Below are 288,358 nucleotides of genomic sequence, written 5' to 3' on the forward strand. Positions count from 1 at the left end.
AAGCTAACTACTTGATGAGTGGGTTATAATGTAGTAGTCTCAAAATAAGAATCGAATGCCTTTTGACACTATACTGCTGTCCAGCGCTACTGCAATACTACGAAGGATACTGAATAAATTATTCCTGGGATGTAGCGAAGTACGAAGCATACATGATTCAATGCGGACGTGTTTCGGGGGTGTACAGGGTGTGAAATTTAGTACACTTCTGCCATTAGCATTAACTCTAACTCTGTTGGGCATCGAGTCTTAAAAAGCTTCGATCAGCGACACGGGCAATTCATTCCATACTACTTACTCTACGGCACAGGGCTGGAAGTGGTGCCATTCTAGTACCCCAGCAAACTATCAGCACATACACTGTGATCAAAAGTATCCGGACACGTCCCAAAAACATACGCTTTTCATATTAGGTCTATTGGGCTGCCCCCTACTGCCAGGTATTCCATATAAGTGACCTCATTAGTCATTAAACATCGTGACAGAGCAGAATGAGGCGCTCCACGGAACTCACGGACTTCGAACATTGTCAGGCGATTGGGTGTCACTTCTCTCATAAGTCTGTACCCGAGATTTCCACCCCCTAAATATCCCTAGGTCCACTATTTCCGATGTGATAGTGGAGTGGAAACATGAAGGGAGACGTACAGCACAAAAACGTACCGACCGACCTCGTATGTTGACTGAAACAGACCGCCGACAGTTGAAAAGGGTCGTAATGCGTAATAGGCAGACCCCTGGCAAGACCATCACACAGGAATTTCAAACTGCATCAGGATCCACTGCAAGTACTATGACAGTTAAGCAGGAGGTGAGAACACTTGTATTTCATGGCCGAGCGGCTGCTCATAAACCACACATCACGCCGATAAATGCCAAACGACGCCTCACATGGTGTAAGGAGCGTAAACATTGGACTATTGAACAATGGAAAAACGTTGTGTGGAGTGAAGAATCGTGGTACACAATGTTGCTATACGATAGCACGGTGTAGGTATGGCGAATGCCCAGTGAACGTCATGTGAAAGCGTGTGTAATGCCAACAGCAAAATTCGGAGGCGGTGGTGTTATGGAGTGGTCGTGTTTTTGTTGTTTTCCCTGGCACTATCAGAGAACAGGCCAACATTGATGTTTTAAGCACATTCTTGCTTCCCACTGTTGAAGAGCAATTCGGGGATGGCGATTGCATCTTTCAACATGATCGAGCACCTATTCATAATTCACGGCCGGTGGCGGAGTGGCTGCACGACAATAACATCTCTTTAATGGACTGACCTGCACACAGTCCTGGGCTATAGAACATCTTTGGGATGTTTTGGAACGCCGACTTCGTGCCAGGCTTCACCGACCGACATCGATAAATCACCTCAGCGCAGCAATCCGTGAAAAATGGGCTGCCATTCCCCAAGAAACCTTCCAGCACCTGATTGAGCGTATGCCTAAGAGAGTGGAAGTTGTCATCAAGGCTAAGTGTGGGCCAACACTGTACTGAATTCCAGTATTTCCGATGGAGGGCGCCACGGACTTGTAAATCATGTGTCCGGATACTTTTGATCACATAGTGTAATGTCAGTGTTTGAGGTATAACAGAACTTGCTGGCCAAAGGTAACGATCGAACCCTCCTGTCTACAGCAAGGATGTCAAACCCACGGTCAGTGGGCCGCACCCGACAAGAAAGCAAGTGTCAGCGCAGCTCAAATGTTAGCATCTATTACACGATCGCTAAAAAGAAAAGTTTATGAGAAACTGAATTTTCTTTCATTGGTCCATGACGTTCTGAACGTTGTCTCCGATGCTTTGACAGTCCTCGCGTACACTGGCATTGATATTTGTGGAGTAATGCTTTCATCAATCCCCTAAAGTCTTCCTGACGATGGAGAGTAACTAACATCAAAATGATCCTTCTTCAAACGAGAAAATCATTTTCTTGCCGTGCTCTATTCTATGGCATTATCCCACCCAGTGCGAAAATGTTTCTGCCTGTCTCCCCCTGATGTTACCCGTCTACTGAATTCAAACAGAGGAATATGTGGGAAATGTTCCGATTCCTCCACTTGGCACTCAATTTTCTAGCGTCTACAGCTGCCACTAACTATCTCCAAATGAGAAGATGGCAACTTGTAAACTCAAACAGCAACAGTGAGCCACAAATAAAAAACTACAATCTATAAGTAATCCCATAACGAGAGGAATACCAAAGAAAAGAAAAACTTTTGAACTAATCTAATGTACAAGGAGATGTCGTTTAAAGTTGTTACCAAAAATGTCAAAAAGTACTATTCCGATGTACTTCACACTTTTACATGATACTCTCATGAACATTTAGACGTAAGTAGGCTAATATATATATATATATATATATATAAAGAGAAACTTCGTTACCGAAAGTCACGAAAAGTTCTGACATAACTTCTAAAAACATGCTGTCACAAGCCAGGAGGTAATCCAATTTTTATTTATATTCTTTTGCGTTACCGTAGGGATTTCCACTGCCCTAGTTATTAAGCCACAGCGTTATTCAGGTGTTTTCTGGGAAAATGTAAGGTCAATGGCCGTGTTTTAGTGGGGGCAAACACTAATTGGCTGCTGGCCGAACAATTCATACTCAGGCACAAAGACGTAGAAGAAACGCCGGACTTGATGAGGTCATTAGACTGTGAATGTGAGTTGCCTCATGCAGGTCATTAACGATTCTGATCCCGCTCCACCGTAGAGAAGCCGTTTGTTATTCTGTTACGAAGCAGAAACGCCAGACAGGTCAATCACACAGGTGTTACACAGTTGAAAGGGATGCTACGGAAGAAATGTACCTACTATACGTCTAAGGCACGTTTAATTACCTAGGAGAACTTGAAGCACTTTCTTACTCATTGCGGCAGATGATGTAATTGCAAAGTGGTACAGAAATGTACAAAATAAGATGAAATGAATATGCCTTATACTGCAACACGCAAGTTGGGTGAGGGTGGAGAAAAAAAACTGTTAGGTTATAGGAGAAAAATCAGAACGAAAGGAAGAGAAGGTGTTAAGAAAGGAGAGATCGTAAGACAACAAAACAATTATAACGGAAAATTACTGAAAGGAGTGTGGAGAATTGAACCTAATGAGATGAGTGATGAAATAGGAGGTGAGAGGACAGTGTAAAAACAAACTGCTTACGTGTCCGTGTGCTGAAAGGTACAAATGTGACTACGAAATAGCTCTAATAATGTTGGGTGTTTTCCTTTGTTTTCCTTGGTTCTATTAATCATAACTGCACATACTGGGCAACCACTGTCTACCTCTACCATTCCTCAGATTAGTTAAACCCGAAAAAATGAAGAATGCATACGATTTCTCATGACAGAATTGTATTGTTTTAGAAGCAAGGCGATAAGAAATAATAGGAGTATTGACTACATTGACTACATTGTAAGTTAAATACACGTAGAAATGTTTAAGCTGTTAGGAACCATGACAGGTATTACACGAGGTACAGGGCCATTCCCATTACTGTTCGAATCGTTTATGAGCAAAGCAATCAAGAAACTGAAAAAATAAGTCGATCGATATATAGGAAGTTGTCTCCAAACCAATAGTAACTTTGAGTTTTTTAGCTTCTACAGATGACACTGCAGCGTCCCCAGCAACGATTAAGAAGTAATCTTAAGCACACGGAAGCTTAATGTACCACAACCAAGCCCGCCAGGTTGGCCGCGAGGTCTAATGCACGCCTTTCCGGACGGGAAGGAACGCCTGGTCCCCGGCGCGAATCCGCCCGACGGATTAGTGTCGAGATCCGGTGAGCCGGCCAGCCTGTGGACCGTTTTTAAGGCGGTTTTCCATCTACCTCGGCGAATGCCTGTTGGTTCCCCTTATTCCGGCTCAGTTACACTGTGTCGGTGGTTGCTGTGCAAACACCATTTCCACGTACGCGTACATGACAATTACTCTAACACACAAACGTTTGGGATTACACTTGTCTGGTATGAGACGTTCCCAGGGGGAGTGTCCACTGGGGACCGAACTGCACAATAACTTTGGTTTCGGTGTGGGGCGGCGGTGGGGTGGGCGGACTGCTGTGGCCTGTTGTGGGGTTGTCAACCAATGAGGGCTATGGCGAGACGAAGCCTGTCTGTCGTTTCTAGGTCCCCGGTTTAATACATATAAACATACATACAATTACAGGAAATAACTGGTCAGTTCCAAAGTGCTAGCAGCAGTCCAGCTAGCATCTACATCTACATCTACATCCATACTCCGCAAGCCACCTGACGGTGTGTGGCGGAGGGTACCTTGAGTACCTCTATCGGTTCTCCCTTGTATTCCAGTCTCGTATTGTTCGTGGAAAGAAGGATTGTCGGTATGCCTCTGTGTGGGCTCTAATCTCTCTGATTTTATCCTCATGGCCTCTTCGCGGGATATACATAGGAGGGAGCAATATACTGCTTCACTCCTCGGTGAAGGTATGTTCTCGAAACTTCAACAAAAGCCCGTACCGAGCTACTGAGTTTCTCTCCTGCAGAGTCTTCCACTGAAGTTTATTATCATCTCCGTAACGCTTTCGCGATTACTAAATGATCCTGTAACGAAGCGCGCTGCTCTCCGTTGGATCTGGTACGGATCACACACGGCTGAGCAGTATTCAAGCAGTGTGCGAACAAGCGTACTGTTACCTACTTCCTTTGTTTTCGGATTGCATTTCTTTGGGATTCTTCCAATGAATCTCAGTCTGGCATCTGCTTTGCCGACGACCAAGTTTATATGATCATCGCATTTTAAATCACTCCTAATGCGTGCTCCCAGATAATTTATGGAATTAACTGCTTCCAGTTGCTGAACTGCTATATTGTGGGTAAATGATATGGGACCTCTCTTTCTATGTATTCGCAGCACATTACACTTGTCTACATTGAGATTCAATTGCCATTCCCTGCACCATGCGTCAATTCGCTGCAGATCCTCCTGCATTTCAGTACAATTTTCCACTGTTACAACCTCTCGATATACCATAGCATCATCCGCAAAAAGCCTCAGTGAATTTCCGATGTCATCCACAAGGTCATTTATGTATATTGTGAATAGCAACGGTCCTACGACACTCCCCTGCGACACACCTGAAATCACTCTTACTACGGAAGACTTCTCTCCATTAATGACATGCTGCGTTCTGTTACCTAGGAACTCTTTAATCCAATCACACAATTGGTCTGATAGTCCATATGCTCTTACTTTGTTCATTAAACGACTGTGGGGAACTGTATCCAACGCCTTGCGGAAGTCAAGAAACGCGGCTCTGCACAAAGAGTTAAAAAGAATGAGGTACGCATGCGAGCAACTCCTCGTGAGATGTACATTTTTGCAGGCAACTCTAAGCGACGCTAGATGCTGTGTAAGTAACGATCTCTCTGGACAGTCTATTATGGGAAAAACATTGATTTTGAGCAATAAATAAAGCTACACCATTAAACAAGTCAATGGGAAAGTGTGTATCTGTTATCATGTGTAGTTCCAATAGTCAAGTGTGGAACAGGTGGTGTCGCGGTATGCGGGTGGCCCCGTTACTGTGGTTAAGGAAACGCTAAATGTCGAAGTATACAAACAAATTTTACAGCGGTGTGTAGTGGAACGGTAGAGGGACAGACCAGAGGCGATGATTGTATGGAGCCCGTCATAAAGCAGCTTTTGTGAGGCAATTATTTTGGTGCAATGGACTGCCCTACCCTGAGTCCCGACATGAACCGAATGGAATACCTTTGGGTCGAGTTAAAATGTTGTTTCCGCTCCAGACCCCAGTATCCAACATCGCTATCTTCCCTGGTTTCGGTTCTTGAGGAAGAGAGGGCTCCTGTTCCTTCGCAGACTTTCAAACACCTCAGTTATTCTGTTCCCAGCACAGTTCAAGCCATCTTTAAGGCGAAAGGTGGACACCCCGCGTATTAATGTCCACTATCAAGTGTCAGAAGGTCTTTGAATGTACACTCCTGGAAATGGAAAAAAGAACACATTGACACCGGTGTGTCAGACCCACCATACTTGCTCCGGACACTGCGAGAGGGCTGTACAAGCAATGATCACACGCACGGCACAGCGGACACACCAGGAACCGCGGTGTTGGCCGTCGAATGGCGCTAGCTGCGCAGCATTTGTGCACCGCCGCCGTCAGTGTCAGCCAGTTTGCCGTGGCATACGGAGCTCCATCGCAGTCTTCAACACTGGTAGCATGCCGCGACAGCGTGGACGTGAACCGTATGTGCAGTTGACGGACTTTGAGCGAGGGCGTATAGTGGGCATGCGGGAGGCCGGGTGGACGAACCGCCGAATTGCTCAACACGTGGGGCGTGAGGTCTCCACAGTACATCGATGTTGTCGCCAGTGGTCGGCGGAAGGTGCACGTGCCCGTCGGCCTGGGACCGGACCGCAGCGACACACGGATGCACGCCAAGACCGTAGGATCCTACGCAGTGCCGTAGGGGACCGCACCGCCACTTCCCAGCAAATTAGGGACACTGTTGCTCCTGGGGTATCGGCGAGGACCATTCGGAACCGTCTCCATGAAGCTGGGCTACGGTCCTGCACACCGTTAGGCCGTCTTCCGCCTCCAGTGGTGTCGCGACAGGCGTGAATGGAGGGACGAATGGAGACGTTTCGTCTTCAGCGATGAGAGTCGCTTCTGCCTTGGTGCCAATGATGGTCGTATGCGTGTTTGGCGCCGTGCAGGTGAGCGCCACAATCAGGACTGCATACGACCGAGGCACACAGGGCCAACACCCGGCATGATGGTGTGGGGAGCGATCTCCTACACTGGCCGTACACCACTGGTGATCGTAGAGGGGACACTGAATAGTGCACGGTACATCCAAACCGTCATCGAACCCATCGTTCTACCATTCCTAGACCGGCAAGGGAACTTGCTGTTCCAACAGGACAATGCACGTCCGCATGTATCCCGTGCCACCCAACGTGCTCTAGAAGGTGTAAGTCAACTACCCTGGCCAGCAAGATCTCCGGATCTGTCCCCCATTGAGCATGTTTGGGACTGGATGAAGCGTCGTCTCACGCGGTCTGCACGTCCAGCACGAACGCTGGTCCAACTGAGGCGCCAGGTGGAAATGGCATGGCAAGCCGTTCCACAGGACTACATCCAGCATCTCTACGATCGTCTCCATGGGAGAATAGCAGCCTGCATTGCTGCGAAAGGTGGATATACACTGTACTAGTGCCGACATTGTGCATGCTCTGTTGCCTGTGTCTATGTGCCTGTGGTTCTGTCAGTGTGATCATGTGATGTATCTGACCCCAGGAATGTGTCAATAATGTTTCCCCTTCCTGGGACAATGAATTCACGGTGTTCTTATTTCAATTTCCAGGTTTTCACCCTGACCCTAGTAGAAGGCTGGTGGTTCTTACTCCAACAGCATTTCTTTCCAGATCGTAACTATTGCGTTTAGAATTAGTTGCGTCTTTTGACGTTTCGCATGTAACATCAATGGCGAGCCAGCTTTTCCTACCACGCCACCATCAGTTCAGTTGGTAAAGCGCCCTGTTGTCACACCGTGGATAAATGGTACTAGGTGGAGTCGCGCTTTAGAGGCCCCTACGTTCATCAGCTCTCGTTGTAAATTGATATTTTCAGGCGCTGAAGTGTTCTACAGTCGTCAGGTATTGTGAACGAGTGTTTCGTATTGGTATTGCATTAATATTAAGAATGCACCACATCTGAACAAGAGATTCACAATAAAAGTGGTCGTCCAAGACCCCGTTCACTGACTGTGAAGATGATGTTTTGCTGAAAAATATTCGTCCAAACTCGACAATAGTGATGGACAGTGCGCTATACCACTCGTCTGTGCGACTGTGAAGGATAAAGGCCCAACAATGCAGCGGATGAAAGCAGCTATTTCTTTTTGGGTACAAAGCAATGTTCGATTCAAATGGTTCAAATGGCTCTGAGCACTATGGGACTTTACTTCTGAGGTCACCTGTACCCTAGACAGAGAACTACTTGCACCTAACTCACCTAAGGACATTACACACATCCATGCCCGAGGCAGGATTCGAACCTCCGGCTGTAGCGGTCGCGCGGTTCCAGACTGTAGCGCCTAGAACCGCATGTCCACTGACGCCGGCAATGTTCGATTGGATAATGTTGAACCTAGTTTGTGTAAGGCGAAGTTAATGGAACTTTTAGTACTGTCTAAACCAAGAACTCCATACTATCAGGTCGACGAACTGGCTAACGGTTAAGGAATATATGGGCCTAGGTGAAAAGTGATGTTGCAAAAACAGTCGTTGAGGTTGAAATATTGACAAAAGAAATCATTGCTAATGTTACATCACAGTACCAGTCTCAAGTTGTCAGCCATACCAATAACGTAGTTGAGGTCTTATGGATTCATGAAGGACTGTGTCGAATTTTGAGTAAAAGCTTACTTCTCTTGTCGCTGTGTTAACATGTGCTTCTTTGCTTAGATACAACAGAATTTACACGTATACAGATACACATCTCATTAATATTCTAACGCATCTGAAATGGTGGCAGAATCGAAAAATAGCATATTATTAATCTAGCCCATTCTCGGTACAAAAATAAATGCGCCAATTCTTCAGTTATATTGTTGTAAAACCCACAGAAATTCTCCTTTCATATGTAATGTATGGTCCTTAAAAACCACATTATTTCTTTTTCTTTTTAATCTGGAGTTTTTTTAATATCGCGGTACACATGGAGGCTTCGAATATTAATAATAAAGAAAATAACTCTCCTCTTTAGTGGCTATCATTTGCAAATCTTGTTTGATATCTCAGATCGTTTATGATATACGAGAGATTTATGAATATTTCATTATGACTTTTTCACTGGCGTGTGCGTTAATGACGGAGACCTTTACATAAGTTCCATATTTTCCTTAGAGGTTGAAAGAATAATTCAATATAGAATAATATTTTGACTCTGCAACGGAGTGTGCGCTGACATGAAACTTCTTGGCAGATTAAAACTGTGTGCCGAACCGAGACTTGAACTCGGGACCTTTGCCTTTCGCGGGCAGTTGCTCTACCAACCTTTTTTTGTTGTTTTTTTTTAACGAGGGCCGAAATGTAGTAAAAAAAGTATAGCTGGACGTGAACAGGCGACTATAAGTTTAGAATGCTAGAATGCACGACGATTACCACTTTTTTTTTTAGCTGTAGTTTGAAGCTCAGACTGAGACTTCAACGCTAGTCATTTTTTTATTTTATTTATTTATTTATTTATTTCTTCAATGTCAGACTTACAACCTGTACTGACACACATTTTGTTGTACTACTGCATAAATGGTGTCTACAATGTCCAAATGTTGACAAATAGTGGATAATTAGAAAATTAACTAACTAAGGAAATGAATAAAACTGAAAATGTCCAAATGAAACATATGAAGACATCGCCGATAGTACAAATACAAAAGAAACATGCTCCTGTAGCAATGAAATGAAATTCGTGTCGGGGGCGACATCTGCTCACGACCCGACGTTCGATAGAGTAAGAGAGCCATCTATCGACTCGTTCTCCAGACGTTGGTGTAAGACTGGGTCGTCTTCTCGAAATTAACTAAGGGCCCGTAAGTGTGATCGATGTATATCTCGGCTTCTTCGTCTATCTCATCTCTCACTCGTTGCACCCCATCTGGCCGGCGGGTCGGTAAATGTAAGTCGCAAGTAATTAGCGAAGTCTTGCCTATTTTTCTTATGCTGTTGCAGCTTCGTGTGTCCATCCAGGAGAAAATGCCAAAAATTCATTTTGTCCTTTTCCGATTTGTTATAGACGTAACTCACAACCATTCCCCGTACCCATGTCACTGCATTGGTTCTTTTGACCGGAAAATAAGATTCTTGGTGGACAAAAAGTGTGTCTGATGAAATTGTGTGAGGGGCGGAGTGTAACAGGAACGCCAATATCTGTCGTTCCAAGTCCCACTCCCAAGCCGTCCCACTACATGCTAAATGATGTTCATCAGTGTCCACTGTTGCGCAACCTATACATAGTGGAGTGTCTGCCAAATAAATCGCGTGCCGCCGTTGATCCGTTGCGAACTTCCTATTTACCACCACATACCATGTTGAGCGTACCGACTTTAGGAAGTAAACGTCCCGTAAAACGCGCCATATCTGTCGCCAGTTCTTGTCTTCAACTGAGCTACCCAAGCACAACTCACGCCCCGTCCGCACAGCTTTACTTCTGTCAGTACTTCGTCTCCTACATTCAAAACTTTACAGAAGCTCTCCTGCGAAACTTGCAGAACTAGCTTTCCTGAAAGAAAGGATATTGCGGAGACATGGTTTAGCCACAGCCTAGGGGATGTTTCCAGAATGTGATTTTCACTCTGCAGCGGAGTGTGCGCTGATATGAAACTTCCTGGCTGATTAAAACTGTGTGCCGGACCGAGACTCGCATTTCGCGGGCAAGTGCTCTACCAACTGAGCTACCCAAGCACGACTCACGCCCCGTCCTCACAGCTTTACTTCTGCCAGTACCTCGTTTCCTACCTTACAAACTTTACAGAAGCCCTCCTACGAATCCTGCAGAACTAGCACTCTTGAAAGAAAGGATATTGCGGGGACATGGCTTAGCCACAGCCTGGGGGACGTTTCCAGAATGTAATTTTCACTCTGCAGCGGAGTGTGCGCTGAAACTTTGGTAGCTCAGTTGGTACAACACTTGCCCGCAAAAGGCAAAGGTCCCGAGTTCGAATCTCGGTCCGGCACACAGTTTTAATCTGCCAAGAAGTTTAATAATTCAATATGTTATCTAAATATCAAATGCTGCATCATAAGACCTAACACACACCAAACACAAATTCATAGCGACCGCTGTTTTCCACTGCAAACTTAAAGAATTTCTCGCAGTAGTTTAGCTAATACCGAAATATGACAATAACTATGACCTTTAACGAAATAATAGGTAATTCGTCATGAAGCTGACGAATAAAGCTATAAGATGTGCGAGACTCGGAGTTTATTACGGTGTAGTTTCTTTAAAATCGTTCGAGAAAGACTGCACATCGACCAGCTTGCGCGCCTGTAGGTTACGCGCCGCGCTGGTCTGGCGTAGATCGACGCCAGCACACGTTAGCAACTACTCTTCCCTCCTCTCTCTCCGTACTGAACTATCAAAAGTCGCAACTAATTTTAAACGTACTATAGTGTGTGACATACTTGACGGAAATCGCTGCAGGGTTTAGATGAGCTTTTTACACATGTCTTTGGCCGCTTACGCGTGTGTCGAAAATGTTTCACACATGTTTAATAAATTTCATACGTATTTGTACACATAATCACCTCTATCTCTAGCGAATTGCATCCTGCCCTTTCATTTACACATAGCTCAGTGCTTATGACATCATATCTTCTGAGCTATGTGTTATACAAAGATATAATTTTGGTGTCCATCCAGTTGTACATCTGTCTCCTGCCCGCGAAGTCTCTTGTGAATAGTTAGTAGTAAAGAAGTAATTCATTAAAAGTCGTGCGTGATGCGGTATATTATCATGCATATCTCCTGAGCTGTGTATAGTACAGTTGTATAATTTTGCTGGTACATTCAGAGGTATTTGTGGTACCTGTGCAGAAGTGTCGCGAATGAAGTTAATAGTAAAGAAGTAATAAATTTGTACTTCGTGCTGCGTGAGGCAGTTTTATTGGAAACGAAAATCATTTTTAAGGATGTCGGCGACAAAACGTTTCGCAAGGATTAGAATTATGTGTAAAGTTTGTTGGGAATCACTAAGTGCTCTCATTTCAAATACTGGATGAATATGAAACTTCCTGGAAGATTAAAACTGTGTGCCCGACCGAGACTCGAGCTCGGGACCTTTGCCTTTCGCGGGCAAGCGCTCTACCATCTGAGCTACCGAAGCACGACTCACGCCCGGTACTCACAGCTTTACTTCTGCCAGTACCGCGTCTCCTACCTTCCAAACTTTACAGAAGCTCTCCTGCGAACCTTGCAGAACTAGCACTCCTGAAAGAAAGGATATTGCGGAGACATGGCTTAGCCACAGCCTGGGGGATGTTTCCAGAATGAGATTTTCACTCTGCAGCGGAGTGTGCGCTGATATGAAACTTCCTGGCAGATTAAATCTGTGTTCCCGACCAAGACTCGAACTCGGGACCTTTGCCTTTCGCGGGCAAGCGCTCTACCATCTGAGCTACCGAAGCACGACTCACGCCCGGTACTCACAGCTTTACTTCTGCCAGTACCGCGTCTCCTACCTTCCAAACTTTACAGAAGCTCTCCTGCGAACCTTGCAGAACTAGCACTCCTGAAAGAAAGGATATTGCGGAGACATGGCTTAGCCACAGCCTGGGGGATGTTTCCAGAATGAGATTTTCACTCTGCAGCGGAGTGTGCGCTGATATGAAACTTCCTGGCTGATGAAAACTGTGTGCCCGACCGAGACTCGAACTCGGGACCTTTGCCTTTCGCAGGCAAGCGCTCTACCATCTGAGCTACCGAAGCACGACTCACGCCCGGTACTCACAGCTTTACTTCTGCCAGTACCGCGTCTCCTACCTTCCAAACTTTACAGATGAATAAATTATGGGTATTGGCGCGTCATTAACTACACTGCTTCTTCACCTCCGCCGCCACCACCTCGACCACCACTACCCCTTTAATAGGTAGGTGTTTATTACCCCGGCGGCGATTCTTTCCAGACACTAAGTGATATGTTTATCAAGTTCGGATGAAATCGGTCCAGTGGTCTAGGAAAATATACATACAAATCGATTTGTGTAACATGTATGGATTTCACAGTATCTTATCTGAGTATTGTATATAAGTCGCATGGTGTTATTTTACTAAACTTTCACCAAGACTGTGTTACTAGCGGTATGCTTCAGCTATTGGACTAAAACTGTTGTGGACTACGAAGCGTTTCAGTTAGCTCACACAAAGCTACTGTTACGGGCTGTACCTTCACCAGTCCAAATCAGATACACATGTTAAGCTATTTGTAATATTAAACCAAAAATTTCAGTAAGGGAGTAAATTTCCTCAGTAACTGATTCCTTAGAAAACTAAATCAAGGAATTAATTTCCCATTACAGTAATGATTTTGCTCTTTAACATTGTGGGGGTAACATTGAGAGTACAAGGGTAACTCCAGTGTTCAAAATAGAAAAGGGAGCAGACAGGTGGAAAAAGTGCGATGACGGATTCCATGAGGGGACGTCTTGTCTTGCTCTTTACTGTGGAACACTATCTAACAAAAATTATTTCCCCTTCACGCTAAAAATACGAAAATAATTTGGATGAATCTGAATACAGCAGTATCTACAGATACCACGAAAAATGTTGAGAAGCTAAAATTTAATCTTCCACCTTAAGTGTTTATTGAATAGTACTGTCAGAATAAAGATTTATTCAAACTGACGATAAACTTTTTATGTAATTCAATCCTCATCTAACATTGCGCAAGAGAATAATTTGCTGCCATTTCACTTAACTTAAGTAAACTTAAGTAAAAAGTTAAAACAATCTTCGGCGGCACTAAAAGCATGGGCGGCAACACTGAGGGTACAATGGGAACTACAGTGTTCAAAACAGAAAAGGGAGTAGGCTGGCGGAGAAAGTGCTGTGACGGTCTCATTAGGGGAGGTCTTGACTGATGACATGACGGAATAGGAAACTGGAGTCGGTATGGAAGACATAGCGTATCAAGTATTTCTGGAAGAACTGAGATTAAGTGAGGTAGAAGGGATAAATAACATTCCATCTGAATTTCTAAAATTGGGAGAAACGGTAACCTAATGGCAATTCAAATTGGTGCGTCGAATCTATGAGACAGGCGACGCACCATCAAAATTCCGGAAGAATACCATCCACACAATTCCAAAGACAGCAAGGAAAGATAATTGCGAAAACTATCGCACAATCAGCTTAACAGGTGATGCCACCTAAGTTTTAACAAGAGTAATTACAGAAAAAACGGAAAAAAAGCGGATATGTGAGACGACAATCAATTTGAAAAGGTAAAGGTACGAGAGAGTGAGATCTTAGGTTTCCCATGATGATGGAAGCAAGGCGAAGAAAAATCAAGACACGTTCTCGTTTGTCGACCTAGCAGAGGCGTTCGACATTGTAGAATGGTGTTCGAAATTCCGAGATAAATAGGAGGAAGATACGGGGAAAGACTACTCTTATACAGTATGTACAAGAACAAAATTTTCGAAGACTAACGACGAAGTGCCCAGATGCAAAACGATTTAAGCCACGGACGCTGCCCTCCCCCCCCCCCCCCCCCCTACTGATCAGTCTATATGAATGACGGAAATACAAGAATGTTTGGGAAGTGGGATTAAAATTCAGTGTGATAGGATTCCATGACGACACTACTAATCTCATTGCAAGTGAACAAGAATTACAGAATCTGTTGAAGGGAATGAACAGTCTAATGAGCAGTGAATGTGGGTTGAGAGTAAACGGGAAACTGGCAAAAGTAATGAAATGTAGCAGAGATGGCATAAGCGAGAAACTTGACATCAACATTGGAGATTACGAAGTAAACGAATTTAAGGAATTCTTCCACCGTGGAAGCAAAATAACCGATTGCAGACGAAGGAAGGAGGGAATAAGAGGCAGGCTAGTACTGGCGAAAGGCCCAGTGTTGGGGAAGAGATGTCTACTGGACACAAATATAGGCTTTACATATAGAAAGAAATTTATGTGACTGTACGTTTGGAGCACAGCACTGTATGTTGGGAAACCCGGAACAGAAGAGAATCGAAGCATCTAGACTCTGGTACTACAGACCAATGTTGAAAGTTAGGTGCACTGATAAGGCAAAGAAAGAAGAAATTTTCCGCAGAATCGGCGAAGAAAGGAATGTACTGCAAGAGGAAGCGACAGGATAATGGGATACGCATTATGACGTGGAGTAACCTCCATGGTACTAGAGCGAACTGTAGAGGGCAGAAACTGTAGAGGAAGACAGATATTGGAATACATCCAGCAAATAGAGGACGTAGGGTGCAAATGTTAGTATGAAATGGAAATGTTGGCACTGGAGAGGAACTGGTGAGCCGCATTAAACCAACCAGCAAACTGACCACTACAAAAATTTGTAAGAAAATATGAATTTTTCAATATATCAGATGTGGAAGTATGAAACCGAAATTTTCCTATAGACGGTGGTAGCCGTCATAGTAGGGTCTGTGAGACCAAAACCTCTGTATAGTGACAGTACTACCAACTGCCGGCCGCGGTGGTCTAGCGGTTCTAGGCGCTCAGTCCGGAACCGCGCGACTGCTACGGTCGCAGGTTCGAATCCTGCCTCGGGCATGGATGTGTGTGATGTCCTTAGGTTAGTTAATTTTAAGTAGTTCTAAGTTTTAGGGGACTGATGACCACAGCTGTTAAGTCCCATAGTGCTCAGAGCCATTTGAACCATTTTTGAACCAACTAGCCAGTGACTGCCATTTTGGGCCCACTGCGCAGCTGGAGATACATGTATCACCAGTGGCGTAGTGGGCCCAAAATGGCGGCCATTGACACGTCGGCTGTACTTTCCCTTTACTGAACCTTACGTGAGACCGCGTCTGCAGCGCCATCTGCTTCCTGTAATGGCTGACGACGAAAGTGAACACACAGTAACCGAAGCTCCATTCAGTGGTATCTGATTCAAACCTGTAAACACGTCGAGTTTTGTGCCTACAAACTACGATTTGCGGACGCAGTTGGTTTTCTGTTATCATTTGAAGGAAACTGCTGCAGAATCGCATCGAATGCATGTCCAAGCTTTCGGTGATCATGCTGTCGGGAAAACACAGTGTTTAGAGTGGTTCAGAAAATTCAAAAGTGGTGATTCTGACGTGAGAAACGATGAGCGCAGGAAATCACAGAAAAAGGTAGAGGACAACGAATTGCAGGCCTCATTGGATGAAGATGATACTCAAACTCGACAAGAACAATTGAATGTGATGCAGAAACGTGTTTGTCTGCTATTGAAAGCTATGGGGAATGTTCTGGCGTAACCACAAGCGACGGAATGAAGATGAAGAACGCAAGAGACGACCCAATGGTGCGCTGATTACGTCCGCAGCACGACAGCAGCGCGCTCTAGCCCAGTATTCGCACAGTAGTAGGAGAGAACTACGATAGCATTGACGTGTGAGCCAGACCAGTTGCTTGCATCGAACTTTTATACAGCAAAAGACTTTTATTGTTAGAATGTCGCCCCTCGCTTGCGGCACCATTGTGAATTTAAAGTTAAGTATTATTTGCCTTCTTTATTGTAATAAAAACTATTAATGTGATTTTGCTTGAATTGTTGTATAGCATTCCGAGAACGCAGCATCCTTTAGGCACCCAATACGGGACGAGTGGGCAGGAACGCACAGGAAAGGTGCAGAAAGTGGGACTGCAAGCAAATCGAGAGACCACTTGTGATATGCTGCTCGCCAGATACAGAAGAGAGTCGTTTATCCATCGAATAGTGAGAGGTGACGAAAATGGATATATTTTGAGAATCCTAAACGTCATAAATCATGGGTGAATCCAGACATACCGTCGATATTCACTACAAGACAAAATCGTTTTGGAAAGAAGACAATGCACTCTTCAAATGGTTCAGATGGCTCTAAGCACATATGGGACTTACGATCTGAGGTCATCTGTCACCTAGACTGAGAACTACTTACACCTAACTAACCTAAGGACATCAGAAACATCCATGCCCGAGGCAGGATTCGAACCTGCGACTGTAGCAGCAGCGCGGTTCCGGACTGAAGCGCGTAGAACAGCTCTGCCACAGCGGCCAGCAATGGTATTCAGAAGTGAGTGCCTTTCCTAACCGCTCATCACCTGCAGCACCTTTCCTGGTTTATCCGTTCGAACCTGGACAACTGGAAATCCTGGCCAGACGAGTCCCAGTTTCACTTGCTAAGAGCTTATGGTAGGGTTGGAGTGTGACGTAATCACCACGAAGCAATGGACCCGAGTTATCCACAAGGCACCATGCAAGCTGGTTATGCCTTCGTAATGCTTTGGGCTGTTCTTTGGTTTTGAACACTAGTGCTACTGACAACATGACTCGTGCATATGATGTTATTCGTATATATTTGACGATGCTGGTGCCGATTCTGTATTTGACATTGGACGATGCCACTATTGTTGCAGTACATCAGGACTTTGTTTTTATAAAACAGATCTGATGATGTTCATTATAGACTGAAACGGGTATTCTGTTAACAAAAAGTTTGTGACCATAGACGTAAATTAAAGGAAACTTATTTCGAACATGTGTTTGTTCCATAAGACAGCACTGTCTGCAGTGGAAGTGATAACAAAAAATTTTCTTCCAATTACAGCCATGGATGCCATAGCAGAGGATAAGGTCACTAAAGGCATCAGTGGAAACAAAATAAAATGGAGTAATAGCAGGTGGATCTGAATCAGAAAAGAAAATCCTCCAGAAACGCAGTTCAATTATTTCCTAAACCGTGATCTTGAGTCTGTAGGAACGGATTTTAGGAGGCCCCCATCCGTTCCTCTTTTGCAGTCCTTGCATCAAGATGAGTTTGAAACAGAATCTGAGAAATGCAAAACTCTTCAGGAGATGAAGAACTGCATCCCTCCATTTTATCAGAAGCACTATAACAACATATCCCATTCCAGGGAGCAGTTATCATGAGTATAGTAACAAAGAGTGGAGAAAGGAGAGGGTGTGGTCAAAGAAGGGGACGAGAAAGACTGGAAGATGCACAACACGTTGGTACAGAATCACGAGTGCTGCCCAACAAGGTCATTCTCCAAGAGATACCACAGGAGGCAATGATTATGATTCCATGCACACTGAGTGCGAGGAAATTATAGAAATGGACTGCGATTAACCTCTCTTATACACTCCTGGAAATGGAAAAAAGAACACATTGACACCGGTGTGTCAGACCCACCATACTTGCTCCGGACACTGCGAGAGGGCTGTACAAGCAATGATCACACGCACGGCACAGCGGACACACCAGGAACCGCGGTGTTGGCCGTCGAATGGCGCTAGCTGCGCAGCATTTGTGCACCGCCGCCGTCAGTGTCAGCCAGTTTGCCGTGGCATACGGAGCTCCATCGCAGTCTTTAACACTGGTAGCATGCCGCGACAGCGTGGACGTGAACCGTATGTGCAGTTGACGGACTTTGAGCGAGGGCGTATAGTGGGCATGCGGGAGGCCGGGTGGACGTACCGCCGAATTGCTCAACACGTGGGGCGTGAGGTCTCCACAGTACATCGATGTTGTCGCCAGTGGTCGGCGGAAGGTGCACGTGCCCGTCGACCTGGGACCGGACCGCAGCGACGCACGGATCCTACGCAGTGCCGTAGGGGACCGCACCGCCACTTCCCAGCAAATTAGGGACACTGTTGCTCCTGGGGTATCGGCGAGGACCATTCGCAACCGTCTCCATGAAGCTGGGCTACGGTCCCGCACACCGTTCGGCCGTCTTCCGCTCACGCCCCAACATCGTGCAGCCCGCCTCCAGTGGTGTCGCGACAGGCGTGAATGGAGGGACGAATGGAGACGTGTCGTCTTCAGCGATGAGATTCGCTTCTGCCTTGGTGCCAATGGTGGTCGTATGCGTGTTTGGCGCCGTGCAGGTGAGCGCCACAATCAGGACTGCATACGACCGAGGCACACAGGGCCAACACCCGGCATCATGGTGTGGGGAGCGATCTCCTACACTGGCCGTACACCACTGGTGATCGTCGAGGGGACACTGAATAGTGCACGGTACATCCAAACCGTCATCGAACCCATCGTTCTACCATTCCTAGACCGGCAAGGGAACTTGTGTTCCAACAGGACAATGCACGTCCGCATGTATCCCGTGCCACCCAACGTGCTCTAGAAGGTGTAAGTCAACTACCCTGGCCAGCAAGATCTCCGGATCTGTCCCCCATTGAGCATGTTTGGGACTGGATGAAGCGTCGTCTCACGCGGTCTGCACGTCCAGCACGAACGCTGGTCCAACTGAGGCGCCAGGTGGAAATGGCATGGCAAGCCGTTCCACAGGACTACATCCAGCATCTCTACGATCGTCTCCATGGGAGAATAGCAGCCTGCATTGCTGCGAAAGGTGGATATACACTGTACTAGTGCCGACATTGTGCATGCTCTGTTGCCTGTGTCTATGTGCCTGTGGTTCTGTCAGTGTGATCATGTGATGTATCTGACCCCAGGAATGTGTCAATAAAGTTTCCCCTTCCTGGGTCATTGAATTCACGGTGTTCTTATTTCAATTTCCAGGAGTGTATGTTGAAACCACATCAAAAAAATTTCGTTTAGGTAATTTAATTTTAAATGTTACTTACCTATTGCTTTTCAGCGTGATGTAACGAGTAATTCAAAATGAAAGAACAGATTTCAGCTATTTATTGCAGACAAACCGTAAGAGGTAGAAACACACTGCGGATGAAGGAACAAAAAATGGTTCAAATGGCTCTGAGGACTATGGGACTTAACATCTGAGGTCATCAGTCCCCTAGAACTTAGAACTACTTAAACCTAACAAATCTAAGGACATCACACACATCCATGCCCGAGGCAGGATTCGAACCTGCGACCGTAGCGGTCGTCGAGCGGTTCCAGACTGAAGCGCCTAGAACCGCTCAGCCACCAGCGGCCGGCGATGGAGGAACGTTCAAAATTTTTGACACAGCTGCGCTGTTGTATTAGTGTAGCAAGATGACGACTACGCCACGAGAGAAATTATTTTGTGTGATGCAACTGGCTCGAAATCATTCCATCACTGAAGTGCAACGTGAATTTGACCTTTGAATCTGCACAAGCAGATTTATGACTGGCATACAAAATTCTTGCAAGCTGGTTACATACGGAAAGGAGAGATCACTGGGCGGCCACTCAGGTCTGATGAAAATGTCGAGCGCATCCGAGATGCGTTCACGTGGAGCCCTCCAAAGTCCACAAAACTAGCAGGCCAGGAACAGCAGCATCGCCGACACGACGGTGCGGTACAAGTCAGTATTAATGCGGCAGTTACGTCCAGTGGCCATAAAAGAAGTTAGAATTTTGCAACACAGTTTTCAATGATATGGCAGAGGGCACTTTTTTCGAACGACGCATCTTTTCGGATGAATCGATGTTCCATCTATCGGATAAAGTAAGCCCCATAACGAAAGAATTTAAGAATTTGAGGGTTACCAAAGCTTGGCGTCGTCGTTGAACGTGAAAGAGACTCACCGAAATTGTATCCGATTTGCGGCGGTCCTGTTCACAAAGTTTACGAAACGCCTTTTTTTTTTCAGAGGAAAATATGACAAATTGCTGCGAAACTGATGTTTCCTCAGCATCACGAAAATTCCAATGATTTCATCTTTATGCACGATGACACGACACCCCCCCCCCTCCCATGCTCGCACCCTCTCCCCCCACCTCCACCCTCACTTTCACCTTGAGGTCCGCTGTTGCCGTAACAAGACCATCCCACAACGTTGAACAACATGGACAACAAGATCTTGTTCGTGGCTCCTGGCCTTCCACATCACAAGACCACAAACCTCGAGATTTCTTTTACTTTTCTAATTTTTTATTTTTTATGTTTATTTTTATTGATTTATTTATTTTTTTGAATGTACATAAAAGACAGACTGTGTGTACCACCTATGGCAGTTGCTCTTCAAAAGTTGAGAAATGGAACTGTTAAACCTGTCGAGTCAATTAATACGGACCTGTTGATTAGTTTCTGGAATGAAATTGACTACTACGAGGGCAGTTCAATAAGTAATGCAACACATTTTTTTTCTGAAACAGGGGTTGTTTTATTCAGCATTGAAATACACCAGGTTATTCCCCAATCTTTTAGCTACACAACACTATTTTTTAACGTAATCTCCATTCAATGCTACGGCCTTACGCCATCTTGAAATGAGGGCCTGTATGCCTGCACGGTACCATTCCACTGGTCGATGTCGGAGCCAACGTCGTACTGCATCAATAACTTCTTCATCATCCGCGTAGTGCCTCCCACGGATTGCGTCCTTCATTGGGCCAAACATATGGAAATCCGACGGTGCGAGATCGGGGCTGTAGGGTGCATGACGAAGAACAATCCACTGAAGTTTTGTGAGCTCCTCTCGGGTGCGAAGACTTGTGTGGGGTCTTGCGTTGTCATGAAGAAGGACAAGTTCGTTCAGATTTTTGTGCCTACGAACACGCTGAAGTCGTTTCTTCAATTTCTGAAGAGTAGCACAATACACTTCAGAGTTGATCGTTTGACCATGGGGAAGGACATCGAACAGAATAACCCCTTCAGCGTCCCAGAAGACTGTTTCCATGACTTTACCCGCTGAAGGTATGGCTTTAAACTTTTTCTTGGTAGGGGAGTGGGTGTGGCGCCACTCCATTGATTGCCGTTTTGTTTCAGGTTCGAAGTGATGAACCCATGTTTCATCGCCTGCAACAATCTTTGACAACAAATTGTCACCCTCAGCCACATGACGAGCAAGCAATTCCGCACAGATGATTCTCCTTTGCTCTTTATGGTGTTCTGTTAGACAACGAGGGACCCAGCGGGAACAAACCTTTGAATATCCCAACTGGTGAACAATTGTGACAGCACTACCAACAGAGATGTCAAGTTGAGCGCTGAGTTGTTTGATGGTGATCCGTCGATCATCTCGAACGAGTGTGTTCGCACGCTCCGCCATTGCAGGAGTCACAGCTGTGCACGGCCGGCCCGCACGCGGGAGATCGGACAGTCTTGCTCGACCTTGCGGCGATGATGACACACGCTTTGCCCAACGACTCCCAGTGCTTTTGTCCACTGCCAGATCACTGTAGACATTCTGCAAGGCCTATGAATATCTGAGATGCCCTGGTTTTCCGCCAAAAGAAACTCAATCACTGCCCGTTGTTTGCAACGCACATCCGTTACAGACGCCATTTTAACAGCTCCGTACAGCGCTGCCACCTGTCGGAAGTCAATGAAACTATACGAGACGAAGTGGGAATGTTTGAAAATATTCCACAAGAAATTTCCGGTTTTTTCAACCAAAATTGGCCGAGAAAAAAAATGTGTTGCATTACTTATTGAAATGCCCTCGTATTTGAATGCTTCTCTAGCAACACATTGTGTTCGTGTTAAATGTACGGCACAGCGTTTGTGCGAACATAAAACTGTGAACATCCCTCTATCCAGTGACATGTGCAATGTTTTTCTTTCATGGTTTGTTTATAATAAGCAATTGAAATCTATTCTATCTCTTTTAGTTTCACCACGTATTAATTACTCACATATACACGTTTTATAATGAGCGTGTATTTTACTATGTATACAGGGTGTTCATAAATGAATATCGGGGTTTTAACGATTTATAATATTTATTATATTAAACTTACAGATACAAATGATATGTTAAATGAAAGAGCAACTCAAACAGTTTTACCAAGAACCTTATAAATGTTCAATGTGAGCACTATTTGTCACACGGCACACATCAAGTCTATAGCCGAGTTCTTCCCAAACGTTGATAAGTGTGTCTTGAGTGATTGTATCAACAGCTGCTTCAATCCGGTTTCTTAATTCAGGGAGGTCTGCTGGTAGCGGAGGCACGTACACACGATCCTTGATGAAGCCCCAAAGGAAAAAATCGCATGGCGTTAGGTCGGGTGAACGTGGAGGCCATGCAAAGCAAGCCCTGTCATTGGCCCCTTGCGGCCTATCCAGCGCTTGGCGACAGTGAAGTTCAACCAATCGTGCGCTTCGCTATTCCAGTGAGATGGCGCAATCTTGCTTGAAAATGAAGTTATCTGGCTTATCTTCTTCCAACTGAGCGAAGAGCCATGTCTCTAGTGTATCAAGGTAAGAAATGCCAGTTACAGTAGGTTCACCAAAAAAGAGAGGCCCATATTCCGCCGGGATACGGCGCAAAAAACATTCACTTTAGGGGAAACTCCTTGCATTTCTACTACCTCTTGAGGATTTTCTGAGCCGCAGATGTGCACATTGTGAGTGTTAATATGTCCACTAAGGTCGATTCATCACTGAAAACAACATCATCCGGAAAATCTTCATCGTCATGAAACAACATTTCTTTTGCGAAGTTGGCATGTAATCCATGGTCTGCCGGCTTTGGAGCCTGTAATAACTGTACGCGGTAAGCATATACTTGCATGCATTTTCTTAAAACTTTACAGTACACACGGGAACTTGTAATTCACGACTAGCCTTCCGGACTGACTTGCTTGGGCTACGAGTGAACGACTCTCTCTCTCGCTCGAAAGTCTCTTCATAACTCTTGGTCGTCCTGTGCTCCTACCTTTAGCAAGGCAGCCGGTATCTTCAAACTAATGATACCATCTACAAATGTTATTATCACATCGCGGATTACAACCGAACTTCAGCGTGAACACACGTTGCACAGTAACTACAGATTCGGTCTTTGAAAACTGCAAAACACAAAACGCTTTCTGTTCACTGGCCGCTATCTTCGCAACTACCGCTGTCTAGCGGATTGCGGTGGAAACATTGCGCGCTGCACATGCACACTGGTGCCAAACACAACCGTTTGAGTTGCTCTTTCATTTTACATATCATTTATAACTGTAAGTTTAATGTAATAAACATTGTTGTTGTTGTTGTGGTCTTCAGGCCTGAGACTGGTTTGATGCAGCTCTCCATGCTACTCTATCCTGTGCAAGCATCTTAATCTCCCATTACCTACTGCAGCCTACATCCTTCTGAATCTAATTAGTGTATTCATCTATTGGTCTCCCTCGACGGTTTTTACGCTCCACACTGCCCTCCAATACTAAATTGGTGATCCCTTGATGACACAGAACATGTCCTACCAACCGATCCCTTCTTCTGGTCAAGTTGTGCCACAAACTCCTCTTCACCCCAATTCTATTCAATACCTCCTCATTAGTTATGTGGTCTACCCATATAATCTTCAGCATTATTCTGTAGCACCACATTTCGACAGCTTCTATTCTCTTCTTGTCTAAACTATTTATCGTCCATGTTTCACTTCCATACATGGCTAAAATCCATACAAATACTTTCAGAAGCGACTTCCTGACACTTAAATCTATACTCGATGATAACGAATTTCTCTTTTTCTGAAACGCTTTCCTTGCCATTGCCAGCCTACATTTTATATCCTTTCTACTTCGACCATCTTCAGTTGTTTTGCTCCTCAAATAGCAAAACTCCGTTACTACTCTAAGTGTCTCATTTCGTAATTTAATTCCCTCACCATCACCCGACTTAATTCGACTACGTTCCATTATCCTTGTTTTGCTTTTGTTGATGTTCATCTTACACCCTCCTTTCAAGACATTGTCCGTTCAACTGCCCTTCCATGTCCTTTGCTGTCTCAGACAGAATTACAATGTCATCGGCGAACCTCAAAGTTTTATTTCTTCGCCGTGGATTTTAATACCTAATCCGAACTTTTCTTTTGTTTCCTTTACTGCTTGCTCAATATACAGATTGAATAACATCGGGGAGAGGCTACAGCCCTTTCTCACTCCCTTCCCAATTACTGCTTCCCTTTCATGTTCCTCGACTCTTATAACTGCTATCTGATTTCTGTACAAATTGTAAATAGCCTTTCGCTCCCTGTATTTTCCCCCTGCCACCTTCATAATTTGAAAGAAAGTATTCCAGTCAACATTGTCAAAATCTTTCTTTAAGTCTACAAGTGCTAGAAATGTAGGTTTGCCTTTCCTTAATCTTTCTTCTAAGATAAGTCGCAGAGTCAGTATTGTCTCACGTGTACCAACATTTCTACGGAATCCAAACTGATCTTCCCCGAGGTTGGCTTCTACCAATTTTCCATTCGTCTGTAAAGAATTCGCGTTATGATTTCCGTAATATTGTCCTCAAGAACATCGCCCCTGTATAGACCCTCTATATACTGCTTCCACCTTTCTGCTTTCCTTTCTTTGCTTAGAACTGGCTTACCATCTGAGCGCTTGATATTTATGCAAGTGGTTCTCTTTTCTCCAAAGGTCCCTTTAATTTTCCTGTAGGCTGTATCTATCTTACCCGCCGTGAGATAAGCCTCTACATCCTTACATTTGTCCTCTAGCCATTCCTGCTTAGCCATTTAGCACTTCCTGTCGATCTCATTTTTGAGACGTTTGTACTCCTTTTTGCCTGCTTCACTTACTGCATTTTTCTATTTTCTCCTTTCATCAATTAAATTCAGTATCTCTTCTGTTACCCAAGGATTTCTACTATCCCTCGTCTTTTTACGTACTTGATCCTCTGCTGCCACACCGAGCGAGGTGGCGCAGTGGTTAGCACACAGGACTCGCATTCGGGAGGACGACGGTTCAATCCCGTCTCCAGCCATCCTGATTTAGGTTTTCCGTGATTTCCCTAAATCGTTTCAGGCAAATGCCGGGATGGTTCCTTTGAAAGGGCACGGCTGATTTCCTTCCCAATCCTTCCCTAACACGAGCTTGCGCTCCGTGTCTAATGACCTCGTTGTCGACGGGACTAACCACCACCACCACCTCTGCTGCCTTCACTATTTCATTCCTCAAAGCAACCCATTCTTCTTCTACTATATTTCTTTCCCCCATTCCTGTCAATTGTTCCCTTATGCTCTCCCTGAAACTCTGTACAACCTCTGGTTCTTTCAGTTTATCGAGGTCCCATCTCCTTAAATTCCCACCTTTTTGCAGTTTCTTCAGTTTTAATCTACAGTTCTTAAGCAATAGATTGTGGTCAGAGTCCACATCTGCCTCTGGAAATGTCTTACAATTTAAAAACTGGTTCCTAAATCTCTTTCTTACCATTACATACTCTATCTGAAACCTTCTAGTATCTCCAGGGTTCTTCCATGTATACAATCTTCTTTCATGATTCTTGAACCAAGTGTTAGTTATGATTAAGTTTTGCTCTGTGCAAAATTCTGCCAGGCGGCTTCCTCTTGCATTTCTTAGCCTCAATCCGTATTCACCAACTACGTTTACTTCTCTTCCTTTTCCTACTGTCGAATTCCAGTCACCCATGACTATTAAATTTTCGTCTTCCTTCACTACCTGAATAATTTCTTTTATGTCATCATACATTTCATCAATTTCTTCATCATCTGCAGAGCTAGTTGGCATATAAACTTGTACTACTGTATTAGGTGTGGGCTTCGTGTCTATCTTGGGCACAATAATGCGTTCACTATGCTGTTTGTAGTAGCTTACCCGCACTCCTATTTTTTTATTCATTATTAAACCTACTCCTGCAATACCCCTATTTGATTTTGTGTTTTTAACCCTGTATTCACGTGACCAAATGTCTTGTGCTTCCCGCCACCGAACTTCACTAATTCCCACTATATCTAACTTTAACCTATCCATTTCCCTTTTTAAATTTTCAAACCTACCTGCCCTATTAAGGTATCTGACATTCCACGCTCCGATCCGTAGAACGCCAGTTTTCGCTCTCCTGATAATGACGTCCTCTTGAGTAGTCCCCACCTGGAGATCCGAATGGGGGACTATTTTACCTCCGGATTATTTTACCGAAGAGGACGACATCATCATTTAATCACACAGTAAAGCTGCATGCCCTCAGGAAAAATTACGGCTGTAGTTTCCCCTTGCTTTCAGCCGTTCGCAGTACCAGCACAGCAAGGCCGTTTTGGTTAGTGTTACAAGGCCAGGTCAGTCAATCATCCAGACTGTTGCCCCTGTAACTACTGAAAAGGTTGCTGCCCCTCTTCAGGAACCACACGTTTGTCTGGCCTCTCAACAGATACCCATCCGTTGTTGTTGCACCTACGGTACGGCCATCTGTATCGCTGAGGCACGCATGCCTACCCACCAACGGCAAGGCCCATGGTTCATGGGGGGGGGGGGGGGGGAGGAATATATATTATAAAGCGTTAAAACTCCGATATTCATTTATAAACACGCTGTACAGTGTGCGTCGTACCAAAAAATCTTCAACATACAGCACAGTAAATAAAATGTTTTTTCATTTGGACCTGTTTCATTCTAAAATGTTTTAAGGGGCAAGAACTACAAGTATTTTTAGTATACTGTAAAAAATAATGCAGAAGCACTACAACACTACTATCTCTGGCGATGCCTACAACTATACACAAAGTGATTGTTAGGTAAAAATATTTGATGCTTCTGTAGTAAATCTCATAATTTATCAACTGACCCTTAACTTTGGCCGTAATTTGCTCAGTATGCTTCAGCAAGCACTTGTACCCCTTGGAGTCTAATGGTGTCATACTGAATTCGTAGTTTGTATCAGTTGCAACATCAACTTGTTCCACAAGTATCTACGTTTCAAAAAAGTGGGCTCTCGCTGGGTATCCATAACTGTCCTCGTGTCACGGTCTGTATAATATAAACAGCGGAGCACCGTTACAGTCGCTAGCGGGCCTTGAGACTCTACCGTGCAGCAGACGCCTTTTACGACGGAGTTTAGCTTGAGTAACTGCTAATAGGAGCGACGCGGTACTGAGATCACCGGGTACAAAGAAGGAGGTCACTGCGGATAAAGGAAAATATATTCCACGTCTGCGACTGTTTCTCTCTTACTTTTCTGCTCCGGTGACACTTTTGGTACGTGCAAGGCTTTAGGTACCAGGGCACAGCACTCTCAGTATTGCAACGGCTTTTGCGCCGCCTTTTGTGTATGTGACAGTATGTTCTTGCTCTTTTCTCCGTCATTGGACTATCAGTCGTGGACTGTATGTAACCGAGGGTAGGGAGAGCGTTTTTTAAGTGGGTACTGAGGAGTGGTGGGGCTCGTGAGAACGGAAGAGGGAAAGGACGGTGACGATGTAATTCTGAAAGAGTGATGCCGGAGAGTAAATAAGAAGCAGGGATTTTCTTAGACAAATTTCTTAAATCAATTAGTTAATTAATTAAAATATAATAAAACATTTATCAATGTCCGGGTTTAACCAGCTTTCTGTATCTAGTATAACGTGAGCTTCATTCCTTTGCAAATCATTCGACATTTAATCACTAGGAATTTAATACTCTCGCTGAGAATTGGGTATTTCTTTGGATTTAACACGTACACTTTCGGGTCTCTTGCATGTATCATTATCTGGACTGGACGGACAATTGCACAGTCTAAAAAAAAAAAGAAAAAAGCTTTGTTTGCACACCACACACAGTCAGCTACCTGGGTAGTTCTGTCTGTTGTGTTGCGTACACCTGACCCAATTAGGATGAACTAACAACGCTCAACCCACTTGCGTAAGCCCGGGAAGTAGCACCGTAACTTGTCACAGAACTCTCGAAGTCTCTGGTTCAATCCTTGCACTAGGAACCAGGACGCCACAATCAGTTCTTGGGACAACACTGAAAATTATGATCTTCAGTCAACCTCCACGGGCAAGGACGATCTTCTCAACTTTCCCTATCAGCAACTGGGATAATCCAAGTACTACCTCGGAGCCCGGACTTCAGATGTCGTTTGTTCCATCGTATGCCACAACTTGTAGCTAATTTCGCTCTGTTCCCTCAATGGCTGCCACAATGCGCGACTAGTCTCTCCCACAAGTTCAATGAGACCGTCAGGTACTTACACCAACAGCAAATTGTGGTATCACCGCTAGACACCACACTTGCTAGGTGGTAGCCTTTTAATCGGCCGCGGTCCGTTAGTATACGTCGGACCCGCGTGTCGCCACTATCAGTGATTGCAGACCGAGCGCCGCCACACGGCAGCTCTAGAGAGACTTCCTAGCACTCGCCCCAGTTGTACAACCGACTTTGCTAGCGATGGCTCACTGACAAAATACGCTCTCATTTGCCGAGACGATAGTTTAGCATAGCCTTCAGCTACGTCATTTGCTGCGACCTATCAGTTACTATTGATATTGATTCATGTACCGTCAAGACCGACGTTCTTCATTAACGGATTAAAGTTAAGTATTCCACCAGCTACGTCCGTTTTTCTAAATTCTAATTTCCTTGTCCTGTTCCAGACCTCACGCCAGCCTGCGTGAGCTAAAACGCGTGCCTTTCGGCCTCCTCTAGGTAACACGGTGTTGGCTCTCCTGCCAACGAAAACACAAATAATGTTCGTCCCCATCTCTTTGTGCCATTTCCTTACCGTAGTTCGCCGTGTGTTTGAACAGCACACGATTAATGGATCTTAACCTGCAGTGAGTGGTATGTGCAAATTCTGCCAGGCATACCTCTTTCATTCCTTTCCCCCAACCCATATTTTCCTACTAACGAATTCCAGTCTCCAATCACCACTAAACCTTCGTTTTCCTTAACTATCGCAATGCCGCCGGCCTTGCCACAGTGGTGACATGGTTCCCGTAAAATTACCCGCTCGTCCTAGCCAGTAATTGGATGGCTGACCGTCTGAATCTGCCAAGCGCTATTCGCAAGCAGAATGTACTCAGCCCTTGGGGGGCCAATTGAGGAGCTACTTGACTGAGAAGTAGAACTCCGATCACGAAAACTGATACCATCCAGCACAACGGTGTGCTGACCACATGCCCCTTCATGGACTCATCCAGTGGCGCCTATCGTTGGACCTTTCGAGACCTGTTCGGACGAAATTTAATTTAGTTTATCTTAAGTATTTTTTTTATCTAGTCATATATTTCTTCAATCTCTTCGTCATCTATGGAGCTACCAGTAGTCGGCCTATAAACTTACTCTACAGTGGGGGATGTGGGCTTCATGTCTGAATTGGCTACGATAGTGCGTTCACTCTGCTCTTCATAGTAGCTTACTCACATTCCTATTTTCTTATTCATTATTGAACCTACTCTTTCGTTAACCCTGTTTGACTTTATATTTATAACCCCATATTCTCCTCACCGCCAACGGCCTTGCCACAGTGGTAACACCGGTTCCCGTCATATCACTGAAGTTAAGTACCGTCGGGCTAGGCTAGCACTTGGATGGGTGACCATCCGGTCTGCCGAGCGTCGTTGGCAGGCGGGGTGCACTCAGAACTTGTAAGGCAAACTGAGGAGCTACTTGATTGAGAATTAGCGGCTCTGGACTCGAAAACTGACATACGGCGGGGAGAGCGGTGTGCTGACCACATGCCCCTCCATATCCGCATCCAGTGACGCGTGTGGGCTGAGGATCACACGGCGCCAGTCGGTACCTTTGGGACTTCATGGTCTGTGCGGGAGGAGTTTAGTTTTAATTTTATTCCCCCGACCAGAAGCCCTGCTCCTGCTGCTGCCGAACTTCATTAATCCCCACTATATCAAACTTTATCTTATCCATTCCCCTTTTATAACGCTCTGACCTACCTGCCCGAAAGAGGTACCCAATATTCCTCACTCCGATCCGTAGAACGCCAGTTTTGTTTCTCCTGATGACGACATATTCCTGAGTCGTCCCCACGAGGAGATCCATATCGGATCTATTTTACCTCTGGAATATTTCACTCAAGAGGATGCCATCGTCTTTAACCGAACAGTAGAGCTGCATGCCCTAGGGAAAAAATACGGACATAGTTTCTCATTGCTTTCAACGGCTCGCAGTACCAGCACAGCAAGGCCGCTTTGGTTGAATCTATAAAGCGAGATCAGTCAGTCATTCAGAGAGTTGTGCCTGCAACTGCTGAAGAGGTTGCTGATCCTCTTCAGGAACCACACGTTTGTCTGACCTCTCAACAGATACCCCTCTAATTTCGTTGTAGGAAGGAAAGGTTCATGGTTCGCGGCTTTAGAGGGATAAAATAGTGAAGGCAGCAGGAAATCAAATAGATAAAAACACTAGGTCCAGTAGAAAGCCTTGGATAACGCAGCAGGTATTGAATTTAATCGATGAAAGGAGAAAATATAAAAATGGGTTACATGAAACAGGCAAAAGGGCACAACGTCTAAAAAATGAGATTGACAGGAAACTGCAAAATAGCTAAGCAAGAACAACTAGATGTTTAATATTAGGATTTAGCATATATCACTAGGAGAAGGGTAGATATCATACAAAAATCTAAAGAGGCTTTTTCAAGAAAACGGAAACAGCTGTATGAATATTAAAACTCAGATGGAATCCATTCCTTAACAATGAAGGGAAAGCTGAAAGGCGGAAGGAGTATATAGAGCTATACAAGGGATATGTACTTGAACGCAATAATACAGAAATGGAAGAGGTGGTAGACGAAAATGAGGTGGGGGATATGATACTGGGAGAAGAAGACCAAAGTCGAAACAAGTTTCTGGAAGTAGACGATATTTCTACAGAACTACTGGCATCCTTCGGAGAGTTATCCATGAGAAAACTCTTCCACCTGGTGTACAAGATGTATGAGATAGGCGAAATACCTTCAGGTTTCAGGAAGAAGATAATATTTCCAATTCCAAAGAAAACAGGCGTTCACAGGTGTGAATATTACCGAGCTATCAGTTTAATAAGTCACGGCTACGAAGCACCAACAGGAATTCTTCATAGATGACTGTAAAAATGGTAGGTGTCGACATCGTGGAAGATTAGTCTGGATTCCGAAGAAATGTAGGAACATGTGAGGCAATTTTGATCCTACGGTATCTCTTACAAGATATGCCGAGGAAAGGCATAACTACCTTATGTAGCATTTGTAGACTTAGAGAAAGCTTTTGATAATGCTGACTAGAATACTCTCTTCAAAATTATGAAGCGAGTAGGACTAAAATATGGGGACAGAAAGGCCGTTTCCAACTTGTACAGAAAGCAGATGGCAGTTATAAGAGTCGCTGGGCGTGGAAGGGAAACAGTGGTTGAGATAGGAGTGGGACCAGGTTGTAGCCTATCCCAGGTGTTGGTCAATCTCTGCATTGAGTAAACAGTAAAGGAAACGAATGAAAAATTTGGAGTAGGATTTAAAGAAAGGAAGGAAGATTGGGTTTAACGTCCTGTCGAAATCGAAGTCATTAGAGACAGGGCACATGCCCGGATTGTGTCAAGTGCCCTTTGAAAGAAACCATCCCGGCATTTGCTTGGAGCGAAATCACAGTACACCTAAATCTGGATGGTCGGACGTCGGTTTGAGCCATTGTCCTCCCTAGTGCGAGTCCAGTGTGCTAACCACTGCTCCACCTAGTACGGTGAGTAGGAATTGAAGTCCAGAGATAAGATGCAAAGAATTGCTTTGAGGTTGCCAATGACATAGTAATTCTGTCACAGGCAGCGAAGAATAGTTGAATGCAATGGACATTGTCTCGAAAGGAACATATAAGATGAATATGACCAAAAACAAAACAAAAGAATGTAGTTGAATTTAATCAGTTGTTGTTGAGACTAGGATACGAGAGACTTATTGTGTCAGACGAGTTTTTCTCTTTGCGCAGCAGATTAACTGATGCTGGTTAAAGCAGAGAAGATGTAAAATGTAGACTGGCAGTGGGAAGAAAAGTGTTTCTGAAGAAAAGAAATTTTGGTAATGACGACTAGATATGTATGTGTTAGGAAGGCTATTCTGAAGTATTTGTCTGGAGTGTAGCCGTGAAGCGGAGTGTAACAATGACAATAAACAGTTTAGACAAGAAGAAAATAAAAACTCTTGTAGTGTGGTGCTATAGAAGAATACTAAACATTAGAGGGGTAGATCGCATAACTAATGAGGGAGTACTAAGTAGAATTTGGAGAAAAAAAAATTGTGACACAACCTGACTAGAAGAAGAGATCGGTTGATGGATAACATTCTGAGATATCAAGAAACCACCAGATCAGTGTTGGAGGAAAGTGTCAGAGGCAAAAATCGCAGAGAGGGACGAAGAGATGTATATGCTAAGCAGATTCAGAATGGAGTAGGTTGCAGTAGTTATTCGCAAATGAGGAGATTTGCACAGGACAGAATAGCATGGAGAGCTGCATCAAAGTAGGATTCGAATTAAAGACCGTAACAACAACTACAGCATTAGCAACAACACTTAAAAAGCTGTACATATAAAAAATGTGATTGAAATTGCTACAGATATGCTTGAGATAAGCTTCTATGACATTCGTTTTACGCTCTCACCGCTGTAGAAGAAAGTAGCTCTTATCCCCACAGTGTACCAAGTTCGGTTGGAACCCATCCCGATGTTTTAGGAAGAAGTGTGGAATGACGTACATGCAACAAATTTTATAAATATACAGAAGACTGAATTAGTCCAACAAACTGACGGCCTCAAAAGAATGACATGTGTAGAACGCGCAGTACAACCACCCGTTCAAAATGGTTCAAATGGCTCTGAGCACTATGGGACGTAACATCTGAAGTCATCAGTCCTCTAGAACTCAGAACTACTTAAACCTAACTAACCTAAGGACATCAGACACATCCATGCCCGAGGCAGAATTCGAACCTGCGACCGTAGCGGTCAGATTAAAGCGACTAGAACCGCTCGGCCACAACGGCCCACACAAACATCCATCATGATGACGATGGAAAGAACACATTTACGAAGATATATCGCCGTTAATTCAATAATTGCAGCTCACACACTTTTATATTTTGAAACTAATTCGAAACCAGAGAAAAATTTTAATACCGCATGATGTTTCCATTACAAACATTTACACGTCTTGATATATGCCGCAACGTAGAAATTTCGTGTGTTTTCTGAGCAACAGAGAATTTGTTTACTGTTGCGAATATATTTCTGTAAATAATATTTGTTTTAATTGCAGCAAAGCACTGGCGGTCCTTGTGTAACTTATTCCAAATAAATATTTTCGTAACTGTTCAAGTAATAGCGCGTATATGTGACTGCTGGAACGCTTGCCTCAAGGCCTAAGGTGAAAACGAGCTAGCTTTTGGGTGTAATGCAGTAGGACGAGTCGATTTTACCTTTTAGCCTGAATAAAATCAAACGCTTCACTCTGAGATATGATTTCTTCGCAACCATCAATTTGGCGCTTCAAGTTTTTTTAACTCAGCAAATAATCACCAAAGGTAAGGAATGCAATTTGTTGTGCGTTAATTTTCGATTGTAGTTGGTTGGTAACAGACAGATTGGAGACGAGCCGGTATTCTATATCTTTGCTGCCGTAAAAAAATAAATTAGTATACCATTTTAGAGGTTTCCAATTGACTCAAGCTTTATTGTTGCAAAAAATGGTTCAAATGGCTCTGAGCACTATGGGACTTTACATCTATGGTCATCAGTCCCCTAAAACTTAGAACTACATAAAACCTAACTAACCTAAGGACAGCACACAACACCTAGCCATTTATTGTTGCACATTGCATAAGGAGTACATGAAGTGAGTACACCATTGGCCATTAAAATTGCTATACCAAGAAGAAATGCAGATTATAAACGGATAGTCATTGGACAAATATATTATACTAGAACAGACATGTGATTACATTTTCACGCAATTTGGGTGCATAGATCCCGAGAAATCAGTGCCCAGAACAAGAACCTCTGGCCGTAATAGCGGCCTCGATGCGCCTCAGCATTGAGTCAAACAGAGCTTGGATGGCGTGTACAGTTACAGCTGCCCATGCAGCTTCAACACGATACCACAATTCATCAAGAGTAGTGACTGGCGTATTGTGACGAGCCAGTTGCTCAGCCACCATTGACCAGACGTTTTCAATTGGTGAGAGTTCTGGAGAATGTGCTGGCCAGGGCAGCAGTCGAACGTTTTCTGTATCCAGAAAGGCCCGTACAGGACCTGCAACATGCGGTCGTTCATTATGTAGGGTTTCGCAGGGATCGAATGAAGGGTAGAGCCACGGGTCGTAACACATCTGAAATGTAACGTCCACTGTTCAAAGTGCCGTCAATGCGAATAAGAGGTGACCGAGACGTGTAACCAATGGCACCTCATACCATCACGCCGGGTGATGCGCCAGTATGGCGATGACGAATACACGCTTCCAATGTGCGTTCACCGCGATGTCGCCAAACACGGATGCGACCATCATGATACTGTAAACAGAAGCTGGATTCACCCGAAAAAATGACGTTTTGCCATTCGTGCACCCAGTTTCGTCGTTGAGTACACCATCGCCGGCGCTCCTGTCCGTGATGCAGCGTCAAGGGTAACCGCAGCCACGATCTCCGAGTTGATAGTCCATGCTGCAGCAAACGTCGTCGAACTGTTCGTGCAGATGGTTGTTGTCTTGCAAACGTCCCCATCTATCGACTCAAGGATCGAAACGTGGCTGCACGATCCGTTACAGCCATGCGGATAAGATGCCTGTCATCTCGACTGCTAGTGATACGTGGCCGTTGGGATCCAGCACGGCGTTGCTATTACCGTCCTGAACCCAGCGATTGCATATTCTGCTAACAGTCCTTGGATCTCGACCAACGCGAGCATCAATGTCGCGATGCGATAGACCGCAATCGCGATAGGCTACAATCCGACCTTTATCAAATTCGAAACGTGATGGTACGCATTTCTCGTCCTTACACGAGGCATCACAACAACCTTTCACCAGGCAACGCCGGTGAACTGCTGTTTGTGTATGAGAAATCGGTTGAAAACTTTCCTCACGTCAGCATGTTGTAGGTGTCGCCACCGGCACCAACCTTGTGTGAATGCCCTGAAGAGCTAATCATTTGCATATCACAGCATTTTCTTCCTGTCGGTTAAATTTCGCGTCTGTAGCACGTCATCATAGTGGTGTAGCAATTTTAATGGCGAGAAGAGTACATTTACAGATAGATAGCACGAGAGGTTCTGAGGTACTAGGTCTCGACATTTGCTGAAATATATTAACACATGGTTTAGTCTTCACGGAGGCAGTTCGGGCGGTGACTCTGGCATCAGTTTGATTACACAGACGGAAAATACTGTTCTGGGATGCATTATGCATGCCTGCTCGACCTGTTCACGTAATTCTGTAAGAGTTACTGGTTGACGAGTGACATGAGCCACTTCTCGTCCCATCATATGCCACACGTGCTCGATGGGAGAGAAGTCGAAAGATAGTGCTGGAGAGGGAAGTTGCTGCACGTCTTCCAGGGCACGTTGAGATTCAGGGACAATGTGTGGACGAGCTTTATGCTGTTAAAAGAACAAATCACCTTTCTCTCGCAAGTTAGATAAAAGAACGGGTCTAACAACATTCATCACCTGCCCAGCGCATGATAGCGTCTTCTCCAGAACTCAAAGGTGATCGGGAGTTGTTGTAGCTTATCGCGCCCCAGACAATACGGCCTGGGACAGGGTCATGGATAACTGCACTCCACAAGAGAGTGCTCAGGAGGTCTACTTTGAGCGTTGGACTACGAGCGTCACTCCAAGAGAAATACACGCTATTTTTGTGAAAATTTTCATTCTGCATGTGTAAATGTCTTACAGTGTGTAGATACATCCTTCCCGCTTGTTTTCAAACTTAGTTCAACCTGTTCCCGTGAGTGGCGCCGTCACAGCATCTCTTCAAGATGGCTGCTGCACTTGACGTTCGTCAGAAGCAACGTGCTGCCATAGAATTCCCGTGCTGTGAAAACGAGACAGTGGGAAACATCCACGAGAGGTTGAAAAAGGTGTATGGAGATGCTGCTGTCGATCGCAGTACAGTTAGTCGGTGGGCAAGCAGGTTACGTGATGAAAGCGGGCGCCGCAATATTCAGGATTGTCCTCGCAGCGGCAGGCCTCGTACTGCACACACTCCAGACAATGTGCAGAGAGTTAACGAATTGGTGACTGCTGACAGACGCATCACAGTGAACGAATAGTCACGCTACGTTGGAATAGGGGAAGGAAGTGTTTGCAGAATACTGAAAGTGTTGGCCTTAAAGAAGGTTTGTGCCAGGTGGGTTCCCAAGATGTTGACACTGGCTCACAAAGAAACAAGAAAAACGGTATGCAGCGAACCACCCGCCTTACAGTCCTGACCTGGCTCCATGTGACTATCGTCTCTTTGAGAAACTGAGAGACTCTCTTCGTGGAACAAGGTTTGAAGATGATGACTCCCTTGTGCACGCTGCCAAACAGTGGCTCCAACAGGTTGTGTCCAGAATTTTACCGTGCGGGTATACAGGCGCTGGTTGCAAGATGGCGCAAGGCTGTTGAGAGGGATATAAATTATGTGGAGAAATAAAATATTGTTCCTGAAGGATGGATCTACACACACTAAAACTTTCAAACATGTAGAAAGAAAGATGCATTTTTAAAATATAGTGTGCATTTCTTTTGAATTGACTCTCATACATCCACATCTACATACATACTCCGCAATCCATCATACGGTGCGTGGTGGAGGGTACCTCGTACCACAACTAGCATCTTCTCTCCCTGTGCCACTCCCAAACAGAACGAGGGGAGAATGACTGCCTATATGCCTCTGTACGAGCCCTAATCTCTCTTATCTTTGTGGTCTTTCCGCGAAATGTAGGTTGGCAGCAGTAAAATTGTACTGCAGTAATCCTCATATGCTGATTCTCTAAATTTCCTCAGTAGCGATTCACGAAAAGAACGCCCCCTTTGCTCTAAAGACTCCCACCCGAGTTCCTGAAGCATTTCCGTAACACTCGCGTGATGATCAAACGTACCAGTAACAAATCTAGCAGCCCACCTCTGATTTGCTTCTATGTCCTCCATCAATCCGACCTGATAGGGATCGCAAACGCTCGAGCAGTACTCAAGTCCGGAAGTCAAGGAATATGGCATCCGTCTGATACCCTTCATCCACGGTTCGCAAGATATGATATGAAAAAAGGGCGAGTTGCGTTTCGCAGAAGCGATGCTTTCCAAAGCTGTGCTGATGCATGGACAGCAACTTCTCTGTCTCAAGGAAATTCATTATATTCGAAACGGGAATATGTTCGAGAATCCTGCAACAAACCGATGTTAAGGATATTGGTCTGTAATTTAGAGGATCCGTCCTTCAACCCTTCTTATATACAGGCGACACCTGCGCTTTTTTCCAGTCGCTTTTTTCCACTCACTCTCGTGCAGGTAGAACCTGTTCCGGTCGCTGTGGCCCGCCTCGCCATTCCAAGTCATCCTCTGATGGTACCAGTCGCGCAGTGCACATCGATGCTGAGACATGAGAGGTAGATGGACTAGAGGCTTGCGTGTCCGTAGTCCCAGTGCTAATAACCGGTTCCCAACAGTTCGTGTTGACACGTCTGGGCACACAAGCCCTCTTAATTATCAGTGCTTTGGTAGTTGTACAATCTGCCACTGATGCCCTTTTACCATACGTCAATCCTGGCGGGTGTCCCCGCTCCATCGACGTCCAAAGCCTCATCTACCGGTGTGAGAATATTCACGTGATCACTGACACGGACATCGTTGCACAAAGGACGCAGCACATCCTACTTGTGTGGAAATTATCTGAATGGAACGAACCGCCACTCGGAAGGCCACAATCTGACTCCTTTCAAACTGTCTCAATTGGCTGTAGGAAACAGAAGTGCAGCCCATAGCCTGGTTGCCTGATCGTTTCACACGTCTGGGCTGCACTGAGCTTTCTGGCTGCCACTATTCCCTATTAAAGGGGTAGGCACAGATGACAGTTCTGCAGCTAAGCCACTGCTCTACCTGTTGGCGGATGCAATTAAGACAATTATCAGTGCATCTGCTATCCCCCAGATAGCATACTCCATCACCAGACGAGAAGCTACGAAGTTTTCCAAGTGTACTATTTTTTTTCCCCCGCAGTGTATATAAATACTGCGCAAACTACATTATGGTGTGTGGCGAAGGCTGTGTCTCTTTCCCCGTTGGATCCAAGAATGTTACAATGGAAGAAAGTCTGTCGACGACCCTCTAAGTTAGCTCTAATTCAGCTGCGTTTCTTATCGCGGTAATTTGACATACGTAAAAGAGCCGACCACCGTGACAAAGGGTGGCTCCATTGGGAACATTTGGAAGTCAGTTTCCAATGCCAGCGTCTGTCTTGATTCGAACGCATACCTGACGATATTCTTAGTCAGAAAAGAGGGTGGGGGGGGGGGGGTGTGGAACAATTCAAACTTCACTTCTTAAGCACTACGTCTGCAAGAAACCTTTGATTGCAGTTTTGCACCGTTCATTATTTGGATCACCTTCGACAGATGTGGAGCGTATTACACACACATCTAAAAAACGTTTGCATCACCCAGGTTCCCAGAACTCCTGAAGACAGACGTTGACTGTGGATATTGTATCACAGACACAGTCACTTTGACTGTTGAGAGATGTCACTAAACCCGCCCAAAGATGTAAACAACCATGCATGAGCAGCGCCTATTACAAGCAGAGGGTCCGACAGCCGATGATTCCCAGTCATGCCACCAGGAAGGAAGGACGCGGCTCGTGTTGTCTGTAATTCAACCAAGCCTAGACGGTCAATACCGCGGTTCGATCGCGTCCGCATTGCTGCTTTGTGCCAGGAAGGGCTCTCAACAAGGGAAGTGTCCAGGCGTCTCGTAGTGAACCAAAGCGATCAACATGGAGGAGATACAGACAGACAGGATCTACCGATGACATGCCTCTCTCAGGGCGCCCAGGGGCTATTACTGCAGTGGATGACCGCTACCTACGGATTACGGCTCGGAGGAACCCTGACAGCAACGCCCCCATGTTGAATAATGCTTTTCGTGTAGCCACAGAACGTCGTGTTACAACTCAAACTGTGCGCAATAGGCTGCGTGATGCGCAACTTCGCTCCCGACGTCCATGGTGAGACCCATCTTTGCAACCACGACACCATGCAGCGCGGTTCAGACGGGCCCAACAACATGCCGAATAGACCGCTCAGCATTGGTAGCACGCTGTCTTCACCGATGACTGTCGCATACGCCTTCAACCAGACAATCGTCGGAGACGTGTTTGGAGGCAACCCAGTCAGGCTGAACGCCGTAGACACACTGTCCAGCGAGTGCAGCAAGGTGGATCTTCCCTGCCGATTTGGGGTGGTATTAAGTGGGGCAGACGTACGCCTCTGGTGGTCACTGAAGGCGCCGTAACGGCTGTGCGATAGGTGAATGGCATCCTCCGACTGATTGTGCAACCATATCGGCCGCATATTGGCATTCGTCTTCATGGGCGACTATTCCCGCTCCCACGGTGCACATCTTGTGAATGACTTCCTACAGGATAACGACATCGCTCGACTAGAGGGCCAGCATGTTCTGCAGACATGAACCCTATCGAACATGCCTCGGATTGAAAAGGACTGATTATGAACAACGTGACACAACAACCTCTCTGAAGGATCTACGCCGAATCACCTTTGAGGAGTGGGACAATCTGGACAAACAATAGATTGATGAACTTGCGGATAGTATGCCACGACGAATACAGGCATGTATCAAAGTAAGAGGACGTGTTAACTGAGTATCAGAGGCAACGGTGTGTACAGCAATCTGGACCACCACCTTTGAAGGTCTCGCTGTATTACGGTCCAAAACTGCAATCAAAGGTTTCTTGCAGACGTAGTGCTTAAGAAGTGAAGTTTGAATTGTTCCACCCCCCCCCCCCCCCCACCCTCTTTTCTGACTAAGAATATCGTCAGGTATGCGTACAACATGCAATGTGTGGTTTTCATGAGCAATAAAATGGGAGGAAATGATGTCTATGTTGATCCCTATTCCAATTTTATGTAGAGGTTCTGGAACTCTCGGAACCGAAGTGATGTAAAACTTTTTTTGATATGTATTGAACCCTGAAAGTGGAAGAATACGAACACATTTTACAGAATACTGTATTGCGTAGGGAAGGGGAACAACGCGGAGACGATAATTGACTGAAAAAATGAAATGAAGTGATCGTATTGCATTGCTGGCCGGGAGACCACTATCCGGGTAAGTTTGGCTACCGAGTGCAAGTCTTATTTCAGTCGACGCCACATTGGGCGACCGGTGTGCCGCAAGTGAGGATGAAATGATGATGAGGACAACATAACACCCGCTCCATGAGCGGAGAAAATAGGCAACTCGGCCGGGAATCGAACCCGGGCCCGCTTGAATGGGAGGCGAGCACGTTACCACCCAGCTAAGCAGGTGGACAATGGTTGATTGTATCAGCGTGACGGTGCACCCAACTGTAAAGCAGCATTTGTGAGTCAACGTTTTGTGGACAACAACATTCCTGAAATGTGGATCCCTACCCAGCGTCCCGACCGGAATCGGATGGAACCCACTAGGTCTAAATGATGGAACTATTCTCACCACCATAGACTGTCATTTTTATTACTTTAACGCTCTATGTACTGAGCCAGTACGGATCGCTATTTAATTTTTTTGTTTTTTGAAACCACCTGCCTTCTCAGTACTCGCTGCAATGTCAATATCGAGATTATATTTGAGTCTCTGGTAGCTGCATACGAAGTGCGACAATGAGACAGATTTTTTTTGCAAGATGTGGCAACCCTGCAGGATTGCATAGGCAAAATGTCTTTGACCATGCCCTATAAGCTGTTTCTAGTCCAAGCGACACATCAATGCAACTGCTAAGTCGCGAGTTGTGCTGTAATAAGTTAACACGTGTTTGTGTCTCTCGCCACGGAAATGGAACAGCATAATATTTCGCAACGGTATACCATTTCCTTTAGCGTTAAATTGGGTGAAAACGCAACGACAACTTACGGTAAGCTTCAGAAGGCTTTTGGAGAGGAGGTTATGTCAAGAGCTCACCTTTTTCGTTGGCATAAATTGTTTAGTGAAGGCAGAATGAATGTTGAAGATGAAGACCGCAGTGGACGACCATCAACCTCACGGACGGATGTCAACTTGGCCAGGGTGCGTGAACTCGGACGATCTGATCGAAGATTATCCGTGAAAATGATTGCAGAAGAACTGAACATCAATCGACAAACGGTTCGTCTAATAACTGAAGATCTTGATATGAGCAAGATTTGTGAATAAATGGTCCCCAAAAATCTGACACCACGACAGGGAGAAACACGGAAAAATGTGGCAGCTGATCTGTTAGAGCAAACGGAAATCAATCCAGAATTGAAGTTAAAATCTTCTGTGTTATTAGGCCGCGTCATGTTTCTTCGAAAATGTTCGACGTTTCGACCCCTCTGCTGGGATCATCCTCAGGATATTTTGGTGTCCACTACTGCTAGAACACTGACACTAGTAGACACAAAATATACTGAGGATGAACATTTTAGAAGAAATAACCCAAAAGATTTTAACTTCTGTGACAACGGTCACGAAAGCCTGCAGACTTACACAATCCAGGATTGTTGAGCCGTGTTATCACTGGTGATGAAACTTGGTTTTTTCAGTACGATCTAGAGACAAAACGCCAAATTTTGCAATGGTGCTCAAAGGGATCACCCAGACCAAAAAAAACTCGCATGTTAAAGTCAATAGTGAAATTCACGCTTATGTGCTTCTTTGATTCCAAGGGAATTGTTCATAAAGAGTGGGTGCCTCCTGGAACAAACAGTTAACCAGTACATCAACAAAGAAATTTTACAAAGTCTTCGTAAAAGAGTTCTTCATGTCCGTGCCGACATTGCTGATAATTGGATTCTGCATCACGATAATGCCCCATCCCATACTGCTCTGTCAGTACTGCAATTTTGAACCTCAAAACAAATGTCAGTACTACCAGAGCCACCTTATTCACCAGATATCGCTCCGTGCGACTTTTTTCTAATTCCAAAAGTCAAATCAGCGGTCAAGGGGGGGGGGGGGGGGGAAGGGGGACAGAAGCAGGGGTCGGTTGGGGACGGAACGCCGTGTGCCGGTGTTGTCCCGATGGTGATTCAAGGGCTGAAAAGTGATTTATTGGTAGCGCCCTTGGATACCGACGAAGAATTACGCCAATTTTGGTGTATGAGATGAACATTAGAGTTCTAAAAAGGTGCACGTTTGTGGTTGGTGTATCAGATTTGTGAGTGGTGCAAGCTTTGCTTCGGTACTGCAGTCTCCAGTTAGAGCGCTGCTTGGTAGGAGAGCACTGATATCGGCTCTGTCATCTATTTAGCTGCTTTAAGGTAACTGTTTTGGATCGAAGGTGGATCCAATTGAAGGACTGAATCATTAGTTTTCTTATTAGGAAACCTAAGTCGACCCTCAGTGTGTTAAACTCTGTTATCTACAGTTATAAAGAGTAATTGACACTCTGGTAGTGTCCACGAGTGAACTTTGGAGGTTCAAATGGCTCTGAGCACTATGGTACTTAAGGACTGAGGTCATAAGTCCCCTAGAACTTAGAACTACTTAAACGTAAGTAACCTAAGGACGTCATACACATCCATGCCCGAGGCAGGATTCCAACCTGTGACCGTAGCGGTCGCGCGGTTCCAGACTGAAGCGCCTAGAACCGCTCGGCCACTCCGACCGGCAACTTTGGAGGTACTGTTAAGTGGTTGTGGTAAGGGAAAAATTGATTGTGGCTCTTTTCAGTCGGACGCTTATGAATCGTGTTAATTGCAGTTCACTTACTATGGTATTTTACGGTTCTACTTTTCGTGGCGAAATCGCCGATAGTATTTTCATAATTTATCTTGGGACGTCATTCTGTAGTTTGGTGTGGCCCTCGCAAGAGTTTAAAGCCCAAATACTTTCTTACTGCCTTGTTGAGGTTGCATTGCAACACTTATTAATTTGTCTCTTGTCTACCCCACCGTACTGGTTTGGTGCGGTGCGGTATAGTCGAAGTGTTAAGTAGTACCGCATCTACTCCCTCGCCCGTTTTAAGATGTACCATCCGCATCCACATCGACTTATGATCCCAGAATGCAATTTGTTTAAGTTGGTTGCGCCCTGTTAACGTTTTGTACATTGTAGAAAAGTTTTCCGGTGCCGCATGTGATCCTGAAGGAGAGCACGGTGCACAAAAGCGCATGACCACGACGAAATCAAAAGATGTGTAGTGTATACTTTTTTAACGGATGTAACCACTGAGTTTAGGAGTTGATTTGTGTTTTTGGATTTTGAAAGGGAAAGTTTTACATACCTAGTTAATTATATCATTTGTCATAATTTGTTGGCTGTAGTATGCATCACATGTAAGGGTGTTTATGGTCTAATGTTTTTAAAAGGAAGGAAAATATTTTGTGCTACGGTACGCATCGTAGAGGCTACGGGGTTTCAGTGTACGTTGACACTAATCAGATTTTATTGCATTTAAAGTTTAATTAAAAATTTTGTGATCAATAGTTTATTCCATTTAGACATCACGGGTGATATCTAGGAAAATTTTGGTATTTTCCATGACGCGTTAGAGTCTTTTATTTAACCTTGCATTATGCAATTTGTAATTTTTCCTTTGCATAAAAAAAGTTAAAGCGTTGAAAATTGATTCTGTGAGCTATACTTTTATCTGTCAAAGTAATACTTCAGGAACTTTCATTAACAAATATATTGAGAATCTTGTAGTTCATGATAACGAATGTTCACTTACTATTTTAAAATGAAGTTAATAAAGTAAAATTTTAAAAATAAAAATAAAAAAGGGCTTTTATCAGAGAAACGGTGCCTGCCCTTATCCCCCACCACTCACAATATCCACGTATTCAAAGCATTGGCCTTCGGGCGCTGTTTCTCCGGTATCTATCCCAGCTAACGCCTGCGGGGCATGTTAAGTAAGTAAATTACATACTGGCGTTTGAACATTAGGCAGTTTTCAGATGTATTGTACTGATGATGAGTGTGCCAAATGTAAAAGTTTGTTTTATGTTGTCAAAGGACAGGTAAGTTCACACACACACAGACACACACACACACACGCGCTCGCGTCTGTCGTATGATATAGATATAGCACTGCACATACCCATCAGCTTACAAGCACAGTTCCCACAATACGTAACGCAACCAAGAACCTTTTATTGTATTATATGTTAACCGGGGACCTAGAAACGACGGAGAGGCTCCGTCCCCGCCGCAGCCGCAGTGGTCCACAACCCCACGACGACTATCGCAGTCCACTCCTCCGCCGCCTCACACCGAACCCAGGGTTATTGTGCGGTTCGGCCCCCGTTGGACCCCCCCAGGGAATGTCTCACACCAGACGAGTGTAACCGCTATGTTTGCGTGGTAGAGTAATGGTGGTGTACGCGTACGTGGAGAACTTGTTTGCGCAACAATCGCCGACATAGTGTAACTGAGGCGGAATAAGGGGAACCAGCCCGCATTCGCCGAGGCAGATGGAAAACCGCCTAAAAACCATCCACAGACTGGCCGGCTCACCGGAGCTCGACACAAGTGAATTCGTGCCGGGGACCAGGCGCTCCTTCCCGCCCAGAAAGCCGTGCGTTAGACCGTTCGGCCAACCGGGCGGGCACGCATTAAATGGTAATTTCATTTAGACGTTACATGAATAAACTATTGGAACACATTTGGGATGAGTGGGAATGTCCACTTCGCACCAGACCTTTTCCCGTTTTCGTTTCTTGAGGAACATTGGGCTACCATTCCTCCACAGACAGTCAGGCACCTTACTGGAAGTGTCCCCAGCAGGTTTCACTCCATCATAAAAGCGAAATACCCTACATCAATGGCAAGTGATACCTGTGCAGGTATTTTTGCTTAGATAGCGTATACGCGGGAACAAACCTAATTTTCTCGTTCGGCCAACCAGATTCAGATTTTCCGTGGTTTTCCTAACGTGGGTAAGACGAATGCCGGGATGATTCCTTTTAAACAGCACGGCCGATTTCTTCTCCCATCTTTGCCCTTTCTGAGCTTGTGCTCTATCGCCAATGAACTCGTGGTCGACAAGACGACGAGCTGCATAGATCGTAGTGATAAAATTCTGAAAGGTTGAAACGTAGAAACTCCGTTAATACCAGCCCTGGAATATCTAGCGAGACAGCGATCGTTGTAGGTGGTCGTATCTTGTCCTGGTTCTCGCAGGAGTCGACTGTAGCGCAATATTAACCAGTTCTTTCCGTCGAGCGAGCTCGTGACGGGAGAAATTACTCATTCAGCACGTCAAGGCGCAGTGCGTCAGACGGTGTGTGAGTGCTAATTGGTCACGTGACGTTCGTGTGGCACGCTTCGCCTGTTCAGAACGGATCGTGGTAGGAACGGCGCAACACCACGCCTGGGGAGTTACGTGACCGCACTACGGAAACGAGTTCTTCCAGCTTATCAGGGTAGGCATTGCCCATGCACAATCAACTAGGTAACACCCTCCTCTACTGCGTTCTAAGGGCAGAACTGAGGTCCTATTTCGCCAATGTTAATCGACGTAAACGCTTTAACAGATACTGTGAGCAAAACTGTAATCTTATGTTCTGACGACGTTCTTGTGTGGACGTTCTTTTTTGGTCATCAGTCTACTGACTGGTTTGATGCGGCCCGCCACGAATTCCTTTCCTGTGCTAACCTCTTCATCTCAGAGGAGCACTTGCAACCCACGTCCTCAATTATTTGCTTGACGTATTCCAATCTTTGTCTTCCTCTACAGTTTTTGCCCTCTACAGCTCCCTCTAGTACCATGGAAGTCATTCCCTCATGTCTTAGCAGATGTCCTATCATACTGTTCCTTCTCCTTACCAGTGTTTCCCACATATTCCTTTCCTCTCCGATTCTGCGTAGAACCTCCTCATTCCTTACCTTATCAGTCCACATAATTTTCAACATTCGTCTATAGCACTACATCTCAAATGCTTCGATTCTCTTCTGTTCCGGTTTTCCCACAGTCCATGTTTCACTACCATACAATGCTGTACTCCAGACGTACCTCCTCAGAAATTTCTTCCTCAAATTAAGGCCGGTATTTGATATTAGTAGACTTCTCTTGGCCAGAAATGCCTTTTTTGCCATAGCGAGTCTGCTTTTGATGTCCTCCTCGATCCGTCCGTCATTGGTTATTTTACTACCTAGGAAGCAGAATTCCTTAACTTCATTGACTTCGTGACCATCAATCCTGATGTTAAGTTTCTCGCTGTTCTCATTTCTACTACTCCTCATTACCTTCGTCTTTCTCAGATTTACTCTCAAACCATACCGTCTACTCATTAGACTGTTCATTCCGTTCAGCAGATCATTTAATTCTTCTTTACTTTCACTGAGGATAGCAATGTCATCAGCGAATCGTATCATTGATATCCTTTCACATTGTATTTTAATTCCACTCCTGAACCTTTCTTGTATTTCCATCATTGCTTCCTCGATGTACAGATTGAAGAGTAGGGGCGAAAGGCTACAGCCTTGTCTTACGCCCTTCTTAATACGAGCACTTCGTCCTTGATCGTCCACTCTTATTATTCCCTCTTGGTTGTTGTACATAATGTATATGACCCGTCTCTCCCTATAGCTTACCCCTACTTTTTTCAGAATCTCGAACAGCTTGCACCATTTAATATTGTCGAACGCTTTTCCCAGGTCGACAAATCCTATAAAAGTGTCTTGATTTTTCTTTAGCCTTGCTTCCATTATAAGCTGTAACGTCAGAACTGCCTCTCTCGTCCCTTTACTTTTCCTAAAGCCAAACTGATCGTCACCCAGTGCATTCTCAGTTTTCTATTCCATTCTTCTGTATATTATTCTTGTAAGCAGCTTCGATGCATGAGCTGTTAAGCTGATTGTGCGATAATTCTTGCACTTGTCAGCTCTTGCCGTCTTCGGAATTGTGTGGATGATGCTTTTCCGAAAGTCAGATGGTATGTCGCCAGACTCATATATTCTACACACCAACGTGAATAGTCGTTTTGTTGCCACTTCCCCCAATTATTTTAGAAATTCTGATGGAATCCTATCTATCCCTTCTGCCTTATTTGGCCGTAAGTCCTCCAAAGCTCTTTTAAATTCCGATTCTAATACTGGATCCCCTATCTCTCCTAAATCGACTCCTGTTTCTTCTTCTATCACATCAGACAAATCTTCACCCTCATAGAGGCTTTCAATGTATTCTTTCCACCTATCTGCTCTCTCCTCTGCATTTAACAGTGGAATTCCCGTTGCACTCTTAATGTTACCACCGTTGCTTTTAATGTCTCCAAAGGTTGTTTTGACTTTCCTGTATGCTGAGTCTGTCCTTCCCACAATCATATCTTTTTCGATGTCTTCACATTTTTCCTGCAGCCATTTCGCCTTAGCTTCCCTGCACTTCCTATTTATTTCATTCCTCAGCGACTTGTATTTCTGTATTCCTGATTTTCCCGGAACATGTTTGTACTTCCTCCTTTCATCAATCAACTGAAGTATTTCTTCTGTTACCCATGGTTTCTTCGCAGCTACCTTCTTTGTACCTATGTTTTCCTTCCCAACTTCTGTGATGGCCCTTTTTAGAGATGTCCATTCCTTTTCAACTGTACTGCGTACTGCGCTGTTCCTTATTGCTGTATCTATAGCGTTAGAGAACTTCAAACGTATCTCGTCATTCCTTAGTACTTCTGTATCACACTTCTTTGCGTATTGATACTTCCTGACTATTGTCTTGAACTTCAGCCTACTCTTCATCACTACTATATTGTGATCTGTGTCTATATCTGCTCCTGGGTACGCCTTACAATCCAGTATCTGATTTCGGAATCTGTCTGACCATGATGTAATCTAATTGAAATCTTCCCGTATCTCCCGGCCTTTTCCAAATATACCTCCTCCTCTTGTCATTCTAGAACAGGGTATTCGCTATTACTAGCTGAAACTTGTTACAGAACTCAATTAGTCGTTCTCCTCTTTCATTCCTTGTCCCAGGGCCATATTCTCCTGTAACCTTTTCATCTACTCCTTCCCCTACAACTGTATTCCAGTCGCCCATGACTGTGGACGTAGGTATCATAATTGGACGATCCTAAGGAATTTGCAGCCAGACTCGGAAAAAATTTCCGCCTGGATTTATGATCGGCAACTCTCTTAACATGTGGATAAATGTGAGATAATACCTACATCAAGGAGAAAGAAACGTAGAATACGTGCTGACAACATTAGTGGTAAACATCTTAAGTAAGTCACGTCTTATAAGTTGTACCTCTTCCATGTTTAAAAATATTGAACATAAATTGGAGCAAACTGAAATCTGTTCTTTATAACTCGTTCATCTGTGTTGTAATCCTGATCAATGTCAGTGGTGTTGTTATGGAAACACTGTCTCATAAATGAATCGCCATAACTGAAACTGTCTATTTCATAGTTTGCTTAACTCTGCCAAGCTAGAGAGACAACAAAAACTCTAGGCTAAATAAGCTTAGGCGTGACGTCGAAGTTCGCGGCTTGCAATTTCAACACACAAAGTTAACAAAATGAAAATGCCACATACAATTACTAGCTGAATTTTGAAAGTATAAATCAACAAAAACTTTTTATAAAAATGCGCTGCGAATTTACGTACGCAATCCGACAAAAAAATTCCAGACACAGGGTAATGCAGACGCAAATATAACACTGCATTATAAAATAAAACTGTCTGCATAAGAAACGAAATTTCAACTGAGCTTTGCTTAAGCTCATCTGATACTGAATTTTGAAAAACGATGCTTACCTCTGTACGATCTTATTATGTTCTGACTGTACCATAGCTGGAAATAACAAATTTTTATTGCGAACATAAAACATGCAGCGCAGCAACAAACAAGCAAAATAGGAAAACAGAAACCTTGAACAGTGTAATGTAAGGACGTGCAACTATTCTAAACAGATTACACTTTAATCACTGTGTTCCAAAATGCGCAATGTGGCGACAAAAATTATCAAAAAACATTAAATTCTTTCGTAGGGTGACAGTGATGCATTTTGAACTTGGAAAATAATTAAATGGGAAAAAACGTATAAAAACTGTGTTTTCATAAACTGAAATTCATTGCCTAGTTATTACAATAACCTTCACAAAATGTGTCTTTTATAATAAATTTTACCCTACGAAGATTAATTACTGCAAACAGTAAAGAAGTGGTAACATCTTTAACCTCTGAGTGGAAGCCATGTGAACCTATAACTCTACTTACTCTCGTCCGGACAGTGAACTAACACAATCTAATACAGAAGAAAATTCACTAAAACGTTCCGTTTTTCAAGCACATCAATTAAGCGCAAGCAAGCAGTGCAGCAATAACTTTACCTCAAAATCTGAACTTGTCCAGTTGGTCCTTACCAAATCATATACGAAATTTCATCATTCTCTGTGTCTTTACCTCTGTGCTCTGCAAACTGCTTCAGTAGCACAGCCAGCACCTGCTTCTCTCACTAACTTCACTTACAATTCTTAGTGCAACGACAGCACTACAGACAACTCAAAGATCACATTGGTTGTACGAAGAAATAATGAGGCGCACATATCGACTAGCTAACACCGCTGTTTGAAAAATATCCAGCATATACGTGTGAAATATGGCGCACTGAATGGAAATGGAACTTACATCGCTTTTTAATTGAATCATCTGTGAGTTAGTGATGAAACAATTTAAATTAACTAAATAATCAGAGATTTTTTGTTTGTTTCAAAAATTTTATCATGGTTGCTGTACGATATAGGTTTCTGGTTATAGTCCCATTTTCAAGTACATCACAGATTTCAAATATGATAAAGCAATATACACTTGATGATAAGGCAAAGATAAACACTTCAACATCTTACTATATCGATTCTTGGCTTAAAGTAAAATTTACTTCAGGGATAATTTTTTGATAAATTACATACGGAATTACCCAATTCAGCATTACACAAACAGGACTAAAAATACCTGGGAGTAAGGCTATGCGCCGGCAGCTGTGGTCGAGTGGTTCTAGGCGCTTCAGTTTGGAACAGCGCGACCGCTATGGTCGCAGGTTCGAATCCTGCATCGGGCGTGGATGTTTGTGATGTCCTTAGGTTAGTTAGGTTTAAGTAGTTCGAAGTCTAGGGGACTGATTACCTCATAATTTAAGTCCCATAGTGGTTAAAGCCATTTGAACAATTTTTTGAACCAGTAAAGTTATGCTTCAGACTAGAACTTCTTATCTATTCATGGATTGAAGCCCAAAGTTTTGCTTCTGTCAAGTAGTTGTGATACCATCTAAAAGAGGTTAATAAATGAATTGGGTTTGCTCATTTAGTAATAGGTGTGGGGATATAGACCTGTTCTTTAATTCTTAGAATTTTTAACTGACTGGTCTTTTCCCCCTTTTTACCTTTGTCTGCTCTGTATTTGTGGTTTTCGTTACGCCAAAGTTCCGTAAAGTTTGAATCAGGCTTCTTCATTCTCGAGCTTCTATGTCTTTAATCCTGGTGCAGATTAACCTCCCAGTTTGTCCAGTGTAGCAAGAGTAACATTCACAGCATATGATCTTATAAACCCCACTTTTTGTGATGGCTGGCTGTTTGTGATTTGCATTGAACAAGCAATTATCTCTTGTCTGTGGGACATAGAAAACACAGAGGAACCTTTTGCGTACCAATTGTTACTTATTCTGTTAGATGTTTTCCCTGTACAAGGTAAATTTCTTTATCGGTTTGTCTGTGTTGTTCATTGGGGAACAGTAGGGACCTCGTTGTTCTTAATCTTAGAATTTTGTCAAGGACGTTGGAGTCAAATTCAGTGTTTGTGGCTATTGTTTTTCTTTTTTTTTTTGTATTAAGTTCCCGGTCAAAGTATTTTTGGGACATGGGGATAGAGAGAAGATGGGGGATCATCTGATGGAATGCTGCATGTTTGTAGGTTGTGGAATGTTGGGAGGAAGCCGGGATGAAGGTGTCAGTGAAGGAGGTTTTTCAATAAATTTTAAATTTATGGTTTTGTCTTTTATCTCTAAGTTAATGTCCAGGAAATTTATGCTGGGTCACCATGTTGACCTCTATGTCAGTGGTTCATATTTTTCACCAATTTGTGCAGTTATGAATTAGAATCTTTCAACACACAAAGAATATCAACAACGTTTCTGTACCAATACACAGCAACATCTTTGTAATCAGTAATGTTCTCGAAAATGGGCTTATAACCGGACACCTAGGCTGTGCAGTAACCATAATAAAATTTGTGAAACAAGGCAGAAACAATGTTTGTTTAGTTAATTACATATTGAACAGCAAAAATATGGTTCTAAAAATTTACTAAGTATATAGCAGTAATGACCTCTCACAGTTTATGAATAATGAAAGATGGCTGTATATGTAGAAGAGACCTGGACACACAGAAAAGTTTGTGCTCTTTATGTTTTCATTGAAAGACAGAGCTTTGTAAGCCAGATTTTAAAATATAACACATTTAGAAGGAGCAGATGTGGACATTGATCATAATTTCTTGGTTACACACTGCAGACTGCAGTTAGGAAGTGAAGGAGAGACGTCATGGATAGAGAGAAGGATCTAGATGTTACTGAATGTTTCAGAGGAAGCATTAGGGCAACATTTGACGAAAACGGGGTAAATGAGTATAACAGAAGAGAAATAGGCAGATTTGAGAGATGAAATTGCGAAGGAAGCTGAATATCAAACCGGCGGAAAGACGAAGTTTGGCATAAATCTTCGGAAACTCGGGACATATCACACTTACCTGACGAGAGCTGGAAACACACTCTAAGGAGCAAAAAAGAACGACGCACCACGAAAGAACTATCCAAACTGGATGGAAATCGTAGATGTAATGTACATGTACAGGCAAACAAATGGCTGCAGTTTTAGGAAATTGGAAAATTTATTCAAGAGAAAGAGCTTCACAAATTGAGCAAGTCAATAACGCGCTGGTCCACATCTGGCCTTCACCCACACAGTTTTCGACTTGCTACTGATTGACACTGCTCCTCAAGAATTCTGTGCCGAATTCTGTCCAGTTGTCACGCTGGATCTCCATACGAGCTGGTGAAGGGCCCTGCCCGTAATACTGTAAACGTTCTCACCAGCAGAGAGATCCGTCAAGCTTGATGGCAAAGGATGTGCTGTAAACATGCCGTAGACCACAAACAAACTGCTTCTGCTACGAAGAAAGCGGCAGCCCAGACCATCACTCCTGGTCATCAGGCTTTATAGCCGACGACAGTCAGGTTGGCATCCCACTGCTATCTGGGACGTCTCCAGAGACGTCCTCGGCTTCGAATCTAGATTGACTGGGGTAGCTCTCCAGTGATGAGCCCCACTTCGAACTGAGTCCCGATGATCAGCGAAGACGTGTCTCTAGACGTCCCAGTGAGTGTGGCATACGAACCTGAATGCTACCAGTCATGCTAGACGTCCCAGTGAGTGTGGCATACGAACCTGAATGCTACCAGTCATCCAGTCTGACAGCCAAGAGTGGTGATCTGGGTTGGCATTTGTTTGTGGAGATGGACACCTATGGTGCCCTTCAAGGCAAGCCATCGTAGCCTTACGTTTCAGCAAGATAAGCTCAACTCCACTTGTCCACGAAGATCATCGGATCACTCCCAATTAAGAACGTTTGGAGTATTTTTGGGCAGGGCTCTTCAACCAGACTGGGATTTTGCGGATCTAATGCCCCATTTAGACAGAATTTGGTGCGATATCCCTAGGAACACATCCAACAACTGTGTCAATCAGTGATGATGATGATGATGATGATGAGGTCCCATACTCCGAGTAGCCTATGGGACGATACAGGAGACCCGCACCGCTGTACTAGGCAAGGTCCTAGTGGAGTTGGTTTCCCATTTACTTCCTCCGACCGTAATGGGGATGAATGATGATAATGAAGACAGCACAACAACACCCAGTCATCTTGAGGCAGGAAGAATCCCTGACCCCGCCGGGAATCGAACCCGGGACCTCATGCGCGGGACGCGAGAACTCTACCGCAAGACCACGAGCTGCGGACTGCCAATCAGTAACAAGCCGAAAACTGTTTGCATAATGGCCAGACGTGGACTTTCTCAGTTTGTGGAGTGCTTTCACCTGAATAAACGATCCAATTTTATGAAATTGTATATTTATATACATCTACCAATATCCGTCCCATTTGCATAAAACCTTCGTGGTACGTCGTTTTTCTTCTTAGAATGTATACAAATGTAGTAACTGTACACAAACATAAAAAAAAGCTTGATATAAATTTCCAAATACCTAAGAAGTATTTGCTAGAGAATAAAAATGGTTCAAATGGTTCTGATCACTATGGGACTTAACATCTGAGGGCATCAGTCCCCGAGAAGTTAGAACTACTTAAACCTAACTAACCTAAGGACATCACACACATCCATGCCCGAGGCAGGATTCGAACCTGCGACCGTAGCGGTCGCGCGGTTCCAGACTGAAGCGCCTAGAACCGCTAGAGAATAAATGCTTTTGGTTGAACATAACTAGGGAATAAATTGATGCAGCCTGGAAGACAAAGATACCTGTAGAGAAAAGAGAAGAAGCTCTATAAATATCAAGAGCTCAGATGGCATGCCGGTACTAAGCAAAGAAGGGACAACTCAAAAGTGAAAAGAATATGCAGCAAGATTATCTAAGGGAAATGAACTCCAAGACAGTGTTATAGAAAGGGAAGAGGATGTAAATTATGTTGAGATGGCAGAGACAATATTGGGACAAAAATTTGGTACATCATTGAAAGTCCCCAGAGTAGACGACATTCCATCAGAATTAAGGGGATCGATGAGAGAGACGAAACTATCGCATCTGGTGTGCAAAGATGTATGGGACAGTCAAATAACCCTCTGACTTTAAGTATGTAGTAATTCCAGTTTCAATGAGGACAGAAGCTAGAAGATGTGAATCTTAGCGAATCGTCAATTATTACCATGGCTCCATACAACTGAAAAATGTGTGTGTTAAATCCTAATGGAGCAAAGTGTTGAGGTCAGCAGTCCCTAGACTTACACACTTACTTAACTTACTTAAACTATCTTAAACTAACTTATGCAAACAACAACACACACACCCATGCCCTATGGAGGACTCGAACCTCCGGCGGGAGGGGCCGCGCAGTCCGTAACATGGCGCGTCAAAGCACGCGGCCACGTCCAGCGGTGCATACAACTGAAACGAATTGTCTACAGTAGAATGGAAAACCCGATACAGGCCAACTTTCAGGGAAGATCAGTTTGGGTTCCAAAGAAATGTACTAACACGCGAGACCACAGTTACTCTGCGACTTATCTTAGAAGTTAGGTTAAAGGAAGTCAAAGCTGCGTTTCGAATATTTTCAGAGTCAGTGGAAGCCTTTGATTGCGTTGCCACTCTTCGAAATTTTGAGAGTAGCAGCGATAAAATTTTGGGAACCACAGGTTATTTAAAACTGGCACAGAATCCAGACTGCAGTTGCGGGAATCGAAGGACGTGGCACGGTAGCAGTGGCTGAGCAGGGAGTGAGACAGGGTTGTAGCCAATCCCAAGCGATACTCGTTCTGCACACTGACCAATCAGTAAAGGAAGCCAACGACAAATTTGTAAAGGAAATTACAGTTCATGGGGAGGAAATAAAAACTTTGGGTTTTGACGATAACGTAATTCTGACACAGAATGCGAAGGGCTTACTGTTGAACGCAATTAAGTTTCTTGAAAAAAGATTGTAGAGGAAGAAGAGCAAAATATGGCTAATGAAAGAAAATCGAGTTTAATCAAGCGGTGCCTAGAGAATTGGGTTAGGAAATGTGGGTTTTGCTATTTAGGCAGCAGAATGACTGACAATGGCCGAAGCAGAGATAAAATGATTCCAATACACACACAAGAATTTCTTAAAAGAGTGTTTTATGTCTGAGATAATTTTGAGTATAGACTCGTACGGAAGTCGAACGTAAGCGATAAGCAAATCAGATAAGAAGCTTTTGAAATGTGGTTTTTACAGAAAAATGCGGAAGATAATATGGGTAGATTAATCCAGACTAAATGAGGTAATCAATTGATACGACGAATCCTGAGAAATCAATCAAAAATAGTCAAATACGTAATGGATGGAAAATTGTAGCTTGAACAGTAGCTCGAATACAATAAACAGGGACATACGGCTGGAGGTTGCAGCAGCTATTGAGACCAAAAGGCTTGCACAAGTACTTCAGAATGAAATCTTACTACAAACCAGTCTTCGGACTGGAGGTCACACCTACGAGAACTAGGAAGAGACACAAAATTAGATCATGAGGAATCAGCGTTATAAAACGCGAATGGAGTACCTATTGTTGTTGGAAGTGTTCTGGGAATATGCAGTTCATGTCTAAGGGAAATCACACAGAAAACGACAATGTGACAAATTTCAAAGGGTTGTTCCGGCGTTCCTGTCAAGTATATCACGAACGACGTGCTCTTACAAACTACCGTCCAATCATTTGCGGGTATTTAGTGCCAAGTAAGTAGACGTCTGGCACCACATGCTTTTGGAAACCTATTCTATCTATCGCTTGAGCAGTGTCGCGCAGTTACGCAGAGTCAGGCATCGTTAATCGGATTTGGCATGTTAATGTTTAAGGGGTGGCCGGATGTCCTTCCTGCCACCACCCCATACCCTCCCCCCCCCCCCCCCCCAGGACGGAATTAGTGTACAACTGTCTGCGTCGAGTGCAATCCATTGAATAGTGCGAAAGTGTTCAGATGTCTGCGAGCCGTGTAACATGGGGACCAGCCCGGTATTCCCCTATCGGAATGTGGAAAACCGCCTAAAAACCACATCCAGGCTGGCCGACACATCGGCCTTCGTCGTTATTACGCCTGGCGGATTCGATTCGAGGCCGGCGCGCATACCCAACTCCAGGAAGCAGCGCGTTAGCGCTCTCGGCTACCCTAGCAGGTCATGCTTCTGGAAACCTATCAACGACTAGAATCTACGCCAAGTAAAACCACTGCTATGCTGTGTTTGAAAAGTGGGCCAGCATGCTATTAAACGGGTGGTCATAATGTTTTGGCTCATCGGAGTACAGATGGCGGTAGAAACGCGTACGCAAGGTGTAAATGAGCAGTGCGTTGTACTCAGATGATTCATGTGAAAATGTTTCCGCCGTGATTAGTGGCGCACGACGAGAATTAACAGGCTTTGAACGCGGAATAGTACCTGGACCTAGACATATGGGCCATCCCATTTCGGAAATCGTTGGGAAATTCCGAAATCCGAAATCAACAGTATGTGCCGAGAACGCTAAACTTCATGCATTACCTCTCACCATGGACAACCTACGTGGCAGACGGCCTTTATTTGACGGCCGAGAGCAGCAACGTTTGCGTAGAGCTCTCAGTCTTAAAATTCAACCAATACTGCGTGAAATAACAGCAAAAACCAATGTGGGACGTACGACGAACGTGTCCGTTAAGACAGCGTGGCGAAATTTGATGACGTTAATGGGCTGTGGGAGCGGACGCCCGAAACGAGTGATTTCGCTGACGTCACGACATTGCGCCTGACGCCACACTACTGGAGAACTGTGGCCTGGTCACATGAGTCCCTGTTTTAGTTGTTAAGAGCTGACGGTAGGGTTCGAGTGTGCCACAGACCCAATGAATCCATGTACCCAAGTTGTCAACAAGACAGTACGGAAGCTGGTGGTGGCTCCACAATGGTGTGGGCTGTGTTTACGTGGAATGGAAAGGGTCCAATTGAACCGATCATTGACTGTACATGGTTATATTCAGCTACTGGGAGACTAGCAGACTAGAAGTCCATGGACTTGATGTTCCCAAACAACGATGGAATTTTTATAGATGACAATGCGCTATGGCCAATTGTTAGCGCTTGGTTTGAAGAACCTTCTCGACAGCTCGAGAGAATGGTTTGGCCACGCACATCTCCCGACATGAACCCATCGAACAGTTATGGGACATAATCGAGATGGCACTTCGTGCAAAAAATTCTGCACCGGCAACTCTTTCGCAATTATGACCGGCTACAGAGGAAGCATAATTTCTGCAGGGGAGTTCCTACGATTTGTTGAGTCGAGTTGCTGCACTCCGCCGAGCAAAACGAGGTCCGACAGGAGGTTAGAACTATCCCATGACTTTTGACACCTCACTATGAGTCATCTTATTTAATAATAAGATGAAACTGAATCTCTTGCACTGTGGTCTATCATTTTAATCACATTATTACATTTAGTAGCTCATCTCAAGTGACAACTGGTGTGATTTTGTCGTCAAAATTAGTGGTTTGATTAGGACCCTTTCAGTAATTATTGCACCCACTTAAGATAATTATAACTTACATACGAGTGTCACTCCAAAAGAAATGCACACTATTTTTGTAAAAATACAATTTTCATTCTGCACGTGTGAAAGTTTTACAGTGTGTAGATACATCCTTCCCGCTTGTTTTCAAACTTAGTTCAACCTGTTCCCGTGAGTGGCGCCGTCACAGCATGTCTTCAAGATGGCTGCTACACTTGACGTTCGTCAGAAGCAAAGTGCTGTCACAGAATTCCAGTGCTGTGAGAATGAAACAGTGGGAAACATCCACAAGAGGTTGAAAAAGGTGTATGGACATGCTGTTGTCGATAGTAGTACAGTTAGTCAGTGGGCAAGCAGGTTATGTGATGAAAGCGGACACAGCAAAATTGAGGATTGTCCTCGCAGCGGCAGGCCTCGTACTGCCCTCACTCCAGACAATGTGCAGAGAGTTAACGAATTCGTGGCTGCTGATAGACGCATCACAGTGGACGAATTGTCACGCTAAGTTGGGATAGGGGAAGGAGGTGTTTGCAGAATACTGAAAGTGTTGGCGTTAAAAAAGGTTTGTGCCAGGTGGGTTCCCAGGATGTTGACAGTGGCTCACAAAGAAACAAGAAAAACGATATGCAGCGAACTTTTGGAACAGTACGAGAATGGTGAAGATGAATTTCTTGGAAGAATTGTGACAGGTGGTGAAACATGGCTCCATCATTTTTTACCAAAGACGAAGAGGCAATCAATGGAGTGGCATCATGTAAATTCACCCAAGGAAAAAAAATTCAAAACCTTCTGCTGGAAATGTTATGGCTACGGTGTTTTTCGATGCCGAAGGACTCTTGCTTGTGGACATCATGCCAAGTCAAACCACCATAAATTCTGATGCATATGTGACGACACTGAGGAAACGTCAAGTTCGACTGAGTCGTGTTCGACCACATAGGCAAAAGCACGATGTTTTGCTGTTGCACTGCAATGCACGGCCACATGTCAGTCAAAAAACCTTGGAAGCGATCACTAAACTCGGATGGACAACACTGAAACACCCACCTTACAGTCCTGATCTAGCTCCTCTGAGTATCACCTCTTTTGGAAACTGAAAGGCTCTCTTCATGGAACAAGGTTTGAAGATGATGACTCCCTTGTGCACGCTGCCGAACAGTGGCTCCGACAGGTTGGTCCACAATTTTTTCGTGCGGGTAAACAGGCGCTGGTTCCAAGATGACGTAAGGCAGTTGGGATGGAAATTATGTGGAGATATGAAAATATTGTTCCTAAAGGATGTATCTACACACTGCAAAACTTTCAAACATGTAGAATAAAAGATGGATTTAAAAAAAAAATAGTGTGCATTTCTTTCGGAGTGACCCTCGTACCTTACACAAAACCTGCTTCTTCTGTATTGAGGAAGCCTGATTTGCTAGAGCGAATAGAAATTGTTTCACACGCAGCTTTGAATGGCACGGCCATTCTGTTTTGTTTAACCAAGCCTGTTAATTCAAATGAAAATACTTCGTTTTCAGTTTACTAATTTACAAAAAAAAATGTTCAAATGTGTGTGAAACCTTATGGGACAAACTGGTTCAGTGCCTTGGGCTAGCGCCCTGAACTGCTAAGGTCATCAGTCCCTAAGCTTACACACTACTTAACGTAAATTATCCTAAGGTCAAACACACACACCCATGCCTGAGGGAGTACTCGAACCTCCGCCGGGACCAACTAATTTACCGGTAGAAAGGAACGTGTTTTGTCTTAAGGCACCTGTAATGAGCGATTTCAATATAGTCTTCTCTCACACAGATGAAAGAAGCATTTTATGTGATCCGAAACCACGATTCATTGATGAGTCGGTCCGACTTTGGGCATCATTTAGTCAGAAACAATTAACGTATTTTTTCTTTCACATTGCATACAACGGGTGTTACGCTACACAACACAGTCACCTCTGAATTTCGTAGTCGATAATTTCTACAGGAGGCTTGTTAAGTTCAACAACATAGCGTAAGACCTCACATTGCCTGTGCTGTCTACAGACAGGCTGTTAAAAGGTTGTTCCGACTAGGATGTTCTCCAGATTTCTTACTCTTCCTGGAGTCGTAATTTTAATGCCCAGCAGTGTATGTTACTCCAAATGGCATTGTGGAAGAATAACAGGTAATAGGTTACAGTAGTTGCGCTCCTCGTCAAGGTGAACCATAAATATTCGCAGCTAGAGATAATCGTAAGACTAACCTATCGAGCACATTTTCTGACTAAAAGAAACTTAAATCATTTTATTCAAACTTGCAAAGCATAAACCACAGAGCCCTTGCCTCAGTCGTAAAACAGATTGTGACTAATACAAAATCCAAAGCAGAATTGATGGGAGACTTTCACAACCTTTCAGGCTCCCTGCATTATCATCCAAAAGCATGATTGAGAAAGTAATAAGAAAATCTATCAAAACTAGGCATATTCGTTATCATGGAGCTGCCGCGATCGTTACTTATAAAAACAGTGTACAAATTCAGTCTCCAGTTTACATTTCTTTATTTCAGTATAACCGGTTTTGGGCCAGCTGCCCGTCTTCAAACCATTAGTTACAGTTAAAGAGTAGCCTGTCGAATATGGAATTGAAAGTTGACGGCAGTGAAATAAAGACAGGCGATCTGGAGATCGGGAGACTGAATGTGGACACTTTATTAATAGGAGTGTGACACAAGTAAAGGCATATCCTTAAAGTCAACAGTAGAGTCAAATTAGCCAGAGCCTCAGGGAAAGTACAACTGGTCTTGGCTTGTGACATCACAACAGTCCAGAAACAGGTTGAAACCTTAAAATTCCGGATAAGTAAGGTTGTAGATTTTCATGGTAAGAAAAAAAAATAAAACAAACAGGAAGACTGACATACTGCTTGTAATAAACGTGCACCAAATGACATCAAAACAAACTATGATATAATAAGGCCACTCCACGAAATTAAATAATTCGATGAAATAATTCAAGAAATTGCAACTGGAAAGAAAACTAATGAAAGTGATAAGTTGATAAAAAGAAATGAAAATATTTCATCGTCCCCAGAATGCTTACTGCAAGAATTGCATCATCAGTCACACTAAACTCTAATTTTTAAATAGCAATCAGATATCGAAAATAGTGAAAAAATAGAACATAAAATAATTCAAAATATATCTTACAATCTGAAACTGCAATCAGTGCAAGTTAAAAATCAGTTGGGAGATCAAACAGAAGAACAGGCCTTCTGCGTAGTACTAGAAAACGCAGCTTATAATTTTACAGTCTCACCAAGCAAACAAAACCATATTTGCTTACTCAGCGAGGAAGAGAAAAAATTAATAGTAAGACGAACCGGAGAAGAAAACCGGAGCAATATGGTCTGAAACAAGGAAACAAATTCATAGCATGAGAACAAACGAAATATGGATAGAGAGCAAGGCCAAACAACTGTTTCTGAGTATTTTTTTTGAGGTCTAAGTGGACTCATTCTCATTGCAAAAGATCACTATTACGATAGTCCACAGTACTTCTGCAACCCACCCCCACCCCTCCATTTGGTGATCAATCTCAATTGCTTCCCCCAGTGACACCTTCGTCATCTGAATTGTTCTTTTTCTTTTTTTTTTTAAACAACTTGTCATGTTTCATGAAATGCTTATGGAGGAGAGTTCTCCAACCAGAACGGAATCGTATGACATTTTGCAACAGCTCAACATTATAACTACTCCAAATACTTTACAAGCCTGGAACTAAATATGTTATGTGCCGTCATTCTTAATTTCAACGTGACATCCACTGCAGTTCATTTTACGAGTGCGGAACGTTTGAGAGTTTCACGAGTCCAACGGGAAAAAAAGCTGTCTTGCGCCGTAATTGGGACGGAGGGAAACCCGATCGCAGAATTACGCCTGCAATCAGTGGGCTTGAGTCGTCAACCTTTGAGAACAAACTGGTTCAGTGCCTTGGGCTAGCGCCCTGAACGAATTGCAAACGCATTGCAAAAAGCTAGTGCGCCTACGCAGTTTGTCAGAAGGTGCGTTGCCAATACTTCAGCGAATGATAAATTTTCTGTTATTACTTTTGCAGTCACTTTTTGTGATCTGGAGCAGTTCTAATGAACAACGACCAAATTTTGTTGACTATTGTACTTCCGGGTGCCAAACCGCGTTTGAATTCCTGTTTCCGCTCAATATGTCTAAGACCGACAGAATCGTCATCTTCAGTTGCTTACTCGACGCCTGGTCTCTTAATCACACTGTGCACTATTCATTGGGCTCGTGCTACTATTTATATCTGATTTCCGACGCGCACTAAGCCCATTCATGTCCTTGTTTTTGAGAGATCGCAGTAGAAGAAACATGTCGGACAATCTACCAAACAGGAAGAGAGGTTTCAGTCCAAACAAGGCTTGGAGACTAGTACATAATCCATGAAAATCTCGTTGTCCGTCACATCCACCGGGGCAGGATAATGCTGAGAGAATGTTTTCTTCAAGGAATATCGACTTTTCTTAGCGAGCACGGACAGTAAGAAAAGCTCCATCATCCAGAAGTTGACTACCGAATAACGTCATATGTTTCTACGGCCGGTTGTAGTGTTTACGATGTGTCATGACAAACACTGCTGGTTTCTGCCGAGCGACGCCAGGCAAATAGCAATAAGTGTTAAAATTTTCTATTACTGATTTTGTTTGAATTGATGTACTAAAAAGGTTTGTTTTGTGTCTGTTTCATGATCCACTAACGAGTTCGGCAAGGTGTTCCAGCATTTTTTGAAGACGCGCCAGCGGATGTACCGAGTGGTTTTGGAGTCCAATCGACGGCCAGCACGCGGCAAACGACCTGGAAGAAACTCTCGAGACTTAATTTAATTATTACAAATGAATTAATTAATTGTGCTCACTTTTTCATTTGAGCTATTCCACGTAATAAGTGCTCAGAAGATAAATTGAGATACTCATGTTGTGAGGATTACTTAATACGTCAGTCTTTCATTTTGAGGTTTCCGAGTTGAAGGAAGATTAGTCAAACAACTCAGAGTGGACGTTCTTATAGCTCAGAACAGGTAACTGAAAGCTTAAACTGAAGTTCAAATGACAGTATATGTTCTTACGCATTTTACAGGCTCGAAAATGTAGTTATATCTCTGGCAACCAATAATGCGAAGATTTAGGCTGACTACTTTGCATTCTCAGTAATCAATGCATACGAAACTCTAAGGAAGCTTTCCGAACCGTTAATGATCGTCTAACACGCCTCATAGTGAAGATAGTACAATAGAAGTAAATGAACTATTTTACGATGGTTGTGAAGTCAGTGTATGTGTGTTACGCGGAGTGAGCTGTGTAGAATTATTAATGACACTTAGGCTCTGTTGAAGAACTTATACGATGTAATTGTGTTTTTCTTAAATTAGTGGTTTCTTGCAAGCCAATTCCAGTTGATAACGGCGCGATAATTTCTCAAGCGTTATATCGATTATCAGTCAGCGTGTTATCTGCAACTGCGATTTATAGCTGACGTTAATAATTACTTCTATATATATTCTAATAACGAAGTGCACTAAATGGTATCGACGTGAGCTGTGCATTTCAAACATGGATGTATCGAGTTTTCGTTTGTTCCACAATATCGCGAACTTTTCCCTCGAGCATAATTCTTTGGAAAAGATATGCTTTACTAGAAAAGTATCTATATAGAAGAAGATTTGACTTACACGAATATTTTTTGCGGTTTCCTCTGTGTCATTGTTATACTATGATTTCACCAGTGGCGTGATGAGACTCACTGACAACAGAAAATATACGAGAAATAAAAGTTCTTAGTATATGATAAATTCGTCGCAGGCAGCCTGTAGCTGATGCCAGTTGGGGAGGAACGATGCACAATGCTAATTTGAATAAAAAGATTTTTCAGTCTTCTTCTGAGTGGTTTGAAGCGGCCAGCCACGAATTTCTCTCCTGTGCCAACCTCTTCATCTCTGAGTAGCACTTGCATATTACGTCCTCAAATATTTGCTGAATTTATTCTAATCTCTATCTTCCTCTACCGTTTTCGCCTTCTACAGCTCTCTGATGTCTTAACAGATGTCATATCATCCTGTCCCATCTCCTTGTTAGTGTTTTCCACATATTTATTTCCTCTCCCATTTGGCGCAGAGCTCCCTCATTCCTTACCTTATCAGTCCATCAAATTTTCAACATTCTTCTGTAGCACCACATCTCAAGTGCTTCGATTCTCTTCTGTTCCGGTTATCCCACAGTCCATGTTTCACTACCATACGATATTGTGCTCCATGTGTACTTTCCCATTATTTTCTTCCTCAAATAAAGGCCTACGTTTGATACTAGTAGACTTCTCCTGTCTAGGAATGACCTTTTTGCCAGTGCTATTCTCCTTTTGATGTCCACCTTGCCCCGTCAGTCACTGGTTATTTTACTGCCTAGGTAGTAGAATTTCTTAACTTTATCTACTTCGTAACCATCAATCCTGATGGTAGGTTTCTCGCTGTTCTCATTTCTGCAACTTCTCATTACTTTCATCATTCTTCAATTTTTTTTCTTAATCCGTATTCTGTACTCATTAGATTGTTCATTCCATTCAGCAGATCATCTAATTCTTCTTCACTTTTACTCAGGATAGCAATGTTATCAGCGAATCGTATCAATGATATCCTTTCATGTTGACTTTTAATTCCACTACTGAATCTTTCTTTCACTTTCGTCATTACTTCTTCGATGTACAGACTGAATAGTAGGCGCGAAAGACTACATCCCTGTCATGCACCCTTTTTAATCCGAGTACTTCTTTCTTGGTCGTCCACTCCTGTTATTCCCTCTTGGCTGTTGTACATATTCTATATGACCCGTCTCTCCCTATATCTTACTCCTCTTTCTCTCAAGTTTTAGAACATCTTGCAAAATTTTACACCGTCGAACGCGTTTAAAAGGTCGACAAATCCTATGAATGTTTCTTGATTTTTCCTTAGTCTCTCTTCCATTATTAATCGTGACGATAGAATTGCCTCTGTTGTGTCTTTACCCTTCCTAATGCCCAAATCATCGTCATCCAACACATCCTCAAATTTCTTTTCCATTCTTTGTATACCATCCGTGTAAGCATTTTGGATACATGAGCTGTTAAGTTGATTGTGCGATAATTCTCGGACTTGTCCGCTCTTGCCGTTTTCGGAATTGTGTGGATGATATTTTTCAGAAAGAGGTAGGATGTCGCCAGTCTCATTCATTCTACACATGAAGTTGAATAGTCGTCTTGTTGCCACTTCCACCAATGATTTTAGAAATTTTAATGAAATGTTATGTATCTCTTCTGCCTTATTTGATCGTAACTCCTCCAAAGCTCTTTTAAATTCATCAGCGAATCGTCTCAATGATATCCTTCCATGTTGAATTTTAATTCCACTACTGAATCTTTCTTTTATTTCGATCATTGCTTCCTCGATGTACCGACTGAACAGTAGGGGAGAAAGGCTACATAGTTTCTTACACCCTTTATGACACGAGCATTTCGTTCTTGGTCGTCCACTCTTATTATTCCCTCATGGTTCTTGTACGTATTATATTTGGCCAGTCTCTGCCTATAGCGTACCCCCACTTTTTTCAGCATTCCGAACATCTTGCATTATTTCATATTGTCGAACCCTTTTCCCAGGTCGACAGATCCTATGAACGTGTCTTGATTTTCCTTTAGTTTTGTTCCATTATTAACAGAAACGTGATAATTGCGTCTCTCGTGCCTTCACTTTTCCTAAAGCCAAACTGACGTCATCTCGCACATCCTCGATTTTCTTTTCCATTCTTCTGTGTATTATTCTTCTAACAACTGGGATTCATGAGCTGTTAAACTGAGTGTGCGATGATTCTCGCACATGTCACCTCTTCCCGTCTTCGGAATTGCGTGGATGATGCTTTGCCGAAAGTCAGATGGTATATCGCCAGATTCATACATTATACACACCAACGTGAATAGTCGTTTCGTTGCCACTTACCCCAATGATTTTAAAACTCTGATGACATGTTATCTATCCCTTATGCCTTATTTGATCTTAAGTCCTCCAAAGCTCTTTTAAATTCTGATTCTAATACTGCATCACCTATCCGTTCTGAATCGACTCCTGTTTCTTCTTCTACCACATCAGACAAATCTTCCCACTCATACAGGCTTTCAATATATTGTTTCCGCCTATCTGCTCTCGTTAACAGTGGAATTCCCGTTGCACTTTTAATGTTACCATCCCTCCTCTTAATTTCACCGAAGGTTGTTTTGACTTTATGCTGAGTCAGTCCTTATGATAATAATTTATTTTTCGATTTCCTCACATTTTTCATGCAGCCATTTCGTCTTAGCTTCTCTGCACTTCCTATTAATTTCATTCCTCAGCGACTTGTATTTCAGTGTTCCTGAATTTCCCTGAACATTCTTGTACTTCCTTGTTTCATAGAACAACTGAAGTATTTGTTCAGTACTCAAGGTTTCTTCGCATTTACCTTCTTTGTACCTACGTTTTTCTTTGCAATTTCTGTGATTGCCTTATTTAGAGATGTCCATTCCTTTTCAACTGTACTGTCTATTGAGCTATTCTTTATTGCTGTATTTATACCGTTAAATAATTTCAAGCATATCTTGTAATCCCACTTCTTTGTGTATTGTTGATTCCTCCCGAATAATACCTTAAACTTCAGTCTACTCTTCATCATTGCTACATTGTGGTCTGAGTCTATATCAGCTCCTTGGTACGCCTTACAATCCAGTATCTGATTTCGAAATCTCTGTCTGACCATGATGTAATCTAACTGAAATCTTCCCGTATCACCAGGCCTATCAAGTATACCTACTCCTCTTGTGATTCTTGAACAGATTATTCGATATTACGAGCTGAAATTTATTATAGAACTCAATTAGTCTTTCTCCTCTCTCACCCCTTGTCCTAGAACCTTTTCTTCTACTCCTTCCACTACAACTGTACTCCAGTCCCCTATGACTATTAGCTTTTCATCTCCCTTTACATACTGTGTTACCCTTCCAGTATCCTGATATGCTCTCTGTCTCTTCATCTTCATCTTGAGATCGCTTCGTGTATCCCTGAAGTATCGACGTCGGTGTTGGTTTACTGCCGATTCTGATCAGAATAACCCCATTACTGAACTGTTCACAGAAACACATTTCCCTTTTATACGATTTTCTGCTGCAGTTGCTATTAGTCTACACTCATCTGACCATAAATCCTTGTCTTTTCTCCATTTCACTTCACTAACCTCTACTATATCTAGATTGAACCTCTGCATTTCCCTTTTCAGAGTTTGTAGCTTCCCTACCACGTTGAAACTTCTGACGTTCCAAGCTTCGAGTCGTAGAACGTTATCCTTTCGCGGGTTATTCTATCTTTTTCTAATAATGAGCTTCCCTGTGGCACAGTGGAATATACCCCCTACCACACGCTTCACAGTGTTCGTTGACCATAGAAGTAAATGCGACCAAAACACATGCATTGAGGTTAATTAGGCAAAGATTACTCGAAAAGAAATCTAAAATGATATAACTAAATCCAACGACACTATAATGATACAATGAATTAATCGATAGCAAGTAGTGAAGACAGATGAAGACTACGATAGCAAAAATCATATACGCTGGGAAACATTATATCCCAAGAACCGAACCTTGGCTCTTCGAGTTGTTTGAGGGCTATTATTTCCCATGAGTGGAACCGTTTTTCATTTCGAAAAGTCACACCATCTGCTGCCCCCATACGCGCCCTCTTTACGAAACACCGCAGATGCCCACACCGCCCGAGTCGCGTGATGAACGCGCAGCGGTCGGACTAGCGGCTTCGCAGCCAGTTCCCTCCCCTGGATCCGGCCACCTGTTGAGGGCCATATCTCACTCCAGCCGCCAGCTGGACGCCGGCAAGCGCTCGGCCCACCTGCCCCTGTCTGCGAGAACCAACCGCGCCGTCACCTCGAGACTTGCCGCCCTTGGCATTTGTCTCCAGAGCTTCGGCACCGCCTGCGACCGCTGCTAGTGGTGGTTCCCACACGTCTCGGGCCAGAGATGGACGCCGCCACTGCTTAAGAGCGGTCACTTTCATGTGGCACTTCAACGAGTGCTGGCTGGAGATGTCGCCGTCCTTCAACTCGATGATCAACAAATTACTGCAGTTTTCTTTTATTTAAGTCATCAACCTTCCAGCTCGTTTAGCAATTAACTGCCGCGGTATTCGCAGTAAACTCCCAGAGCTAACGTCTCCCCTACAGAGTTGTTCCTTCCAAACCGTAATAGGAACGGAGAGATTGTTGAAAGCCAGAGAGTGGGAACATTTTCCATATGGAACTTATGCCGGAAAGGCAGGTTGGACCCTTCAGGATGAGGAGTACCCATCGCAACAACTGAAAGCATTGAGTCCAAAATTAATCCAATTGCCACCTAATACGGGCACGAGCAAAATGATCAATCGACTTCGATTACTTATCAGGTACTTCTGCGGACGAAAACATTGAGGTAGGAATTAAAGTCGAGGAAGAAGAAATAAAATCTATAAGGTTTGCTGATGGCTATGCAACTCTATCACAGACAATAAAGAACTTGGAAGAAGAGTTGAATGGAACGGGCTTGAAAGGAGGATGTGAGAGGAACATCATCAAAACCAAACCAAGGATAATGGAATGTAGACGAATTAAAGCAGGTGATACTGAGATTAGGAAACGATACACTTAATGTAATAGGTGAGTTTTGCTGTTTGAGCAGCAAACTATCTGATGTTGGCAAAAGTAAAGAGGGCATAAAATTTAGAATGACACTGGCAAGAAAAGGGTTTCAGAAGAAGAGATATTTCTTAACTTCGAATATAGGTGCAAGTATTAGGAAGACTTTTCTGAAGTATTTGTATGGAGTGTAGTCATATATGGAAGTGAAACATGGATGATAAACAGGTTAGACAAGAAGAGAATAGAAGCTCTTAAAGTGTGGCGTTACAGAAGAATGCTGAAGATTAGATTGGTAGATTACATAACTAATAAAGAGGTACTGAGTAGATTTGGGTAGAAAAGAAATTTGTGCCACAACCTGACTAGAAGAAGGGATCGGTTGATAGGACACATTCTGAGACATCGAGGTATCACCAAATTGGTTCAAATGGCTCTGAGCACTATGGGACTTAACTTCTAAGGTCATCAGTCCCCTAGAACTTAGAACTACTTAAACCTAACTAACCTAAGGACATCACACACATCCATGCCCGAGGCAGGATTCGAACCTGCGACCGTAGCGGCTGCGCGGTTCCAGACTGTAGCGCCTTTAACCGCTTGGCCAACCAAATTGGTACTGGAGGGAAATATGAGGGGTAAAAATCGTAAACGGAGACTAAGAGATGAATACAGAAGGCAGATTCAGAGGTATATAAGTTACAGTAGTTATTAGGAGATGAAGAGGCTTCCACACGGTAGAGTAGCATGAAGAACTGCGTCAAACCAGTCTATGGGCTTTAAGACCACAACCGCTGTGACCATCAGATTCACACATACCGGCTGTAGAGTATTAAGATAGCCTAAACTCGATGTTAGGAAAAAAGACAGAGATGTATATGATGACTTCAGCACCCGCGGTATCGACTGTCAAAAAGTTTCACATACGTTATCGACAAGTAAAATAAACAGTCTCACACAGCGATACTGAAAAATCTATGGAAGAAAGATAGTGAAGTCTTCTCAATATTCGGAGAACCAGTATTTGAGGACTGTGTGGCAATTATGCTTCTATCATCGTATATCTCATATAGTGATAATGACAATAACAGAGGCTGCTACGCATGCAGAGGAGTAAAGTTATTTATTCTTCTGTTGCTGAATGCTCAGATGAAATAGAAAAGAAATTCGATAATAATGTTACTCCCCAGAACGGTATTCTGGGCACATGTGTAAACTGATACTAAAATATAGACTTTCACGGCCGGATATATCATGTCCATTATAATTATCCGGTCTGTTATGCCGTGGTCGGTTGACGAATTCTGTGTCGCTTCCCAACGATTCGTCTCCGACTGCGGGAGACATCTTCAAGGGGGTCCGTAGCTCAATGGAAGGTCCAACACACCCACTGGCTCGCTACTGACTGCCGCTAAATTCCGTGTCCGGGCGCTCCCACACCGCGGCGTCACGTCACGTGTTTTGAAAACGTCAGTACAATTGGCCGCTGTCCGTCGCCGTCGATCGCCGTTGCCATCACCCAGTAGTGGGCGGGTGGTACACATCTTCTTTAACACCGGCATCCATATGCCGTTTAATTTCACACCCTCCTCCTTACGGTTGAAATTATTAGGGTGTTTAGCGATTTCGATTGCCTCCCTGTAGAGCCTTTCGTAATATCCGCTTGTGGCCGCTAGTACTTGCGTCTCCTCGAAACGAATATTGTGGTTACCTGGCTGGAAAGCATGCTCCGCAACAGCTGATCGTTCCGTTTCTCCTCTTCTGCAATTTCCCTTATGTTCTTCCAAACGTTTAGAAACAGTTCTTTTAGTGGTACCCACATAAACATCACCACAGCTGCATGGGATCCTGTACACTCCAGCTTTTTCCAGTGGTTTGCGAGCGTCCTTGGCAGGCTTAAGGTATTTCTGTATCTTCCTGGTGGGCTTGTAAATTACGGTAATACTCCGCTTCGTCAAGATCCTCCCTTTCCGTTACATTTTTAACAAACGGCAGGAAAACCTTAGATTTTGCAGTAGCCTGTACGTCAGTATGATTTCTGCGTGGGTGTCTCAACGCACGTTTTATTTTGGCGGACGAATATCCGTTCTTCATTGTGGAGATGTTCCATCTCAGCGTCGAGCAACTCAGGTTCACAAATATTTCTAGCTCTGTCCGCTAACGTCTTGAAGCAGGAATTCGCAGTGTGGGTTCTGTAACAGCTGAAGAAATCCGTATAGAAACAGTAAGAATATTAGCCAATGCAAAACGGCCGAAAAGTAATATAACTGTGGGTGAGAGAAGAGCTTTAAAACTCCTGAATGACGACGATAGTATTTTGGTTCTCCCAGCTGACAAAGGAAGCGCAACGGTGGTTATGGATGTGGCCGACTATCGGAGTAAAATTACTGATCTGCTGGATCCGCAAGCATATAGGAAGCTGAATAAGGACCCCACTAACAGCGTTCTCAGAACTGTGTCGCGGTTAATAAAAAAGTCCTCCATTGAAGAGAGTGTACAGAAAGGTCTCTGCAATTCGGTTGCGCTACCACCGAGGCTTTATGGATTGCCCAAAATTCATAAAGAAAATGTGCCGTTAAGACCGATACTAAGTGCCATTGGTTCGCCCACCTACTCGTTAGCCAAGTTTTTGACTACGCTGCTAAAACCACATGTGGGCCGTTCGGACTCATATATAAAGAATTCGACACATTTCATCAGCAGATTGAATGGCATAGTGGTCCAGCCGGAGGACATATTGGTCAGCTCGATGTGGTATCGCTGTTTAACATGGTTCCACTTAATGATGTATTGGAACAGCTGGATCGAATTTTTCCTGCCGATATTTCAGAACTGTTTAAGTGTTGTTTGACGACCACATACTTCAAGTGGAATGAACAGTTTTATGAGCAAACGGATGGCGTGGCTATGGGAAGCCCCCTAAGTCCCGTAATTGCAAACTTCTTTATGGAGAAATTCGAAGAACAGGCCTTAGGTACTGCCAGCAAAAAACCAAATGTATGGTTCCGATACGTGGCTGACACGTTTGTGCTGTGGAGACATGGTAGAGAGTAACTAAGCCGGTTCCACGACCATCTGAACAGTATAAACTCGAGAATTCAGTTTACAATAGAGGAGGAGGCAGACGGCAAGTTACATTTCCTCGATGTGCTTGTTTTTAGAAACGAAAATGGTAGTTTCGGCCACTCAGTATACCGAAACCCACGCACACGGACCGTTATTTGCACCGGGATTCGAACCACCACCCACAACAGAAGCGGGGTGTTATCAAGACGTTAGCGGACAGAGCTAGAAATATTTGTGAACCTGAGTTGTTCGACGCTGAGATGGAACATCTCCACAATGCACTAATGAAGAACGGATATTCGTCCGCCGAAATAAAACGTGCGTTGAGGCACCCACGCAGAACTCATACTGACGTACAGGCTACTGCAAAATCTAAGGTTTTCCTGCCGTTTGTTAAAAATGTAACGGAAAGAATAGGGAGGATCTTGACGAAGCGGAATATTACCGTAATTTACAAGCCCACCAGGAAGATACAGGAATACCTTAAGCCTGCCGAGGACGCTCGCGAACCACTGGAAAAAGCTGGAGTGTATAGGATCCCATGCAGCTGTGGTGATGTTTATGTGGGTACCACTAAAAGAACTGTTTCTAAACGTTTGGAAGGGCACAAGGGAAATTGTAGAAGAGGAGAAACGGAACGATCACCTGTTGCGGAGCATGCTTTCCAGCCAGGGAACCACAATATTCGTTTCGAGGAGACGCGAGTACTAGCGGCCACAAGCGGATATTACGAAAGGCTCTACAGGGAGGCAATCGAAATCGCTAAACACCCTAATAATTTCAACCGTAAGGAGGAGGGTGTGAAATTAAACGGTATATGGATGCCGGTGTTAAAGAAGATGTGTACCACCCGCCCACTACTGGGTGATGGCAACGGCGATCGACGGCGACGGACAGTGGCCAATTGTACTGACGTTTTCAAAACACGTGACGTCACGCCGCGGTGTGGGAGCGCGCGGACACGGAATTTAGCGGCAGTCAGTAGCGAGCCAGTGGGTGTGTTGGACCTTCCATTGAGCTGCGGACCCCCTTGAAGATGTCTCCCGCAGTCGGAGACGAGATGTTGGGAATCTACACAGAATTCGTCAACCGACCACGGCGTAACAGCCCGGATAATTATAATGGACACATGTGTAAACTTTCAGTTTCCCAAGCCGGTGTCAGAGCAAGAGCAGAAGAGAAACTAGTGCAAAATATCTAGATTGGAATATCAACTTGGAAGGATAATCGATATTGTATGCAGCATGAGTGCATCACCAAGCTGACAGCCACGTACCACCTGAGCTGGAGAACCAAGACATCGATGCTGTAAAATGACCTCATGGATTAGGGAGCGTAATGTCACCACGCACAGTGAAGCAAGAACATTTAAGTCACACACAAGAACGGGTTTCAGCACGTAGATGCCACAGAATTAACTGTATCGAGCTGCGCGGAGTGGCAACGCGGTTTGAGCCACCATGCCACAGACTGCGCGTACCCTCCCGCCGTAGGTTCAAGTCCTCCCTTGGGCATGGGTGTGTGTGTTGTTCTTACCATAAGTTAGTTCAAGTTAGTTAAAGTAGTGTGTAAGTCTATTTACCGATGACCTCAGCAGTTTGGTCCCTTAAGAATTCCCACACATTTCAACACTTGAACTGCATCGAAAGTCTGAATAGTGGAAGTCTGACACCATGAAGGGCTACAGAGTGCAGACATGAGAAGAATACTAGGGCACATTCATTCTTGCCATGATATAATGTCATCAATGCTGAGTGATCAGTACAAATACCCTGACTTCTGCAACTTAGATCTTAGGTTACAAAGAGCTGTTACCGATCTGGGACCTGTCACATTATGTCCATGACCTGCCTAGATGATCATCATCTGTGATGCAGCGTTCAACTCAGCCACGACTTATCTGCCTCGCTTCTGCCTTCATTATGAAGAAAGTTGAGAGTCTCCTACCACCTGACGAGCTGCCAAATTATCACCAACTCGAAGGTCCCCTGATCTGCATCTGTGAATGAACACGGGTGTCATTAGTCATTCTCCCACTGAGGAGCCATGATATAATACTTCATTACTACAGCCACCTCTTGCAGAACAGTCTGCTGTCTTTCCAGGGCGCAGTCTACATCCTGAGAATCTGCTGGCTGCCAGAGGCAGCACAGGAAACACTGACCAAACTGCAACGTGCTGACTACAATGTAGAGGTGTGTCGAGCAGATGCCTCTCTCCCCATAGTAGCTGAGAATGTGAGATGTGCTGGTGTCAGTGCATACCAGCATGGCTATTGTGCTTCTGCTCGTCCACCTAATGGGTGCCATGAAGGAAAGCAACTGTATACACATGACAGCCATGGGAAAGTGACATGCACACATACAGATGGCAGTAGTATCAGATACACAAGATATTAAAGAGCAGTGCAATGGTGATTCATGTGGAAAGGCTTCCAACATATGGACACACTGTGGGTATTAACATACCTTGAATGCACAATGGTATACACATGAAAGTCATGCGATAATGACATGCAAATATACAGATGGCGGAAGTATCACATACGCAAGATATTAAAGAGCAGTGCAATGGTGATTCATGTGGAAAGGCTCCCAACATATGGCCACACTGTGGGTATTAACATACCTTGAATGCACAATGGTATACACATGAAAGTCATGGGATAATGACATGCACATATACAGATGGCGGAAGTATCACATACGCAAGATATTAAAGAGCAGTGCAATGGTGATTCATGTGGAAAGGCTCCCAACATATGGCCACACTGTGGGTATTAACATACCTTGAATGCACAATGGTATACACATGAAAGTCATGGGATAATGACATGCACATATACAGATGGCGGAAGTATCACATACGCAAGATATTAAAGAGCAGTGCAATGGTGATTCGTGTTGAAAGGCTCCCAACATATGGACAAACTGTGGGTATTAACATACCTTGAATGCACAATGGTATACACATGAAAGTCATGGGATAATGACATGCACATATACAGATGGTGGAAGTGTCACATACACAAGATATTAAAGAGCAGTGCAATGGTGATTCATGTGGAAAGGCTCCCAACATATGGCCACACTGTGGGTATTAACATACCTTGAATGCACAATGGTATACACATGAAAGTCATGGGATAATGACATGCACATATACAGATGGCAGTAGTATCACATACGCAAGATATTAAAGAGCAGTGCAATGGTGATTCATGTGGAAAGGCTCCCAACATATGGCCACACTGTGGGTATTAACATACCTTGAATGCACAATGGTATACACATGAAAGTCATGGGATAATGACATGCACATATACAGATGGCGGAAGTATCACATACGCAAGATATTAAAGAGCAGTGCAATGGTGATTCATGTGGAAAGGCTCCCAACATATGGCCACACTGTGGGTATTAACATACCTTGAATGCACAATGGTATACACATGAAAGTCATGGGATAATGACATGCACATATACAGATGGCAGTAGTATCACATACGCAAGATATTAAAGAGCAGTGCAATGGTGATTCATGTGGAAAGGCTCCCAACATATGGCCACACTGTGGGTATTAACATACCTTGAATGCACAATGGTATACACATGAAAGTCATGGGATAATGACATGCACATATACAGATGGCGGAAGTATCACATACGCAAGATATTAAAGAGCAGTGCAATGGTGATTCATGTGGAAAGGCTCCCAACATATGGCCACACTGTGGGTATTAACATACCTTGAATGCACAATGGTATACACATGAAAGTCATGGGATAATGACATGCACATATACAGATGGCAGTAGTAACACATAGACAAGATATTAAAGAGCAGTGCAATGGTGATTCATGTGGAAAGGCTTCCAACATATGGACACACTGTGGGTATTAACATACCTTGAATGCAGAATGGTATACACATGAAAGTCATGGGATAATGACATGCACATATACAGATGGCGGAAGTATCACATACGCAAGATATTAAAGAGCAGTGCAATGGTGATTCATGTGGAAAGGCTCCCAACATATGGCCACACTGTGGGTATTAACATACCTTGAATGCAGAATGGTATACACATGAAAGTCATGGGATAATGACATGCACATATACAGATGGCGGAAGTATCACATACGCAAGATATTAAAGAGCAGTGCAATGGTGATTCATGTGGAAAGGCTCCCAACATATGGCCACACTGTGGGTATTAACATACCTTGAATGCACAATGGTATACGCATGAAAGTCATGGGACAATGACATGCACATATACAGATGGCGGAAGTATCACATATGCAAGATATTAAAGAGCAGTGCAATGGTGATTCATGTGGAAAGGCTCCCAACATATGGCCACACTGTGGGTATTAACATACCATGAATGCACAATGGTATACACATGAAAGTCATGGGATAATGACATGCACATATACAGATGGCGGAAGTATCACATACGCAAGTTATTAAAGAGCAGTGCAATGGTGATTCGTGTTGAAAGGCTCCCAACATATGGACACACTGTGGGTATTAACATACCTTGAATGCACAATGGTATACACATGAAAGTCATGGGATAATGACATGCACATATACAGATGGCGGAAGTATCACATACACAAGATATTAAAGAGCAGTGCAATGGTGATTCATGTGGAAAGGCTCCCAACATATGGCCACACTGTGGGTATTAACATACCTTGAATGCACAATAGTATACACATGAAAGTCATGGGATAATGACATGCACATATACAGATGGTAGTAGTATCACATACGCAAGATATTAAAGAGCAGTGCAATGGTGATTCATGTGGAAAGGCTCCCAACATATGGCCACACTGTGGGTATTAACATACCTTGAATGCACAATGGTATACACATGAAAGTCATGGGATAATGATATGCACATATACAGATGGCGGAAGTATCACATACACAAGATATTAAAGAGCAGTGTAATGGTGATTCATGTGGAAAGGCTCCCAACATATGGCCACACTGTGGGTATCAACATACCTTGAATGCACAATGGTATACACATGAAAGTCATGGGATAATGACATGCACATATACAGATGGCAGTAGTATCACATACGCAAGATATTAAAGAGCAGTGCAATGGTGATTCATGTGGAAAGGCTCCCAACATATGGCCACACTGTGGGTATTAACATACCTTGAATGCACAATGGTATACACATGAAAGTCATGAGATAATGACATGCACATATACAGATGGCGGAAGTATCACATACACAAGATATTAAAGAGCAGTGCAATGGTGATTCATGTGGAAAGGCTCCCAACATATGGCCACACTGTGTGTATTAACATACCTTGAATGCACAATGGTATACACATGAAAGTCATGGGATAATGACATGCACATATACAGATGGCAGTAGTATCACATACGCAAGATATTAAAGAGCAGTGCAATGGTGATTCATGTGGAAAGGCTCCCAACATATGGCCACACTGTGGGTATTAACATACCTTGAATGCACAATGGTATACACATGAAAGTCATGGGATAATGACATGCACATATACAGATGGCAGTAGTATCACATACGCAAGATATTAAAGAGCAGTGCAATGGTGATTCATGTGGAAAGGCTCCCAACATATGGCCACACTGTGGGTATTAACATACATTGAATGCACAATGGTATACACATGAAAGTCATGGGATAATGACATGCACATATACAGATGGCGGAAGTATCACATACACAAGATATTAAAGAGCAGTGCAATGGTGATTCATGTGGAAAGGCTCCCAACATATGGCCACACTGTGGGTATTAACATACCTTGAATGCACAATGGTATACACATGAAAGTCATGGGATAATGACATGCACATATACAGATGGCAGTAGTATCACATACGCAAGATATTAAAGAGCAGTGCAATGGTGATTCATGTGGAAAGGCTCCCAACATATGGCCACACTGTGGGTATTAACGTACCTTGAATGCACAATGGTATACACATGAAAGTCATGGGATAATGACATGCACATATACAGATGGCGGAAGTATCACATACACAAGATATTAAAGAGCAGTGCAATGGTGATTCATGTGGAAAGGCTCCCAACATATGGCCACACTGTGGGTATAAACATAGCTTGAATGCACAATGGTATACACATGAAAGTCATGGGATAATGACATGCACATATACTGATGGCAGTAGTATCACATACGCAAGATATTAAAGAGCAGTGCAATGGTGATTCATGTGGAAAGGCTCCCAACATATGGCCACACTGTGGGTATTAACATAGCTTGAATGCAGAATGGTATACACATGAAAGTCATGGGATAATGACATGCACATATACGGATGGCAGTAGTATCACATACACAAGATATTAAAGAGCAGTGCAATGGTGATTCATGTGGAAAGGCTCCCAACATATGGCCACACTGTGGGCATTAACATACCTTGAATGCACAATGGTATACACATGAAAGTCATGGGATAATGACATGCACATATACAGACGGCAGTAGTACCACATACACAAGATATTAAAGAGCAGTGCAATGGTGATTCATGTGGAAAGGCTCCCAACATGTGGCCACACTGTGGGTATTAACATACCTTGAATGCTCAATGGTATACACATGAAAGTCATGGGATAATGACATGCACATATACAGATGGCGGAAGTATCACATACACAAGATATTAAAGAGCAGTGCAATGGTGATTCATGTGGAAAGGCTCCCAACATATGGCCACACTGTGGGTATTAACATACTTTGAATGCACAATGGTATACACATGAAAGTCATGGGATAATGACATGCACATATTCAGATGGCAGTAGTATCACATACGCAATATATTAAAGAGCAGTGCAATGGTGATTCATGTGGAAAGGCTCCCTACATATGGCCACACTGTGGGTATTAACATACCTTGAATGCACAATGGTATACACATGAAAGTCATGCGATAATAACATGCACATATACAGATGGCGGAAGTATCACATACACAAGATATTAAAGAGCAGTGCAATGGTGATTCATGTGGAAAGGCTCCCAACATATGGCCACACTGTGGGTATTAACATACCTTGAATGCACAATGGTATACACATGAAAGTCATGGGATAATGACATGCACATATACAGATGGCGGAAGTATCACATACACAAGATATTAAAGAGCAGTGCAATGGTGATTCATGTGGAAAGGCTCCCAACATATGGCCACACTGTTGGTATAAACATACCTTGAATGCACAATGGTATACACATGAAAGTCATGGGATAATGACATGCACAAATACTGATGGCAGTAGTATCACATACGCAAGATATTAAAGAGCAGTGCAATGGTGATTCATGTGGAAAGGCTCCCAACATATGGCCACACTGTGGGTATTAACATACCTTGAATGCACAACGGTATACACATTTAAGTCATGGGATAATGACATGCACATATACAGATGGCGGAAGTATCACATACACAAGATATTAAAGAGCAGTGCAATGGTGATTCATGTGGAAAGGCTCAAAACATATGGCCACACTGTGGGTATTAACATACCTTGAATGCACAATGGTATACACATGAAAGTCATGGGATAATGACATGCACATATACAGATGGCGGAAGTACCACATACGCAAGATATTAAAGAGCAGTGCAATGGTGATTCGTGTGGAAAGGCTCCCAACATATGGCCACACTGTGGGTATTAACATACCTTGAATGCACAATGGTATACACATGAAAGTCATGGGATAATGACATGCACATATACAGATGGCGGAAGTATCACATACACAAGATAATAAAGAGCAGTGCAATGGTGATTCATGTGGAAAGGCTCCCAACATATGGCCACACTGTGGGTATTAACATACCTTGAATGCACAATGGTATACACATGAAAGTCATGGGATAATGACATGCACATATACAGATGGCAGTAGTATCACATACGCAAGATATTAAAGAGCAGTGCAATTGTGATTCATGTGGAAAGGCTCCCAACATATGGCCACACTGTGGGTATTAACATACCTTGAATGCACAATGGTATACACATGAAAGTCATGGGATAATGACATGCACATATACTGATGGCGGAAGTATCACATACGCAAGATATTAAAGAGCAGTGCAATGGTGATTCTTGTGGAAAGGCTCCCAACATATGGCCGCACTGTGGGTATTAACATACCTTGAATGCACAATGGTATACACATGAAAGTCATCGGATAATGACATGCACATATACAGATGGCGGAAGTATCACATACGCAAGATATTAAAGAGCAGTGCAATGGTGATTCATGTGGAAAGGCTCCCAACATATGGCCACACTGTGGGTATTAACATACCTTGAATGCACAGTGGTATACACATGAAAGTCATGCGATAATGACATGCACATATACAGATGGCGGAAGTATCACATACACAAGATATTAAAGAGCAGTGCAATGGTGATTCATGTGGAAAGGCTCCCAACATATGGCCACACTGTGGGTATTAACATATCTTGAATGCACAATGGTATACACATGAAAGTCATGGGATAATGACATGCACATATACAGAAGGCAGTAGTATCACATACGCAAGATATTAAAGAGCAGTGCAATGGTGATTCATGTGGAAAGGCTCCCAACATATGGCCACAATGTGGGTATTAACATACCTTGAATGCACAATGGTATACACATGAAAGTCATGGGATAATGACATGCACATATACAGATGGCGGAAGTATCACATACACAAGATATTAAAGAGCAGTGCAATGGTGATTCATGTGGAAAGGCTCCCAACATATGGCCACACTGTGGATATTAACATACCTTGAATGCACAATGGTATACACATGAAAGTCATGGGATAATGACATGCACATATACAGATGGCGGAAGTATCACATACGCAAGATATTAAAGAGCAGTGCAATGGTGATTCATGTGGAAAGGCTCCCAACATATGGCCACACTGTGGGTATTAACGTACCTTGAATGCACAATGGTATACACATGAAAGTCATGAGATAATGACATGCAGATATACAGATGGCGGAAGTATCACATACACAAGATATTAAAGAGCAGTACAATGGTGATTCATGTGGAAAGGCTCCCAACATATGGCCACACTGTGGGTATAAACATACCTTGAATGCACAATGGTATACACATGAAAGTCATGGGATAATGACATGCACATATACAGACGGCAGTAGTACCACATACACAAGATATTAAAGAGCAGCACAATGGTGATTCATGTGGAAAGGCTCCCAACATGTGGCCACACTGTGGGTATTAACATACCTTGAATGCACAATGGTATACACATGAAAGTCATGGGATAATGACATGCACATATACAGATTGCGGAAGTATCACATACACAAGATATTAAAGAGCAGTGCAATGGTGATTCATGTGGAAAGGCTCCCAACATATGGCCACACTGTGGGTATTAACATACCTTGAATGCACAATGGTATACACATGAAAGTCATGGGATAATGACATGCACATATACAGATGGCAGTAGTATCACATACGCAAGATATTAAAGAGCAGTGCAATGGTGATTCATGTGGAAAGGCTCCCAACATATGGCTACACTGTGGGTATTAACATACCTTGAATGCACAATGGTATACACATGAAAGTCATGCGATAATGACATGCACATATACAGATGGCGGAAGTATCACATACACATGATATTAAAGAGCAGTGCAATGGTGATTCATGTGGAAAGGCTCCCAACATATGGCCACACTGTGGGTATTAACATACCTTGAATGCACAATGGTATACACATGAAAGTCATGGGATAATGACATGCACATATACAGATGGCGGAAGTATCACATACACAAGATATTAAAGAGCAGTGCAATGGTGATTCATGTGGAAAGGCTCCCAACATATGGCCACACTGTGCGTATTAACATACCTTGAATGCACAATGGTATACACATGAAAGTCATGGGATAATGACATGCACAAATACAGATGGCAGTAGTATCACATACGCAAGATATTAAAGAGCAGTGCAATGGTGATTCATGTGGAAAGGCTCCCAACATATGGCCACACTGTGGGTATTAACATACCTTGAATGCACAATGGTATACACATGAAAGTCATGGGATAATGACATGCACATATACAGATGGCGGAAGTATCACATACACAAGATATTAAAGAGCAGTGCAATGGTGATTCATGTGGAAAGGCTCCCAACATATGGCCACACTGTGGGTATTAACATACCTTGAATGCACAATGGTATACACATGAAAGTCATGGGATAATGACATGCACATATACAGATGGCGGAAGTATCACATACGCAAGATATTAAAGAGCAGTGCAATGGTGATTCGTGTGGAAAGGCTCCCAGAGCAGTGCAATGGTGATTCGTGTGGAAAGGCTCCCAACATATGGCCACACTGTGGGTATTAACCTACCTTGAATGCACAATGGTATACACATGAAAGTCATGGGATAATGACATGCACATATACAGATGGCAGTAGTATCACATACGCAAGATATTAAAGAGCAGTGCAATGGTGATTTGTGTTGAAAGGCTCCCAACAAATGGACACACTGTGGGTATTAACATACCTTGAATGCACAATGGTATACACATGAAAGTCATGGGATAATGACATGCACATATACAGATGGCAGTAGTATCACATACGCAAGATATTAAAGAGCAGTGCAATGGTGATTTGTGTTGAAAGGCTCCCAACATATGGCCTCACTGTGGGTATTAACATACCTTGAATGCACAATGGTATACACATGAAAGTCATGGGATAATGACATGCACATATACAGATGGCGGAAGTATCACATACGCAAGATATTAAAGAGCAGTGCAATGGTGATTCGTGTTGAAAGGCTCCCAACATATGGCCACACTGTGGGTATTAACATACCTTGAATGCACAATGGTATACACATGAAAGTCAGGGGATAATGACATGCACATATACAGATGGCAGTAGCATCACATACGCAAGATATTAAAGAGCAGTGCAATTGTGATTCATGTGGAAAGGCTCCCAACATATGGCCACACTGTGGGTATTAACATACCTTGAATGCACAATGGTATACACATGAAATTCATGGGATAATGACATGCACATATACAGATGGCAGTAGTATCACATACGCAAGATATTAAAGAGCAGTGCAATGGTGATTCGTGTTGAAAGGCTCCCAACATATGGCCACACTGTGGGTATTAACATACCTTGAATGCACCATGGTATACACATGAAAGTCATGGGATAATGACATGCACATATACAGATGGCAGAAGTATCACATACGCAAGATATTAAAGAGCAGTGCAATGGTGATTCGTGTTGAAAGGCTCCCAACATATGGCCACACTGTGGGTATTAACATACGTTGAATGCACAATGGTATACACATGAAAGTCATGGGATAATGACATGCACATATACAGATGGCAGTAGTATCATATACGCAAGATATTAAAGAGCAGTGCAATGGTGATTCGTGTTGAAAGGCTCCCAACATATGGCCACACTGTGGGTATTAACATACCTTGAATGCACAATGGTATACACATGAAAGTCATGGGATAATGATATGCACATATACAGATGGCAGAAGTATCACATACGCAAGATATTAAAGAGCAGTGCAATGGTGATTCGTGTTGAAAGGCTCCCAACATATGGCCACACTGTGGGTATTAACATACCTTGAATGCACAATGGTATACACATGAAAGTCATGGGATAATGACATGCACATATACAGATGGCGGAAGTATCACATACGCAAGATATTAAAGAGCAGTGCAATGGTGATTCGTGTTGAAAGGCTCCCAACATATGGCCACACTGTGGGTGTTAACATACCTTGAATGCACAATGGTATACACATGAAAGTCATGGGATAATGACATGCACATATACAGATGGCGGAAGTATCACATACACAAGATATTGAAGAGCAGTGCAATGGTGATTCGTGTTGAAAGGCTCCCAACATATGGCCACACTGTGGGTATTAACATACCTTGAATGCACAATGGTATACACATGAAAGTCATGGGATAATGACATGCACATATACAGATGGCGGAAGTATCACATACGCAAGATATTAAAGAGCAGTGCAATGGTGATTCGTGTTGAAAGGCTCCCAACATATGGCCACACTGTGGGTATTAACATACCTTGAATGCACAATGGTATACACATGAAAGTCATGGGATAATGACATGCACATATACAGATGACGGAAGTATCACATGCGCAAGATATTAAAGAGCAGTGCAATGGTGATTCATGTGGAAAGGCTCCCAACATATGGCCACACTGTGGGTATTAACATACGTTGAATGCACAATGGTATACACATGAAAGTCATGGGATAATGACATGCACATATACAGATGGCGGAAGTATCACATACGCAAAATATTAAAGAGCAGTGCAATGGTGATTCGTGTTGAAAGGCTCCCAACATATGGCCACACTGTGGGTATTAACATACCTTGAATGCACAATGGTATACACATGAAAGTCATGGGATAATGACATGCACATATACAGATGGCGGAAGTATCACATACGCAAGATATTAAAGAGCAGTGCATTGGTGATTCGTGTTGAAAGGCTCCCAACATATGGCCACACTGTGGGTATTAACATACCTTGAATGCACAATGGTATACACATGAAAGTCATGGGATAATGACATGGACATATACAGATGGCGGAAGTATCACATACACAAGATATTAAAGAGCAGTGCAATGGTGATTCATGTGGAAAGGCTCCCAACATATGGCCACACTGTGGGTATTAACATACCTTGAATGCACAATGGTATACACATGAAAGTCATGGGATAATGACATGCACATATACAGATGGCGGAAGTATCACATACGCAAGATATTAATGAGCAATGCAATGGTGATTCGTGTTGAAAGGCTCCCAACATATGGCCACACTGTGGGTATTAACATACCTTGAATGCACAATGGTATACACATGAAAGTCATGGGATAATGACATGCACATATACGGATGACTGAAGTATCACATACGCAAGATATTAAAGAGCAGTGCAATGGTGATTCGTGTTGAAAGGCTCCCAACATATGGCCACACTGTGGGTATTAACATACCTTGAATGCACAATGGTATACACATGAAAGTCATGGGATAATGATATGTACATATACAGATGGCGGAAGTATCACATACGCAAGATATTAAAGAGCAGTGCAATGGTGATTCGTGTTGAAAGGCTCCCAACATATGGCCACACTGTGGGTATTAACATACCTTGAATGCACAATGGTATACACATGAAAGTCATGGTATAATGACATGCACATATACAGATGGCGGAAGTATCACATACGCAAGATATTAAAGAGCAGTGCAATGGTGATTCGTGTTGAAAGGCTCCCAACATATGGCCACACTGTGGGTATTAACATACCTTGAATGCACAATGGTATACACATGAAAGTCATGGGATAATGACATGCACATATACAGATGGCTGTAGTATCACATACGCAAGATATTTAAGAGCAGTGCAATGGTGATTCGTGTTGAAAGGCTCCCAACATATGGCCACACTGTGGGTATTAACATACCTTGAATGCACAATGGTATACACATGAAAGTCATGGGATAATGACATGCACATATACAGATGGCGGAAGTATCACATACACAAGATATTAAAGAGCAGTGCAATGGTGATTCATGTGGAAAGGCTCCCAACATATGGCCACACTGTGGGTATTAACATACCTTGAATGCACAATGGTATACACATGAAAGTCAGGGGATAATGACATGCACATATACAGATGGCAGTAGTATCACATACGCAAGATATTAAAGAGCAGTGCAATTGTGATTCATGTGGAAAGGCTCCCAACATATGGCCACACTGTGGGTATTAACATACCTTGAATGCACAATGGTATACACATGAAATTCATGGGATAATGACATGCACATATACAGATGGCAGTAGTATCACATACGCAAGATATTAAAGAGCAGTGCAATGGTGATTCGTGTTGAAAGGCTCCCAACATATGGCCACACTGTGGGTATTAACATACCTTGAATGCACCATGGTATACACATGAAAGTCATGGGATAATGACATGCACATATACAGATGGCAGAAGTATCACATACGCAAGATATTAAAGAGCAGTGCAATGGTGATTCGTGTTGAAAGGCTCCCAACATATGGCCACACTGTGGGTATTAACATACGTTGAATGCACAATGGTATACACATGAAAGTCATGGGATAATGACATGCACATATACAGATGGCAGTAGTATCATATACGCAAGATATTAAGGAGCAGTGCAATGGTGATTCGTGTTGAAAGGCTCCCAACATATGGCCACACTGTGGGTATTAACATACCTTGAATGCACAATGGTATACACATGAAAGTCATGGGATAATGATATGCACATATACAGATGGCAGAAGTATCACATACGCAAGATATTAAAGAGCAGTGCAATGGTGATTCGTGTTGAAAGGCTCCCAACATATGGCCACACTGTGGGTATTAACATACCTTGAATGCACAATGGTATACACATGAAAGTCATGGGATAATGACATGCACATATACAGATGGCAGTAGTATCACATACGCAAGATATTAAAGAGCAGTGCAATGGTGATTCGTGTTGAAAGGCTCCCAACATATGGCCACACTGTGGGTGTTAACATACCTTGAATGCACAATGGTATACACATGAAAGTCATGGGATAATGACATGCACATATACAGATGGCGGAAGTATCACATACGCAAGATATTGAAGAGCAGTGCAATGGTGATTCGTGTTGAAAGGCTCCCAACATATGGCCACACTGTGGGTATTAACATACCTTGAATGCACAATGGTATACACATGAAAGTCATGGGATAATGACATGCACATATACAGATGGCGGAAGTATCACATACGCAAGATATTAAAGAGCAGTGCAATGGTGATTCGTGTTGAAAGGCTCCCAACATATGGCCACACTGTGGGTATTAATATACCTTGAATGCACAATGGTATACACATGAAAGTCATGGGATAATGACATGCACATATACAGATGACGGAAGTATCACATACGCAAGATATTAAAGAGCAGTGCAATGGTGATTCATGTGGAAAGGCTCCCAACATATGGCCACACTGTGGGTATTAACATACATTGAATGCACAATGGTATACACATGAAAGTCATGGGATAATGACATGCACATATACAGATGGCGGAAGTATCACATACGCAAAATATTAAAGAGCAGTGCAATGGTGATTCGTGTTGAAAGGCTCCCAACATATGGCCACACTGTGGGTATTAACATACCTTGAATGCACAATGGTATACACATGAAAGTCATGGGATAATGACATGCACATATACAGATGACGGAAGTATCACATACGCAAGATATTAAAGAGCAGTGCATTGGTGATTCGTGTTGAAAGGCTCCCAACATATGGCCACACTGTGGGTATTAACATACCTTGAATGCACAATGGTATACACATGAAAGTCATGGGATAATGACATGGACATATACAGATGGCGGAAGTATCACATACACAAGATATTAAAGAGCAGTGCAATGGTGATTCATGTGGAAAGGCTCCCAACATATGGCCACACTGTGGGTATTAACATACCTTGAATGCACAATGGTATACACATGAAAGTCATGGGATAATGACATGCACATATACAGATGGCGGAAGTATCACATACGCAAGATATTAATGAGCAATGCAATGGTGATTCGTGTTGAAAGGCTCCCAACATATGGCCACACTGTGGGTATTAACATACCTTGAATGCACAATGGTATACACATGAAAGTCATGGGATAATGACATGCACATATACGGATGACTGAAGTATCACATACGCAAGATATTAAAGAGCAGTGCAATGGTGATTCGTGTTGAAAGGCTCCCAACATATGGCCACACTGTGGGTATTAACATACCTTGAATGCAAAATGGTATACACATGAAAGTCATGGGATAATGATATGTACATATACAGATGGCGGAAGTATCACATACGCAAGATATTAAAGAGCAGTGCAATGGTGATTCGTGTTGAAAGGCTCCCAACATATGGCCACACTGTGGGTATTAACATACCTTGAATGCACAATGGTATACACATGAAAGTCATGGTATAATGACATGCACATATACAGATGGCGGAAGTATCACATACGCAAGATATTAAAGAGCAGTGCAATGGTGATTCGTGTTGAAAGGCTCCCAACATATGGCCACACTGTGGGTATTAACATACCTTGAATGCACAATGGTATACACATGAAAGTCATGGGATAATGACATGCACATATACAGATGGCTGTAGTATCACATACGCAAGATATTTAAGAGCAGTGCAATGGTGATTCGTGTTGAAAGGCTCCCAACATATGGCCACACTGTGGGTATTAACATACCTTGAATGCACAATGGTATACACATGAAAGTCATGGGATAATGACATGCACATATACAGATGGCGGAAGTATCACATACACAAGATATTAAAGAGCAGTGCAATGGTGATTCATGTGGAAAGGCTCCCAACATATGGCCACACTGTGGGTATTAACATACCTTGAATGCACAGTGGTATACACATGAAAGTCATGGGATAATGACATGCACATATACAGATGGCGGAAGTATCACATACGCAAGATATTAGAGAGCAGTGCAATGGTGATTCGTGTTGAAAGGCTCCCAACATATGGCCACACTGTGGGTATTAACATACCTTGAATGCACAATGGTATACACATGAAAGTCATGGGATAATGACATGCACATATACAGATGGCAGTAGTATCACATACGCAAGATATTAAAGAGCAGTGCAATGGTGATTCGTGTTGAAAGGCTCCCAACATTCGGCCACACTGTGGGTATTAACATACCTTGAATGCACAATGGTATACACATGAAAGTCATGGGATAATGACATGCACATATACAGATGGCGGAAGTATCACATACGCAAGATATTAAAGAACAGTGCAATGGTGATTCATGTGGAAAAGCTCCCAACATATGGCCACACTGTGGGTATTAACATACCTTGAATGCACAATGGTATACACATGAAAGTCATGGGATAATGACATGCACATATACAGATGGCGGAAGTATCACATATGCAAGATATTAAAGAGCAGTGCAATGGTGATTCGTGTTGAAAGGCTCCCAACATATGGCCACACTGTGGGTATTAACATACCTTGAATGCACAATGGTATACACATGAAAGTCATGGGATAATGACATGCACATATACAGATGGCGGAAGTATCACATACGCAAGATATTAAAGAGCAGTGCAATGGTGATTCATGTTGAAAGGCTCCCAACATATGGACACACTGTGGGTATAAACATAGCTTGGATGCACAATGGTATACACATGAAAGTCATGGGATAATGACATGCACATATGCAGATGGCAGTAGTATCACATACGCAAAATATTAAAGAGCAGTGCAATGGTGATTCGTGTTGAAAGGCTCCCAACATATGGCCACACTGTGGGTATTAACATACCTTGAATGCACAATGGTATACATATGAAAGTCATGGGATAATGACATGCACATATACAGATGGTGGAAATATCACATACGAAAGATATTAAAGAGCAGTGCAATGGTGATTCGTGTTGAAAGGCTCCCAACATATGGACACACTGTGGGTATTAACATACCTTGAATGCACAATGGTATACACATGAAAGTCATGGGATAATGACATGCACATATACAGATGGCAGTAGTATCACATACGCAAGATATTAAAGAGCAGTGCAATGGTGATTCGTGTTGAAAGGCTCCCAACATATGGCCACACTGTGGGTATTAACATACCTTGAATGCACAATGGTATACACATGAAAGTCATGGGAAAATGACATGCACATATACAGATGGCGGAAGTATCACATACACAAGATATTAAAGAGCAGTGTAATGGTGATTCGTGTTGAAAGGCTCCCAACATATGGCCACACTGTGGGTATTAACATACCTTGAATGCACAATGGTATACACATGAAAGTCATGGGATAATGACATGCACATATACAGATGGCGGAAGTATCACATACGCAAGATATTAAAGAGCAGTGCAATGGTGATTCGTGTTGAAAAGCACCCAACATATGGACACACTGTGGGTATTAACATACCTTGAATGCACAATGGTATACACATGAAAGTCATGGGATAATGACATGCACATATACAGGTGGCGGAAGTATCACATACGCAAGATATTAAAGAGCAGTGCAATGGTGATTCATGTGGAAAGGCTCCCAACATATGGCCACACTGTGGGTATTAACATACCTTGAATGCACAATGGTATACAAATGAAAGTAATGGGATAATGACATGCACATATACAGATGGCGGAAGTATAACATACGCAAGATATTAAAGAGCAGTGCAATGGTGATTCGTGTTGAAAGGCTCCCAACATATGGTCACACTGTGGGTATTAACATACCTTGAATGCACAATGGTATACACATGAAAGTCATGGGATAATGACATGCACATATACAGATGGCGGAAGTATCACATACGCAAAATATTAAAGAGCAGTGCAATGGTCATTCGTGTTGAAAGGCTCCCAACATATGGACACACTGTGGGTATAAACATAGCTTGAATGCACAATGGTATACACATGAAAGTCATGGGATAATGACATGCACATATACAGATGGCAGTAGTATCACATACGCAAGATATTAAAGAGCAGTGCAATGGTGATTCGTGTTGAAAGGCTCCCAACATATGGCCACACTGTGGGTATTAACATACCTTGAATGCACAATGGTATAAACATGAAAGTCATGGGATAATGACATGCACATATACAGATGGCGGAAGTATCACATACGCAAGATATTAAAGAGCAGTGAATGGTGATTCGTGTTGAAAGGCTCTTAACATATGGTCACACTGTGGGTATAAACATAGCTTGAATGCACAATGGTATACACATGAAAGTCATGGGATAATGACATGCACATATACAGATGGCGGAAGTATCACATACGCAAGATATTAAAGAGCAGTGCAATGGTGATTCATGTGGAAAGGCTCCCAACATATGGCCACACTGTGGGTATTAACATACCTTGAATGCACAATGGTATACACATGAAAGTCATGGGATAATGACATGCACATATACAGATGGCAGTAGCATCACATACGCAAGATATTAAAGAGCAGTGCAATGATGATTCATGTTGAAAGGCTCCCAACATATGGCCACACTGTGGGTATTAACATACCTTGAATGCACAATGGTATACACATGAAAGTCATGGGATAATGACATGCACATATACAGATGGCAGAAGTATCACATACGCAAGATATTAAAGAGCAGTGCAATTGTGATTCATGTGGAAAGGCTCCCAACATATGGCCACACTGTGGGTATTAACATACCTTGAATGCACAATGGTATACACATGAAAGTCATGGGATAATGACATGCACATATACAGATGGCGGAAGTATCACATACGCAAGATATTAAAGAGCAGTGCAATGGTGATTCGTGTTGAAAGGCTCCCAACATATGGCCACACTGTGGGTATTAACATACCTTGAATGCACAATGGTATACACATGAAAGTCATGGGATAATGACATGCACATATACAGATGGCGGAAGTATCACATACGCAAGATATTAAAGAGCAGTGCAATGGTGATTCGTGTTGAAAGGCTCCCAACATATGGCCACACTGTGGGTATTAACATACCTTGAATGCACAATGGTATACACATGAAAGTCATGGGATAATGACATGCACATATACAGATGGCGGAAGTATCACATACGCAAGATATTAAAGAGCAGTGCAATGGTGATTCATGTGGAAAGGCTCCCAACATATGGCCACACTGTGGGTATTAACATACCTTGAATGCACAATGGTATACACATGAAAGTCATGGGATAATGACATGCACATATACAGATGGCTGAAGTATCACATACGCAAGATATTAAAGAGCAGTGCAATGGTGATTCGTGTTGAAAGGCTCCCAACATATGGCCACACTGTGGGTATTAACATACCTTGAATGCACAATGATATACACATGAAAGTCATGGTATAATGACATGCACATATACAGATGGCGGAAGTATCACATACGCAAGATATTAAAGAGCAGTGCAATGGTGATTCGTGTTGAAAGGCTCCCAACATATGGCCACACTGTGGGTATTAACATACCTTGAATGCACAATGGTATACACATGAAAGTCATGGGATAATGACATGCACATATACAGATGGATGTAGTATCACATACGCAAGATATTAAAGAGCAGTGCAATGGTGATTCGTGTTGAAAGGCTCCCAACATATGGCCACACTGTGGGTATTAACATACCTTGAATGCACAATGGTATACACATGAAAGTCATGGGATAATGACATGCACATATACAGATGGCGGAAGTATCACATACACAAGATATTAAAGAGCAGTGCAATGGTGATTCATGTGGAAAGGCTCCCAACATATGGCCACACTGTGGGTATTAACATACCTTGAATGCACAATGGTATACACATGAAAGTCATGGGATAATGACATGCACATATACAGATGGCGGAAGTATCACATACGCAAGATATTAGAGAGCAGTGCAATGGTGATTCGTGTTGAAAGGCTCCCAACATATGGCCACACTGTGGGTATTAACATACCTTGAATGCACAATGGTATACACATGAAAGTCATGGGATAATGACATGCACATATACAGATGGCAGTAGTATCACATACGCAAGATATTAAAGAGCAGTGCAATGGTGATTCGTGTTGAAAGGCTCCCAACATTCGGCCACACTGTGGGTATTAACATACCTTGAATGCACAATGGTATACACATGAGAGTCATGGGATAATGACATGCACATATACAGATGGCGGAAGTATCACATACGCAAAATATTAAAGAGCAGTGCAATGGTCATTCGTGTTGAAAGGCTCCCAACATATGGACACACTGTGGGTATAAACATAGCTTGAATGCACAATGGTATACACATGAAAGTCATGGGATAATGACATGCACATATACAGATGGCGGAAGTATCACATACGCAAGATATTAAAGAGCAGTGAATGGTGATTCGTGTTGAAAGGCTCCCAACATATGGCCACACTGTGGGTATTAACATACCTTGAATGCACAATGGTATACACATGAAAGTCATGGGATAATGACATGCACATATACAGATGGCAGAAGTATCACATACGCAAGATATTAAAGAGCAGTGCAATGGTGATTCATGTGGAAAGGCTCCCAACATATGGCCACACTGTGGGTATTAACATACCTTGAATGCAAAATGGTATACACATGAAAGTCATGGGATAATGACATGCACATATACAGATGGCGGAAGTATCACATATGCAAGATATTAAAGAGCAGTGCAATGGTGATTCGTGTTGAAAGGCTCCCAACATATGGCCACACTGTGGGTATTAACATACCTTGAATGCACAATGGTATACACATGAAAGTCATGGGATAATGACATGCACATATACAGATGGCGGAAGTATCACATACGCAAGATATTAAAGAGCAGTGCAATGGTGATTCGTGTTGAAAGGCTCCCAACATATGGCCACACTGTGGGTATTAACATACCTTGAATGCACAATGGTATACACATGAAAGTCATGGGATAATGACATGCACATATACAGATGGCGGAAGTATCACATACGCAAGATATTAAAGAGCAGTGCAATGGTGATTCATGTGGAAAGGCTCCCAACATATGGCCACACTGTGGGTATTAACATACCTTGAATGCACAATGGTATACACATGAAAGTCATGGGATAATGACATGCACATATACAGATGGCTGAAGTATCACATACGCAAGATATTAAAGAGCAGTGCAATGGTGATTCGTGTTGAAAGGCTCCCAACATATGGCCACACTGTGGGTATTAACATACCTTGAATGCACAATGGTATACACATGAAAGTCATGGTATAATGACATGCACATATACAGATGGCGGAAGTATCACATACGCAAGATATTAAAGAGCAGTGCAATGGTGATTCGTGTTGAAAGGCTCCCAACATATGGCCACACTGTGGGTATTAACATACCTTGAATGCACAATGGTATACACATGAAAGTCATGGGATAATGACATGCACATATACAGATGGCTGTAGTATCACATACGCAAGATATTTAAGAGCAGTGCAATGGTGATTCGTGTTGAAAGGCTCCCAACATATGGCCACACTGTGGGTATTAACATACCTTGAATGCACAATGGTATACACATGAAAGTCATGGGATAATGACATGCACATATACAGATGGCGGAAGTATCACATACACAAGATATTAAAGAGCAGTGCAATGGTGATTCATGTGGAAAGGCTCCCAACATATGGCCACACTGTGGGTATTAACATACCTTGAATGCACAATGGTATACACATGAAAGTCATGGGATAATGACATGCACATATACAGATGGCGGAAGTATCACATACGCAAGATATTAGAGAGCAGTGCAATGGTGATTCGTGTTGAAAGGCTCCCAACATATGGCCACACTGTGGGTATTAACATACCTTGAATGCACAATGGTATACACATGAAAGTCATGGGATAATGACATGCACATATACAGATGGCAGTAGTATCACATACGCAAGATATTAAAGAGCAGTGCAATGGTGATTCGTGTTGAAAGGCTCCCAACATTCGGCCACACTGTGGGTATTAACATACCTTGAATGCACAATGGTATACACATGAAAGTCATGGGATAATGACATGCACATATACAGATGGCAGAAGTATCACTTACGCAAGATATTAAAGAACAGTGCAATGGTGATTCATGTGGAAAAGCTCCCAACATATGGCCACACTGTGGGTATTAACATACCTTGAATGCACAATGGTATACACATGAAAGTCATGGGATAATGACATGCACATATACAGATGGTGGAAGTATCACAACCGCAAGATATTAAAGAGCAGTGCAATGGTGATTCGTGTTGAAAGGCTCCCAACATATGGCCACACTGTGGGTATTAACATACCTTGAATGCACAATGGTATACACATGAAAGTCATGGGATAATGACATGCACGTATACAGATGGCGGAAGTATCACATACGCAAGATATTAAAGAGCAGTGCAATGGTGATTCATGTTGAAAGGCTCCCAACATATGGACACACTGTGGGTATAAACATAGCTTGAATGCAGAATGGTATACACATGAAAGTCATGGGATAATGACATGCACATATGCAGATGGCAGTAGTATCACATACGCAAAATATTAAAGAGCAGTGCAATGGTGATTCGTGTTGAAAGGCTCCCAACATATGGCCACACTGTGGGTATTAACATACCTTGAATGCACAATGGTATACACATGAAAGTCATGGGATAATGACATGCACATATACAGATGGCGGAAGTATCACATACACAAGATATTAAAGAGCAGTGTAATGGTGATTCGTGTTGAAAGGCTCCCAACATATGGCCACACTGTGGGTATTAACATACCTTGAATGCACAATGGTATACACATGAAAGTCATGGGATAATGACATGCACATATACAGATGGCGGAAGTATCACATACGCAAGATATTAAAGAGCAGTGCAATGGTGATTCGTGTTGAAAAGCTCCCAACATATGGACACACTGTGGGTATTAACATACCTTGAACGCACAATGGTATACACATGAAAGTCATGGGATAATGACATGCACATATACAGGTGGCGGAAGTATCACATACGCAAGATATTAAAGAGCAGTGCAATGGTGATTCATGTGGAAAGGCTCCCAACATATGGCCACACTGTGGGTATTAACTTACCTTGAATGCACAATGGTATACAAATGAAAGTCATGGGATAATGACATGCACATATACAGATGGCGGAAGTATAACATACGCAAGATATTAAAGAGCAGTGCAATGGTGATTCGTGTTGAAAGGCTCCCAACATATGGCCACACTGTGGGTATTAACATACCTTGAATGCACAATGGTATACACATGAAAGTCATGGGATAATGACATGCACATATACAGATGGCGGAAGTATCACATACGCAAAATATTAAAGAGCAGTGCAATGGTGATTCGTGTTGAAAGGCTCCCAACATATGGACACACTGTGGGTATAAACATAGCTTGAATGCACAATGGTATACACATGAAAGTCATGGGATAATGACATGCACATATACAGATGGCAGTAGTATCACATACGCAAGATATTAAAGGGCAGTGTAATGGTGATTCGTGTTGAAAGGCTCCCAACATATGGCCACACTGTGGGTATTAACATACCTTGAATGCACAATGGTATACACATGAAAGTCATGGGATAATGACATGCACATATACAGATGGCGGAAGTATCACATACGCAAGATATTAAAGAGCAGTGCAATGGTGATTCGTGTTGAAAGGCTCCCAACATATGGCCACACTGTGGGTATTAACATACCTTGAATGCACAATGGTATACACATGAAAGTCATGGGATAATGACATGCACATATACAGATGGCGGAAGTATCACATACGCAAGATATTAAAGAGCAGTGCAATGGTGATTCATGTGGAAATTCTCCCAACATATGGCCACACTGTGGGTATTAACATACCTTGAATGCACAATGGTATACACATGAAAGTCCTGGGATAATGACATGCACATATACAGATGGCTGAAGTATCACATACGCAAGATATTAAAGAGCAGTGCAATGGTGATTCGTGTTGAAAGGCTCCCAACATATGGCCACACTGTGGGTATTAACATATCTTGAATGCACAATGGTATACACATGAAAGTCATGGGATAATGACATGCACATATACAGATGGCGGAAGTATCACATACGCAAGATATTAAAGAGCAGTGCAATGGTGATTCATGTGGAAAAGCTCCCAACATATGGCCACACTGTGGGTATTAACATACCTTGAATGCACAATGGTATACACATGAAAGTCATGGGATAATGACATGCACATATACAGATGGCGGAAGTATCACATACGTAAGATATTAAAGAGCAGTGCAATGGTGATTCATGTGGAAAGGCTCCCAACATATGGCCACACTGTGGGTATTAACATACCTTGAATGCACAATGGTATACACATGAAAGTCATGGGATAATGACATGCACATATACAGATGGCGGAAGTATCACATACGCAAGATATTAAAGAGCAGTGCAATGGTGATTCATGTGGAAAGGCTCCCAACATATGGCCACACTGTGGGTATTAACATACCTTGAATGCACAATGGTATACACATGAAAGTCATGGGATAATGACATGCACATATACAGATAGCGGAAGTATCACATACGCAAGATATTAGTGCAATGGTGATTCGTGTTGAAAGGCTCCCAACATATGGACACACTGTGGGTATAAACATAACTTGAATGCAGAATGGTATACACATGAAAGTCATGGGATAATGACATGCACATATACAGATGGCAGTAGTATCACATACGCAAGATATTAAAGAGCAGTGCAATGGTGATTCGTGTTGAAAGGCTCCCAACATATGGCCACACTGTGGGTATTAACATACCTTGAATGCACAATGGTATACACATGAAAGTCATGGGATAATGACATGCACATATACAGATGGCGGAAGTATCACATACGCAAGATATTAAAGAGCAGTGAATGGTGATTCGTGTTGAAAGGCTCCCAACATATGGACACACTGTGGGTATAAACATAGCTTGAATGCACAATGGTATACACATGAAAGTCATGGGATAATGACATGCACATATGCAGATGGCGGAAGTACCACATACGCAAGATATTAAAGAGCAGTGCAATGGTGATTCATGTGGAAAGGCTCCCAACATATGGCCACACTGTGGGTATTAACATACCTTGAATGCACAATGGTATACACATGAAAGTCACGGGACAATGACATGCACATATACAGATGGCGGAAGTATCACATACGCAAGATATTAAAGAGCAGTGCAATGGTGATTCGTGTTGAAAGGCTCCCAACATATGGCCACACTGTGGGTATTAACATACCTTGAATGCACAATGGTATACACATGAAAGTCATGGGATAATGACATGCAAATATACAGATGGCGGAAGTATCACATACGCAAGATATTAAAGAGCAGTGCAATGGTGATTCATGTTGAAAGGCTCCCAACATATGGGCACACTGTGGGTATAAACATAGCTTGAATGCAGAATGGTATACACATGAAAGTCATGGGATAATGACATGCACATATACAGATGGCAGTAGTATCACATACGCAAGATATTAAAGAGCAGTGCAATGGTGATTCGTGTTGAAAGGCTCCCAACATATGGATACCACTGTGGGTATTAACATACCTTGAATGCACAATGGTATACACATGAAAGTCATGGGATAATGACATGCACATATACAGATGGCGGAAGTATCACATACGCAAGATATTAAAGAGCAGTGCAATGGTGATTCGTGTTGAAAGGCTCCCAACATATGGACACACTGTGGGTATAAACATACCTAGAATGCACAATGGTATACACATGAAAGTTATGGGATAATAACATGCACATATACAGATGGCAGTAGTATCACATACGCAAGATATTAAAGAGCAGTGCAATGGTGATTCGTGTTGAAAGGCTCCCAACATATGGCCACACTGTGGGTATTAACATACCTTGAATGCACAATGGTATACACATGAAAGTCATGGGATAATGACATGCACATATACAGATGGCGGAAGTATCACATACACAAGATATTAAAGGGCAGTGCAATGGTGATTCAAGTGGAAAGGCTCCCAACATATGGCCACACTGTGGGTATTAACATACCTTGAATGCACAATGGTATACACATGAAAGTCATGGGATAATGACATGCACATATACAGATGGCGGAAGTATCACATACGCAAGATATTAAAGAGCAGTGCAATGGTGATTCGTGTTGAAAGGCTCCCAACATATGGCCACACTGTGGGTATTAACATACCTTGAATGCACAATGGTATACACATGAAAGTCATGGGATAATGACATGCACATATACAGATGGCGGAAGTATTACATACGCAAGATATTAAAGAGCAGTGCAATGGTGATTCATGTGGAAAGGCTCCCAACATATGGCCACACTGTGAGTATTAACATACCTTGAATGCACAATGGTATACACATGAAAGTCATGGGATAACGACATGCACATATACAGATGGCGGAAGTATCACATACGCAAGATATTAAAGAGCAGTGCAATGGTGATACGTGTTGAAAGGCTCCCAACATATGGCCACACTGTGGGTATTAACATACCTTGAATGCACAATGGTATACACATGAAAGTCATGGGATAATGACATGCACATATACAGATGGCGGAAGTATCACATACGCAAGATATTAAAGAGCAGTGCAATGGTGATTCGTGTTAAAAGGCTCCCAACATATGGCCACACTGTGGGTATAAACATACCTTGAATGCACAATGGTATACACATGAAAGTCAAGGATAATGACATGCACATATACAGATGGCGGAAGTATCACATACACAAGATATTAAAGAGCAGTGCAATGGTGATTCATGTGGAAAGGCTCCCAACATATGGCCACACTGTGGGTATTAACATACCTTGAATGCACAATGGTATACAAATGAAAGTCATGGGATAATGACCTGCACATATACAGATGGCGGAAGTATCACATACGCAAGATATTAAAGAGCAGTGCAATGGTGATTCGTGTTGAAAGGCTCCCAACATATGGCCACACTGTGGGTATTAACATACCTTGAATGCACAATGGTATACACATGAAAGTCATGGGATAATGACATGCACATATACAGATGGCAGTAGTATCACATACGCAAGATATTAAAGAACAGTGCAATGGTGATTCGTGTTGAAAGGCTCCCAACATATGGCCACACTGTGGGTATTAACATACCTTGAATGCACAATGGTATACACATGAAAGTCATGGGATAATGACATGCACATATACAGATGGCGGAAGTATCACATACACAAGATATTAAAGAGCAGTGCAATGGTGATTCATGTGGAAAGGCTCCCAACATATGGCCACACTGTGGGTATTAACATACCTTGAATGCACAATGGTATACACATGAAAGTCATGGGATAATGACATGCACATATACAGATGGCGGAAGTATCACATACGCAAGATATTAAAGAGCAGTGCAATGGTGATTCGTGTTGAAAAGCTCCCAACATATGGCCACACTGTGGGTATTAACATAGCTTGAATGCACAATGGTATACACATGAAAGTCATGGGATAATGACATGCACATATACAGATGGCGGAAGTATCACATACGCAAGATATTAAAGAGCAGTGCAATGGTGATTCATGTGGAAAGGCTCCCAACATATGGCCACACTGTGGGTATTAACATACCTTGAATGCACAATGGTGTACACATGAAAGTCATGGGATAATGACATGCACATATACAGATGGCGGAAGTATCACATACGCAAGATATTAAAGAGCAGTGCAATGGTGATTCGTGTTGAAAGGCTCCCAACATATGGCCACACTGTGGGTATTAACATACCTTGAATGCACAATGGTATACACATGAAAGTCATGGGATAATGACAGGCACATATACAGATGGCAGTAGTATCACATACGCAAGATATTAAAGAGCAGTGCAATGGTGATTCGTGTTGAAAGGCTCCCAACATTCGGCCACACTGTGGGTAATAACATACCTTGAATGCACAATGGTATACACATGAAAGTCATGGGATAATGACATGCACATATACAGATGGCGGAAGTATCACATACGCAAGATATTAAAGAGCAGTGCAATGGTGATTCATGTGGAAAGGCTCCCAACATATGGCCACACTGTGGGTATTAACATACCTTGAATGCACAATGGTATACACATGAAAGTCATGGGATAATGACATGCACATATACAGATGGCAGTAGTATCACATACGCAAGATATTAAAGAGCAGTGCAATGGTGATTCATGTTGAAAGGCTCCCAACATATGGCCACACTGTGGGTATTAACATACCTTGAATGCACAATGGTATACACATGAAAGTCATGGGATAATGACATGCACATATACAGATGGCGGAAGTATCACATACGCAAGATATTAAAGAGCATTGCAATGGTGATTCATGTGGAAAGGCTCCCAACATATGGCCACACTTTGGGTATTAACATACCTTGAATGCACAATGGTATACACATGAAAGTTATGGGATAATGACATGCACATAAACAGATGGCGGAAGTATCACATACGCAAGATATTAAAGAGCAGTGCAATGATGATTCTTGTTGAAAGGCTCCCAACATATGGACACACTGTGGATATAAACATACCTTGAATGCAGAATGGTATACACATGAAAGTCATGGGTTAATGACATGCATATATACAGATGGCAGTAGTATCACATACGCAAGATATTAAAGAGCAGTGAAATGGTGATTCATGTTGAAAGGCTCCCAACATATGGCCACACTGTGGGTATTAACATACCTTGAATGCACAATGGTATACACATGAAAGTCATGGGATAATGACATGCACATATACAGATGGCGGAAGTATCACATACGCAAGATATTAAAGAGCAGTGCAATGGTGATTCGTGTTGAAAGGCTCCCAACATATGGACACACTGTGGGTATAAACATACCTTGAATGCAGAATGGTATACACATGAAAGTCATGGGATAATGACATGCACATATACAGATGGCAGTAGTATCACATACGCAAGATATTAAAGAGCAGTGCAATGGTGATTCGTGTTGAAAGGCTCCCAACATATGGCCACACTGTGGGTATTAACATACCTTGAATGCACAATGGTATACACATGAAAGTCATGGGATAATGACATGCACATATACAGATGGCGGAAGTATCACATACCCAAGATATTAAAGAGCAGTGCAATGGTGATTCATGTGGAAAGGCTCCCAACATATGGCCACACTGTGGGTATTAACATACCTTGAATGCACAATGGTATACACATGAAAGTCATGGGATAATGACATGCACATATACAGATGGCGGAAGTATCACATACGCAAGATATTAAAGAGCAGTGCAATGGTGATTCATGTGGAAAGGCTCCCAACATATGGCCACACTGTGGGTATTAACATACCTTGAATGCACAATGGTATACACATGAAAGTCATGCGATAATGACATGCACATATACAGATGGCGGAAGTATCACATACGCAAGATATTAAAGAGCAGTGCAATGGTGATTCGTGTTGAAAGGCTCCCAACATATGGCCACACTGTGGGTATTAACATACCTTGAATGCACAATGGTATACACATGAAAGTCATGGGATAATGACATGCTCATATACAGATGGCGGAAGTATCACATACGCAAGATATTAAAGAGCAGTGCAATGGTGATTCATGTGGAAAGGCTCCCAACATATGGCCACACTGTGGGTATTAACATACCTTGAATGCACAATGGTATACACATGAAAGTCATCGGATAATGACATGCACATATACAGATGGCGGAAGTATCACATACGCAAGATATTAAAGAGCAGTGCAATGGTGATTCGTGTTGAAAGGTTCCCAACATATGGACACACTGTGGGTATAAACATACCTTGAATGCAGAATGGTATACACATGAAAGTCATGGGTTAATGACATGCATATATACAGATGGCAGTAGTATCACATACGCAAGATATTAAAGAGCAGTGAAATGGTGATTCATGTTGAAAGGCTCCCAACATGATTATGGCCACACTGTGAGTATTAACGTTACTTGAATGCAGAATGGTAGTTGGACTTAGACACATGAGACATTCTATTTTGGAAGTTAGGGAATACCATGTGCCAAGAATACCGAACTTGGCTGGGGCCGCTGGCGGTCTGCACGCGCGGCTGGAGTTCGTCGCCCGCTGATCTTGGACTTGAGTCCTCACTTAACCTACTATCGAGCCTGAACTGTTTGGATTTCTTCGTTTGATACTGGTTCCCGCGAGCAACGACGTGTGTGTATTCAAGTCAGCTAAGATTACAGCCATGTTCCTGTGGAGTTTAATTAATTCCTTGTTATTGAAGTTGACCAGCGGTATCTTCTGCCTTGTGGCCGTGGATGTTCCGGTTACCTGCCCTGCCAGTGTATTTTCGTCGTCGTGTTGTTGCTGTCCAGCGCAGCGTGTAATTCGCCAGCTGAGGTATTTTTGGTCGTTGTGGGCGCCAATATTCTGTGTGTCGTTGTATTGAAATCTTGCTGTCGTTTTGCTGGTTGCGTGGAGCGGAACTGATCTTGTTGATTGGTCGGTCGGCTGTCTGTCGGTTGGGTTGCCCTCAGATTAAGAAGTCGTTGGACAGGCTGCCTGTCTCATCTAAACGGGCGTTAGTGTTACAATCCCTGGCCGACCCTTGGAAACTTCTGAGTGCCGTTCCTTGTATGTTACAATTTCCTTTGTGTTTTAGTTATTTGTTGATATGTGGCCTTCAGCCGAGTGTTAATGTCTGTTAAATTAATGTTCTTGTCTTGCCCTTTAGGCTTGAGATTGTTATCTTTGTGGGGGCCTCCAGCCGAATTTTATATGAAATGTTTTAAAATACTGCCTTCTCCCTTTTAAAATTGAAACTTTTCTTTCTATGGCTTAAGCTGTTAAATTATTTGCTTATGTACGGCCTTCAGTCGAGTTTTAATACCTCTTACATTAATGTTCTAATCTTCCATTAAGGCATAAGACTGCTATGCTTTTGTCTGAGTCCTTCAGCCAAATTTTCCATGAAATGTTTTAAGATAGGGCCTTCTGCCTTTGATTGAAACTCTTCCTATTGCTTAATATGCGGCCTCCATCCATTAAATTTAAATTGCTAAGGCATTTAGCCTGTTTAGATTGAAGATTTAGAAAATATTCTTGGGTGAAACCTCCAGAAGAACATTGTATTTCAATTTCTTGCTTAGACCTTGTGTCTTGGATTTTGAGTGTGGCCTTCAGCTGATCTAAAGTTAATCAAAGGAGGTCGATTGGAGTTTTGAATGTATTGCATCCTTGTTGTAATATTGTATGTTGATGAATAAAGTTTGTATGTTGAGTGCAACTGAGGGAAACTTTTTTTTTCCTCTTTCCACAACCTAATCAGCTCTGTCCTGCTAGCCCAGGTATTTCACTAACAGACAAGCAACGCTGCGTGAAACAATCGCAGAAATCAATGTGGACAATACGAAAAACGTGTGTGTTAAGAAAGTGCACCGAAATTTTGTGTTAATGGGCTGTGGAAGCAGACTCCAAACGCGAGTGCCTTTGCTAACAGCACAACAGTGCCGCAGGGCCTCTGCTGGACTCGTGACCATAGCGTTTGGAAGCTAGACGACTGTAAATCCGGTTCCTGGTGAGACAAGTTCCGGTTAGAGTTGGTAAGAGCTGTTGGTAGTGTTCGATTTTGGCTCAGACCTCACGGATATAGACCCAGGTTATGAACAAGGCACTCAACAAGCTGGTGATGACTCCATAATGGTGTAGGCTGTATGTAGTGGAGTGGACTGGGTACTTGGTTATTTTCAGTTACTTGGAGAACATTTGCAGCCGTTCATGGACTACATGTTCCCAAACAATGATGGAATTTTTATTCATGACAGTGCGCCATCACAAGGGACCGCAGTTGTTCGAGATTTGTTTCAAGAACATTCTGGACAGTTTGAGTGAATGATTTGTTCACCGAGATCGCCCGACATGAAACCCATTGAAGATATAAGCAAGAGGTCAGTTCTTGCACAAAATCCTGCACTGACAACACTTTCTTCATTGTGGATGGTACAGAGGCAGCATGGTTCAGTACGCGTGCAGGAGACTTCCAACGACTTGATGAGTCCATGCCAGGTCGGGTTGCTGCACGACACCGAGCGAAAGTAGGTCCGACACAGTGTTAGGAAGTATTCCATATCTTTTGTAACCTCAGTGTGAGTGTGTATGTTCTGAAAACAATGTCTTATTAGTGCCTCACCAGCGCACTCCATTACACGCCATCCTGGCAACACAAAGTCCACAACTGACTATAATATTGGTTCATAGTATATTATCCGTCGTAAAGTGGCTTGCAGTGCGGTTGTTACTGCTCTCTTTTATCACATATTCTCTCTTCATTGATAATTCCATTACATACACGTTCATAATTTTGCACGAGAGCGACAAGTTTTCCATCGACTATTGTTTTATGCCTGCACCATTCGTAAATGCTGACATTGCAGCTTAGTACTGTGATAAGTCTCAATACTTAAAGCCCGACCAAATAAACCTCGCAAAACCCAACGGTACCGACCGATCGCCCTCTCATCCTCAGCCGATAGGTGTCACTGAACTTGGATATGGAGTCTCTCTGTAACCTGACTGTTTTTTCGCCAGACCAGGAACTCGCCGGCAACCAAAGGCAAAGACTACCAGTTCCGTCCAAAGAACTTTAATTAAAGGTGTTGGACGATCTGGTACTCTTGCGGGTTTCTTTCTACACTACGGGCCATTAAAATTACTACACCAAGAAGAAATGCAGATGATAAACTGGTATTCATTGCACAAATATATTATACTAGAACTGACATGTGATTACATTTTCACGCAATTTGGGTGCTTAGATCCTGAGAAATCAGTACCCCGAACAACCTCCTCTGGCCTTGATACGCCTGGGCATTGAGTGAAACAGAGCTTGGATGGTGTGTACAGGTACAGCTGCCCATGCAGCTTCAACACGATACCACAGTTCATCAAGAGTAGTGACTGGCGTATTGTGACGGGCCAGTTGCTCGGCCACCAATGACCAGACGTTTTCAGTTGGTGAGAGATCTGGGGAATGTCCTGGCCTGGGCAGCAGTCGAACACATTCTGTATCCAGAAAGGCTCCTACAGGACCTGCAACATGCGGTCGTGCATTATCTTCCTGAAATGTAGGGTTTCGCAGGGATCGAATGAAGGGTAGAGCCACGGGTCATAACACATCTGCAATGTAACGTCCACTGTTGAAAGTGCCGCCAATACGAACAAGAGGTGACTGAGACGTGTAACCAATGGCACCCCATACCATCACGCCAGTATGGCGATTACGAATATACGCTTCCAATGTGCGTTCACCACGATGTCGCCAAACACGGATGCGACCATCATGATGCTCTAAACAGAACCTGGATTCATCCGAAAAAATGAAGTTTTGCCATTCGTGCACCCAGGTTCGTCGTCGAGCACCCCATCGCAGGCGCTCCTGTATGTGATGCAGCATCTAGGGTAACCGCAGCCATGGTCTCCGAGCCGGTAGTCCACGCTGCTGCACACGTCGTCGAACTGTTCGTGCAGACGGTTGTTGTCTTGCAATCGTCCCCGTCTGTTGACTCAGGGATCGAGACGTGGCTGCACGATCCGTTACAGCCGTGCGGATAAGATGCCTGTCATCTCGACTGCCAGTGATACGTGGCCGTTGGGATCCAGCACGCCGTTCCGTATTATCCTCCTGAACCCACCTTCTGCTAACAGTCATAGTATCTCGACCAACACGAGCAGCAAGGTCGCGATACGATAAACCGCAATCGCGATAGGCTACAATCCGACGTTTATCAAAGTCGGAAACGTGATGGTACGCATGTCTCCTCCTTACACGAGGCATCACAACAACGTTTCACCAGGCAATGCCGGTCAACTGCTGTTTGTGCATGAGAAATCGGTTGGAAACTTTCCTCATGTCAGCACGTTGTAGGTGTCGCCACCGGCGCCAACCTTGTGTGAATGCTCTGAAAAACTAATCATTTGCATATCATAGCATCTTCTTCCTGGCGGTTAAATTTCGCGTCTGTAGACGTCATCTTAGTGTAGCAATTTTAATGGCCAGTAGTGTATTTTGAACCAATATATCGCAGTGCCCGGGTTTTTATGCTGTATTCTGCACATGTCCTTCATAGATGCATGCCACGACAAAGCCGCCACAGTAATCAGAAGTACATCCCTGTGCGGATATCACAGCAATTGTGCGAGTACCACATGTGGACACACGATAACATATGCAGGTTTAGTTGAGTACCGGAGGCGTGCTAGTATCGCCGAGGCGTTAAGGTGACCTCTCGTGTAAAGCGGGAAATCCAGCACGGATTTCATGGTCACTAATACATTGGGCATATGACGCCTGATCCTGCTGGAAATCGCAATACGTTTCTTGTATTTCATACAGCTGTCGATCGCAGCATGTGTAGATCTGAAGAACGTTGCAGAGCACATCGTAAAATCGCAGATAATGCAATATGATTAACAAGAGAAGTGAGCAGAAAACAATAAAAAGAGCAATTGGAAGCTTGCCGCCACTTGGGCACGCCTTCTTTCACCCCTTGTTATTATATAGTTCCTGATATCTCAGCTAAAAACTGAGCCAATAGAACCAGTAATTGCAGATATGACAGGGAATGACAGATTTTGTTGGCTGCTAGTTAAAAAGGACCATCACACAAGTTGGCAAGGAAAACATAGGTACAAAGAAGGTAAATGCGAAGAAACAATGGGCAACAGAAGAAATACTTCAATTGATTGATAAAAGGAGGAAGTACAAGAATGTTCGGGGAAACTCAGGAATACAGTAACACTAGTCAACGAGGAATGAAATGAATAGAAAGTGCAGGGAAGTTAAGACGAAATGGCTGCAGGAAAAAATGTGAAGATATGGATAAATAAATGACTGTCGGAAAAGTCAGATTAAGCATACAGCAAAGTCAAAACAACCTTCAGTGGCATTAAAAGCAAGGGTGATAACATTAACAGTGCAACGGGGATTCCACTGTTAAATGCAGAGGAGAGAGCGGATAGGTGGAAAGAATACACTGAAAGCCTCTATGAGTGGCAAGATTTGTCTGTTGTGATAGAAGAAGAAACAGTAGTCGATTTAGAAGGGATAGGCGATGCGGTATTAGAATCAAAATTTAAAAGAGCTTTGGAGGACTTACGATCAAATAACGCAGAAGGGATAGATAACATTCCACCAGAATTTCTAAAATCGTTGATGGAAGTGGCAACAAAACTACTATTCATGTTGGTGTGTAGAATGCATGACTCTGGCGACATATCATCATCTTACTTTCGGAAGAGCATCATCCGCACACTTCCGAACATGGCAAGAGCTGACAAGTCCGAGAATTATCGCATAATCAGCTTAACAGCTCATTCATCCAAGTTGCTGACAAGAATAATACACTGAAGAATGGGGAAGGAAATTGTGGATGCGCTAGATGACGATCAGTGAGAGGAAAGGAATATGTGGAAAACATTGATAAGGAGAAGGGACAGGATGATAGGACCTCTGATACGACATGAGGGAATGGTTTGCATGATACTAGAGGGAGCTGTAGAGCGCAATAAGTGTAGAGGAAGACAGAGATTGGAATACATCCCGCAAATAATTGAGGATGTAGGTTTCACGTGCTACTCTTAGATGAAAAGGTTAGCACAGAAGAGGAATTCGTGGCGGACCGCATCAAACCAGTCAAAAGACTGATGGCCAAAATTTTAAAAAGCAGCAATAGTTGTGGCACTAGATTTTTCGGTGTCAGTGAGGAGGCAGGAAGACCTGGCCAGAGCGGGAGAAGCAAAAGATACAGCCATAAGCCGTTCCAGGAAATCATCTGGTTTCTAGATAAGCGTGACCACTTTGCTTGTGAGCACAGGTATGGGCACCAAGCCATAAAGTCTGCCCAAGAGGACGGCCCAGTCTTTAACAGCCCAACAGCCAGCAGCCTGCATTCCAGAGGCTATTGTGCGGCTCGGGTGTACGGCCAACAGAGCTTTATGATTCGTTCTAGGAAGGTGGTCATTGTCCGCTGCAAGTGTGGAATGAGCATAAAAAATTCTGAGATGTGTTTGCGGACAGTTTAGCAGGCAAGGGCATACATTTTGTCGGCAAACTTTCTCATTGGAGGAGTAACTCAATGTCGTGTGTAGGTGAAGTTCTGGCGCGGTCTTTTCAGCATGGCATTGGCACAATTTGAGAGGACACCTTGGCCATTAGAGAGGACAATTTTTGGCGAGTCAACGAGGATTTGGTGTCGACGAGAGGCGAGAGGTGAGATTTTCAAAACATTCGGTGGATGTCCACCATAGAGGACAGCCTGGACACTTTTGGCAGAGGTACGTTGTACCCTTGGCAAACTGGCAGGGAGCCGCCACAGAGGACAGTCTTACCTTTTTCAGTGCGTCAGCCGAGATTCTCTGCAGATGTCTGGGTGAGGATGCGCCAACGGCGACATATGACCACTCTGCACATCACCCGTTGGCTAGTTCAGTGGTGAGCATATCGGCAGCCCTGGCCTATTAACAGTTCATGTCTGAGGACTTGGTCTTCACTGCAGTGAGTCCATCTGACCTGCAGCCCTGTATTACAAGCAGCCTATGTCGTACTGATGTTCAGGTAGCGGTACACAATCTCGGTCAGTACCTCACACACACTCAGAGAGCGATGTTGAGGGAGGCATCGTTTTAGATTGACACCCTTCCGTTTTAATAGCTTTACCAGTCATCAACATCGTATTCGGTTACGCTTGTGGACGGGACCGTAATCAGTTACTATAGGCTGTCTTTTACAGTTACACACAATTTATTTTAAACCAGTAATTCCAGACTCAACAGTAAATAAATATACCACACGTTATTAATGAAGCAATAAACAACTGAGTAAATAATAGTGTTTTCAGTGAGTTACAAATTAGCAAATCACCATTATATACACATACAGCAGTTAATGTTTTAAAAGCAAGCCACTGTGATATGGGCAGAAGGCCTTACACGCCAGGAATGGCAATAATTTTTTATTTTATTATTTTTTTTATTTTTTTTTTGGTCATCAGTCTACTGACTGGTTTGACGCGGGCCGCCACGAATTCCTTTCCTGTGCTAACCTCTTTATCTCAGAGGAGCACTTGCAACCTACGTCCTCAATTATTTGCTTGACGTATTCCAATCTCTGTCTTCCTCTACAGATTTTGCCCTCTACAGCTCCCTCTAGTACCATGGAAGTCATTCCCTCATGTCTTAGCAGATGTCCTATCATACTGTCCCTTCTCCTTATCAGTGTTTTCCACATATTCCTTTCCTCTCCGATTCTGCGTAGAACCTCCTCATTCCTTACCTTATCAGTCCACCTAATTTTCAACATTCGTCTATAGCACTGCATCTCAAATGCTTCGATTCTCTTCTGTTCCGGTTTTCCCACAGTCCATGTTTCACTACCATACAATGCTGTACTCCAGACGTACATCCTCAGAAATTTCTTCCTCAAATTAAGGCCGGTATTTGATATTAGTAGACTTCTCTTGGCCAGAAATGCCTTTTTTGCCATAGCGAGTCTGCTTTTGATGTCCTCCTCGCTCCGTCCGTCATTTGTTATTTTACTGCCTAGGTAGCAGAATTCCTTAACTTCATTGACTTCGTGACCATCAATCCTGATGTTAAGTTTCTCGCTGTTCTCATTTCTACTACTTCTCATTACCTTCGTCTTTCTCCGATTTACTCTCAAACCATACTGTGTACTCATTAGACTGTTCATTCCGTTCAGCAGATCATTTAATTCTTCTTCACTTTCACTCAGGATAGCAATGTCATCAGCGAATCGTATCATCGATATCCTTTCACCTTGTATTTTAATTCCACTCCTGAACCTTTCTTTTATTTCCATCATTGCTTCCTCGATGTACAGATTGAAGAGTAGGGGCGAAAGGCTACAGCCTTATCTTACACCCTTCTTAATACGAGCACTTCGTTCTTGATCGTCCACTCTTATTATTCCCTCTTGGTTGTTGTACATATTGTATATGACCCGTCTCTCCCTATAGCTTACCCCTACTTTTTTCAGAATCTCGAACAGCTTGCACCATTTTATATTGTCGAACGCTTTTTCCAGGTCGACAAATCCTATGAAAGTGTCTTGATTTTTCTTTAGCCTTGCTTCCATTATAAGCTGTAACGTCAGAATTGCCTCTCTCGTCCCTTTACTTTTCCTAAAGCCAAACTGATCGTCACCCAGTGCATTCTCAGTTTTCTTTTCCATTCTTCTGTATATTATTCTTGTAACCAGCTTCGATGCATGAGCTGTTAAGCTGATTGTGCGATAATTCTCGCACTTGTCAGCTCTTGCCGTCTTCGGAATTGTGTGGATGATGCTTTTCCGAAAGTCAGATGGTATATCGCCAGACTGATATATTCTACACACCAACGTGAATAGTCACTTTGTTGCCACTTCCCCCAATGATTTTAGAAATTCTGATGGAATGTTATCCATCCCTTCTGCCTTATATGACCGCAAGTCCTCCAAAGCTCTTTTAAATTCCGATTCTAATACTGGATCCCCTATCTCTTCTAAATCGACTCATGTTTCTTCTTCTGTCACATCAGACAAATCTTCACCCTCATAGAGGCTTTCAATGTATTCTTTCCACCTATCTCCTCTCTCCTCTGCATTTAACAGTGGAATTCCCATTGCACTCTTAATGTTACCACCGTTGCTTTTAATGTCACCAAAGGTTGTTTTGACTTTCCTGTATGCTGAGTCTGTCCTTCCGACAATCATATCTTTTTCGATGTCTTCACATTTTTCCTGCAGCCATTTCGTCTTAGCTTCCCTGCACTTCCTATTTATTTCATTCCTCAGCGACGTGTATTTCTGTATTCCTGATTTTCACGGAACATGTTTGTACTTCCTCCTTTCATCAATCAACTGAAGTATTTCTTCTGTTACCCATGGTTTCTTCGCAGCTACCTTCTTTGTACCTATGTTTTCCTTCCCAACTTCTGTGATGGCCCTTTTTAGAGATGTCCATTCCTCTTCAACCGTACTGCCTACTGCGCTATTCCTTATTGCTGTATCTATAGCGTTAGAGAACTTCAAACGTATCTTGTCATTCCTTAGTATTTCCGTATCCCACTTCTTTGCGTATTGATTCTTCCTGACTAATGTCTTGAACTTCAGCCTACTCTTCATCACTACTATATTGTGATCTGAGTCTATATCTGCTCCTGGGTACGCCTTACAATCCAGTATCTGATTTCGGATCTCTGTCTGACCATGATATAATCTAATTGAAATCTTCCCGTATCTCCCGGCCTTCTCCAAGTATACCTCCTCCTCTTGTGATTCTTGAACAGGGTATTCGCTATTACTAGTTGAAACTTGTTACAGAACTCAATTAGTCTTTCTCCTCTCTCATTCCTGGTCCCAAGCCCATATTCTCCAGTAACCTTTTCTTCTTCTCCTTCCCCTACAACTGCATTCCAGTCGCCCATGACTATTAGATTTTCGTCCCCCTTTACATACTGCATTACCCTTTCAGTATCCTCATACACTTTCCCTATCTCTTCATCTTCAGCTTGCGACGTCGGCGTGTATACCTGAACTATCGTTGTCGGTGTTCGTCTGTTGTCGATTCTGATTAGAACAACCCGGTCAGTGAACTGTTCACAGTAACACACCCTCTGCCCTACCTTCCTATTCATAACGAATCCTATACCTGTTATTCCATTTTCTGCTGCTGTTGATATTACCCGATACTCATCTGACCAGAAATCCTTGTCTTCCTTCCACTTCACTTCACTGACCCCTACTATATCTAGATTGAGCCTTTGCATTTCCCTTTTCAGATTTTCTAGTTTCCCTACCAAGTTCAAGCTCCTGACATTCCACGCCCCGACTCGTAGAACGATATCCTTTCGTAGATTATTCAATCTTTTTCTCAATTAAGAATTGCTTAAGAATTCACTGCAATTTACAACTTACAGGTATTGAAATTTTAAAGGTAAGTCGCCACAAACACAACAGAAGGTATCAGACGCCAGGAATGGCAGTAAATAAGATTTTAAAGCTCACTGCTAGAATACAAAAGCCAAATTAGAATCTTAAGGCAGATGACCACAATCACGGCTGGAGACCTTACACGCTAGGAACAGCAATAATATAAAAAAATATAGAAACCTGTTGTAAAACAGCAAATGCAGTTGCAAAAGTTTAATTAGAAAACAAGCAACTGTTCACCAAACGGGTGAAATAATGTGATGGTAAACTTTGTAACACAACCCTTAACATCCGCAGGACGCTACACTGCTAGATTTATTCCAGAAGGCGACCGGAACTGTTAACTAAAAGTATATAACCTTTATTGTAATGAATAATACAATAACAAAATACAAGTACCAGTACAAACGTTCCTTAAAGGGTACTAAGGCAGATTTTACACGTAGAAGGCGTGGTCTGAACGAACGTTACACTCAACTACTGGACATCAGACCTCCTTTTAGAACGCACATGTCTTACAAGAACCAAGGGGCCACAGACGGTGCACCAGAAATCGACCTCTGAGAAGGTCCGGCAACAAACACTTTCGCGAGTGATGAGGTAGGCAGCCAAGAGTTGCACTCACTTCACAAGATGCTAACTCAGACTAGTGGCAGTCAACGAATGACTAATGATAATCTCGCTGAAGCTACCTGCCGTCCAATAAGCCAAATGGAGTGATGGAACAATACTCCAAATCCGGAACCGGCAGTCTGCAATACATCCCCAGAATATTGGGTTTAGAGCGCCCAGAACGAGAAAGGAATCACTACCATCAGACTATAAGAATCACCAACCGACCTACAATCAAGAAAGCTGTCAAAATTACACTCCTTACCGGACAGCAGCAGCAAGGGAAGGAAATGTACACTGTCATTACATACACTTACCCCCAGGGCAGGTAACTGGGGTGTTAGCGGCCACCAGGGAAGAAAAATTACCGCTGGTTGAACTTAACAAATTGTAACAAGTTGAACTCAGTAAATAGTAATAAGAAGTCGAGGAAAGCTAATCAGATCCGCCTTCCCCAAGCCCTCCACTCGCTGCTCTTCGCCTCAGCGACACTACGAGCAGCAACACGAACCAAGGTCACTGGAGAAAAGCGGGATATCACAATGGTGGAGGTTTCTCTACTTGGATTCAAATGCACTCACCTCAAAGCTTGCTGGATCCGGTTTACGAAGAGGTCGTGCACCCTCGTGACCACAGCCCTTCCATCCGGCAGTCCATGCGCACTGCCAGCGGTCCCGATGTGTTCTTGCACTGTGCGGACCTCGCTCCTCCTGAGTTCCCAACCCAACTTGCCCACTCACACGACCTGGAGAAACAACGACGTTGCCCCAAAGATAAGGCAACAGTTACTACATCTACATCTACATCTACATGATTACTCCGCAATTCACATTTAACTGCTTGGCAAAAGGTTCATCGAATCACAATCATGCTACCTCCCCACCATTCCACTCCCGAACAGCACTCGGGAAAAACGAACACCTAAACCTTTCTGTTCGAGCTCTGATTTCTCTTATTTTATTTTGATGATCATTACTACCTATGTAGTTTGGGCTCAACAAAATATTTTTGCATTCGGAAGAGAAAGTTGGTGACTGAAATTTCGTAAATAGATCTCGCCGCGACGAAAAACGTCTTTGCTTTTAATGACTTCCATCCCAACTCGCGTATCATATCTGCCACACTCTCTCCCCTATTACGTGATAATACAAAACGAGCTGCCCTTTTCTGCACCCTTCCGATGTCTTCCGTCAATCCCAGCTGGTAAGGATCCCACACCGCGCAGCGATATTGTAACAGAGGACGAACGAGTGTAGTGTAAGCTGTCTCTTTAGTGGACTTGTTGCATCTTCTAAGTGTCCTGCCAATGAAACGCAACCTTTGGCTCGCCTTCCCCACAATATTATCTATGTGGTCTTTCCAACTGAAGTTGTCCGTAATTTTAACACCCAGCTACTTAGTTGACAGCCTTGAGAATTGTGCTATTTATCGAGTAATCGAATTCCAACGGATTTATTTTGGAACTCATGTAGGTCACTTCACACTTTTTGTTATTTAGCGCCAACTGCCACCTGCCACACCATACAGCAATCTTTTCTAAATCGCTTTTCAACTCATACTGGTACCCGTGGTCTAGGGATAGCGTCCTTGATTCATAATCAAAACGTCTTCGGTCTCGGGTTCGATCCCCGCCACTGCGTAAATTATGATAAATAATCAGGATTGGCGGCCGAAGACTTCCGGCATAAGAAGTCAGCCTCATTCTGCCAACGGCCTTGTCAAAGAGGGCGGAGGAGCGGATAGAGGTTCAGGGCACTCTCTTGTCCTAGGGGTGGGAAATTGCCCCTAGAGACGGAAGAATCAGCAATGATCAACGACATGAGGATGCAGAAGGCAATAGAAACCACTGCATTAAAGACACGTAACGTGTATCCACAGGACACATGGCCTGTATTTGAAGTAGTGTCATGATGATCTCTCCATTGGCAAAAGATTCCGGAATAGTCCCCCATTCGGATTTCCGGGACGGGACTGCCAAGGGGTAGGTTACCATGAGAAAAAGATTGAATAATCAACGAAAGGATAACGTTCTACGAGTCGGGGCGTGGAATGTCAGAAGCTTGAACTTGGTAGGGAAACTAGAAAATCTGAAAAGGGAAATGCAAATGCTCAATCTAGATATAGTAGGGGTCAGTGAAGTGAAGTGGAAGGAAGACAAGGATTTCTGGTCAGATGAGTATCGGGTAATATCAACAGCAGCAGAAAATGGTATAACAGGTATAGGATTCGTTATGAATAGGAAGGTAGGGCAGAGGGTGTGTTACTGTGAACAGTTCACTGACCGGGTTGTTCTAATCAGAATCGACAGCAGACCAACGCCGACAACGATAGTTCAGGTATACACGCCGACGTCGCAAGCTGAAGATGAACAGATAGAGAAAGTGTATGAGGATATTGAAAGGGAAATGCAGTATGTAAAGGGGGACGAAAATCTAACAGTCATGGGCGACTGGAATGCAGTTGTAGGAGAAGGAGTAGAAGAAAAGGTTACAGGAGAATATGGGCTTGGGACAAGGAATGAAAGAGGAGAAAGACTAATTAAGTTCTGTAACAAGTTTCAGCTAGTAATAACGAATACCCTGTTCAAGAATCACAAGAGGAGGAGGTATACTTGGAAAAGGCCGGGAGATACGGGAAGATTTCAATTATATTACATCATGGTCAGACAGAGATTCCGAAATCAAATACTGGATTGTAAGGCGTACCCAGGAGCAGATACAGACTCAGATCACAATATAGTAGTGATGAAGAGTAGGCTGAAGTTCAAGACATTAGTCAGGAAGAATCAATACGCAAAGAAGTGGGATACGGAAATACTAAGGAATGACAAGATACGTTTGAAGTTCTCTAACGCTATAGATACAGCAATAAGGAATAGCGCAGTAGGCAGTACGGTTGAAGAGGAATGGACATCTCTAAAAAGGGCCATCACAGAAGTTGGGAAGGAAAACATAGGTACAAAGAAGGTAGCAGCGAAAAAACCATGTGTAACAGAAGAAATACTTCAGTTCATTGATGAAAGGAGGAAGTACAAACATGTTCCGGGAAAATCAGGAATAATACAAGTCGCTGAGGAATGAAATAAATAGGAAGTGTACGGAAGCTAAGACGAAATGGCTGCAGGAAAAATGTGAAGACATCGAAAAAGATATGACTGTCGGAAGAACAGACTCAGCATACAGGAAAGTCAAAATAACCTTTGGTGACATTAAAAGCAACGGTGGTAACATTAAGAGTACAACGGGAATTCCACTGTTAAATGCAGAGGAGAGAGCAGATAGGTGGAAAGTATACATTGAAAGCCTCTATGAGGGTGAAGATTTGTCTGAAGTGATAGAAGAAGAAAGAGGAGTCGATTTAGAAGAGATAGGGGATCCAGTATTAGAATCGGAATTTAAAGGAGCTTTGGAGAACTTACGGTGAAATAAGGCAGAAGGGATAGATAACATTCCATCAGAATTTCTAAAACCATTGGGGGAAGTGCCAACAAAACGACTATTCACGTTGGTGTGTAGAATATATCAGTCTGGCGATATACCATCTGACTTTCGGAAAAGCATCATCCACACAATTCCGAAGACAGCAAGAGCTGACAAGTGCGAGAATTATGGCACAATCAGCTTAACAGTTGCTTACAAGAATAATATACAGAAGAATGGAAAAGAAAATTGAAAATGCGCTAGGTGACGATCAGTTTGGCTTTAGGAAAAGTAAAGGGACGAGAGAGGCAATTCTGACGTTACGGCTAATAATGGAAGCAAGGCTAAAGAAAAATCAAGACACTTTCATAGGATTTGTCGACCTGGAAAAAGCGTTCGACAATATAAAATGGTGCAAGCTGTTCGAGATTCTGAAAAAAGTAGGGGTAAGCTATAGGGAGAGACGGGTCATATACAATATGTACAACAACCAAGAGGGAATAATAAGAGTGGACGATCAAGAACGAAGTGCTCGTATTAAGAAGGGTGTAAGATAAGGCTGTAGCCTTTCGCCCCTACTCTTCAATCTGTACATCGAGGAAGCAATGATGGAAATAAAAGAAAGGTTCAGGAGTGGAATTAAAATACAAGGTGAAAGGATATCAATGATACTATTCGCTGATGACATTGCTATCCTGAGTGAAAGTAAAGAAGAATTAAATGATCTGCTGAACGGAATGAACAGTCTAGTGAGTACACAGTATGGTTTGAGAGTAAATCGGAGAAAGTCGAAGGTAACGAGAAGTAGTAGAAATGAGAACAGCGAGAAACTTAACATCAGTATTGATGGTCACGAAGTCAATGAAGTTAAGGAATTCTGCTACCTGTTGTTGTTGTGGTCTAAGGTCCTGAGACTGGTTTAACGCAGCTCTCCATGCTACTCTATCCTGTGCAAGTTTCTTCATCTCCCAGTACCTACTGCAACCTACATCCTTCTGAATCTGCTTAGTGTATTCATCTCTTGGTCTCCCCCTACGATTTTTACCCTCCACGCTGCCCTCCAATACTAAATTGGTGATCCCTTGATGCCTCAGAACATGTCCTACCAACCGATCCCTTCTTCTGGTCAAATTGTGCCACAAACTTCTCTTCTCCCCAATCTTATTTTATACTTCCTCATTAGTTATGTGATCTACCCATCTAATCTTCAGCATTCTTCTGTAGCACCACATTTCGAAAGCTTCTACTCTCTTCTTGTCCAAACTATTTACCGTCCATGTTTCACTTCCATACATGGCTACACTCCATACAAATACTTTCAGAAACGACTTCCTGACACTTAAATCAATACTGGATGTTAACAAATTTCTCTTCTTCAGAAACGCTTTCCTTGCCATTGCCAGTCTACATTTTATATCCTCTCTACTTCGACCATCATCAGTTATTTTGATCCCCAAATAGCAAAACTCCTTTACTACTTTAAGTGTCTCATTTCCTAATCTAATACCCTCAACATCACCCGACTTAATTCGACTACATTCCATTATCCTCCTTTTGCTTTTGTTGATGTTCATCTTATATCCTCCCTTCAGGACGCCATCCATTCCGTTCAACTGCTCTTCCATGTCCTTTGCTGTCTCTGACAGAATTACAATGTCATCGGCAAACCTCAAAGTTTTTATTTCTTCTCCATGGATTTTAATACCTACTCCAAATTTTTCTTTTATTTCCTTTACTGCTTGCTCAATATACAGATTGAATAACATCGGGGAGAGGCTACAACCCTGTCTCACTGCCTTCCCAACCACTTCTTCCCTTTCATGTCCCTCGACTCTTATAACTGCCATCTGGTTTCTGTACAAATTGTAAATAGCCTTTCGCTCCCTGTATTTTACCCCTGCCACCTTTAGAATTTGAAAGAGAGTATTCCAGTCAACATTGTCAAAAGCTTTCTCTAAGTCTACAAATGCTAGAAACGTAGGTTTGCCTTTCCTTAACCTTTCTTCTAAGATAAGTCGTAAGGTCAATATTGCCTCACGTGTTCCAGTATTTCTACGGAATCCAAACTGATCTTCCCCGAGGTCGGCTCCTACTAGTTTTTCCATTCGTCTGTAAAGAATTCGTGTTAGTATTTTGCAGCTGTGGCTTATTAAACTAATTGTTCGGTAATTTTCACATCTGTCAACACCTGCTTTCTTTGGGATTGGAATTATTATATTCTTCTTGAAGTCTGAGGGTATTTCGCCTGTTTCATACATCTTGCTCACCAGATCGTAGAGTTTTTTCAGGACTTGCTCTCCCAAGGCCGTCATTAGTTCCAATGGAATGTTGTCTACTCCGGGGGCCTTGTTTCGACTCAGGTCTTTCAGTGCTCTGTCAAACTCTTCACGCAGTATCGTATCTCCCATTTCATCTTCATCTACATCCTCTTCCATTTCCATAATATTGTCCTCAAGTACATCGCCCTTGTATAGACCCTCTATATACTCCTTCCACCTTTCTGCTTTCCCTTCTTTGCTTAGAACTGGGTTTGCATCTGAGCTCTTGATGTTCATACAAGTGGTTCTCTTTTCTCCAAAGGTCTCTTCAATTTTTCTGTAGGCAGTATCTATCTTATCCCTAGTGAGATAAGCCTCTATATCCTTACATTTGTCCTCTAACCATCCCCGCTTAGCCATTTTGTACTTCCTGTTGATCTCATTTTTGAGACGTTTGTATTCCTTTTTGCCTGCTTCATTTACTGCATTTTTATATTTTCTCCTTTCATCAATTAAATTCAATATTTCTTCTGTTAACCAAGGATTTCTACTAGCCCTCGTGTTTTTACCTACTTGATCCTCTGCTGCCTTCACTACTTCATCCCTCAAAGCTACCCATTCTTCTTCTACTGTATTTCTTTCCCCCATTCCTGTCAATTGTTCCCTTATGCTCTCCCTGAAACTCTGTACAACCTCTGGTTCTTTCAGTTTATCCAGGTCCCATCTCCTTAAATTCCCACCTTTTTGTAGTTTCTTCAGTTTTAATCTACAGGTCATAACCAATAGATTGTGGTCAGAGTCCACATCTGCTACTGGAAATGTCTTACAATTTAAAACCTGGTTCCTAAATCTCTGTCTTACCATTATATAATCTATCTGATAACTTTTAGTATCTCCAGGGTTCTTCCATGTATACAACCTTCTATCATGATTCTTAACCTAGTGTTAGCTATGATTAAGTTGTGCTCTGTGCAAAATTCTACCAGGCGGCTTCCTCTTTCATTTCTTAGCCCCAATCCATATTCACCTACTACGTTTCCTTCTCTCCCTTTTCCTACATTCGAATTCCAGTCACCCATGACTATTAAATTTTCGTCTCCCTTCACTATCTGAATAATTTCTTTTATTTCATCATACATTTCTTCAAATTCTTCGTTATCTGCAGAGCTAGTTGGCATATAAACTTGTACTACTGTAGTAGGTGTGAGCTTCGTATCTATCTTGGCCACAATAATGCGTTCACTATGCTGTTTGTAGTAACTTACCCGCATTCCTATTTTCCTATTCATTATTAAACCTACTCCTGCATTACCCCTATTTGACTTTGTGTTTATAACCCTGTAGTCACCTGACCAGAAGTCTTGTTCCTCCTGCCACCGAACTTCACTAATTCCCACTATATCTAACTTTAACCTATTAATTTCCCTTTTTAAATTTTCTAACCTACCTGCCCGATTAAGGGATCTGACATTCCACGCTCCGATCCGTAGAACGCCAGTTTTCTTTCTCCTGATAACGACATCCTCTTGAGTAGTCCCCGCCCGGAGGTCCCAATGGGGGACTATTTTTGTGGTGTCTCCGCCAGACACCACATTTGCTAGGTGGTAGCCTTTAAATCGGCCGCGGTCCATTAGTATACGCCGGACCCGCGTGTCGCTACTGTCAGTGATTGCAGACCGAGCGCCACCACGCGGCAGGTCTAGAGAGACTTACTAGCACTCGCCCCAGTTGTACAGCCGACTTTGCTAGCGATGCTACACTGACAAGTACGCTCTCATTTGCCGAGACGATAGTTAGCATAGCCTTCAGCTACGTCATTTGCTACAACCTAGCAAGGCGCCATTACCAGTGTATATTGATATGGAGATTATATCTGTACAAGAGCGATGTACACCGATTATGGATTAAAGTTAAGTATTACAAGACCTACGTTCTTTTCTTTATAGGATAATTACTTTACCTTGTTCCAGACCTCACGCCAATCTACGTGAGCTTAAAAGCGTGCATTTCGGCCTCCTCTAGCAACACGGTGTTGGCTCTTCTGCCAACACTTCAATTTTACCTCCGGAATATTTTACCCAAGAGGGCGCCAAAATCAATTAATCATACAGTAAAGCTGCATGCCCTCGGGAAAAATTACGGCCGTAGTTTCCCCTTGCTTTCAGCCGTTCGCAGTACCAGCACAGCAAGGCCGTTTTGGGTAGTGTTACAAGGCCAGATCTGTCAATCATCCAGACTGTGGCCCCCGCAACTACTGAAAAGGCTGCTGCCCCTCTTCAGGAACCACACGTTTATCTGGCCTCTCAACAGATACCCCTCCGTTGTGGTTGTACCTACGGTACGGCTATCTGTATCGCTGAGGCACGCAAGCCTCCCCACCAACGTCAAGGTCCATGGTTCATGGTGGGGGGGGGGGGGTCTCTGCTACCTAGGTAGTAAAATAACCAATGACGGACGGAGCAAGGAGGACATCAAAAGCAGACTCGCTATGGCAAAAAAGGCATTACCTGGCCCAGAGAAGTCTACTAATATCAAATACCGGCCTTAATTTGAGGAAGAAATTTCTGAGGATGTACGTCTGGAGTACAGCATTGTATGGTAGTGAAACATGGACTGTGGGATAACCGTAACAGAAGAGAATCGAAGCATTTGAGATGTGGTGCTATAGACGAATGTTGACAATTACGTGGACTGATAAGGTAAGGAGTGAGGAGGTTCTACGTAGAATCGGAAAGGAATATGTGGAAAACACTGATAAGGAGAAGGGACAGGATGATAGGACATCTGCTACGACATGAGGGAAGGACTTCCATGGTACTAGAGGGAGCTGTAGAGGGCAAAAACTGTAGAGGAAGACAGAGATTGGAATACGTCAAGCAAATAATTGAGGACGTCGTAGGTTCCAAGTGCTACTCTGAAATGACGAGGTTAGCACAGGAAAGGAATTCGTGGCGGGACCGCATCAAACCAGTCAGTAGACGACAAAAAAAAAAAAAAAAAAAAAAAAAAAAAAAACTGGTCTTCGGATAACCTTACTAGACGGTAAATTACAGCATCATTTGCGTACAACCTAAGAGAACTGCTCATATTATCACCCAGGTCATTTATATAGATCAGGAACAGCAGAGGTCCCAGGACACTTCCCTGTGGAACACCTGATATCACTTCGGTTTTACTCGATGATTTGCCTTCTATTACTACGAACTGCGACCTTCCTGACGGGAAATCACGAATTCAGTCGCACAACTGAGACGATACCCCATAGGCCCGCAGCTTGATTAGAAGTCGCCTGTGGGGAACGGTGTCAAAAGCTTTCCGGAAATCTAGAAATACGGAATTAACTTGAGATCCCCTGTCGATAGCGGCCATTACTTCGTGCGAGTAAAGAGCCAGCTGCGTTGCACAAGAACGATGTTTTCTGAACCATGCTGATTGCGTATCAGTAGATCGTTCCCTTCGAGGTGATTCATAATGTTTGAATATAGTATATGCTCCAAAACACTACCGCAAACTGATGTCAATGACATAGGTCTGTAGATCGATGGATTACTCCTACTACCCTTCTTAAACACTGGTGCGACCAGAGCAATTTTCCAATCTGCAGGTACAGATTTATCGGTGAGCGAGCGGTTGTATATGATTGCTAAGTAGGGAGCTATTGTATCAGCGTAATCTGAAAGGAACCTAATCGGTATACAACCTGGACCTGAAGACTTGCCCATATCAAGCGATTTGAGTTGCTTCGCAACCCCTAAGGTATCTACTTCTAAGAACCTCTGCTAGCAGCTGTCCGTGTTTCAAATTCTGGAATATTCCATTCGTCTTCCCTGGTGAAGGAATATCGGAAAACTGCGTTCAATAACTAGCCGCACAGTCGTCTATAACAGTACCATCGGCACTGCGCAGCGAAGGTATTGACTGCGTCTTGCCGCTTCTGTACTTTACGACCAGAATTTCTTCGGATTTTCTTCCAAATTTCGAGACAATTTTCGTTGTGGAACCTATTAAAGGCATCTCTTATTGAAGTACGTGCCAAATTTCACGCGTCTGTAAATTTTAGCCAATCTTCGGGATTTCGCGTTCTTCTGAACTTCGCATGCTTTTTCCGTTGCCTCTACAACAGCTTTCGGACCTGTTTTGTGTACCATGGGGGATCAGTTCCATCTCTTACCAATTTATGAGGTATGAATCTCTCAACTGCTGTTGCTACTATATCTTTGAATTTGAGCCACATCTCGTCTACATTTGCATAGTCAGTTCGGAAGGAATGGAGATTGTCTCTTAGGAAGGCTTCTAGTGACACTTTTCTTTTGCGTTTGTTTCTGGTGGATTTGGAAGAAACGGTATTGAGCCTAGTTACAACGACCTTGTGATCACTAATCCCTGTATCAGTCACGATGCTCTCTATTAGCTCTGGATTGTTTGTGGCTAAGAGGTCAAGTGTGTTTTCGCAACCATTTACAATTCGCGTGGGTTCGTGGACTAACTGCTCGAAATAATTTTCGGAGAAAGCATTTAGGACAATCTAGGAAGATGTTTTCTGCCTACCACCGGTTTTGAACAAGTATTTTTGCCAACATATCGAGGGAAGGTTGAAGTCCCCACCAACTATAACCGTATGAGTGGGGTATTTATTTGTTACGAGACTCAAATTTTCGCTGAACTGTTCAGCAACTATATCATCGGAATCTGGGGGTCGCTAGAAGGAGCCAATTATTAACTTAGTTCGGCTGTTAAGTATAACCTCCACCCATACCAATTCGCACGGAGTATCTACTTCGACTTCACTACAAGATACACCGCTACTGACAGACACAAACACTCCACCACCAATTCTGCCTAATCTATCTTTCCTGAACACCGTCTGAGACTTCGTAAAAATTTCTGCAGAACTTATTTCAGGCTTTAGCCAGCTTTCTATACCTATAACGATTTCAGCTTCTGTGCTTTCTATTAGCGCTTGAAGCTCAGGGACTTTCCCAGCACAACTACAACAATTTACAACTACAATTCCGACTGTTCCTTGATCCAAGCACATCCTTTATTTGCCATGCACCCTTTAGATTGCAGCCCACCCCGTACTTTCCCGAGGCCTTCTAACCTAAAAAACCGCCCAGTCCACTCCACACCGCCTCAGCTACCCGTGTAGCCGCCAGCTGAGTGTAGTGAACTCCTGACCCATTCAGCGGATCCCGAAACCCCACCACCCTATGGCGCAAGTCAAGGAATCTGAAGCCAACACGATCGCAAAACCGTCTGAGCCTCTGATTCAGACCCTCCACCCGGCTCTGCACCAAAGGTCCGCAGTCGGTTCTGTCAACGATGCTGCAGATGGTGAGCTCTGCCTTCATCTCGTAAGCAAGACCGGCAGCCTTCACCAAATCAGATAGCCGCTGGAATCCAGAGAGAATTTCCTCAGATCCAAAGCGACACACGTCATTAGTGCCGACATGTGCCACCACCTGCAGCTGGCTGCACCCTGTGCTCTTCATGGCATCTGGAAGGACCCCTTCCACATCAGGAATGACACCACACGGAGTGCACACTGGATTTCTTCCCCTCCTTAGCCGCCATATCCCTAAGGGGCCCCATTACGTGACTAATATTGGAGCTCCCAATTACCAATAAGCCCACCCTCTGTGATTGCCCTGACCTTGAAGGCTGAGAATCATCCTCTGAAAGAGGGCAGGCAGCTGCATCTGGCTCAGCCAGAGACAGTACCTGAAACCTGTTTGTCAGACGCACCGGCGAGGCTTTCTGATCAGCCTCTGGGGACGTCTTTCGCTGCATGCCACGCCTTGGAACGACCTCCCAATCAACCACAGGCGAGGGCTCAGCCCCACTGCGGGTAGCAACCGGGGCAACCACAGCGGCAGCCCGATCTGGGGACAGACGGGACGAGGTTGTCATCCCCGTGATACCCAATTCCGGCTCCCCACAGAGGTGCCCATTGGCAACAGCCTCAAGCAGCGCGACTGAAGTCAGTGCCGCCTGCAGCTGTGAGCGAAGGGATGCCAACTCAGCCCTCATCCGAACACAGCAATCACAGTCCCTGTCCATTGTAATCGATGTTGAACAACAGTTACTGAAACACGAGTCTGTGTGTAGATAACGCAAGGGAAACACGCTAAGAATGTATGAACTAACCTGTACAAATGCTTACGACTGCACTACAATCTGCGTGAATTTACGATTACAGTAACTAAAACTCGAAATTACACCTGCTATACGAAACTCACACGCAATTTAAGTAAGAATCTACGAAGTAAACACAGAAAAGAAGCTATATACGTATCTTTCTGCACTGTCGATGTGCACTAACTGGGAGCTCAGGCCACACTATATATCGATGACCGTCGCTGCTGCCACTAGCGGACAGGCAACGCTTGCGAAACCGAGTGGTGCCAGTCAACACGAGAAGAGGACAAACAACAGCAACCATGGCAAATAAACGATACTGTCTGGCCTCCAACAGAGGGAGGAAACCTACAAACAGCACCAACGCGAGCCGCAGCACGGCTCAACCATCTGTCACTGTGTATTTTGTTTCGTTCTTGTTTTTTGTGATTTGATCAGTGTCTTAGTTCTAAGAATGCACATGTTCGATTTGTAATAAACTAAATCTGAAAAGAACACTATTTTATTTCAAAACGCTATTCATCCTGACCGAATGAACTATAAATTTTTTTTTGTGAGGTGAGGGTACGTAATAAGGGTAGCAAACCTTACACAGTCACTGGAGGTACAGACTCTCGATAGCAATTACTGTACTCACCGTCAGTAATCGACTATTTGATCGAGGGAAATGAGCATAAAAAATTCTAAAATATATTGGGGACACTTTCAAAGATAACTGGTCACGTAAAATAACGAAAGTTCAATCATTAAATATCCATTATGTGATGACCATCTCTACCACTTAACATTTCCGCCCGTGTGAACCTCAAGGAGGCAAAGGGAAGAAGTGAAATGCCTTGCCAGTATAAGAGCCACAGGCGAGTGATTAATAATCTCTGTCGGAACACTGGGAACCTTTCACCGGAACGCGTCGCTGGAAGGAGCCTCGCTTGGCTTAGCAATGTTCCACGGAGTTATTTGCGTAACAGAGAAAGAGAAAGAGAGAGAGAGGGAGGTAGAGAGAGAGAGAGAGAGAGAGAGAGAGAGAGAGAGAGAGAGATGGGGCGTGGTCTAGATCGCACCCTGTCGATACAGCGTCGTCAGACGAATTGCCGAGAATTACTGGAGCGAGAGACGGTTGCAATTTTTTTTGGTTCAGTCTCGCTCTGCATCCGCAAAAATCGCTGGTGCGGCACACCAGAACCGCCGAAGCGAGGGCTCGCCGATCCTGCATGTTGCCCGTTCTGCCAGGCGTTCAGTGACGTCCTACCGTCATTAAGGTCACTTAGGGAACGGGGACAGTAGCCTGAGAAGTAGTGCTGCGACGATTACCACATACAAAATGGGAGTTAGGCGATAATGTTAGCGACGAATTTGCGAGATGGACTACACTCAATAAAATAGCTTCGAAAAAGCAACAGGTAACTTTTCTCTCACGAAATTTCCAAATAAAATCGTAAAAACTAATTTTTTGTCAAGTTATGCATTGCCATAGGATTTGTCGACGGTTAAAAATGGTGCTAGATATTTAATATTTTTACAAAAATAGATGTAATCAAGATATATGGTTCCAGACACCTTCTCAAGTCTCGTATGTCTGTGATGTATACAGGGTGGTCTATTGATCGTGACCGAGCCAAATATCTCACGAAATAAGCGTCAAACACAAAAACCACAACGAACGAAACTTCTCTGGCTTGAAGGGTGAAACCAGATGGCGCTGTGGTTGGCCCGCTGGATGGCGTTGCCGTAGGTCAAACTGATATCAACTGCGTTTTTTTTAAATACGAACCCCCATTTTTTATTACATGCTAGTGTAGCACGTAAAGAAATATGAATGTTTTAGTTGGACCACTTTTCGCTTTGTGATAGATGGCGCTGTAATAGTGGCTCACAATTTTAGACGAACAGTTGGTAACAGGTGGGTTTTTAAATTAAAACACAGAACGTAGGTACGTTTCCACATTTTATTTCGGTTGTTCCAATGTGATTCATGTACCTTTGTGAACTTATCATTTCTAAGAACGCATGCTGTTACAGCGTGATTACCTGTAAATACCACATTAATGCAATAAATGCTCAAAATGATGTCCGTCAACATAAATGCATTCGGCTTTACATGTAACGACATTCCACTCAACAACGACTAGTTTTCCTTCCGTAATGTTCGCACATACATTGACAATGCGCTGACGCATGTTGTCAGGCGTTGTCGGTGGATTACGACAGCAAATATCCTTCAACTTTCCCCCAGAGAGAAATCCGGGGACGTCAGATCCGGTGAACGTGCGGGCCATGGTATGGTGCTTCGACGACCAATCCACCTGTGATGAAATATGCTATTCAATACCGCTTCAACCGTACGCGAGCTATGTGCCAGACATCCATCATGTTGGAAGTACATCGCCATTCTGTCATGCAGTGAAACATCTTGTAGTAACATCGGTAGATACTACGTTGGAAATCGGCGTAAATTGCACCATTTAGATTGCCATCGATAAAATGGGAGCCAGTTATCCTTCCTTCCATAATGTCGCACCATACATTAACCCGCCAAGGTCGCTGATGTTCCACTTTTCGCAGCCATCGTGGATTTGCCGTTGCCCAATAGTGCATATTATTCCGGTTTACGTTCCCCCTGTTCGTGAATGACGCTTCGTCGCTAAATAGAACGCAAAAAATCTGTCATCGTCCCGTAATTTTTCTTATGCCCAGTGGCAGAACTGTACACGAGGTTCAAAGTCGTCACCATGCAATTCCTGGCGCATATAAATATGGTACGGGTGCAATCGATGTTGATGTAGCATTCTCAACACCGACGTTATTGAAATTCCCGATTCCCGCGCAGTTTGTCTGCAGATTAGCCGCGACAGCAGCTAAAACACCTACTTGGGCAGTATCATTTGTTACAGGTCGTGGTTGACGTTTCACATGTGTCTGAATACTTCCTGTTTCCTTAAATAACGTATCTGTCCTGCGAGCGGTCCGGACACTTGGATGATGTCGTTCAGGATACCGAGCAGCATACATAGCACACGCCCGTTGGGGATTTTGATCACAATAGCCATACATCAACACGATATCGACCTTTTCCGCAATTGATAAATGGTCCATTTTAACACGGGTAATGTATCACGAAGCAAATACCGTCCGCACTGGCGGAATGTTACGTGATACCACGTATTTACACGTTTGTGACTATTACAGCGCCATCTATAACAAAGCGAGAAAAGTGGTCCAACTAAAACATTCATATTTCTTTACGTACTACACGGATATGTAATTAAAAATGGAGGTTCCTATTTTGAAAAACGCAGTTGTTATCTGTTTGACCTATGGCTGCGCCATCTAGCGGCTCAACCATAGCGCCATCTGGTTTCCCCCTTCAAGCTAGACGAGTTTCGTTCTTTGTAGTTTTTTCGTTTGATACTTATTTCGTGAGATATTTGGCCCGGTCACTATCAATGGACCACCCTGTATATGCAGAGTGAAGTGACGAATGAAAATTTGTACCAAGAATGGCAGATGCGCTACCCACAACATCTCCCTCGCACAATGGATTTGGACAACTGCACTGACTATCCAATCATGCCTCCCTCCTCAATTCAAATTCCCATTCACGTCTCAGCCCACTTTATATTCCTTCTAAACACGAACAACATTCCAGACGTTCGCTAACTGTTCTGGAATAGCACCACATTATTGAACGAAACAGGGGATCCGGCCTGAGGAATGGGCTATATTCTCAAATGAAAGTGTATCGTTCCAAAGATCTTTTCAGGGGTGAAATAGCTCTGATGTATATGTGCAGACAGAAGTGACGAATGAAAATCTTTGGCAATGCCAAGATTAGAACCTGGGTCACCTGTAATCCGGGATTTGGTACAGATTTTCGTTCTTCGCTTCTGTCTGCATACACACATTAGTAGATGTTAAAACAAATTTCGGGCTACCAACTGTTCGTCGTTTAGTTCCCGATATATCGAGTGCGCACCTGTCAGCCATCTTCAGGCGATCTATCGAAGACTCCGCCCTACAAAGTGCAATGCGAGTATTTCGAGCATGCGTCCGATTTCAAACTGACAGACGGACCACACTTCCGGGAGGCAGTGCCCTCGCTGGTGGAACCGCGAAACTCCGGTATCCTCTGTTACCGATCGTCGCGGCCGTTGGTGCGCTCTGTCCCCATCGATCGGAACAAATCGTGGAGACGATGGAGTTTCACGCACTGTCCAACTGCTAACCATTATCAGGGTTGATCAGATTTTCCGCCAGGTGTATTTCCACGAATAATTAAACAGTGGAGTCCGAAAAAAAGGTAGCTGCGGTCAGAATCATCTTTCTATGGTACTCCATTGAATGTCCAGTGGAAATGCAGTGTTCTGGAACAGCGGACTTTTTTGGTTGCAAAAGGCGAGTGCGACGTTCATGTTCAATGCAGCGATCTTTCACAGTGCGTGTGGTCTGTCCTATGTAAGCCATAAGACACTGACATGGTGCTTTGTAAATTTCTGCCTTCCACAGTATCAAGTCGTCCTTCACCGATCCAAAAAGGCCTACAATCTTAGATGGTGGAAGAAAAATCACTTTCACCTGTAATCTGTAGAGGATTTTTGTTAACTTAAACGAAATGTTGCTCACAAAAGGAACAAAACCTGAAGACTTTGCCTTTGTATTCTCTTCGTTATCCACTTCCTGATTCTTCACTTTAACGTACAGTGCCCTGTTAATCTGCTGGATGAAATTTCCATTTTTTTCTAAACTCTGTCCTTAAGTGGGCGAGCTCTTTAGGCAAACTATCTAGATCTGAGACAGTGTGAACTTCGTGTACGAGTATTTTAAGCGTGCTCATAGTTTGCGATAGGTGATGACAACTTGACACTTTCAAATAAAAACTGAAATACGTCAATAGAAAATCAACTGGCCACGAAAAATATTTATAAGCTAAGAAATGTGTAAATAAAAATTATAGTGTGTAAGAAAAATGTTAAGAAAAATATTTTGTAAAATTTATTTAAGTTCTTTGCATATCGATGGTGACAATGAAGTATCCGCACTAAGCTCTTTGTTGGCGGCAGAGCCCGCGCATTGATTCACAGGGATTGCGGCGAGAAGTGCGCAGCATTGTCGAGAGAACACTGTTGAGTCAAGCTATCTGCAGAGAAGTTGTGTGTGGAGACAGGGAGGTGTGCCTGTTAGCCACCAGCTACATATTACTTGAAGAATACTATAATTATATAATGGGTAATTATTTATGAATTATTAAAAATTGACATCATGAAGAAATCAAAGGTATTTGAGCGCTAACTGCATATTGTAAGTTCGTTGTTACATTTTTTATCTGTTTTATGTAAACGATCCCCAAACTAAAGTTTTATAAACTGAATGAATATAATGAGTGAAAAATTTATATTCAATCATGGTCAGAATAGATAAGTTTATCTCAGTCAATATCGTATTATTTTTCATCGAACCCAGTAACCACAAGATTTAACTTTTGTTGAGTTTTCTCAATTTTTTATTTAATAATGACATTGAATTTTGCACCAGTAACTTCAGTCAGGAAAGCAAATGAATAGCCGCGCGGGATTAGACTCATTTTTTGGATGCTGTAATTCATGACTGCAATTATCTGTCACCTTATTTATGTCATTTCATTGTAGCCATTTTTGTTACTGTTTCTAGTGAAAAAAAAAGCGGTCTAAGGTGCTACAGTCATAGACTGTGCGGCTGGTCCCGGCGGAGGTTCGAGTCCTCCCCAGTGCATGGGTGTGTGTGTTTGTCCTTAAGATAATTTAGGTTAAGTAGCGTGTAAGCTTAGGGGCTAATGACCTTAGCAGTTAAGTCCCATAAGATTTCATACACATTTGAACATTTTCATACATTTTCGCAAATGAATAATAAGTACTGTTTTAGCTCACATATTTGCAAATGCCAACCCAAATAATTATCAACAACAGATCAGAGTGAGTATATTCAGACATGCAGTCAGATGACGCTATCCAGAGGCGACCCAGTAAAGTAAAAGGTAACGAAAATATATATGTTTGTTTTCAGGTTCACTGCACAGACAACCAGTAGTAAGGGCCACGGCGTAAGCTTATGTGTTCACGTCGAAATAATCCCCTTTTGTTTAGTCACATTAATACTGCTACCAATAAAGGCACGGGGCGTACTACATTGTGTACGCTAAAGACTATCATATCAGACACGTTATCAAAAGCAAGTCCAGACAGAAAATCTGCAAGGCAGCAAAAGTTCAATTCTATTTCTTTTTTTCATTAGAGGGAAAATAAGTTAAATTTTTTTATTCTAGACGGGAAGGTTATCGTCCAAACGCATTAAATTCAATCATTATTTCTTTAATTTTATTCGACGGAAAGGTTTCAAAATCAGTGGGGTTACGCCCCGGGGAGCAATCATTCATTCGTCTGACCAAAACATCCAAGAAAGGCAGACAACCATATTCCTTTATCTCCATGGTGAACAGAATGTTGCTACGAATGGAGCTAAGGTGGGGAAAAAACTCCATCAATTTATCTTCGCCATCAGGCCACGCTATGAAAGTATCGTCCACATACCCCCAAAATGCTATTGCTTTCGGGACGGCTGATTCAAGCCCTGTGTCCTCGAAATCCTCCATCCTCCCAGGTTAGCCACCAAGGGAGACAGAGGGCTGTCCCTGACGACGCCGTCGGTCTGTTCAGAATGTCATTGGTTGAACATAAATTAGGGTGAGGACAAAGCATGCAAAACAAAGCAGTGATGCCCACCTGAAACTTTTTGCCAATTTCTGCTAAGGAATCTGCAACAGGGTCTTTTGTAAAAAACTGATACCGCATCAAAGCTAACCAAACAGTCAGAAATGCTTAGAAGCAGAGCCCCCAGTATATTAATTAAGCTAGCTGAGTTACGGATACGAGTTCGCATTTTTTTTTTTTATGGCTACGAATCCCCACCAGTAGGAGTAGTAGAAGAGAGCACATTTTAGAAAATATGCTCACTTCTTGAGGAGATCGTTCTGAAATACCTTCCAGTCCTTATTTTATTTTTCAAGGAGGAACAGCTAGGTCAAGACTGCCTCTCAGTTACACTACTGGCCATTAAAATTGCTACACCACGAAGATGACGTGCTACAGACGCGAAATTTAACAGACAGGAAGAAGATGCTGTGGTAAGCAAATGATTACCTTTTCAGAGCAATCACACAAGGCTGGCGCCGGTGGCGACACCTACAACGTGCTGACATGAGGAAAGTTTCCAACCGATTTCTCATACAGAAACAGCAGTTGATCGGCGTTGCCTGGTGAAACATTGTTGTGATGCCTCGTATAAGGAGGAGAAATGCGTACCATCACGTTTACGACGTTCATAAAGTTTCATTGTAACCTATCGCGAGTGCGGTTTATCGTATTGCGACATTGCTGCTCGCGTTGCTCAAGATTCAATGACTTTTAGCAGAATATGGAATCGGTGGGATCAGGAGGGTACTACGGAACGCCGTGCTGGATCCCAACGCCCTCGTATAACTAGCAGTCGAGATGACAGGCATCTTATCAGCATGGCTGTAACGGATTGTGCAGCCACGTCTCGATCCCTGAATCAACAGATGGGGGCGTTTTCAAGACAACAACCATCTGCATGAACAGTTCGACGACGTTTGCAGCAGTGTGGACTATCAGCTGTGAGACCATGGCTGCGGTTACCCTTGACGCTGTATCACAGACAGGAGCGCCTGCGATGGTGAACTCAACGACGAACCTGGGTACACGAATAGCAAAACGTCATTTTTTCGCATGAATCCAGGTTCTGTTTAGAGTATCATTATGGTCAAATCCATGCTTGGCGACATCGCGGTGAACGCACATTGGAAGTGTGTATTCGTCATCGCCATACTGGCGTATCACCCGGCGTGATGGTATGGGGTGACATTGGTTACACGTCTCGGTCACCTCTTTGCCGCATTGACGGCACTTTGAACAGTGGACGTTCATTTCAGATGTGTTACGACCCGTGGCTCTACCCTTCATTCGATCCCTGTAAAACCGTACATTTGAGCAGGACATTGCACGAGCGCATATTGCAGGTCCTGTACGGGCCTTTCTCGGTACAGAAAATGTTCGATTGCTGCCCTGGCCAGTACGTTCTCCAGATATCTCACAAATTGAAATCGTCTGGTCAATGGTGGCCGAGCAACTGGCTCGTCACAATACGCCAGTCTCTACTCTTGATGAACTGTGGTATCGTGTTGAAGCTGCATGGGCAGCTGTACCTGTACACGCCTTCCAAGCTCTGTTTTACTCAATGCCCAGGCGTAATAAGGACGTTCTTACGGCCAGAGGTGGTTGTTCTGAGTACTGATTCCTCAGCATCTATGCACCCAAATTGCGTGAAAATGTAATCACATGTCAGTTCTAGTATAATATATTTGTCCAATGAATACCCTTTTATCATCTGCATTCGTTCTTGGTGTAGCATTTGTAATTGCCAGTAGTGTAGATCAACAGGCTCATTCACTCCTAGCGAGCACCTGTCGCTTAGTCCCGAACAACACTCACATTTGGGACCCGACAATACCTCTGTCATATAGAACTGAATGCGTAGTGAGAAAGCCCTCATGAGTTTTCCTTTTGCACAGACAGACGATAGACTACTTTTATGGTACCATTTTGCAACAAACTAAACTACTGCTGGGATATCATTTGGCACCAAATGGGCTGCCGCTCATATGAAATCAGGTAACAGATGACTGGCTTGTGTACTACATTCGTGTTCATGTGTAGACAATCAGCGACGAATTACGCGCGCCCTGGCGCTATACTCGTTACTATGAGCAACTCAGTAAAAACTGAACAAGAAAACGACAGAAAAAGAGTGCAGGCATATTTAGGCAAGGCTGTGCAAAGGTTCTTATCCCTCTTGAATGCCGATCGGCACCGAATCCGCAGCCACACCAAGGAACCGGAACAGAATGACAGTTAAGAAAAGCCAACGTGTTTAGTGATTGTTCATGCTGAAGTACTTTTCGTGCAACAGTCGGCAATGTTAAATCCGCAGTTCAGTGGAATAACATACAATGATTGTCTAAAATTCGAGGCAATTATATGAAGAATAAAAGACTGTACCCAAATTCCAGAGGGAAAAATGCCCTCCCCTGGCACCCCTTCTGGATGCGAATGTCCGTGCCTCGATTGAAATACGAGGGTGAGTCAAATGAAAACCATAAATTTGTAATAACAAATCGAAATTTCGCGCCGTTATCCTGTAAGTTGGTAAGCGTGCTACAAACAGCGTGCAGAATGTTCTGTAGGTGGCAGCATAGTGCAGATGCACACATACCGTCGCAGTATCAGTATAAGGATGGCCGCCCCACTTGCGACTTGCACCAGGAAAGAACAGAGTTCGGTTATCCCGTTTTTACTTAGTGAAGGTGTGAAACCTATTGAAATTCATCGACGAATAAAGGTTCAGTACGGTGATACATGTTTGTCACAGCAGCAATTCTACGAATGGAGTAGGAAGTTCGCAAATGGTGTGACTTCGATGGCAGGTGCTCCTCGTCCAGGTCAGGCACAACGAGTTGTGACTCCGCAGAACATTGCAGCAGTTGAAGCCATAGTGAAGGAAAACCGCCGAGTTACACTGAATGACACTGCAGCATGTTTACAGATTAGTCATGGGTCAGCACACCACATTGTGCACGATGTGCTCCAGTTTCACAGTGTCTGCAAGATGGGTGCCACAGTAGCTGACTCCTGAAGTGAGAGAATGACGTGTTGATGCTTGTAAAGAAATTCTTCGGCGCTTTGACCGAGAAGGTGATGGCTTTCTTGGAAGAGTCGTTACTGGGGACGAAACCTGGGTTCACTTACACCAACCGGAAACGAAGAGAGCGAGCAAGGAATGGCGCCATTCCCCATCACCAAAACCAAAGAAGTTTCGAACAGAACCATCAGCAGGGAAGCATATGCTGACTCTCTTTTGGGACGAAAAAGGCGTCATTTTGGAGCATTACATGCCTAGAGGGACCACTGTCACCAGTGCATCGTACACAGACCTCCTAAAAAATCATCTGCGACCTGCAATCAAATCAAAGCGACGTGGATTGCTGTCAGCAGGTGTCCTTTTGCAACATGACAATGCAAGGCCCCACACTGCCCGTACAACAGTTGCAACAATCACAGACCTGCATTTTGAGTGTATTCCTCATCCACCATACTCACCAGACCTTGCCCCAAGTGATTTCCATATGTTTGGACCACTCAAAGACGCAATGGGAGGAAAAAAGTTCCGTTCTGATGAAGAGGTACGCCACGCGGTGCACGAGTGCTTACGCGGATTACCAAAAGATTTTTTTTCTAAAGTAATTTATGCATTTTGTAAGGGCTGGAGGACTTGCATTGAGCGTGGGGGAGATTATGTTGAAAAGTGATACAGCTTTTTACCACTTCTGCAAAATAAATAATATTTAAAAATATATTTAAGGTTTTCTTTTGACTCACCCTTGTACCTCAGTTGCTTTCAAGAGCATTTCCTAAGAAAAGTAACAGAATTAATTAGGGTAGCACGATTATTTCATTGAAGCTTTCCCCTGCATAACGTACTATGTCATTGAAAATGAGACGGTAGTTTGATAAGAGTGGTAAGTTTCCAGGAAAGACTGGAACACCGAAGCGTCTACATGGTTGGTAAGCTTGATTATTTCAACCATCCTCCATTTCCATAGTGTACAGAGTACAAATCCTTGTTGAGAGCTGACTCAAATGTATGTTAACTGCGATTTAAAATGGAGAAAGTCGAGACTCGTGCTGTTAGTTAACATTTGAAGAGTTGCAGTGCCACAAAAATCAAAACAGAACTTAATGACGTTCACGCAGACACTGTACCATCACTTAAATGGTTCAAATGGCTCTGAGCACTATAGGACTTAACTGCTGTGGTCATCAGACCCCTAGAACTTAGAACTAATTAAACCTAACTAACCTAAGGACACCACACACATCCATGGCCGAGGCAGGATTCGAACCTGTGACCGTAGCGGTCGCGCGTTTCCACACTGTAACGCCTAGAACCGCTCGGCCAGCAGCATCACTTAAGACCATTCTCTTTTGGATTAATAAATTTAAAAGTGGTCACGCAACCCCCGAAGACGAAGCGTGATCCTGCCATCCAAGTAAGCTCACCATAAAGGAAAAGCCACGATATGGTAATCTAAGGCCGCCGAATAAAAGTTAGTGAGATTGCTCAGACTATAAGCATCAGCTGAGCGAGTGCGTAATACAATTAGCTATGAAGAAACTGTGTGAGAGGTGGGTGCCGCGATTACTCAGTCGAGCTAAAGTACATCCGGCACAATATTTCATCACAATGTCTGGTGATGTTTATCCGCAGTTCGCAACACTTTTTCCCCGATTTGTGGCTGTTGATGAAATCTGGACCCATCATTACCCACCAGAGTGAAAACGGCAGGCAAAACAGTGAACAAAATCTAGTCAAAGTGAACCTAAGATGTCAAAACCATTTGGTCAACTTGTAAGGCGATGCTAACAGTTTTTTCTGGAGTTCTCAAACGATATTTCTCATAGATTTGCCGATGAAATTGTAATTCTGTCAGAGACATCAAAGGATCTGGTAGAGCAGTTGCACGGAATGGACAGTGTCTTGAAAGAACGATATAAGATGAACATCGAGAAAAGCAAAACGAGGATAATGGAATGTAGTCGAATTAAATCAGGTGATGCTGCGGGAATTAGATTAGGAAATGAGACGCTTAAAGTAGTAAATGGGTTTTGCTATTTGGAGAGCAATATAACTGATGATGGTCGAAATAGAAAGGATATAAAATGTAGACTGGCAATGGCAAGGAAAGCGTTTCTGAAGAAGAGAAATTTGTTAACATCGAATATAGATTTAAGTCTCAGGAAGTCGTTTCTGAAAGTATTTGCATGAAGTGTAGCCCTGTATGGAACGGAAACGTGGACGATGAATAGTTTGGAAAAGAAGAGAACAGAAGCTTTCGAAATGTGGTGCTACAGGTGAATGCTGAAGAGTAGATAGGTAGATCAGATAACTAAAGAGGAGATATTGAACAGAATTGGAGAGAAGAGAAATTTGTAGCACAACTTGACTAGAAGAAGCGTTCGGTTGGTAGGGCATGTTCTGAGGTATCATGGGATCACCAATTTCGTAATGGAGGGCAGCGCGGAGAGTAAAAATCGTAGAGGCATACCAAGAGATGAATACGCTAAACAGATTCAGAAGGATGTAAGTTTCAGTAGGTACTGGGAGATGAAGTAGTTGCACAGGATAGAGTAGCAGGGAGAGCTGCATCAAACCAGTCTCTGGACTGAAGACCACAACAAACAAACAAGATTACTTGGAAGAAAGCCGAACCATAGCTGGACCCTATTATGCTTCATTGTTGCTGTTCAATCAGTATTGCTCGCACATCAGCGTTAACAACGGCTGAAATGCGCGAATTGGGCTTTCAACTGGTTGCTCATCCACCCTATTCCCCAGACTTAGCCCCAAATGAAATCTTCCTAAGTTGAAAATTTGGTTTGTTGGGAAAATTTTAAGGAAATGGGGAAGTGATAGTTGCAGCCAACGACTATTTTACACAGTTCGATGGAATGAAAAACCTGGAGGATCGCTTTCCGAAGTGTATATATCTCAACTAAGACTTTGTAAGTAAGGTGAGCCGTTTACGAACCTTTTTTTTAGCGTGTATTATCAAAGAATCCCAGATTTGACTCTGACTTGTAACATATTTCAGTAAAGTTAGGGACATCTCTAAAAGAGAACCTTTAAGAAAACCTTGAACAACATGAAGTAAGCTGATAAAATAACTGCAGGTAAAAAGAACGATATGGAAGCGGTCGGGTAATTTCAGTCAATTTCATATAGCTGCCGAAAAAGTAAGTTCTGTTCCATCAGAACCCATTTCCTTTACGTAACATTTTTATTAAATAACAATTTAGGTTATTATTTTAAAAAAGTCGTGTACATCTGAAATAGCTGTAATGAAATGCAGGTCGAGAGTTTGCAGTCGACCTTACACTGTCCAACAACGCTGACAGTTCAATAACATTATATCAAAACAGAATTTCATGCATCAAAGAATGGCTAATTTGGTAATTCAAGGTACCGTGAGAGCTAAACTTTGTAGGCAGACAACCACGGCTTGAGTACATCAAGAAATAAGATGGGGATGTGGGTCGCAGTAGTTCTGTAGAAACGAAGGGCCTTGCACAAGACAAACTTGCGTGGAACGCTGAATTAAACCAGTTTGAGTCAGAACAGTGCAACAATATGAACCGCAAGGTGTGTCAGTGGACTCGCTTACTGGGGCAGGGCCCCAGGCAACGGCAGGTGCTACAGAACACTCCCCCTCTGCACTGAGTTGCTACCCATTACTTGCCTACGCTAAGACATTTATGGATCGCAACAGGGCTAAGAGATTTGTAAACCCCAACGGCGCACTCCGGGTGACTTAAGGTGCAAGAGTGGAAAAATAGTAGTCGGCTAGACTAGAGTTTATTGCACATCTTTTTTTTTCAGTCATCATCCTACTTGTTTGATGCGGTCCGCCACGAATTCCTCATCATTACATAAATTGTAATTAGAAACTACAAGGAGGGATGAATAAGTAAAGCAGCAAATTATTTTTCCTGAAAGCATGTAGGTTTTATTTTGGATTTCAGTACACCGCATATCAACGCTTGTGGCGAAGACCAGATATACGCTGAGTTATTAAAGAATGGAGGCTCACAACTGGACTTAGAAATACAGGCGTTAATAGAAACAATTTGGAAGACAGAAAAGATTCCTCCATATTGGAAAACAGCAATTCTGTGCATCATATTTAAAAAGAATGATCCACTTGTTTGTGATAAATACAGAGGAATTGCCTTACTGGATGTCACCTACAAAATCTTATCGAACTGCCTCTTAAACAGGCTGATTCCAATAACAGAAGAACTGATTTGGGACTACCAGTGCGGTTTCCGCAGAAACAGATCCACATTAGTTCACTTACTCACCTTACGACAAGTAATTGAGAAGGCGTGGGAATTCAGTGTAGATGTCCACATACTATTCGTAAATTTTAAAAAGGCCTTTGATAGCATACACCGACCGACACTCCTAAATATAATGAAGCAATTTAAAGTATCGAAATTAATGAGAATAGTTAAAATGTGTATAGAAGAAACTTTACGTTGCATTAAGACACCAGTAAGAGAAACTGAAGATTTTAAGGTGTACACTGGACTGAGACAAGGGGATGCCATTTCACGTATTTTATTTAACCTTGTCCTAGAGAAGATCGATAGAGAATTTTCTAAAACCAGTCCAAAAGGGATACAGCTACAGAATGTGAAATGGCTCTGAGCACTATGGGACTTAACATCTATGGTCATCAGTCCCCTAGAACTTAGAACTACTTAAACCTAATTAACCTAAGGACATCACACAACACCCAGTCATCACGAGGCACAGAATGTGAACATTACAACACTTGCCACTGCAGACGATGTAGCACTAATAAGTAGTTTCAAAACAGAATTAATGACAATGATACAAAATTAGTAAAAATTTCTGAGAAAACAGGATTACATGTTAATGAAGGAAAGACAGAATACATGCCCATATGGCCGGCCGGAGTGGCCGAGCGGTTAAAGGCGCTAGAGTCTGGAACCGCACGACCGCTACGGTCGCAGGTTCGAATCCTGCCTCGGGCATGGATGTGTGTGATGTCCTTAGGTTAGTTAGGTTTAAGTAGTTCTAAGTTCTAGGGGACTTATGACCACAGCAGTTGAGTCCCATAGTGCTCACAGCCATTTGAACCATTTTTTGAACCTGCCCATATGTAAGAAAACCAGAACAGATGCACTTTTGACTGTAGAGGGATTCAATTTCAAAACTGTTGACCACTTCAGGTACCTAGGAAGTCTTTTTAGTAATAACAACAGAACAAATATAGAAATAGATGTCCGTTTAGCAACAGGAAACGAGACACTTTTCAGTCTCATCAAAATTCTAAGAAAAAGATCACTTGGCAGTAAGTTCAAAATCCGCTTATATTAATCGACCATTATACCTGAGACGTTATGTGGATGTGAAACATTAATATTTAGAAAGGAAGATGAAGAAAAACTGTTAATATTCGAAAGAAAAGTACTAAGGAAAATTTTTGGATCTGTATACGACGAAAATAGCATGTAATGGAGAATAAGAAGAAACGAAGAATTAAGAGAGCTGTACAAACACCGTAACATCGTCGAAGTGCTCAAGAGGAGAAGGGTGAATTGGGCAGGCCATATAGCAAGAATGACAGAGAATAGACTACCTCAAATGGCATTCAGCAGAACAATAGATGGAACGAGGAGAAGGGGAAGACCCAGAACCAGATGGCGGGATAACATTAGGGAGGACACAACTAGGATGAACAGCAACAGCAACTAGACAAACAGCGCATTGGACAGGCAGAAGTGGAAGAGGCTCATAGAGCAGGGGTATCGTCGATAAGGCCCTTGCCAAATGTAAAGTAAAAATGTAAAGTAAGTACCCCAAATTCTCCGTTCTTTTTGCTACAGAAACCTACCTTTCAACATAATCTCCATTCAGTGCAACGGCCTTACGCCACCTTGCCAGGACAGCCTGCATGGCCACATGGTAACGCTATTGGTCGATGTCCAAGTCAGCGTCTGGCTTCATCAACAACCTCACCAAGATCCACGCACTGTTTCCCGCGGAGTGCCTCCACCATTAGGCCTAACAGAAGGAAGGCGCGATATGCGGGCACCAGGGTGCATGAGGAAGAACAGCTCAGTGAAGTTTGGTGAGCTCCTCAAGTGCGCAAACTTGTGTGAGACCTTGCTTTGTCACGAAGAAGTAGACGTTCGTTTGCATTTTTGTGGCGGCGAACACGCTGAAGTACTTTCTTCAATTTCCTGAGAGTAGCAGTGTTGACCGTTGCACTATGAGGGAGGAAATCAAACATAATAATCCGTTCAGAGAGGCAGGAGACCATCACCATTACTTTACCAGTTAATGGCGCGGCTTCGAACTTTTTCTTCAGAGTAAAAGTGGTGTGGTGCCACTCCATGGACTGCCATTTTGTTTCCGGTTCTAAATGATGAACCCATATTTCATCAACTATGACGAAGTTTAACAAAAAGTGTCACGATCAGTCGCTTAACGCGCGTGCGATTCCCCACAGATGGCTTTCGTTTCTCTTTAAGGTCGTCTGTTAGGTGGCGAGGAATTCAACTGGCGCACACAGTTGAGTACCCTAACTGGTGGACAAGTATGTCAGCACTACCAACAGAGACGTCCAACTATGCAATCAGGTATGTGATTGCGATCCATCGAGCACCTCGAATGACAGTGTCTGCATGATCCAACATTGCAGGAGTGAAACCTGTCTGCGGCCGTCCGGTACGCGGCAGATCAGACAATTATCCGCAAACATTGTTGCGATGATGACAACAGACGTGTCGCCCAATGAGTCACCGTGCTTTTGTTCCCCGCTAGGTGTGCGTAGTCATTCTGCATGTACCTATGAATATCTGCGATGCTCTGGTTGGATCGCATCTTCATTAAAGACGTCACTTTGAAGGCTATGTGTAGAACTACTACCAATCTGAACGTGTGAAACTATAGTGGCTGAAGCAGAACTAATTCACTATGTCTCACAACCGAAATTGGCCGATATAAAAATTGATGCATTACTTATTGAACGGTTCTCTAACTTTATCCACAGCTCAGCGGTTAGAGACTCTGACCACCGTGTGGAGGACCAAGGTCCTATCCAAGTTAACCCTAAAAAATTTCGCAGAGAGAGCATACGGTCGTAAGGAAACACAGTGATCGCTTCGTGTTTTTTTTTATGAATTAATAGACCAAAATACTGTGCTCAAGTGCTTCATAGCCTGTTGTGCGTCTTTGAAATGCAATACAGTTGCTATTATGAGTGACACGGATTCGAAAAGTCTTTGATAGGTTTCCAGTGGTTTGTAGCCCCAGGTATCTAGATATTACGCTCCCAACACCGTCCCAGATGCGGGGCATCGGCTTCAAATAAGGCGAATTTGTTAGATGTTACATCAACGTGAGTTAACTGTTGTGTCCCTCAAACCACTCTAGCACAATTCTGGTATCGTGAAACAGAGAGTTATCCTGTTGGAAGATGCTACCGCCGTCGGGGAAGATGTAATGTTGTAATGTTTGCAGGGATACAGGAGGATCACCATAACGTACACATAAACAACAGCTGCCATGGTACCTTCGACTATTACCACAGAATCCATGGACGCCTAAGTGAATGTCCCCCACAACTCGTAAATGTCCCCACCAACATGCGTTCGGATACAACATTGATTTGAAGTAACGAGAAAGATCATTCATACGAGCGACACGTTTCCTTTGAACTACCGTAAAATCTCGATGATCGCGCACATACTGCAATCGCAGTTGACGATCTTGTTCTGTCAATACGGTAACACGTATGCGTAACTTGGTACGGAACCCCATGTTCAACTATGTCACCCCAACAGGGGGCAGCAAAACACAACACACCTCCACCAGCATTATAATCTATCGTCAGAACTGGCACACACCGCCCCCTATCCTGGTTTAAAGAGTGGGCAGTCCTCCAATCTGAAAGTCTTGTGTTGAGGCGTGTACGGCCAACACCTTGCGTTTTGTTCATGGATCTGTCGTCCTTCTATCACGTTCTATACAAGCTCGCGACAGTAGATAACATTCGCCCTTTGTCAAAGTTGCTGATGTCAGCGGATTTCCCTATTTGTGATCACTGTCGTCGCTACAATGATTCCCCGTTCGTCTCTGCTCCTTTTACACATACTTTCCCTAAAACATCAAGTGCCCGTTGATCCATGCCGGCTCGGATAGATCGCTCGATTGCGATAGTCTGGCAGAATCTTTGACTGTTCGTCATGCCACGCGTTGTGACCCAAATAGGTAGGTAATTGAAGACTTCGCGAAGGTACAAAGTGCATGTCAGGGAGCGAGGACGGTCTACCGCCGCTTAGTTCTGACATATTAAACTCTGTCTCGGCGGATGGGGACTTGACCTGTACGAGGACGGTGATTTTGCTAATTGTGGGGCGACGATACGCTCTGGATAATTACCTGAGCCGAACTTGTGGAGACCATGTGAGCCCCTTCGCTACTGATTCATCAAATATTTTGGGATGCTTGTCCATGTAAACTGTGTGCTTGACACATTAACGTCGTGGTACTCCAACCAGTTTCCCCTTAACCATATTTCTGAGTTTGTTGTCTTTCGGGGTTCATTGCAAAAGAAGTTAAGCTTATTTCAATGGTGAAGCCTTCTTTAATAAGAGTTGCCCCATTCATTGCAATTATTATTGGCAAATATTTGGAAAAAAAATTTGGGTAATAGAACTTGTTGTTCTCTGATATTTTGGACAAATATTTGTAAAGCAATTTTGGGAATTGAAATTATGTCTCATCTGTTCTTTGATATAGTGAAGTTTATTTTAATAAGATCTGCCCTTTCCATTGCACTTATAGCGGAGAACTAATTGTAAAACAGTTTTGGGGACTGAAATTTTGTTTTGTCTGCTATTTAAAAACGGTGAAGTTTATTTTAATAAGAGCTGCACTTTTCACTGCAATTTTAGGGCAAGCATTTTGAAAGCTGTTTGGACATGAAAGGTTGTCTGTTCTGCTAGTAAAAATAGCGAAGTCTATTTTAATGAGAGTTTGTCTTTTCAGTGTAGTTATTATTGGCAATCATTTGGTAAAGTAATTTTGGATATCGAAGCCTTGTTGCTTCGCCCATTAATGTAGTTCTGGTGTTACCCAGTTGTTAAATACTGTATAGGCCATTGTAATTCTGAATGGCATTTTCTGATAGTTTGCTTATAACCCTATGTAGTCATTGGGCAGACGTTTTACCAATTTATGTTGGGGTTGGAAACTGTTATGTATCCGAATGTACCCTTCCTTTATAGTAAAAACAGTGCATTGTTATTACTTTTTAAGATTAGAATTCAGTCTACTGTACTTGACCTTGTAAGGTACCTGTCCATCAAGCAATACAGCAATGGGTGGCGAGGCTGCTCCATCCATTCTGTCCACTAGATTATCAGCACCTGTTGTCGTGTTTGAACTGTACTCTAAACTTACGTCAGCAATGAGCTGCACACATTTGTTGTTATTTACTACTAGTTTGTGGTGAATTTTAATGCCACTGTTTAAATTTTATATCCAAATTCAATTCAAAAAATTTTGAAGTCTGTAAAAAAAAAAGGAATTTTCTGTCACTGGTAAAGTTTTATTACTAAAAGGTCAGGTTTTGTTTATTTGAGAAATTATTTTCTTAAGTGCTTTGTAAAAAGGAACAAAAGAAATTGTGTTATTGTTCTACTGAATAAAATACGATTGGTTCTGTCAACTGTGAATGCTGTTCCTTGTTGTCTGGTCCAGACCTACCAACCACCAACGTATTAGCCTGGTTAAAAGGTGTGCAAGACAATCACACTTGTAATGCCACCAACCAGCATTCAGTCTCATGGTGGGCAGTGGTCATAATGTTTTGGCTCTTTGGTGTCCTTCAGCCTGACGTGCCACAAGTGCTGTGAACACCTTTTTTTATTTATTACTACCTTTTTTTCCACTTGGCATTGCCCCTGTATGCGTTTGACACATACATTGAACACACCTCATCCTCATCCTCTCTGTAAGCACCTCTTCCTCTCTCTGTCTGTCCACCTCATCCTCCCAGCTCCGCCCCTCTCAGTTCAAAATGTTAAAATCTGTGTGAAATCTTATGGGACTTAACTGCTATCGTCATCAGTCCCTAAGCTTACACACAACCTAAATTATCCTAAGGACAAACACACACACCCATGCCCGAGGGAGGACTCGAACCTCCACCGGGACCAGCCGCACAGTCCATGAATGCAGTGCCTTAAACTGCGCGGCTAATCCCGCGCGGCGATAATGGCTTTGAGCACCGTGGGACTTAACATCTGAGGTCATCAATTCCCTAAAACTTAGAACTACTTAAACGTAACTAAGCTAAGGACACCACACACATCCATGCCCGAGGCAGGATTCGAACCTGCAGCTGCTGTGGTCGCTCGGTTCCAGACAAGCACCTAGAACCGCTTGCCACACCGGCCTGCCCCCTATCAGTACCTTCATCTGGCACGTCAATACCGTTCCCACTCAACATGCTTGTCATGTAGGCGAGCCTACATATCAGGGGCTGTAAACAATTTATTGCCACTTTCTCTGCCTGTATCGGACCTAGATCGTTATAAACCCCACTGTGCAATTTATATGCTGTATCTGTGCCAAATTTGGCTTATACCAATCTAGTGGTTTTGGAGCAGATCTCAGAAATACACTCACACATACACCCTTCGTCATATACATATTAAAAAAATCAGTCATCATTGGATGAAGTGTTCAAAAAGAAAGGGGAATGTTGGTGCGGAAATGTTATCTGTCAAATCAAATTAACTTTTGTGTGCAGCTAAGCACATCATACAGTAACTCCTCAACTGAACATGAGTGAAGGAGCGCGGATTTTAAGAATATGTGGCCTCTGACTGGTGGAACTTAATATTACATTTGGGGATAATGTTATACCTTGGAATACTTTTCTGTTTCCGTCTGTTGTTCATTACATTTAGTTATTCCATTACTAAATGAAGGCATTCACTCTTTCTTTGCTGTTTCGTGATGAATCTAGGAACAAATATTCTATTGAAGTTTAAAGGATGAGCAGTCGAAAAAATCTTGTCAATAATGCATTTGCCAGTCTGTCTATTACAATATTTACTACACACCACCAGTCAGTGACAACTACGAGGGTAATCCCAAAAGTAAGGTCTCCAATTTTTATAAGTAAATAGACCTGTTTATGTCTACAATGGTTTATATCAGTTTACAGCTTGAACATTTAGCTATTTTTCGACATAGTCACCATTTCTGACGATGCATTTTTGTAGATGGTCTGGCATTTTTTGTACGCCCATGACATACCAGCTCGCCGCCATGCTGTTCAGAAAGTTATGAACCGCTCCTTTCACCTCGTCGTCGGAGCTCTATCTCAGGTGTAAAGTGGTATACCCAGGTTTCGTCACCCGTGACACTTGTGTCCAAAAAGTTGTGCTGTTTGGCTCCAAGGCGGTGAAGAAATGCGCTGGAAGCATCAACTCGTTGCCGCATGTGGTCCTCAGTCAGCATGCGTGGCACCCATCTTGTGCACACCTTCCCGTAGTTCAATGTTTCCTTTAAAATTCAGTGAGCGGTGCTTCGGGAAACCTCAGGAACCAACGTGTAGTGATCATCCAGGGTGATTTCCAGAATGAATTTTTCACTCTGCAGCGGAGTGTGCGTTGGGCAGATTAAAACTGTGTCCTGAGTTCGAGTCTGGGTCCGGCACATAGTTTTAATCTGAAGGGAAGTTTCATCATCTACAGTGCTCCGCCGACCTTCACGCATGCTTTGCTCAACCTTCGACACTGTCTCCTCAGAAATTGACGGTCTCCCGCTCCTTTGCTCTTCGTGAATTTCGGTCCGACCAGCTGCAGACTCTCTACACCTCTTACAAACATTTTTGACATCCATACACGACTCACCATACACTTCCGTCAATTGGCGATGGATTTCAATCGGCGCAGTGCCCTTTGAGTTCAAAAACCGAATAACTGAGCACAATTAGCACTTGGCGGTAACATCCAACGGGAGCTCCATTCTCAACGGCTGCCAAGCCAAGACTGAGCGCCTCAGCACGGCGTGCGCATGTTTACACTCAGCGCGTGAAGCACTCTTCATAACAGTGTGACCAACTGCCAGACAAAAAGAGTTCTGTACTTAAAAAAAGTAGGAGACCTTACCTTTGGAATTCCCCTCGTAATTATCGTAAAATAGTTACGAGTTAAATATTTTTGGAAACAAAAGCTATTGGGAATTAAGACAAATTTTAATTTTCGAGAAAAGTGACACTGATAAGAAATTAAGGAAATTCATTCATTTGCAAACATCACATGTCACATGGTGACACATCTTCTTGCATTTCGACGCGCGGAGTTGCCGCGTGATTTAAGGCGCCATGTCGCGGTTTGCGCGACCGCTTCAGCCGGAGGTTCGAGTCCTCCCTCGGGCATGGATGTGTATTGTTCTTAGCATAAGTTAGTTTAAATTAGGTTACGTAGTGTGTAAGCCAAGGAACCGATGACCTCAGCAATTCGGTCCCTTAGGAATTAACACACATTTGAACATTTCTTGCTTTTCAAGGTGGAAGTACGGCCTACCCCTATACACATTACATATCAGGTTTTAAAAATGTGTAGAATTTCACCTTCCCCAAAACCTGCACCTGAAATATTAAGAGTATCTTTTAAATAGCCTTAAAGTGTTATACACCAGTTGAACTCGTAGTACTCAAAATATTTGCAAATGCTGTTCAAAAAACAACCTCATGTCTCCAACAACAAATAAAAATACAAGAAGCTGGTTGTGGCGGCGTTCAGTGAGTACTACTAAAATGATTCTGAAATTGGTGACTAGAATTAGACATCACCTGGGAAGCATCGTGTATTCACAGGTACACCGTATTTTAGGTAATTACAAAAATTTATTTAATTATAAAAATTTTGGTAACTGTAAAGTAGTCAATATATCACTAACAATATTCACAATGTAAAATTGAGTATGGGGGATGGTCTTGTAGTGAAAACTAGTCTAAAAATTATGTAATTGCTGGTGTAGATAAACGAGACGTAGAATGGAGCAGGGTAGTTGAAGTCAACGTACAGACGTGATTTCGGATTTGCAAACTGGTACCTGTCAGTCGCAGGTGCACACAATTCTGTCAGAGACAGCTGTTGTATGAAGCTACTATTAGACGAGTGTGAAGCAGCAGAAATAGTGATGGCTCGATCTCCACATCACCCAGTATTAGGGCCTATTCCCTGTCACTTCTGTTGAATTTTCCGTATTGTCCTGTTGGTCGCCTGGAAAAGCCGAGACAGCACCTCACACCAGGAATGAGGTCTTGCGTCCATAAAATGGAAAGAGCTTAGAATTATCTACCACATATCCTGGGCACACAATTTTTCAGTATTAAACTATGACAGTTTGTAGTAGAAAGATTGTTGTCTATTATAAAATTGCGTCAAATAATGTAATTTTATCCCATTCCTCCAACTGTATTATCTAATTAATCCTTGATCTGTTAGTATGAATTATTTAAGAAGTGTGCTCTACCTGACTGTCTCAATGTTTAGATTTCAGCTGACTCTTTAATCTCGTTAGGCACCTTATTGTACACCTCAACTCAATAGTGAAAAATTCTGCTGATAGTCTGACTCTTGTTCTATCACCACGGATGCTGCTGTTTGTGAGTTTTATGCACTGATCTTCATCTTGATGTGCATAACTGATTGGTAAATGTACTCACATGTTGCAGTCAGAAAACCTCAGCGGTTTAAACAGATCTTTACAGCCCACTGCTGAGCTGAAAACCCCATCTACTCTATCAGAGTGCAGGTCGAGGACCTGTGTACCTTCATTACATGCAAAAAACAATATTCAAAATGATTCCATTTATTAATCAGAGTACAAGTCGTTGCCGTGTCTTCTGTGACAGCTGGAGGATACATATCCGGAGAGGAATCTGCTGAATCCAGCAGCGAACTCGAGGCTCGGAGCTGAGGTCGATGACACCCTGACATGGCAGTTTGCTGGCTGCTGGCAAAGTAGTCACGCACAGCTGCTAGCTCTGCTTGGAGATGGCAGTGACCGCGACGTGTGGTTAATTCACACACAATACTCCATCCCTACCAGATTACTGTTGTTCCATCGCGTGGACCACGAAGTCGGATGCCGTGATGTCATGATATAAGCTGAACTGTCCCGCCAGTAACTTAGACCATCAGATTCGTACGAATCTGGAGTTTTAGTGCAGTTTCTGCCCTGGACTGGAGCATTGTTGGTAGACTCATGGACTACCCATCAGTGGTGACTGCTGTTCTGGCTTCAGTACTGAATGCTGTACATCATTATCCCTGGCTATGGATAGTCATCTCCTCGTAAGGCAGCAAGTGTAAGACCTACATTAGAGCAGTCTCACACACCAGAACCAGAGATCGGGTCAAAATGCCCGTGTGCTGTAGGTTAGTGTGGGCGAAGTACTCATGTTTTCGAGCAGAGGCTCCACTCCACAACACCATTCGTACTGACCGAATCACTTCAGGTCTTCTCGAATCATCAGCGGTCTTCAGTTCCGCTACATTTCAAAATGGTTCAAATGGTTCTGAGCACTGTGCGACTTAACTTCTGAGGTCATCAGTCGCCTAGAACTTAGAACTAATTAAACCTAACTAACCTAAGGACATCACACACACCCATGCCCGAAGCAGGATTCGAACCTGCGACCGTAGCGGTCGCTCGGCTCCAGACTGTAGCGCCCAGAACCGCACGGCCACTCCGGCCGGCTCCGCTACATTTGCTTAACGAATTTGTTTCACTGTCTTTACTGTTCAGTAAAACCTCTGCTAGGCGATGTTGCGTGCTACCTAGTGTCTATTTTAACTTACAAGAGTAATGAAGGCAGTTCGGTATGCACTCTACTGACGATTTTCTGTTGGGCTCCCTCGTAGTCTCGCTCAAGAGTGTCGAGATGGCAGTCTTCCTGACCGTTGAAATGTTTACACTTTCTGGCTAGCAGCTATTGTTGCTTCCGCATATTGAGTAACGCTGGTTGTTGGAGCTTAGAAAATATCGCTCTCGCGTTTCCTTTCTTATTTGTCGCGTAACAGTAGGTAACTATAAGGAAATGTCCGTTACACAATGATGACAGGGGTCATGTTGCTGTCATACTTGATTTTTCTTCCGTCAGAGTTCCTAATAAAGCCGGACAGTTAATTTTTATTAAGTAAAACACTATTGTGATTTTGTTGAACAAGATACAGAATTAGACAGTTTAAAAGGTACAAGACATTTGACTCTTTCATGAAAATAGGTCTACGTCAGAGGGAAAAAGACAGGCGATGTTCCATCTGTAGTGCTACATCATCCGTCCAAAACGTTTCGAGACTAGATTAGTAGTTGAATGCAACGGAGGAAATGTTCATACAACAATATGAAACTAAAAGAAAACTCCATCTTTCGAATAGTCTTCAGCTCACACGTCACATAATCTTGAATGTCGTTTATGTCGCCTAAGCGTAGATTCTTCATGTGAATTTCCGCACTTTGCCATTTTCTAATAGATCTGTATAGATAATGTCAAGTCTCCTCATCCATTACGATTTTTTACAGAAATATTTGTATTTTGTGCTTCAATCAAGTCGCGGCAGGCGTTCCACAAGTCATTCTTTCGAGAGGCAAGGTGTGCGGAACAAACTTCTCCTTCTTTTCTCTTCCGGTATTACGCAAAAATTCCTGTTGTGGCACTAGTTTTTTCGGGGTCTTCCTCTAGCTTTTCTATATCGGTACTTTTAATTTCTAGCGTTTAAGGGGGATCTCTCACTGCCGTTTCTTTCACGGTGTTCGTTTCATATCCTTCTATACTCCAGAATTTCATCTTTTAGACTAAAATTTTTAGTCCTACTGTAATATCTTGATTCCTTGGTGTGTCTTCTACTGTGCAACCATTTATCGGTTTGATAATCACCCGTGTCTCGCTTCCATAGTTTCGTAGAATTTGAATATCTTCCCTAGTTTTCTTTTTAAGGTTTCTTTTAGCTTAATTCATGTATCATTGCTGTAGCGAGATGTCACCTGAGATTATTGGTAAGTCAAATGGTTTACTTGTTGTAAAATCTCCTGATGTGTCACTGTTTCGGCTCTAATGTGTTCTTTCCCCATGATGGCCATGGTTTTAGTTTCTTCTGTTCAGATCTTCATGTCAGATTTCGTACTTATTTGTTTAGTGAGTGAATGCCTTTCCGGAAGTTCTCTTTTTGATCTGCTAGTATCACTGCATCGTCAGCGTGGATATCGTCGGCATGGAGTTAGTTATTTTAAAGGGTTCTCCTATTTATGGGTATAAATTCTGAAATTCTGTTTTTCACATAGGCATTATACCATGTACGTAAATGTTGATCAACTATGAAGTGATACAGCAGCTTTCCTACACTCCTTTGTTATTTGGTATCTCATTAGCCATTATCCCATTGAGATCTAGAGTAATAGCCATGTTCTGATGAAAACATCTTATCACAGTTATTATATGTTTTGTGCATCAACGATTAGCTGATATCTTCCAAAGTTTCTGCCTACTGACATTTTCAAAGGCAATGTGCGTTTCTTTATTACATTCTCTGTATTTTTGTATTATCTGCTGTAAAATAAAAACTGAAAGAATCGTGGAGCGTCCTTTAGTAATACCTGTATATTTCCCATGCCGTACTACTTGCGTTACAATGCTCTAAGTCTTGCATTTAAAATCTGAACACACGTGTTGTACACTGAGTCCAGTAAACTTGTTCCTCTTGCAGAGGACTCCAATGTTGACTCAACGACATCGGCAATTACAGGGGCTGTGAGTAGTGTGTCTTCGAGTTCGGGACGTAGATCAGTAGGAACGTGCTCCCTGGTCGGATCAGTCACGTTTATTCTTACAATAGGTCGATGGTCGCGTCCAGGTACGCTAACATCCATGCGAAAGACCTGCTCTGTAGCGTGAATTCGTGCTGGTGGGTGCCGTATCATGCAGTGGGAAGTTTTCCTTAGTGCTTCCATGGATCCTGTGATAGTCATCACAGGCACCATGACTGTTGTGGACTTTCCGAATATTATTGCAGATCACCTGCATCCCTCCATGTTTGATGTCTTCTCCGACGGCTACGGCATCTTCCATTGGTATAACTGTCCATGTGACAAGGCCACCACAGTGCTCTTGTTCTATGAGGAACGTGACATTGAACTCATGTTGATGCCTTGGCCACTAAATTCAAGTGCTATTAACTGGATGAAACACAACTACAACTCTATCTCACGTCAGCAAGGTATGTTATTTACAGAACGGCTCAGCCATGTCCATGTACCAGCCACGTTTGAGAGCTTCCAGCACCTCTTCTACGTATATATCTGGACATATAGGTTAATCTGCATGAGGTTTATACACAAGGGTGAGAGATTTTGTTACCTTATTGAACTATCCTCTTGAATCCTGTACGATTTTGACATTCATAAACCCCGATCTCCAATCCACACAGATACTGAGCGAGCCATCATACGGTGCATGGCGGAGGGTACCTTCTACCACTGCCCTTTCCTGCTCCACCCACAAATGCAGCCAGGGTAAAACAGTGCTCTATATGCCTTCGCATGGGCCCCATATAACTAAACGAAATCCGTAGTGAGACACTGTGGGTTAAGTAATACCAACTTTTTCCGTGAACCACAAAACTGTTTTACGTATAAATAATATCTAGAGATATCAAAAATCTCAATGAAGTACAAAACGTTTCTCAAATCTGAATACTTTTAAATGCTTTCAAAATGCATTTTCATAAACTGAGTTACGAAGGTTATTTTGTGTTATTCATAACAAGTCCACTCCAAACCCAAGTTTGAGAAACCTCGGCTTGTGGGATTTCTTTGAAATTACAAAACGAAAAATCTCCATGTCGCATGTAGAAATAATATCAGACTACTTTAACGTAGTAGAGATGCAGATCTCGTTTTGAAGATAAAATTTACTCACTGATTGTCTGTGAAACCAATAAAAAGTTTCCCGTCGGAAGATCCAATTAGTACTATGTTGAAGGCTGCTATTACTGATTACCTGAAAATGAAACATGACTCAGGATCTCTGAATACTGCACATAGCTCTCAGTAATACATTGCTTTGAAATTATATTTTCAACTTGAATAAACTTGTACCGATCAGTAACGAACCAAGACTAGCAACGTCAACAGGAATCGCAAGAGCAATGAATGATTTTACAGTGTTTGTTATGACATATTATGCATCATGTTCCTGATTAATTTAGATTTCTTTGTTATCTCAGGCAGTTTGCCTCTTTGTTAATTATAATTTCTTGTTCATAAGAAAGGAGATATGAATAAAAATAGAAGAAACTTAAACCTAGAAAGACGCCACACCTGATTTCTCTTGTCATGGTGGTCCTTACAGGAAACGTACTTTGGCAGCAGTACAATCCTTCTGCAGTCAGCCACAAATACCGATTCCTAAGGTTTCTCAAAACTTCGTCTTCCCAACAGGAATTCCCAACTGAGTTCACAGAGCATTCACATATTGCGTGTTGCTCAAACCTGCCCCTGAATTGCTTCGATGTCTCCCTCTAATCCAATTGGTGGGGATCCAAAACCCTCGAGTATGGGTCACACAAGTGTTCTATACGCGGTGTAGAGGACCTACTGTTTCTTAAATTCTCCTTATAAACCGAAGTCGGTCTTTCGCCTTCACTACAACGAGTCTTACATGCTCGTTTATGTCGCTTGGTTGCTTTACACCTAAATAAATGACCGTGTCCAACAGCACACCACCAATATTCTGATGCAATATTACACGACTGTTCTCTATTAATGTTAACTAGGTGCCATTCTATCCGAAAGGTCCTGTAGCCTGCTATAGCCATTCAACGAGGACACTTTCCCAGACACTACAGCGTCATGTGAAAACAGTCGCAGACTGGTGCTCGCTCAATCCAAGATATTCTCTTTACACGAGAACCAGACCGGTCCCATCACACTTTCCTGGGACACTCCCGTCGATACCTTCGTCTCTTATCAATACTCATCGACGAGGAAAGCGCACTATGTTCTATTATCTGAAAGGTCCTCGAGCCACGGGTATATGTGAGAATCCGTTCCTTTACTTACAGTCTGCAGTGTGACACTGTCTCAATTACTTTCCTCTGGTGAGCTGAGGAGGTAGCAGAGAAAAAAGAAGTGTCAGTGGTACTCTCTTAATTGACGCCGCAGCGCGCAACGGTACAGGGCAGTGAGCGATCGCCTGTAGAGGCTGCCCTTGCGAGAGCGGCCCACTTGTGGTGACGTAACGGCGGCTGGTGGCGTTGGACCGGTTCTGCGAGTGACGCCCACAGGGGCAGCCAACCAGCAGCGCAATGGTCGCTGCCAGAAAGAGGTCTGAACCACACACGGCGGGCACACCTAGTCCCGTAACGGACGAAACAGCAAGGGCTGATCGCGCTAGCGCAGTGTTTGCCGTTCGGGAAGCGGATTCTATATAAATCCTAGCTATCCAATATTAACATTCCCTGTCATTTTCCTAACCCCCTAACACTGGTATTGGTTAATTCTCTTGAAAAAAAAAAAACTACAATCACATTCCTATCTAATACTTTTCCAATCCAATCTTTGTTAGCCCACTTGGGCAGCCGCGCGATGTTGCCGCGTAGTCTCAGACGCCTTGCCTTGGTTCGCTCGTCTCTCCCACGTCGGAGGTTCGAGTCCTCCTTCTGGCATGGGTGTGTGTGTTGTCCTTATCGTAGGTTAGTTTATTTATTTATTTACACATTTTACGCTCACATTGTAGCGCTTTATTCAATCCATATACATTTAAGTCTTAATACCAGTTGTAGATTTGGCTTTCCTCTTCTGCTACCAAAACTTCTTCATCCTTTCCATCCTGGCTGCTCCTTCTTCGTCAGTTATTGTGTATTTTTTGCGTGTAAATGTCTTTAGTTTAGCCGGCCGGTGTGGCCGTGCGGTTCTAGGCGCTTCAGTCTGGAACCACGTGACCGCTACGGTCGCAGGTTCGAATCCTGCCTAGGGCATGGATGTGTGTGATGTTCTTAGGTTAGTTAGGTTTAAGTAGTTCTAAGTTCTAGGGAACTGATGACCGCAGATGTTAACTCCCATAGTGCTCAGAGCCATTTTTTTTTTTTTTAGTCTTTAGTTTAAATCTGGCATCACTGTCTTTCAGGATCTTCTTCTCTCCTCTGCCTTCAATTTGTTCCATTGTCAAGCCTAACTCGACTTAATCATCTTGAAGTTCCTCGAACGTTGATCTCGGTATTACTTTTCCAAAAGTAGGTGAACAGTTGTTTCAGAAGTATAGTTTCTGGTAGTCTGGAAATGTGGCAGAAAAAAGCAACCCTCTTTTTCCGTATTGTGTCAATTATTGATTAAGTGTCTTGATATACAACTTCTTCAGGTAATAGTCCCCACAGTCCCTCTACTTGCCATTTTTTCTTTATAATTGTTCTAAGGATTCTTCTACTTGCCTTCTGTAGTTTGTCTGTGGCTGATTTGGTGTTAATCTTGAACAGTGTTATACCAGCTTAGGTTGCTTCAGTTTAATAGCAGAGTGGTAGTGTCTGGGTTTTGCATTTATCGAGAGACATTTCTTCTTATATGTTGGCCAGGTGATGCGTTGTGCTTGTTTCTGTTTAGTTATTTTGCTTTCTACTGACATGTTCTCGTTTGAATTCCAGCTTATAACCTCCCCATGATATTTGAAATTATTTACAATTTTAATTTGTTTGTCATCATTCAGTGTAATGGCTGGTGTTTCAACCTCGGAGGATGGCATCATTTCCGTCTTTTGAAAAGAGATCCGTAGTCCGACTTTTGCTGCTGTCTTTTCGAGTCCTTCAATTTGGTGTTTAGCCTCTTCCACGCTATTTGTGAGCAGTGCTAGATGTTCAGCACCGGCCAGTAAATTGAGTTTGATATTTCTGCCAATCTTGATGTTTGGTTGGCATTTCTTATTCCACTCTCGCATGACTTTCTCCAGAGCACGGTTAAATACTGTAGTAGTGGTGAGAGACCGTCTCCCTGTGGAAGTCCTGTCCGGATTTCAAATGATTCAGATAGTTCCCCTCTGAATTTAACTTTTGATTTAGTATTCTTTAGGGTGAGTCCAATAAGATTAAAGAGTTTCAGGTGCAATCCAAATTCCGCGAGGATTTTAAGTAATGACTCACGATGGATACTGCCATACGCTTTGGCTCTGAGCACTATGGGACTGAACATCTGAGGTCATCTGTCCCCTAGAACTTAGAACTACTTAAACCTAACTAACCTATGGACATCACACACATCCATGTCCGATGCGGGATTCGAACCGACGACCGCAGCGGTCGAGCGGCTCCAGACTGAAGCACCTAGAACCGCGCGGCTACACCGGCCGGCTGTCATATACTCTCTTGAAGTCATTAAATGTGGTGACAATCTTCTTGTTTCTCACTCTTTGGTGTTTCATGATCCACTTACGGCTGATAATTTGATCTGGACAACTTCTTCCAGGACGAAATCCTCCTGGATATTCTCCAAGTTCTTGGCCGAGTTGTTGCTGAATTCCTGTAAAGATAATTCTAGACAGGATCTTATATGTGACATCAAGCAGTGAAATCCTCCGATAGTTGTTGGGATCCGATATATCACCCTTCTTGTGCATTGGGGGGATTATAGCTGTATTCCACTCTTCTGTCATTTTTTCAGAATTTCAGATGTCTACCACGTGCTTACGAAGGTTCTGAAGTGTTTATTTTCGTTCTTCAAAGGTCTGCGACCAGTTGATTCTGCCTTGCTATTTTGTAGTTCTTGAGCCACTTACTTGCTTTGAACAATTCACTGAGATCTGGTGGTGTAATCTTCTCTGAATGTGTTTGGTTGTTCGATGTGGTTCGAAATCTAGGTATTCTTTTGGTTCCTCGGCATTTAGTAATTCTTTGAAGTGGTCAGCTAGAATGTTGGCATTGTCTTGATTATTGCGCGTTAGTAGATTAGTTTATGTTAGATTAAGTAGCGTGTCAGACTAGGGACTGATGACCTCAGCAGTTTGGGTCAATAGGAACTTACCACCATCACCACCACCACCACAGCCTCACTTGGGTAACTGAGACACTAGCCCTCTCTGAATATCTTCACACTTACGGACAGTCCGCAGCTCGTGGTCGTGCGGTAGCGTTCTCGCTTCCCACGCCCGGGTTCCCGGGTTCGATTCCCGGCGGGGTCAGGGATTTTCTCTGCCTCGTGATGACTGGCTGTTGTGTGATGTCCTTAGGTTAGGTTTAACTAGTTCTAAGTTCTAGGGGTCTGATGACCATAGATGTTAAGTCCTCTAGTGCTCAGAGCCATTTGAACCACTTACGGACATGTAGGTTATTTTCGTGCAGCAGTGCGACAGAACTGAAAAGAAAAAAAGAAAAGGGTCTCGTCCGTCACCCACCTTGGTGGTACCAAAATGACAAGTTCATAATCCACAAAAGGCAGTTTTACCTTACACAACCAAGCATTATCAAGAACTGCACACCAGCGCAAATTCCCCTGCGATATGCATTCTGCCATAGCTTGTTCGAACACCTGAACATATTCGGAATAAAGCCGACACTTTCTCAACATTTAGACCTAGAACAACGAAAGCACGTCTGACAACAGACTCCATCCAATAAGGCGACAGGAGCAGGTGTAACTACCACGAGGTTTTATTACAGGCCTTGGCTCTTACTTGGCCCACATCTCCCACAGATCTTTAACGAGGTTCTAGATGCTACTTCTATAACAGAGACTCCTACTGAACGGATCACACTTCATTTAATCAAGAAAACCAAACCGAGAGTGTTACAGCAGTGTCACCCATCACGAGCCGTAACGCTGGGTTCAGGCTGTACAACCGGGGGTTGGACCCACGATTGCTGACAGTCACTCCCCTAAAACTCGTTGAGTGTCATACTAATGTGGTGCTGGAGCGATCCATGGGAGAGGTTCTTGCACCATCCAGGGACGTTGCATCACAAAATATGCGAACATTTCGTTGCTCTTGACACCTTCACACTTAAAAAACGCAGACAACAATGGGATGCGTCTTGCACATAAGAATTAGTCTTACAATTCCCTCCTAACCTACCACAGAGGTCTGAGACAGGGCTGCCCGATATCATCGACATGTGCGTTCGCCACTTTTATTTTTCTTTTTCTTCTTGGAGGGTGGGGGTAATCAGTCTTCTGGCTAGTTTGTTGCAGCCCACCACAGTTTCCCTGTGCTTCAGTCTGGAACTGCGCGACCGCTACGGTCGCAGTTCCGAATCCTGCCTCGGGAATGGATGTGTGTGATGTCCTTAGGTTAGTTAGGTTTAAGTAGTTCTAGGGGACTGATGACCTCAAACGTTAAGTCCCATAGTGCTCAGAGCCATTTTTTCCCTGCGCCTGCCTCTTAGTATCAATTATTTGCTTATGTGTTCCAACTACGTCCAACCGCACAGTTTTTACTCTCTACAGCTCCCTCTAGTACCGCAGAAATTATTCCCTGATGTCTTAACACATGTCCTGTCCTCCTAATCCTCCTTAATTTCACTTCTCTCCATATATTCCCCTCTTCACCGATTTTGCGGAGACTCTTCATTCTTTATCACTCCACCTAATTTTCAACATGCTTCTGTAGCACCAAATCTGAAAATCTTCGATTCTCTTCTGTTCCGGTTTTCCCATAGTCCACGCTCCACTACCGTACAGTGCTGTGCTCCAAGAGTACATTCTCAGAAATTTCTCCCTCAAATTAAGGCCTATAGTTGATTACAAAAGAGGTCTCTTTTCCGGCTATGCCTTCTTTGCCTGCTCTAGTCTGCTTTCTCTGTGGTGTTTCGTTTGATCCATCGTAGCAAAATTCCTCAACTTCGCCTATTTCGTGATAGCCAAACTCGAAGTAAAGTTTTCGTTATTCTTATTTCTTCTACATCTCATTTCCTCTGTCTCTTTTTTTTCATTTACTTCCAATCCATACCATGTACTCATTAGACTCCTCATTCCACTCAACAGATCCTGTAATTCTTTACCACATTCATTGAGGATAGCAATGTTATCAGCGAATCTTATCTTTGCCATCCTTCCACCTTGCATTTTTATCCCACTTTTCAACCTTTTTCTTCATTTGTCTCCGCATTGAAGAGCAGAAGCTGAGGACTGCATCTCTGTCGTACACCCTTTATAATCAGCACTTCATGGTCTTGCAGTCATTTGTTGTTGTTGTGGTTTTCAGTCCAAAGACTGGTTTTATTCCACTCTACCCTGCGCAATCCTCTTCATTTCCGAATAAATGCTAAAATCTACACCATTCTGAATATGCTTACTGCATTCATCTCTTGCTCTCTCTTTAAGGTTTTTACTTTCCACACCTCCCTCCAACACTAAGTTGGCGATCCCTTGATGTCGTACAATGTGTCTTGTCAACAGATCCCTTCTTCCACTCAGGTTGCCCCAACTCCATTCAGTTCCTCCTAATTAGTTACGTGATTTACCCATCTAATCTTCGAAATTCTTTTATTCTCTTCTAGTGTAAACTGGTCATCGTCCGTGTTTCACTTCCACACATGGCTCCACCTCATAAAAATACTTTCCGAGAAGACTTCCTAACACTTTCATCTATATTCGATATTAACAAACTTCTCTTCCTCAGAAACGCTTTCCTTGCCATTGCCAGTCTACATTTTATGTCCTCTCTAATTCGGCCATCATCTTCTAAAATATAGAAACTCATCTACTACTTTACGTGCCTCGTTTCCTAATCTAATTCCCCCAGCCTCACCTGATTTAATTAGACTACATGCCATTATTCTAGTTTTGCTTTTCTTGATGTTCCTCTTATATCCAACTTTCAAGACACTGTCCATTCCGTTCAACTATTCTTTGAAGTCCTTTGCTGTATCTGACAGAATCACAATGTCATTGGCAAACCTCAAAGTATTTATTTCTTCTCCCAGCACTTTAATTTCTGCCCCAACATTTTTTTTTATTTGTTTACTGTGCGCTCAATGTATAGATTGAATAACAACCACTGCTTTCATGCTCCTCGACTCTTATAACTGACGTGTACTACTACGTCTACGTCATTACTCTGCTATTCACAATAAAGTGCCTGGCAAAGGGTTCAATGAACCACTTTCAAGCTGTCTCTCTACTGTTTAGCTCTCGAACGGCGTGTGGGAAAAACGAGCACTAAAATGTTTATGTGCGAGCCCTGATTTCTCTTATTTTATCGTGATGATCATTTCACCTTATATAGGTGGGTGCCAACAGAATGTTTTCGTAGGTGGAGGAAAAAATTGGTGAATGAAATTTCATGAGAAGATCCCGTTGCAACGAAAAAACGCCTTTGTTTTAATGACTGCCACGCCAATACTCGCATCATGTCTGTGGCACTACCTTCCCTATTTCGCGATAATACAAACCGAGCTGTTCTTCTTTGAACTTTTCCGATGTAATCAGTCAGTCCCACCTGACGCGGATCCCACATAATACAGCAATACTCTAGAATAGGGTGGACAAGCGTGGTGTAAGCAGTCTCTTTATTAGACATGCTGTACCTTGTAAGCGTTCTGGTGCCGAATCTCAGTCTTTGGTTTGCTCTACGCACAACATTATCTATCTGCAAGAGCGATCTGACCCGTTTTATTTACTATGGGGGATGAGTACCATCACTTATTAATTTATGTGGTGTATATCTCTCAATTGCCATCGATACTACCTGTTTGAAATCATTTCACATCTTTTTTACTCTTCCATGAGGAGATCGGAAGGAGTGGAGTTTCTTAAAAAGGCGTTAACAGCATTCGTATGAGCTTTTTAAAATAAATGTAGTTTGCGTTTGTTTTTGATGGTTGTGGGTGTTATGATATTCAGTCTAGTAGCAACTCTCTTGTGGCTGCTGATCCCTGTATTCGTCACTTTTCTTACTATTTGTCCAGGATTATTTGTTGCTAAGAGGTCAAGTATGCTTTCCATACCATTTACGATTGCAGTGTGCTCATGAACTAATCGTTAAAAATCATTTTCTGAGAAAGCATTCAGTACAATTTCGGATGACTTTTATGCCTGCCGCCAGCTTCAACCGTATAATTTTTCCAGCATGTCGGGGGTACAATTTGATATGAGACTCAAGTTTTCTTTGAAATGTTCAGCAACTGTATCTTCTGAGTCGGGGGGTCGGTAAAACGATCCAATTAACAGTTTAGTCCGAATGTCAAGTATAACCCCTATGCATACTACACTCCTGTAGCTATTTGAGCTTCAGTGCTTTCTATTAGGACTTGGAGCTCTGGTTCTTTCCCAACACAGCTACGACAATTTGCAACTACAATAACGATTGTTACTACAACTGCCTTACTGTTTTTTACCTGCCACATTTTATACGGACGCCCTTTCTGTGGTTTCCAGAGACCCTCTAACAAAAAAAAGCGCCCAATCCCATCCACACAGTCCCCGCTACCCGTGTAGCCGCTTCCTGTGTATAGTGGACTCCTGATCTGATAAGCGGGACGTGGGAACCCACCAGCTGATGGCGCAAGTCAAGGAATCTGCAACCTACACGGTCAAAGAACCTATGATTCAGGCCCTCCACTCGGCTCTGCACCAGTGGACCACAGTCGATTCTATCGACGATGCTGCAGATGGTGTGCTCCGCCTTAATTTCGCAAGCAAGACTGACAGTCTTTACGATTTCCGCAAGCCGCCTGAAACCAAAGAGAATCTCCTCCGATCCAAATCGACACACGTCATTGGTACTGATATGAGCCATCACCTGCAGTTGGCCATACACTGGCGTCTGGAAGCACCCTTTCCAGTTCCGGAATGACTTCTCCCGGTGTGCATACCGAGTGCACACTAACTTCCTTCCCCCACTTTGGCAGCCGTGTTCCTAAGGGCCCCATTACGCGCCTAACGTTGGGGGTCCCAATTACCAGCAAACCGTTGCTACCTTCAGAATTTCAAACAGAGTATTGCGGTCAACATTCTCAATAGCTTTCTCTAAGACTACACATGTTATGAACGTAGTTTTGTCTTTATTTAAACTTTCTTCAAAATACATCGTAGTGTCAGTACCGCCTCGCGTTTTCCCACATTTCTCAAGCATCAAAACTGATCTTCCACGTACAATCATGACTTAGTAAATTGATGATACGGTAATATTCACACCTGTCAGCACGAACTTCCGTTGGAGCTGGAAGGATTATAGCCGGCCCCTGTGGCCGTGCGGTTCTGGGAGCTTCAGTCTGGAACCGCGTGACCGCTACGGTCGCAGGTTCGAATCCTGCCTCGGGCATGGATGTGTGTGATGTCCTTAGGTTAGTTAGGTTTAAGTAGTTCTAAGTTCTAGGGGACTGATGACCACAGATGTTAAGTCCCATAGTGCTCAAAGCCATTTGAACCATTTTTGAAGGATTATATTCTTCTTGAAGTCTGAAGTTATTTCGCCTGTCTCAAACCTTATGGATTCCTAATGTTTCTGATAAATATTATGTATCATCCGCCTCTCCATACAGCTTACCCTCATTTTTCTCAGAATTTCGAACATATTGCACCAATCCGAATTTTGGAACGATATTTCTCGGTAGACGAATGCTGTGAGCGTAACTTGATTTTTCTTGAGCCTTGCTTCCGTTATCTCGCGCTAGGTTATAATTTCTTCTGTGGTGCCTTTATCTATCCTAAATATAAAGTGATAGCCGTGTAGCTGATCTGCAATTTCCATTTCCATTTTTCTGTATATTACTCCTATCATCAGTTTCGTTGTATCAGATGTCAGGCAGGTTTTACAGTAGTCCCCGAATGTATCTGTCTTTGCTATCTTCGGAACTGTAGAAATGAAATTTGTCCGAAAGTCTCATAGATGGCTATCATTCCCTCCATTGATTTTAGAAATTACAATGCTGTGTTATCTATACCTTCCAGTTTATTTGAGGGCAAGTATTCCAGACCTCTTTTCATTTCTAATCCTGGGTCCCTTATGCCTTTATTATCGAATTCAGTTCCTTCTTCTATTAAGTCATCAGACAATTTCTCTCCGCATTTCACCACCCTTTCCGTAGAGTCATACGTACCCTTCCACCTATCCTCTCTTTCCTCTGTGTTTGACAGTGGAATTCCCATTGCTGTCTTAATGTTATCTCTCTTCTTTTAATTTGACCGAAGGTTGATTTTACTTGTCTATATGGTGTGTCAGTCTACGCGATGATTATTTATTTTCGGTTTTCTTCACATTTTGCCAGCAACCATTTCATCTTAGCTGTCCTGAACCTCCCATTTATTTCATTCTTTAATAATTTACATTGCTGTTATTCTTGGCTTTTCCTGAACGTTTACATCTTGGAACCGCGCGACCGCCACAGTCGCAGGTTCGAATCCTGCCTCGGGCTTCGATGTGTACGATGTCCTTAGGTTAGTTAGGTTTAAGTAGTTCTATGTTCTAGGGGACTGATGACCTCAGAAGTTAAGTCCCATTGTGCTCAGAGCCATTTTTGAACCTGAACGTATTTGTACTTCCTCCCTTCGTCAATCAGCTGTAGCATTTCTTCTGGTACTAGAGATGTTTTCGTAGATGCCTTCCTTCGACGAAGCCTGACTGTACAAAACCCTTGTTTGCCCTTTTTAGTGGTGTCCACTCCTCTTAAACTGAAATGCCTACTGTGATATTTCTATATTCGAACATACATATGGAGTTCAGACAAATGTAGTGACGTCAGAGCTATCTTTGCTGGCGAAGCTGATCTTGGTCATACGCAACAATGGAATATGAAGACGAAAGTGACGCCATCCTCAACTGGTAAAACTCGGCCCTGCTGAAGGTGGGCCATGAACAATCCATGAACCAGTTGCTATGGTTCCCAGATGTCAAAAAATTTCGAAATTTGTGGTAAGTTCCTATGGGACCAAAATGTTGAGGTCATCGGCCCCTTGTCTTGCACACTACTTATATAACTTAAAATAACTTACGCTAAGGACGACACACTCATCCATGCCCGAGGGAGGACTCGAACCTCCGACGGGGGAAGCCATGCGAACCGTGACAAGGCGCCCCAGACCACCTGCCTGCACAGATGCTATTGTCAAGCTCGAATGGAGCTTCTTTTTTAATGAGTACAGATATTTGTCTAATCTTTGCCGACTAATAGTCATAGGCCACACGGTTGTTCAAGTAGCCGACTGAATGGCAGGTGTGGTTTTGACCAAAGGCATCAGTGAAAATTTTAAGCCATTTTTGTTGCTCATGTTTTGACTGTTGCGTGTTTTAAGTAAACTCAATGTTCTCAAACCTCTGGTGATTACTGTTTTGGGTAGATTTTTCTGGAAGGATCAATCTGGAGTTTTAAAATCATCACGATGTCAGTGCTAGGAGCAAGAAAGGTTGTGCCGTGTAGTAACATCTTTCGCTTCTCATTTTCGCAATACACATGAGAAACACATCTTCACTGATGGTGCTCTCGAACATCACGTGATGGTTATACACAGATGAACCTCGGCCTGAGTATCTGGAAGGGATGAACCAACGTTCTGCACAAGCAGAACAACACACCGTTGCCAGATCGCTCGCAGTGTTGTGAGTCTGTTTTCCTTTCTCACACAACTCGTAGGAGTGTCTTTGTTGTGTGTGGTAAGAGGTGCTATGAGTAAGGAGAAAGAGAGTAGAGGTACTTTCAGTTTTTTTAATTATTGAATTACTGGTGGGTTTTTAAAAGATGTATGAATGAAACTGTCAATTTCGGCGGAGAGGGGGGGGGGGTAGGGGGGAGGGGGTGAGGGCATTTTGAGGAAGTTATTATTTAGTCTGTTTAGGTTCGACATCTCTGTTGTTGCTTCTGTGGTTAACATGATCAGTGAGTTTTACTTACATTAATTTGGTCTTACATCTCTTTCTTGGTCCTTGTAAAATCTGAAAATTTTACCATTATTGAAAAATACGCCATTCCCTCTTTTTCTGGAGCATCCCTCACCACACACAACACCACAGGCAAACTGTGAAGACAGGAGGGGTGGTGCCAGGTTGAGAAAAGCGCAGGAGCATTAGGTAATATGTTTATTAAGAAATTAAAAATCTCAGCAGATCAAAATCAATAGGCCGACGTCCCATTCATATCTACAAAACAGTAACACAACATATAATAACGACCATATGCGAGTATTAAAATAAAAAAAAGAAGACGCAAACCAGCATCACTTCCAAAAAATTTACAAAATTCAACTGATAAAGCACCGGGCTGCCAAAGCCACAATTAAAGAAACCCCCAGAAAATCTCAGTTCCATCACCCAATTTACATTTCCTTTTCAAGAACCACATAATGCACATTCGCGTTATACGTTAGCCACCTACCCAAAAGTTCTTACTACCAACACAATTTTTCTTGCTCCAAGCACTCACACCGTAATGATTTTAAAACTCCAGATTGGTCCTTCCACAAAAATCTATCTCAAACAGTAATCACCAGAGGTTTGAGAACCCAGTGTCTAATGTAAATGGGGCTACTTAAAACACGCAACAGCTAAAACATTAGAAACGAAATAGGGCCACAAATTGTCACTGACGTACTTGGCTAAAACCACGCAACTGCCGCTCAAACGGCAACATGAACGATCGCCGGAGCTATGATTACTAGTCAATGGTGATCAGGAAAAAATCTGCACAAATTCAAAAAAGAAAAAAAATACAATTGAGCTTGGCAATAGCTCATATGTAGACATGTATCATTATCCGGATCCCAGTACAGCTTGCTAAAACCACCTTTCAGCAAAGTATAAGGCAAGTGTGTAACCCAATTCCACTGCCACAAAAGATCTCTGAAGCATACGAAGAATATGACAGTTCATTTGATAAAACTGCTCTCCATTTCATACAAGCCGCAAGTCGAACAGAGTCGACACCTACTCTAGGGAATTTCTCGATGACGGAACTAGTAGAAGAGTCCAATTTCCCGCCATGTCAAGGCACGTGGCACTAAACACACTCGCCGCCGGTGTGATAGCGGATGATATTTCCTCTCTGATAGCTCGTCAGGGAAGAGACTTCTTAAGGGGCTCCGGAAAGGCTCAAAATCTTGAGAAGTTCAATTTTTACTTTTTTGCGTTTTCTGAATCTGCAGACTATTACCTTTTAATAGATATATAATTTATTCAATTCCGAAGACTACAACTATTTTTAAATTTTTTTTTGAAATGTGTTCTACATGGGCATGACCCACTGTGGCGCTGTTAAACTGCTGTCAAATGGTGTTATTATTAACGTCCGTGTTCCCCAAGTACATTTTAGTGATGTGAGATAAAGTATGTGTTGTGGCTAACCTGTGATCGTTCAATATATATCGCTGGTGTGATTGTCGATTGTTTCATGTTTATTTACTCTGTCGTTATCTCGAAAATATTCGTAATTAATTCTGTTTCTTGAGTCTCTGTTTTGTTGAAGTATAATAATGAGTAAAAGTAAAGTTATTAGAAATCCTCTGAAAGCTTTTAAGAAAAGGAGAAATGTTGGAAAGCCAAAGGTATGTGTTATTACTGTAAACAATAAAGACGATAACCAAGTGAGTGAACCTAACCTCTCAAGTACACCTGTCCATAGCAGTCAAAGTGGGAAAAAAAATACTTCACAGAAGAAGCTTGGTTCAATGAGTGAAAACTATGAATGTTTTATGGGTGAATCGGATGTGAATGAAATATTTGATATGTCGGTTCTCAAAGGAATTTTTTCAAACTGTGTAAGATGTATTCATTGTAGTGAAGTTGGTCTGGAATTCTCCATAATAAAGCACGTAGGACTTGCTAGTGAAATACAACTGAAATGTGATAAGTGTTCATACATGACCACCTTTTGGAACAGTCTTGCAGTAACTGCAACTGAAGAAAATGGTAGCAAAATCTACGAACACAACAACAAGCGATGCTTGCTTTAGACGAGGAACGCCTTCGGGCTGTAGACAGGACTGTAAAGAGTCTAGAAATACAAGCAAGAGTAAACAGGAGGAGGAACAAGAGGAAGCTGGAGGAGGAGTTTGCAGAGGATGAAGATAATCCATCCTATGGACCTGGAATGCACTAAAAAGTTAATCCAATCTTTGTCGCTCGATTCCCAAAACTTTTATTTTCTCATACTAATTACATGTTTTCTAAGGATCTTCCAAACATATTTATTTCAAACTTTCAGTAAATGTTACACAGTACCTTCTGCAAAATTTAACACAGTCTTTTTCCAAAAAACTGTATATTTTTGAATATATAAATAAAAAATTGCAAAAAAATGTTGTGAATTTTCATTACAGTTGAAAAAAAATCATCTTTAATAACTGAACTAAAATTTTGTAAAATCCCTGTGCTAAGTTGTAGCCCATATTCCAATAAATAATCTGTAAAAAGTTCGTCTTCCTACCTCAAATACTTTGTGAGGAAACATGTAATTTATAAGCGTTATTTTAACATTGCAAGTATAGGGCGTTCCGGAGCCCCTTAACTAATAGAACCCAGTACGTTTTCCTGGAAGGTGAGTGTTCATCGGAGGTGAGGGTATCATCTGGAGTGCCCCAGGGAAGTGTGGTAGGTCCACTGTTGTTTTCTATCTACATAAATGATCTTTTGGATAGGGTGCGTAGCAATGTGCGGCTGTTTGCTGATGATGCTGTGGTGTACGGGAAGGTGTCGTCGTTGAGTGACTGTAGAAGAACACAAGATGACTTGGACAGGATTTGTGATTTGTGTACAAAATGGTAGCTAACTCTAAATATAGACAAATGTAAATTAATGCAGATGAATAGGAAAAAGAATCCAGTAATGTTTGAATACTCCATTAGTAGTGTAGCACTTAACACAGTCACATCGATTAAATATTTGGGCGTTACATTGCAGAGCGATATGAAGTGGGACAAGCATGTAATGGCAGTTGTGGGGAAGGCGGATAGTCGTCTTCGGTTCATTGGTAGAATTTTGGGAAGATGTGGTTCATCTGTAAAGGAGACCGCTTATAAAACACTAATTCGACCTATTCTTGAGTACTGCTCGAGCGTCTGGGATCCCTATCAGGTCGGATTGAGGGAGGACATAGAAGCAATTCAGAGGCGGGCTGCTAGATTTGTTACTGGTAGGTTTGATGATCACGCGAGTGTTACGGAAATGCTTCAGGAACTCGGGTGGGAGTCTCTAGAGGAAAAGAGGCGTTCTTTTCGTGAATCGCTACTGAGGAAATTTAGAGAACCAGCATTTGAGGCTGACTGCAGTACAATTTTACTGCCGCCAACTTACATTTCGCGGAAAGACCACAAAGATAAGATAAGAGAGATTAGGTCTCGTAAAGGAGGCATATAGGCAGTCATATTTCCCCCGTTCTGTTTGGGAGTGGAACAGGGAGAGAAGATGCTAGTTGTGGTACGAGGTACCCTCCGCCACGCACCGTATGGTGGATTGCGGAGTATGTATGTAGATGTAGAGGTAGATGTAGAGCACGCTCGTAAAACAGCTCAGCCCACAGCAAGCCCTGGAGCGCCCCATTAGTTGGGGCGAGCATACATATTTTTTCCAGCGTCGCGCATAGAACGCTCCGGAGACGTTCTGCGCGTGAAACTGGTTCCATTCCATACTAGGTGCCTGGTACAGCAACATCTTATGAATTTCTTGAAATAAGACAGTGTTTGTAGCAAAATAATTTTTATTCACAGGAAATTCGTTTCGAACTTTCGGTGCACCATCAGATTGGCGTAAAAATGAAGTTGTTCTTTATAAAATTTTCTCTTAATGCCGTATGTGGGGATTAATGAACGAATGTTGGTTGTCTACATAAATTTTTATGCCAATTTGACGATGCTCCAACAGGGCGAAACTGCAAATAAAAAAGATTTTGCAACCGAAACTGTCTACTTCAACGTGTTCTGCTGATGTTCAAATGGCTCGCGGACGTGACGGAACTGAACCGCCACACAAAGAAATACCAAACAGTATACTGACACCAAGACGCAAAAAAGAGCAGCGACAATCTTGCAACGATTTTTGGCACCGCTATAAGTAGTAAACAAACATCTTTATAAAAACACACAGTGAAAGAGAAGTGTTTAAGTGAAATGTACTTGAAATGCCTGGGCTAGCAGGACAGAGCGGGTTCGGTTGTGAAAAGGGGCAAAAATTAGGTTGCCGTCAGTTGCTGTCAGGAATGCAAAACACTCAAAGTTGTAATGGATCTCTTTTGATTAACTTTAGATCGGCTGAAGGCCACTCCGAAAATCCAAGACGCAAGGCCTAAGTAAGAAACTGACATAGAAGTTTCTTCTGGAGTGTCACCCAAAATTATTTTCTAAATATTCAATCTGAACAGGCTGCAGGCCTTAGCACTTTAATTTTAATGGAACTCGGCTGGGGGCCGCATATTAAGCAATAAGAAGTGTTTCAACCCAACGGCAGAAGGCCTTATCTTAAAGCAATTGAAGCAAATTCGGCTGAAGGCCCCATACGAAAACATCATAATCGTATGCGTTAAGGGCAAGACAACAACATTAATTTAAAAATAGCTTTTAGCACTATGCGACTTAACTTCTGAGGTCATCAGTCGCCTAGAACTTAGAACTAATTAAACATAACTAACCTAAGGACATCACACACATCCATGCCCGAGGCAGGATTCGAACCTGCGACCGTAGCGGTCGCTCAGTTCCACACTGTAGCGCCTAGAACCGCACGGCCACTCCAGCCGGGGAACTTTAATTTAAGAGATATTAAATCTCGGCTCAAGGCCACACATCAACACAATAATTTAACGGCTTAAGGCCTTAAAATATTTGATGTTAAATTCGACAGAAGGCCCCTGTAAGAACATCAATCTGATACCTTAGGGGCAAGACAAGAACATTAATTCAGGAAATATAAAAACTCGACTGAAGGCCACACATCAACCAAATAACTAAAACTCAAACAGGGAAGTTACTATGTAACAGACACGGAACTGCGCTCAGAAGTTTCCAAGGGTCGGCCTAGAATTGTAAACCTAACGCCCGTTTAGGCGAGACGGTCAGCCTGACCAACAATCTCTAAATCGGAAGGCAACCCAGCCGACAAACAGCCGTCGAAGCAACCAACTACCTGATTTCGGTGACCAGACCAAAAACACTACAATCAAAATGCCAGCCAGGCGAAGATACCAGTAACACTCGTCTTCAAATATTGGTTTGTTAATAAGCCGACGCACAATAACTATTGACATTGTAATATTTCTGGGTTATTCAGCCGTCATATTAGGCTCCAGGAAGCCATTACCAGGGCAGTGGAGATTCAAGAAGCATGGAGATGACGCAGTGTTGGATGAGGTAACGGCGACAGATGTTAGATTCGGTACCATTCGCGCGAGAAAGACCGTCTGCATGATGCTGCTGCTCTGTGATTGGCTGCTGTGTTGGGCAGTAGGGCGCCAAAACGTTAAACTTTAGTTGCTATTGTTAATTAAACCTGTCATCCAAATTACTTCATTTTTTAAGTAAACATCTCTCAACAGCCAGCTATCAATCAATCATTTCAAAATTATTAAAATCAAAGTATTACTAAAACAAAAGACTGACGATATTATTGCCGATGCACTTCGGTGGCGTTCGGGTCACGCCTTGCTGGCTTGGCACGCGAAGTGTCTCGGGCAGTCCGGCTCTTCAGTTCTGACCGTTCCAGTAGACAGACATGTTGTCTGTTATAGCATTATTTGTTTCATGCAATTTTATTTACTACATTTCCGACCTTCGCTAGATACAGACATGTTGTCTGTAATAGTAGTATTTGATTCATGTAATTTTATTCTCTAGTCCTGACGGTTCCAGTAGACAGACATGTTGTCTGAGGTAGGATGTATTTCGTGTTATTTTAGCCAGATATAATGACAGTGGAAAGATATGCTCAACACGTTGTGATCAAGAATAGTTTCTCGTCTCTATATATATAAAAACGCGAGTGGCATCCTAAATGAGTTATAGTTTATCTGTAGCAGCAGTTCCTTGTGAAGTTAATTTCAGCCTCAAGAAAAAGAATCCATTACCTGCGTACTGTTTTCTGCTCTGGGGACATCATCATCATGAAGACAGCAGGTTAGTGAAGTGTACAAGAACTTATGTATTCCACACAGGGCAGTGGAAACAACTATGCACCTCACGTGTACTGCATACACAGTACAAATGTGCTCGGTGACACGTCACCTGCAGTAATGCAGAGGAGGTAAAGAACGATGAAAGTATTAACACTATCTCACTTTTATTCCTTTTTTCTTGCCGTAACATACATGAACATCGCAATGGCTTTGGAACTACACGCCGATGCGGACAGCATCAGCACGGTAAGAAAATAGTCACTCGCTGCTCTGTCGCAACCGACCAACTGCCTGCTGCTGTACGCGGGCAGCATTACAGCATTTAAAAGCATTGCTCAGTCGAACTGACACAGAGTAAACAGTGTTGGACGGGACAATGCCACAAGAAACTCGAACACTTGGAAAACTAATCACTGATGAACACAGATGAACACTGATGAACACGGACACGCACACCAAGCCCGAGGGACGGTCGGTGACGAAACACACGTCGTCTGACCAGACGGCCGACCAACAACCAACCAAGGTCGTTGCCAATCAAATCATGAGCGTCCACTGTCCGTCGGGAACTGCGAGACACGGCGACCCGGGCACACTGGCACAGACCTAATCATGCAGAGGTAACTCTTGTCCATCGGCCACGACGTCTCCGCACACGAAGGAACCGAGCCAAGTCCAGCGAGATGACCCAGTGACGAGACCCAGAAACGGTCAGAAGACCAAACACACATACCCCAAAGAGGCGACCAACTGAACGACTGACCAACGGTCGATCCCGCTTCCATCTTCCTCCGTCGGACAGTTCATCCTGCGTCACTAGCGGTCGGCGAGTACTGACTGTCAGCGCCTCCCTTGCGATTCGTCCCCGAATGCTGCTACGTCCCGACTGCACTTCTGCCGCGTTCCAGCTCCCAACCGCTCCAGGTCCGATCTCACTCCACGACACACCATGACCGGGAAGTAAGAGCCGTCCAGCAAAGATAATACGGCAGGGCCGGTCGATGTGGCCGTGCGGTTCTAGGCGATTCAGTCTGGAACCGCGTGACCGCTACAGTCGGCCGGCCGGTGTGGCCGAGCGGTTATAGGCACTACAGTCTGGAACCGCGCGACCGCTACGGTCGCAGGTTCGAATCCTGCCTCGGCCATGGATGTGTGTGATGTCCGTAGGTTAGTTAAGTTTAAGTAGTTCTAAGTCCAATAGTGCTCAGAGCCATTTGAACCATTTGAAGCTACGGTCGCAAGTTCGAATCCTGCCTCGGCCATGGATGTGTGAGATGTCCTTAGGTTAGTTAGGTTTAAGTAGTTCTAAGTTCTAGGGGACTGACGACCTCAGTGCTCAGAGCCATTTGATGCTACGGTCGCAGGTTCGAATCCTGCCTCGGGCATGGATGTGTGATGTCCGTAGGTTAGTTAGGTTTAAGTAGTTCTAAGTTCTAGGGAACTGATGGCCTCAGATGTTAAGTCCAATATTGCTCAGAGCCATTTGAACCATTTGAAGCTACGGTCGCAGGTTCGAATCCTGCCTCGGGCATGGATGTGTGTGATGTCCTTAGGTTAGTTAGGTTTAAGTAGTTCTAATTTCTAGGGCACTGATGATCACAGATGTTAAGTCCCATAGTGCTCAGAGCCAACACGGCAGGGCTAATATCAATAGGCGCTGCTACTGCGACTCACGGCCAGGCAAGACATTAATTCAGTGACACCAGTAACAGAAATTTCAAATGACGGGGCGGCCGTATGGTAAAACAAGACGTTAAATAATAGATGGCACAAACGTGAGCCACGCACGGCTCAGTGTTGGCAGTGCCTAAAATCATACAAACTTGTGCAGGAGAGAGAGTACAATTCAGTGACGACACATAAGATAACAAGATCCCTAATTTCGTAACCGGAGCCAAATAGCAATTTAACTTACCCAAACTTGTGCTCTAAAAGTTGTTTCTTGCCCAGCAACAACAAATAAAGAAAAAACTGTAATGTAGTAACACATCTAGTAACATAATGTAACACGTTTATAATATACAAGTTGCCTTTTATTGAACTTCGCGTTTGAAAGCGCTGTACAAAGAGAACCGCTGCTGTGAATGACGTCAAATTTGTACAGCATATTATTGACGCAAAGGGAAACATGGAAAAAATTTGACTCGTACATGGAGCAGTGGGCGTTAGAATATGCACACCAACAGACGCGAGGCACATGGCTATTCCTCAGTTTTCGTCGAGAGACACCGCATGAATGTCTACGTGGAGGATCACCCACTGTTGATAATGGTGACTGTGAGCCAAGAGCCCTGTAGAAGTTCCAGACACGCAAGGGTATCAAAAAAGGCATTGATCCTATTTCTGATGAGGATGTGGAAAAAATGGTTACAAAATTCTAAATGATAGTCTCTTTTGAATTGAATGTGGCAGATGGAGGAAAGCAGTGGATCCCACGTCCGTTGAAGATGTGGCCACAGCAATGCAGTCGAGTTGTGGTGTGAAAACATGCAGGGCATGGGGAATTTTCCGAACGCAGATCAATACATGAGTATTACTGATCAGTGTGGGATCCGTACCAGGTCGGGTTGACAGAGGAGATAGAGAATATCGAATGAAGAAGCTGCGCGTTTCGTCACAGGGTTATTTGGTAAGCGTGATAGCGTTACGGAGATGTTTAGCACACTAAATTGGCAGACTCTGCAAGAGAGGTGCTCTGCATCGCGGTGTAGCTTGTTGTCCAGGTTTCTAGAGGGTGCGTTTCTGGATGAGGTATAGAATATATTGCTTCCCCCTACTTATACCTCCCGAGGAGATCACGAATGTAAAATTAGAGACATTAGAGCGCGCACGGAGGCTTTCCGGCAGTCCTTCTTCCCGCGAACCATACGCGACTGGAACAGGAAAGGGAAGTAATGACAGTGGCACGTAAAGTGCCCTCCGCCACACTCCGTTGGGTGGCTTCCGGAGTATAAATGTAGATGAAGATGTAGATAAGGTAACAAGATCCCAAATTTCGTAACCGGAACTAAACAGCAATTTAACTTTCCCAAACTTAAGCTCTGAAAAGTTATTTCTTGCCCAGTAACAAAAACTAAAGAAAAAACTGAAACGTATTAACAAATCTAGTAACATTATCTAACGCGTTTACTGTATACAGGATGACTTTAATTAAAGTTTTCTTTTCAGAACGCCATAGAAAGAGAACCACTGCTCTCAATGACGTCAAATTTGTACAGCATATTATTGACGCAAAGGGAAACATGGAAAAAATTTGATGCGTACATGGAGCAGTAGGCGTTAGAATATGCACACCAACAGACGCGAGCACATGGCTATTCCTCAGTTTTCGTCGAGAGACACCGCATGAATGTCTACGTGGAGGATCACCCACTGTTGGTAAAGCTAATGGTGACTGTGAGCCAGGAGCCCTGTAGAAGTTCCAGACACGCAAGGGTATCAAAAAAGGCATTGATCCGATTACTGCTGAGGATCTGGAGAAAAATGGTTACAAGATTCGAAATGATCGTTTCTTTCGAAGTGAATGTGGCAGATGGAGGAAAGCAGTGGATCCCACGTCCGTTGAAGATGTGTCCACAGCATTGTAGGAGGAGTCGAGTTGTGAAAACATGCAGTGCACGGGGAATTTTCCGAACGCAAATCAATACTTGAGTATTGCTGATCAGTGTGGGATCCGTACCAGGTCGGGTTGACAGAGGAGATAGAGAAGATCCAAACAAGAGCGGCGCGTTTCGTCACAGGGTTATTTGGTAAGCGTGATAGCGTTACGGACACGTTTAGCAAACTGAAGTGACAGACTCTGCAAGAGAGACGCTCTGCATCGCGATGTAGCTTGCTGTCCAGGTTTCGAGAGGGTGCGTTTCTGGATGAGGTATCGAATATATTTCTTCCCCCTACTTATACCTCCCGAGGAGATCACGAATGTAAAATTAGAGAGATTAGAGCACGCACGGAGGCTTCCCGGCAGTCGTTCTTCCCGCGAACCATACGCGACTGGAGCAGCAAAGGGAGGTAATGACAGTGGCACGTAAAGTGCCCTCCGCCACACACCGTTGGGTGACTTGCGGGGTATAAATGTAGATGAAGATGTAGATAAGGTAACAAGATCCCAAATTTCGTAACCGGAACTAAACAGCAATTTAACATTCCCAAACTTGAGCTCTAAAAAGTTATTTCTTGCCCAGTAACAAAAAGTAAAGAAAAAACTGAAACGTATTAACAAATCTAGTAACATTATCTAACGCGTTTACTGTATACAGGATGACTTTAATTAAAGTTTTCTTTTCAGAACGCCATAGAAAGAGAACCACTGCTCTCAATGACGTCAAATTTGTACAGCATGTTATTGACGCAAAGGGAAACATGGAAAAAATTTGACCGTACATGGAGCAGTAGGCGTTAGAATATGCACACCAACAGACGCGAGCACATGGCTATTCCTCAGTTTTCGTCGAGAGACACCGCATGAATGTCTACGTGGAGGATCACCCACTTTTGGTAAAGCTAATGGTGACTGTGAGCCAGGAGCCCTGTAGAAGTTCCAGACACGCAAGGGTATCAAAAAAGGCATTGATCCGATTACTGCTGAGGATCTGGAGAAAAATGGTTACAAGATTCGAAATGATCGTTTCTTTCGAAGTGAATGTGGCAGATGGAGGAAAGCAGTGGATCCCACGTCCGTTGAAGATGTGTCCACAGCATTGTAGGAGGAGTCGAGTTGTGAAAACATGCAGTGCACGGGGAATTTTCCGAACGCAAATCAATACTTGAGTATTGCTGATCAGTGTGGGATCCGTATCAGGTCGGGTTGACAGAGGAGATAGAGGAGATCCAAACAAGAGCGGCGCGTTTCGTCACAGGGTTATTTGGTAAGCGTGATAGCGTTACGGACACGTTTAGCAAACTGAAGTGGCAGACTCTGCAAGAGAGACGCTCTGCATCGCGGTGTAGCTTGCTGTCCAGGTTTCGAGAGGGTGCGTTTCTGGATGAGGTATCGAATATATTTCTTCCCCCTACTTATACCTCCCGAGGAGATCACGAATGTAAAATTAGAGAGATTAGAGCGCGCACGGAGGCTTCCCGGCAGTCGTTCTTCCCGTGAACCATACGCGACTGGAGCAGCAAAGGGAGGTAATGACAGTGGCACGTAAAGTGCCCTCCGCCACACACCGTTGGGTGACTTGCGGAGTATGAATGTAGATGTAGATGTAGATGCCTGCGAGCACGGTGCATAAAATCCTACGAAATATCCCGCGTTGCTATCCATACAAAATCGCCGATGTTCAGGAGTTGCTTCCTGCTGACCTGCCAATACGAGCGACGAAGACTGTTTCCATATCCAAGGACAGGTGAATCCGCTAAATTACAGCATGTGTGCCACTTTGTTCTGCAAAGGTGACTGTGTGGGGCGGGTTGACGACATTGCTTGTCGTAGTGCCGTATTTTTTCGAGGAGATGAGCCCTGCACCTCCTGTTGACACTGCCATCACGGTAAACACTGAGAGAGTCGTTTGGTACCAACACCATTCCAACCCTTCAAGAGCGTCGATGCGTGGGTAGGATCATTTTTATGCAAGCCTGTGAAGCGGCTGCTGCAGAGACATTTCTTAAATGTTAAATTTATCAGCCGTCAGTCCCCGACACCCTGGCCGTAGGGATCACCTGCTCTTAAATCCGTGCGACCTCTGGCTGTGAGGTTATCTGTACGATGTTTTCAGTGCTCCAAATACAAACGTAGCTGCAATGAGGCAGGCATTGCGTAACGCACAGTGAACGTGACCACCGAGTGGTATGACCTTGGATGGGCTTACCTAACACAGCCATAACTGTTGACTGTGGAACTTATGCAGTCACTGGCTTTGAACAGTACGTGTGGTGTAACGTGCACCTCAAACTGTAGTCGTCGTGCTGCTATTCTTCCGTCATTTGCAGGCGTCCCCATTTGTTTTAAGTCACCTGCAGCACCATCCATTGGTAAAATTTTCGTTGATTTAGTTTTCTTCCTTGACGTTTCCCCTTGCGTCAATAATATGCTGTTCAGATTTGACGTTGTTCTGAGCAGTGCTTCTCTTTGTACTGGTACTTTAATTATGGACACCTTGAGCGTAAAACACTCTTCTGCCACTGGACAGAGCAGGTACTTCATAAATAAAAGGAAGTGAAACTTGTTGGTACAAAACAAACACTTTTTTACAATGATGAGATGTAGTGTTCCGTCTTTGGAAGTAATTATATAACTGATTCTGCGTATCAGAGATCTGGTAGTTTTTTGGTACGTTTGTGGAGGTACACTACCGGCCATTAAAATTGCTACACCACGAAGATGACGTGATACAGACGCGAAATTTAAACGACAGGAAGAAGATGCTATGATATGCAAATAATTAGCTTTTCAGGGCATGCACACAAGGTTGGCGACGGCGGCGACACTTACAACGTGCTGACATGAGGAAAGTTTCCAACCGATTTCTCATACACAAACAGCACCAACGTCCTCGTATCACTAGCAGTCAAGATGACAGGCATCTTATCCGCATGGCTGTAACGGATCGTGCAGCCACGTCTCGATCTCTGAGACAACAGACGGGGACGTTTGCAAGATAACAACCATCTGCACGAACAGTTCGACGACGTTTGCAGCAGCATGGACTATCAGCTCGGAGACCGTGGCTGCGGTTACACTTGACGCTGCATCACAGACAGGAGCGCCTGCGATGGCGTACTCAACGATGAACCTGGGTGCACGAATGGCGAAACGTCATTTTTTCGGATGAATCCAGTTTCTGTATACAGCATCGTGATGGTCGCACCCGTGTTTGGCGACATCGCGGTGAACGCACGTTGGAAGCGTCTATTCATCGTCGCCATACTGGCGTATCACCCGGCGTGATGGTATGGGGTGCCATTGGTTACACGTCTCGGTCACCTCTTTCTCGCACTGACGGCACTTTGGACAGTCGACGTTACATTTCACATGTGTTATAACCCGTGGCTCTACACTTCATTCGATCCCTGCGAAACCCTAGATTTCAGCAGGATATTGCACGACCGCATGTTGTAGGTCCTGTGCAAATGGTTCAAAGGGCTCAGAGCATTATACGACTTAACTTCTGAGGTCACGCAGTGCGCTCCTATCTCTTTCCGTAGACGCTCACGACATTGGCATCTACCAGGATCCACCATCCTCACCGTTTTCGAGATACTCGTTTACAGGCTCTGCCTTTGTCAGACGAGTAGATTTCCCCGTTTGCAGCACCCGTCCGCGACTGCACTGCTTCCATACTTTTGTTACCGTGTCAAGCACACTCAACTCCACCAGGCGGCAACCAGCTTAGCAGTGGGCAGTGGTCACAATTTTTTGGCTCATTAGTGTATTTAGTAGTGTACTCTGTCCACATTTCGAAAAAGGTAAGAGAAATTATTAAGTCCCTAAGGAACGACCCAAAAATTAAAGTGACGAAAGGTTTTTCTTTCTATCATCTGCTATCTTGGTTTTATGATGCCCTTCATCGAATACGTTAGCTCCACTTTCACTTTTTAGCATCACTTGAAGAACTGCATGCTAGAAACTTCCATCAGCATTTTTCGGCGTTTTCTGTTGTTTTGATTGGCATGAGACATGAGGCTGTGTTCTGTGCGGCGTGAGTTTGATGGTGACTGAGACTCTGCTTGTAAGGGGTGATCGAAAAGTTTCCGTTTGAGGGCGTTGTTGAAGCGTACAGTCAACATAGCGCGACCCCAATGCGGGTGTATAAGCACCGACACGAAGGCAAGTGGGTAGTGTCGACTTTCATGTTTTCGCGACGTACGTGCGGCAGATGCTGGAACGTAAACTATAGCTACGTTATTATTACCAAATGCGTGCAGACAGGGTCAACGAGCTTTTATTGTTATCTTCGCTGCCGAAGGACAAAAAACGCAGACATCCATGGAGAGAAGTCTTCCGAAGTAAGAGTGATTTCGGGTGTGACGCAGGAGAGTGTCCTAGGACCGTTGCTATTCACAAGATACATAAATGACCTTGTGGATGACATAAAAAGTTCACTGAGGCTTTTTGCGGATGATGCTGTAGTATATCGAGAGGTTGTAACAATGGAAAACTGTACTCAAATGCAGGATGATCTGCAGCGGCCGGCCGGAGTGGCCGTGCGGTTCTAGGCACTGCAGTTTGGAACCGAGCGACCGCTACGGTCGCAGGTTCGAATCCTGCCTCGGGCATGGATGTGTGTGATGTCCTTAGGTTAGTTAGGTTTAATTAGTTCTAAGTTCTAGGCGACTGATGACCTCAGAAGTTAAGTCGCATAGTGCTCAGAGCCATTTTTGATCTGCAGCGAATTGACGCATGGTGTAGGGAATGGCAATCGAATCTCAGTGTAGACATGTGTAATGTGCGGCGAATACATAGAAAGAAAGATCCTTTATCATTTAGCTACAATATAGCAGGTCAGCAACTGGAAGCAGTTAATGTCATAAATTATCTGGGAGTACGCATTAGGAGTGATTTAAAATGGAATGATCATATAAAGTTGATCGTCGGTAAAGCAGATGCCAGACTGAGATTCATTGGAAGAATCCTAAGGAAACGCAATCCGAAAACAAAGGAAGTAGGTTACAGTAGCTCGCCCACTGCTTGAATACTGCGCAGCAATGTGGGATTCGTACCAGATAGGGTTGATAGAAGATATAGAGAAGATCCAACGGAGAGCAGCGGGCTTCGTTACAGGATCATTTAGTAATCGCGAAAGCGTTACGGAGATGACAGATAAACTCCAGTGGAAGACTCTGCAGGAGAGACGCCCAGTAGCTCGGTACGGGCTTTTGTTGAAGTTTTGATAACATACCTTCACCGAGGAGTCAAGCAGTATATTGCTCTCTCCTACGTATATCTCGCGAAGAGACCATGAGGATAAAACCAGAGAGATTACAGCCCACAGAGAGGCATACCGACAATCTTTCTTTCCACGAATAATACGACACTGGAATAGAGAACCGATAGAGGTACTCACGGTACCCTCTGCCACACGCCGTCAGGTGGCATGCGGAGTATGGATGTAGATGCAGATGTGTCAAGTAAGAGACACTCAAGCGCCCGCTTCATTGCCCTGAGGTCTTCTCATGGAATTATCGCACCTTCCATCCCTTAGAAAAGACCTGAAGGGTCTACTATTCCTGTCGGACGAAGATCTGCATCAGGCAGTGGCGGACTTTTTCACGCAACACAATGCACCTAATATGAAAAACGTATGTTTTTGGGGGTGTACGGATTCTTTTGATCACATAGACTATGTTAATGAATGCCTCAGGGAAGTGGGATGGTCTTTCCCTCAGCTCTGAGCAAGTGAACAGAGTCAACTAGCTCACAGCAATCACTGCTCAGAGCTGCAGTAGTGTATTACCTCAAATTCTTGTCTCAAAAAAGTAACGTATGTTTATGTTCTTTTCGGCTTTCAGTATGTGCACCATATTCGTCCTTGCTGTCCTTTGTAGGCCCTGAGCACTATGGGACTTAATAACTGAGGTCATCAGTCCCCTAGGACTTAGAACTACCTAAACCTAACTAACCTAAGGACATCACACACATCCATGCCCGAGGCAGGATTCGAACCTGCGACCGTAGCGGTCGCGCGGTTCCAGACTGAAGCGCCTAGAACGGCTCCGGTCACACCGGCCGGCTGCTGTCCTTTACAATAAATCTCTCTTCATTTGATACAACCACAAGTCAACATTGTTGTTGTTGTTGTGGTCTTCAGTCCTGAGACTGGTTTGATGCAGCTCTCCATGCTACTCTATCCTGTGCAAGCTTTTTCATCTCCCAGTACCTACTGCAACCTACATCCTTCTGAATCTGCTTAGTGTATTCATCTCTTGGTCTCCCTCTACGATTTTTACCCTCCACGCTGCCCTCCAATACTAAATTGGTGATCAACATAGCACTACTGATCCTACCAGATTCCAACTAAGAATGTATCGGACTGTGCAGAGGCAAAGACTGTGCTGCAGTAAGACCAAAGACTATTTAACTGTATCGCAACTTGTCCTCTCTCTGACGTGCACATCGATTACATACAAAAATCAAAATGACATGTCCGCCTTATGCATTTTTCCCACAATTATGTAGACGCCCTGTGTGTGACTTAGCAGTTTCTAGATTCTAGAGTACTGTTGTGACTCAGAATTCCCGCTACTGTGCGACGGACACGGCGCGAGACGGAAGGCAGCAATTGTCGCCGGAATGCGGACAGGTACCTTGCTGTCTTTGGAGACTGCTTTTAAGAGTGAGTCTGCCAATGATTAAGTGTAACAGTCAGATTTTCTAAGGACTGTTCAGTTCTGAGTCACGGAGATCCGGTTTCTAACTCAAAAGAGAAAGGGCACTTTTCGCCAGCGTGACTAAAGCCCTGTTTCCAGCATGTGATTGCGCGTATCTTATGCAAATCTCTTTCCTTGCATTCCGCTAGCCTTGTTCCCCTTGCGAGGTGGTCTTATGTGATCAGAATAACTATAAAATGCGTCTAACGATGTGAACTCTGTGCTTGAGTTACGAAGTACGAAAAGACTGCACTTTCTGTGTCTCTTGAGTTTTAGGACTAGATCTGAACTAAAATAAGTTCAATAAAAGTAGAAAAGTGAATCGTTAGCTGCATAAGAAACCCTTTATTTGCTTCACTGTACCAGTTTCGACGGTTTAAACTGTCATCTTCAGAAGTGGAAGAGGTTGAAATCATTTTAGTGACGTCACTGTTTTATTGATTCTGTAGCAAAGACGCCACAGCCTAATTCTTATTTTGACTCTGACTTACTAATGATTTGAGCCTATTCCACTTCTGAAGATGACAGTTTAAACTATCGATGCGGGTGAAGTGAACTAAATAAAGGTTTTCATGTGCAACTGACGACTGATTTCTGCGTCTGATGAAGTAAAAATGTAAACAAAATCACAAAATTTGGTAACTAACAGAAGTTACTCACTCGAGTGTGCACGCACAGTTGAGTCGTTTATCCTTTACATCTGGCCCAGAGATCGAGTTAAATGTTCTACCACGTGCGCACTGCCTGTACGTGAGCATAAGTCAGCTGCAATCAATGAGACATTTATATTACAGCCACATTGTTCTAAAGCATGGATAAATGTAAGAACGTGTAAAAACGTGACAGAGTGGCATAAAATAGTAATCGTCCCCGCGGCCACGGTATAAAACAATGTCTCATAGTGTACCTGAAACGGGCCAATGATAGAAACAAGGGCTACAAAGTTTCACTGACCCATGCACCATCCACAAGCGTATTATAAACTAAGAAATAGATAAGCATGCATTGTACACATTTTAATTAAGAGATAACACACACAGAAGGCGGATACCTCTGAGTAGTTTAAATCAAGCAAATGCCTCTGTAATGAAGTCGTAACGCCATAGCTTAGACATTAAATACCTTTTGTTGATTCATTTAGCTTTCTATTTTGTTCAACATCCCATCGTTGATCTTCTGTAATTAGTGTACGATTAATTCGATACTGTAATGAAGTATAATCTCTGTAATGATATTTTGTCTTCCTCATATAATATCTTTGGTTATCTTTAAAATTAAATAATTTTATTTAAATAATTTTGTGTAGAACTACCAATATACGCAAATGTTCTTGTTTATTTAAAATGTTTGTTTGCTGTTATGTAAACTGCTCACCTCCACTTAGGGTTCTGAGTTATTTTGTATGTAAAAGATATTGTAGGTCCCCTCAGAACGGAACTGTGTAACGCGCGCAAATTGTGGTTGGCCTAGGTAGAAAGGTGGAAAGAGAGTCACTGTGGGACGAGCTATCAAACTGTCATCTGCTCATCTAAAAGTTGTATACTGTGCAGGTGCCGAGAGGGGCTCTCCTTGCCACTTTCCAATGTCTCTGATGGATGGATAAAGAGCTGGTACTGTTCTGGAATTGACATCTATCATCGCCACCAAGAAATGACAGAGTCCAGCAATTCTATCCGCAAATCCACCTACCAACATGCATTCGCCACCACGGTACGCAATCACTGAAAACGGAACCAAGGAATTGTAAATATGTAATTTGAAGGATCAGCTCATTGGATGTTTTAGTTTGCGCAAATATAAGGTACTTATACTCGAACTCTTATACCTACTTTGATTTTTTATCCCTAGTCACACAACCGCTTAGGGTCCCTCCCATGTCAAAAATGCTTACCGAGTGTCCATATTGTGAAAATAGAACAGCCCAGTGTTTTACTAATTAATGCCACTTGAACATAGTAAAAAGAAAATTAAAGTCTATGTAGCGGAACTGAGTAATACAGTAAACGACGCTTGTTGAAAATAATCTTTCTTTTAAAACTGCTTATTAATATGTTGTTGCCAACTTCAAAATTAAAAGTTCTTATAACTGAGGCATGTAAAGTTTTCCTTAGTAAATGATCACATTGCTGCTTGTTGTAAATCGCAAAAGGTGAGTCAGTTTCTTACAGATATGTGAAGTTGTGTTCTACTGCAGTAAAAGTTGAGGACTATTACTTTTAAAAGTTATATGTTCATACTCGTTAAGAGCTTGTTTCTTTGGTGTATTGAAAGTGTGTTTAGTTTCCTCTACTACAGTGGTCAAGATTAAGTAGTTTAAATGCACAAACTTACTTAAATATAGAAAGTTTCAATTACTCTTGCTATTCAAGTGAAATTCTGTACAATATTGGGTATCTCTTGCGTGTTAAGAGTGCATATTAATAGTGTAATAGGATCCCCAGTGTATCCTTTATGCTCATGATAAATAACAATTAATAGAAAGACCATTATCTATGAAAACAGTAACTTCTTTTATTCAAAACTCAATGAAAAATTATTAGTTAGTGAAATACATTTAACTTTCATTCTAAATAGAAAAGTATGTAGCTGAGAGAGACTTAGCCTATGACCAGTTCATTATTTTGCAGTGAACTACATTTATAATTTTTTGTCAGATAAGAAAATGTTTGAAAAGTAATATTGAACTTATGCCCATTTTATGATTCTACAGTGAATATTAACAGTAATGTTATCGAGACCATTCAGTTTGACTAAGTCCTCAAGGTGATAGTGTGTTTTGTTATCTGTTATATTTATGCAAATAGTTTGTTCTGATGTGGTAGGTCCAACCTTAACCTTAACGTGAACATACTGTATCAGGTCCCAGAGTTCATTGAACTCGAGTGTGGCAAAATATAGGTTGTGTTTGTTCGTTAAAATTACTCATACCTATTTTCTTGAACAAGAATGTCAATCTATCTCTTGCCTAATTAGGCTGGCGACGGTTTTCTTAATTCTTTGATCAGTGTAGATAGCTAAAACATTGTTTATCCCTGTTTAAATATTTACGTAACTTTGTCTTTTACCTCCGTTAGGTTCAAATTGTTCAAATGGCTCTGAGCACTATCGGACTTAACATCTGTGGTCATCAGTCCCCTAGAACTTAGAACTACTTAAACCTAACTAACCTAAGGACATCACACACATCCATGCCCGAGGCAGGATTCGAACCTGCGACCGTAGCGGTCACGCAGTTCCAGACAGTAGCGCCTAGAACCGCACGGCCACACCGGCCGGCCTTCCGTTAGGTACAACACGGTCAACATAACAAAATTCCTCTCAGAGGGTAACACTGCTCTGTTTCTTTATACTATAATTGCTTGAATAAAAATAATTTCACTATACGACCTGCCGCCAGCTTTGCGGTTATAGTATAACAGTAGCACACGGTAGTGTTATAAAGTGTGTACGCGAAAGTGTTGAATCTCTGCAGCTCATGTAGCACATGAAACATATACAAAGTTTTTCGAGGGGGGATAACAGTACACTATAAAAACTGAGAATCTTGAAATGGCGGCACGACCATCAGAACATAGTTCCCGAAGGAACTGAATGTCCGGCACAGTCACGACACGCAGTTCCTATGCCTCCGGCGTATTCACATTCCATTAAGGGGAGGTTTACTATCTTTTGATTCAAAAAATCGATTATTTAAATTGCAATTTGGGATCCATAAAAGTGTTTAGAATCCACCCCTGAAACGGTTTTCCCGAATACGGAACGGAAATGATGTTATTCGCGGTAGAACAAAAAAAAAGCACCTGCCTGAAATCAGCCTTTTTCACGCACCAGTTTTTTGCTTTCGGAGGACGAGTTACTGTACCGTGCTTGGGAGGAAGCATACAAAATTCAAATGAAAGTCAGAACGCTTGTGTTTGGAAGTTAGCCCCCAAGAATTTGCATTCTGGTGCGAAGAGTGTGCAGATTGCGGCTTTCCTGGCAGTGAGCAGCTTCAACGAAGGCTATTCAGCAATTCTGAAGACCATGACAACGATGGACGTCACCCTGGGACTCTATTCGACGCACTTCGCCAAGCATTCGGACGACCACCGGATTCAAGCGGCCGAAAACCGCTTGCCACCGGCCGTACGAGCGGCTCTGGAGCAGCGCAGGATGGCCCAGATCGAGCAGAACGCCCTCTATGAGGAAGAGGAAGGACTAGTTTATGGATCCGGAATAGCACATTGAACGTACGTTTCATAATATTGCATTTATATGTATCAAAACTTCAAACGCGTTTGTCTCGAAACGACTTTTTTTTATCGCGCGGTATGGTAACTGCAAATGTACTGAACTGATTGGTATAATTCTTTGTTCCCGACGAAGCTAACTAAATTTTCTAGGAGTTGTACCACTTTTATTCCGATCCATCAACTATAAATATTTTTATTTGGCCGACGAAGTCGAAAAATCGATGAAAAAACCCAATTTTTTTCAAATGGCAGCCATTTAGTTTCCTATGGTCCAAATAACTTAAGCGAGGTACAACTCCTAGAGAATCTTCTATACTTCGCTAACGTCAACTCAGTTTTGATTTCAGACTAGCCGGCTGACCTGTGACATACCACGCGTGGAGATCTACATCGAAATTTTGTTTCGTTCCGACGGCACTTCCGCCTTTGCTCTTCGACATTTCCGGTCGAAAAAATTCCGGTTTATAGAGGAAATATCAAATAAAAATTTTGACCAAATTCGATATTGATATCTATAACACATCCGGAGAAAAATATTCTCAAAGAACGTGCTTTTTTTCGGCCCAAAGATAGTAAACATCCCCTTAAGTGCACAGTGCGGTCGTGCCAAGCATACACTACAACAGTCCTCCGTGCGACAGACCACAATCCGTTCAGCTTGGACACAGCCAAGTGCACAGACCGTCAATCCGTGTCGGGTACTTACTCCAACCAGTCGTCGCTCTCAATCCATTTGCGCGCTGCGCTGTCACAGATAAATCCTTCTCTCTGTCAGATAGGTTACAAGCAGCATCCATAGGGAGTGTGCGCAACCTGGAATAAACAGTTAGCGTGTTGCAAACCTAGGCCATAGTGCCGAACACGGATCGTAAGTATGTTGGTAGCATCGAACCGGATGTCGTGGTTTTATTATGTAGAGGTACTTCCTTTCCCTATGACGTTTTAAAACACGTGTCGTGTCTTTTAGCTGCTAGATGCGCATTTTATGTATCTTATCATCAAATCACAACGGTTCTGACGTCCTTGCACGTTAAATTGTATCTCGCTGATAAAATGTATCAAATGCATGTGTAACAGTTGAATGCGACCAGAACACAAGAAACAAGCGTTTCATGTGTCATAAGCTACAGAAGCATCACCAAGCGTGAAAAACTCGCCAGCATCTTGCAGAGCGCACGGTACATAAGGATGAGTCAGGAAGAAAGGTACGTTCTTTGATGGGTGACAGTATTAGTGATTCTGAACAAAAAAAGTCATATAAACATATGCGCTGTTCTTAACAGTTTCCGAGGAAACAATCGGTAACAACAAATGCAAGTGACAATAAATGAAACATTGTGGTCTAATAGTTTGTCTAATTGTGTAGATTTCCTGATCTGAGCTCATTCGTACAGTCTTCTACTTGGCCACACACTTATAAAATGCGAGCGAGAAGTTCCTCCTTTGTGTCCACTATTCGCCGTGGTGTAGGGATAGCGTCTTTGATTCATATTCATATCTTAGGTACCGGGTTCGAATCCCACCGCTGCTTAAATTTAAATTAATAATCAGCGTAGGAGGCCGAAAACTTCCGGCATAAGAAGTCATCCTCATTCGGCCAATGGCCTTGTCGAAGAGGGCGAAGGAGCGGACAGAGGTTCAGGGCACTCTCTTGTCTTAAGGGTGGGAAATTGCCCCCAACAGCGGGAGACTTGGCGGTGATCAACAGCATGAGGATGGAGAAGCCAATGGAAACCACTGCATTAAGGACTCGTAACGTGTATCCACAGGTAATGTGGCCTGTAATGAAGAAGTGTCATGATCATCTCTCCATTTGCAAAAGATTCCGGAATAGTCCCCCATTCGGATCTGCGGGATGGGACTGCCAAAGGGGAGGCTACCATGAGAAAAAGATTGAATAATCAACGGAAAAATAACGTTCTACGTGGCGGGGCGTGGAATGTCAGAAACTTGAACGTGCCCGGGAAACTAGTAAATCTGAAAATGGAAACGCAAAGGCTCAATCGACATATAGTATGGGTCAGCGAAGTCAAGTGGAAAGAAAACAAGGATTTATTGTCAGATGACTATGGGTGATATTAACAGCAGCAGAAAATGGTACGACGGGAGTAGAATTATTTATGAACAGGAAGGTATGGCAGAGAGTGTGTAACTGTGAACATTTCACTAACAGGGTTGTTCTTATCAGAATCAACAGCAAACAAACACCGCCAAACGTTAGTTCAGGTATACATGCCGACATCGCAAGCTGAAGATGTGGAGAAAGTGTATGAGAATATTGAAAGGATAATACAGTATGTAATACAGTATGACAATCTAATAGTCATGGAAGACTGGAATCTAGTTGTAGGGGAAGGAGTAGAACAAAAGGTTACATGAGAATATGGCCTCGGTACAAGGAATGAGAGAGGACAAAGACTTACTGAATTCTGTAACAAGTTTCATCACATAATAGCGAATAACCTGTTCAAGAATCACAAGAAGAGGTGGTATACTTGTGCTGGGTGATACGGGAACATTTCAGTTTGATTACATCATGGTCAGACAGATTTTACAAAATCAGATACTGGATTTTAAAGCGTATCCAGGAACAGGCATAGGCTAAGATGACAATATATTACTGTTGATGAGTGGCTGAAGTTTAAGACATTAGTCAGCTAGAATCAATACGCAAAGAAGTGAGCTACGGAAGTACTGAGGAATGACGAGATACAGTTCAAGTTCTCTAAGGCTATAGATACAGCAATAAGGAATAGCGCAGTAGGCAGTACAGTTGAAGAGGAATGGACATCTATAAAAAGGGCCATTGCAGAAGTTGGGAATGAAAACATAGGTACTAAGAACGTAATTGCGAAGAAACCATGCGTAACAGAAGAAATACTTCAAATGATCGATGAATGAAGGAAGTACAAAAATGTTCCGGGAAACTCAGGTATACAGAAATAGAAGTCCCTGAGGAATGAAATAAATAGGAAGTACAGGGAAGCTAAGAAGAAAGGGCTGCAGGAAATATGTGAAGACATTGAAACAGTAATGTCGGAAGGACAGACTCAGCTTACAGGAAAGTCAAAACAACCTTCGGTGACATTAAAAGCAAGGGTGATAACGTTAAGAGTGCAACGGAAATTCCACTGTTAAATGCAGAGGAGAGAGGGGATTGGTGAAATTATACATTGAAAGACTCTATGAAGAGAACATTTGTCTGATGTGATAGAAGAAGAAACAGAGGTCGATTTAGAAGAGATAGGGGATCCAGTATTAGAATCAGAATTTAGAAGAGCTTTGCAGGACTTAAGATCAAATAAGGCAGAAGGGATAGATAACATCCCATCAGAATTTCTAAAATCGTTGGGGGACGTGGTAACAAAACGACTATACACGTTGCTGTGCAGAATACCATACCATCTGACTTTCGGAAAAGCACCATCCATACAGTTCCGAAGACAGCAAGAGCTGACAAGAGCGAGAATTACCGCACAATCAGCTTAGTAGCTCATGCATTCAAGTTGCTTACAAGATTAATATATAGAAGAATGGAAAGAAAATTGGGGATGCGCTAGATGACGATCAGTTTGGCTTTAGGAAAGGTAAAGGCACGACAGAAGCAATTGCGGTTAATAATGGAAGCAAGACTAAAGAAAGATCAAGACACATTCATTGGATTTGTCGATATGGAAAAAGAGTTCGACATTGTAAAATGGTGCAAGATGTTCGAAATTTTTAGAAAAGTAGGGGTAAGCTATAGGGAGAGGCGGGTCATATACGATATGTACAACAGCCGAGAGGGTATAATAAGAGTAGACGACCAAGAACGAAGTGCTCTTATTAAAAGGGGTGTAAGACAAAGATGCCTTTTGCCCCTACTGTTCAATCTGTACATCGAGGAATCAATAATGAAAATAAAAGAAAGATTCGGAAATGGAATTAAAATTCAAGGCGAAACGATTCGCTGATGACATTGCTATCCTGAGTGAAAGTGAAGAAGAATTACGTGATCTGCTGAACGTAATGGACAATCTAATGCGTACAGAGTAGTGATTGAGAGTAAATCGAAGAAATACAAAGGTAACGAGAAGTAATAGAAGTGAGAACAGCGAGAAACTTAACATCAGGATTGATGGTCACGAAGTCAATGAAGTTAAGGAATTCTGCTACCTAGGCAGTAAAATAACCAATGACGGACGGAGTAAGGAGGACATCAAAAGCAGACTCGCTATGGCAAAAAAGTGCATTCCTGGCCGAGAGAAATCTACTAATATCAGATATCGGCCTTAATTTGACGAAGAAATTTCTGAGAATGTACGTCTAGAGTACAGCATTGTATAGCAGTGAAACATGGTCTGGGGGAAAACCGGAACAGAAGAGAATCGAAGCATTTAAGATGTGGCGCTATAGACGAATGTCGAAAATTAGGTGGACTGATAAGGGAAGGAATGAGGAGGTTCTGTGCAGAATCGGAGAGGAAAGGAATATGTGGAAAACACTGAGAAGGGGAAGGGACTGGATGACAGGACAACTGTTAAGACTCTGGACTGACTTCCGTGGTACTACAGGGAGCTGTAGAGGGTAAAAACTGTAGAGGAAGACAGGGATTGGAATACGTCAAGCAAATAATTGAGGACGTAGGTTGCAAGTGCTACTCTGTGATGAAGAGATTAGCACAGGAGACGAATTCGTGGCGGTCCACCCCAAACCAGTCAGAAGACTGATGGACACAGAAAAACAATTCACTTTTAGACTTTGCTCTTAAGCCACCTTCACAGAAATGAATCTAATGGGGTAAGATCCGTTGACCTCTGTAACCAAGAGAGGACCCCACGGCGACTGATCCAACGCACAGTGGACCTAAATCCTGAAAATCTGATCAAAATTGCAAAATTCTCGTCCAATGTGGCCAAAAATAGGTATAATATGGTCTCTTACCCTTCTGATAACAATTTTAATACGCAAATTCGAAAATTAAGAATGACGGATGGAATATACCGAAAAAGAACAAGGAAAAAATTAACAAAGTGGGCAAAACACGTTTTCAGTGAACATTTATCATTTTAATGGCTATTTTTTTTCCAAAACTACCTCTGTTGTCTTTATTACGGAAAGTATAGGCCCTATACTGGTAAGTGTAGAGTCTTGTACCAGAAGGAAGCAAGGGAAGGATGTTGTTATAGCTGGCCACTATCCTCTTTCACAAATGCACACAATACGGTTCTTCATTTACAGAAACTGGAAGGTTTACTTAACTTGAATAGAGTCCATGTTTGGTGGTACAAGCTCATCAGTAATAGTCCTCTTGGAGACTGATGTAAAGTACTAGTTCCGCTAATGTGGTCGCTGTTTACTGTCGTAGCCTGTGATGAACTAAACCCGCTCTGCAAGTAGACTGACAGACACGAACTGGATGACTGAGTGAGTGACTGAGTGGAGCCCTCCGATCAGCGAGGAGGCGAAAATACATTCTGTCAGGAGGAAGTTGGCGGCATGTTGCTGTAGGGCGTGTCTCTGGCCTCCCTCGAGATAGGCGCGCTTGATCCAGTGTCTACTAAAAAAGTGGTTCAAATGGCTCTAAGCACTATGGGACTCAGCATCAGAGGTCATCAGTCCCCTAGACTTAGAACCACTTAAACCTAACTAACCTAAGGACATCACAACAATCCATGCCCGAGGCAGGATTCGAACCTGCGACATTAGCAGGCTCGTGGTTCCAGACTGAAGCGCCTAGAACCGCTCGGCCACAGAAACCGGCCAGTGTCTACTAATCGATCTTTGCGGGTTCATATTTGCCGACCGGTGTTCTGTAGACAGCTTACATCAGCACATTACTCTCACCAAAATGCTGCACCGTCGTCGAGTGTGAAGGATGCGAACGACATCGTGGTGGGGGGGGGGGGGGGGGGTGGGGGGTTGCGGGGGAGGGGGGAGGAGGCAGGACGCTGGATGAGCCGGGAGCTGCGACTGTGGAAGACTGGGTGCTCCCGACAATACCCTGCCAACTGGCTTACGAACTTCCCTCGGAAAAAAGCTGCTGGAACACATGTCCAAGCCTGATGGCGTGTCCTGGGTCATTGACGTCGATGGCGACAGCGACGACGGGTCCACGTCCATCTGGTCTGCGAGAGGGACGGCGCATCGTCCATCCGCTTGTCCCAGGGTGCCCTGGTGGCATCAGCGGGGGGCTGCGAATGCCACGTGGTCCCGTGAGGCCATGAATCTGGGGGAGAAAAGCAGCAGAATCATGGGAAAAATGACACGCAAGAATTTGGTTCTGTTGGCGACGTTGCAAACCATCGGGACCTGTAATCAAGTGCACAAAAGAGTCAGTGCGTTCCTGGATCACGCCTCTTTCCCAGCGCCCACGGTCGTATTCTATGGACCCAACGATTACTCTGCAAGGTGGTAATTCTGCCAAAGGTTATGTGGACATTTTGGCTGATCAGATCCCTCCCGTAGTACAATGTCCGTCTTCACATCGTGCACGACTGACATAACGAATTGTTGCATCTCCCATTTTAAGTAGGCTGTTTAGGTTTTTATGTTGGTAACGCCACGTAGTGCTCTATATGAAAATCACTGGCTGTGCTGTGTGAATTCTGTGGCTGGTTTCCATTGTCGGAATATTTGCTATTGTAGTTGGGCAGTTGGATGTGAACAGCGCGTAGCGTTGCGCAGTTGGAAGTGAGCTGCCAGCAGTGGTGGATGTGGTGAGAGAGATGGCAGAATTTTGAGAGCGGAGGATCTGGACGTGTGTCCATCAGTGTGTAAAATTGGATATCATGATGACTTTTGAAGATTGTTAAGGTAAATACATTGTTTCTTCTCTATCAAAATCATTCATTTGCTAAATATAAAAATCAGTAGTTAGTGCATTCAGTAGTTAGAATCTTTTATTTAGCTCGCAGTACTGGCGCTCGCTGTATTGCAGTAGTTTGAGTAACGAAGATTTTTGTGAGTTAAGTGACTCATGAAAGGTATAGGTTATTTTCGGTTAGGGCCATCCTTTTGTAGGGATTATTGAAAGTCAGACTGCCTTGCGCTAAAAAAAAATATTGTGTGTCAGTTTAGTGATCATCAGAATAAGTAAAGAGAGAAATATTTGACTACGTTCAGTTTTGCTCAGCTGTTTGAAAACCAAATAACATAAGGGGTTAACCAGCAGAGTAATTCATGAATTTTTCTAAGGGGACGTTTAACCCTGTTCACCACACTCGCCAGATCTCAATATTACTGTGCCTTTGTGGCCAACTTCGAAGAGAACGTTCCATGATCACTATCCACCCCCATATCGCTGCCTTCACCTTCCACTACTTCGCAAGAAGTACGTTTGAGATTGCCTGGAAAAGCACACGGGACCTGTATTTAGACATTCCGAGATGACTAGAAGCCGTTTTAAATGCAACGCTTTTCTTACACCATATTAGGCATGGTAATATGATGAGCGTGTGATGTTCACATACTTTCATCCTGTCCCTGTACTTGTCGTATCACTTCACATTATAGTTCATTGATTAGCCGTTGAGATGAAAACATGCTACTTATTTTTTCCTCGCCAACTACACTACTGGCCATTAAAATTGCTACACCACCAAGATGACGTGCTACCGACGCGAAATTAAACCAACACGAAGAAGACGATGTGATATGCAAATGATTAGCTTTTCACAGCATTCACACTAGGTTGGCGCCCGTGGCGACACCTACAACGTGCTGACATGAGGAAAGTTTCAAACCGATTTCTCATACACAAACAGCAGTTGACCGCCCTTCCCTGGTGAAACGTTGTTGTGATGCCTCATGTAAAGAGGAGAAATGTGTACCATCACGTTTCCGACTTTGATAAAGGTGGGATTGTAGCCTGTCGCGATTGCGGTTTATCGTATCGCGACATTGCTGCTCGCGTTGGTCGAGATCCAATGACTGTAAGGATAATATGGAATCGGTGGGTTCAGGAAGGTAATACGGAACGCCGTAATGGATCCCAACGACCTCGTATCACTAACAGTCGAGATGACAGGCATCTTATCGCATGGCTGTAACGGATCGTGCAGCCACGTCTCGATCCCTGAGTCAACAGACGGGGACGTTTGCAAGACAACAACCATCTGCACGAAGAGTTCGACGAAGTTTGCAGCGGCATGGACTATCAGATCGGAGGCCGTGGATGAGGTTACCCTTGACGCTGCATCACAGACAGGAGCGCTTGCGATGGTGTTCTCGACGACGAACCTGGCTGCACGAATAGCAAAACGTCATTTTTTCAGATGAATCCAAGTTCTGTTTACAGCATCATGATGGTCGCATCCGTGTGTGGCGACGTCGCGGTGGACGCACATTGGAAGCGTGTATTCGTCATCGCCATACTGGCGTATCACCCGGCGTGATGGTATGGGGTGCCGTTGGTTACACGTCTCGGTCACCTCTTCTTCACATTGACGCCACTTTGAACAGTGGACGTTACATTTCAGATGTGTTACGACCCTTGGCTCTACCATTCATTCGATCCCTGCGAAACCCTACATTTCAGCAGGATAATGCACGACCACATGTTGCAGGTCCTGTACGTGCCTTTCTGGATACAGAAAATGTTGGACTGCTGCCCTGGCCACCACATTCTCCATATCTCTCACCAACTGAAAAGGTCTGGTCAATGGTGGCCGAGCAACTGGCTCGTCACAATACGCCAGTCTCTACTCTTGATGAACTGTGGTATCGTGTTGAAGTTGCATGGGCAGCTGTACCTGTACACGCCATCCAAGCTCTGTTTGACTCAATGCCCAGGCGTATCAAGGCCGTTATTGCCGCCAGATATGTATGTTCTGGGTACTGATTTGTCAGGATCTACGCCCCCAAATTGTAATCACATGTCAGTTCTAGTATAATACATTTGTCCAATGAATACCCGTTTATCAACCGCATTTCTTCTTGGTGTAGCAATTTTAATGGCCAGTGGTGTAGTAGGTTTCCGGTGCGTCTTGGTAGTGTTCGCAATCTAAGACACCATTATGCGCTCTAATCTTAAAGTAGGACAAGCAACCAACTTCGCGCAGCGCCGTCGATTCTAATTTGGCTGCCTTGGAAAGATAGCGAACACGACGGCTGTAATAACCATCAAGGGAATATGAGCTGCCAGCGAGCGGGCCAGGGCTTCGGGATATGGAGCGTAGATTCCCGCCGCAGATACCAGCACCTCTACTCAGCACCTGTCTCACAGACGGCGAAGCGGAGCCCTATGTATTGGTCTCCCCGGCGCGTTACTTTGTGATTACTCGGCTAAAGGGGTGGCAAAGACGGCGGTACTATGGACCGACCCGGCTGCTGTAGCGAGGGAGAGGCGAACTTCCAGACTCCTGTTCAGTAAAGTCGCAAGATACGGTAGCGCCCTGTAGCGTTCGCAGCATGATAAAGCTGACGATTACCGGCACTAAACTTTGACAAAAACAGACATAATGTCTTATGGGATAACAGCAATCAGTGATTTTATGTTATTTTAAATCCGTCTTGATTGCAAATTTTTTATTTTTTTTTTAATTTTTTTTATTTTTTTTTTATTTTTTTATTTTTTTTTTTATTGAAGAATTTGAAGAAAACAACCGTATAGATTACTTAGATTTAACACTAATAAAGAAAAATGGGAAGCATGAATTTAGCATATTCAGAAAACCTACGTGTACAGATCTAGTTATCAACGAGCGCTCTTGTCACCCACCGCGATACAAATGGGCATATTTTACTTCGATGGTATACAGGCTACTAAGATTGCCACTAAGCCAACACGAAGTAGAAAAGGAGTTAAGTATTTTAAAACAAGTGGCCGTAGCGAACGGATATACGTGTAAGCAGGTGATGAATATTTATAGGAAGATAAAGAAGAGGCAAATGGAAGAAACAGAAGGAAGGCAAGTAGCAGTTAAGAGGAACAACAAGAAAAAATATGTAGCTCTCACTTATAATGGAAGAATTGCAGACAAAATTGAAAGATGCTTTCGTAAATCCGACGTTAAAATAGGGTTCCGAACAAATAACACGTTAAAATTGAAGCTCCGGCATAGAATATGTAATAGTAGGAATAAATTTCAGGATTCAGGTGTATATAAAATCAAATGTAATGACTGCTGTAAACAATATATAGGGCAGACTGGTAGGAACTTTGAAACCAGATTCAGGGAGCACACCTACTCTCAAAACAAAACAGCTTTTGGGGCGCATATGGCTGCGACAAAGCACTCAGTCACGAATATTGAAAACAACTTAGACATCCTGCATAGGGCTCACGAGGGACGGTTCCTTAACATTTTAGAAGAGATCGAAATATACACCCATAAAAATAAGGATCCGGATTTAATCCTCAACGAACAAAGCGAATTCAATCATAACGCCTATTTTAGCATTTATGACGACCTACTAAGATGACAACTGTTGCGTATGGAGATCCAGGCCGAGGGTTGAGAGATGGTGCGCGGTGGAGAAGCCGGAAGACGCGTGCAACGCCTGGCGTCGTTGACGGGGTCCTCCTGTGCGGCCCTCTTGCCCGCGGCGATGGACAGCAGACGACTGAGCGGACCGCGGCACAACACCAAAGTGGCGGGAACCACGGAAGCAGACCGTAGAAGAAAACAAGTTCACACCAGCACCATAGATATATAAATCGCCCTATGCCTGTTAGATCGTATAAAAATGATAATTTTACTGTTTTTTAATCCTGACAAGAACAGATTTTAGCTTTGACATCTACATATTTTAATTAAATATTTTTAATATAAAAAGGTCTACTGAATACAGTATGTGCAAATGGAATGTAACAAATGTACCAGACGCCACCTGTCGGTAATAGTGTCATAATTAATATAAATGACGTGCACTCTGCCAACCAATTTTATGTGACGTAGCATGTGAATGTTGCTGAATTGGACGGGTTACTCCTGTAACTTAAATATCAGGTACGTTCTGGTACATTTGATGTTGATAAGATAGGATGAAAAAGATTTGCTTTCGTGAAATAGTAAATTAGTATAATTATTTTTACAGATCTGAAGATGGTTCTGAATGAACCGAAACCGGTCATATGAATAATAAAAAATAAAAAATTTGCAATCAAGACGGATTTAAAATAACTAAACTTTGACTCAGTCATCAATTTTTGGTCGTTGCAACATGTAAAAATCAGATGTGCATCGGGGAAGAAGCTCTTTGACACAAGAAACGTCTATCCCGAATTCTATTTTCATTATTTGTACTGATAAGCGGACGAAACAGTCGCATGTTTCCTGTTTCAGACTGCTTGTCTGACGACATCCAGGGGTAACAAACGTTTGAGTCGCTGGATTTCACATAATCAACAACTGAGGGAATTTAAATTTTTAAATGCTTCCGTAACCTACTATCTTTTTTTTGGTCGTCAACCTTCTGACTGGTTTGGTGCGGCACGCCACGAATTGCTCTCTTGTGCCAACCTCTTCATCTCAGAGTACCACTTGCAATCTATGTCCTCAATTACTTGCTGGACGTATTCCCATATCTGTCTTCCTCTACGGTTTTTGCCCCCTACAGCTCTCTCTTGTACCATGGAAGTAATTCCCTCACGTCTTAACAGATGTACGATCATCCTGTCCCTTCTCCTTATCAGTGTTTTCCATATATCCCTTACCTCTCCGATTCTGCGTACAACTTCCTCATTCCTTACCTTATCAGTCCACCTAATTTTCAACATTGGTCTGTAGCACCACATCTCAAATGCTTCGATTCTCTTCTGTTCCGCTATTCCCACAGTCCGTGTTTCACTACCACACAATGCTGTACTCTACATATACATTCGCAGAAATTTCTTTCTGAAATTGAGGCCGATATTTTGTAAGACGTTGTGGTCTCCTGACTTTCATTGCTTACATATTCCGCCCTCACAATCATATTCCGCACATCAAGATGCTTCATTCGAACCTGAACTCGATAAGATAAAGTCAATGTTGTATGAGTTCATGTAAACGATATGCAAATAACAAGTGTGCACCGGGGTTGAAATACTCGATGCTGGCGTACACACATACATTCCAGACATGACGATCACAGGAGCTTTTAGTTCGAGAGAGGCGACCACACACCGGGAGGCCGGTCCCTTCAGAGGACGAGTTAACCTCAGCCACCCGCGGAGCAGACAGCGTGTGCCCGAGTGATAGGGGGAACGACCCCATGTTCGGCTTAAAAGCAAATTCCGCTACATTGTGTGGGAGCGTCCAACCTACGCATTCTTTACACATAGCATACAGTTTCAGAGATTTTCAAAGGGAGACAGCAAACGCCAAACGCCAATACTATAGATTTCCAGATTGGTCACCTTAAACGAAACGTCATTCTCCCATTTTAAAAGAGCAATGCTGATTGGCAGACGATATTTCTGACGCCTTGAGCTGAAGGAGTAATGGAAGAGATCGAAAGACATACCCCTTCACGTCTGGCGTGGAGAGGCGCCATTCTGTTGTCGCTCTTGGAGCGAGGAACAAGTCTCCCCCAAGTACTTCACTGGGAGAGCACCTCATTCGAGAGCCAATCGGAGTGCAACTCTATAATATAGGGTCCTTGCAATTAAGCGTTGTTCACTGTGTTGGCCACCACACTTATTGTGCAGTGTGAATGGACAGAGTTATAGTTAAACGCCTGCGAGCGAATTTTTGAGTGGCATCGCGGTGGACTGGTTATCTGACCGGTGTACCATGCCAATAGTTAGACTAGGGGAGAATAGGAATCATTTTGACTAAAGTTCAGTTTTGATCACGTCATGTATGTTTTAATGATACAGGTAACCGGTTTCGGTTCTTTCTATAAAACCATCATCAGACCCATGGCTCCCTTAGGATGGTAGGCGGAGCTCTCCTCGCTGCTACGCAGTCAACTGATCAGTTGACTGCGTAGCAGCGAGGAGAGCTCCGCCTACCATCCTAAGGGAGCCATGGGTCTGATGATGGTTTTATAGAAAGAACCGAAACCGGTTACCTGTATCATTAAAACATACATGACGTGATCAAGACTGAACTTTAGTCAAAATAACAATTAATTGATCATTGCTTTCCAAAAATGTTTACCAAAATTGAATAGGAATCCTTGACTTCATCAAGGCGTAGGGAGAGTTTGATTGGCGAAGGTCAATCAAGATAGAACGAGAGTTATCTTATTTGTCAGCAGCGAGTGCCGCAGACAGCAGTCATCGCAGCTTACGGTATTGTGCGCTACAGCTATTGCGAGCCCCATATTTCCTCCACAACAGTACACTTCACTGCATTGCACACGCGACAGCCTCGACCGTACCTAGCAACATTCTAAAGGATAATTATTGAAGTTGAGTAGGCGCGCCTCTCAGCCATTCTGCCAAGTCAATAACAATCTTAAACTTTGTATAGAAATTTCATTATCAAATCCTATCCTTGAGAGATAACTTCACATTCCGAAAAGAACCAGGATATAACTTGTTCGATTCATAACTAAAAGTGTCATTGTGATTTCTCAGAATGTTTACAAAATAATTAATAATTTTCGTTAGTTTGTTTTTCTCACACTAACTAGCACTACTCCAGTACCCATGTATCCCACTAGTTACGTAAGAAATTTTGTGAATTTTTGTGTCATTTTCTTACAGCGGACGACTCCAGAAAATATTTGTTGCTGAAAGTTTATCAGGCATTTCTCTTTAGAACGTTAGGAGCGTCTGTCTGACTTCTGTAGTAGTGTGGGGGTGGAAATTGCATTTTGCAAGAGCCACAGGGTAAAGGGTACATCTCAGATTAATCTGTTGCGCAGAATAACAGAATAGCATATCAACCCCACACTCACAATTTGATATTAGTAGACTTCTCTGGGCCAGGAAGTCCCTTTATGCTATTGCTAGTCTGCTTTTGATGTCCTCCTTGCTCTGTCCGTCATTGGTTATTTTACTGCCTAGATAGCACAATTCATTAACTACATCTACTTCGCGACCATCAATCCTGATGTTAAGTTTCTCGCTGTTCTCATTTCTAGTACTTCTCATTACCCTCGTCTTTCTTCCTTTTATTCTCAAGCTATACTGTTCGCTGATTAACCTGTTCATTCCGTTCGGCAGATCATGTAGTTCTTCTTGACTTCCACTCAGGAAGTATCATTGATATCATTTCACTTTTAATTTTAATTCCACTCCTGAACTCTTCTTCTATTTCCATCATTGCTATCTCGATGCGCTCATTGAACAGTAGGGGAGAAAGACCACATATTTGTCTTACACCCTTTCTAATACGAGGAATCTTGGTCGTCCAGTCTTATTATTCCCTCTTGGTTGTTGTACATATATATGAGCCGTCACTCCCTATAGTTTACCCCTAATTTTTTCAGAATATCGAACATCTAGCACCATTTTACATTGTCGAAAGCTTTTTCAGGTCGACAAACCTTATGAACGTGTCTTGATTTTTCTTTAGTCTTGCTTCCATTATTAACTGCAACGTCAGATTGCCTCACTCCTGCCTTTACCTTTCCTAAAGCCAAGTTGATCGTCATCTGGCGTATCCTCAATTTTCTTTTCTATTCTTCACTATGTTATTCTAGTAAGTAACTTGGAAGCATGAGCTGTTAAGCTGATTTGCGAGAATTCTCGCACTTGTCAGCTCTTTCCGTCTTCGGAAATGTGTGGATGATGCTTTTCCGTAAGTTAGATGATATGTTGCCAGACTCATACATTCTACACACCAACGTGAGTAGTCGTTTTGTTGTCACTTCCCCCAACTATTCTATTAGAAATTCTGTAAGATTGTTATCTATCTCTTCTGCCTTAATTGACCTTAAGTCCTCCAAAGCTGTAACACTGGATCCCCCATTTCTTCTAAATCTACTCCCGTTTCTTCTTGTATCACATCAGACTAATCTTCCCCATCATAGAGGCTTTCAATGTATTCTTTCCACCTATCCGCTCTCTCCTCTGCATTTAATAGTGGACCTCCCGCTGCACTCTTAATGTGACCACCCTTACTTTTAATGTTACCGAAGATTGTTTTGCCTTTCCTCTATGATAGGTCTGTCCTTCTGACAATCATTTCCTTGTCGATGTCTTCACATTTTTCCTGCAGCCATTTCGTCTTAGCTTCTCTGCACATCCTATTTATTTCATTCCTCAGGGATTTTTATTACTGTATCCCTGAGTTTCCCGAAACATTTTTGTACCTCCTCCTTTCATCGGTCAATTGAAGTATTTCTTCTGTTACCCATGGTTTCTTCGCAGTTACCTTCTTTGTACCTTTGTTTTCCTTCCCAACTTCTGGGATGCCCCTTTTCAGAGATGTCCATTCCTCTTCAACTGTACTCCCTACTGAGCTATTCCTTATTGCTGTATCTATAGCCTTAGAGAACTTCAACCGTATCTCGCAAGTCCACAGTACCTCCGTATCCCACTCCTTTGCGTATTGATTCTTCCTGACGAATGTCTCAATCTTCAGCCTACTCTTCGTCACTACTATATTGTAATCTGAGTCTATATATGCTCCTGGGTACGCCTTACAATCCAGTATCTGATTTCGGAATCTCTGTCTGACCTTGATGTAATCTAACTGAAATCTTCCCATTTCCAAGTATACCTCCTCCTCTTGTGATTCTTGAACAGGGTATTCGCTGTTACGAGCTGAAACGTGTACAGAATTCTATTAGTCTTTCTCGTCTCTCATTCCATGTCCCAAACATATATTCTCCTGTAACCTTTTGTTCTACTCCTTCCCCTACAACTGCATTCCAGTCCCCTATGACTATTAGATTTTCGTCCACCTTACATGCTGTATTACCCTTTCAATATCCTTATACTCTTTATGTCTTCAGCTAGCGACGTCTGTGTGAATATCTGACCTATCGTTTGTCGGTATTGGTTTGCTGTCGATTCTGATAAGAACGACCCTGTCACTGAACTGTTCACAGAAACACCTTCTCTGGTTACCTTCTTCTTCATAATGAATCCTACTCCTGTTATACCGTTTTATGCTGCTGTTGCTATTACCCCCCACTCATCTGACCAGAAATCCTTGTCTTCTTTCTACTTCACTTCACTCACCCCTACTATATCTAGATTGATCCTTTTTTTCTAGTTTCTCTACCACGTTCAAGCTTCTGACATTCCAAGCTCCGACTCGTAGAACGTTATCCTTTCACTGATTATTGAATCTTTTTCTCATGGTAACCTCCCTCTTGGCGTATGGATATGGTGTCTGTTCTTTCGGACGAAAGAGCAGACACCATATTCATATAAGCATATAGTTCTGGCAACACCTGCCATGACCTCCTTCTTCTGTGCGGATGCACTCTTATGGGACTTGATAAGAATGTCTTTCACGAGTAATGAGTGTGTTGGGGTGGGACACTACGAATGTAGTGTGTGGACATACAAGGAGAGAATGTGGGTCTCGCGGGAGGCGTGCGCGACGTAGTCCCTGCAGTCGCACTATCCTCTGTGCCCTCGGCGCATCAGATGGATAGAGCGCCTGCAACGTAAGCAGGAGATCCCTGGGTCGAATCCCGATCGGTGCACACATTTTTACCTGTTCCCGTTGATATATATGAACGACTGTCAACACCTGAAGGTATTAATATAATTCTAATTCCCCCTTGGCAGTCCCCTCCTTGAGATCTGAATGAGGGAATATTCCGAATTCTTTTGCCAATGGAGAGGTCATCATGACCCTTCTTCAATTGCCGGCCACTTGGCCTGTGGATACTCGTTACAGGGCTTTAATGTTACCTGTAAAGAATAAATGACGTAAGTCGCATACCAACAGGGACATGTAAAAATCGTTCTGTTCCTTTGTATTTCCCATGATTAATGAGTTGAAGAAAATGAGTTGTAACACGGAAGCAGCGTGTTTCCATACCTATGTACATAAAATGAACATAATTTCTTCGCATACGTGTGAGAAAGTGGGGTGCAACTTTTACCGTACATTTTTGTTACACCCTCTATACAGGGTAGTCAGTAACTGCCGGAAAAGCTTGTAAAGATGCTGCAGGGTATGTTGCGCTGAGAAATAATTGTTCAGAAATAAATCTGCCCTGTTATATTTGGAAATTTGTGGTAAGGTCTTATGGGACCAAACTGCTGAGGTCACTGGTCCCTAAGCTTACACACTACTTAATCTATCTTAAATTAACTTACGCTAAAGACAACACACACACACACACGCACACACACACACACACACACACACACACACACACACACACACACACACACACACACATTCCCGAGAGAGAACTCGAACCTCCGTCGGGGGTAGTCGCACGAACCGTGGCAGCGCGCCCAAGACCGTGCGGCTACCCCGCGTGGCTGCCCCGTTTTCCTGCTATACTGAATGGCAGAATCAGTCTGAAAAGTTTGAAAGAATGCAGCAAGGTAGATTATCGTGAAAATTATTTTTAAAGGGAAAAGTTTCGATGCATTGCGACGTTTCGGCGTCAATTAGCTACAAAGTTAGGCAATAAGGCCACTGCGAGCGCAAATTCAAGCCGCGCACCAGGACGGTTACGCCAAGTGTGTGCAACAGAGCAATACAAAAATTGTAAATGGGACGGTAGCAAGGATCGAACCCGAGCCCCATCCGCTATCACCTACCCTATGAGAAGAACTGACACTAATTGTATATGGCGTGCAACGGCCTGATTGACTAACGTCATTGCTAATTAGCTTGGGAACCACGCAGTGTATCGAATATTTTCCCTTAACAATTATTTCATTAGCAAAAGCTAAGCCGGCTGCTGTGGCCGAGCGGTTCTGGGCGCTTCAGTCCGGAACCACACGGCTGCTACGGTCGCAGGCTCGAATCCTGCCTCGGGCATGCATGTGTGTGATGTGCTTAGGTTAGTTAGGTATAAGTAGTTCTAAGTTCTAGGGGACTGATGACCATAGATGTTAAGCGCCATAGTGCTTAGAGCCATTTGAACCGTTTTTAAGCAAAAGCTACCCTGAAACAGGCTTACAAACTTTCCAGACTGCTTCTGGCTACCCAGTGTAGCAAATATAGGAGGGCAGAGAGCGTGATCCTGGGTAAACGCTTTTTATTTATCATAAAGAATCTCTAATATAGCAGAAACACGTAAGCCTTGTAATTACACATACCATGCATGTAAGCAACGAGAAAGATGAAATCGTGCGGGTGTTTTTAATTTTGATCAGCATCATGGATCCATATTTGCAATTTTTTGCTTACAGGGAACTTTGTTTTCTTTTTAATAAAAAATACAAAAGATACTGCTTGACCACTCTGTTTGCGGCTAATGCAAGCACTTTTGATTGCTTCGGCAATTGCCTTCCCCTTCGGCATTTGTGCTCTGATACTCTCGGATCCCAGAAGCACTTAGGATATCTATATCCATCTGTCAGCAACATTATATTCTCTTCGGACTAATGCATAGCTCACATCTACATTTACATCTACATCCATACTCCGCAAGCCACCTGACGGTGTGTGGTGGAGGGTACCTTGAGTACCTCTACCGGTTCTCCCTTCTATTCCAGTCTCGTATTGTTCGTGGAAAGAAAGACTGTCGGTATGCCTCTGTGTGGGCTCTAATCTCTCTGATTTTATCCTCATGGTCTCTTCGCGAGATGCACGTAGGGAGGAGCAATATACTGCTTGACTCCTCGGTGAAGGTAAGTTCTCGAAACTTCAACAAAACCCTGACCCGAGCTACTGGGCGTGTCTCCTGCAGAGTCGTCCACGCTACTCAACTATAGAAATATACAAGATAACAGACGAAAGCTTTCTTTATTGCTACGGCCGAAGTGATGAATATACGAACTTCCTTCGATGGTTTGCTGAAAGACGACAACCAACGGAACTCGGGCGAACACTAGGAAATGCGAGACGAACACGAACGAATGCAGCTCGTCCGGAGTACCGTTTACGCAAGAGAGAATTCCTGCACGGCGACTATCGTTCGCTTGTGTTCTGTTGTATTTGTTCCGGATCGTGCACAATTGTTCACACTGTTTTGGACACCAGGGAGGGAGTACACATCACAGCACAACTCGCAGCACCTGAAAAAGACGACACGGTCAATGGCCGAAATATCGTAAAGTCGGCTATACATCGGAAAGCACACCATGAACCGAGTTCACACGTCGTGAGGCGAGGGTGGAGTTCGCAGTAGGTACACCCCTTGCGGTGTCGGCGCTCGTGCGACTGGCCGCTCGTGCGACGTGGTTTCTCAACCGGCCGGCGAGTGCCTTTGCCCGCAGGCACCGGCCGTTCCGACAGATAAGCGACTCCCCGAGCGGGCTGCCTCGCCTTTCAAGTCGCCGCCCCCACCCACGTACCTCGTCCAGGCCGGCCGCTGGCAGCCTGGACCGCGGAACAACAGGCGAAAGGCCCCCAGCCTGGCACACGTGCGGGTAATTCTTCCCCTCAAGTGGACGCCGACCATAGCTCCCCAGTGTGTCATACTGCTTGTAGCAACCGTTCCACGAACACATCAGATACGAGCCAAACTTATACACCACTGGCCATTAAAATTGCTACACCAAGAAGAAATGCAGATGATAAACGCGTATTCATTGGCAAAATATATTATACTACAACTGACATGTGATTACATTTTCACGCAATTTGGGTGCATAGATCCTGAGAAATCAGTACCCATGACAACCACCTCTGGCCGTAATAACGGACTTGAAACGTCTGGGCATTGAGTCAAACAGAGCTTGGATGGCGTGTACAGGTACAGCTGCCCATGCGGCTACAACACGATACCACAGTTCATCAAGAGTGGTGACTGACGTATTGCGACGAGCCAGTTGCTCGGCCACCATTGACCAGACGTTTTCAATTGGTGAGAGATCTGGAGAATGTGCTGGCCACGGCAGCAGTCGAACATTTTCTGTATCCAGAAAGGCCCGTACAGGACCTGCAACATGCGGTCGTGCATTATTCTGCTGAAACGTAGGGTTTCCCAGGGATCGAATGAAGGGCAGAGCCAAGGGTCGTTAACGCATTTGAAATGCAACGTCCACTGTTCAAAGTGGCGTCAATGCGAACAAGAGGTGACCGAGACATGTGACCAATGGCACCCCATACCATAACGATGGGTGATACGCCAGTATGGCGATGACGAATACACGCTTCCAATGTGCGTTCACTGCGATGTCGCCAAACACGGATGCGACCATCACGATGCTGTATACAGAACCTGGATTCATCCGAAAAAATGACGTATTGCCATTCATGCACCCAGGTTCGTCGTTGAGTACACCATCGCAGGCGCTCCTGTATGTGATACAGCGACAAGGGTAACAGTAGCCATGGTCTCCGAGCTGATAGTCCATGCTGCTGCAAACGTCGTCGAACTGTTCGCGCAGACGGTTGTCGTCTTGCAAAAGTCCCCATCTGTTGACTCAGGGATCTAGACGTGGCTGCACGATCCGTTACAACCATGCGGATAAGATGCTTGTCATCTCGACTGCTAGTGATACGAGGCCGTTGGGATCCAGTACGGCGTTCCGTATTGCCCTCCTGAACCCACCGATTCCATATTCTGTCAACAGTCATTGGATCTCGACCAACGCGAGCATGACTTCCTAGTAACCATGGTCGTCCTCGTTGTTTCCTTGAAGGGATAAAGAATGTACATGTAACCAAACAGCACAGTACGTGCAAACTTGTATGCATGAGAGTTGTAAATAAGCTGGAAACAGTAATGCTAGACAAAGCAGTAGACAGGTTTACTTTCATATCTCCTTAAACTGGCTTCTCCGACCCAATGTTCCGTACATCATATTGTTCATTTCTCTATCTCCTATTACATTTTTGCAGCAGGCCGTTGTGGCCGAGCGGCTCTAGGCGCTTCAGTCCGGAACCGCGCTGCTTCTACGGTCACAGGTTCGAATCCTGCCTAGGGCTTGGATGTCTGTGATGTCCCTAGTTTAGTTAGGTAAGTAGTTATAAGTCTAGGAGGCTGATGACCTCAGATCTTAAGTCCCATAGTGCTCAGAGCCATTTGAACATTTTTGCATGCTCTTGTGGTAACACCCTATATGTGTCGAGTGTCAATAAATTTAATGCTGTTTTGTTAAAAACTGACATTTTGAGTTGGCAGCTGTGCAGAAAACGTAAGATGATCCTTGCAACGAAGAAAAAAGTAAGCAGCCACTGTCAATAATCTTATTTATTTACAAAGACAATGCCATTATCGGTTACGAACCGACAGGTTTATCTTCAGATCGCCGTTCACGTATAGATTACGTTGATATTCGTTTGCATTAGCTGTCGGCTATTTTTCCCCATTCTGATGAACGTCCATGAAGTGATGTTGCCCTAAGACATGAAAGATGTGAGAAACGGCTTATGTAACTGTAACTGTACCTGGTAATAAATGAAAACCATATTAATAAATCTTTAAGGTACAACTGGATTAGTAGTAGGTTACCATCTTCGAAATTGCTGCATCAGTAAGTTGCACTGTTCGCTGCTTGTGTTCACGAAATAGTAAAAAAATGGTTCAAATGAGCACTATGCGACTTAATTTCTGAGGTCATCAGTCGCCTAGAAGTTAGAACTACTTAAACCTAACTAACCTAAGGACATCACACACGTCCATGCCAGAGGCAGGATTCGAACCTGCGACCGTAGCGGTCGCTCGGCTCCAGACTGTACCGCCTAGAACCGCTGGGCCACTCCGGCCGCAATAGTAAAGAAAGAAACCACATTTTTTACTTAAAAATATCCATATATTGGAGAGAAAAATACACACACACACACACACACACACAAACACAAACACACACACACACACACACAACACACTGTATACAAAGATGTCAATATCGCAGATAAATAAGTGCCAAAGAATTTCTGTGTGTGTGTGTGTGTGTGTGTGTGTGTGTGTGTGTGTGTGTGTCCTGCTCTAAGTAATGTGCGTATCAACACATCAAAATAAGTGTTTTATATATCTTTTGCTACTTCGTGAACATAAGTATTCAACAGTGCAACATAATGGAGCAGGTGTTCAACGTAGATTAGCTAAGTCTTATCCAATTCTACTTTACAGCTTTGTTAATAAACGATGACTATTTCCTCCGTGCGCAAACGCTGGGGATTGACCGATGCGAGGATACGGAACAAAAAACAGTCTAATAACTTTTGCATGGAAATGCGTGATTTCCGTGCTAGAGTCCATTTATTCGACCACACTTTGATTGGCGGGGTCTAATACGCATTGTACTATGCAGCCACAGTTACAGTATGTGTTGAAAGTATGTGTTGAAAATGATGTGTCTCAGCGCATGTGTGTAAGCGCCGTAGCATATTCTGTCTCGCACGTTCACATCAGCAGGCTGCATCCGAACAGTGTCAAAGGCAGCATGAATACTCTGTTCCACTGTCTCCACACCTGGAATGGGCTCTGCATACACGATGCTTTCGAGATGGCCCCATAAACAGAAATCGCACGGGTTGAGATCCGGTGAACGAGCAGGCCACGCAATTGGACCCCCTCGTCCAATTCATCGACCAGGCAAGACACGAGTGAGATGCGTCCGGATATTAAGGGCGAAGTGGGCTGGAGCACCATCATGTAGCAGCCATATAACTCATCGAATCAACAGTCGTTCAAAATGGTTCAAATGGCTCTGAGCACTATGAGACTTAACTTTTGAGGTCATCAGTCCCCTAGAACTTTGAACTACCTAAACCCAACTAACCTAATGACATCACACACATCCATGCCCGAGGCAGGATTCGAACCTGCGTCCGTAGCGGTCGCGCGGTTCCAGACTGTAGGGCCTAGAACCGCAGGACCACTCCGACCGGCAATCACCAGTGGCACTTCTTCCAGCAGGGAAGGCAAAATCATCCGCAAAAAACGCCGATAGTTCCGGCCTGTTAGGTAATGTGGAAGCAATATTGTTGCCTTCATTATTTCTTCTATCAAAGCTATCCATTCGTTTTCTACTGTGTTCCTTTCCCCTGTTCTTGCCAATCGTTCCTTAATGCTCACTCTGAAACTCTCTTCAGCCCTTTGTCTTTCAATTTATCCAGGTCCCATTTCCTTAAATTCCCGCCTTTTTACAGGTATTTTAGTTTTAATCTGAAGTTAATAACCCATAAATTATGGTCAGAGTCCACATCTGCCTTTGGAAATGTCTTACAGTTTAAAACCTGGTTCCCAAATATCTGTCTTACCATTGCACAATCGTTCTGAAGTGTTTCTGGGCCTCCATGTCTCTTTCACCTTCTTTCATAAATTCTAAACAAAATATTAGCTGTGATTAAATTATGCTCTGTGCAAAATTCTACCCAATGGCTTCCTATTTCATTCCTCACCTCCAGCCGCATTCACCTACTACTTTTCCTTCTCTTCCTTTTCCTACTGTCGAATTCCAGTCCCCCATGCCTATTAAATTTTCGTCTCCCTTAACTATCAGAATAATTTATTTTATCGCATCATACATTTCTTCAATCTCTTCATCACCTGCGAAGCTATTTGGCATGTAAACTTGTACTACTGTGGTAGGCGTGGGCTTCTTGTCTATCTTGGTTACAATAAAACGTTCACTATGCTGTCTGTAGTAGCTTATCCACATTCCTACTTTTTATTCGTTATTAAACTTACTCATGCATTACCCTTATTTGATTTTGTATTTGTAACCCTGTATTCACCTGACGAGAAGTCTTGTTTTCCCTGCCACAGAACTTTACTAATTCCCACTACATGTAACTTTAACGTATCCATTTCCCATTTTAGATTTTCTAACCCACCTACCCGACTAAGGAATCTCACATTCTATGCTCCAATCCGTAGAACGCCAGTTTTGTTTCTGCTGATAACGACGGATATCCGAATGGGGGGACTATTTTACCTCCAGAATATCTTACCCAAGAGGACGCCATCATCATTTAAGCATACAGTAAAGGTGCACGTCCTTGGAAAAAATTGCGACTGTAGTTTCAGCCGCGCGGAGTAGCCGCGTGGTCTAGAGTGCCTTGCCACGGTGGGCGTGGTTCCCTACATCAGAGGTTAGAGTCCGCCCTCGGGCATGGGTGTGTGTTTGTTGTCCTTAGCGTAAGTTAGTTTAAGTTCGATTAAGCAATGTGTACGCACAGGGACCGATGACCTCAGCAGTTTGGCCCATTAGGAACTTACCACAAGTTTCCAAAATTTTTGCTGTAGCGTCCCCTTGCTTCACGGCCCACACATCCCGGCTGCACCGATGCTGATGATTTGCTGTCACCATACCATGGGAGTTCTGCACCCTATTCCACAGATGACTGTTATGAGAGGTGAAGATACATCTCCGCGTAAAGGTGGCTTCATCTGTGAATAGGATGGACGACACAAATCCGGGATTCGTAGTTGCCTGGTGAAGAAACCAGTGACAAAACTACTCCCGATGTCGGAAGTCTGTCGCTAGTAAGCCCTGCACGCGCTGTAAGTGATAAGGATAGTAACAGTTGTCATGGAGACTGTTCCATACGGCCGTTTGGCATATCTGTACTGGCGGGCCAACTGCGTGGTACTGACACGACGGTCGCCTTCCACAGTGTTAATCATATTTTCCTTCAAGTCTGGTGTCCGAACACTTCGGGTACGTCCTTCTTGATTTCCTGCTTCCTGCAACAACTCCGTCAAATGGTTCAAATGGCTCTGAGCACTATGGGACTTAACAGCTATGGTCATCAGTCCCCTAGAACTTATAACTACTTAAACCTAACTAACCTAAGGACAGCACACAACACCCAGCCATCACGAGGCAGAGAAAATCCCTGACCCCGCCGGGAATCGAACCCGGGAACCCGGGCGTAGGAAGCGAGAACGCTACCGCACGACCACGAGATGCGGGCAACAACTCCGTCAAAGACAAACGATGAAACACTGCTGGAAACATTGAATGCTGTAGTTCTTGTTGGCGGGGATACGTCTCCTGATACAACCTTGCTGCCAGCCGCCCTCTTACCATTTGCCTTTCCGTAAGCAAACACCGTGTCAGCAAGCTCTCGATTCGAATACAGAACCACTGTGTACATCGCTGTATCACACCCACTGCAAGGCGACTCAGCAACGGAAGTGAATCAGACATTAAATTGAAATTAAAATCTTCTTGGTTATTAGGCCCCGTCATGTTTCTTCTAAAATATTCGACGTTTCGACCCCTCTGCTGGGATCTTCCTCAGGATCTTTTTGTGTCCACTACTGCTAGAACACTGTCAGAGACGAGTGTCGCGTCCACTTATAAAGGGGGAATTTTTTGGCGTTCGTGCTGGAACAGTGATAGTATTGGTTAAAATTCATATGGCTACCATTGGTGAGCCATAGTCATAGGCTAATACAGAAGAAGAGGCGTTGGTAGCTTATCTCCTGTGGATACCATTGGCGGTCATCGTCATTGGATAGAAAGGCACTATTCCACACTATGCTGCAGAAGGGTTATTGGTTGAAATGCCTGCTACCGCTATTGGTTGGTCGTCATCAGTGGCTAGATTCGAAATGGACAGAGCTAGAGAGGGGAATGTTTACCCAAAATATTGTTGCCCGCCCAGGTGACTTGCAGCGCGTTGTTTATGCCGCTCACACACCGCGGTCGCGTATTTACTTCCTTGATGGCGGGGAGCCACGGTGCCGGAAGCCTATAGCAGTCCTCTCTATTGAAATTAGATGAATTCTTAGAAATTTCAACCGCTTCTCGGACCTTTCTTCTATAAATGTTTGTTTCGATGTCAGACCCACAGTTCTCGTGATGTTCCGCTACTGCCGATTTTGCACTTTGTTTTAGCCGCATGTGCCGTCCGTGTTCCTTGATGCATTCTTTAACAGTTCTTCCCGTTTCGCCTATATACACTTTGCCGCAGCCACATGACACTTGATATACGCCTGCATTGTGGAGGTAATCAGATGCATACGTTTTCCGTCGGAAAAAGTCTTTTATTTTGTGTTGACTAAAGAAAGATGTCTGAATACCATTTTTCTTTAAAACTCTGACTGTGCGGTTAGTGACTCCAGAAACGAACGGTAACCTGATGGAGTGAGAAGGCCGTTCCTCGTCGTTCTTATTAGCGGTATAAATATTCCGCCTAAAAGCCCTGTCGATTGAATAACTATCATACCCATTTGCCTTCAGTGTCCTCTTTAAACAATTCAGCTCCGATTCCAAGTTGTCGTCATCGCTGATACGGAAGGCAGTATGAGGAACAGTGTCACGCTCTAGGAGGAAACCATGCATATTGTAACTGCGGCTGCAGGGTACAATAATGTGTGACTGAAAAAACTGGTCTCCAGTATGGAAACCATGTATTTCCGGATATAAGTTCATTATTGAGCCGTGCTCTCTCCCAACTATGCGTTTTCGTGAACTTCGCTGTCTATCTGTGTTTGTTTGCCCACCCTTCTCGTGGTTCTTCTTTCTTCTACGTGCGGCAGCAGTGATATGTATCGATATTTGCACCGTGTACTATCTTTGGTTTGGTGCATATAGTTTCCGGCAAGGGGTCTGGAGCAGTCGGTCGGTTGTTGCGGACGAGGGAAGTTATGTCCGCGCGGTGCAGTCGGCTGGGGCCGCTGGCAGCCCCTGCGCACGGTCGGAGCGTGTGTGGAGCTAAATGGCTCTGAGCACTATGGGACTTAACATCTGTGGACATCAGTCCCCTAGAACTTAGAACTACTTAAACATAACTAACCTAAGGACATCACACACATCCATGCCCGAGGCTACTTAAACCTAACTAACCTAAGGACATCACACACATCCACGCCCGAGGCAGGATTCGAACGTGCGACCGTAGCGGTCTCGCGGTTCCGGACTGAGCGCCTAGAGCCGCTAGGCCACCGCGGCCGGCCGTGTGTGGAACTGTCCGATCGCTACGAGCTTCGTGGTTCACCGAGCCAGGACGTCAAAGTTGAGTAGTGGTTTCAACTACCCAAGCCACGTCTATTCATGTTGTGGTGGTCCGCTTCGGTGGTTTGCTGTTGGGAAGATTTTCCGGTGAGCAACACCGAGTGGTTCTACTGCTGAGATTCAGCCGCCAAGCGGTGCAATTAACTGTTTTGGTCGACTACGATTCGAGTGCACCAGTGGAATTTTCTGTCTTGACGCCGTTAGTGTTCCGGTTACCTGCCCTGGCCACTAACGTAATTTCAGGCGGCGTCCTTTCCTCACCTTTTGTCTCTGTCCAACATGGTGTGTAATTTTCACAGCTAATACATACTCCATTGTGGGTTATCGCGTTTGTAACATTGCTGGTTTGAGTTCTCATATACTGATTGACGGGAAGCAAGTCGCTGTGTCGGTCGGTCCGTGGCTGTCCCCTGGTTGGGTTCCGACGGATCAAGTGCAGTTGGGCTCACCACCTGTCTCACCTAAGCGAACGAGGGCAGGCCGACCTCCCTGGAGGCCTTCTGATAGCCACCGGTGTTTAATTATATGTTGTCAGCTATTTTAAATTTTAGGCATATGGTTATTTGTTTTGTTTCTTAAAATTTTGTAAAATAAATTTTTTAATTTATCTTTCAAGCTTAAACACTGCGGCCTTCTGCCATTAAAGATTATGATAATATTTTTTTTTAATTTTGGAGTTTAATTGTGGCCCTCAGCCATTGACATTGTACCTTGCATATGTTGAAATTATTTAATTGCTTTCTTGCTATCTTAATTGGATTTTTATCTTGTTGATTTTTAAGATTTCTTGTTGTTAAACATGCTGCCCTTCTTCCTTTCAGAGACTATGGTAATACGAGTATGTTCTGAAGTTTTGAAATTTAATTATGGCCCTCAGCCATTTGTGTTGCACCTTGCATATGTTGCCTTTTGGGTTTTACATTACTTTATTGCTAACTTAATTGAGCCCGCATCTCGTGGTCGTGCGGTAGCGTTCTCGCTTCCCACGCCGGATTCCCGCGTTCGATTCCCGTCGGGGTCAGGGGTTTTCTCTGCCTCGTGATGGCTGGGTGTTGTGTGATGTCTTTAGGTTAGTTAGGTTTAAGTAGTTCTAAGTTCTAGGGGACTGATGACCATAAATGTTAAGTCCCATAGTGCTCAGAGCCATTTGAACTTAATTGAATTTTGATTTTTTTAAGAATTCTTGTTGGCCTTCTCACTTTAAAGGTCTATGATAATATATTCTAAAATTTTGGATTTCAATTGTGTCCCACAGCCATTTGTATTGCACTTTGCGTATGTTGTTTTTTGAATTACTTTATTGTGACCTTAATTGGATTTTTATCTAGTAAGATTTCTTGTTGGAAGCCTTCAGCCGTGGAAGAGTTGCATTCGATAAAGATTCGGCTATGCGCCTCTTTGGTTGTAAAGGTTATTAAATTACAAAAAATGACAAATAGAAGCAGAAACTGCCCTCAACCCTTGGCCCTTTCCACAATCCTAGTACCTGTTCTGCCCACCGGGTTCAGCGGGCGTCTCAATTAGATCTTTTTTGTTCCGCATCCTCTCATCTATCAATCCCTAGAGTCTGTACACGGTGAAATAAACTCGTCCTGTATTGTTTTCATTCGTTATTATTCACTACATACATACACACATACATAAACACGTCAAAAAACGTTTTCTATCACCTCGGTTCCGAGAGTTCAGGAACCTGTACAGAAAACTGGAATAGGGATCAACATAAACATCGTTGCATGTTGTACCATCATACATACTTTCAGAGGTAGTGGTCCAGGTCGCTGTACTTACGGGTACTTCTAATGCCCAGTAGCAGGTCCTCTTGCGTGCCTGTATTCGTCGTGGCATACTATCCACAAGTTCATCAAGGCACTGTTGGTCCAGATTGTCCCACTCCTCAACTGCGATTCGACGTAGCTCCCTCAGAGTGGTTGGTGGGTCACGTCGTTTATAAACAGCCCTTTTCAATCCATCCCAGGCATGTTCGACAGGGTTCATGTCTGGCCACTGTAGTCGAGCGATGTCGTTATCCTGAAGGAAATCATTCACAAGATGTGCACGATGAGGGAGTGAATTGTCGTCCATCGAGACGAATGCCTTACCTATATGCTGCCGATATAGTTGTGCTATCGGTCGGAGGATGGCATTCAGGTATCGTACTGCCGTTACGGCGCCTTCCATGACCACCAGCGGCGTACGTCGGCCCCACATAATGCCACCCCAAAACAGCAGCGAACCTCCACCTTGCTGCGCTGGCTGGACAGTGTGTCGAAGGCGTTCAGCCTGATCGGGTTGCCTCCAAACACGTCTCCGACGATTGTCTGATTGAAGGCATATGCAACACTCGTCGGCGAAGAGATCGTGATACCAATCCTGAGTGGTCCATTCGACATGTTGTTGGGTCCATCTGTACCGCAATGCATGGCATTGTAGTTGCAAAAATGGACCTCGTCATGGACGTCGGGAGTGAAGTTGCCCATCCTGCAGCCTACTGCGCACAGTTTGAGTGGTAATACGACGTCCTGTGGCTGCACGAAAAGCATTATTCAACATGGAGGCGATGCTGTCAGGGTTCCTCCGAGCCACAATCCGTAGGTAGCGGTCATCCACTGCAGTAGTAGTCCTCGGGCGGCCCGAGCGAGGCACGTCATCGAGAGTGCCTGTCCGTCTGTATCTCCTCCATTTCCATCGCTTTGGTTCACTCCGAGACGCCTGGACACTTCCCTTGTTCAGAGCCCTTCCTGGCACTAAGTAACAATGCGAATGCGATCGAACCGCGGTATTGACCGCCTAGGCATGGTTGAACTGCAGACAACACGAGCCGTGTACCTCCTTCCTGGTGGAATGACTGGAACTGATCGGCTGTCGGACCCCCTCCGTCTAATAGGCGCTGCTCAGGCATGGTTGTTTACATCTTTGGGCGGGTTTAGTGACATTTCGGAACAGTCAAAGGGACTGTGTCTATGATAAAATATCGACAGTCAACGTCTATCTTCAGGCGTTCTGGTTGAAGCAAAACTTTCTTTTGATGTGTGTATATCGGGCTTGCTATGGCCAGTTTCGATTCTTCCAGCAATTTCTCATTCTCCCGTATCAACTGGATCAGTTTATACATCTGAAAGTGCAGTCTCTCACCTCCTTTTTTCATTAATCCTTATATTATTCTGACCTCTCCTGAGGATTTGTTGTCTCTGAGTGTTTTGATTGGAGTCACTTCCCGTTCTCCTCCATCTTTCCATTCCTCTTTAAATAAGCCGACATTTTTACTACCAGCAAGCCAAAGAATTCCACGCTGTCTTCCACACTTTTGGTACCTCCCCGGTGGGTTAGCGTCATTTTCCAATTTCATCTGATTTTTATAGAACGTTGCTCTTTGTTAATATCATTGTGATGTATACCAATCATCTGAGCAAATAAATGACTGCTAATCTCACCCTTGACTTAGATTTCTAGGTCCATTAACGTGCCCAGCATCTTGTTGTGATTAGGTGACGCATAAGATGATAAATATAATGTGTTGTATACCCTGCTGGTTTACTTCACTGTGTCGGCATTGGCCTTGTACAAAGTGGTCACCCACTAGGATGGTTTACTTATTCTCTAAAAGCAACGAACACTGCACTTGTTCATCTTGCATCAGTAAGATTTGATTTTACTTGTTATTCTGTGACACAAACGAATATATACTCGCTCTTCTTGTATTACTACAAACTGTCTCCATTAACCAGAGATTAGAACGTCCAAACTACTTTAACAAGTACGAGCGTTCAGTAAACGTCCAGAAGCAGAGGAGTGTTTCTTCGGAAGGTAGACCAGAGGTCAAATTTGAGCAAAATTAGAGGGGATTTAATTGAGAAGCTTACATTCGAACACGTTGGTACTAACCAGGTTAATATTTCGTTCTGAAATCAGTGGCGGCTCGTGAACAGACCTTTTTCTTTTAGTTCGCTAAATTTTCGTTCATGAACCTCTGTTTACTAGAAAAATTTCTTTTCTACTATCGCGTTCTTCCACCCATGTCAGTGTTTTGCTATTAATTATGATACAGCAAATATTAACACATCTCTCCCATTTTCAACCAGATCTGTCTAGTTACAAGTTGTCTGTTGCGTACTGCAGCATCCTACGTATATGCATATATAGGGTGTTAATAAATTAACCAGGGGTACATACTTAGCAGGGAAAGGGAGCTGGCGTTGGACATCGAAATAAAGGCAGATGCGCGACATGGGAGCGGCAGTTTGAAACGTGGCACCTGCCCCTGGAGCCACATGACGTCACCGGTGCTAACACGGGCAATAGCTCCGCAAGCTTTCCGGGTCGACTTACGCGCGTGCGCCACGTTGGGTCCATCTCACAGGCTGCTGATGATGTCATCATGCCTATATAAGCGAGAAACCGAAGCATCCCTGGCTGTCAGTGAACTCCTGACGACGATGGCAGAGAGGATTTTATTCGAACTGACGCGGCTTGAAAACCGGCATCGTTTTATTCATGTATGCCGTGGCGAAAGACTCCGAGGACACAATTAATTGTGAAAAAGGTAAATACACTATTGGCCATTAAAATTGCTACACCACGAAGACGACGTGCTACACACGCGAAATTTAACCGACAGGAAGAAGATGCTGTGATATGCAAATGATTAGCTTTTCAGAGCACTCACACAAGTTTGGCGCCGGTGGCGACACCTACAACGTGCTGACATTAGGAAAGTTTCCAACCGATTTCTCATACACAAACAGCAGTTGACCGGCGTCGCGTGGTGAAACGTTGTTGTGATGCTTCGTGTAAGGAGGAGAAATGCGTACCATCACGTTTCCGACTTTGATAAAGGTCCGATTGTAGCCTAACGTGAATGCGGTTTACCGTATCGCGACATTGCTGCTCGCAATGGTCGAGATCCAATGACTGTTACCAGAATATATAAGCGGTGAGTTCAGGAGGGTAATACGGAACGCCGTGCTGGATCCCAATTGTGTCTTTTGGGAAGTGTTGCGAACGGCCATCATACTGTCGCTGGGTGCGATTTTTTATCTCTTGCGAACAGAAATCAGACTGTCGCCATGTTTTTTAAATGTGTGGGTACTATGTTACTTGTCTGATTCCTGTGTCTTTTATTAACATTGCCAACCCCTTTTGCTTTCTGTTTTAACTTTCCGCATTTTTCCGCCATTTTACACTTTAAGTCGCCGTTTTATCGCCTGTTTTTCTTGTTTCTTTTCTTCTTTCGTTTTTAAAAAAAGTTTGTAGGCTGTAGAGCAGCGTAATAGACGGCTGCCATCCCGCCCCACCGAGCGAGGTGGCGCAGTGGTTAGTACACTGGACTCGCATTCGGGAGGACGGCGGTTCAATCCCGTCTCCGGCCATCCTGATTTAGGTTTTCCGTGATTTCCCTAAATCGTTTCAGGCAAATGCCGGGATGGTTCCTTTGAAAGGGCACGGCCGATTTACTTCCCAATCCTTCCCTAACCCGAGCTTGCGCTCCATCTCTAATGACTTCGTTGTCGACGGGACGTTAAACACTAACCACCACCACCACCAGCCCGCCCCCTTCGGGGGGAATTGAAAATCAATAAAGAAAAAAAAACTGGATCCCAACGGCCTCGTATCACTAGCACACGTGACGACATGCATCTGATCCGTATAGCTGTAACGGATCGTGCAGCCACGTCTCGATCCCTGAGTCAACAGATGGGGACGTTTGCAAGACAACAACCGTCTGCACGAACAGTTCGACGACGTTTGCAGCAGCATGGGCTATCAGCTCGGAGATCATGGCTGCGGTTACCCTTGACGCTGCACCACAGACGTGAGTGCCATCGATGGCGTACTCAACGACGAACCTGGGCGCATCAATGGCAAAACGTCATTTTTTCGGATGAATCCAGGTTCTGTTTACAGCATCATGATGGTCGCATACGTGTTTGGCGACATCACGATGAACGCTCATTGGAAGCGTGTATTCGTCATCGCCATACTGGCGTATCACCCGGCATGATGATATGGGGTGGCATTGGTTACACGTCTCGGTCACCTCTTGTTCGCATTAACGGCACTTTGAACAGTGGACGTTACGCTTCAGATGTTTTACGACCCACGGCTCTACCCTTCATTCGATCCCTGCGAAACTCTACATTTCAGTAGGATAATCCACGACATTATGTTGCAGGTCCTGTACGGGCCTTTCTGGATACAGAAAATGTTCGACTGCTGCCCTGGCCAGCACGTTCTCCAGATCTCTCACCTATTGAAAACGTCTGGTCAATGATGGCCGAGCAACTGGCTCGTCACAATACGCCAGTCACTACTCTTGATGAACTGTGGTATCGTGTTGAAGCTGTATGGGCAGCTGTACCTGTACACGTCATCCAAGATCTGTTTGACTCAATGCCCAAGCGTGTCAAGGCCGTTATTACGGCCAGAGGTTGTTGTTCTGGGTACTGATTTCTCAGGATTTATGCAGCCAAATTGTGTGAAAATGTAATCACATGTCAGTTCTAGTATAATATATTTGTCCAATGAATACTCGTTTATCATCTGCATTTCTTATTGGTGTAGCAATTTTAATGGCCAGTAGTGTAAATTACAGAAATATAAGGACTGACTGCTGTAGTTCTTCAGGTTTTATTTAGAAATGTCAACTGTGGCTACCTTTTGCGACAAGAGAAATGTCCCATCTATAATCAGTTTCCGAACAAATGCTTTGGAACAAGCCTTAATGCATGGTGGAAACTTTTTGTGTTGTCCGTTGTCGCCGCTCGGTGACGTTTCCCAGAGGCTGAGGAACAAACGATATCTTTAATGTAACTCCAAACAGGGAAGTCCATTGTGGTTAATTTAGGCGATGGTGGTGTCCACGACATAGCTCCAACGCGTTCCGTCGAAGTCGGCACATTCCTACGGAGATACGCAACGACTGCACGATGCCATCTCCCTGAAAATTAAATTCTGTGCCCGTATCGTATTGTAACTGAGGCGTTAGACAACGTTAAAGCGTGTCCAGGTACGATAACCAGTTGACTCGGCAAAAAAGCAAAAAAAGGCACTCCGTCTTCAGGCCACAAGTGGCCCATCGGGATCATCCGACCGCCGTGTCGTCCTCAGCTGAGGATGCCGATAGGCGGGGGGTGTGGTCAGCACACCGCTCTACCGGTCGTTATGATGGTTTTCTTTGACCGAAGCCGCTACTGTTCGGTCGAGTAGCTCTTCAGTTGGTATCACGAGGCTGAGTGCACCCCGGAAAATGGCAACAGCGCATGGCGGCCCGGATGGTCACCCATCCAAATGCCGGCCACGCCCAACAGCGCTTAACTTCTGCAATCTAACGGGAACTGATGAATCCACTGCGGCAAGGCCGTTGTCCCGGCAAAGGGAGCACCGTAATTTTTACAGCTTACAGTGCAAAAACCATTTACCTTATGTGATTACCGTACATAGCCGTTTACTTGTTAGTTTTCTGCTCACCCCATATCCGAAGATTAGGCTGATTCGCTTTACAGCAAGTACGAAAGATGGCTTCGTCACTGAGCACAATTTCATTAAGAAAATCATTATATGTTTGCATTTTGCTAAGCATTTCTACACAAAAGGTATGACAAGTAGCGGGAACGTCGGGAACTAACAGCTTCAGGCAGGAATAAGACCTGAAGATATACTGCATTCAGTGGCCTAACAAATATTCCTGCAAGTTATTTACCTTACTCAGAATTAAAGGTTACTTTTGTATAACTAATTTATAAGCACTCTGTATTTCTGAATTGTGTAGACGACGGCCTGTGGTTGCACCACCATTACACTCTCTCCGCTAACGTATCACACTATTTCTCAACCGCAGTGCAAATTTGTGGGAACGCAAGAATTTCTGTAATTTGGGACCGAGGCACTTTACCCTCTGCGCAGCCTAGCCAGTTATTACACGTGTAATGGTACGTCGTAAAAAGATTGCGAAGCGGAATTTTTTTGACAGGTCGCATCCATTAGAGTTTTTCCCCTCGGGCAACAGCTGTCCCGGGACCCGAGTCCCCAATTTGCATAATTCTGCCGCGGCAGATGGGCCTTGGAGCTCCTGAATTTGCATCCGGACGACGCTTTGAACTTGTTCCGTGTGTCCTAACTTGCACAGCTCTCGCGACGAGGAGCTGTGGCGAGTTCTAGTCGCAACCCAGATGAGACACACTGGAATATTTTCAACGGCGAGGACCCAGCTGCTTTCTCTAACAACTTCGGCGCTTATCCCCTTAGTGCTTGAGGCATCGCTTCGCCAGTATCCTCGTGAAGTTTCTACCGGACAAGTTCAAAGCCAGAATCTACACATTGTAGCAGCTCTATTAGTTACAATCTGAGGAGTCCTTCTATGTGATAGAGACAATTAATGGATGTTGGCATTGTGGCACAATTAGGCACCAATCTGAGGAGTCCTTCTTTGGGATACATACAATTAATGGACATTGGTATTGTAAACGCATTCGGAATTTCTCCTGACTTTCAGACAGTCCCTATTCCGTATTCTTACTGGTATTCATTGTAGTGTGGCCATTCCATATTTATTCACTCTTAATTTTTTTCGTTTCGTTCACGATGCGCCATTCGATTCATCATTACAGTTACATGTGTGTAGTACTTTGGTCTAACCGTAGGTGGCTGGACGATCACAGGAAGTGTAAATCCTGAAGAGTGCAGCCCAATTTCCCAGCTGCTCTCATTACGTCAGCGGAGAACTCAGTGTGTGATCATCAATAACGGCTCGGAAGACGTGCTTTCCGTAGAAACTGTTTGTAAATACTGTGGCTATTCCCAAGGTGGCAGTGTGTAGACTGTGAGCATCAGGGTGGCCCTTATTTTTCAGTTTTCTGAATGTTTAGCTCCATAAATGATGACTAACTGAAACCCTTAGCTGCCGACAGTGAATGGGCAAATGTCTATAAGGTACATTACATATGTAGAATTGTGGACAGTTGGGAATGTGAGTCTCACGGGAAGCGTGCAAGGGATAAGTCCCTGCAGTCGCGCTATTCATCTGTGTTCTCGGTGGCTCAGATGGATAGAGCATCTGCCATGTAAGCAGGAGATCCCGGGTTCGAGTCCCGGTCGGGGCACACATTTTCAGCTGTCCACATCGAGGTATATCAACAACACCTGCCGGCAGCTAAGGGTTTCAGTTATCATTGAACTTATCCTTATCCGTGACAATGCAAGTCGTCGACGTCCAGGCAAACTTCATTGGACTGTTCTTCCTCTTCCACCATACAGACCTGATATCGAGCCTTACGATTTACATATGTTTGGTAGAGTGGAGGATACAGTCCACGGTGTGCAGTGCTTGAATGATGGTGAGGTTACTGATGTAGCAAGACATTGGCTTCGACGTCGACCAATAGGGTGGTACATGACGGGCCTCAGGCCCTCCCAGTAAGTGTAAGGCCGTCGTCTTGAACGGAGATTATGTTAAAAAATAGGAATTTGTAGCCACAATAATGGGGGAATAATATGATGGATTGGGGTCCTGAACAAAACCGACCTACCTTCAGAAAAGTGGCGTGTTGCATTAGTTACTGAAAGTCGCCCGTAGTAACTAGGCTTGGAATTGGTTAATCGTGTATGTGATCACTTACAAGGGAACCTCCCCATCGCAGCCCCCTCAGATTTAGTTATAAGTTGGCACAGGGATAGGCCATGAAAAACTGAACACAGAACAATCGAGAAAACAGGAAGAAGTTGTATGGAACTATGAAAAAAATAAGCAAAATATACAAACTGAGTAGTCCGTGTGCAAGATATGTCACAAAAAGGTACCTGTTCACTGAGGAGCACCGTGGTCCCGTGAGCAGCTACGGAACGGAAGGTCCGTGGTTCAACCCTCCCTCGAGTGAAAAGATTTAATTTTTTATTTTCAGACAATTATCAAAGTTCATGCACTCAGACATGATCAACTTTGCTCTCCAAAATTCCAGGACATGTTCAGATTTGCTTGGACACATGCAGGATTTGACGGTCTACACACGGAAAAACTTGAAAACGTTAAAAACGTTTGTTTTGACAGAGAACAGGGAAAACTGTGCGACTGTGAAACTGTTGCATTCATTTGTTGCCGTTTATGTGACAAACTCAATGTTTTCATCACTTTTTTGGGAGTGATTATCACACCTACAAGAAAACCTAAATCGGGCAGGGTAGAAGAATCTTTTTACCCATGCGCCAAGTGTGCAAGTTAGGTGGGTCGACAACATATTCCTGTAATGTGACGCACATGCCGTCACCAGTGTCGTATAGAATATTTCAGACGTGTTTTCCTGTGGAGGAATCGGTTGACCTATGAATTTGCGATCAAATGTTTTCGGTTCCTATTGGAGAGGCACGTCCTTTCGTCTACTAATCGCACGGTTTTGTGGTGCGGTCGCAAAACACAGACACTAAACTTATTACAGTGAACAGAGACGTCAATGAATGAACGGTCAGATCGTAACTTTGCGAAAATAAAGTAAGTAGAATTTTTGCTCGAGGGAGGACTTGAACCAAGGACCTCTCGTTTCGTAGTTGCTCACTCTAACCACGGGACCACGGCGCTCGTCGTGTTATATCGTCCTTAATGTTGGATATGTTAAACTTGGACTACTCAGTTTGTATATTTTGTTTATTTTTTCATACTTCCACAAAACTTCTTCCTGTTTTCTCGATTGATCTGTGTTCAGTTTTTCAAGGCCTATCCACTGTGTCAATTTATAACTAAATCTGAGGGGGGTGCGATGGGGAGGTTCCCTTGTTAGTGTAACTTGAATCAATGAATGCCTTTTACGGTAAAGATGACTGCCAGCTTGTAGTGTACGCCATCAGTTTTGGAAATATATTTCCCGATTCTACAGCCCGTGTATGCACCCAAACACGTGAGAGATTTGCCTAAAACTGTCACACATAGTGTGCGGTAGCTGTTGTGTAATCAAATTACGGGACCGGGGGTCAGCGAGGCGACGCTGCTACACGGGAGAGAACGGCCAGTCCACCCGGCCTTCAGCTGTCCCCCCACGTCAGTGAGGACCACGCCCTGGACAGTGGCCATCGCGTCAGCCATGATGTGTGGGTCACTCTAGCGTCTGTCTTCTCTGTTCTCTAAGGAACTCAAACGCGTTGTGAGTTACGTACCCTGACGAGCCATTCAGATGTATTATACAGGGTAGTCCATTGATAGTGACGGGGCCAAATATCTCACGAAATAAGCGTCAAACGCAAAAACTACAAAGAACGAAACTTCTCTAGCTTGAAGGGGGAAACCATATGGCGTTACGGTTGGTCCGCTAGATGGCGCTGCCATAGGTCAAACCGATGTCAACTGTTTTTTTTTTTTTTTAATACGAACCCCCACTTTTATTACATATTCGTGTAGTACGTAAAGAAATTCGAATGTTTTAGTTGCACCACTTTTTTCGCTTTGTGATAAATGGCGCTGTAATAGTCACAAACGTGACTACGTGGTATCACCTGACATTCCACCAGTGCGGGCGGTATTTCCTTCGTTATACATTACCCGTTTCAAAATGGACCGTTTACCAATTGCGGAAAAGGTCGATATCGTGTTGATGTATGGCTATTGTGACCAAAATGCCCAACGGGCGTGTGCTATGTATGCTGCTCGGTATCCTGGACGACATCATCCAAGTGTCCGGACCATTCGCCGGATAGTTACGTTGTTTAAGTAAACAGGAAGTGTTCAGCCACATGTGAAACGTCAACCACGATCTGCTACAAATGATGATGCCCAAGCAGGCGTTTTAGCTGCTGTCGTGGCTAATCCGTACATCAGTAGCGAGAATCGGGAATCTTAAAAACGTCGATGCTGAGAATGCTACATCAACATCGATTGCACCCGTACCATATTTCTATGCACCAGGAATTGCATGGCGACGACTTTGAACGTCTTGAACAATTCTGCCACTGGGCACAAGAGAAATTACGGGACGATGACAGATTTTTTCCACGCGTTCTATTTAGCGACGAAGCGTCATTCACCAACAGCGGTAACGTAAACCTGCGTAATATGCACTATTGGGCAGCGGAAAATCCACGATGGCTGCGGCAAGTGGAACATCAGCGACCTTGGCTGGTTAATGTACGCTGCGGCATCATGGGAGGAAGGATAATTGGCTCCCATTTTATCGATGGCAATCTAAATGGTGCAAAGTATGCTGATTTCCTACGTAATGTTCTACCGATGTTACTACAAGATGTTTCACTGCAGGACAGAATGGCGATGTACTTCCAACATGATGGATGTCCGGCACATAGCTCACGTGCGGTTGAAGCGGTGTTGAATAGCATATTTCATGACAGGTGGATTGGATGTCGAAAGATGAAGGATATTTACTATCGTGATCCACCGACAGCGCCTGACAACATGCGTCAGCGCATTGTCAATGTATGTGCGAAAATTACGGAAGGCGAACTACTCGCTGTTGAGAGGAATGTCGTTACACGTATTGCCAAATGCACTGAGGTTGACGGACATCATTTAGAGTATTTATTGCATTAATGTGGTATTTACAGGTAATAACGCTGTAACAGCATGTGTCCTCAGAAATGATAAGCTCACAAAGGTACATGTATCACATTGGAACAACCGAAATAAAATGTTCAAACGTACCTATGTTCTGTATTTTAATTTAAAAAACCTACCTGTTACCAACTGTTCTTCTAAAATTGTGAGCCTTATGCTTGTGACTACTACAGCGCCAACTATCACAAAACGAAAAAAGTGGTCCAACTAAAACATTAATATTTCTTTACGTACTGCACGAATATGTAATAAAAAATGGGCGATCCTATATTTAAAAAAAGCGCTGTTGATACCCGTTTCATATACGGCAGCGCCATATAGCGGGGCAACCACAGCGTCATCTGGTTTCCCCATTCAAGCTACACAAGTTTCGTTCTTTGTAGTTTTTTTCATTGACGCTGATTTCGTGAGATATCTGGCGCGGTCACTATCAATGGACCACCATGTATATATATATGTATATATATGAAGATGGTATCTGTTCTTTCGGACACTTCCAAAAGAACAGACACCACCTTCATATATATAATCTGATATACGACCTATCGGACAGAAAACGACTCTGACCGAGAAATCAACATCGGCACCCAGCGGCAGCCGCCGAGTAACAGCACCGCACAACGTCAGATGTATCGACCTGCATGGTACCCACTGCTAACAAAGCCTACTCTTGCACGACCTGTCACAGCCAGCAATGACACCGCTACTACACTTACAACCAGACCCAAGTATCGCAGACGGATTATTCCCTTGGCTCTTGCCTTGGCTCTTTTTATCTCCTGCCCTTCAAACCGCTACCCTTCATTCAACTTTCGAACCAATCTATCTCCAGATCAGCGTTTATTACTGGTTAAATTTAACCAGACGTGCGCAGACATCGCAGTACCCACATCATGCGAGGCCTGACTTTAGAGAAAACCCTTATGCAGAAAAGAGTCGATGGGCATGAAAGGGAAGCAGTCGTTGGGAAGGGAGTGACAGGGTTGTAGCCTATCCCCGATGTTATTGAATCGGTATATTGAGCAAGCAGTAAAGTAAACAAAAGAAAAATTCGGAGTAGGAATTAAAATCCATGGAGAACAAGTAAAAGCTTTGAGGTTTGCCGATGACATTGTATTTCCGTCAGAGACAGCAAAGGACCTGGAAGAGCAGCTGTACGGAACGGACAGTGTCTTGAAAGGAGGATATAAGACGAACATCAACAAAAGCAAAACGAGGATAGTGGAATGCTACCGAATTAAATCGGGTGATGCTGAGGCTATTACATTACGAAATAAGACACTTAAAGTAATCAATGAGTTTTACTATTTGGGGAGCGAAATAACTGACGATGGTCGAAGTAGAGAAAATATAAAATGTAGACTGCCAATGGAAAGGAAAGCGTTTCTGAAGAAGAGAAATTTGTCAACATCGAGTATAGATTTAAGTGTCAGGAGGTCTTTTCTGAAAGTACACTCCTGGAAATTGAAATAAGAACACCGTGAATTCATTGTCCCAGGAAGGGGAAACTTTATTGACACATTCCTCGGGTCAGATACATCACATGATCACACTGACAGAACAACAGGCACATAGACACAGGCAACAGAGCATGCACAATGTCGGCGCTAGTACAGTGTATATCCACCTTTCGCAGCAATGCAGGCTGCTATTCTCCCATGGAGACGATCGTAGAGATGCTGGATGTAGTCCTGTGGAACGGCTTGCCATGCCATTTCCACCTGGCGCCTCAGTTGGACCAGCGTTCGTGCTGAACGTGCAGACCACGTGAGACGACGCTTCATCCAGTCCCAAACATGCTCAATGGGGGACAGATCCGGAGATCTTGCTGGCCAGGGTAGTTGACTTACACCTTCTAGAGCACGTTGGGTGGCACGGGATACATGCGGACGTGCATTGTCCTGTTGGAACAGCAAGTTCCCTTGCCGGTCTAGGAATGGTAGAACGATGGGTTCGATGACGGTTTGGATGTACCGTGCACTATTCAGTGACCCCTCGACGATCACCAGTGGTGTACGGTCAGTGTAGGAGATCGCTCCCCACACCATGATGCCGGGTGTTGGCCCTGTGTGCCTCGGTCGTATGCAGTCCTGATTGTGGCGTTCACCTGCACGGCGCCAAACACGCATACGACCATCATTGGCACCAAGGCAGAAGCGACTCTCATCGCTGAAGACGACACGTCTTCATTCGTCCCTCCATTCACGCCTGTCGCGACACCACTGGAGGCGGGCTGCACGATGTTGGGGCGTGAGCGGAAGACGGCCTAACGGTGTGCGGGACCGTAGCCCAGCTTCATGGAGACGGTTGCGAATGGTCCTGGCCGATACCCCAGGAGCAACAGTGTCCCTAATTTGCTGGGAAGTGGCGGTGCGGTCCCCTACGGCACTGCGTAGGATCCTACGGTCTTGGCGTGCATCCGTGCGTCGCTGCGGTCCGGTCCCAGGTCGACGGGCACGTGCACCTTCCGCCGACCACTGGCGACAACATCGATGTACTGTGGAGACCTCACGCCCCACGTGTTGAGCAATTCGGCGGTACGTCCACCCGGCCTCCCGCATGCCCACTATACGCCCTCGCTCAAAGTCCGTCAACTGCACATACGGTTCACGTCCACGCTGTCGCGGCATGCTACCAGTGTTAAAGACTGCGATGGAGCTCCGTATGCCACGGCAAACTGGCTGACACTGACGGCGGCGGTGCACAAATGCTGCGCAGCTAGCGCCATTCGACGGCCAACACCGCGGTTCTTGGTGTGTCCGCTGTGCCGTGCGTGTGATCATTGCTTGTACAGCCCTCTCGCAGTGTCCGGAGCAAGTATGGTGGGTCTGACACACCGGTGTCAATGTGTTCTTTTTTCCATTTCCAGGAGTGTATTTGCATGGAGTGTAGCCATGTATGGAAGTCAAACGTGGACGATAAATAGTTTAGACAAAAAGAGAATAGAAGCTTACGAAAGGTGGTGCTACAGAAGAATGCTGAAGATTAGATGGAGTAGATCACATAACTAATGACGAGGTATTGAATATAATTGAGGAGAAATCTGTGGCACAACTTGACTAGAAGAAGGTATTGGTTGGTAGGACATATTCTAAGGCATCAAGGGATCACCAGTTTAGTATTGGAGGTCAGCGTGGAAGGTAAAAATCGTAGAGGGAGACCAAGAGATGAATACACTAAACAGATTCAGAAGGATGTAGGTTGCAGTAGGAACTGGGAGATGAAGAAGCTTGCGCAGGATAGAGTAGCATCGAGTGCTGCATCAACCCAGTCTCTGGACTGAAGACCACAACAGCAACAACATGCAGAAATCGCAGTAGACATTTTGTGTTAGCCGTCATGCCGATGTGGGCGTAGAGCCCCACCACAACTTTTTTAAAAAAAAACAATAAACAAAAAAAAAATCTCCGTAGCCGAGTGGACAACGCAACAACAGGCCATAATGCGGTGGAGCTGGGTTGGATTCCTGGTGCTGGCAGGGATTTTTCCTTGGTGGGACGACTGGATAGGGGCTCAATGAGTCTCGTGATATCATCTGATTGACAGGTTAGGGGGTTCTACGTCGCAACGTCGAAAATGTCTGGGAGTGCGGTGTGGTGACACCTCGCCCCTCCATACCGTACGAGATGGTAAGTGGCTGACGTGCTACTACGGTAGGTCGATTATCCTGTGGTCTCCAGGGCCTGATCGCCGGGATTGCTTCCCTTTTAGACAAGATTAATGTGGGAAGATAATGAAAAAGGTCACCTTCGAATAAATGTACCTTGCAATTTAGACTATTAAAATTATTTTCAGACAATATAGAGTTGAAATACGAGCATCAGTGTGCATTATAGCTGCAAAGCTTCAACACAGGTCTCGACAGGGTGAGCAGGGCTTTACTCGAAAAATGTTTTAGCAAAACAGCAGCAATAGTGCGACTGCTCTTCGCGAGCTAGATGACGATCAGTTTGGCTGTAGAAAAGTTAAAGCCACGACAGAGGCAATTCACACGTTGCGGTTGATAATGAAAGCCAAGACTAAAGAAAAATAGAGACCGTTCATGGGATTTGTTGACCTGGGAACAGAGTTCGACAATGTAAAATGGTTTAAAATGATCGAATTTCTGAGAAAAATAGGGGTAAGCTATAGGATAACATGGGTAATAGACAATATGTACAAGAAAAAATTTGTGGTAAGGTCTTATGGGACCAAACTGCTGAGGTCGTCTGTCCCTAAGCTTACACACTACTTAATCTAACTTACACTATTTTACACTAAGGACAACACACACACCCTTGCCCGAGGGAGGACTCGAACCTCCGACGGGGGGAGCCGACCGGACCGTGACAAGACGCATCGGACCGTGCGAATATGTACAAGAGCCAAGAGGGAATAATAAGAGTGGACGACCAAGAACGAAGTGCTCGGATTGAAAGGGTGAAAGGCAGGGATGTAGTCTTTCGCCCATATTGTTCAACCTGTACATCGAAGAGGCAGTGATGGAAACAAAAGAAAAGTTCAGGAATCGAAATTCAAGATAAAAGGATATACGATTCGCTGATAACATTGCTATCGTGATTGAAAGTGAAGAAGGATTACATGATCTGCTGAATGAAATGAACAACCTAATCAGTACAGAACATGGACTGAGGGTAATTCGAAGAAAGACGAAAGCAATGAGAAGTAGCAGAAATGAGAAGAGCGAGAAACATAAAATCGGGATTGATGGTCACGAAGTAAATGAAGTTAACGAATTCTGCTGCCTATACAGTAAAATAACCATTGGCGTACAGAGTAAGGAGGACATCAAAAGCAGACCAGCAACGGCAAAAATCGCATTCCTGGCCAAGAGAAGTCTAGTAGTATCAAACATAAGCCTTAATTTGAGGTAAAAATTTCTGTCAATGTAAGTCTGGAGTACGTCATTCTATGGTAGTGAACATGGACTGTGGAACAACTGGAACAGAAGAGAATCGTAGCATTTGAGATGTGGCGCTACAGACGAATGTTGAAAATTAGGTGGAGTGATAAGGTAAGGAACGAGGAGGTTCTGCACAGAACCGTAGAGGAAAGGAATATGTGGAAAACACTGGTAAGGAGAAGGGACAGGATGATAAGACATCTTTTAAGACATGGAGGGATGAGTGCCATGGTACTAGAAGGAGCAGTAGAGGCAAAAACTGCAGAGCAAGACAGTCACTAGAATATATCCAGCAAATAATTGAAGACGTGGTTGCAAGGGCTACTCTGAGATGAAGAGGTTAGGACAGGAGACGAAATCGTGACAGACAGCATCAAACCAGATAGAAGAGTCGTGAACCCCCCCCCCCCCCCAAAAAAAAAAAAAAAAAAAGGATGATAAAGCTGGCCCTATGTATGGATTTTACGCAACCCCCTATTTTCATATTCTCTCGCTTGCTACGTGCAAGCTATTAGTCCTACAGTAAAAATGAACAGGAACTTTTTCTAGCACATTTGATGTAGTTTAAGTTTTTTACTGGAATACGTTTCCGGTAGAAGCCGTATTTTTCGAATGATTCGAGAAAAACGTACAAAAGTGATCGTCACACGCGTTTGTCTTGGCTAATTCGATAATTGTGAGCTCCAGGTAAAACGTATCCCAGCACAAAACATAAGTAGGCTAAATTTCCTACTGAAACGTCCTGCACCTTTATTTCTGTAGGGCTAACAGTGCTTGCGTAGCGTTCTGGATGCATAAAACCCACATGTAGGGGCAGCTGAATCACGCTATCAGTGCAGTGTGAGGTGCTAGAAATCTAACGACTTTGTGTAAAAGGTCACGTGGAAATAACGTAGCACGCCACTTTTTTAATTTTTTATTTTACGTTGCTAGTTTCGTGGAACCAAATTAAGGAGCAATTCTCCAAGGTCATGGGACGTGTCATAATATGAAATTACAAAAAAAAAAGTAATAACAGATAAAACAAAATGTTTATGCATAAAAAACGAAAAGCCATAAGTTTATGTAAACGTAATCAACAATGTAACACAGGAATTTGCTTAATATTTCAAGGAACTCCTCAACAGAAAAGAAAGAGTGATCCATGAGGAAAGTCTTCAGGTTAGATTTCAAAACGCATAGATTACTTCTAACATTTTTGAATTCTTGTGGTAGCTCATTGAAAATGGATGCAGCAGTGTACTGCACGCTTTTCTGCACAATAGTCAAGGAAGTGCAGTCCAAAAGCAGACTCGATTTCTGCGATGTATTAACTGAGTGGAAGCTGCTAATTCTTGGGAGTAAGCTGACAGGGAAAGAATATATACAGGGTGTATCATAATTAATGGCGTAAACGCATACAGTTGAAAGTACACAATACTAGAAGCAAAAATGTCTCAGTAAACAAACGCATACGTTAAGAGTCACGAGCAATTTTTCATCTTCGATATGTGAAACAAATCTTGTCTACTGCAAATTCTTTGCTTTCCATATTTTGAGAAGTGATAGTATGGACGAAAATAAAAAAAACAAGTATCCAGCAAACATTTGCACTAAAACGCAAACCTTAAAAGTTACGAGCCGACAGTGGTGGCCGAGCGGTTCTAGGCGCTTCAGTCCGGAACCGCGCGACTGCTACGGACGCAGGTTCGAATTTCGCCTCGGGCATGGATGTGTGTGATGTCCTTAGGTTAGTTAGGTTTAAGTAGTTCTAAGTTCTATGGGACTGATGACCTCAGATGTTAAGTCCCATAGTGCTCAGAGCCATCTTAAAAGTTACGAGCACTTGATCATTAGAAGAGTTGTGTTTCGAAGTAGCAAGGATGAACAAGTGATCATAGCTCTTAAGGAACGCATTTTAGAGCACTTGCTTACTGGACATTTTTGTCTTGTTTATGGACCATAGTACCAGTTCCCAAAATATGGAAAGCAAAGAACTTGCACTAGAGATCTCACAGTATCGAAGATGAAAAATTGCTCGCAGCTCGTAAGGTATGCATTTTCGGCCCTATGTTTACTAAGACTTTTTTGCTTCTAGTATACTTTCCACTGTATGCGTTTACGCCTTTAATTATGATACACCCTGTATATTGAGAGGCCAATGTCAGAACACACAGACTTATGAACTGGAGTCGACAAGAGGTTCGCGAAATTACCCACGTATTGCCAGAACCAGCCATTAATGAGCCAAAAATACTCTTCGAGAATGGGGAGGGTTACTGCAAAAACAAAAAACAAAATGTTCAAATGTATGTGAATTCCTAAGGGACCAAACTGCTGAGGTCATCGGTTCCTAGACTTACACACTACTTAAACTAATTTATGCTAAGAACAACACATACACCCATGCCCGAGGGAGGACTCGAACCTCCGGCGGGAGGGGCAGTTACCCCAAAATATAATACCATACGTCATAAATGAATGAAACAAAGTAAAGTAGACTACTTTTCGTTTCGAATTATCACTTACTTCAGATACAGTTCTAATAGTAAAAATGCCTGGATTTTTTGAACAAGGTCCTGATCATGAGCTTTTCACGAGAGTTTACTGTCTATCTGAAAACCTACAAATTTGAAACGTTCAGTTTCATACGCCCATTCTGTGAAATTAATACGTCAAGTATTGTTGAATTGTGTGTTAGAAACTGTAAAAGTTTAGTCTTACTGCGATGTAGCGTTAGTTTATTTTCTACAGGTCATGAACTTAGGTCCTGTAGTGGACTGTTTGAAACAGTACCAACGCTGCACCGAACAACCTTTACCACCAAGTTAGCGTCATCAGCAAACAGAAGTATTTTAGAATCAAATGTGATACTGGAGGTCGTATCACTTATACAAATAAGGAACAGGAGTAGCCCCAGCACTGATCCCTGGGACACCCCCTCCCCCGCCACTTGACTGCTCGCAACACCAACCCTGCACCATAGGCATTCTTAATACTGCGCAGAATGACCTTTGTCTGTTATTAAAGTAAGATGTGAACCAATTCTGAGCTACTCCCCGTATTCCATAAAGGTTCAACTTCTAGAGCAACATTTTTTTAGCACCAGAATCAGACTTTCTCTGCCCGGGGACTGGCTGTTTGTGTTGTCCTCATTATTACAGCATCATCATTCATGACAGTGGACAAACTAGACTGTGAAAAAAAAATTGAACTGTGAAAGAAATGGGACTTTCTAAAGGTGCTGATGGCCGCACAGTTGAGCGTCCCATAATCCAAACATCATCATCATCAACAGAATCAGACGCCTTAGTCAAATCAAGAAAGATGCCTTGCCTTCTAAATCTTTTGTATGTAAGTAATTTTAAAAAAAGGTGTTTAAATCATGAGAACTGTTTATTTTCTCTCTAATCCCATTTGTAAACATAAGCGGAATCGTACAGTGACAAGCTCAAATAAAAGGATTAGCTTCTGATGGAAATACACTACTGACCATTAAAACTGCTACACGAAGAAGAAATGCAGATGATAAACGGGTATTCATTGGACAAATATATTATACTACAACCGACATGTGATTATATTTTCACGCAGTTTGGGTGCATAGATCCTGAGAAATCAGTACCCAGAACAACCACCTCTGGCCGTAATAACGGCCTTGATACGCCTGGGCATTGAGTCAAACAGAGCTCGGGTGGCATGTACAGGTACAGCTGCCCATGCAGCTTCAACACGATACCACAGTTCATCAATAGCGGTGACTGGCGTATTGTGAAGAGCCAGTTGCTCGGCCACCATTGACCAGACGTTTTCAGTTGGTGAGAGATCTGGAGAATGTGCTGGTCAGGGCAGTAGTCGAACATTTTCTGTATCCAGAAAGGCCCGTACAGGAAATGCAACATGCGGTAGTGCATTGTCCTGCTGAAATGTAGGGTTTCGTAGGGATCGAATGAAGGGTAGAGCCACGGGTCGTAACACATCTGAAATGTAACGTCCAATGTACAAAGTGCCATAAATGCGAACAAGAGGTGACCGAGACGTGTAACCAATGGCACCCTATACCATCACGTCGGGTGATACACCAGTATGGCGATGACGAATACACGCTTCCAATGTGCGTTCACCGCGATGTCGCCAAACACTGATGCGACCATCATGATGCTGTAAACAGAACCTGGATTCATCCGAAAAAATTACGTTTAGCAGTTCGTGCACGCAGGTTAGACGTTGAGTACACCATCGCAGGCGCTCCTGTCTGTAAAACAGCGTCAAGGGTAACCGCAGCTACGGTCACCGAGCTGATAGGCCATGCTGCTGCAAACTTCATCGAACTATTCGTGCAGATGGTTGTTGTATTACAAACGTCCCCATATGTAGACTCAGTGATCGAGATAAGGCCATGCGGCCATGCGGATAAGGTACCTGTCATCTCGACTGCTAGTGATACGAGGCCGTTGGCATCCAGCACGGCGTTCCGTATTACCCTCCTGAACCCACCGATTCCATATTTTGCTAACAGTCATTGGATCTCGACCAACGCGAGCAGCAATGTCGCGATACGATAAATCGCAATCGCGACAGGCTACAAACCGCCCTTTATCAAAGTCGGAAAGGTGATGGTACGCATTTCTCCTTCTTACACGAGGCACCACAACAACATTTCACCAGGCAACGCCGTTCAACTGCTGTTAGTGTATGAGAAATCGGTTGGAAACTTTCCTCATGTCAGCACGTTGTAGGTGGCGCCACCGGCGCCAACCTTGTGTGAATGCTCTGAAAAGCTAATACTTTGCGAATCACAGCATCTCCTGTCGATTAAATTTCGCGTCTGTAGCACGTCATCTTCATGGTGTAGGAATTTTAATGGCCAGTAGTGTATTACTTTATTGCAAGCACAAAAGATGGAATACTTCCCACATTACTTGTATACGTCGGTGGATCTCGAGTTCTGGAAACCAGCAGGTTCTCTCAGGTAAACGCGGCGTGTGTGCGCTGCATCCGTCTCATGGTAATGCCTCCCAGACAGGCAACGCGCCAGAAGCTGTGTGTGGTTCCTTGACACGCATGCGGGAGACCGGACTACATCGCAGTAGTTACCCTGCGACGCGGCCTGGCCGCACAAACCGGTCCCCTCCGTTTTGGTTAATGAAAACTCGCCTCCCGCTCCAATTTTTTTTTTTTTTTCGCCCTGTGTCAAAATTTATGCAACGATGCTGCACGCGCCCTGTCCACCGACGGGCGAAGAAATTTACGGCCCTCGGTGAGAGTCGAGCTCCGAACACTCGCCGGGTCGGCTGCCGTTTGTGGTCAAGGTTCCAACGGGCGATCAATGTGAGCCATGGCCGCGATTACACACACAGCGAGTTACGAAATCTGACCATTCCATTTCGTTACAAGTACCATGTGATCCAAAAGTCAGTACAAATTTGAAAACTTAATAAACCACGGAATAATGTAGATAGTGAGGTAAAAATTGACACACATGCTTAGAATGACATGGGGTTTTATTAGAACCAAAAACAATAAAACACCCCATATTGATAGACGCGTGAAAGATCTCTTGCGCGCGTCGTTTGGTGATGATCGTGTGCTCAGCCGCCACTTTCGTCATGCTTGGCCTCCCAGGTCCCCAGACCTCAGTCCGTGCGATTATTGGCTTTGGGGTTACCTGAAGTCGCAAGTGTATCGTGATCGACCGACATCTCTAGGGATGCTCAAAGACAACATCCGACGCCAATGCCTCACCATAACTCCGGACATGCTTTACAGTGCTTTTCACAACATTATTCCTCGACCACAGCTATTGTTGAGGAATGATGGTGGACATATTGAGCATTTCCTGTAAAGAACATCATCTTTGCTTTGTCTTACTTTGTTATGCTATTTATTGCTATTCTGATCACATGAAGCACCATCTGTCGGACATTTTTCGAACATTTGTATTTTTTTGGTTCTAATAAAACCCCATGTCATTCCAAACATGTGTATCAATTTGTACTTCTCTATTTACATTATTCCGTGATTTACTCAGTTTTCAAATTTATACTGACTTTTTGATCACCCGGTACGTTAAAGTTAGGAGGCGGACCCAACACACTGCCATAGAGCATCATTCGTTGATTATGACCTAGGTGATAGGCTCACTCGATAAAATACTGGTCACTCCTTGAAATAGCACAGCGGTCGCTTTGGAGGACTGGTACCCGACGGTCTTGAGCCGGTCTGCCGTTCTGCATCTACATCTACATCTACATGGATACTCTGCAAATTACATTTAAGTGCCTGGCAGCGGGTTCATCAAACCACCTTCACCAATCTCTATTAATCCAATCTCGTATACACTCGGAAAGAATGAACACCTATATCTTTCCATACGAGCTCTGATTTCCCTTAATTTATCGTGGTGATCATTCCTCCCTATGGCCGGATGCGGTGGTCTAGCGGTTCTAGGCGCTTCAGTCCGGAACCGCGCGACCGCTACGGTCGCAGGTTCGAATCCTGCCTCGGGCATGGATGTGTGTGATGTCCTTAGGTTTAAGTAGTTCTAAGTTCTAGGGGACTGATGACCTCCGATGTTAAGTCCCTTAGTGCTCAGAGCCATTTGAACCATTTTGAACCATTCCTCCCAATGTAGGTCGATGTCAAAAAAATATTTTCATATTCGGAGGAGAAAGTTGGTGATTGGAATTTCGTGACACTCTCTCCCATATTTCGCGATAATACAAAACGTCCTGTCTTTCTTAGAATTTTTTCGATGTACTCCGTCAGTCCTATCTGGTAAGGATCCCACACCGCGCAGCAGTATTCTAAAAGAGGACGGACAAGCGTAGTGTACGCAGTCTCCTTGGTAGGCCTGTTACATTTTCTAAGTGTCCTTCCAATAAAACGCTGACTTTGATTAGCCTTCCCCACGACATTTTCTATGTGTTCCTTCGAATTTAAGTTGTTCATAATTGTAATACCTAGGTATTTAGTTAAATTTACGGCTTTTAGATTAGACTGATTTATCGTGTAACCGCAGTTTAACGAGTTCCTCTTAGCACTCATGTGGATGACCTCACGCTTTTCGTTATTTAAGGTCAACTGCCACTTTTTACGCCATTCCGATATTTCTTCTAAATCGTTTTGCAGTTTGTTTCGATCTTTTGATGACTTTATTAGTCCATAAACGACAGCGTCATCTGCAAACAACCGAAGACGGCTGCTCAGATTGTCTCCCAAATCGTTTATATAGATAAGTAACAGCAAAGGGCCTACCTTGTGGAACGCCAGAAATGACTTCTGTTTTACATGATGACTTCCCGTCAATTATACGAACTGTGACCTCTGTGAAAAGATATCACAAATTCAGTCACATAACTGAGACGATATTCCATAAGCAAGCAATTTCACTACGAGCCGCTTGTGTGATACCGAGTCAAAAACCTTCCTGAAATCCAGAAATACCGAATCGATCTGAAATCCCTTGTCAGTAACACTCAACACTTCATGTGAATAAAGAGCTATTTGTGTTTCACAGGAACGATGTTTCCTAACCTGTGTTGACTGTGAGTCAATAGACCATTGATAAGTTATGGCGATGTAGTGGTGTGTATGCGCCAGTCGGCTGCTTCTGCATCTACATCTAAACTCGGCAAACCATAGTGATGAGCATGGCAAACGGTACGTCCTATTGTTTCAGTTATTAGAGTTTATTCCCGTTCCATTCACCAATGGAGCGGAGGACGAATGACTGTTTAATCGCTTCTGTTCTTGTTAAAATTATTCTTAACTTTTCTTCACGAGCTCTACGTGAAAGATGCTTGTGGGGTTGTTGTATGCTCCCACAGTCATCGTTTAAAGCAGTCTTGAAACCTTGGAAATAGGCCTTCTCGCGATAGTTGTCTTCAGGAATTTGCCAGTCCAGTTTTTCATCATCACTGTGACACTCTCCAACAGACGAAACAAACCAGTCACCAATCACGTTGCCCTTCTCTGTAAATGTTCAATATTCGATGTTACTTCTATTTGGTACAGGCCCCATACACACGAGCAATATTCTGGGATCGATCGCACAGCCATTTTGTAACCAATTTTCTTTGTAGACTGATCATATTTCCCCAGTATTCTACGAATAAACCAAAGTCTACGACCTTTTTTACTCAGTACGGAGCAAATGTGACTGTTCCAATTCATATCCGTGTTGCTACACCCAGATATTTGTATTGGTTAATCGATTAGAACGCTGATTCATTGATATCTTAGTCAAAGGATACTACGAAATTGTTTTATGAGGGTGTTATAGGAAACACAGCAATTTTTACAGTATTGTAATTTACTTCAATTTAAGATGTTTATTTTATTTTTAGATGAACTATTTCTATCTTCTAACTGATCGTCTTCAGTTCTTACAATCCCTGAGGATGGTGGCGAATACTGTCTTACACTGTTCTTCACGACTGCATAAATGGACCTGATCCACGCCTACGGTTCTTATGGTCATCAAGGAAAGTAAGGAATATGATCTCTTGAAAGATCTAAAATGGTCTTCTAAAACTAAAAATAAACAACTTAAATGCAGTCATTACTGTGTGAATTTAAATTATTTGTAAAAATATTTCACATCTCTTTTCGTTTTGTGAAGTGCACAGTTTTACATTCCTGAACATTTAAAACAAGTTGGCAATCTTTGCAGTAATTTTACATCTTATCAAGATATTTATGCAGCTTCTTTCACTAATACACAACATGAACAGCAATGGTCCGAACATATTTCGCTGGGATACACCCAAAAGTTACTTCTACATCGAACGACTACTCTCCATCCATGATAACATTCTGTGTCGTCCCTACCAGGAAATTATCAATCCAGTTCCGACTTTCGCTTGATACCCCATATGATATCCCTTGCTGATCAGCCCGGTGTGGCAGTTGAAGGCAGCAAAACGGAAGCCGAATCTTTAAATTTCGCATTTTTTTTACTATTAAAAATAGTCTTGATCACTATTTATTTATTATGGTGACCAGTTTCGACCACTACTGTGGTCAACTTCAGATCAATGAGTAAGAACCTCCTTCTGCTGGAGAATCACTACTCAGTAGTGGTCGAAACTAGTCACCGTAATAAATAAATTGTGATCAAGACTGTTTTTAATAGTAAATATTTGTAACACATTGATCACTGCCACTCCCATAATGTATTCAAAAGTATTTCAATTTCGCGTTCAATTAATCGCTGACAAAGGAGAACCGTACAAACATACCGTCATTAGACTATCGGACAGACTGTGGTGTGGCGGACATAGTAAGAAGTATCCCTGGTGTAGAAATAAATTAGGTCCGGATGGAATCCAAGTTGACTCCACAAATAATACTCTACGGCATTGGCCCCTTATCTAGCTTATAATCATGAATCTCTCACGCAGCAGAAAGTCCCAAGTGAGTGGAAGGAAGCGTAGGTGACTCGATATATGAGAAGGATAAAGGAACAGACCCGCAAACTTACAGAAAAAGTCCCTAACATCCATTCAATATATTCTTGGTTAGGATATAGTAAACTTTTTTGATACTGAGAAGCTTGTCTACACGAATCAGGATGGTTTTAGATAGCACCGCTAGTGCTAAACTCAGCTTCCTCTTTTTCACGCAATATGCTGCGAACTAGGGTTGAAGAGCAACAGGCAGATTCCATATTCCTCGATTCCCGGAAAGCATTTGACATGGTGCTTCACTGCAGGCTGTTAACGAAGGTATTAGCGTATGGATCAAATTCGCAGGTATGTTTGTTGTTCGGAGGCCTCTTAAGTAACAGAACCCAGTATGTTGTCCACGACGGCGGAAGTTAATGAGAGACAAGGTTATCGTCAGGAGTGCCCCAGGGGCTGTTGTTCTCTGCTTATGTAAATGATTTCGAGGAGAGGGCGGGCAGCAATCTGCGGCTGTTTGCTGATGACACTGTGGTGTACTGTACGGTGTCCAAGTTGAATGATTGTAGGGAGATACAAGACGACTAAGACAAAATTTCTAGTTGGTGTGATCAATGGCAGTTAGCTCTAAATTTGGAAAAATTTGAGTTTATGCGGATGAGTAGGAAGAACAAATCTATAATGTTCTGTTACAGTATTATAAGTGTCTTGTTTGACACAGTCAAGTCGTTTAAATATCTAGGTGGAACACTGCAAAGCAATATGAAGTGCAACGAGCAGGCGGCCGTTGCGGCCGTGCGGTTCTAGCCACTTCAGTCCGGAACCACGCGACTGCTACGGTCGCATGTTCGAATCCTGCCCCGGGCATGGATGTGTGTGATGTCCTTAGGTTAGTTAGGTTTAAGTAGTTCTGAGTTCTAGGGGACTGATGACCTCAGATGTTAAGTCCCATAGTGCTCAGAGCCATATGAACCATTTTTTGCAACGAGCGAGTGAGAACTGTGGTAGGGAAAATGAGTAGCTGATTTCGAATTATTGGGAGATTTTTAGAAAAGAGTGGTTCGTCAGTAGAGGAGCCGCATTTGGAATGCTGGTGTGACCTATTGTTGAGTACTGCTCAAGTGTTTGGGATCCGCACCGGGGCGTATTGAAGTAAGACAAGAAAGCAATTCAGAGGCGGGCTGTTAGATTTGTTACTATTAGCTTCAGAGAACACGTACGTGCCGCGGAGACCCTTCGGGAATTCAAATGGAAATCCTTGGACGGGAAGGCGACGTTCTTTTCGAGAAATACTATTGAGAAAATGTAGAAAATCGGCATTTTAAGGTGACTGCCGAATGATTGTACTTCCACCAATATACAGGGCTATTACAAATGATTGAAGCGATTTCATAAATTCACTGTAGCTCCATTCATTCACATATGGTCACGACCCACTACAGATACGTAGAAAAACTCATAAAGTTTTGTTCGGTTGAAGCTGCTCTTCAGGTTTCTGCCGCCAGAGCGCTCGAGAGCGCAGTGAGACAAAATGGCGACAGGAGCCGAGAAAGCGTATGTCGTGCTTGAAATGCACTCACATCAGTCAGTCATAACAGTGCAACGATACTTCAGGACGAAGTTCAACAAAGATCCACCAACTGCTAACTCCATTCGGCGGTGGTATGCGCAATTTAAAGCTTCTGGATGCCTCTGTAAGGGGAAATCAACGGGTCGGCCTGCAGTGAGCGAAGAAACGGTTGAACGCGTGCGGGCAAGTGTCACGCATAGTGATGTGAAAGATTCAGTGTTTAAACCTCCTCTACCATGAAACGTGCCAGAACTGCGAGCTCGCATCAACAATGCTTTCGAACTCATTGATGGGGACATGCTGCGCAGAGTGTGGGAGGAACTTGATTACCGGCTTGATGTCTGCCGAATCACTAAAGGGGCACATATCGAACATTTGTGAATACCTAAAGAAACTTTTTTAGTTTTTGTATGTGTGTGCAAAGCTAGGTGAAAATATCTCAAATAATAAAGTTATTGTAGAGCTGTGAAATCGCTTCCATCATTTGTAATAACCCTGTACATTGTGCATAAGGGCTTCAAAGATAAGATTGGAGAAACTAGTGAAACGCCCCCTTTGAAGAATTTATACAAGACTGTGCTTAAACTGACATACAATATTTTTTTAGCGCAACGCAATCTGACTATCAAAGATCCCTGCAAAAGAATGGCCCTGAGTAACATTAAACTATACCTTTCAGAAATCACTTACCTCACAAAAATCTTCATTACTCGAACTACTGCAATACAGCGAGCGCCACTACTGCCAGCTAAATAAAAGATTCAAACTACGGAAGGCACTAACTACTGATAGGAATAGTTAGCAAATGAAAGATATTAATAGAGAACAAACAATGTATTTACCTTAATAGTCATAATATAGCAGTTCACGACAAATTACAAAACTCCGCCATCTCTCTCCCCACATCCACCACTGCTAGCGGCTCACCTCCAACTGCGCAACGCTACGCGCTGTTCACATCCAGCTGCCGCTGCCCAACACTACAATGGCAGACAACAATGCAAACTAGACACAGACTGCACACAGCACCGCCAGTGATTTTCACACAGAGGTGGCGTCACCAATAAAAAAACCTAAACAGCCTACTTACACTAGGTCTCATTTGGAGGCACATAGGAAGTCGTTTTTCCTTTTCCTGTTTGCAAGCTGAACAGGGGAGGAAATAACTAGTAGAGGTACAGCGTATCCTCACGCTCCTCCATGCACCGTCTAGTGGCTTGCGGAGTATCTATGTAGATGCTGATGTAAATCTCTATGTAGATGACCGTACATTTCACAGTAGGTTTGGATGTGGTCAAATGCGTTTCGGGAATCAAGAAATACTGCAGCGCAGTAAGATGGGTCGACGCTGAGACGTGACAGAATGATGGTAATGAGCTGACATGCCCGTGACTACGCCGTTAATGAAGGTGCTCAGTGCACTGGAGTATCAACGCAGTCTGACTAACGTGTCCACAAGGAATGGCGTACCTCTCCCATCCTTGAGCCGCGTCTACCACGGAGCGCCGGCTGTCCCATGGCTCCCAGTGGCACCATTCAGACTCCTGCGGCTCCACTTGAACCGCGGCTTTTCAGAATATTATGGTTCAAATGGCTCTGAGCACTATGGGACTCAACTGCTGTGGTCATAAGTCCCCTAGAACTTAGAACTACTTAAACCTAACTAACCTAAGGACATCACACACATCCATGCCCGAGGCAGGATTCGAACCTGCGAACGTCGCGGTCGTGCGGTTCCAGACTGTAGCGCCTTTAACCGCTCGGCCACTTCGGCCGGCTCAGAATATTATGTTCTACCATTTACAAAGTTCAGCAACTGACTAGATTATTTGTTTCCCAGTTATTGACGTTTTGTAAAACTATGTTGTTTACTACAGTGTTCAATAACGGCTCTTCTTGCGAAAGTAAATTTTCTCAATAATTGTTTACGTTCTATGATGTTAGTTGATTAGTTTTGGAATGCACTTCAAGAACGATTTCTTTATGTTGTTGTTAATATTTAGGTAAAGGCTCATAACTGTGCACATTCAATATGTGTCAATAAATATTTTTCCAGTTTAGATTCCATGTAGCCATGTAAGATCAGTTATCCTAAAAACATCGGAGATGACTGCACAAGCCGGCCGGAATGGCCAAGCGGTTCTAGGCGCTACAGTCTGGAACCGCGCGACCGCTACTGTCGCAGGTTCGAATCCTGCCTCGGGCATGGATGTGTGTCATGTCCTTAGGTTAGTTAGGTTTAAGTAGTTCTAAGTTCTAGGGGACTGATGACCTCAGAAGTTGTCCCATAGCGCTCAGAGCCATTTGAACCATTTTTTTTTTTTTGACTGCACATCCTCTCAGGAGACGCTTCTCTTATTGAACACAGGTCCATCCGTTTTATAAGGGATCACTGCGAAAGGAAATGCATGCAATGGGCTTTTGGAATCAAAGTACCTCGCGAAAGGTCATTTCTCACAGCGACACAGAAAGCTGCACACCTTCTTCAGGTCAAACAACACAGTATCTACCTAAAGGCGAGTAGCGCAGTTTGATGAGTATCCATTTTGCCCCTTTTAAATTGGCGCGAAGAGTCGAATGTAACGACGACTCAGTAAGGCGTTTAAACCGCAGTGGGTGGTGTGTGTATCTTAGGTTCAACGTCTTTCTGTGATGTTATTAGGGTCTTCGACTGATTCATAGAGGTCGACATTAACTACAATGTTTAGCTTCACATTCTCGGTGACCAAGTGATGTCCTTCCTTTTACATCCGCATAATGAGTAAGCTGTGGATGCTCCAGTCTTCCACTTGCTAGAAGGCCATGCGAGACATTATTGCAATCATTTAGCTGGACATAAGTGGCACTAAAAAAATAATAGAGCAATGCATCTATGAATCACAGCCACCTCCTACAGAGGGACAAGATTCGCCCCGTTGCACTCAGTAATGTCTTATGGAATAATTTTCTTGGGTAACGCTCCAATCAGAAAGAAAGTGTTGGTTGCACAAAGGCGAGCAGTAAGAATAATATGCTCGTTCACCCGCTGTCGGAATGTACGAGTAGGTATTGAAAGGGTCCTGTAGCCACCTTTCATTAGTCCGGTAGCCCATTTTCATTACCATTTCTCTTTCTTTTCCTTGTTTCTCTATTCTCTTTACTCTCATAGTAGTGTGATTGAATGAATGTGGTTGTGTGTCACGTTGCTAGACGGTGGCGTAGTCTGCTGCAGAAAGTCTGTGATAGTCGTACAGATTCAGCAGCAGTTGCACAGAATACCCAACTCTCGTAGTGGTCAAGTCGGCAAAGAGGATTCCGCTACTTGTGAGAAATCCACCTGCGTTAGGTTGGTGGCGGAAATGGCATCTTGGGGTTTTCTGGTCCACGCGGAGCGTGTAAGAGGCTGCAGAAGCGGGAGGCAGTCTGCCGCCGGTACGGGAAGCGTCCACAGCTGTGCTCCAGTCGAAGAAGGGTGAGTTAGACTGACCGCGTGGCGCGTTATTAGTTGGCGAGAGGAGAGCTGTTAGCTTTTGGTCTCGCTTATCGGCTCGAATGATTGCTTCGCCTTGTCGCAGCAAGGAATGCAAAACTTTGGCAGATTTTTCTTTTAGTAAATTTCTATAGCAGACTTGGATCCGCCGGAAGAGCTCCACACAAAGGTGTCGATAAGAAGTGAGCACTCGCTTCTGTATGAATGTCCGTTTGCCTTCAGCTGTGCCTGTATAAGCTTTCACCTTTCTAAATATTTAGAGCCTTGCCTTCTAGTAAATTTTCCTTACTTTCCGTGTCTTCCGTCCGTGGGGAGCCAACCATGTGGTAGAACATTATAGTTGTTGGGCTACCGGCGTCACTAACTGTCCGATCGCATGTTTGTTTTAGAAAATGTTAACATGATTGTATGATGTGATATTATTGGAATTTGGCACTATACCTAGAAATTGTGCCTCCACAAACCACGTGTTATCAGGAATCGTGTACATGCCTCACATCCTTAGTTTAGGAATAAATGATTTTATCTACAATTTTCTCTTGTGTTCCGAGATTACGTTTTTGCGCCTAAGCCACTCACCTCGTAGCTTTCCCATTAGCACATCCAATGCGTTTCCTTATGCACAGGTCCAGTGATTAGTCTCCTCTTGTATTTTATAACAAATGCTTTAGACTAAGTCATATTTTCAGGTGTGTTGCTGGGAGCTGATCTTATGCAGTGTTCATGCATTTTCTATTTTATTTTAAATGTTTGATTGTCGTGAACAGCGCACGGGCAATACTATTAATTACATCGTATCCACTGTGAGCGGCCTCACAACGTATGCATTTTTGTGCGTTTTTGGTATGTGATCAAATTAATTTATTTTCCGACTCCACCAAATCTTTGATTAGTTGTATGGTTTGAGTCGGTGGCGACCCTATTCTTCTCACTTTGATTTCATAAGCAATAAGTATTTCCATTCCCAATAATAAGGAATAACCCGTAGTAACGTGGTTAGTTACAGTATTTTTTCAACGAGTTTGCCACCGTCGCGACTTCTCTTTACGGTAATGAAATAAATTCGTCATAAATAACCCATCACAATTTGAGAAAAACTGTGAGGCCCGTACGTATAACACTGGAGGAGAAAATGATCTTTATTACCAATAATTTAAACTGACAGTGTCTCAAAAATGAGTTCAACATACAGCAACAAAACTTTTTGACCATTTTCCCTAGTAGCGTAAAATATCTGACAGGTAGCAAGTAAGTAGAAGATCTAGCCTAAAATCAATTCTCCAGGACAACTTCTTCTATTCTATGGACAAATTTCAATTTGAATACAGATAGTCTGTAGAAAACCCATTGTTTTCAGATGTAACTGCACGTGTAGGACAAAAAACGATGTGTTCATAAATTTTAACAATAACATTTGTAAACCAGTCCGTTTCACATTATCTTCGTAAAAGAACCGTTCAAACCATCTGTGAAAGATGTACCTATCTAATGAACTAATTAATTTTTGTGATATGCCAATTACAGAAAGCTACATCCTGATTGATTACTTTCGCTGTGCAAGAGAAACATCAGAAATTGGTCGGGGGGTAGTGACCTAGCATCTATTGTAAAAAAAAAAAAAAAGAGCTGAATATTACAAAAATTCAGTTTTGTACTTTGCCTGAAGCTCCTACCCACACTGCTAGACAAAAGAAGGATGCAGTAATATAACCTCGTTAATGTATATTTCTTAGTGATGTTCGAAGGATGCGTACTCAGAATCTTTTACTCCGTTTTCTAGAATTTTATGCTTCATTAGTAAGAGTTTCATTTATCAGTTAATAATCATTAAGAAAATTTTAAGGCTTCTGATAATTTCTTACGACCCTTTTATAGGAATTTTAAATAAAATACCTGGTGTCCCAAAAGTTCTTTACAAGTTCAATGTGATATAACTCGGCTTGTATTTAATTTAGAGAAAAAAGGTGAAGTTTGCCTGATGTACCAACTCACTTTTTTACGTAAGAAAACGATTAGACTTTTTGTCTTTTCGAGTAGCAAGAGAAACTTAACTGGAAAAGAAAGTTTTTCCTTTATTGTTTCAGAATGGTGGGAGAACCTTAAATGAATAGAACAATGTAGTCTGAATCGGAAAATGTACGGTATGGGGCTTGGTTAATTGAAACGAAGGAAGACGCCAAAGTCTAGAGAAATAACAGAACGTGATACAGGATCATCACCCTCTCGACCATCCATGAAAAAGTGGCCTAGGAACTTCACGGAGTGTGGATTTAAGCGCCATGAAGGCAAGCCAAGGAGAAGTGACGAAGGTGCGGAGATAATACGACAAGATTTCCACGTTCGCAACAGAAGTCTGTTCGTAAGGCATTGAAAACATTGCGAATCCCTCGTACGACAATTCACTAGTTACTCCGAAGGGTCTTCATCTGTTTCCGTACAAACGGCAACTGTCACAGAAAATCAAAGCATTTGACAAGCCAGATGGTGTTGCATTCATTCAGGACGTAATCGCACATGTCGATAGCGACGAATAGTTTTTGAGCTACTAGTCAACATTTTATGATATGTCAGAGCGTTAATAAACATAACGTACATACTGGAATCAGAAAACAAGATTTTTGGGTTTGTGTATGAGAGAAATTACTTTTTTTCTCTAAGTTAATTACACTGAAGCTCTAAAGTATATTTAGTATATACATGTGGAATCCCTGCGCTAGCAGGGCAGAGCGGATGCGGTTATACTTGTGGAAAGGGGCCAAAATAAGTTACTGTCAGTTGCACTCAACACATAAACTTCATTTCTTAAAACACACAATCACACAAGCAAGAGTCAAAAATCTCAAGGTTTTAACGTAAGACCTCCTTTGATTTAATTTAGATTGTCTGAAGGCCTCATCAAAAATCCAAGGCACAAGGCCTAAGCAAGGAATTGATGTAGAGGAGTTCTTCTGGAGGTTCCACTTCTTTAGAGAGAAAAAAAAATTATCTTCAGTATAAATAGGTTGAAAGCCTTAGCTTAAATTTTTTCCCATAAAACTCGGCTGAAGGCCTCACATTAATCAAGAACAGTGTTACGGCTTAAGGCCGAGACAAAGATTTTCAAAGGTTAATCTAAATAGGCTGAAAACTTGGCTGAAGGCAGCATATCAACAAAAAAATTTAATGGCTTAAGACCTAGAAAGACGAGCTTTCAATTTGAAAAGCCTGAAGGCCTTATCTTAAAATATTTTGTGTAAAGGCCTCATAATAAAGAATAACAATCGAATGACTTAAGGGCAAGACAAGGATTTTGAATTTTTAATTTAAGAGAGATTAAAACTCGTCTGAAGGCCACACACCATGCAGAAAACAATTTTATGGCTTAAGTCCTAAAGGGAAGGGCTTCTAAATTTCAACTAAATTAGTCTAAAGGCTCTATCCTAAAATGCTTCACATAACTCTCGGCTGAAGGCCACATACGAAACCCAAAGAATCTCACAGCTTAAAGCCCAGACAAAGAAATTTCCAATTTTTAATTTAAGCTGGAAACTAGGCTGAAGTCCACATAAAAACTAGAAAATATTTCTTGCGGCTTAAGGCCTAGACAAAATTTTCAACTTTGGATCTCAAAAGGCTGAAAACTTGGCTGAAGGCCACATACCAATTTGAAACGAATCTAGGCTTAAGCCCTTAGCACAAGGAATTTTCAATTTTAATTTTGAAAGGCTGAAACTCGGCTGAAGGCCACATACCAAACAAGAAACAATCATTTTTATACGGTTTAAGGCATAAGAAAAAAAGCCTTGCAATTTTAATAATCTAAAACTCGGCTGAAGGCCACACAGAGTACTTAAGACCAAAAAGGAAATCACTGTTCAAAACACAAGGAGCGGCGCTCAAAAGATTCCAAGGATCGGTGAGCGACGAACTTCGTAACCCTCGCAAGAAGCGCCTCACGACTCCAACCGTGCGTGCACACCGCCAACGGCTCCACCCTGACAACGCGCCATGGAGTCTGCCTTGCTGCTCTGCCCCAACCGACCGACTGCCTATGCCCGGAAATGGTCAAGCACCAAATACACGTCGGCCGATGAGACGACAGACCGAATGACCAACCAACGGTCGTTCCCGTTCCAGTATCCTTCCGTCGGACAGTTCAAGGTGTCGCCAGTGGTCGGCGAGCACTGGCTGTCCGCGCCTTACTGGCGCTCCAACCCCAACTTCACTGCTTCTGCGTCCCGATTCCACCCCTGGTCTGTCTCCAACTTCACTGCTGGTCCGTCTCCGACTGTACTGTTGATCCGTCTCTGGCTGAACTCCAGACACACGATGACCCGGAAACACTGTCGGTTGCTCCAGAGATGGTCAGACAGTGCACTAATCGATATGCGCTGCTGCTGCCACTCACAGCAGGTAAGGCAGGAAGTTAGAGACTCCAGTAAATGGAATAAGAAAACGAGGCGGCAGTACCGTGAGAGAAGACGACAAACAATAAACGGCATGAACACGAGCCGCGCACGGCCCGGCATGTACAGCTTTAAATATGCATCTCGTATCACATTATTTAGCCATACTCTACGACTTATTTTAGAAGCTAGCTTAAGAAAAGGCAAACCTACGTTTCTAGCACTTGTAGACTTAGAGAAAGCTTTTGACAATGTTGACTGGAATACTCTCTTTCATATCCTGTATGTGGCAGGTGTAAAACACATCGAGCGAAAGGCTATTTACAATTGTACAGAAACCAGATGGCAGTTATAAGAGTCGAGGCACATGAAAGGGAAGCAGTGGTTGGGAAGGGAGTGAGACAGGGTTGTAGCCTCTCCCCGATTTGGTTCAATGTGTATATTGAGCAAGCAGCAAAAGAAACAAAAGAAAAATTCGGTGTAGGTATTAAAATCCATGGACAAGAAACAAAAACTTTAAGGTTCGCCGATGACATTGTAATTCTGTCAGAGACAGCAAAGGACTTGGAAGAGCAGTTGAATGGAATGGACAGTGTCTTGAAAGGAGGATATAAGATGAACATCAACAAAAGCAAAACGAGGATAATGGAATGTAGTCGAATTAAGTCGGGTGATGCTGAGGAATTAGATTTGGAAATGAGACACTTAAAGTAGTAAAGGAGTTTTGCTATTTGGGGAGCAAAATCACTGATGATGGTCGAAGTAGAGAGGATATAAAATGTACTGGCAATGGCAAGGAAAGAGTTTCTGAAGAAGAGGAATTTGTTAACATCAAGTATAGGTTTAAGTGTCAGGAAGTCGTTTCTGGAAGTATTTGTATGGAGTGTAGCCATGTATGGAAGTGAAACATATACGATAAATAGTTTGGACAAGAAGAGAATAGAAGCTTTTGAAATGTGGTGCTACAGAAGGATGCTGAAGATTAGATGGATAGATCACATAACTAATGAGGAGGTACTGAATAGAATTGGGGAGAAGAGGAGTTTGTGGCACAACTTGACCAGAAGAAGGGATCGGTTGGTAGGACATGTTCTGAGGCATCAAGGGATCACCAGTTTAGTATTGGAGAGCAGAGTGGTGAGTAAAAATCGAAGAGGGAGACCAAGAGATGAATACACTAAGGAGATTCAGAAGGATGAAGGCTGCAGTACGTACTGGTAGCCGAAGAAACTTGCACAGGATAGAGTAGCATGGAGATCTGCATCAAGCCAGTCTCAGGACTGAAGACCACAACAACAACTCATGTGATAGGGAAACTGTATCTAGGGTAGTGACGCAGATTCCTGCGCCCTAAACACAAATCCACCCATCTCGTCCCAAGATTTCAATAGTCTTTTTCACAGGACTGCATGTATACGTTGCTCATTCTGAGAGTACAGATGCTCCCTGTAGCACTTGTAATGGCTCGCAAAAATCACATCATGTTGATCCCATAGGAAATTCTGCGGATGTCTGTGACAGCGATAGTCAACATACCCGCAATCTGAGAGCTATGCAGGATGTTATCATTAGTGGGTAGCGTGATGGGAGTCGTAACATGCTATCTTGACAAATGTTAAATTGGCTATGTAAATGTCCTGTTATCTCAGAAATAGTTGAGTATATAAATATGCCGGCCGAAGTGGCCGTGCGGTTAAAGGCGCTGCAGTCTGGAACCGCAAGACCGCTACGGTCGCAGATTCGAATCCTGCCTCGGGCATGGATGTTTGTGATGTCCTTAGGTTAGTTAGGTTTAACTAGTTCTAAGTTCTAGGGGACTAATGACCTCAGCAGTTGAGTCCCATAGTGCTCAGAGCCATTTGAACCATATATAAATATGACACTTTTATAACACGTTTTCTTAAGTTCTGTGAATGTACTGCTCTACAGCCACTTTAAAACGTCAGTTAGGAAAAAGAAGTCACGATTTTTTTTCCTAATCATATACATTTTTTTTTGTAATTTTTTTTTCATCGCTGGGAGCGCTAGTGTCTCTCCAGCGGTTAAACGGTAAAAACTTTTCCAGCAGAGAGTGTCGTGACCTTATGTGTTAGACTGCGGTATTAGCGTGATGTCTGCTGGGTGTGGATATTGCACTGACGTCCGCAAATGTGCCACTTTGCTACGTGATTGATGTGTTAAATGAGGGGGTAAAAGTAACTTCGAATCCAGACGATACAGGACAGGCTACTCCCCCATTCAAATCGTATAGGTATTACGCTCGCTGCCTTGTTCTGTGAGGAGGCGATCATATTTCGAAAACAGTACCTGTGTTTCCAGAATCTCATCACTATATGCGACAGCTGGAACGGTAACGCTTCCAGCGTGGTAGCTGCATCCCTGAAAGTATGATTCGTTTCGACGTGGCTTTGGAGCGCTCCTACACACCGCACACATATCCGGCAGCCATCCAATCAGACGTCAGTCGATCAACCTAGACCGGGGTACCGTAGTCTTGCTGTATGAATGACACGTACAGGATTGCCTAGCCTAGACAGAGGTACCATCATATCAGCATTACAAATGCTCAAGAAAGATTAGGCAGTCTCAGTTGCAAAATGGGTTTTTATTTATTTAATTTGTGATGTGTATCACTCTCACAGGCGCATAATCAGAAATCAGGTAAAAATTCTCAAGGACCACTGACAAGTGTACAGAAAGTCCCGCGCTCGCATCCAATAAAAATCACAGGACACATCCCCGGATAAAAACATTTGAGTACGACTGGCAAGCAATCTGTCAATTTTATTGGATGACGTGCCATTTTTGTGACCGTGATACTTTCTGCAAACTTGTCAGTGACTCTCGAGCGTTTATAGTCGATGTCTGATGACGTTCGCATGAGAGTGTAACGCATCAAAAAATAAATAAATAAAAAATCATTTTGCAACTGATATCACGTGTTCTTTCTTGAACGTCTCAAGAGGTTACTGTACCATTAGCCGAAAGATTAAGTGGCGTGATTTTCATCACAAAATGCAGTATTTGTTTTACACAAAAACCCGAAAACCAATGTATTTCATTAATTACCAGTATTTCTTAGACATTGCTATCGCTGATATTCAACTACACACAATTAGCGACCCCGCCCTGACTTCGCACAGATATCAGTAAGTATCTAAGACCGTACGATTTGTCTGCCGTAGCGGTATAAACTTATTTACACATGTCGTCCTCGTGAATCAGTCTGTCTATTAGTGGCAACAGTATCAAAATATCTACTCTAATTACTGCAATAGTCCTGAGGTGTGCGGTAAATCTTCAGTGCCGGACTTCAGATCATCATAGTTCAACTAATTTGCATCAAATACTTCTAAATTATAAACGCAGTATTACCTACCAGAGATACTGAAAAGTCTTTACAGAAATACACACATTGTAATAAACACAGTTAGGAATCAATTACAAGAAGTAGATATTAACCGGAGTCTACGCCAAGGGTGAATACTACCACCTACCCTTTTTAATATTTGCGTATGAAATGTAGGGTAAACAAAGGAATTAAGATAACGAATAAGAAAAATATGAATGTGCTATTTCTATTACTCAGAAGATTGAAGATGACCTCCAAGTCGCAAACAATGGCCGACCGGTGTGGCCGAGTGGTTCTAGGAGCTTCAGTCTGGAACCGCGCGACCGCTTCGGTCGCAGGTTCGAATACTGCCTCGGGCATGGATGTGTGTGATGTCCTTAGGTTAGTTAGGTTTGGGTAGTTCTAAGTTCTAGGGGGCTGATGACTTCCCATAGTGCTCAGAACCATTTGAAAGCAAACAATGAGAACAGCCATGGACTTAACATCGGAATTGGGGATCACGAAATAGACGAAGTTACGGAATTGTGTTATGTAAGCAGCAAACTAACACATCAGGAAAGGAGGATACAAAAATCAGATTAGCACTGGGAAAGAGGACATTTCTAGCCAGAAGACCTCCTCTAGTATCAAACATTGGCCTTAATTTGGGGGAAGAATTTTCCGAGCACAGAATTGTATGGTGGTGACACGTGGACTGTGGGGAAATGGATACAGAACAGAATCGAAGCATTTGAGATGTGGTGCTAAAGGCCGGCCGGTGTGGCCGAGCCGTTCTAGGCGCTTCAGTCTTGAACCCCGCGACCGCTACGGTCGCAGGTTCGAATCCTACCTCGGGCATGGATGTGTGTGATTTCCTTTAGCTAGGTTTAAGTACTCCTAAGTCTAGAGGACTGATGACCTCAGATATAAGTCCCATAGTGCCCAGAGCCATTTGAACCATTTGAACGGAGATACGAGGAATTAGGACTGTTGTGGAGGCTGACAGACAGTCGTTTCTTCCCTCGCTCTGTTTGCGAGTGGAACAGGAAAGAAAATTATTGGTATTGGTACCTGCTGTCATACACCGTAGGACTGATCGCGGAGTATGAATGTAGATGTAGGTGTAGATAGAGGAAACATAGTCGCAATGAAAGTGACGTCGATCCAATGTTATGAAATTTTGTACATACCACAACTGTCCATGATATCAAATTTTTATTTCTTCAATTTTTAGAGTTGAGTATCATATATACTGTCTTTGTTCCAATGATTTTTGTTCATTTCAAACTAGTTGTCGGCTTATTAGACCACCTTCAGGAAACAACTATCTACCGTCTGAGAGGCATACTAGTTCTGAGGTCACCAAACATTATAGGCAAAAATACAATCACTTGAATAGAGTGTCGTGCATCAATTGTGACGGCATCATAACCGTATAACTGCAACCCTGTAAGCTAATATTAATTTAATTAATGTGTATACTACTGTCCAATGCATAAAGTTTACGTTACTATGTTAAAAGACGTGTTTGTTGCAGAACTTAGATGAAGAGTGCTCAGTTTAATAGCCTATCAACCACTGTCAAGACCTAATAAAATTTATCATTATAGCCATTTAATCTGTAATATTGTGTAATTTAATTATTTATAGTGCTTAACATTGTCCGTTGTGCAAACTGTAGTTTCAACGCTAAGAAATAAATTTGATGCACAACACTCTATGCAAGTGATTGTATCTTTGCTTATAATGTTTCGTTACCTAAGAACTAGCGTCGCTTTCAGACACAGACAATTGTTTCCTGAAGATGGCGTAATAAGCCGAAAACTAGTTTGAAATTCCCATTAATCAGTACAAAAAAAGCAGTGTACATGTTATTCAACTGTAAATATGGAATTGCTCTACCAAGGAGTAACGGAAGAACTCCATACTTAATTTGTTTATTCAGTTACCGTTTTCAAACATTTTGATCATCCTCATATTGATCTAAAAAGAGAATTGTGCATACTTATGAAAAATTTGCAGTCGTAGGCTATCACAAGTTACAGGCATTATCGTGGTATATATATATAATCTGGAAGGTTAGCAAACATAAAAGTCTTCGTGAAGTTAAGAGTAGGCAAATAAGATATGTAGCTATACAGATCGTCGCACAGTGTAAAATCGAGATAAAATGGTAAAAAAGCATAGTGGGTAATATTGGATTGTCCAGGCGTGCTAAGCTTACAACTACAGTGCAGAAAGCTGAGGCAAGCGCAGCCGCTAGATGTCACTGGCCAAAGGCAGTTCGCAAAGGCGTCAGACGAAGTCAGAAACATTATCTTTGACTTTCTGCATTAAACTTAATCAGATACTTCAGAATGCAGTTAAAGAAAGAGTTAGACTTTTAACTGGGGTCCAAAGAGAAGTAATAGATTAAATTGTAGAAGGTAGCTGCTACTAGACGCCTGTGAAATATGGAATATAACAAATTTAATTGACAGCAGCAAGTCAAGCCACGAAAACGTCACAGGCGCAGTAGGCATACAAAAACAGAATCAAGAAACTACTGGCTGTGTGAGGCGAAGACATAAGGAAATAGGCAGAATCAGAAAGAAATACAATTAATAAAATCTCTAAAGATTAAACAAAGGGATGACAGTGGCAAGTTATTTACAATTATAAAAGCTAGTTTCTTGACATTGTCTGTGATGATGCCATTTATGGCTATACGCTTTAGTTGCGTACCCTGTTAGCTGCATGAAGAGAAGTATATTTGCTAACTTTCAAGGCTACGTGTACCACGATATACCTGTAATAGCAGATAGTCTACTGTTTCGTACTTTTTTCAAAACTATACACATTTTCTATTTTCACATCAGTCGATATATGGTCATATTCATTGGACTTGCATGTGAATAAAAATATGTTTGAGATTAGAGACTGTTATGGTATTTACAAGAGATGCATATGGTTTGTGAAGTGACTAACACCAACTAGAATCGAAATATGCCCTCTCGGTACTGTATTCACGCGCTATGCGCGAACTGAGCGAGATTGTATGCATCGTGGCGAATTTTCCCTCTGAGCAGAACAGAATAATTGCACTTCGTTTTTAACAACAAAACTTAGCATTTAAGAATATCTTAGAATGCCAGAATGTGTGAAGTTGGTATATTTAGCTGTACTTTGAGAAAATTTTCTCTCTGGCGCAAGCAGCAGAGGTGGGCGAGGTGCTCCAGCACGGGTTTCTTGGTGTCTTTTACGTTGGGGCAGAGTTTGAATGAAGTGAAACATATCCTTAAACTGTGATTTGTATTGGCCCAACAAGCTGTATACAGTCAACAAATCGTGATCTGGAGCTAAAACTTGCAAAGATCAGAACGGTTGCATCGCCTCATAAAGAGCCAAAAGTAAACACCAAGTACAGTATTACGACAAGATTTTCAAGGCAGCAGTGACTGCTTTATAACCTTAAGATACGCAACCCGGCTCACATCGTTGGCCAAGGGTGCAGAGTCTGCTGCGTGTCTCAAGATGCACGACATACACTCCTGGAAATGGAAAAAAGAACACATTGACACCGGTGTGTCAGACCCACCATACTTGCTCCGGACACTGCGAGAGGGCTGTACAAGTAATGATCACACGCACGGCACAGCGGACACACCAGGAACCGCGGTGTTGGCTGTCGAATGGCGCTAGCTGCGCAGCATTTGTGCACCGCCGCCGTCAGTGTCAGCCAGTTTGCCGTGGCATACGGAGCTCCATCGCAGTCTTTAACACTGGTAGCATGCCGCGACAGCGTGGACGTGAACCGTATGTGCAGTTGACGGACTTTGAGCGAGGGTGTATAGTGGGCATGCGGGAGGCCGGGTGGACGTACCGCCGAATTGCTCAACACGTGGGGCGTGAGGTCTCCACAGTACATCGATGTTGTCGCCAGTGGTCGGCGGAAGGTGCGCGTGCCCGTCGACCTGGGACTGGACCGCAGCGACGGACGGATGCACGCCAAGACCGTAGGATCCTACGCAGTGCCGTAGGGGACCGCACCGCCACTTCCCAGCAAATTAGGGACACTGTTGCTCCTGGGGTATCGGCGAGGACCATTCGCAACCGTCTCCATGAAGCTGGGCTACGGTCCCGCATACCATTAGGCCGTCTTCCGCTCACGCCCCAACATCGTGCAGCCCGCCTCCAGTGGTGTCGCGACAGGCGTGAATGGAGGGACGAATGGAGACGTGTCGTCTTCAGCGATGAGAGTCGCTTCTCCCTTGGTGCCAATGATGGTCGTATGCGTGTTTGGCGCCTTGCAGGTGAGCGCCACAATCAGGACTGCATACGACCGAGGCACACAGGGCCAACACCCGGCATCATGGTGTGGGGAGCGATCTCCTACACTGGCCGTACACCACTGGTGATCGTCGAGGGGACACTGAATAGTGCACGGTACATCCAAACCGTCATCGAACCCATCGTTCTACCATTCCTAGACCGGCAAGGGAACTTGCTGTTCCAACAGGACAATGCACGTCCGCATGTATCCCGTGCCACCCAACGTGCTCTAGAAGGTGTAAGTCAACTATCCTGGCCAGCAAGATCTCCGGATCTGTCCCCCATTGAGCATGTTTGGGACTGGATGAAGCGTCGTCTCACGCGGTCTGCACGTCCAGCACGAACGCTGGTCCAACTGAGGCGCCAGATGGAAATGGCATGGCAAGCCGTTCCACAGGACTACATCCAGCATCTCTACGATCGTCTCCATGGGAGAATAGCAGCCTGCATTGCTGCGAAAGGTGGATATACACTGTACTAGTGCCGACATTGTGCATGCTCTGTTGCCAGTGTCTATGTGCCTGTGGTTCTGTCAGTGTGATCATGTGATGTATCTGACCCCAGGAATGTGTCAATGAAGTTTCCCCTTCCTGGGACAATGAATTTACGGTGTTCTTATTTCAATTTCCAGGAGTGTATTTTACAGTCCAGTTTGTTTCCCTATTCTCTGTATTTGATAAATATCCTCCCAGAACGCAACTCATCCAATATAGTTACATGGACACCTCAGATTCGTGTAAGATTATGAAACGGTTGGAAAATAGGTTCCTTTCAAGTGTAGACATAATGTTCCTCATGAAATGACACTCCTCACAATCCTTGAAAAAAAAATTATGCACCATCACAGTGACAGAGGCACAAGACCCGTGTTTGTTGCAACATGCTTGGTGCAAAAATGGTTCAAATGGCTCTGAGCACTATTGGACTTTACATCTGAGGTCATCAGTCCCCTAGAATTAATACTACTTAATCCTAACTAAACCAAGGACATCAAACACATCCATGCCCGAGGCAGTATTCAAATCTGCGACCGTAGCGGTCGCGCGGTTCCGGACTGAAGCGCCTAGAACCGCTCTGCCACCGAGGCCGGCTCATGATTGGTGCAATTCCTCATAATTGTACCCACCAGTACCCAGCTATTGAAGACGATGGCCTATACCTAATGCCAACAGATATTTTGAATAATATCAAAGTGGAAGACCGAGCGATACGAAGAAGCACTTAGTCGAAATGGACAGAAAATTCACGGCAATTCATATTGTTGCAAAATTAAAGTATATTGCCGGGTCAGAAATTCCACACTAATTTCGTAAATGAACTAATTCTGACGGGAGTGCTGTGCGGCTGTTCGGAGTGCTCCAGTCGCCCAGGGAGGGAGACGTAAACAGGGATATTTTGCTGGAATTCTGTACGATTGTTCATCTGGTTTTATGGCGGCATTTTATTGCATTTTGCGGGCAAATTAGAGGATTAGGCGGGAGCGCGGTTGAGCCAGTGATTGCGGAGGCGTGATGCACACCGTGGTAATCCAGACTTTAATTACGCTGGTTTACATTCGTCTGCCTCTCGTTTTTTGTGTTTTGTTACTGTTGCTCGCGTTTGTTACACTCATGACGACATTAATTGCACACACGCACCTGGGGCAACGCCCAGCGTAAATGAACTGAGTTTGTCGGTGTTCCGTTTTCAACTCGATGCGGTGGTTCTTATTGGTGCAGTGCACCTCTATATTTTGGAGATTCTTGTCCATGGCGTAGATGTGATAGCAGAATCGAGCCGTGCTGACCCCGGCTTATGCGTTGCCTTAAAACTTGGCCATTACTCTGCGTTTGGTTTCCCGCGGTTATTACGGTTATGCCGTGGTTCCTCCTCTTTCTACGTGTGGCAACAGCAGTGTGTATCGATATTTGCACCGTATACCATCTTTGGTCTGGTGTTTATAGTTCAGGCTTGGCGGCGTGCAGCCAGATCCCTCCGAAACCCAGGCGATCATTGTAGGCAAAACCACCCCTTCCTTCCGCCTCCTTGATTTCTATCTCACCATCTATGGCCGTCCTATCGCCCTCACTCCCACCCTTAAGTACCTTGGCGTCACCCTCGACCGTCGCCTCTCCTGGACTTCCCACCTCCGGACAATCCAAGCCAAGGCACGCTCCCGACTCAGTCTCCTCGAGCTCCTCTCCGGCTGTACGTGGGGTCTGGACCCCTCCACCATCCTCCACACCTATAAATCCCTCATCCGCCCTATCCTTTGTTATGCCCATCCGGCTTGGATCTCCGCCCCCCCCCTAATTTTTATAAATCCCTCCAAATCATTGAACGTCATGCTCTCCGCCTCGCCTATCGCATCCGTCTCCCCTCCCCCACGCGGATCCTGTATGATCTCATCCCCTTCCCTCACCTCCTCCTTTTCCTTGAAAGGATACGGATCCTGTACACCTCCCGCAAACTCGATCCTCCTCACCCGCTCGTCTCCCCGATCCTCTCCCACCCCCGCCCACTGCCGCGCCTGTATTCGCACATCCCACCTGGTCTCCATCTCTCCACCCTCCTTACCCTCTCCCAAGGTGGCTTCCGCCAGCTCCCTCTCCCTGATGATGCCCTCCTCCCCTCCATCTACCCCTCCTACCAACTTTGATCCTCCCACCCTCCTCCTGTACTCTCCTCTGGGCACCCTCCCTCCCTTCTCTCCCTTTTCCCTCCCATCTCCTTTTCTCCCCCCTCCTCCCCCGGGCCTCCCCTCCCCTGTCCCTCTCCTCCTGCCCCCGTCTCCTAAGCCATTGGCATCCTTTTTTTTTCTCCCCTCTCCCCACCTCACCCCTGTTCCCCTCTTGGCAGGTCCCCGGACTCGCACACGCTCAGTGGACATTCGCGCGCCGGAGATCACCGCCATCAGTGTATCGTGTGTGCCGTCATGTTTAGTGTTCAGTGTTCACCGTCACACTCCATTGTTCACCAGTGCCATCGTATTCTTCGGTGTTTGTGCGTCGTGTCAACAGTTCGTAGTGTGGATTGTCATCGAGTGTGAACGGCTTCTTGTGTTTTTATGTTCATGTGTCTACTGTTTTTTCCCGCCGTTTTTCTAAGTGATGTCTGTTCTCTGTTTATCTCATTGTACTCTCTTCGGCTGAAGAGCGGCGTATTGTGCTGCTGCCAGCCTACCTGATTGTTCAGGTGTCAAAATCACAATAAAGTAAAAAAAAAAAAAAGCGTGCAGCCAGTCGGTCTGTTGGTGCGGATCAGCAAGCAAGTTTCCGCATGGTGCAGCCAGCCGGGCCTGCTGGCGGTCTGCGAGGTTCGTGGCTCACCGACCCAGGACATGAAAGTTGGGTGGTGACTTTATTACCGAAGCCACGTCTGTTCACGTTGTCCCGTTGGTTGGTGGTTCGCTATTGGTTGTATTCCTGGCAGCAACTGCGAGTGTTCGAATTGGTGAAGATGTAGGCGCCGTGTGGTGGAATTAACTATATTTGTCGATTTGAAATTCAAGTGCGCCTGTGGAATTCTCTGCCTTGTGGCCGTTAGTGTTCCGGTTACCTGCCCTGGTCGCTGACGTAAATTCAGGCAGTGTCCTTTCCTCACCTTGTGTCCCTGTCCGACATGGTGTTCAGTTTTTGACTGCTTAATGTATACAGGGTGTTACAAAAAGGTACGGCCAAACTTTCAGGAAACATTCCTCACACACAAAGAAAGAAAATATGTTATGTGGACATGTGTCCGGAAACGCTTACTTTCCATGTTAGAGCTCATTTTACAACTTCTCTTCAAATCACATTAATCATGGAATGGAAACACACAGCAACAGAACGTACCAGCGTGACTTCAAACACTTTGTTACAGGAAATGTTCAAAATGTCCTACGTTAGCGAGGATACATGCATCCACCCTCCGTCGCATGGAATCCCTGATGCGCTGATGCAGCCCTGGAGAATGGCGTATTGTATCACAGCCGTCCACAATACGAGCACGAAGAGTCTCTACATTTGGTACCGGGGTTGCGTAGACAAGAGCTTTCAAATGCCCTCATAAATGAAAGTCAAGAGGGTTGAGGTCAGGAGAGCGTGGAGGTCACGGAATTGGTCCGCCTCTACCAATCCATCGGTCACCGAATCTGTTGTTGAGAAGTGTACGAACACTTCGACTGAAATGTGCAGGAGCTCCATCGCGCGTGAACCACATGTTGTGTCGTACTTGTAAAGGTACATGTTCTAGCAGCACAGGTAGAGTATCCCGTATGAAATCATGATACGTGCTCCATTGAGCGTAGGTGGACGAAACTAAAATGAGCTCCAACATGGAAATTAAGCGTTTCCGAACACATGTCCACATAAGATCTTTTCTTTATTTGTGTGTGAGGAATGTTTCCTGAAAGTTTGGTCGTACCTTTTTGTAACACCCTGTATTTGGTTGTGGGCGGCTGTGTCTGTAACGTTTTGGCTTTGAAATGCTCGTGTACTGGCCGGTGGTGAGCAAGTCGTCTTTTCGGTGGGTCCCTGACTGTCTCTTGGTTGTGTTGCCGGCGGATCGAGTACAGTTGGGCCGACTTCTTGTCTCACCTAAGGGAACGTTAAGATTTCAAGGGCAGACCGAGCCCCCTGGAAACTTCTGAGCGCCGTTGCCTATACTGCCTTCTTATTAGCGTTGAATTGTGTATTTTTAATAGCTCATAGCCGATGGTTGGAATTTGTATGCTTGTAATTGTGTTTTTAAAAGCAAAGGCTTTCCGCCCTTTTAAAATTAAGTTTTTCTAAATTGGGCGAGTCTTACGTTGTTTGTAGATGAAGCTTGGGCCTTCTGCCTGTTGAAAATTTATTATGTTGTTTTCAAAAGCATCGGCCTTCAGCTGCTTTAAGTTTTAAGGATCTTAATTATCAAGTATTACCTTTTGGAAGATAAAGCTGTGGGCTTTCTGCCTGTTGAAAATTTATTGTAGTGTATCTTTTTTTAAAAGCATCAGCCTTCAGCCACTTTAAGGATCTTAAGGATTCTACCTATCAAGAATTACACATTTGAGCATAAAGCTGTGGGCTTTGTACCTGTTGAAAATGTATTGTCGTTGTATTGTTTTTAAAAGGCATGGGCCTTCGGCCGCTTTAAGTTTTAAAGTTCTTATTTATCAAGTATTACATTCTTTCAAGATAAAGCTGTGGTCCTTCTGCGTGTTGAAAATTTATTGTATTGTTCTTAAAATGATGAGCCTTCAGCCGCTTTAAAATTTTGGATTCTTACTTATTAAGTCTTACATCACTTGTACTTAAATATTATTTAAGGTTAAAAGCTTTGGGCCTTCTCCCTTGGAAAATTGGTTGCAGCTTTTTTAAACAAAGTCCTTCAGCCGTTTGAAGTATTGTTTCTCATTGGCCATAAAGCTTGGACATTCTGCCTATTGAAAGGTTATTGTAGTTATGTTGTTTTGAATTTATGGGCCTTCAGCTACTTTTAAAAACTTAATCTATCTGACAAGTCTTACATCGCTTGGTCTTAAATATTATTTAAGATTTAAGCCTAGAGCGTAGAGCGTTCTGCACCCCCCCCCCCCCCAAAAAAAAAAAGAAAATAAAAAGGAAAAAAGAAGTTACGGCAGTTGTATTTAATTTATGGGCCTTCAGCCATTTTAGAAGTAAAGACGTTTTCTATCGATAGTCAAGCTTAGAAGTCACACTGTAATGTTTGGGCAACTAAATATAGTGTTATGTTTGGAGTGTAACTGACAGCCGCTCATTCTGGATCCCTCTCACAATTCCTACTACTTGTCCTGTCCTGCGGGTTTAGCAGGTCGTCTCAAGAATAGTTAGGCATCCAACTAAAATTTATGTTGAAAAAAAGTTGTCGTTAATCCTGTTTGTAAAATGAAGGAAGATAAGTAACGTTAGGATCAAGAAATAGGCAGTGTGGTAATGGAGAGGAGGAAGGGAGTTAAAATTGAAGAGGGAGAATCAAGTTTGATAACAGCAAGCAAGTTAAAAAATATATTGCAAGAGGCAGGCAACTATTGGGAGAACGTAAGTAGAGTTGGTTGTGTGTCAGGAAGCGTTAGCTCCTTGCCAGGTTTTTTTTTTTTTTTTTTTTTTTTTTTTTTTTTTTTTTTTTTTTTTTTGAGAGGTTATGGTTTAGAACTGTGGTCGCCGGTAGGCACAGTGAAAATACAGGTGGCGTTTGTACTCGAGGTTGGCATCGTCTGCCAATGCCCGCTGAGGAACCGCGTTATAAGCAGCCTTCAGCCCACTGACACCTGTAGCGACCCTTTATTCTATCCCGACTTCCGTATCTTGCATGAAAGTAGGAATGTTAATTTATCTATACATTGACTGGTATTGAGGTGCTTTGTTTGATCCCGGCTACTTCTTAAATTAACCCCAGTGAGTCACTACACGTATTGTCTTCCCAGTTCTGAAGGAAAAAACCATAAGTAAATTAATAGTAGTGTTTTCCATAGATTCTTGTTCATTTGTTTCAGTTACTAGTCTGCAGTTTATTCTTGGTGAAAATCACGTAACCTAATTTGTTTATGAACCTAAATCGAAGTAAAGTTCAAGACGAATAGTCAGTTTCAAATTAACGCGTTATTTTATTTAACAATAATTATTAATAAATCAGTTCATTAACACGATCGCATTCAAAGGGGTTCTTTGAATAAGTATCTAATCTGGAATCCCGTCAATATCAGAGATACTAAACAATGTTCTGTCACTTTCGATAAAAGATTGTTCCCGTGTAATATCCATAAACTGTCACGAACTATGATTACTAGTCGCGTGAAGTAAAGCTTTTCCACTATCACAATACAAAGTCCGAATCTGTCCAAAAATCGTTAATTCCGTAAAACATTACATCTTCACCCGAAGTGACGTTAAAGTCAGAGAGATTATTGATCACCTCCCCGTTCCTCTAATATGACAAAAGTTCTAATTCTGATCTGAAATTAATGCTTCCCAAAAAACAATCTCGTCGCGATTTATTCTTGCGCCCTGGTTTAATAAAGGTCCTATTGTTGCTTACTAAAGCTGTACGTCCTAACTGACTTCGAACAAACTAGAGGATAGAGACTGGAGTAACATAATTGCATTGAATGTCTATTTATACTTTAGTAAACGCTATCTTTGGTGTTCAAGACCTACGTTCTCTGACTATAATATTGATTTTCTCATGTACACTCCTGGAAATTGAAATAAGAACACCGTGAATTCATTGTCCCAGGAAGGGGAAACTTTATTGACACATTCCTGGGGTCAGATACATCACATGATCACACTGACAGAACCACAGGCACATAGACACAGGCAACAGAGCATGCACAATGTCGGCACTAGTACAGTGTATATCCACCTTCCGCAGCAATGCAGGCTGCTATTCTCCCATGGAGACGATCGTAGAGATGCTGGATGTAGTCCTGTGGAACGGCTTGCCATGCCATTTCCACCTGGCGCCTCAGTTGGACCAGCGTTCGTGCTGGACGTGCAGACCGCGTGAGACGACGCTTCATCCAGTCCCAAACATGCTCAATGGGGGACAGATCCGGAGATCTTGCTGGCCAGGGTAGTTGACTTACACCTTCTAGAGCACGTTGGGTGGCACGGGATACATGCGGACGTGCATTGTCCTGTTGGAACAGCAAGTTCCCTTGCCGGTCTAGGAATGGTAGAACGATGGGTTCGATGACGGTCTGGATGTACCGTGCACTACTCAGTGTCCCCTCGACGATCACCAGTGGTGTACGGCCAGTGTAGGAGATCGCTCCCCACACCATGATGCCGGGTGTTGGCCCTGTGTGCCTCGGTCGTATGCAGTCCTGATTGTGGCGCTCACCTGCACGGCGCCAAACACGCATACGACCATCATTGGCACCAAGGCAGAAGCGACTCTCATCGCTGAAGACGACACGTCTCCATTCGTCCCTCCATTCACGCCTGTCGCGACACCACTGGAGGCGGGCTGCACGATGTAGGGGCGTGAGCGGAAGACGGCCTAACGGTGTGCGGGACCGTAGCCCAGCTTCATGGAGACGGTTGCGAATGGTCCTCGCCGATATCCCAGGAGCAACAGTGTCCCTAATTTGCTGGGAAGTGGCGGTGCGGTCCCCTACGACACTGCGTAGGATCCTACGGTCTTGGCGTGCATCCGTGCGTCGCTGCGGTCCGGTCCCAGGTCGACGGGCACGTGCACCTTCCGCCGACCACTGGCGACAACATCGATGTATTGTGGAGACCTCACGCCCCACGTGTTGAGCAATTCGGCGGTACGTCCACCCGGCCTCCCGCATGCCCACTATACGCCCTCGCTCAAAGTCCGTCAACTGCACATACGGTTCACGTCCACGCTGTCGCGGCGTGCTACCAGTGTTAAAGACTGCGATGGAGCTCCGTATGCCACGGCAAACTGGCTGACACTGACGGCGGCGGTGCACAAATGCTGCGCAGCTAGCGCCATTCGACGGCCAACACCGCAGTTCCTGGTGTGTCCGCTGTGCCGTGCGTGTGATCATTGCTTGTACAGCCCTCTCGCAGTGTCCAGAGCAAGTATGGTGGGTCTGACACACCGGTGTCAATGTGTTCTTTTTTCCATTTCCAGGAGTGTATAAGGATAACTAATAATTTAACCATTTCCATCGTTTTACCCCCCCTTCCATGCTTCCAAAATTTATGATTAAAATTCTTTTCTTTTTGTATTATTTTTCTACTATAGATTTCCCTCTATTTGTCTCTTATTTCTATTTCGTAAATTACTACTTGTGGAGGGGCTTGGGACATTTTCTGAATTTATATTTCGAGGGCATGGGAGCTAATTTGGGAGCTATTTTGGTTTATTAACACCGAGAGGCGTTGTAGGTGTTACACACCGCGCGCGTGGCTCCAGCCGGCTGCTGCACTGGCGGTTCGCCGCTTGCGGTGGCCCCGGCAAGAGCTGTACCGCGACCCCACGGCAGTCAGTAGCGGCGGCGCGTGCATTGATCTTACACACTCCAGCTTGGGAAGTGCTCTGTCCCCTCCCAATCACGGCCATTCTTCGTCGTCCGTCGTGGTTGCCGTGTAGCCGTGGAGTTTCACGATACTGACCTGCCATCCACGTAGGTCCTGTTTAGTCCGCCGGAGTGTCAAGAACTCTGGTGTTCTGATCCTGACGGAACGGAAAGACCTCCAAGCCCTCCAGTCTGCGGCAGACTGTTGTGTTGATCCCTGGAACTTGTGATTATGACGAAGTACCCATAGCTCCCAGCAGCGTGTGTTGTTGTCCGTAGCGTGCGGGAAATCTACAACAGATTGTACCAGACGTCACTTTGCTGCAATCAGGGAATCGAGTGCAAACGCCACGTACGCTATCGATCCGTCTGGCCGACTTCCTTACGAGCTAAACTGCTGGGGTATTCATGGAGCGAAATATTGGCTGTTTACCCGACGTCATTCGTCATGACTGCGTACAGTTCGGTATTACGAAGGTATCAGCGGGTTCCCCACCACGGTGCTTCTTGTAAGGAGGGTAGGAAGTCAAACGGGGCGACTTGGAGCAGGAGAGTCACCACAGGACATTTTAATTTCTACTGTCTATACTTTTACGAATAAATTCATAAAACTTTGTCACCATGACCAGGAAGGATTGAGGACTCACACTCATCGCAGTGTCAGTTCAAAAAAGTAGCAAAATACCTTTTTTTTACATGTGAAATTTCATCATTTTTTCACTTATTACTGGCTGCATTTGTTGCTATAGGTACACTTTTCTTCCTAAGTAAGAGAGATTCTGCGATGAATTTTTCATAGCATACTAACAGTAGTTACAGGTGTAACTCTATAATTTCCAAATCTATTAAAAAAACTGTGGAAAAAATTGAGATAATTAACTATAAAACTTGAATTTTTTCTAAACATGAAGTTTAAAATGTAACAGTTCATTAATTTTTTTATAAATTAAATAACTTCTAGAATTTCATACACCTGTAACTATGGTTTGTATGCTGTGCGAAAGTCATCGACGAATCTCTCTTACTTAGGAAGAAAAGTGTACCTATAGCAACAAAAGCAGCCAGTAGTAAGTGAAAAATTGATCAAATTTCACATGTAAAAAAATGTGTTTTGTTAAGTTTTTGAGCTTCCACTGCTACGAGTATGAAGCCTGAATCCTTCCTGGTCATTCTGTTAGTTTTATGAACTTATTTGTAAAAGTATAGACAGTGGAGCACGCCGAAGTGTTACAACACTACGTGCCATGGACTCGACTAATGTCAGAATTAGTGCTGGAGGGAATTAACACCATGAATCCTGCTAGGCTGTCCGTAAATCTATGACAGTACGACGGGGTGGAGATCTCTACTGAACAGCACGACACAAGACATCCCAGACATGCTCAATAATGTTCATGTCTTGGGAGTTCGGTGGCCAACATAAGTGTTTAAACTCAGAAGAGTGTTCCCGGAGCCACTCTGAAGCAATTCTGGACGTGTGAGGTGTCGCATTGTCCTACTGGAATTGCCTGAATCCGCCGGAATGCACAATGGACGTGAATGGATGCACGTGATCAGATAGGTTTCTTACGTACTTGTCATCTGTCAGAGTCGTATCTAGACTCAGAGTTCCCATACCACTCCTAGTGCACACGCCCCATTACAGAGCCTCCAACAGCTTCCACAGCCTTTTGCTGACATTCAAGGTCTGTGGATTCATAAGATTGTCTCCATTCCCCTGCACGTCCATCCGCTCGATACAATTTGAAACGAAGCTCGTCCGACCGGGCAACATGTATCCAGTTATCAACAGTCCAGTGTTGGTGTTGAGGAGTCCAGGCGAGGCGTAAGGCTTTGTGTCGTCCAATCATCAAGGCTACACGAGCGGGCCTTCGGCTCCGAAAGCCCATATCGATAATATTTCTTTGAATGGGTCGCACGCTGACACTTGTTGATGGCCCAGCATTGAAATCTGCAGAGATCTGAGGAAGGATTGCACTTCTGTCAAGTTGAACGATTCTCTTTAGTCGTTGTGGTTCCGTTCTAGCAGGATCTTTTTTCGGACGCAGCGACATCGGATATGTGATGTTTTACCGGATTCCTGATATTCACGGCAAAATCCGCATTTCGTTGCTACCTCGGAGATACTGTGTCCCATCGCTCGTGCGCCAACTATAGCACCACGTTCATACTCACTTAAATTTTGACAACCTGCCATTTTAACAGCAGTAACAGATATAACAACTGCTCCAGACACCTGTTGTCTTGTACAGGCATTTCCACCCGAAGCGTCATATTCTGCCTGTTTACATATCACTTTTCTTTGGCGCATCATATTAATGTAGAACTTGTTCGTAAAACGTCTTGGTACCATTTGTCGCGTTCACCTTAGCTTTTCTTTCGTCACATAACGATGGTGACTCACCCTGTTTGCCTCCTCTGTCCCACTACATTCTGCTGAAGTGTTTACCCTGAACCAGTCTCAGTGGCGACACGTCTTCAATGCGGCTTTGTCGTAATATAGCGAGATAGCTTCGCTCTGGGATTTTGAAATTTTACCCGATTTTACTGTCCTATACAAGGCTGGCATACTACAATCTTTAGGATGCTGAAATACAGGACCTTCTGAATGAAAAGAACGGTCTAAAGAGATTGAGGACAAACTAAGAAATACCGAAAGTAATGAAGATTAGAAGACATTGGGCAGGTACAGCTGCGAAAATACATCTTGGTAAATGAAGAACCGCAACAGCTGTTAAATGATCCTTTGTTGAAACGACCGGTTTCGGTTCCGTCCACCCATCTTTTTTTATGATCCCGTTTGCATCTCTCACTTTCTTTAAGTAATAGTTTTCATCATTATTGTAAACTGACAATTATCAGCTGTATTTACTATCTTTTGTTTTCTTTCAAGATTATTTGATGTTCCAAGTTTCATTATGTTTTTTCTTCTTTACATGAATGATCTGCGTCAGCAGCCACCCAAATTCCTCTGGACCATTCATTCGTATAATTTAAGAGTATGCTTTCTGGCATGCTCGCGCGGTGTCGCTTATTACCCAGCCTGTGCACTCTATCCTTTCCAGACGGTTCCTTGCCCCTGTGCGCACACTGTTACAACGGCTCCCGCCTGTGTTTCTTATGGCAACATGGCTACTGAAATGATCGTAGTACATAACTGGCCGGGCCATCTGGACCGTCTGGTGGAAGTTGACGCCACTTTGGTTACTTCTGTCTGGATGATGATGAAATGATATCCAGTCCCAGAGTGGATAAAATCTCCAGCCTGTCAGGGAATCGAACGGACTTCTGAGCTACGAAGCAGACAAAGTGACTACTGAGTTTCACGTTGTCACAAGTCCTTAATACTGCCCTTCTTACATTTTTTAGCATTTTCTCGTTGCTATGTTTGCTTATATCTATTTTCCTCCAAACTTCGCTTTGTTGTTGTTGTTGTGGTCTTCAGTCCTCAGACTGGTCTGATGCAGCTCTCCAAAATGGTTCAAATGGCTCTGAGCACTATGGGACAACATCTTAGGTCATAAGTCCCCTAGAACGTAGAACTACTTAAACCTAACTAACCTAAGGACATCACACACACCCATGCCCGAGGCAGGATTCGAACCTGCGACCGTAGCAGTCCCGCGGTTCCGGACTGCAGCGCCAGAACAGCTAGGCCACCGCGGCCGGCTGCAGCTCTCGATGCTACTCTATCCTGTTCAAGTTTCTTTATCTCCCAGTACGTACTGCAGCCTACATCCTTCTGAATCTGCTTAGTGTATTCGTCTCTTGGTCTCCCTCTATGATTTTTACCCTCCACGCTGCCCTCCAGTACTAAATTGGTGATCCCTTGATGCCTCAGAACATGTCCTACCAACCGATCCCTTCTTCTAGCCAAGTTGTGCCACAAACTCCTCTTCTCCCCAATTGTAGTCAATACCTCCTCATTACTTATGTGATCTACCCATTTAATCTTCAGCATTCTTCTGTAGCACCACATTTCAAAAGCTTCTATTCTCTTCTTGTCCAAACTATTTATCGTCCATGTTTCACTTCCATACGTGGCTACACTCTATACAAATACATTCAGTAACGGCTTCCTGACACTTAAACCTATACTCGATGTTAACAAATTTCTCTTCTTCAGAAATGTTTTCCTTGCCATTGCCAGTCTACGTTTTATATCCTCTCTACTTCGACCATCATGAGTTATTTTGCTCCCCAAATAGCAAAACTCCTTTACTACTTTAAGAGTCTCATTTCCTAATCTAATTCCCTCAGCATCACCCGAGCTAATTTGACTACATTCCATTATCCTCGTTTTACTTTTGTTGATGTTCATCTTTTATCCTCCTTTCAGGACACTATCCATTCCGTTCAACTGTTCTTCCAAGTCCTTCACTGTGTCTGACAGAATTACAACGTCATCGGCGAGCCTCAAATTTTTATTTCTTCTCCATGGATTTTAATACCTACCCCGAATTTTTCTTTTGTTTCCTTTACTGCTAGCACAATATACAGATTGAATAACATCGAGGAGAGGCTACAGCCCTGTCTCACTCCCTGCCCCACCACTGCTTCCCTTTCATGTCCCTCGACTCTTATAACTGCCATCTGGTTTCTGTACAAATTGTAAATAGCCTTTACAATAATTAGACTTAATACTTTATTGCTGTTTCAGTTTTCCGATTATGCAGTAGTTTTTATGTGATCTGTTTCTGGTGCCTACATACCACAGTATGCTATTCGCATTATGTTGATGTCATAAGGGTGATTTTGTTATCACCTGGCATTTTTGTAAGAGGTCTCACAGAACGCCGCTAGGCTTGAACTGTGCTCTGTATTGCATTTCGTACTGTTTTGTCCTGCCCATTCATCGAATATGGGGTGCCTAGGAAAACTGCTTTCTCGGATCGCTAGACAACAAATGGTTCAAATGGCTCTGACCACTATGAGACTTAACATCTGAGGTTATCAGTCCCCTAGACTTAGAACTCCTTAAACCTAACTAACCTAAGGACATCACACACATCCATGCCCGTGGCAGGACTCGAACCGGCGACCGTAGCGGTCGCGCGGCTTCAGACTGAAGCGCCGTGATCCGCTCGGCCACAGAGGCTGGCCGCATATAGGACGCTGGTTGACCTATTCTTGAGTATTGCTCGAGTAGAGAGTATTCGAACCTGCGACCGTAACAGCAGCGCGGTTCCGGACTGAAGCGCCTAGAACAGCTCGGTCACAACGGCCGGCTTCTATACAACAACTGAAGCAAATCTTGTTAGTGAATTTTATTACAGTAAGATAAATAACAATACCTAACTATGAGAATTTACAATGATGTGTCGCAAGCAATGGGTGACAGACAAAATAAGAAATCTCATCAGTATAGACAATGCCTAATACGAGAGCTGTCCAGAAAGTAAGTTACGATTGATCGCGAAATGAAAATCACTGTGAAAATCAGAAATGTTTCATTTGTAACCGTTGGCTACGCCTTTCAGCTACTTCTCTACGTAGTCGCCGTTCTGACTCAGATATTCGTCGTAGCGTTGTACCAACTTTCCAATATCCTCATCATATAAGGCAGCCGCCAGTGCTTTCCGCCAATTCTCTACGCTGGTCTAAAGCTCGTTGTCTGTGCCAAAATGTTGTCTTCATAGCCAGCGGTTCGTTTGAGCAGAGATGAAACTCAGTGGGAGACAATTACGGGCTGTGTTGTGGGTAACCAAACATTTCCAATTGAAACGATGCAGGAACATCTTCATTGCCCCTGCAGAATGAGGCTGAGAATTGTCTTGGAGAAGAAACCACACGACAGTTATGTAATGTTGGTTCAGGGGAAAATTCTCACCAGGCCCTCGTACTTGGAGGGAGACACTATTTTCTATAACATCTTTACGCGCTCACTAAGAGCTCAGGAATGAAAAGAGCGACGTAATTCTACCCAGAGTCATACTGGAGACACTGCCCAACACATCTTTGCAAAGCTTTATCGGATTTTCATAGTCGTTTCCATTTAGTGACCGATCGTAACTAACTTCCTGGACAGCCCTCGTACAAGTGAAATTACACAGTTCCTAAGTCGCTGCTGTAGAGCTCGTAGAACGGCTACTCTTCAACTCGGCCGCTGCCAGGCTGCGCGGCGCTTTTGTTCTCTTCTCCTAGATGCCGCTGCTGTGTCGTTGTCGTCCTAGAGAGGGGTCGGTCAGCGTACTATTGGCTGACGCCTTCTTCACAGTCCTCTCTCCTCTAATGATCCTGACCTATTTACTGGCGCTTGACTTTACGCTGGAACTAGCACTGAGATTTCTCGTATTTTTGCGTTACATCTGCTAGAGAATTAACTGAGATGTTAAATATTTGAATACTAGATAATTATATCCTTCTTCTAGGTATATCTCCTTGACTATCTTATGTTACTAAATTTGTCAACGGAGTAACTTTTCCCCTGATACTTATCCTATAGTGACAGGTCTATGGCGACCTCAAAGACCAAGCATCCTTCGTAGCCTCATTTTCTCGTTCCAGAAAAGTGGTAAGATGAACGGTGAAAGGTTTCCTGAGCCTTCACATACAGAGTAGATGACTGCCCTCTCACTGACCCTCATTTCGTTCTCCTTTGTGCCGCTTCGCAAGATCGTACTATGTCTCCAGCGTACTCGTATTCCCGATGTATGCGTGATCGCAGTCTTGTGATTTGGTATGGCTGTACACACCAGGCAGCAGACTGTTTATCGTGGTGAAAAGGGACGAAGCACAGAGCCCTGAGGAGGATTTTTCCTGAAGGCATTAGAGTTAAATGTAAACTTTAATAGGCGTTAGCACAGAATAACTGCCAGTATTTCTACAAGAAGAAGAACTGGTACCTAATTATAGTCCTTTGAAAACTCCAGACAAATAGTGAGCAATTAGTTCAGCGACTTGATCACACACTACTATCTCCGTACGAGTTATTCTCGCGGACGCGACCAACGTGCCCAGGAGAAGCCGCCGCATAATTTTAATCAGATAATCCCGCGTCTGTCAATTAGAAGGCCGTGACAACCGTCCCTCGTTATTGGCTGATAATTCGCCGCACCTGTCGCTCCCTTTGACAGGTACTAACGACAGCCAAGCAGCCCGCCTTATCGCTACGTTGAAGGAGAAACGTGCTGATAATAGCTGACTGACCAGTCGTTTCATTTATTCTTCCTGCTAACTGGCCGCGAAACTTGTACCTGGTGGCTACAATTAAACTTTCTCTATTTAACACGTTATAACACGGGAAATAATTAACGTACGAGTATCGAACTTGGTAAAATTAATATCCAGAGTATGGGGTGTATGATTCCCATACGTCACAGCACCAACGTCCAGTTCCAAGTATGGCCACCAGGTGGCATGATCAGTCATCGTGATTCACAGTCTCGCACATGACCAGTCGCAGTGCACTTGTTGAGGTGTCAACATGAGGTTGGACGAAAGGAGCAGGGCGTTATTGGTGAAGTTCTAATTTCAAAACAACAGTTATGCTGCAACTGCACTTCGAGAATATCTCCGGCTGAAATGCTTACACAAGGTCCTCTTCCTCCACATGCTGTGCGGAGCATGAAGAACTACGAATCAACTGGAGAACTGAGCATCGCTCTGGGAAGAGCCAGAGGATCTGTAGCGCCACAGGTGGATGACGAAATCGCGGTAGCTGTGGCAGACAACTCTGCGAGCAATTCCCGATCGTCAGGCAGAGCGCTCACAACGAACATCCCGTGGTCAACTGCACAGAAGGTGCTTCGAACCATTCTCGTACGGTGTCCGTACAAGGTCCATATCATACAGCAGCTTGCACCACAGGACTCATAACGACGGGTTGACTTCGCTCTCGACTTTCTCGCAAGGATTGAAGTTGACGAGCCGCGCTGAATTAGCCGAGCGGTCTAGGGCGCTGCAGTCATGGACTGTGCGGATGCTCCCGGCAGAGGTTCGAGTCCTCCGTCGAGCATGGATATGTGTATTTGTCTTTGGGATAATTTACGTCAAGTAATGTGTAAGCTTAGGGACCGATGACCTTAGTAGTTAAGTCCCATAAGATTTAACACCCATTTCTGAAGTTGACGAGGGGTGGTCCTGGACCATCGTAGTAGTAGTAGTAGTAGTAGTAGTAGTAGCAGCAGCTTTATTCATCCGCAGATCTCTTTTTACAAGGATATAGGACATGTCAAAGTATTTAAAAGTTTAGACCAATTTAAAACAAACTAATTCGTATACACATATATTTACACACTTCTATTTAGACACAATCATTAGATTTATTTTTTTTTTACAAATAACTTATTAAATACTGTAATGCCACACCGTTCACTCATATTTCACTATCAGTCACTGCACCCACTATACACTCATTCTTTCATAACACTTCATTCACGCCGGCCGCGGTGGCTGAGAGGTTCTAGGCGCTTCAGTCCGGAACCGCGCTGCTGCTACGGTCGCAGGTTCAAATCTTGCCTCGGGCATGGATGTGTGTGATGTCCTTAGGTTGGTTAGGATTAAGTAGTTCTAAGTCTAGGGAACTGATGACCTCAGGTGTTAAGTCCCATAGTGCTAAGAGCCATTTCATTTGACCTTCACTCACTACACACACACACACACACACACACACACACACACACACACACACACACTGATGATCTCTGGGCCATTTTCTACACCGCAACTTCCCATTCACTATCCTGGAAAACTGAGTCAGCATCCCTCCATAATGAGTGAGATGTTGATCTCAGAAAGAGGAAGAGGTGTTAGTATTGTGCAATGCATAGCTTGGTGGTATTTCTAGAAAGGAAAAAAGAAGGAAAAAATATAATGTGAAGGTGTTACGTGGGATCTTGCATGTTTTATAATCATTATTATTATTTTTATGACATTTTTATTAATCAAACACCTAACTCTGCTTTATCTGAGTAATCCTTCAATATATAAAATGTATTGCATAACAGGTACTTCTTAGCTGCCTTCTTAAACAAGTGTTTTTTTCCCAATTTCTATAATCTCTTTTGTTAATTTATTATACAGTTTTATTCCACGGTAGAAAATGCTGTTTTGAGTTTCATGTTTATTTTCTCTTGGTAAATGTAAGTTGAGTCTATCTCTTGTTGCATGGTCTTGGACAGAGCTGTATGTGCAGTAATTACCGATGTTACTTTCGATGTGTATAACTAACTGGTAAATGTATTGCCCTGGAGCAGTTAAAATCCCCAGCGTTTTGAACAGATCTTCACAATGAGCTCGACTAGTATTTTTGGTTATTATTCTTATGGCTCTTTTCTGGAGTTTGAAAATTGTGTTCATATTTTGTGCATTTGTTCCCCAAAAAAGAATCCCATAGCTATGAATTGAGTGTACGTATGAATAATATGTAACTGAAAGACACTGCGCGTTACACACTGATGATAGACTGTAAGGGCGTAACATGCTGATGACATTCTGTTTGCAAGTACCTTTGTGTGTTCACACCACTTCAACTGAGAAGCAGTATTCATTCCTAGAAATTTTGCGTTTGATACACAGTCTATAGAGGTGCAATCTACATTTAATTTAACATTGTTATTTTTCCTCTTCAAACTGAAATTCATGGCATTAGTTTTCTTTATGTTCATTGTTACTTTATTGCTTATTGACCAATCATAAACTTCCTTGAGCGTTCCATTTGCTTTCTCGGCAAGAAGTTCTCTTGCTATAATGTTGCTGTCATCAGCGAAGAGAATTTTTTCACCATGAGTAACACTAGTGGGAAAGTTATTTATGTATATCAGGAGCAGTATTGGTCCTAATATGCTACCTTGCAGAATCCCTATGTTAATGTACAGGGCTATTACAAATGATTGAAGCGATTTCATAAATTCGCTGTAGCTCCATTCGTTGACATATGGTCACGACACACTACAGATACGTAGAAAAACTCATAAAGTTTTGTTCGGCTGAAGCCGCACTTCAGGTTTCTGCCGCCAGAGCGCTCGAGAACGCAGTGAGACAAAACGGCGACAGGAGCCGAGAAAGCGTATGTCGTGCTTGAAATGCACTCACATCAGTCAGTCATAACAGTGCAACGACACTTCAGGACGAAGCTCAACAAAGATCCACCAACTGCTAACTCCATTCGGCGATGGTATGCGCAGTTTAAAGCTTCTGGATGCCTCTGTAAGGGGAAATCTACGGTCGGCCTGCAGTGAGCGAAGAAACGGTTGAACGCGTGCGGGCAAGTTTCACGCGTAGCCCGCGGAAGTCGACGAATAAAGCAAGCAGGGAGCTAAACGTACCACAGCCGACGGTTTGGAAAATCTTACGGGAAAGGCTAAAGCAGAAGCCTTACCGTTTACAATTGCTACAAGCCCTGACACCCGATGACAAAGTCAAACGCTTTGAATTTTCGGCGCGGTTGCAACAGCTCATGGAAGAGGATATGTTCAATGCGAAACTTGTTTTCAGTGATGAAGCAACATTTTTTCTTAATGGTGAAGTGAACAGATACAATGTGCGAATCTGGGCGGTAGAGAATCCTCACACATTCGTGCAGCAAATTCGAAATTCACCAAAAGTTAACATGTTTTGTGCAATCTCACGGTTTAAAGTTTACAGCCCCTTTTTCTTCTGCGAAAAAAACGTTACAGGACACTTGTATCTGGACATGCTGGAAAATTGGCTCATGCCATAACTCGAGACCGACAGCGCCGACTTCATCTTTCAACAAGATGGTGCTCCACCGCACTTCCATCATGATGTTCGGCATTTCTTAAACAGGAGATTGGAAAACCGATGGATCGGTCGTGGTGGAGATCATGATTAGCAATTCATGTCATAGCCTCCACGCTCTCCCGACTTAACCCCATGCGATTTCTTTCTGTGGGGTTATGTGAAAGATTCAGTGTTTAAACCTCCTCTACCAAGAAACGTGCCAGAACTGCGAGCTCGCATCAACGATGCTTTCGAACTCATTGATGGGGACATGCTGCGCCGAGTGTGGGAGGAACTTGATTATCGGCTTGATGTCTGCCGAATCACTAAAGGGGCATATATCGAACATTTGTGAATGCCTAAAAAACTTTTTGAGTTTTTGTATGTGTGTGCAAAGCAATGTGAAAATATGTCGAACAATAAAATTATTGAACAGCTGTGAAATCGCTTCAGTCATTTGTAATAACCATGTATTTCGGTTCTGATAAGTGTTTTACTAAATGTTCGGATCTATTTGAAGTATGTGTTATCTCTGTTCTTTGTACCCTGTGTGCTAGGTATGATCGAAACCAGTCATTATCTACCCCTCTTATTCCTAATACTTCTAATTTATTTAATAGAATCTTGTGGTCGACTGTATCAGACGCCTTAGGAAGATCCAAAAATATGTCTGTGACACATCAAGTACAACTTTCGTGAATTCTACTATGGCTGACTCCGTATTTTCGCCACTTCGGAAACCAAACTGTGATTCGCTTGAAAGATTTTATTTATCCTATCGTATTTATCCTATGGACAGACGAAGCTCGTTCTCCTCTGATGGGTGAGGTGGACACACAGAATTGCCAAGTGTGTGGATCTTCACTTCCAGTCGCTGTGTATGAGGTTCTCTTTACTCACAGCTACACTCATCATTGGCCCATTATTTTTTGAACTGGTTTGCGCTTAAGGACCAAAGACGTGCAATGTGACTAGCCAGCGTTACTGCGATGTGCTCTTCCAGCATGTCATAACCACCCTGCAGGAGACAGATTCACTGAATTCAACAGTTTCCATGCAAGATGGGGCCTCACAACACATCGCTAGTCAAGTTCACCTGCTACTCCGAAACACATTTGGAAACCACCAAATTATTAGCCGATTATTTCCAAATTCTTGGCCTGCACGATCACCTCATCTCACTCCCTGTCATTTCTGGTTGCGCGGGTACCTGAAGGACAAGGTTTACCAGCGGAATATTCACACATGTGCTGATCTAAAGCGCATCATATGAAGAGGGAAAGCCAGCATATCTACGGCCATGCTTCGTTCTTCTGAGCAGAATACTGACGGGCGCCAAAGTTTGGTACTCGAACGATAATTAGTTTCCATGTTATAACGTGTTAAATAGGGAAAGTGTGCACTTCCAGTAACAAACTTTCGTAGACAATCTCTTTCCTGACAATAATTACTTAAAGCTTGTTGTTGTTGTTGTGGTCTTCAGTCCTGAGACTGGTTTGATGCAGCTCTCCATGCTACTCTATCATGTGCAAGCTTCTTCATCTCCCAGTACCTACTGCAACCTACATCCTTCTGAATCTGCTTAGTGTATTCATCTCTTGGTCTCCCTCTACGATTTTTACCCCCCACGCTGCCCTCCAATGCTAAATTTGTGATCCCTTGATGCCTCAAAACATGTCCTACCAACCGATCCCTTCTTCTAGTCAAGTTGTCACAAACTTCTCTTCTCCCCAATCCTATTCAGTACCTCCTCATTAGTTACGTGATGTACCCACCTTATCTTCAGCATTCTTCTGTAGCACCACATATCGAAAGCTTCTATTCTCTTCTTGTCCAAACTAGTTATCGTCCATGTTTCACTTCCATACATGGCTACACTCCATACAAATACTTTCAGAAACGACTTCCTGACACTTAAATCTATACTCGATGTTAACAAATTTCTCTTCTTCAGAAACGATTTCCTTGCCATTGCCAGTCTACATTTTATATCCTCTCTACTTCGACCATCATCAGTTATTTTACTCCCTAAACAGCAAAACTCCTTTACTACTTTAAGTATCTCATTTCCTAATCTAATTCCCTCAGCATCACCAGATTTAATTTGACTGCATTCCATTACCCTCGTTTTGCTTTTGTTGATGTTCAACTTATATCCTCCTTTCAAGACACTGTCCATTCCGTTCAACTGCTCTTCCAAGTCCTTTGGTGTCGCTGATACAATTACAATGTCATCGGCAAACCTCAAAGTTTTTACTTCTTCTCCATGAATTTTAATACCTACTCCGAATTTTTCTTTTGTTTCCTATACTGCTTGCTCAGTATACAGATTGAATAACATCGGGGAGAGGCTACAACCCTGTCTCACTCTTTTCCCAACCACTGCTTCCCTTTCATGCCCCTCGACTCTTATGACTGCCATGTGGTTTCTGTACAAATTGTAAATAGCCTTCCGCTCCCTGTATTTTACCTCTGCCACCTTCAGAATTTGAAAGAGAGTATTCCAGTTAACATTGTCAAAAGCTTTCTCTAAGTCTACAAATGCTAGAAACGTAGGTTTGCCTTTTCTTAATCTTTCTTCTAAGATAAGTCGTAAGGTTAGTATTGCCTCACGTGTTCCAACACATCTACGGAATCCAAACTGATCTTCCCCGAGGTCCGCTTCTACCAGATTTTCCATTCGTCTGTAAAGAATTCGCATTAGTATTTTCCAACTGTGACTTTAAACTGATAGTTCAGTAATTTTCACATCTGTCAACACCTGCTTTCTTTGGGATTGGAATTATTATATTCTTCTTGAATCTGAAGGTATTTCGCCTGTCTCATACATCTTGCTCACCAGATGGTAGAGTTTTGTCATGACTGGCTCTCCCAAGGCCATCAGTAGTTCTAATGGAATGTTGTCTACTCCTGGGGCCTTGTTTCGACTCAGGTCTTTCAGTGCTCTGTCAAACTCTTCACGCAGTATCTTATCTCCCATTTCGTCTTCATCTACATCCTCTTCCATTTCCATAATAGTGTCCTCAAGTACATAGTTGTATAAACCCTCTATATACTCCTTCCACCTTTCTGCCTTCCCTTCTTTGCTTAGAACTGGGTTGCCATCTGAGATCTCCAAAGGTCTCTTTAATTTTCCTGTAGGCAGTATCTATCTTACCCCTAGTGAGACAGGCCTCTACATTCTTACATTTGTCCTCTAGCCATCCCTGCTTAGCCATTTTGCACTTCCTGTCGATCTCATTTTTGAGACATTTGTATTCCTTTTTGCCAGCTTCAATTACTGCATTTTTAAATTTTCTCCTTTCATCAATTAAATTCAATATTTCTTCTGTTACCCAAGGATTTCTATTAGCCCTCGTCTTTTTACCTACTTGATCGTCTGCTGCCTTCACTGCTTCATCCCTCAGAGCTACCCATTCTTCTTCTACTGTATTTCTTTCCCCCATTCCTGTCAATTGTTCCCTTATGCTCTCCCTGAAACTCTGTACAACCTCTGGTTCTTTCAGTTTATCCAGGTCCCATCTCCTTAAATTCTCACCTTTTTGCAGTTTCTTCAGTTTCAATCTGCAGTTCATAACCAATAGATTGTGGTCAGAATCCACATCTGCCCCTGGAAATGTCTTATAATTTAAAACCTGGTTCCTAAATCTCTGTCTTACCATTATATAATCTATCTGATACCTTTTAGTATCTCCGGGATTCTTCCAGGTATACAACCTTCTTTTATGATTCTTGAACCAAGTGTTAGATATGATTAAGTTATGCTCTGTGCAAAATTCTACAAGGCGGTTACCTCTTTCATTTCTTCCCCCCAATCCATATTCACCTACTATGTTCCCTTCTCTCCCTTTTCCTACTGACGAATTCCAGTCACCCATGACTATTAAATTTTCGTCTCCCTTCACTACCTGAATATTTTCTTTTATCTCATCATACATTTCATCAATTTCTTCATCATCTGCAAAGCTAGTTGGCATATAAACTTGTACTACTGTAGTAGGCATGGGCTTTGTGTCTATCTTGGCCACAATAATGCGTTCACTATGCTGTTTGTAGTAGCTAACCCGCACTCCTATTTTTTTATTCATTATTAAACTTACTCCTGCATTGCCCCTATTTGATTTTGTAATTATAACCCTGTAATCACCTGACCAAAAGTCTTGTTCCTCCTGCCACCGAACTTCACTAATTCCCACTATATCTAACTTTAACCTATCCATTTCCCTTTTTAGATTTTCTAATCTACCTGCCCGATTAAGGGATCTGACATTCCACGCTCCGATCCGTAGAACGCCAGTTTTCTTTCTCCTGATAACGACGTCCTCTTGAGTAGTCCCCGCCCGGAGATCCGAATGGGGGACTATTTTACCTCCGGAATATTTTACGCAAGAGGACGCCATCATCATTTAATCATACAGTAAAGCTGCATATCCTCGGGAAAAATTACGGCTGTAGTTTCCCCTTGCTTTCAGCCGTTCGCAGTACCAGCACAGCAAGGCCGTTTTGGTTAATGTTACAAGACCAGATCAGTCAATCATCGAGACTGTTGCCCCTGCAACTACTGAAAAGGCTGCTGCCCCTCTTCAGGAACCACATGTTTGTCTGGCCTCTCAACAGATACCCCTCCGTTGTGGTTGCACCTACGGTACGACCATCTGTATCGCTGAGGCACGCAAGCCTCCCCACCAACGGCAAGGTCCATGGTTCATTGTAATTATCTGAAATTAAACAAATTATCTTGAAAATTTCTAAAAAATTATCAGTTTACATTGTATGCACATATACACACTGGACGGAAAGTGTTACAGTAAGAACACCACCACCATCTGCAGCTAAATTAATCCTTCACTGATTCTATGCGTTTAGGATATGTAGGTAAAAATTTCATTTTTTTCTTTTACACATGTAGTTCCCTAGCGCCAATGTGAGGAGCGAATCTCGTAGTCATGGGGCCAGTCATTACATGAAATTAACATAAAAGTCAGCAACAGATAAATACAATTTACGTGAATCATATGAAGACAATAACCTGCTGAGTATATACTACCATAACCAACAATGTAACACAGGGATCCGGAGGAGCAGAAGGAGTTATCTATGAAGAAATTCTTCAGTTTTGACTTGGAAGTTCGTGGATTATTTCTAAGACTAATTATTATTGTAGCTTGTCGAAAATGGCTGCAGCAGAATAATGCACGCCTTTCTGCACAATATTCAAGAAGCTGTGATCCAAATGCATATTGTATTTGTGGCTAGTATTATCTAAGTAACATGTCCTAAATCTTCGGAATAAGCTCACGTTATTAACAGCATTGACGAAAATACATATTGAGAGTCTAATGACAGAATTCCCAAACTCTAGAACAGGGGTCAACAGGAAGTTCGCCAACTTGCACCACATGTTACTCGAACTAGTTCTGAGCTGATAACAACCTTTTTGAACTGTAGGAGTTACACCAGAATATAATGCCATTTGTTATAAGGAAATGCAAATAAGCAAAGTACACTAATTCTCGTAAGGGCAGCATTCAGTTTTTGAACAAGATTCTGATCATGGCATTTCCGTTGTAGCTTACCCTCTATCTGAACACCTACGAATCTGAATTGTTCACACTCAGTTATCATATGCCCTTTCTGTGTAATCAAAGTTCCAGTTGAATTCTGTGTTAGAAACTGTATGTGGGCTTACGTCTTGAACTGCGCTATTTGATATACTGATTATGTTGCACTCAACATCAATCACTACCAACCTAACGTCATCAGCCAAGAGAAATATTTCAGAACCACATACCATATTAGAAGGAATGTGCTTTATATATGTAAGACACAGTAGTGATCACAGCACTGAGGTACACCAATCAAATCGTGACCAACTTCACATCATGGCCGTTATTATCACTGGGAAACAACCTTTTACTGTCTGTTCTTAAAACATATGAGGAACCAATTGTGAGTAGCTTCTCTTGTACCACAGTTGTCCAATTTTCTCGGTAATGTTCGGTACTCAACAAAATCAGTGATCATGGACTGTGGGAATACAAGAAAAGAAGAGGGCTGAGGCGTCTGAGACCTGGTGCTACACAAGAATGTTGAAAATTACGAACACTGATAAGAAATTAGGAGCTGGCCGAAGTGCCCGTGCGGTTAAAGGCGCTGCAGTCTGGAACCGCAAGACCGCTACGGTCGCAGGTTCGAATCCTGCCTCGGGCATGGATGTTTGTGATGTCCTTAGGTTAGTTAGGTTTAACTAGTTCTAAGTTCTAGGGGACTAATGACCTCAGCAGTTGAGTCCCATAGTGCTCAGAGCCATAAGAAATTAGGAGACTGTGTGAACAATCTGTGAGGAGAGGAACATGTAGAAAACTATAGCAAAAAGAAGGGGCAGGATGATTGGATATGTGTTAATGCATTAGGAGGTAACTTCCATAACACCAGATGGAGATGTAGAGAGTAAAAACTATAGGGGACGACCGAGATTGGAATATATACAACAAGTAATTGGGGACGTCGTCTTCAAGTGCTGTTCTAAGAAGTTAGCGTTGGAGAGGTGTTCCTGGAGAGCTGCAACGAACCAATCAGAAGACTGAAAAATATCCATTCTGCTTGTATATTCATCAATGCTCAAGAAAATTGCAGCTGGATTTGCTCCTACGTCGAATTAGGCGCGTGTTCATTTCTCACGGATTCGATGTGCGTAATCCCAAATGAAACGAGTGCGAGTGTCTAAGTGCTCCGTGAAGAGAAACAGGTTGCTGCTCTGAAATATTGCACTCCGACAGTCTTGGAGCAGGTGCCGGGCGGTTGACCTTGTTAAGTTTTATCACATACTTATCTCCGCCTTGATCTTAATTTTACAGCCCTGAGAGTCACGTAAGTGCGGTATCGAGATCGGCTGGCCATTGGTTCATGAACCTCAGAGGAATGTCCCACATAGCCAGACCACGTGTACTTTCAACACACCCTGCAGCAACCGTTCCGGTACGAAACTGTCTGCCAGGCTTTTACAGGCGTGGCCAATTGACTAAGAGCCGGTAGTCATGTATGATGTCATTCCACCAGTCAAACGTATAAAAAGAAGTGCGGTTTTTTTCCTTTCCATAGTTCACATGGGTTTGGCCAGAAGTTCCGTGTGGTTAAAAACATATCCTTGAGCTAATTGGTAGAACTACGTTCAATCGCGACATCCACAGGACAATTCTTTTTTAAAGAGTAGGTACAAATTAGTAACTGCATTGACAGGATATTCAGCTGAGTTCGAAACCTGATTACTTCGTGTTATGGTTGCTGAAAGGGCAGGGAGCTGGTTATGAAGTGGTTTTAAGCTGAAGTCGGTGAAAATTACAAAAAATCATATTAAATAACATTTATTAAAATATTTTCAGATCAATTGTGCACCATGGACATAACCAGAAAATATAAGATTAACAAAAGTAAAACTTTTAAGATATACGATCATCGCCAATTACAACGTAAGCTCATTACATCTGTAATAAGAAATATTCACAATTAAACATACTTACCTTTCAAAGGAGAAATAACACAGCCAATCGGTTGCAAATAATTGTTTAACACATTTACCTAGGTTTCGAGACTTCTGAGGATGTCTTCATCAGAATGAAAATTTAAAAGCCCTCTAGAATAATAAACAGAAAAATAATTTTGAGAGAAATATCAACCTAGATGAAAAATGTCGTAACATACATATATGAGATTTAAAGAATCGGGACAGCCGGCCGAGGTGGCCGAGTGGCTCTGGGCGCTACAGTCTGGAAGCGCGCGACCGCTACGGTCGCAGGTTCGAATCCTGCCTCGGGCATGGATGTGTGTGATGTCCTTAGGTTAGTTAGGATTAGGTAGTTCTGTTCTAGGGGACTGATGACCTCAGATGTTAAGTCCCATAGTGCACAGAGCCATTTGAATTTTGTATCGGAACATAATTCCACTTTTGCTGACCATCTGTTAATTCCTGATCACAAACCGAAAAGTGTTGAAGAAATTTCCATTTTCCATAGAGAAAAGCTGGGTCACGGGCTCAACGTACTCGAAGAGCTGGACATTTTGAAGCTTATTTGTCAGAACGATGGCCTCATCCTCAACGAACAGTTACATAAGAAGTTTTCTTTCAATGGCTTTATTCCACTATACGCCAATTTTTTGTACTTTTATTTTCTACTGTTTTCCTGCCTCTAGTTCCGAAACATCTTTTTCTTGAAATCTCATATAGATGTGTATTACTAAATTTTCGTTCAGCTACTGTTCCGAGATAGAAATCTGTTTATTGCAGTCATGGCAGCTATGCTTTACGAGACATCCGTAAACAATGCAGGAATAGAACTAAAGTACAGTTTCGATGGAGGATTATTCAACCAGTCTAGACTCCATTCAAAAAGGTTCAACAGTACCACTCGTGTGACAGAGCTGCAGTATGCTGATGACAATGCTTCTCCAGCTCATTCACCTGCAGAGTTGCAGGTGTCAGTTGATTCCTTCAGCAGGGCGTACGAACGATTTGGTCTCTCCATCAATATTCCAAAGACAAAGGTCATGGCGCAGCCAACTCCTGGCTCCTCAGTTCCTGATTTCAGCATATCCATTTATAATACATCCTTGGAACAGGTGGACCATTTCCTCTACTTAGGAAGCATACTAACTGCTCATCTGGAAAACATGTGGAGAATAGATTACGTGCTGCCCATGTAGTATTTGGACGTCTTACAAAGCGTGTCTTCCTGAATAAAGACCTAACACTGTACACCAAACTGTACAAAGCTGTAGTCATTTCCACCCTGCTATATGGTTGCGAATCCTGGACGTTGTATTGCTGTGATCTGAAGAAACTACAACGCTTCAACCAACAGAAGCTAAGATATATGTTGAACCGGAAATGGGATGACTTCATATCCAACACGGCTGTTCTTGACAAAGCAGAAATGTATAGCACGGAAGCTCTTACCATTGGGCATCAACTCAGATGGGCCGGACATGTCCAGCGGTTGAAAAATGACAGACTTCCACGCCAAACGCTGTACAGTGAAGTGAGCACAGATAAAAGGCCACGAGGTGCCCCTCTCAAACGTTATAAGGATCAGTACAAGAAAAATCTGAAAAACTTGAACATCGATCTGAGTAACTGGTCCACAATAGCAGAAGATCGAAGTCGCTGGCGCTCAGTTACCTCAAACGCTCTTCAAAACTTTGAGCTGGAACGTCGAAGAATGGAGAATGACAAACGCCGGAGACGTAAACTCCTCCAGGGTCAGCCACGTCCTCCACCTTCCATCAGCTGTAATGTCTGTGGCCGCCTGTTCCACGCTAGTATTGGATTGCTAAGCCATCAACGACACTTCCACGCCTGAACCGTGACAAAGGAAATCTCAGGAGAGAAATGAAAACTCGGATATGAATATCAGCCGACGATGCCACAACCACGTCGGAAATCTTTTCACATGAATCACGACATAACAAATGACAGCTCCACTCATGCCCAAGCACCGCCCTTTTATACCTTGTGCAAACGATTCTACTGCCGTCCGTATATGTGCATATCGCTAACAGCGAAATATATCTGACGAGGAAGAATATGAATGTTAATATTCATCGTTTCATTCGAATAAATGGAAACTGTCTTCTTCGGTTCCTGCCTGACACTACACACGAAAGGGGACAAATATTCGGAAATAAAGAGCCAAATACTTGTGAGAAGGAAAAATATGAATTTTACTCTTGCTCGTTCTACACGCAGCAATTTAAGCTCTCCTCTTACGTTCCTGCCTAACCACATACTCTAAAATCGCTAAGTAATTATTTCGCCCTTCGTTCTCAGATCAGACTGAATGCAAATAATGTCGAATGTTGTAGAACACATCCGTATTACATTCATAAAAAAAACTCTTAGAACGTGTTAACAGTGCGAAGATGAAAACAAAAAAAAGAAATTGCTAGAGACAGAATGCGAACCAAGAACATTCGACTCAATAAACCACGACGTTATCCATTACACTTAATCCGTTACACTTTATCCATTTCACTTAATCATCTGATATTTTCCTTCTGTCTTGGATATCATCTTCTGTCTTGAGGGGTTATGTCGTCGACGAGTTATTAAGTTGAAATTAACTATAATAGTGAATTGATTGTTTCAGTGCTCCATTACCTTGAAACGGCACACTGCAAATTACAAAACAAGTGTGTTTGATTCTTAATTTGTTAATTATTCACTAGAATAACTCACCCCTGAAATAACACTTTTATATAAAGGCATTAACCGCCGATAAATCATATGTGACATTCTGTTATAGAAATAAGTATAACTATAATAGTTTTACCCTGATCCGGTTTATACGGTGCCCCAGGCTAAGCCCAACTTACCTGTGAAAACTCCACGAAAGTGTTCAGCGTGTTCTGACAGACAAACTGAGAGACACAATGATTTTAGATACGGCTTTAAATCACAATATCTTTTTTTCCTTAATCAAAAATTGATAAGAAAGGGCTTTATGGTGTCCCAAGTTATGCTCAAGTTACCTGTGAAAACACCATTAAAATTGGCCTACTTGTTTTGATAATTAGCGTGTTCAGATAGATAAAAACACATATACGAGGGTTTTCGTTTAAAATTTGTATCCTGATTTCCTTTTGTGATCCGATTTTGATAAAAGGAAGCCCATACGGCGCCCCAAGCTCTGCTAAAGCTGCCTGCACAACCCCATGAATATTTGTTAAGCAGTTAAAAGAAGCTTGCTCAAAGAGACACGACAGTTTTACATATTTATTATTAGTATATACGTAAGATTACATTTAAATATACGTAAAAGATCTGATGGAGAGCTGCAATCTGATGATGACGCTGTGATGTTCTATAGCAAAATAGGTGAGAGAGTGGCACCGAAATGATACAAGATTTGGGCTGGACATCATTAAAACAAAAGCATTTTTCGTTGCGGGGGAATCTTCTCACGAAATTTCAATCACCAACTTTCTCCTCCGAGTGCAGAAATATTTTTTTGACGCCGACCTACGTAGGGAGAAGCGATCACCATAATAAAATAAGGGAAATCAGAGCTCGCACTGAGAGATATAAGTGTTTGTTTTTTCCGCGCGCTGTACGAGATACGAATAACAGACAATTAGTGTGAAGGTGGTTCGATGAACCTTCTGCTAGGCACGTAAATGTTATTTGCAGGGTATCCGTGTAGATGTAGATTTTCGAGAAGGCGTCGTAGTTCAGCGACTGTGCGGGATACAGGATAACTTAGAAAAAATACGCAGTTGGTGTAATGAGTGGCTGGTTACTGTAAATGTAGAACAATGTAAGTTAATGGAGATGAGCTGGAAACACAATCTCGTAATGTTAGAATACAGCATTGGTACTGTGCTGCTTGATACAGTAACGTCGAATTAAATATCTTGGCGAACGTTTGAAAGAAATCTGGAATGGAACGAGGGCGTAAGGACGGTACAAGAAAACTCTAATGGTCGAATCAGGTACACTGGCAGGATTCTAGGATATCTCAAAGACACCGTGTATAGAGCAATAATGCGACCAATTCTTGAGTACTGCTCGAGTGTTCGGGATCTCCACCAGGTCAGATTAGAGGAAGTCGTCCAAGTAGTTCAAAAGGCGCGCTGCTAGATTTGTTAGCGGTAGGTGCGATCCACACGCAAGTATGGAGATGAAACGTCCTGGCAGATCAAAATTGTGTGCGGGACAGAGACTCGAACTGGGGACCATTGCCTTTCGCTGGCCAGTTCTCTACCATCTGAGTTACACGACTCACGACCTGTCCTCAGAGCTCCTACAGCTGATGATTAATGGGAAGAGAAAGAATGTCAAGTTAAACACCTTTCAGCCGTCTAAATTTCCAAATAGTTATTTTATTGGGCTACCAGTTTCGGCTAGACATCATGCCATCTTCAGACCCCTTAACTGACGTATAGGAAGAGTGCCACCTATGGTCCAGTCAAATAGGGGCTAGCAGAGAATAACTACTATCAGTAGATTTTTGAGACAGCCGTCACTTCAAATATCACCTGCCGACTGTTAGACAATAAAATAACAATTTTGAACTTTAAGGGCTGAAAGGCGTTTGATTTAACATTCTGGACAGCCAAGGTCTCGCAACCGTCCGTGAAACGAGGGACATTCAAAGATTACTGTGATGGTCGGATGCGCCCGTATCAGATACACAAAACAGGAATCTAAATCACTTCTGCACAACGTGCTGCCAAGGAAGAAATTGCTTTGTGCTTCAAACTACATCAGGTGTCCAGATGCAAAAATATACGATCTGATTGAACAGTACCAGTCAAAACATTGGCGTTCCACAAGAGACACCATAGCTTTCCCGTCTGCGGGTAAGCACTGCTCCAGCGGACAGAATCGTCTACAGACGGATAGTCTGTCAACTGCCAGCCATGTAATGATTTATGTAAGAATTTTGCGTTTCAGGGGTCGCCTTTCGATGTGAAGAGGAACCGTGGTGCGGCAAGGGAAAGGAGCTCTGTGTTACCGTTGGGAG

This window comes from Schistocerca serialis, chromosome 10, assembly GCF_023864345.2.
Source record: "Schistocerca serialis cubense isolate TAMUIC-IGC-003099 chromosome 10, iqSchSeri2.2, whole genome shotgun sequence".
Classification (NCBI taxonomy): Eukaryota; Metazoa; Arthropoda; class Insecta; order Orthoptera; family Acrididae; genus Schistocerca; species Schistocerca serialis.